The sequence below is a fragment of the Mya arenaria genome, chromosome 9 (genome assembly GCF_026914265.1).
Source record: "Mya arenaria isolate MELC-2E11 chromosome 9, ASM2691426v1".
NCBI classification, from domain to species: domain Eukaryota; kingdom Metazoa; phylum Mollusca; class Bivalvia; order Myida; family Myidae; genus Mya; species Mya arenaria.
In genome coordinates this window covers 64,310,305-64,541,580 of record NC_069130.1, presented here as the reverse complement: position 1 = coordinate 64,541,580, position 231,276 = coordinate 64,310,305, and the positions used below count along the sequence as shown (strand labels likewise).

Here is a 231,276-nt window from a genome sequence, read left to right as displayed (position 1 = left end):
ACCTTTCACACATTTGTAAAGGAAATGAACTGTCTGCAGCGTGGTGCATATAACATATTTTATGATTATTATCGGTCCATTGGTAGCATATATTTATACAGTATAATAAACGTCTTGTTGGGGCGTGGAGTTGTTCTTATTCGTAACACCCCGAGCCAACTTCAAATTTTGGATCCGCCGCTTAAACCTGGTTCAGATTTAATCTTCAGGAATACACTATTTATCATCATCATTTCGACTTTACTTTAAAAGTTTGTATTTCACTGTTTAAGCATGATGATAGGTGAAAGCCATATATAGCGTTTTAATGCACCATGATAAGAACGATGTCTTCATATTAGTAACTTCTCTTTATTAAGTTTAATCAACCTATTTATTGTCTGTTCAGATACCGAATAGAAATTACCAAACTTGTTTAAATAGAAACCACTGAAGTTTCGTTAAAAGTTTATCAATAATATTTATAATTCCAATTTTCGTTATGTGATACACATAATGTTAGAAGTAAACTTACATCCTTCTACTACATGTCGGTATTCACTTAAGAATTGTCCGAGATTAATATAACCCCGGAGGTTGAGAAGCAGCTTGGTAAGAGTATCTCCATTTGACTTAGTAAATAGTTCAAAATGTCAGACTTAACTTGAAGTCGCCGCTGCTTGATCTGTAGTCGCTGATTTCAATATCCAGTCATTTTCCTTCAGTTTCTAGTCAAGTGGTTTCTAAGCTACAGATTCAGCAGTAGCATTTTTCCCTTTTTAGGTTCACTGTTTTCATATGTTTAGAATCACAATCAATCATGTCTAAAAAGTTTAGGGTTTCCCTGATAACTAATTCCATGAAACTTGACGACGGACCTGATACTGAAACTGTCGGGAATTCATTTTCAAGCTTAACCTGGTTGTATGAGGACAAATCCCATTAGCCTTCGCCGCCGGGAAAGGCTGTTAGTCAGAAAAAGGAGTCGTATTTACCCTACCTTTAAATCTACGTACGGCATACTATCCTAGAATGGAAACTAATAGTTCGTCTATTACAGTCAATAGTTTAGTATCCGGCTGCCCGCTACCGGTCTAATTTAGTAATTCCTTTTGCGTTGCTGCGTTTTGCTGCCTTTCCTTGACTACACTAGATCAGTCAAACCATTTTTTCCTACTTCATCTGCCGTTCGTAGTCTGTCTTTTGCTTTTTCTCCATTGACAATACTTCACTTATAATTGTAAATCGTCTGTTTCATATCTTGGTTTATTGTTTTGCCAGTTCTCTACCAAAAATACACAAAAAGCGGTATGGGCGCATGTGAGTTTGGTTAGTGGTTACCAAGCCGGACAAGTGGGTTTTCTCCGGGTACTCCGGTTTCCCCCACAACACAAGACCACACTCTGGCCCAACATCGTGCCAACGAGAGTAACTTAGTATAAGCTATCATAGTTTCCTTTACAATCGTTGTAAAATATATAATGGTTAAAGAAAAAGCGGTATTCGATTACACAAATTAATCATCGATAATTATCGAAAGAGCAACGAACGAAAACCTAAAGAGCGTTTTCGGGATACCCACTGAAATATCTGGTGATCCAACCTTACATCGGAAGTTAACGCATTCGTTAACGCCAAACTAACGATAGTGTCGAGATACTAACCTCAGGTAAACTGTTGTTACTAGTTTTCTTTAGATAATTACTAATGTAAGGTGAGAGATGCGGGCGATTAGACTCAGCCAATATCCCTTTTGTGAGTATTACAAACGTCCAGAAAGTTGGCTTAATATTGTTTGACAGGCCCAATTGGCAAGCATTTTGTTTGTTCAGTAAATAACAGGAGCATAAGGTCTGCCGGGTCTTTTTCAATATCCCGGTGATTTTTACCCGACTTGATTTAAGTTAGAACCAAACGAGGTCTGTCAAGCAGTACCATGCCATTCCCCAATAATTTGTAACAGATACCTGAGCATCGGTACTGAACAAAAGTTTTCCTCAACGAAGGGATGGTGAGTGTTGTGTCTTGTAAGAGATTCGATAAGTGGTTTTCGACTGTGTTCATTTCATTGAATGCCAGAAACAGCCGATGTTGCGCTTTTTTACAATTGAATAAGAGGAGTTGGTAATTGTCTTGTTCTAGGTGAATTTGAAGAGCTCAAGGGTAATTACCTATATTCGTTGGCACTGTTGATGTCAGGTACGACGTTCGCTATGCGGTACCTAACCGACTTAGTACCAGAAATAGACGGACATTGGGCTCCTTATCTTTTGATGATCTAGTCTGATATATAGCTCTGTTATCAATTTTTCCAAGGGTAAAATCCTGTGTTTTATACTATGTCGTCGGAATTCGTGTATCGTACCTGTTCCATAGTGATTCTGTCTTCCGAGGTTATCAGTTTTCCAAAGGGCGATACCCTATATAGGACATAAGAATGCTGTTTTATCTTTGAAAACTGGTAGATGGCATTTCGCTTATTTCTCTGTGATAAGTACCCACACAACCGAAACTCAGGTTTCGGGGCAAACTTTTAGAGGCTTCAATTGGTGGTGGTGGTGGTGTTGGTGGTGGTAGAAGTAGTAGTAGTAGTAGTAGTAGTAGTAGTAGTAGTAGTAGTAGTAGTAGTAATAATAATAATAATAATAATAATCATAATAATAATAATAATAATAATAATAATAATAATAATAATAATAATAACTTTATTTCATGAAGGTAACACATTAAGTTACATAAGTATTTTGTTTACAATGTGGTCATCAATGGATTATACAAACGTAGGAGTATTTTCTCATTCAAAAAATAACAAATAAGACGTCATTCAAACATAAACAATGTTCAAAATTACAAAAGACAAAAAAAAAACGGATTTAAACAAACAATTTACAGACAATCATTTACCTAATATTTATGTGAAAAACAAACGCAGTATCCAAAAGTTTAAAAATAAGCCCGTTTAATGGCACAGGGTTAACGCCAAAGACATAGAACACAAAAACAAAGAATCACAAACACGAAAAATAAAACAACAGCACAAAACTCCACAAAAAACACAATGCATATATATATATTTTATAAAAACCTAGTTATGTGTATCAAGGATTGTTAGGTACCGCCTTGGAACGGTCATTAAAATGTAAATTTACTAGGGGTTTAAACCAGTTTACGTGCACAAACCTCACTCTTATCCCAACAAGTCTGAATAAAGTAAAAACGTATAAGGTAACACTTATCAAAATACGTCATTGTTTTGTCGTAAGGTGTTTTTTTAACTGTGATTTGAATACAAATAAGGATGATGATTCTCGAATAAAAAGCGGTATAGAATTCCATACAGATTTAGCAAAATGAGTAAATGACTTCATACCATAGTTAGTCTTTAGCATTAAGTATCATTATGGGTGGAAGACCGCAATGAGTACTTTGTGTTATTAGTAAATGAAATTACTTCAATTTAGTATACTGGCATGAGACCATGCAAAAACTTGTAGACAATAATGTACATCTATTATCAAACGATAACCAGCCTAAATCCTTGAACTTGATGACGTTTTAACTGGTTTTCGTAAAATAATTTTTGCAGCTTCATTCTGAATAATATGTATTTTACATGGGTGTGAATTTATACATCTGCTCCATATATAACATCAATAGACCATTGTAGATAACATATACGCATTGCGAAATAGTTTTTGCCTGTCATAGCTCAAGAGGTAATTAATTCGTTTTAGAAGTGCTATTTTAGAATTCAGTTTCCTACAAACATTAAATACTTGCTCTTTCCAATTAAATAATAAATAACTCCAATAACTGTATGGCTTGTAACTTGTTCAGGTCGTATTATTTAATAGCAATGTTAGGGAGATGGGTTTTGATTTGTAACCTTTGTTAATCAACATCAACGTGCATTTTGATTTTCCTGAATGAATTAATATGTCATTCTTAAAGCACCAAGAAGCTACTGAATCTTATTTGCTCTGCAGTTGTTGTTTTTTATATCTGTTTCTCTATAACCCGATGTGAGCAAAGTGGAATTATCCTTAATCCGTCAATACAGGAATTATTGAGTGAAGGGTTTATGATTGAAGTAGATCACAAAGTGAAAAGGTTCTATAGTGGAGTCTTGTGACACACCACTTTTAACAAATTGAAATGTAGATTATCTCCTACTTTTACGCATTGTCGACTCATTATTAAATGTGAAGTTATAAACATAAAGCTGACACCAGAGTAATAATATAGTCTCAATTTATGTAAAAGAATATCGTGATATACCAAATCGAAAGCTTTACAAAGGTCAGTTACAACAACCTTACCAGAATCAACATTTTTCACCAAGAACCAACTAATCGTTCAAGAGTTGTTTGACATGAGTGATTCTGACGAAAACCGGACTTGAGAGCATGTAATATGTGATATTTAATGATCATAAAGGAGTGGGTGGTTTATTTATCATCTAATACACATTGTTAGCAGTACTTTCCAGTGAATAGCAAATGCAGCCGCAAATACGTACTTGACTCGGGTTACAATTTGCAAGTCATTGTTTAGCATTAACAGGGATTACCATGGTAGTGAGGGTGGTCTTGACCTCTATGACAACTAGCAGAAGGTACTCTGTCTACCTTAATACATTGAGTACCAAACACAGACGGTTTTAGGTTTCGTAGTCGTGTCTGGGAAGGATTTTGGATAAAATGTTACGAATTCATGAGTTTAAAGAATATGTTGTCTGATACGATATTGTGGATAGGCATGTCCTCTATGGCACCTAGGAGATGGCAATGCGCCTATTCCATTGACGCGAGTTAAACGCAACGCCAGTTTTTCTACCACCATACAATCACGACACTGGTAATTAATCTTACAAAAAGTGACATCTGTTTCCGTCTGTTGGTCCGTTTTAAAATAACAAGTATGATGTGGTTATTGTTGTTGTTCTTGTTTTAAAAAACCTTTAAACCGAATTAATTAACTCTTTTATTACATAAAAAGCATTATATTTAACACCCCATCAAAGTTATTCGTAAAAGGTTGACATTTCTTGTTTGAACTGAAAAGAATTGCCTCACCCAATGTGTTCGGACAATGTCTTGCTTTGTGAATGTGTTTTAAAAATCGCACAGCTTACAGGTATAAATGTGTTTCCTATTATTACTGTAGTGCTATACGCACGGAACCATGTTTGATCATCGTTGAAAAGTTACCTGAATTTATCTAACCTTTGAAATAAACTACAGTAGTAATTTGCTATAATTGAAGCCTAATTTATTTTCAGAATGACGAATTATTATTAAGTACAGCCTTGAAAATGTATTCTAGAACATTCTAGAACATACACAAATGAATTCTATATTGAAAATATTCAATAAACTTTGATTGATAATCGTAAGTATTACCGTCATCTGTTGATTATACTATACTAGGTTATACTAAAAATCAATGTTGAAGTAGCACTACTTTTCTCCTAATGTAAGTCATTATTTCTGTCTAAGCCATTACATAGTGCTGAACGGGGAATTGTTTGTTGTTGAAGCAGCTGAATTAGAGGGGTTTGAAATGCCGCTGTCCACCTCAAGCTCATGGTCGCAACATAAAGAAAGACGAATTCGATGACGTTCCTCTAGTTCCTTCAGACCATCCGTCATTTTAAATCCGACATAGGATTTATGTGTAACTAAACAAGCTTCGGGTTTTCCATCTGGGAACATTGGACGAGCACAAGTTTTAATTTTATTTTTTACCTGTTCGCCAATTATCATTCCTATCACTTTGAGTTCATCGTTTTTTCTACAGTAAGTCATCACCATAGCCCCACTATCGCCACAGACACAAAATGGTTGTTTCGTACCTGTACTTGACTTCCTATCCTCAAAAAATACCCCAACATAATTATCACCTAAAACATACAAATTTTCAATTGAAACCTTTCCTAATCCAGGTGAGGTCATGGCACCGTGTAAATGAACGCGCTTTCCAGATAGACTATTGCTGTCTTTGCTACAGTCATACAGCGTTGACGTTTTCTCGTGTCCTTGCTCCGTCTGAAACATGAAACGGCATTTCTTCTCATAGGACTCGTGAATTTGTGCCGCTGCTATGTCTAGAGTGTGTTTATCAGTAGGAAGTAGTTTGCCCACATCTTCGCCATCTATGAAAAGCTTATCCTTGTTAAATACTGCAACGTGTTTTGAAAAAAGAGCATACACACGTCCGCCTGCCTCCCTCGCAAAGCATGCCAGTGACCCAAATGGCTTTTCAAAAACTTTATCTCCTGGTTTCATATATGGTTCGATAAAAGTAGACCCATATCGAAAAACAACTTTGTTGATATTCCATTTCTGTAAGACATCGTGAACCGCTTCCTCAACTTTTTTTTTGGTTTCCGAATCATTGCTTAGAAAAAAATTCAAAGTTCCAAATCTTTCCCCGTAGGCAAGTAGCCCTTGTATTTTGTTCAAATCTTCGCGAGCCTTAAATAGAATTATTTAAATATGAAACAAATACATGTAGTATATAAAATACTGAACGAAGGTGTTCAATTTCATTGTAGTTTCGTCGAATAAATACAGATTTTGAATTTAATGCGCTAAATTGAGGAAGAACTTAATTATTCAAATTTGAAAACTATGTGCAGTCTTTTTTCATTGTCCGATCGTTAAATTGGTTAATGCGATCTTATGAAAGACGAATACTCTAACCACTATCAATAAAGTAGTATATATGGTATTTAACGTTTTGAGTGTTTTCTTTCTTTTTTATTATCAATAACAAAACAATGAAAAACGAACGGGAATACTAAACGTTCTATGAAGTATTAATATTATATTTTTTCCGAAACTCGTTTGCTCGAACTTGAGCGACCGTCAAGAAAACTTCAAGCGAATGAAGGTTATAGCCAAGTTGAATCATTTCTTGCACTAAAATAATAAATTATTCCCTTTCCTTTTTTAAATACATTTTTGTTATATTCCGTTATAAAAAAGAAGGTATCTAAATTTGTTTTCCATTTATCGTGTTCGTATTTTCTGTTAATATAATGCTTTAATAAATAAACAGGAACGTTAATATTGTATTAATTTTAAGGATGCAAACGAATATTCGATCAAACGTTAGGTATTCGAATGTCAAAATCGGTATTCGAATATTCGATGTTTTTTTTGTTGAATAATTATAATAATAATTATAACAACTATGTTGTTGTGTTTAAGATTCGTTTATCTTGTTTTAACAACGACTGGCCCATAATGCCAGAGGTGTGAATCTGATGACAATACACTAAACACGCGTCATGTGTCATTTAGGGACATATCGTCGGGTACTATAAAAAGTCCCAGTGTTTTTACAATAACTGGCTTATTGTAAAAACACGGGGAGTGACACAAAACGACAAGTGACAGAAAAAATCCAATTATTTTAGGTAAATTACTTCTACCAATTAAGAATTTCTGAAATAAACTAGTTCCCAAGTTGGTTTAGTTTTTCCGTAGTTTATATAGTAGAGGTCAATCCCAGAACGAGTCTGCTCGTCCTACGGAGACTCTCCGTGGGCGCATATCGCCAATTGACCAGAAATCCATATAGGTTCACAAATATGAAGGCAAAAGAATATTAATTAAAAGTTTTTGTTTATTTTTCTTTGTTCATAAAGTATTACGTTTTGTCTTTGCGAAATGAAGAGTTTCAGAGGCTCATTTGGTGAAATTCAGGGTCCGCCACGCGTAAGTGTTACGACAAAGTAGAGCTAAAATGCCAGGCTATTACTTTAGAGAATATTATAAAAGTTTACTACAACTTTTAAAAGATGTATTTTGGGAATCAAATATTCGAATATTCGTTCGAAAGACTTACCGAATATTCGAATATCAATTTTGCCATTCGTTTGCATCCCTTATTAATTTTGATGTCATTGCCCATGTGATTGACCGTATGTTCCAATGGTGGTTTTATTGATCATCTTTCTCATATAAAAAGGTAATTAATGAAAATAGCTTTTCAATATGTAAATGCTTTGCATATAAACCTGATGGCTGATTTTCTTCGAGGCTGGTGGGAATGGTGGTGTGTCGCCTTCAGGTAAATCAGCTCTGTCGTACAAAGCTCTACTTTCTTCTATTAGTTCACTTAGGAACTGCCGCACACTTTCGTTGTTGAGAAAAGGCTTTGAGTCTGTAAACGTAACAACAAGTGTTTGCTTTTTATATTTATTATCCGAAAATATTTTTTTTTCTTCTGAAGACCAAGATTGATAATGCTATAATTCATTTATTTATAATCATATTTGCTAATTATCATTTAAATAAAAAAGTGGTGAATGTCGTCATCTACGTATTTATCATCAATTAATGATAAATTCGCAGTCCAGCAACAATAACAAAGTGATTGCGGTAAAAAAGCATTGTCAGATTTTGTTTCAACATCAAATTGCATGTACATTCTAATTGCTTAAAGTGATAATGTAACGGGTATAGTGGGTTTTCTCCGAGTACTCCGGTTTCCAAAACAACACAAGACCACACCCTCGCGCAACATCGTGCCTACGAGAGTGACTTAGTATTTAAGTTAGCATAACAATCATTGTAAAACATATAATTTTTAAACTAACGGATCACGGAAGTCTCATCGTGCTGAACCTCTTTTTGAGTTTTGTTTGCACATAAAGTATTTTGAATTTTACTGTAATCACATCGCTACATATTTAAATGTTTAAAAGCAAATATTGAGCTCAATTCGTTCGACAGAAAAATACGGCTATTTTAAGATTATTGTAATATGAAACGCATTACCTCAAGATATGAAGTCGCACTAATGTTTGTGTTCATTTCTTTTGCACGGAAGGCAAAGCTTGATATCTTACCGTTTTTGGATCGTTCACATACTTCTGTCCTTCTTTGTAGATGAAATTGTTTTTCGTCCAGTTGTTTCTGATCTGCAAAACGACCAATCCGGGAAAGATTAATGATAAGGCCTCCCTAAATTGGCCCATCAAACTAAACAATATTACCGTAAGATCTATACCATAGCCCTACCAGCTTTTATTATATCTAAGATAATGTACCCAATATTATTTGGTTCTAATTCATAGCAATGTGCGGAGTCTTGGTTTCGTCTTATTATGACGAATTTGATAGTCGCCTAAGCCAAAGAACAACAATATGACATTCTTACAAATTGGTACCGTTTCTAGAAAATGGGTGTTAATATATAATTATTATTCTTGTAGTTTCATTATTCTATCTAAAATTCAGACTGACAAATGAGGGAAATGGACAATCATATAATATATATCTGACAGAAAGCAATACCTTGACATCGAAGAATGTTTTGTCATTGCTTACCGTCTTTTCCATCCAATGAAAGGTAGACAAAAGCTACAACTTTCATGGTAAGAATTGTGTAGATCCATCTGGTTAATAACTTTTCAATTGCAGCTTCAATGTTATACGCCGATGTATCACAGCGTTCTACAACGCATTTCGAATTATTTGTTTCAGGAAGAACGCAGACACCACTATCGACGCCGTCTACGTCTTCGTCGATGACTAAAAGGCAGTACTTTGTAGATCTTTTTCGTTTAATTACATCGCTTACAGCTTGTATGTCTTGCTGATAACAAATGATAATAAAAGGTTCCACAGATTTGGAAATATCTTGATGTGTGCTGTGAACAGCAGGTCTAAGGGTGTGGTTCAAAAGTGCGCTTGGAAAAACATCTCTCATTTTAAAATCATAGAAAGCAAAATTAATGTTTCCTGTACCCTCTGCAGCTGCATCAAGCAACTGACACTCTTCAGTTTGCATCTTGATATCAATTTTAATTTTACACATTTCCAAAAGTTCATAGTACTGAACCCAGATTTCCTTTATGTCTATACAATCATCCACGAATCTATTCCAATGCTTGGATTCCGATGTATAGTAATGCAGCAACCCTGTCTCTGGAATAAGCATATAATTCAATGGATTTAAGTAAATATTTTCTTATCAAATCGGAAAGAACGTTTTAGTGATAACTGTGTAAGAACGCGTGAAGAACATTTTCAAGTTGTATCATTTAATTTAATAGCGTTCATAATTTTCTTTTCAGTATTTATTTGTTTCATTGTGCCGAACCAGTTTTTTCGGCTTGTTTTCCTTGTTGTTTTTTTATTGTTTTACTACTAAATTTTAGAATCATTATCTTTCATTACATGTATTGATAAAGTTTTCTGCAAATGATTTTTTTTTAATTAAACACTATCTCGTGTAAACGAGTGGGTTAGTATCACCCGTCAAGAGGAATGGTTAAAAAATCTCCCTAACATAATCAAACTTGGTAGGACAGTTTATACACATATTCAATTGCACAACTCACAAGCCCAAATCAGATATTGGGTAATAGTTGCGCGAACGATATTTCTATAATAGATGCAAGATTGCGTGAGCTTATGTTCAAATGCAAAGCACAAAGGCATGTATGCACCTTAATGGCGCCCTGATATGTTTACACATGAGAAAGGTGTATTTTCTCTATAGCATAATGTCGAAAGTTTCTGTAATGCACTTCTTACACCAGATGTTCCCTAAACGTCACCAAAATCTACAAATAAGTCATCGAGAAACTCCTTTTGTGGCCTATGTAATACAATTGAAATTTTAGGGACCTGCTAAATATTTACAATGAACTTATCTTAAGACATTAGCTTCCCGCTTTGTGTAAAATTGTTCCTTTTTTCTTCATAGTATCCTAATATTTACTTAGCCATCATTACACTACTTAGACAATAACGTAAACATGTGTAGTTTAAAGTGTGATGTTGAGTGCTCGTAGATTGGTTTTTACCCCCAACTTTAGACTACTGGGCATTTCCTACGGACCATATTGTCAAAACGAGATGTTAGTAGTCAAATGTATTGGTAATGTGAAATATTTCTTTTAATTTCGATACTACTAGATATACTTAATATTTCTACTATTCACCTGCATATTCATATCTTTCTTCGGATAACATTGCTTTCACGGGATATGTGGATGCGTCATTGTGTCGTGCACCTTTACGTTGCAGGCATTCAAATTGAACGTTCTGGCTATCTTCATCAATGTATGTCATGCTGCAAATATTTATATCTTTTGCCACTGTTTCAATCGATGGTTTGAATTGCTTACTGTTGGGCAAACCGTCTTTGTTTTCGTCATCTATTATAACGTCAGGCTGGAAATAACACATCTCTCATAATGGAATTGCTCTTATAATTTAACATGTTCATAGAAAATACATTCGGAAATGAAGATCTTTCGAAGAGACAAACTTTATCCAAACGATTGAAATAGCATTTTCGGTTTCAGCGAAACATTCATTGACTAAATTGAAAAATAAAACTGTCAACGCCCCCTAACACAGGCTAAAGTGGTGTTTTATTTCCAAAAGTGATTTAAACATATTCAAAATAAGAAAATAAATAGCTACATTGTGGAAAAAGCCTTTCCAGTATATTTTGTAAGATATTACGAAATATTTCTAAATGCACTCACAACATTCTTAATAATATCTATATAGACGTTATGATTTTCAGTCATAGGTTGTTGTTGGTTTTATGACATGTGTTTTAATGGAGAGCTACATTCATTTTAAATGTGGATGTACTTTTCTTAAATTAAAGTGTCAGGCTGTTTAAATATATTATTGTCGCAATATTTTTGCATAGATGCAATTGCTAAACGGATACCTTAAGTCAGTCACGTACCATATTCGTAAGTTTTTCTTTGTATTCGTTTATTAATGAACAGCAATCACTACTTTCGTGTTTGAAATTATACAAAGCTCGCGCATCGCGCTTATAAATAATTATAATAGCCCGGATAGTGGATGTTATAATTGTTGTACAATAGTGGCAAAATAACAATACAATAAGTAGCGTGCTTGTATTGAAATATGCTTGTTAATTCTTCGCACGTTATTTTAACACACATGTTTTCATTTACATTACATTTTACGTATACCAGTGTAAAGTACACAACAAACACACTTCAGATAATTTGCATCTGGTTGTTAAACAAAGAACATAATAAACGTTGTTCAGAAATTCAGGTCATATCCAATTTCATCTTAAATTATCACAAGGGGGGCTATGCAACTAAATTTTACTTATGTTAAGAAAAACTCGCTTTCGGTATAAACTTAACGTTAATGTAAAGTGACTGACACACCCGCGGATATTCTTACATGGATATTTATAATATTTGCTAATGTTTATCTGAATGTAATAAATAAGATATGTTTATATACCGTATCTTTATGCGATGATGAATTTGCTTTGATATGTTTCATTCCGAACGACGTCTCTGCAAAACAAATGTTTAATTGATTAAAGTAAAGTAAGAATATCGGTAAAAATACATAGGGTTATATTTAAGGATTGGTCGTATGTTGCATGTACCCCTGCTGTTTGTAAGCATGAAAGCACGCAAGCAATTTCATAAATAACTCAATCATGATAAGGCCAAGAAGAAATACTTCATCATGCCAACTCCACCAATGTGTGTATCATTGACATTTCATTGCAAAACGAATTTGAATAGGTTTGTGAAAAAAATTGTTTTAAAATTCAGGCTTCGAATATTTGATGTTAAAAATAAAATCTAAGAAATTACATTTACACCAATTTTTGAGTCACATTATTTATATGAAAAACTTCAGAAACAAGCTCAGTAGCCAAAATTTTAAACATAAACCCTGTTTAATGGCACAGGTAAACTCCAAACACATAGAACACAAAAACAAAAACACCACAAACAAGAAACATGGAAAAACAGCACAAAACTCCTCAAACATAACTTGATGTTGTTGTTTTGACTTCTCATTTAACGAATTTAACGTACCCATTCGTTTGAAAAAGTAAAGATATATTCTACGACCTTACCTATTTTTCAACGAGAACCGGATTGTTTGTGGTAAATTAGCTTTTTTGAAAGCTGCAATAAAATCAGTCATTATTTTCCTACGCATTTATATAGTGTATTGTAAAGGGAAGTAACCGATGTGTTGTGCTATACCTTATATGGACCGGTTTAACATTGTTGTCCGGGAATTTAAACAAAATGGTTTCCGATTAAGATGTTTTGTTATTCACAAACTGAGGTGAAATATTGTTTTGTATTTGAAATGAAAAAAATTGGTTTCAAAGGCAACAGCTCTCCAAACAAATGTGTATCATTTGATTGTCAAATATTTTCATAATGTTAAAAGCACAAATCGACGCTTGTCCAAGTTTTTTACATCTTAGAGAATTTTGCTCAATAGGCTATTATCTGATTCAACTCATGATACTCATGACTAGAATTTGACCTGATGATGTCGATGATGTAGAAGACATCTTACCTCTATATGTCTAAGGTTTGTCCTGAAATCATGTTTCAAAGTTATTTTTGACCAAATAATGACAAAAACGACAATATCGAACAAATATCTGGTCACAAAAAGCGATAGAGCAATAGTATAGAAAGGAACACTGGTTTTGACAGACCAAAAAATAGGTAAGCCTACTTTGATATAGTTTTGTTTCTTTCCTTTCCAGCATAATCTTGAATGAATAATTGCATTTGATTTACAGTGATATACAAAACAAAATAAAATTATGACATTAAAATTATTATTATTATTATTATTATATGATCTCTTTCAATTGTTACGCTGCCTGTGTAAAATTCATGCTCACCTTTCATTTTTCAACTATCCAAAATCAATCCTAGTAAATGTTTCAATACAGTGACAAATGTTAAGTAAACAAGGAATATAATAAGTTGTTTCCAACTGTTTCTTAAAGCAAAGTTAGTATTTATTTTATGAATTATCATCATACTTAAATAGGTTTATCCTTATTTGTGCTTATTCAAAACGGATGAGAAAATATAACGTATTGGAACATATACAGATTTAGTTCCAGATTGTCTTCAAATGGGCAAGTATATTGAATAATCTTCCTTCTTAATATTGAAGGATTATAGGAAAAAAATTTTTTCGCTCATCCCTCGCTTCGGGTTTTGAGAAAAATGAAGAAATCGAGTAATTATTTTTTTCCGAAGAACAAAATGTTGATTTGTGTTGCCTTAAAAGTGAAAAACAAAACCCTTTTAACGTATTATAAAGTGAACACATTTAAACACATATTTCTTCACAGTTTACTCGTCAATCTTGAATGTTCCAATAAGAGCAGATGGCATAAATTATATTAAGCTATACTTTCGCTTGTAGTAATTCTTTAACCTGCGATCAAACATTTTGAAACGTATAATGAACTATCATAATAATTTGTGTGTAAATTGCTATTGTATTTGTTTTAATCTTATTTCAATTGGCTAGCAGCCGAGCTCAACAACTATTGTTTCATTCGGTCATTATTGCACTGGTCCGAGACCAGGTGGAAGGAACATCTCTCACTTCAGTGGTAGTAGCTTCTGGCATCCGTGACTGATCCGTGAATGCCCAGAGAACACGCATTTGTAGAAGAATGCCGCAAAAGCAAACAAAGGTATGGAACCTAGCAAGATGTTCCCAAGGCCAATGATTGAATGCGACATCCCAACTTGCAACTTAAGCATAAAGACCAGAATAGACCTTGAACCAGCTGGGTTATAAAAGGGTGTATAAAGGACCTCAAGCTATAATCCGTTGATCAATGAAGTAGACTGGAAACCACTGTTGAAGCACCGCATTGACACCAGATTGGTCAAGGTCTTTCGCATCTTCGTTTCTATATCTATTGTACCCTTCCTCTATCAGTACCATATCTCACAATAATTTGTCCGTTTCTGCCGAACAGAAACCAATCGCGACTCGCTTGTTTTTCGTGTTTAATTAAACATGGCTATACGTGATTTGTTAACTAGCGATTTTTCCCAATAAAACGCTCTTTTAAGGATGATCTGTGTTGGGTTTCTATAAAGTACAAGACTGGGTCGTGTGATGGGTTGAACAAACCTGGTCCCAACCTTAAAACAACACTTCATTTCTTCAGATCCACGTAACAGCATAAACGGACGCAAAGTTGTTAACGTTGTGTGGACAAGCGGGTTGGACCTTGTGCCTCGAAAGGAGGGATATAAGTTATATTGTTTGTTTGTATGGCACAATTTTAAAAGTTCCTGCACAGTTCAGGTTCACACAGCCATCTGTACCAAGCAAAAGTTCTGTAACTAATTTATATTTCTTTAATTTGATTAACATCAAAAGCGGTATGTTTGGGACACATGGATCACATCACAAAAGTATATTTCTTCAGATGTATACAAAAGTATATACAAATACATATACATAAACATGTACATATTGTTATTGATACTCAAGGTAAATGACTCACCAATATTTTTCGATTATTCAGTGGATATTTTTTATGTTTAATTAGTTTTTGCAATAAACATAGATGTGTTTAGTAAAATCAAATATTTTTTTCTAATAGTGACATTATTTTTAATGTTTACAATTATCTTGCGACCTGCTAGTTAACCTGTACCTATCTGCATCCACAAGTGAATAGATGTTTAGAAATCCCATACCTTGTTTTTCTAAACGGTCTAGAAAATTTTTTGTATAGATATATTCCTGAATGGGCTGTTGAACTGAGCTCGCCTGTTTGGATGAATGATGTGTCGATATTAATGGCTGGTCGTCTTCATAAACTGGACAAACGCCGTATTCGGCTGAACCTGAAGCCTTACTCTGAAAGATACCAAGGATCAAATATGATTAACTAAGTGTTAATGGTAAGTTGTACTTTTTGGCCTTAGTATACATGTATGTATATCTGGCAACATTTGTACCGAATTACATTTGAATGTATTGAACCGTTTTTGAGCAATGGTCAAAAATACCGTTTTTGAACGTTGTAGCCACCACCGACGAAAACTTCACAAAGGCTATGACAATCAGATACCCTTTATGTGACACTATTCATTAAAGCCCAGGTATGCTATGGTGATCTATAGTTGTTGTTGCTATTGTAACAAGGAAAGTCATTACGAAACAGCATGCAGTAACAGACATTTATCAAACATGCACTATTATAAAATAAATCAATTATTATATAAGCGCAATTCATGTTTAGCAAATCATGTTAAAACACTATTTAAACCAACCTGTTGATTTCGGCTCCTGTCTTTTTCAGGAGTTGCATCAGGCGTCCTGTCCACCAGTGGAATATCAATATTAACCTCAACCCCTCCAAAGTTTGTTTTTTGTCCTTGTCCTGAATGATTGAACACTTTTAGTGTATAGCTTTAAAAGAGGCAATCAATATCCGATCTTAAAGAAATTTTGGATTTGCGTATTATAGTGAAAGAAAAAATAAGTGAAAGACAGTTTAGAAAAAAATATCGATCATAAATGTGGCAAGTAAGTTAAACAGAATATGTAGTTATTAAACATCAAGAGCTTGGAATAAAAAAAAACACAACATATTTAACTATGCCGAAGTGGGGATATACAAATTCAAAACACATATGTACATAGATACGTGTTTGTCATCTACAAAAAGTATCGCAAGTCATTTTTATAAAAACATAGTTTGAAAGATGATGATGGCTGTGGTCAATTTGTCTAGTAATAATTATGGCATTAGTAACTTTAAATTTATTTGAGATGTATTTGGCTGTTTGAGCTTGTTAGAGTATATGATCAACAATAATTTTAATGTTTCATAGTCTTATGTATCCAATGTCACCGCGACAATTACCTTTGACAACAAACCGGACTGACCTCAAAATTAGAGTCATCTGCCGTTCCTTGACCATCCTGAGACAAAAAGTCAAGGACCATAGGACCAAGCAAACTCTAGTTATCAATAGGAATATCCAAGGTCTTTACGACCTTTGACCTATCGGGTCATACTTATGACCAACCTCCCTATCAAGTTTAAGGATCTGAGGCCTACTCTACTCCTACTGAAGCGTACTCTTGTTATTCGAATCGACATGTGCAAAGCAATATATTCCCGCTTCCTCCAAGGGGGTGGGGGCACAACACTGAATAAATAACAGCGTATGAATAAATATGACGAAGTTACACTGGTCGTCATATATAGTCCAGTCCTATCGTAACAAATATTTATCATATTGAGCACTTTGGGTTGAAATCATGAAACTTTGCCTGGTGACAAATATGTATGTTAACGTTAAAAAAGCTCAGAACCCACCTTAATTTTGTCCTATATGGTAACCACAATCCAATATTGCCGCCATCAACCTTTCTTTAAACAGAGCTGTCATTATTTCTATATTATTCCAGCTGGAAGTGTCACTTTTAAGTATATCAAGTGTTTACCATCTGTATACGTTTAATTTCTAGTTTAAACAACCCTAAACATTTTTGTCCAGTGTTTAGAAGGCCGCTGATTGCCTAGAAACCATATGCGTTCACAATGTGTGCCTTTTTCAAGCGCCAGGCCAACCCTGTATCTCTATTGTTGCTGCACCAACTTATTTTCAAATAAACGCCAGATGACTCTACAAAGTCAAACCAAAGTTTAAAAAACACAGATTGGCTACAACTAAACCTGAATTGCCAGACGTTCACCACAGCTCGGCACCTTTTAAGTCAACCTTGTGTCCAATAAACCTTTTCTCACTCCGTTGAATGTCAAACATACGATCAACATACGATAAAGGGGCAATATAAAGCAAATCAAGTGCCCAATAACATATTTTTTACTAAAATTTAGGTCTCTAGAAAACTGTCCAGATGTGTTGTGCCAAAACCAATATAGCGCCCTGTAAGTCCAATTTTATACTTTTATTATTCAATCCATATCTCTATATTTCAATTGTGACTACAATGAAGAAGTAAATAATTTGGCAACCATGAATCACATCAAAGCAAAAACACACTCAAAATATATCACGCAGCTCAGATCAATATTTCTATGAGAGGAACTACAGAAACCAGTCCAGTAGTCGAAAGTTAAGTTAGTGGTACAGGACCAACGCTAGGGTCAAGTTATCTCAATGCCAAACGAAGCAAATGTTGGCAACCACAAAGCTCATTCAGAGCAAAACGAACCCATGTGCTGCTCTAATGAAGCCCTCTGAGTGCCAAATAAATCATATGTTGACAACAAATAAGCTTTTTCAAAGCAAACGTATGTGCAACTCTAATAAAGCCTACTTAGTGCTAAATTTACTACTTCTTGACAGCCATACAGATCATTCAGAGCCAAACAAATGTATATGTTAAACACCCCTCCAACACAAAAAAAGTATGAACCCCAGCCGCACCACACCCTTCGCATACTCTATTGTATATACTTATGAACATTAAAGTGTTTTCCGTTTTGTTCTGTGTTCTGAACCTACCCGTTCCGCCACAAGTTGTCCTGTGGGTAAACTCAAACCGGAAGTATCTTAACTTAAATTCCTGTGTTCGGAACTCCTCGGCCATTTTTATCGACAAAATTAGCCGAGGAGTTCCGAATGGAATTCCTGCAATTTGACTGGCTGACGGGTTAGCGTGCGAGTATATGTAATTGTTGGGTTGCGTACAGTTGCTACATGATATCATTGATAGTGTTATATGTAAAGTTCACCTCGAGTTTGGTTTGTTATCACGTGTCCTTCGAGACCGCGTAGGAGTCGATGCATGCTACATCGAACGAGACGTGATAAAGGCGGTCAGAAAACGTTCTTTCGTATCAACTCTTCAATTATATGCCTCACTTGATTAATTTAATGTCTTAACGCAGCTTATCTCGACTTAATTATAGATTGAGATTTTACCTATTGGTATGCTTGACTGTACACTGACATAATATTGAACATATTTACATATTGAACTTTCAAATGATGTTGACTTTGATTTTGAAAAGCTTAACTTAGTATTTCAATATCAAATACATTATAAAATAGTTATCATCTATTCATATGGATAAATGTTTAACCGCCTTGGGTAACATGTACTAGGACGACTGCTTGTTGTCTCCATAACATCTTTAAAACATTTAACTTCAAAGTAACTGATCAGAGATCAAAACAGAGGAAATTATCAATTACTTTTCTGCAAACACAATTAAATTAACATAATTTAAAAAGTAAAAAGACGAAAAAAAAACATTCTCACCTGTTTGTGTTTCAGTGTAATTGACCTTGAACTGACCTTTACCTTGAAGCAAGCAGATAGGTATGTTAACATGAAGCACAGTATAAAATTGATACATGCCATGAATTAAGATATACATATTAATTGACTGTAACACTAGCACAACTTGCCATAAGACTCGTTCAGCAATAGCAATTTTGCGATCACCTTAAACTGGCACACTGTAACGGTATGATTCTTGGCGTTGGCAGTTTTGAAAAATATAAAAAAAAAATATATCCTAAACTATTGTTTTAAATGAGGGAACATATAATTTACAACTTTGTCAACGCTTTTAAACACAAACTAAACGTAAATTAAAATTAAAATGGAAAAAAGTATACAGGAAAAAACATCCTTTACGTTATTTTTCATATCTTGACCTTGAAATTACCATGACCTTGAAATGACTGAAATGAGCTTGACATTGACATGGGAGAGGTCAGATAGATATGTGAACATAAAGCTTACTATGGAATAGATATATGCCATGCATTCAGATGGACTTTCAGTGTAACACTAGCACCGTTTGTTATAAGACTCTTACAACAAAAGCAATCTTGCGACCACCTTTGGCATGCTTTTGAAGTATGAAACCTTGGCGTTTTCAAAAAATATAAAAGCTATATCCCAAATTATTGTTTTAAATGAAGGAACATACAATTTACAATTCTGCCAAAAGCATAGAACAATTCATTCATACATCAGGGTATTTATATCAGATGTAAAGAGTCTGAGTCTTTTGATTTTAGAGAATAAGATCTTGTAAGTTTTTACTATATATGTATTTAAAAACTAGGACGCATTGGACACGATTTGAACAACCTTGGGAAAGGGAGATCAGACCCCGCCCAAACATGTACAATTACCGGCCCGCACGTGCCATACAATTATAAGCAATGTTCAAGCTGTTCTCATTAGCTGAACCAAAATCAATCAGGGCCATCATACCGGCAATAAAAGGAAATATCCTTTAAACGAATAAACAGTAGACGCACTCTACGTCCAACTCATGCCCGTATATGGCGAACAATTTGTTTGGTGTGGTTAAGAAAGCACTTTACTTATATATTACTTTTTACTACAGTTTTAACAACATTATCCGTGTTGATGACAATATTTGTTCCGACAATTAAATCCAAATGTTTATTCTATCAAGAAAACTAAAGCAACTAAAGATGCCATAAGGCATTGTCGGCAACTCCTGTACTTGTTTTCATTTAAAGTACTTTAGTACCAGGAATATTGACTTTCAAAATCTCGTTTTCATGACTATAAATGAAGAGAAGTAGAAAACTATTCTTCCAATGAAGTCGCATCTTACAATTTTATATTATTCTTATTCTTAGCTCGATTAACCTTGACATCATACAGGGGTTTTGTTAATAAATATTAAAAAACACATAACGTAAATTTATTGGCTTATATTCCGGAAAAGTCTTCATTTTGCACCTATGCCGCCGCCTCATTAAACATTAATGATAACGAGATTTTGAGATATTCATATATATATATATATATATATATATATATATATATATATATATATATATTCCCTTTAATATTATTTTTCTTACTTTAAATTTTAATGTCGTTTTATCAGCACGCAGAAGAATTTTCTAACTTGTCACAGTTAATATATTATGGCTTTAATTGCATAACATGATTAATGCTACTTGTGCAGATTTTCATTTGACGTACCTGTTATGATCCTTCCAATGAATAAGACCATGCCTGCAATAATAAGTATTAAATAAAAGCAATATGTAAAGTAATTGAAAATTTAAGTGTAAAACTGGTGTTAAATGTTTGTGTACCGAGTGGATGTAGACTAAAACCGTTTATGGCAGAACTCACGAAAAGAAGATATATATATATATATAATTTCATTTGGTTTCTTAACCATTTGATTGAATACAATCGAATTGCATTGTGCTTCAAGTAAATAATCACAAAACAATCATTGAAGAAGTTTTGTTAAACTAATTCCCTTGTGTGTTTTTTTGCCTTGATTTTGTATTTACAATAAATTACGCAATTTCCAAATCACCCAAATCTACTGCTATGAAAATGTTCTTTGTAAAGCAACAAAAAACAAAACTTTCTCGGATATCGTTTAGCATTGTAATAATAATTTAAATAATATTTGAAATTGTCAACACAATAAAATTATTTGATAAGATGTTTTGTCCGTTTCTGAAATAAAATTCTGCACCGCATGGCACTAAGATCTGAGATCTGATAGATAGAAGAAGGCAATAAAGATTACGACCAATACACCGAAGTTGTGTATTAAACTAAGTTTGGGGTCACTTATGAAAGGTTAAACTAGGCCTTTGACTTATCTTGTTTAGTTAACACGCTTTGCATATTGGAACACTCTTTTTGCAATACCAGTTAACCGAGCTTTCTCGGTATATACGAAGAGGAAGGCTCACTTACTTCCTTTAACTTACTTATTCTATACAATATAGCAGAAATTTCTCTGTTAGAGCGTAAAAACTGCGACTTTAGGTTCCAACTTAATATGGCTCAAAAGAATGCTTTCTGTACAAGAACATTGAAGCAACGACTTAGCTTTGACAAAGCCCTTTCTCGGTTCTTCTTCAACTACAACCATGTTCATTCGTCAACTATTAAAAAGCAATGCGTCAAAGTGTATTAAAGTGCATGTTCTTCTCGACTACCGGTATCGAGAGTGACATTATTACCCAAAACCTGACCATGTATACGCCGTGGAGATGCACACACACACACACACACACACACACACACATTATAGGACAATTAAATGCGTTTTGTATGGATATAAAGCAAGCAATTTGATTGGTAATGATCTGCAATTTGATTGGTTAAAATATCATATATGATTCATAATCAAAGCAGATTCTGGCATTGGAATTCAGTTCATGTAAATGAAAAAAGGATAATTCAAATCTAGAAGAAAATGACACTTCCACTTTAATCATTCTATTGATAATGGCTTATGTGTTCTTACATATTACGATGAAAATAAGGAACACTGCGGTTGCGACTGTGACTTCGAAGAATAGTGAATCTACGAAAGATTGTGAGGGTGCAGGCGTTGTTTGTTGATCTAAAATAAATAGAGTACATGAGAAAATTATTTTAATCCCGAATATTTAATGACCTTATAAAGAAATTTAACAAACAAGGTTTGTTTCAAATGAAAACATACGAAAGATCCATTTTCAATATATAATAACTGTATTTAAATCTCTAAGATCTTGAGATTGTTCGGAAAACTGGCCCCTTGTGTTATTTTTGAGAGGCCAATGACTTCTTCTCCTGGTTGGGCTTAAACCCACGATCTCATCGGTAAAAGGTGGACACTTGATGAAGCTTACACATCATTGCTCTCGACCCTATTAGCATCCATAACACAATTGAATACCTGAGGGAGATATTTTCGTCGAAAATATGCAGATTTATAAGGGTATAATTAATTGACCAGCATTTGTACCTACCTATTGGTGTAACTAGTTGAAAACCACGGGTTGACTTGCTTTGGGTTTGAACAGTCACGTTCAGTCTTGTAGGTGGCACAAATGGAATGAAACAGAAGGGCAATACATTATAACTACAATATCACGACATTCAATATAAAAGAAATCATCAACTTATCATCCACATAAATAAAAGTTATTGTTTAGAACATTACATTACATGTATCAAGGTTATGCCAAATCAACTTAAGGATAAACTACCATAGTAATTACACCATCCCTGTAATACACATACCTTATATTTGGCAAGCATTGTCTTGAGGTCTTGTCACGGTTATACCCTTGTGGACAGACCGGAACACAACTGTAATCTGTGAATATCAATAACACTATTCATATTTAAATTGATAACTATAACAATATTTTTAAGTGTTATGGTTATGATACAAATCAAGTTCTATGGATAAAACCAGTTCTTACATTAACAGTGAAAGAAGATTCTTTGTATTTGCCGTGTAACAAATTTCGAACTTTGGTATTATTAATACAGATCATGTGCTTCCGATCTGGATACAAAAATACGTGTGTTCCCGTTAACTTGGCAATACTTGTTACCGTTTAACGCACGTGCTCTCCGTTCAGTTTTCTTTTCATCCCGACCGGAAACGCTTCACAGATATTGTTTCTTGCACACCTCAATTTATACTTTTGTGAAGACAATGACATAGAAAAATGCATGTTTATATATTTCATCTAAAGGTGTGTGCGACATTATTTACTGACGTCATAACGTGTACTAGTTTTAGTTCAATGTCGACGTCTTTTAAAAAGTAGCTCCTCTTAAATCAACATAAAAATGATTTATTTTCATTTTTTATAAAAGTTTGTGAAGAAATACAAATATTTGATCGCACTCTATAAAACTGACATACATTACTGTCAATAAACTACACAGTAATTGGGTGCCATGATTGGGATTTTTCATTGGAACTCCTTGTCTGGTGTGCAAGAACTAGAGTTTACCACCATTTTATTATTAGAATTGTTATAAAGACAGAATATGGAAAAGATTATTAAAAGGCAACTGTAATATATTTACCCAACGGAAACACATCTTTAGAGCATCAAAATTAAGTGCATTTGAAAATAATTGTCGCCACTTTTATTTTAGTAACTACACTTACTTGATACCAACTCGTTTCCTGATGGACAAGTCTTTATAGAACACTCTTCCTTTGAGTAAAAGCACGAGGGAACATCTCGACCATTAGGGGCATAGCCATGTTCATAATCACATCTACAAAATCCATCAGACTCTTTTCTGTCCTCCCATGGAATTCCACAACTGAGTTTATGGTTTTCATGAGTGCATCGATTCCTTTTCACTGATGTACAGGTATGGTATGTGTTTGAAGGAGTACTTTCTTCGCTGTTGTAGTACCAACTGTCGTTACACTTGTCACACACTATGATCCCATTGTTTGATGGTAATTCCATGGCGTTATTGAAAAAACTGATGTACGGCTGCTCCCCTATCAAAACAACAAATTTGAGACGTGTATAATGTCAATGGATTCAAGAGGTATAAATCAATAACCATTAAAGTCAGATTCACGAGCCTGGCTTTATATGTGTGAAAAGGCTCATCATGAGTACCAAGTTTCATTCAAATAGTGTAAACACTTTAGCACCGCCAATGATGAAGCCGCTGCCAACGCGAACAATATCTAAGTTATAGCAATATTCTTTTTCTATAAAAACAGCCAGCTATTTTAAAAACAGACAAGCTACAAATGATTTTGGACACTTGTTCCCTTAGTATGAAGCAATACGTGGTTTATGTAAAATTAGGATGGCCATGACATTGAGCTGAAATATATGTTGACACGAATTCATATTGTACAAGGTCTCCACGTAGTAATATACGATATACTATAACATCCCTCTAAACGCTTCTTGAGCATCTGCATGACAAAAGTGGGAAAGACAGTAGACTGACGAAAAGGACATCCATAGCAAAACAAAATGTCTGTCCAGACTACTAGACAAATATGTGCTTGTTAAGTGAAGGATAATCAAGTTACTTTGTTCACAAAGGCTTTCAACTAGTTGACCATTTTTATAACACTTTGTTCATATTTCACAGATACAGTTTACCTCATCATGTTTTATGATTTATTGATTATGATTTATCTTCTCATTATGAAGATTTAATGACTAAGGTTAAGATTGTTTTGCGCAATTGTAGCTGAATCCGTGATGCCGCTACGATTTGTCCTTCATACATACAATAAACCATATCGGTATTGAATTAAAACACCTATTAATGCCTTGGCTAATAGGGGACAGCAGATATATCAAGGAAATTTAAACAATTCTGTTCTCTAAATTCAATCTATGGAGCAGGGTAGATTGTTGAATTTAGTAGGATGGGAAAGCTCAAGATATTAGAAATTCTTATAAAATGCCATCTCACCAGGTGTGTCAACATTATGGTTTCAATTAACTCCCATATGTGCCCCCTGTCCTATACGCAAAATAAGCAAAATATGTAAATGTGAAGAATGGCTATGTTGTTGTTTTTCAGTTCGTCTAATAAACTACTTCTTTGGTATGACCTACAATCGAAATATGTAATTGAAAGTTTGTGCGGGTTTTCAAAGTGGAGTACAAACCTTTTGAGCAATTATGTACCACAGCCCAAGTTTGCCTGTACTCGGTGCGGTTACGGAAGTTGAGTGCACAGTGGTATTCGGTTCCAACGGGGTAACCAACTCGAAGGGCGAGACGCTGGTCAGCGCATTGGCGGTCACAGAAGCTTTGTGGGCATTCTCCGTTAAACTCCCAATCTTTCTGAGCAAAACATCTACCAATACAGATTGAGTCAATTTCTTTGAATAATCCTTGAGTGTGAACTCCCTGAAAATGAAAAACAAATCGAAACTAAATGGACTTATGAAAGGACATACTTCTGTAGAGGAAATACACTAGTTGTTAGAAGATTTTACATTTTAAAACATTGCAAACGTTTCCAATATCTGATTTATAAATCAACAAGGTGAAAATGATTGAAAAAGTTCTCACGTTCAACATTAAAAACATTCAGGCAACATAGATGCTATAAAATCAACCGCATTTCAGTACAGATCTGTACAATACTACTCCAGCAACCATTTAAAGACCTTTAGCAGCCATTGGTCTTCGGAGCTAATGATTTGATCGTTAGCAATGTGCAAGAGTTTATGCAGGTGAATAGAATATCAAACTACTTACATGGTGAGCCAGACTCAAGATGAATAAATATAACATCATTGCGTTCAGCGTAGAAAGTGTGCATCTACTGCTGTATATATCTGTATGAAAATAAAACAAAAGTCAAGATGCACATACTATAGCTAACCTTGGTAATCAAAAATGATCGTATGATTTAAAGACCAATATTATTTTAGGAAACCTGTTTTCTTGTATTAGATGTCAGAAAATGTTGGCAACACCAAAGCTCAATTGAGTAAACTGTCTGTTGTAAGACCTTTCTTAGAATATCATTATTTGAACCATATATATTTATTCAAGGTTTTTGTATCATTTCCATTACCGTTAATTAATTCTACCAAGGCAAGAACAATTTTATCCGAGTTTTTCAATCGAAATGGCTGATGTGTCATGGTCAATTTCTCAATGACTATAATCAACATGACTCATGAGTCATGGCAAATTACTTAATTTATAGACTCGACATTACTTATGAGTCATGGCCAATAGCTTTAATGCAAAAACATATATGTCTTTTGAGTCATGGTTATTTCCTAAATGCCTACAGTCAATATTCCTCATGATTAAGGGTCAATTCCGCAGTGAGGGCATTCCCACAAGGCTAATGAGTCATTGCCGACTCCTGAATAGCTACAGTCAACACGTTTTTTTTTGTTTCATGGTCAATTTCTCAATGGCAACAGTAAAAATGGCTTTTCGGACATGATAAATTCCTCAATGACCTCAATGGCAATATGGATTATGAATAAAGTCGATTCCTATAGTCCATTGCTTTAGTCAATATGGCTGAGGAGTCATGGTCAATTCCTTTATGGCTAATGTCAACATGGCTTATGAGTCATGATAAATTCCTCAATGTCATGGTTGATGAGTCAATGTCAATTCATCAATGGATGCAGTCATTATAGGTGATTCTCTATTTCGCAATGGCTGGAGTATATGTGGCTTATGAGCTTCAAACAATTACAGAGCCATATTTTTATGTTATTGAGAATGAAATGTCCCCTCTTCGTTGGTGGATGATTGGTGATGTACTTAATCTTGTAGTCCATGGGTCACAAATCTCGATGCAAATTATGCGTATTGGCAGATGAAGTTAACGAAACAAGACATACAGAAGACTAACCGCACTTTAAAGGGTTTGACATGGGAAACTTTGCTTGTTTTTTCTTGAGGACATAAATGTTTTGGGAAGGAGGTTTTTTTTAAATAGCCAGATCGTATAAAGCTGAACTTATATATTATTTCAAGTTCTTGTAGCACTTGCAGTTTTTGCAGACGCTAAATAGTTCTAGTTGACAATGAAGACACATCGCAATAGTTCCAGAAGTCGAAAAGGGATTTAGAATATCGGGGCGAGGAGTTAATATTGACTGTATTTGTCAAAAAGGAAATCTTATTTCCAATCATTGAAAGATGTCGAGTGCTAATGCCAGCTTGAAAGTTCCAAGGACTGCCATGATAGTTTGGCAAAGGTTAAAACAAATTCTGAAATCTCGTTAATTGTGAAAATTTGACTTTGTAGTGTTAGGGGGTAAAATTAGATTAGATAATTGGAGATGCATGATCATTTGCTACGAACATGTTGTGTTAAACTGTAATTAAACCTCAACATTCCTCCTTACATAAACTCACTATATATAACTTTGTTCAAGAATTAGTGATGTTGCCTATGCATTGTTTTTGGCTAATATACAAATGTTAGCTGATATACAGCTATTTACATCTTCAATTAAACGTCTTTGTTGTGCCATAAATTCATATGAATTACTTCCTCGACAGTATACAGCACATTTATAATACTATTATTAAGATTTGAAGGTATTTACGTGTGAAAACTGTGTTTCTAGTAAGTTGCTAATCTCTAATGAACATTTTGTTTTGTTTACAGATGTATCTGAATAAAGCATTTTAAGCGTTTTTATTTTCGAAATAGCTTTTTGCATTTTTTTGAAGCTATGTTTCGCAAACTAATATTGTCGCTTAACAAAACTAAAAGAAAACTGTATGTCTTTCTTTGGGAACAACACATAACATATGTGAGTTAAAGGAGCTTTTTTATCTGTTACATATAGTTTAATACATCGTCATAGTGTCTAGGAGTATTGGCCTAAAAAAGAATTTATAAGTATCTTCGAACTATATTTCTGAAAAAAAAACAACAATCAATACGTTCTATTATGGTACAAACATGATAGTTTTAGATGTGTAAAACATTTTCAGTTCACAAAAAAACTAACGATCTCTCAGGAGAGTGTTTGCTAAGCAAGCGCTAAGGATGCGAATGAATTAGCGATATAGTGAGACCTTTGTTTCACCTTCACTCGACCTTACGAGATTACCTTAGCAACTAACGAGAGTTTTAAGTTAGTAGGCGCTACTCAAACAGTCACCAGTTACCAGATCACTGGATCAATAATCTGATAATTCATCAGCAGGGAAGATTGAGTTTATAACATAAGATATATAATACATAACATTACGTACATTAATAATATGTCTACATATTATTATTATTATATACCATATTTCTATAGCACTCTTTTCATACATAAAGTATGTTCAAAAGTGCTTTACAATGTAATATAAAACAATAGACAAACTAAAATGCTTATAACAATATTAACGCTTGTCAATTAAAACAAAGTGTTTATGCATAGTACATATGTACAAAATTAATATAATATAAAATGTTTGAAATAACTATAAAATAATAGAATAATAGTTTCAGAGTTAGTGAAAACCAATAAAATTTAAAGATAAAGTAACAACAAGCTGTTAAATCCCGGATAGATCCATGCACTCGGAAATAAAATAATAAAACACTTATCGTCCATAATACTGTATAAAATAGTGGGTTTTCAGAGCCTTCTTAAAACTTTGCAAGGTGTTACAGTCTCTGATGTCAGATGGGAGGGCATTCCATAACTTAGCTGATGATGACTGGAAACTTCTGTCACCATAACGCGCCGTCTGACATTTAGGCACAACTAACGTCAGTGACTTATTTTTCGACCTCAGATTTCTGGATGCTTTGTATATTTCTAACATGTCCACAATGTACGCAGGCGATTGGTCATGGAGCGCTTTAAATGTGTGTGTTAGAATTTTGTGCTCTACTCTGCATTGCACAGGGAGCCAATGTAGTTCCTGTAGCACGGGGGTTATATGGTCGTACCTTGCTGTCTTCGTAACAATTCTAGCTGCCGTATTTTGAACAGTTTGTAGTTTGTTTAATATCTGCTTTGGAACACCGTACAGGAGAGCATTGCAGTAGTCTATGCGAGATGTAAAAAGAGAGTTTACCAGAGATTTGGTTGCGTTCAGTGTTAGATAAGGTCTTATATGGCCAATGTGTCGCAATTGTGCGTAAGAATTTCTACAAACACTATTGACGTGTTGATCAAGCTTCATGTTTGAGTCAAGATAAGCGCCCAGATTCCTAACACTTGGTGATTGTTTGATTACAGAGCCATCGACAGTGACGGAGACATTTGAAACTGTTTTTGAGTTGTGCTCAGATGAGAATATGATTAATTCTGCTTTGACCGCATTTAGCTTTAACATGTTGTTTTTCATCCATTTCACTATGTCATTCAGACAGTGTTCAATGCGATTGACAGATTCTTCAATTGAAATTGTGTTTAATGGTTTGAACGATAAGTATAATTGCGAATCATCCGCATAGAAATGGTTGTCCAATTCATGGTTTCTACAAATAGCTCCAACAGGCTTTGTGTACATTGTATAGTTTTTTGGGCCAAGAACAGACCCTTGGGGTATGCTGTACTTCATCAGCACTGGGTCCGAGAGTTCACCATTAATGGCTACTGTTTGATAGCGATCACTGAGGTAGGACCTCATCCATGTAAGTGGTGTCCCTGTGATACCGAAGTGAGTAAGAAGCGTCTCGTGGTCAATTGTATCGAAAGTAGCCGACAGATCTAACATTACTAGAATAGTTACATTATTTCTGTCCAGTGATTGAAGAATGTCATTTTGAACTTTCAACAGTGCGGTTTCGGTTGAGTGGAATTTCCGATAGGCTGACTGGTTGACTTCATGAAGTTCATTGTTTTTTAGATGATTTTCAATTCGGACATCTACCACTTTCTCCAAGATTTTTGATATAAAAGGCAAATTAGACACTGGCCTGATATTTTAAGAACATTTGCATCTAGACTTGGCTTTTTTTAGAAGTGGTCTTATTCGTGAGTGTTTGAATGATCGTGGCACATATCCATATTGTAGGGGTGCATTTATGACTTTGGTCATCACAGGTGTAAGCTCATCAAGACATTCTTTAAGTAACCATGTTGGGATAGGATCCAATTCACATGATTTACTGGCTGACTTACGGATTATCGATTTCACTTCATCCTCCGATGTTGGTGTAAACTCATCATAGTCAACTCCTATATAATCAGCTTCTATATCACCAACACCAGATGAAGACTGCTTTTGTGAGGTAATATTGTCTCTGATATTTTCGATCTTCCCAATAAAGAAGTCGCTGAAATTCTGAGCAAGCTGTTTTGGAGACGAATGCAATGGTAAAATTACCTCATTTGTGTTTCCAAGAAGAGTTTTAGTTATTCTATGCAGACTTTTCTGGTCACTCCCACAAGATTCAATTTTGCTTGTGTAAATGTCAACACGGGCTTGTTATTTACCACAGCGCATTGTGATCTTTAAATGTCATGATCAATTGAAAGTTTACTCTCACACCATTTTCGTTCTAATTTGCGTTTCTGATGTTTTGCATCATGAAGCTGCTCAGAATACCATGGACATGAAGGTCTTAACGTGATAGTTTTGGTTGTCAATGGAGCGTGCTTGTCCAAAATTAACGTCAGTTCATTTGATTATTCTTCAATGAAGTCATCAATATTTGAAGATATTCCTCGAGCGTAAAAAAAATCTGTTTTCCTAATATCGTCTCTAAATGAATTAATGTCAATCGAACGCAACTTTCGGTAAGACACAGCTTTACGAATTGGGGGTGACTTGGAAGCTTCCACATGAAATGTAACTGCGAAGTGGTCACGTGAGATCCTTCCGTTGGAATCTGACAGACCAGGATCTATGACTTCAACATTTGAAATGGCATTGTTATTATCTCTGGTTATCACTACATCCAGTGTATGTCCAGCAACATGTGTTGGTTCTGCAACATGTTGATGCATGCCAAAAGCATCTTAATTGCTATTAAACTTTTTGGTGTCACTATTTGTAGGTTGGTCGAGATGAAAGTTGAGGTCTCCTACAATTACTGAAGAGTTGCCTTCTGTAGCATATTTCGATAAGAAAAGGGGCCATTCTTGCTCTAAAAACGTGTTTGCGTTCAGGCCATTTTCTCTTGATGGGGGTGGTCTGTAAATAACAGCAAGCCGTATTGAATGTTTGCCTATAACCACATTGCAATCCATGAACTCAAACTGAGAAAAATCATGGTCTTTGCTTGATGCAATAATGTTGATTTGTATGGAAGCTTTGTGAATGATGGCTACGCCTCCGCCTCGCCTACCTCTACGAGGGACATGTTTCATTTTGTAACCCTCTGGTACTAGTTCACTGGTGCATGACTTATCTACAGAGCTACCGAGCCAAGTTTCGGTTATGGCACAAATGTCAAAGTCCTTTGTAAGGATAAAATCACATATTGATAATGTTTTATTTTTAACTGATCGAGTATTTACGGAGCAAATTCTTATGTTTTTCTTCCCTGCTGTTTGTGTGCAGTTGTCGGGCTGAATACGTATTATGTTTCCCCCATAGTGCTCACATATTTTAATTGACTTAGTCCCAATATTAGACCCAACAATACTTGTAATTTGTTGGGGCAGTAACTTTAAATTGTTGCTATTTACACCGTTGTTAGTGTCCCATGGTCGCCTAATCTGATAACTACCACCTCTAGTCCCTCTGTATTGTGCTAAGCCAATTTGCTTCAATGATTTGTAAGTCATAGGATTAAGCCTTCTTTGTGCACTTGATAATTGTCCAATACTGTACAGCTCTGCTCTTGTATACACCAACCGTGATAATTTTCGCTCAGTAAAACACATAATTGCTGCAGGTCATGAAATGCTTTTCAAAATATGTCTCAAAATGTTTGTTTAAAATCCAAATTACTCCAAAATCATTTACAAAATCCAGTTGAATTTTACACAACTGCAATCACAATAAAATAATATCCAATATGTCCAACTTTTAGAATATAAGTCCAGGTATAAATCACTCAAACCTACTAATATTCAGGAGCTCTGAAAAAATGCAGCCTACACCTGGCGCATATTAACGGTATCTACATATAACTTACCTTAAATAAAAACAATAAAATGAAAGTATATCAAGATATGCTGAAATCAGAAATCAGAACTTTGGCTATCTCGTTTTCAAATTCTTGGATTTTCCAAAGTTATAAATGGAGAGCATATATTATGAATAGAAATGGGCACCGTCGACCACGTTTATTATCAGGGTATACCCGACTATGTTTGTATCAAACCAGGTCTTATACATCAATTATTGAATTATTGTGTAATTTATAAGATCTGTCTGATCAATTGTACTCATATGGACCGTAAGTATTTCGATAAATTCGAATTTCCCATATACTTACATGATTCAATTTTTCTTAAATCACATTTAATTGTATAGCTATGAGTTTTACATAAATAGTGGGGGGTTTTAATAATTCCACATGGAAAGAGATCCAATTGCAGCATGCACGTCTGTGGATTGAAAAAGTATGACTTCCAAGGAATAATGACCGGGGTACAGTCAGTTTTGTACGACACCCGTTCGTAATTCTTTATATATATAATAACTGGCACTTGCAATGTAGAAAAATTGTTCACTACGACTAGACGTAGTAGTAATAGTAGTAGTAGTAGTAGTAGCAGTAGTAGTAGAAGAAGATGTAGTAGTAGTAGTAGTAGTAGTAGTAGTAGTAGCAGTAGCAGTAGAAGTAGAAGTAGTAGTAGTAGTAGTAGTAGTAGCAGTAGTAGTAGTAGTAGTAGTAGTAGTAGCAGTAGTAGCAGTAGCAGTAGCAGTAGCAGTAGCAGTAGCAGTAGCAGTAGTAGTAGTAGTAGTAGTAGTAGTAGTAGTGGTAGTGGTGGTGGTGGTGGTGGCGTCGGCGACGGTGGTGGTGTTGGCAGTAGTATTTTTTTTGTTGGTTGTTGTTGGTTGCAGTAGTACAAAGACAAATTCCGTACGTTTGGAAGGTGATGTCATCTTAAAGCAAGTATATGTATTATTTAAGGTTAGTTATATTTTCACTTATTATAAGTGTATTAAGTAAGATATGTTTTCATAGGGGCGGGGTCATTTTTCTAAATAGAATTATGTTAGTACCCGGATCAAAGTTATATAAGGGAAAGAATTCTACGCGTGGTGGTCTTTTTAACGTATGTTTTTTTTTCTAATATGGAAGTCATTATTCTAAGTGGGTCATTATTTTTCATTACACCAGATATATGGAACAGTACTGGCCCGATGAATCCTCATGCCGTTCAGTGTGGACTTGCATGTTAAGTGTGGCGTGTTCTTGACAAAAACTACTGTACACTGATCCAGATACAAGAGTGTTTGTTATTGGATGAAGGACATGATGTGATATTACTACATTTCTGTCGTTATATCAGTCGTGCGCTACATATTCCTATCACTGCATTTGACTGTACTTCGTAAAAGATACATCAATAAAATATTTGAATGAATATATTTATAACATACATTACAGCGCAGGAGGGATATAAACCAATGCAATATTTTTCATATATCAGTAGTGTAATAACTATGCAAATTAAGTTACCGTATCACAGAAAAATGTAAACAAACATTAGAAACGATGTTTCAAAAGGAATCATGTCGGAGTCAACAAACTCAGCTTCACGATGGAACAAATGGTGAAGAAGGCTGGGCTTAATCCAAACAAACACCTCCATGACACAGCGCAAGAAAATACCTTGTCCAGAAATTAAATGACAACAATGTTCCTGCGAACCAGATTACGCAAACATCGGTACACAAGAACATTGCATCTATAGACAACTTTAGCTACATAAATCCAAATCAACACAAGGAAATGACCAGCATCCTGTACTCCAGTAAAATTACCCCGTCCACTTCCTTGTAAAATGCTCATTATACGCAGTTCGCCAGCAATGCTTAAGTTCACACACTGTCACAGTCACTGATTCCACACCAAATCCCACGTAACTGGTGGATTTTACAACATTTATGGTGCTTCAATTCAAGGAGATAATGTCCTTGTGCACATCCATCAAAATGATAAAAATCCATGCTGTAATCGACCAGCTACAAAGGCAATTCGCACTATTGAAAGCGACTGTGACTCTGACTTTTAAACTTCAATCGCCAAATGACATTTACACACTCGCGTGATTACTAATGACGTCACGCAGTAATGACATTGCTCTTATTATTGATTTGCTTGATTTATATGGATAGAAATATGTAAACAAATTTTAAGTGAAACCTTTGAATATCGATTGATAATTGAGACATGATTAATGTTTTTTATTGTTAATAAAATGTCGGGCTTTTTTTCTTTCCTGCGGATAAAGCATCCTAATAACACAATAATAGTAACTAACAATAATAACTCGTCATTTAAAAACGATAAGTTTTTATCGTTTTAAAATGAACTCGTTTAATAAATTTGATACAAAGTAAATACTCACTTTCTAGTGATTCTCTATATGTAGTTTTGCCTCTCAATGTGTATCTATTCCTTCTTTTATCATGTTGATGATGGTTTACTACTTTGACTTGGACAACTTAATAGGACAAATATTTCAATGCAATAACATAATAAAATCCAAAGCCATCGTTATTTTTGTTGGTCTTAGAATTAAAACAAAATATCAATAAGTATATATTATAAGGATAACAACGGATGTTATTCTTTACTTACATTATGTACTATTTTGAATATTGCCGACATAAATAGGACTTCATAAAACTTGAAACAATTTAGCGTACTAACCTTTTGAAAGTCACACGAATTACTCATCCTCAAACACAATAGACACTTTTTAGATCACCAACATGTCCTAGATTTTGTTCTGACGGCAACATTAAGAAAATACTCATGAAGGCGTATACGTGACCGCCGAACGTGTTGTTTTTGATATATCAAAGTTGTAAAATATGCATCTAAGATTTACCAGAGCTTCGGACTTAGTTACATTTCATTCTAAACGAAACTAACATCGACCTGACCTTGGAAATTCCGTAAGGGCACACTATCAATCTGTTTCTGGTCCCCACACCAAATAACGCGAAATGATATACATACGCGAGAAATATAATTCTACATCTCCTTTTGAATGGTGTGTTTAAATTGAATTTTGTTAAGCTTATTTCGTTTTACTCTAATAAGCAAGATGCTTCCTCTTGAAGGTATAAAATTTGAATCAAAACCAGATAGAGCTATTATCGGCCTAATGGGTTTTACGTTGGAGATTCCGTTCTATTTAAATCGATTACATTACCGTTTGTAATACAAAAACACTTAAAGGTACAAAACTGCTCCGCTATTTTATTTGGTTTACCATTTGTTATGTTCCATTAGAAGTGTTTACCCTTGTGATTTCTGTGATGTTATATGTTTAATTAATTTAAAGATTGTTTCAACTTCATTATTTCATATAAAATATATCTCAGATATATGATATTACATGTAAATTATTTATGATAGATTTCTTCCAACGACACGCAAGCATGAAATCTGAAAACTGAAATTCCGAAACATTAAAATTGGTTGCAAATTATGTTTCTTAACATTAGTTACATTTAAATCAAAATAGGGACTAATAGGGAAAGTTGTCAACAATTTCTATTTTTCAACAAAAAGTTCAAATATGATAATGATAATGAAGCCAACAGCTAGAGCAATTCTGTAGCCTAATATAAAATATAACACAAACATATCATTTTACACTATGGATATATTTGTATCTAACTAATTTAGTAATAGCATTAGGACTATCAAGAACCAAGCGAAAAGTATTTGTATTGCCATGCTGAAGAGAAGTACTTGCTACCGCTGTCACTTGATTTTTTAATGCATACAGTAGCATTTTGATTGTATCAATATATGTGTATATATATGCGTGAATGTGAGCATGGGTTTGTAATCAGTTATAGTTTAAAATTAAAGCAGTAGTCAGGTATGCCTATCCAGGCAACAACGCACCCAGCGACCCCTTCTTATTCTATATAAATGATGCAATCCTGTTCGAAGTCAATTTTCAAGCGCAGTCATGCGCGACGTGTTAACTCAGTTTATGACGCTTGTTAGGGTTTGGATTAGGGTTATGGATGCGGGGCCATTGTTTATAATTTATATGAATGTACATGTAGTCGATCGATATGTATATTAACCCGTTGTTTTTAAGTACTGTTTCTTTAATAATGTACAGTCTAATATGAACAAGTTTGTGATTCCGCGTTATTGTCAATTTAGCTTATTATATAATGAACAGTATCGTATAAACGAGTTTGAGGTTTCAGGTCCGCAACCTTTCAACAGCATTATCTATAATATAGAAAATATTATTTGTAGCAGATTTTAGTCAGCGTAGCGAACATATATCATTGTGTCTTTACACCTGTATTTTACTCGTGTTTACACTGTGTAATATGCGGGATCCCAAACGATGACGTAATATAACCTCCAAATTCATTTCGGAACATTGATATATACTAATCACAGTTATAATGAATAAACACATCAATACAAAATTGCATCGTTTTATTTTATAGTTCATTTACAAGTCTATTTTAATACATGTACATATAACACAATGTGTAGCATATCCATTCCATTTCATAAACCATTTAAATATTTATACAAAAAATACAGAAAAGTGTACATTAGTACATTAGTATCCATACGGATAGGTGAGGTAATCCTTATCGATTATCCTTTTGTCAAATACTATCCTATAGTCCTTGATTTCTTGTCTCGTGACAAGTTTGGTGTTAGCAATGTCCCTACATATTTTCATATCTGCAACTTGAACAGAATTACCAATGGAGGCCCCCCTAATCATGTCTACCACCATAGCGTAATTTATCTTGAGGGAGTTTTTAAAGTTGAGCATGATTCCTTTCACTTTGCAGACTAATTCATAGCCATTTTTATCACATCGTTCTGTTTTGTATGCATTGTTTTTTGATCCACCAGTCACAAAGTTCGTAATTTTGTTTCCCGAAACCTCGTCCGTCATATCTCCGAGATAATCTCCGAGTGGTGGTTTCCACTGCCCTGGTTTGGATGAAAATATTATTGAATCTGTGTCACAGTACAGAGTGCGTTCATTTAGGCCTTGTTAGTGTCTATAAAGTTTCAGGCGCGCCTGTGCTGTTGTATATGCAGCTATGACAACGTTAGTCCGAGAAGAAGCCTCAATAAAATCTTCATTGTAAGCCCAGTTTAACTGCACAGTTTCTTCATTTACAAAACGGATGTTCTTTATTTCTTGTTGATCGCTGGTCATAAAGTCAAAGAACTCCTTTGTATCTGTTACATAAGACGTCTGTGCTAGGTTTGAACGTTGGCCAAACTTGCCCCAGAAGGAGTTAAGCATCAGCTTTGCCAAGGATCGAAGGCCTGGATTTTTGCATATCCTATCATAGTCTAAGAGTATACCTTCTTTGTCATAAAACCTTTGAATATATGACTGCTTGTCATCTTCTGTTTTGCACCATTCAGGCCACCCACTGGCCTCCTGTTTTACTTTTAGGAATGTATTCACATATTCAGTGAATATACCGCCGCATTTGCAGTTTTGGTCATACTGTGATATCTTATCAAAATGCCAAACTTCATAGATAATCAGTATTTTGTAACCTTGAGACAGGGCCATTTTCACCTCATCTGTAACCCAAGTACCAAGAAAAGCTCTTTCATTATCAGTGTGCTGACATGGCGACTGCTGGTATTGGTCTGCGCATGATCTGCATAGGCTGAAGAGCAGTTTTCCATTCGACTTCATGGGTAAAACAGGCAGGTAGAGTCCTCGTGGAGGTACAATTTTACACTTGATCAGACCCTCGTATTTATTTATGTCTTTGAAATTTTCTGTGACAATTTCGGGATGCCCTAGAGGTATTTTCCCAGTTTTGTTAACATATGGATACAACGATGTAACGTCATAATAGTTTATTTCTTGGTCCTTTGACGCTTCTTCGTACAATTTAAATCCTTCTGTTCTTCCACCGTAAAACGCATCTCGTGGCTCCAAAGGGGTCACTATATTTACATATTTAATAAATTCTTGCAACCCTGGGACATCTTGTATTTCCTTTTTAAAATCGCATTCCCACTTGGACACGTACGTATATCCCAGGGACTCTATATACTGTTGTTTATCCATTGTTCTGGCATACAGATCACCCATTGTCATATCATTCACGGAATTGACGGTGTTACTTTTAAAGCACCGGTTGCAACCGTGCCAAAAGCAAGCATTCATTTCTAAAACAACTTTCTCTCCTTCTTCAGTTTCATAGTATCCGTCAACTTTGTAAGGACCTATTTGTTTTTCACCGACATTTCGTCCATGTTGTATGTACATATCTTTTTGGTGTGCAAGGTAAGCCAACCATTTGTATGCTAAAACAGACTGTTTCTCTTCAGGTCTGTACCCGTGTGTTGGAATAATGCCAATACTTTCGTGCTCCAGAAAATTTCGCCTGAACACCAAATTACATGCCGATGCAATGGTCAAACATTTTTCAAACGGATCTATGCCGAGAACTTCATCCTTTTGCGTAATTCCCTGAAACAATTTAAGAAACTTCAGACAGAATTTCCTTAGAATGTCCACATCTGATCGGCAGTATTTTAGCAGTTCATATTGTAAATCAAACGCGTCGTTTTTGTGAATGTCATACCATGCAAGGAACTCCAATCGTTTGTCTATTTTCATACCATCTGGGTAGTAGTACTTAAGGTCTGGTAACTTTGTCATTGTTTTTGTTTGATTTTCCTCTCGATTAAACAGATGTGGAAAATAGCCCTTAGATAATTCTGTGATTCCAAATGCTTTAGGCATGTCCGTTAAAGCCATCGGAATGAAATTCATTGAGTCTATGAAGCGGATCTTGCATACAGGAACTTTGATAGACATAAATTTCGTTCCATTGGTAATGACCTCAGGGAGGATGGCATTGTCATGTAAGTATTGTAGAATTGGATAGCTATCATATCCCTTAAAGTTATGACAAACGACGGTAGCTCCAACATTTTCCTCAGAGAATAACCATCGACAAAACTGCTGTGTGGTTTGCTTTCCTTTAAAAACAAGTTCATTTTTCCCACAATGTTTACACTCTGAATCGATACATAAGTTACTATCAAGGCACTGAGTGCATACCCTTTGCACACCGCATAAGTTCGGCTGATGTTTAAATGAGCCACAATTTGCTTTATTGCAATTAACACACTTTCCATCCGCGCCTGAAAGATATCCTTTCTCGCACTGGAGCTGTTGATTTTGTGTGCATTCAAAGTAAAAAAATATATATTTGATGTCCTTTGTTTTATCGGTTGCAGTCGTAGGTTCATCCTCTTCCACTGGCTGCATAAAACATTGGTGATCTTCTTCCACAAAGTCTTTGCAGGTCTTACAGTATGTTTCGTTACACACGTGGGGTTTCTTATGCTTCCGCATATTTATTGCTTGTCCGCAATCTCTACATTTGTAATACAGACAACAAGTTGACGTTCCAGTATCATGATTTTGCTTGTGCATTGCAAAACACGCGGTGTTGACGAAATATCTATTACAGTCACCACAATATTCCCAATTCACAGAGTCGTCCTCGTGTATACGATGGCAGTAAACGCACGGATTGTTGCAGGCATGTTTCTCTTTGTTACTGTATCCTTTTTTGCATCGAACGCAAAAAGAACCTCTATTCAGAAAACCAACGACTGTCGTGATTACATCAAAGTGTTCGTTGTGTGAGTACAAGTAAATAGGAATGCCGTCTTCCTGTCCTTCATAGATAATAGCGTTAAAGTGTTCCTTCGATAAAACAACGATCTTATAATTGGAAAGCACTGCTTGACACTGCTTTTATTCTTCAATACCACAGTGTTTTAAAGGTACCCCAGCCTTCTCGTGTAAGGTAAGTGCCAGTTGTTTTTGCGCATGAAGCCCTTTACGGATGTTTTTCCACTGCGGGTGCTTTTCAACATCTTTGAAATGTCCACAAAAAATGGGCTATCCATTGTAATTATCACTTTGTCGGAAGATGGTATTTCGCCTGCAATAGTGTCAATGATTGACTGAAAAATTTGTTTTAAAGTTTTGATAATATTGGGAAGTTCCCTGATCTCGATATCATTTACTGATATTTTGTAAAACGATGCGGTCGAGTTGAACTTTTCTATTCTTTTTTCACTGATCATATCCATCCGATAGTATGCCTTCGCATCGTCTTGTGCTGTTAATTTTTGTTTCTTATGCCTGACATTGGAATCTGCTCCGTCATCACGAGTCCTTTTACTGCCTCCACCACTTTGGCCTGCGTGTTGCATGAAATGCGCATCAAGAGCATCTCTTCTTGTAAATACACGAAGGCACTCCGGACAATGATGATTATTTTCGTCTTCATGTTTTTTCATGTGTTGTATCAAATTGTTCTTTCTGGTGAAAGTTTTCTTGCAGATTGAGCATGTAAATTTTGGCCAGTGATTCTCCGTTTTGGGAAACTAGCATCACAAACCTCACATTAGTGAGCCATGATCGTGGACTGAAAGTAAATTGAATTTGAAATAAGTATCATTTTACTATGATAAAGGTTTCAATGTACGTGATATATAAGTATGTATAAAATAGACACGAGTCATGTTTTCAATATCAACATTTAATTATAATTATAATAACAATTACAAAAACCAGTCGAGACGTACATGATATATAATTTTGTATGTTTTCCATATAAATATACAAAACTTGATCCGGCGAAACAATAACAAAAACCAGAGACTACAAAAAGCCAGGCGAGACTACAAAAAGCCAGGCGAGACTAAAATTATGCTAAAGAATTACCTTTTCTCGTTATGTTAAGCGTTTTGCGCTGTCACATCACATTAAATCCGACGACGTTGAATGTCCATCTGCAAAATGAAAACAAACTATGAATAGGTATGTTTTTATATAATAATTTTGCGCATGCGCACACACTTGTTATTGCGAGACTTTGATTGGCTAAGTACAGTAAAAAAGCCTTTCATTATCATTTAAAGCAGGGAGAAAGGAAACACGCTATCATTCGGGATCAAGCCATCGGAGTAACATTATGCATTCAGCTAATTGTCCACACTGAGACCAGTGCTCTTCAAGAAGGGATGCTATGCTGAGACATCAAAAACACAAGCATTAAGCGGAGGAACTTGAGCAAAAAATAGTGTTCAATGAAGCGTATCCACCACCACCACCACCACCACCACAGAGAGCGACACCACCACCACCACCACCACAGGGAGCGACACCACCACCACCACAGGGCGCGACACCACCACCACCACCACAGGGAGCGACACCACCACCACCAACACATGGAACGACACCACCACCACCACCGCCAGAGGAAAATATGATTTCACCAAATATGGCGTTTCAGCATCCATTTACTATGATGATTTCGGGACCTACAGGTATTTGTTTAAGTATATCTTTAATAATGATATATACTATCAATACCAAAGTATTGAAACGCTGAACTGACACAATTTTTCTTTTTATTTCAGCATGTGGAAAAACCACATTTGTAACGAATTTGCTGCAACATCATAACACTAGGATCCAGCCTAGTGTGCACAGAATAGTATGGCTTTTCAAGAGATGGCAGCCGCTGTATTCGATTATCAAAAATACCGTGTTACCGAAAGTAAAATTTGTGCAAGGTATTCCAAACGACTTCTTTGATCTAAGAATTAATAATTTACTCATTTTGGACGACTTGTTTTCTGAAGCTGGGAAAGATAAACGTATCACTGATTTATTTACGGAGGGTTCCCACCATAGATCGTTGTCGGTTGTGTCTATCAATCAGAACATATTTGGCAACAAAGATCCTACACAGAGACGCAACTGTCATTATCTGGTACTTTTTAATAATCCAGTAGACCGCCAATCCTTGATGACACTGGCTCGTCAAATGTACCCGGGACACACGGATAAATTCATGAATGCGTTCGCAAAAGCAACAAAATACCCCTACGGGTATTTGCTCGTGGACTTAAAACCATTCACTGCGGAAGATGACAGATTAAAATATGATTTGAAATTGAAATGTAGCCATTTTATTCGGGAATATAATAAACTGCCGCAATTGACCAATCGCGTTCCAGAACGTCTTGATGCTATTATTAAAGAGAATGATATGTCTAAATTACATCATTCTACGGTCGGAGTTCAACCTGTTCACATCGACGATCAAGAAGAAGCAATGGCTGAAAAGGGACAAGCTTGTGATGATTGTGGACTATTATTTGATTCTGCACACGATGTTCAAAGGCACGTGAAACGTGGTTGGTGCCCGGAAACAAGGGAAACCATGGGCGAACCGCCGGTGAAACGACGCAGGACTGAAGAACAAAAAGACGATGCAATAGAAGATGATATAGAAGAAAATGGTGGTTTTCTCCATCTTTGGGAAATCGCCCACAAAGAAAATAAAGATAAATTCAAAAAGTCATACGACCAGTACATCGATGATGGATATAATGAAGAAGATTCGTATGAAATGGCCTCAGAGCGTACACAACCGTATAAAGAAAGGCTTTTCTTTGCAAATTATCAGCGCCTCTTGGAAAGGTACTGGCTGCCGTTGGTGACAAATGCATCGCATCGGATAATAGTTAAGCAGATTGATAAACTATGACAAAAAGGCGTTAGTTTACATTCTGCAGTAAAAAGAGTCCTTCGGAAATATCAGCATGAGTTTCAAGACCTATTCGAACTTTCGGATGACAGCGGAGAAGAGAGTGACGATGAAAGTAGTGATTCCGAGGACTAATAGATATGAAGTCTAAAAGTATTTACCTTCATTTATATATATATGAACTCGACCAGTGCAGACATGGCTCCTTGGAAGGAATATTAAAAGACTATTTATTACGATCCATCACACGCAGCTAGTTTTGCAGGTCCCCAGAAATTATACAAAGCGATACAAAGAGAGGGTAAATACAAACTAGGAATGCACAGAATACGTCATTTTTTGCATGACCAAGAATCGTACAGTCTTCAAAAACCCGCGCGACGGCGCTTTCAAAGAAATCATGTTATAAGCGCGGGGAAAGACGATTTATGGATGGCTGACATCATCGATATGGTTAAGTTTGAAAAATGGAACGATGATTACAAGTATATTCTGCTAGTCATAGATACGTTCTCCAAGTACGTGGCTTCGACCTTTGCGACGGAAAACGGGTGAGGAAGTGACAGATGCGTTTGCAGACATATTTCAAAACTCTGGTCGGGATCCAGCAAAATTGATCACGGATAAAGGTACGTTATTAACAGAAAACCTATGTATATATAAAAGTTAACATTTGTGAACATTTTAACATCGTGCAAATATTATCCATTAAAAAGGTCTATTCTAAAACTTCGCTGTATGCATTTTCAGGACAAGAGTTTAAAGCAAAACGTGTCCAGGACCTCATGCGCAAGTTTGACGTGCATTACTTTCCAACACAGAACGAAACCAAGGCCTCAACATCGGAGCGAGCAATTTTAACTATCAAACAGAAACTCTATTGCTACTTTAATCACAAAGACAATTACAATTATCTATCCGTATTGCAAAACATCGCCGATAGTTACAACCATACCTATCATAGAACCATAGATATGCGACCCGCCGACGTCAAGGAAAATAACCAGGAAGAAGTGAGACTAGCTACATACTTTGCACAAAACCCTAAAAAAAGAGTGTATTGCCGAAACTGAAGCCTTTTAAATTTAAAGTCAGTACCTACGTACGCATCAGCCATCTGAAAACCGTGTTTACTCGAGCTTATGATCAGACGTATTCAGGAGAGGTATTTCGCGTATATACAAGGTACCACAGAGGCATACTACCAATCTATAGACTACAAGATCTGCAGGGCGATGATATTAAAGGAACATTTTATGAAAGTGAGTTGCAGAAAGTACACATTGATGCTGATCAGACGTGGAAAGTGGAAAAAGTGTTAAAACGCCAAGGCAAAGGACGTAATAAACAATACTTTCTGAAGTGGATGCATTACCAAAAAAGTTTAATAGCTGGATAAATGCTAGTGACATTAAATAATTCCCAACTGTGTTGTGTCGTTAGCATTACATATAAACATGCTTATGTCATTATTTTAACTCCATGTTGATTGTACTGTACAATTATAAAACAAACTGTAAAATTGCATACATGTGTAAAAAGTGTGTGTTCAAACTTTTGTTAATAAGCTGTATGATATATTTTAATGTATAAAATATCAATAGTGTCAAAACGTTATTCAATTGTATATACGGCATTAAAAGTTTGATAATAAAGTATGTAAATCTCATAGAAGTTATAGTCTTTTACTCAGACGACTAACATTTACCAGTGCACATTTATTTTTATTTTCTAAATAGTACTGACCAATAAAATATTCACTGACCTTGAAAGAAACGTGAATGAGCCTTTCCTTATGCGGAACAGAACAAATATTTTCACCTGTTCAACACTAATGTGCTTTTGAACTGCATGAATATACTTTTTTACTACGCGAGAGTTATACATTGACCTTAGTATATAATGACTGAAGTTAAACCACACGAACGTTTGAAATAAATTCAAAAGAAACATTAAGTAATCAAGGTAAATCACATTTCATTAAATGTTTGGATGGACACATAATTGCACGCTTACAAGATTAATACGCATAATCACATTTAGCTTTTTTAAGTTTCAATATCACAAAACCATTCAAGTATTGCGCCATTTTAAAGCCCTAAGGTAACTACTTAAAGAATAATAATGGCCTAGTTTTATTCAACCAAGCACGATCAATATGACTCAGTCGCACACCTATGCGATTTTATCATATCGGCTAATAATAACATAGATTAAATAAGTTTACCTGTATTCTGACTATAACATGTTAGCAAAAGGCCGTCGAAATTGAGGAATAAAAGAAATAAATCATGGAATATTCCGTGTTAATACTGATAAACTGAACAACAAATTTAATATACAAATATTATATGTTGATTTGCGTGAAAGATTGAAGTGATTTTGACAATTGAAAGGCATACAATATTGTCCTCTTAATACGGATATATATGAATAATTGGGAGCGTATATTACCAGTAATTAATTATTTTTCTTTGCGTTATTTACTGGTATAAATACATTTTTAGAGGAACTAAGAACTGACGTGGTATGTTTTATTCTTATTTACTGGCATGTAATATGTCTCACACAGAATAAGTTGAATCTTGTTTTGATCATGTTATATTAATAAGGTTTTGAAATACTTATTAATGAACTGGGTTTACCTGGTACTAGTAACGATTTTTAACTACTATAAACGTTAAAAACAGGTGTCACAAAGTATGTTCACATTGCTAATTATAGGGGGAAAGTTAAAATACTACTTTGTAATACAAAAGGATTTTACATGTGTTGACAAAATGCAGGCCATAGATTATAACATAGTTTTTACATTTTGGCTTAATTCTAATCATGTTCAATGCTATATCACTTAAAATAATAAAAAAAAAAACACTGTAGTGTTGGGAAACAATCGAATCAAGCATGGTCGTAAATTTTATCAAACTATCCATTGGAATAAGGTTGCTTCAAATATGATAATACTATACACATACCACAAAAGCAACGAAGCGGTTTCCTATACGAAACATTATGTACGACCAATGGCGTTCTTTTCTATCAGCGAGAGGGAGATTCAAATGATATTTCAGTCATTCTACTCAACTAGCAATCGCTTAGACCTGAATGTATATGTGTCTACTAGTATCTAATCAATCTATAGTAGAAATAACAGTCAATTAAAAAGTAGAACTTACCTTTATTCTATCCCATAAGCAGCAATCAAACACGAGCCGAATAGTTTCTGTACTCGAAATAAAATGATTTGGCGCACATATATTACGTCATGGTTATTGAATACAAATTTGGGATCCCGCATATTACACAGTGTAAACACGAGTAAAATACAGGTGTAAAGATACAATGATATATGTTCGCTACGCTGACTAAAATCTGCTACAAATATAGTTCTGCTAATGAAAGGCTGCGGACCTAAAACCTCAAACTCGTTTATACGATACTGTTCATTATATAATAAGCTAAATTGACAATAAACGCGGAATCACAAACTTGTTCATATTAGACTGTACATTATTAAAGAAACAGTACTTAAAAACAACGGGTTAATATACATATCGATCGACTACATGTACATTCATATGAATTATAAAACAATGGCCCTACATCCATAACCCATACGCTAACCCTAACCTTAACCCTAACAAGCGTCATAAACTGAGTTAACACGTCGCGCATGACTGCGCTTGAAAATTGACTTCGAACATGATTGCATCATTTATATAGAATAAGAAGGGGTCACTGGGTGCGTTGTTGCCTGGATAGGCATACCTGACTACTTATAGTTATCAAATACTTAAACTTTGCATGTTTATGTGTTTTCTTGTTATTATGGATTTTCTTCTTTGTGGCAATCTTTGTAAAATTTGATGTTAATTTTGGCCAAAAGCATTTACTTGCTGATATTACCAAATACTGAAACTGAAACTGCTTATGCCAACACCAATAGTATCATTAACTATAGCATCAATTATAAATACAAATGACGAGGAGTTGAAATATTGTATTTATTAAAACTGAAAAGCAAACGGTAAATCTAAGGATGACTTGCAAAGGCAATACACCAGGACTACCCGAGGCACTAGCCGACACGCATCTGGAGCAGATGTATCAGGCAAACATTGACGGTAATGCCAGTGAACGAGCCTTCGTCCATCCCGACAGGCATCTGGAGCAGATATATCAGGCAAACATTGACGGTAATGCCAGTGCACGATCCTTCGTCAATCCCGACAGACATCTGGAGCAGATATATCAGGCAAACATTGACGGTGATGCCAGTGAACGAGCCTTCGTCCATCCCGGCAGGCATCTGGAGAAGATATATCAGGCAAACATTGACGGTAATGCCAGTGCACGATCCTTCGTCCATCCCGACAGACATCTGGAGCAGATATATCAGGCAAACATTGGCGGTAAAGCCAGTGCACGAGCCTTCGTCCATTCCGACACGCATCTGAAGCAGATATATCAGGCAAACATTGACGGTAATGTCAGTACACGAGCCTTCGTCCATCCCCACAGGCATCTGGTGCAGATATATCAGGCAAACATTGGCGGTAATGCCAGTGCACGAGCCTTCGTTCATTCCGACACGCATCATTCGCTTGGAGTTGAAAGCTGGATCTGACCAAGAATTCAGTTAACTTAGTACCAAACAATTAAAAAATGAAAACGCACGAAATAGGCGAGAGTTCCTTGAAGAAAACAGAAAGGCAAAATATAATATGACACCAAGAACTGGTGAAAACGCCCAAAATGCTTTGTACGCTGGGATTGTTTGTTATAAAAAAAATAAGTTTTTCTTAATTCTTGCGATTGTAAAAAAAGAGAAACATTTGGCTTAGGGTAAGAAGTAGAATAAAAATAGAATTAAGGAAGAATTTTTCATTTCAGAATAAATTATCTAGTCAGCACTTCTAAGGAGAGTTTTCAACGCGCTTTGTGCAGTGCACGTTCTTTATACCGTTTGCTATCAAACAGACAAAAGAGAAACAGAAAGGGCAAGCATTACATTGTTTTTAATTATAAATAAGTGAGAACAGCCATGGATCATAATCAACGATATCATTCTAAAATGAATTATGACTGTTTCAGATAAGATATTAATTTGCAGAACATGCATATTTTGACCCACATGTTTAAGGTTACGTTATATTGTTTGTTAACAGTGTAGCTTAGCGTAGCACTCAATTATGGGCTGATATATTTGCTGTAATTACGTTAAATACATACATGAACAACATGTTACGAAATTTATTGAATTTGTAATTCAAAAATCACATTATCAGATACAAGTAGAAACTAGTTATTTTAATATTTCAGCAACAAGATCACAGTAAATAAACACCAACGTTTCTCATTTAACAAAGGAGCTAAATAGGCATATCTCAAACTATGTACCTAATATGCATATGTTACATGGTACTGGTTTCTGCTATAATGGAAAACGCAGAGATGACGATGCTTACTGAATTATTTGTTACAGTAATATAGTAATTCTCAAGAGCTTAAATGATTGTGGTCGAAATCTTAAAATATTTCTCGTCTTTGTTCACGATGTGCTCTTCTTGCTTGTGTAACTCCATTTATAGTAGGATATGCATATTCTTGCGGAATTAAGCTGGACAAGGTATTTTTATCTAGGTAACTGTAATAATTGGAGTTAACCAGCTATTGCGATTCATGACGTAGTTGTGAACATATGTCGGAGTGAATCTCAATGTGTTGATGGGTTTTGGATGTATATATTGACTAACAGTATATAGTTCCGCCAGAATGTTTCTAGAAAATACTTTGGCGGTAACTATTAAACTATTACACTGCTAAACTGCAATTTCAGAAATTCACTACACAAGTACAAAGTTATTCAAGAAATACAATCTTAGGTTACTTGCAATACAAAACATGCATTACCCAGGTAACTAACACTTTAAGAAATGTATGACCCAGTTCAAGTGCCATTAAAAAACCCATTGTCAAGGCAATCTGCAATTAAAATAATTAATTGTCTAGGTAAACTGAAGTTTAAGATATCCATTACCCAGGTCACCTTAGTTTAGAAAAATCATTACCCATGTTACGTGTAATTTGTTCAGATAAACATCAATTTAAGAAACTAAATGTCCAGGTAACCTGCAATTTAAGATATTCATAACCTAGGAAACCTGCAGTTCATGACATCATTCATAACCCAGTTTACTTGCGATTTAAGACATACATTACCCATGTGACGTGCAATTTATGTAAATTATTCCCCAGGCAAAGTGCAATATAATTAATGCATTACCAGGTAACCTGCAAATAAAGAGAGTCATTATCCAGGCACCATGCAATATAATGAATGCAATACCCAGGTAACCTGCAAACAAAGAAATTCCTTATCCAGGTGTCGTGTAATCTAAGACATTCATTATCCAGGCAACATGCAATAAAATAGGTTGATTAACCAAGTAACCTGCAAACAAAGACTTTCATTTTCCAGGTGTCGTGTACTCTAAGAAATTCATTACCCTAATGATAGGTGCTATCTTTATTAGCCTGTTTTAAAAACTAAAGCCAATGTAAGGTGCGTATGCAAACGTCAGGCGCGTTAGTCAATATAAGGTGTGTTTGGCAGTGCTAGGGCTAAATATATAACGTGTTTGCGGCTGACCATTGCTGCAAACACACAGTCTATGTCTGTACTAAGTACCTTACATTCTGCAATGGCTTTGGCTTTCAAAAGGTATTAATATACTTTTATCTTTCAATTGTTTGTTTTTTTGAAATAGTAAAACTTCATTTTTTCATATAATTTGGACAGTTTTCAAATATTATCCAATCCAATATAAATCTATTTGTGTTTTTGTTAACGGATATGGTATAAAAATACACGTGAACATTAGCTTATGTTTGAAGTTTTTCAATATTAAAACGTCCCAATCATGTTTCAACCTCTGTGTAGCGCGCATACGCAAAATAATACTCACCGTATTTATGCATTGTATCATTAATTTACTCTTATTTATATATATATATAAATATAAAATAAAATATATTCAATGTGTTTACATTAAATAAGTTCGAAACGCTTATATCCTCTCACCTTTCATATGTGATTTTTCACTGCTATAAACTTTGTAAGTTTAAAGCCGAAATAAACGTATTGTATTGTATTGATTAGTGTTTCTCGTTTTAATAACGATATGTAACGACCAATCGATAAATCGAATATACAAAACTGGTATTGTTAAAAAATGTTGTTGTTTTTTCAATTTGTTCTAAATTACAGGGACAAACCCCGTAAGTTTCCGAAGATCTTTAAGATATATGATATTGACGGACATATGAGAACGTTAGAATAAGATATTCAAGTCATATCAAAATATCGTAAGAGTAGCCGTATTTAAAGATTACTTTTTATCAAGCATTCTGATTTATTGATCGTTTTATATCACGTTTCTTTTAAATCATCAAAAATTTCTCCTATCGATAAATTCTAATTGTATATATTTATTCCAGGGTACAAATACGGCTACGGTTACGGTGGCATGATATCCCGCAGATATATGGGTGAGATCAACGTTTTAAAAGAGATAATTTGATTCTAGTATTTCCAAAGGGGTCAGAATCGGTAAGATATAATCGTAAAATAATTATATGCACGAAATGAATATTGCACGTTTCTTTCAAATCATCAAAAGTTTATATTATGGATGAATTCAAATTGAATATACGTACCTTTCTATTCCAGGGTACAAATATGACTACGGGTACGGTGGCATGATGTCCCGCAGATATATGGGTGAGATCAACGTTTCCAAAGAGATACTTTGATTTTAGTATTTCCATAGGGGTCAGAATCGGTAAGATATAATCGTAAAATACTTATATGCACGAAATGAATATTGCACGTTTCTTTTAAATAATCAAAAGTTTTTATTATGGATAAATTGAAATTGAATATACGCACCTTTCTATTCCAGGGTACAAATATGACTACGGGTACGGTGGCTTGATGTCCCGCAAGTATATGGGTTAGTTTAACTTTTTTTAAAAATGCTTTGATATCATTGGATTCTGAAATATAGGGGGAGGGGGCAGTGTTACTCAGATAGTGGAAAAGTAAGGCGTCCCGCATGTTAAGTAACTTTATGTAAACACTTTTAGAAGTTTTTATAAATCTATGTAGATATTTTTAAGAATAAAAGTGGGTTTATAATATAAATTAAGTTCAAATACTTTGGTAGGTATTTGATTTGGAAGTGAATTAACCGGCATATTAAATACATATTGCTTGAAATACTGTGAAATCATTAATGTTCGCGGGGCATTAATGTTCGTGATTTTCGTGGGTTGGGTGATCCACGAATTCAAATGCCATGTTATGTACATACTGTAGTTTATTCGTTACAGAATACAGCGTAAACATCCGTTTCACTGTATATCTTAATATTATCGTTTTGTTAATATATTATATTTGCCTTTAAAAAATAATAAACCTAATCATTATACTGTGTTTTATGAACCAAATGACAGAAGCACGAGCTGTTCATGAAAATCTTCCAGGCTAACAAGATGTGAGTGATGATTGTCGGTTCTCGATTTTTTTAATGAAATAATTAATCGATTACATTGGAGGTTCTGAGCACCCAACATACAAAACAACTAGTTCAGTACACGCATTTAACAAAAAAGTGTGAATAAATATTGAAATTACGATATAAAATGAGATGATATTAAAAGTGATTGAATCTGTTGTGATTGTTTTCTCAAATATACTGTACGGACCTTCTCGGTGTTTTCACAGTTTTCAAAATTCTTAATTGGCATTCAATGGCTTCGCCTATCTGCATTAATGATCCGGGGACTTCTTCTTTTATGACCTAAATTTCCAATTAAATCGATAAATGACATGGGTATATGCACTCATTGGCATGTCGTACCACTTTAGCAAGTGTCATAAACCGTAGAAGACGGAAATCACGGGTCAGCGCGTGGAGATTATGCAGACGATCTAGGTCGATCGCAGTTTCATTTTTTATTTTCAAAAATAAAAAACCACGAATACTTGATCAAATACCCACGAAATTGTAATTTTTCGGCAAACCACGAAATTTTTAATGCCTACGAATATAAATGATTTCACAGTAATGCATTAAACTTTGTTTTACCATAAATTCTTTGGATGCTAAATTCTTAAACAACCGGTTTATGTTGGTGTATAAAAGTTCTTCAGAGAAAGTATTTGTGTGTGCCTTTTAATTCTGTTTTCCTTAAACATTTGAGGTATATTGACCAAGGAGTGATGACGGTCTTGAAAACATTGACTGTACGCCCGTGTCATCACCAAAAGCATTCAATATCATGTTCTATGTTGTGTTTCAAAGGTCATGATGGACACGGTGGCGGCGGTGTGATGGGTGGCGGCATAATGGGAGGTGGGATATATGGTGGAAATTACGGTGGTGGGGGCATGGTTGGAGGCGGTGGAATGATGGCGGAGGCATGATTGGCGGCGGAGGTATGGGCGGAGGTATGATGGGCGGCGGCCTGCTGGGCAGCGGTGGTATGGGTGGGGACATAAAGGGCGGTGGTGATCTGGGTAGAGGCCTGATGGGCGGCGGTGGTATGGGTAGAGGCCTAATGGGCGGCGGTGATATGAGTGGTGGCATGATGGGCGGCGGTGGTATGGGTGGAGGCATGATGGGCGGTGGTATTTGTGAAGGCATAATGTGCGGCAGTGATATGGGTAAAGGCCTGATGGGCGGCGGTTGTATGGGTAGATGCCTGTTTGGCAGTAGTGGTATGGATAGAGGCATGATGGGCGGCGGTGGTATGGGTTGAGACATGATGGGCTGTGGTATTGATGGAGACATGATGGGCTATGGTATGGATGGAGGCATGATGGATAGAGACCTGATTGGCGGTGGTGATATGGATGGAGGCATGATGGGCGGCGGTGGTATGGGTTGAGACATGATGGGCTGCGGAGGTATGGGTAGAGGCATGATGGTCGGCGGTGGTATGCATTGAGGAATGATGGGCGGCGGCAGTATGGGAGGAGGCATGATTGGCGGTGGCATGATGGGCTGCGGTATGGATCGAGGCATGATCGGCGATGGCGTGATAAGAGGACGTGTTATATATGGAAGCATGATGTGCGGCGGTGGTATGGATGGAGGCATGATGGGAGACGGCGGTACGGATGGAGGTATGATAGGAGTCGGTGGTATGGGTTGAGGCATGATAGGAGGCAGTGATTTGGGTGTTGGCATGATTGGCGGCGGTGGTGTGGGTAGAGGAATGATGCGCGGCGGTGGTATTGGTGGAGGCATGCTGTGCGTCGGTGATATTTGTGGAGGAACGGTGGGCGGCGTTGGTATGGGTGGAGGTATGTTAGGCGGCGGTGGTATGGGTAGAGGCATGTTCGGCGGCGATGGATGAGTGGAGGCATGATGGGCGATAACGGTATGGGTGGAGGCATGATAGGGGGCGTTGGTATGGGTGGGGGCATGGGTGGCCGTATTATGTGTGGAGGAATTTGGGCGGCGGTGGTATGGGTGGAGGCATGATGGGCCGCGGTGGTATGGTAGGAGGCATGATGGGTGGAGGCATGATGACGACGGTGGTGTAGGTGGATGCATGATGGGTGGATGTATGATGGGCTGCGGTGGTATTGGTGGAGGTTGTATGGGTTGAGGCATGATGGGTGGCGGTGGTATGGGTGGAGACATGATAGGCTGCGATGTTATGAGTGGAGGCATGATCGGTGGCGGTGGTATGGGTGGAGGCATAATGGGCGGCGTTGATATTGGTGGAGACATCATGGACGGCGGCCTGCTGGGTAGCGGTGGTATGGGTTGTTGCATGATAAACGTCGGTGTGATGGGCGGCGGTTGTATGGTAGGAAGCATGTTGGGCATCGGTCGTATTGGGGGAGCCATGATGGACGGCAGTTGTATGGGTAGTGGTAGAATGGTGAAAGGCAAAATGTACAATGTTAACGTCGGACTTTATCAAATTGAAACTGGAATGGCAATCTGATTCATATTTTAATGGTAACAGCTCAAATAGATCAGGTACATGTATATTGTTAAAAAAGAATAATAACTTTAAAATGATAGAACATTAAGAGATCATAAAGAATCGACAACAATGTGTAAATATTCAAATAGAAGAGGGAAATATTATGTTAATAAATATATATGGCCCAAATACAGATGATCGGGAGTTTTTGTAATATTTGAATACAATTTATCGCGAAAAATTATGAAAAGACAGTCGGTAGTAATTTTACTAAAGTATTAAATGAAGAATATTTTAAGCGAAACGGACAGAAAAACTCACATAAAAAAGGAAGGGACAAAAACAATAGTTTTATTCAAAACTAAAATATAGTAGATAAAGGGAGGATTAAACATCCAAATAAAAAGATTTACGTGGCACTCAAACAATTAACCCCCAATTTTCTGCAGACTTGATTACTTTCTGGTTTCGACCTATGTATCGAATTCTATATCGGAGTGTAAAATATCCACTGGCATAAGATCAGATTATTCAACCGTAACTATAAAGAAAGATCTGTCTAAACATCAACGAGGTCCTGGAAATTTCAAACTTGACAATTCTGATTTATTAGAGGCTGAATACCAAGCAAAAAATAAAAAGGTAATAAAAGATACAGCTGAAATTAATAATCATGCCAATCGAAACACTGTGTGGGCAATCATTAAGGGTGCCATTAGAAATGTTACCATTCAATATTGCACATTAAGAAAGAAAGATAGAATCAAGACAGAACAAAAACTAACAGAAGATATTAACAATATAGAAATACAATTCACCAATAATCCTAGCAATAATTTAGAGAATATAATTAAGGACAAAAACAATCACTAGAAGACATAACAAAACATCAAGCTCAAGGCAATCTTATTGGGTTTTAATCAGAATTTATAGAAGGCATGGAACAAAACTCAAAATATTTGCTAATCTTGAGAAAAAGAAAAAAAACCAAGACTAATTGTCAACAACGTCGAAATAACTGAGCCCAACAATATACTCAACGAAACTAAACTGTTCTATAATAACCTTTATAAAATAACAACAACTAGACAAATCTAAAGATGACTTCTTTAAGCAAAATACAAATAAACTAAATAATGTACAAAAAGAAAGGGGGTGTGCTGAATGAATAATAACAAAAGCCCAGGTTCTGACGTTTTAACGACAGAGTTCTATAAATTATTTTGGATTGATATTAAGTTGTTTCTTTTAAATTCCTTAAATTATTCATATACAAATGGGAGTCTTACACAATTACAAAGGCAAGAAATAATCAATTTAATACCAAAAAAGATAAAAACTACTCCTGATTAAATAATTGGCGTCCTATATCCTTATTAAATATAGATTATAAAATTGCCACAAAATCTATTGCCAGTAGATTGAAACTGGTTATTCAAAGTGTAATTTATCACTCTCAAAAATGAAAGGCTTCTCTTCCGAAAAGAAATACGGCTAATATTTGATATTTTAGATCATTTAGATAATACTAATAACCCGGGCCTCCTACTGTTTGCAGACTTTGAAAAGCCTTCGATGGTTGAACATTGATTAGTAAAATAATAGTTCCAAAAATCGTGTTTTCAATAACGGTTCTTGAAAACCCACCAGAAGACATTATAAAACACCATTACATTTTTTTATGGGATGAAAGCCAGAAAAGATAGCACGAAACATTATTAAGTGAGTGTATACCACGTGATAAATTACGTCATATATGCTACGTCGGAAGGCAACATCTTGCTTAAAATGTAGACTTAAATCAAAGATAACATTTCGTTTACAAACCATTTTAAATGAAACAAAGGACAGTCTAAAAAGCTTGAAGAGGCCCGAATTTGTTTCATTACCAAAATTTGATAAGGTCAATAGTTTCATCAAACACTTCGTCAAACCTGTTTCCAAAATAATGTTTTGACAGTGCTCCGTCAGACGGCCGAATTATGAAAAGGTTTGTCGAAGTGTTTTAAGAAATTAAACTCTCAATCAAACTCTGGCAAAAGAGCGAAGGCAAGGCTCCGTAAGCGACGTTGACTGCGCTATGTTTCAATTAAAATGGTGAAGAAATAGTAAAGTTATCTTTGTTCAAAGTTTTTTTTCCAATCAAAATATTGCCTCCGACGTAGCATTTATGACGCAATTTATCACCTGGTATACACACACTGTATTACAGAGGATTATAAAAATGGTGGATTAAAAATGATCGATTTTAATATGTTCATATCAACAATATAACAAGCTGGATTAAAAGAATACATGATGATTCCAACAATGGTAGATGGAAAGTACCGTATCTAAATGGAATAAATGAACTTGGTGGTAAAATATTACTTGAGGGAAATTTTTCACCAAAATATATTCTACCTGATATACAGAATAATTTTCTAAAAGATATACTTACAAGTTGGACAAGGTTAAATTTTACTGAGGAAATAGAACATATTTCAACGCAAATAATTTGGTATAATGAATGTATTAACACATAAAAACACCTATTTTTTTGCAAAGAATGCTTTATACATGGCGTCATATACATAAATCATTTATTTAATAACACGACAAAACAATTTTACACATTTGAAGAACTTAATAAAGTATATTATACCAAACATAGATTTTCTAAAATGTCATTCACTTATTTCAAGCATATCAGATAAATGGAAACGTACGTTAAAAAGCAACCATACAAGCATGAGTCCAAAAGTCAGATTGACAAAATACCTCGAATAAAAAACACACAACAAATATGTATATGAAAATTATATGAAACAAACCATTAAATGAGTGATAAATAAACTTGGAAATGGAATAATATATTTGAAGACCTCGACTGGAAATCAATATATTTAAATCCCATTAAATGTACTATTGACACAAAACTTAGAGCGTTTCAATATAAGTATATCAAAAGATAAGTGCCAACGAACACATATCTTTTCACTTTAGGATAGTCCAATATACCCTTTGTGATATGTGTAACGTTTGTTTGGTTAAATATAAAAGATCTAATCAGTAAAAACAATTAATTGATTATGCAACAATAACATTTGGTATACAGCCTAAAACAGATTAATCCGTAATACCTAACTTCATTATATTAGCAGCAAAATACTATTTCTACACTGGTATGGGTTGCGGCATGATGGGCGGCGGATACGGAAGCATTGGTATTATCGACTCAATGATGGGATCCGGGTATACTTGCTGGGGATCGCAATGCACGTGCAAGAGGTTCTGCCTACGGCCCAACCGAGACATTTGACGGTGTAGATGGTGCAAGTGATGGAACTGCAGGATGACGTGTTGCAGACACCACAAGCAGAGAATATTACCCCATTGATCTCAACTCTCCTGTTTTATATGTTCATACGCGCGTAAACAACATACTTGATTTATCTCCCCCCCCCTTATGCATTCATGTGCAGGCGCTGATAAAAACATTACGTACGTTGTTCCCGCCCCCCCCCCCTGGTTCATATCACATTGATAATCTATCTAAGGTTGAACTATATATGATGTTAATCAAATTGAGCCTCATACATTCAAACGCTCTTGTTTATTTAAGTCTCATTTGTTCAACAAGCATGCATCATTTTAATAGGTTTAACAGTACAGACAATTACATTTACTCCAAAATACAATGTATTTACATAATACAACAGCATAAAAATGTAATAGCGATATCATTTTTCGGTCACATAGAGTATTAGTCATATCTGTTATAAAAATAAAGCTGTCATTTTTATATTCAATTCATTATGACATGACATTTTTTTCAAACGTTTGATATACATAATTCATACTATACGCTAGAGATTGTACTAACCCATAAACGCATGAATACGATGTATGTCTATAAAAGTAGAGTGTGAAATTCGTCATCTACAGGGCATTCACAATTTGGATTCTATCGATTCTATGGTGACCCTGTCCTTTCACATAAGCGTATGACAAAGCTTTTAAACATCGCACAAATACAATTATACGACTGTACCCCCGGCAGAGCTATTGAAAAAGTGTCTTCATACGGTTGTAAGCTGACCGTCAACGAGTAATTCTACACTTAGAAGATGACCTCCTTTAGCTAAAGCTCCGATGCTAATGGCTGATCTGAAGAGAACAATGTTTGTTATAATAAAAATCATACTAGAAGGTGCTGTACCTCTTTATATCAAATTGACTTAACACAAACCATCAGTATTTTATGTAATACATTGTGTACCTGACAACTGACAGGAACATGCCACAGTAACTTTGCTCTACGTTTCCTTTGCTGAGTAAACCTTTATTGTGTTCTATTCAACACTTTATATTAACCTAAATTTTTACCTTGTATCTAAGAGTGAACACAAGTATCAAGGATTCTTTTGAAGGCCTCTTGTAATGCAATCAACATTTACGTTTGCACATAAACACATTATGGTAACTGTTAGTATAATGCAGCACACCATAGTCTTTTTTTCTGATTTTACGAGTCTTGAAAATATATGCAGATTATCCTTTATTTAGTGCTAGGGACGTTTACAATTTTATACATCAAACCGAGATTGCTTTACTTTCGATGTCTGATCGGCTTTTTGGTTTTAGTAAAAATGTATGTATTATCTCTGGCAACATTTGTACCGAATTACATTTTAATATATTGACCGTTTTTTGAACCAAAAATAACGTTTTTGAACGATGTGGCCACCACCGACGACAACTTCTCAAAGACTATGACAATCAGATACCCCTTATGTGACACTATTTATTATAGCCAAGGTATGCTATGGTGACTCATAGTTGTTGCAATATTATAAAATAAATCAATTATCCATTAAGCGCAATTTATGTTTAGCAAATCATTTTAAAACACTATTCAAACCAACCTGTTGATTTCGGCTTCTGTCTTTTTTCAGGAGTTGCATCAGGCAACCTGTCCATCAGTGGAATATCACTATTAACCTCAACCCCTCCACTGTTTGTATCTTGTCCTTGTCCTGAATGATTCAACACTTAAGCGTATAGCTTTTAAAGAGTATAACACAGGCAAACATTATCCGATCTTAAAGATATTTTGGTTTTGCGTATCATACTGAAAGAAGAATTATAAGTGAAAGACAGTTTAGAAAAAAACAATATCGGTCATAAATGTGGTAAGTAAGGAGTCATCTGCCGTTACATGACCATCCTGACAACAAAAGTCAAGGACCGTAGGACCAAGCATTCTCTAGTTGTCAATAGGAAAATTGTCCAAGGTCTTTACGACAATAACCCTTATTATGCCCAATCAAACATATGTGCAGCTCAATTGTTGAACCTTATGAATCTCATTTGACGGCCATATTGGATTTGGTACCGGATGGGATATATTTGGTCCTTACCCTAAACGCAGTTTAATAAAAGTATGTTAATGATTCTATGGAAAGTAAGGTGATGTAAAGGATTATCCAGTTTATCATCCCGTTTTGAATACAAATGAATTTAGATTTACTTCAAATGCAAGTAAATTAGACGAATGATCTTCACCGTTGTGGTATTTTCGTTCTCTGGACTCAAAATGACATTAACAAGGACATCGTAGTAGTATATGCAACATGCCTATGGAAGGTACATTAAGAAATTAAATAACAAGACTAATTTTGATGCAAAGCCTCAAAGACGTCGCGAATGTTTTTGAAACATGACTCAAAGAAAGCAGATGCATTAAGGATCCCAAGTTTGACGTACGTGGATATAAGCAGTTATTAAACCAAATAGGATTTTTAGCTTAAGGTCATCACGACCTTGACCTTTGACCGACTGACAAAACAATAGTTATGGTACTTGTCATCTTAAGGTTACCACGACATTGACCCTGAAATTCCATATTTTGACCATATCTCATTATGCGGGAGTGGTCCCATACCATACTGATATGAGAAGACAGTATTAGGGAGGAGGGGGCGGTGAGCGACCCGCCACTGGATCGTAATGTATATTTATAATAGTTTTTTTACTCCAATGTGAGAAAAAGATTTAAATCATTGATAATTAATTTAATGGACTTTACTAAACTAAGATGCATATATATACATCTCTTTTTGAATAAATATCAATACCAATCAATTAGATTTACCTTTAATTTTAGCACAAATATACAAGATACAATATATCTTTATTAAATGTCGGGTATATGATAATGTAACTCTGGCTACTTTGCCTTATGCGTGAAACAAATGATTCGAAAAATGATTGGTAAGTTTACACATAATCAACCTAATAACCAGGGTTCAAAGATTACACATTGGTTTATATCAAGTTCAATCATTTTAATATTGAATAACCTTCTCTTATGGGAGGTTGTTATTTGGCGATGAAAAATACCTGAACCTTTGTCAGCGCACAGATGGCAATGCCCTGTGGCCAACGCAAATGCCAGGTATGAGACTTACTAGAGTTTTCTAGCCACCAGCTCCGTTCACCAGACTAGATCGCAATGCTATATGTATCTAGCTACTTGAACTGGAACACTAGATAACCCTATAGATGTCAAATTTCTGATGCCTTTTAATCCCACAGATCGCAATACTCTTATTTTTTGCCATCAAAAGACGATTTCCGGTTTACTGCTCGATGTTACCTCGACGGCAGTCAAATACAGTAAGAATATTACAGCTGAGCGACGCGCTTTTATACTCCCCGGGCGGACGAGTTCATCATTAAAATGTGTAAAACGGGTATATTCCATTTTGCGAAATATAGAAGGGTGACAGCTCTACTAATATTCTTTATGAAAAAACTCCCGGTTTAATAAATAATGTTTAACATGATTCCTTATATTATTATTGTATTTAATAAAATATTTGTATGGAATAAATAAGTCTAAAAAATAAAACTAACCTTTGAAAAACACCGCCAGAGCGTTAACTTTGTTAAAGCAAATGACCAATTTACAACTAAGGGCGGTAATCGTGCAAATATGCCGTTACGCTACAATAACAAAAAAAACTTAGCTAAATGCGCTATTTTCTGACATTAATAACAAACATACATAGCATATCAAAACAAAACAATGAGCTTGTTCCCTGGAAGTATAATCATACAATTAAAAATAGGTACAATTAATTTATTGGAACATGTATTTACAAAAGCTGTCCTTTATTATATTTATGCACGGTTCCCCTAGTTAACATACCACTGTAAAATGGTTATTTCTTTCAAGGGTATACATTTAAATAGCAAAATTGTAAGTAGCATTATAGACATCGGAATTATAGCATGGTACATGGACGTGTAGGTGGTAAAAATGTTTTAATTAATCTAGCTTGATAGGGAAAATCTTTGGAAGGTGTTACTAAGAGGAGGTATTGTATTCATCATATTATTTAAATATTACTAGATTTGCCTGATAATATCATAAAAAGTAGCGTACAGAAGCATGGTTTCTCCCATGATTAGGTCAGTCCCTATCCATAGATAACCATCAAAACCTCTGCCCGGTCTCTGTTCTGACAATATCAGCACCTACCACTGTGTAAATATGTTGGTATATGGTATGCATCCCTCCAACACAAATTCATATCAACCCCGGCCGCACCGACCACCTTCGCATACTCTATTGTATAAACTTATGAACATTAAAGTATTTTCCGTTTGTTCAGTGTTCCGAGCCTATTAGTCTGGGAGCCAACTGCCATTTTTCCCCTTAACCTTGCATTGTTGTATTAAGTTTTTTTTACTGTTGATTTTGGTAGCCAAGGGTCTCTATTTTCAGAAACTGCTTGATGACATGTAGTCACCCTTGAGCAATTTGAGAAATTCAAGATGGCGTCCAAGATGGCCGCCATTACATATAAATGACCATAACTCCCTACCTGTTCATCATAGGAAGGTGATTTTTGTCTCTATACCTAGGTTTTAGGGGTCAAGCTATCCATAAGAACTAAGTATTATGTAAATATCATATTGTAATAGACGGGCACTAATAATTCACTATTGTCTTTTCAGGTGCTGCCCGTATGACGATCACTAATAGTAAAACATGCATGAAGAACAGTGCTTTTTCGTGTCCAAATTTGGATGTGAGAATAAGACTGAACAGTTGAAAGACACTGGTCCTGTCAGGATTCAAAACTTGATCAAGCATAGCAAAATCTACGGGGACAGGTATCATGAACTTCTTGAAGAAAAAGTTAGTGAAAATCCTGAATGCACAGTTAAATGTCACAGAAACTGTGCTTCAACATACACTTCAAGCCTCCAGGTTGAAAGGCACAAAAGGAAGAATCCAGAAAGTTACTCGTCTTACATTCCACCTAAGACCAGGAGACGGTCATCACTACCAGGGTTTATCTTCAAAGTACATTGTTTGTTTTGTGGTGAAACTTGTGTGGTTGAAAAAGATCCGAAAAACCCAAAACGTTGGCGACCAGCATATTCATGTCGGGAAATAGGCAGCGCAGGTGGCAAGAAGTCACTCAAGCAAACTATACTTGAAGCCTGCGAACGGCGTCAGGATGAGTTATCAGAAGTTGTGCGGCAAAGGGCACATAGCACTGTAAGTGACCTTCACGCAGCTGATGCAAGGTATCATGTGGATTGCCGAAATATCTTCTTGACAGAAAAAAATGTGGCTTCAGCTGCAACAAAGTCTGATAGCCAAGTTAACATTGATCGTGCCTTTGAATCACTTGTTGTAATGATCAAAGACTCGTCCGGCTTCCTGAATTCAGTTGAGTTGCATGAAGCATACAAATAATTCGGGGGTGATAGGCTGACACGTCGTTTAATTGTCCCAAACCTATGCGAACGCTTCGGAGATGAGTTGGTGGTTTTAAAGTCTCCAGGGTTAGCAGACATTGTTAGCTTGCGATCTATAGCTGCAAAATGTATGCGATTGGTACAAGACGAGACCGATGACATTGATGTAACAATCAACAAACTGTGCAAAGTCATCAGGCATGAGGTGAAACAAATAACATTAGATAAAGATTGTTATGATACTAGTGTTAACCGACAAAAATGTAGAGAGACAGTGAGTGACACTTTGATCCAATTGTTAGGGAAGCTGTCTCCTAACCTAGATAGGGCACTACCTGCACTTCTCATTGGTTCAATGGTAACTGGGGTAATGAAAAAGCATCCCACTAGTTTGCAAATTACTCTTGGCATCAAGATGAGTAGATCCAAAAAACTTATCAACGTGTTACAAAAGTATGGTGTTACATGTACCTACGATGAAGTACGGCGTTTTAAACATTCAGCTGCCAAAGCCACAACCATGGAACGTTCACTACCAGGCCTATCAACTTCCAGTTCAAGCTTGGTTCAAGTTATTGTTGACAATTTTGATACTGACATACCGTCTCCAAACGGAAAGTCATCCACCCATTCCCTTGCCATGCTGCTCACACAACCAGATAGTAACAGTAGTGAAACAGTCCAAGAAGACACCATTAGGTGTGAAAAAGGAAGACATGGTTGAGCCACTCGAGTATGACGTCGAGATAAAGAGATATGATGGTCCCAAGAAGCCTCCGATGCCACAGAACACCCCCAAACGATCAGTTCAGCCCTTGCGTATGCTGGCACAACAAGTAATTTCAAAGGGAAGAGCCAGTGAGATGGACTTTGCGTTCCTTCAAGACATGAACAGCACACTAGACTGTCCTGAGTACAATGGGTACAATACTGGGGATGCACGTCGACAGGGTCATTCAGCACAACCAAAGACGAAGGCTGTTTACCTTCCCTTAATAGATATGATCCCGTCACACCCAGATACCATGATGACATCAATAGCCTGTGCATAGGACTACACACGCAATATCGGGCAACAGTTCGTAGTTTTTACTTGTGATCTGCAGCTGTACAGGGTCGCTCTAGAAGTTCAGTGGACTTATCCAGACAGGTTCTCAAATGTTATTCTACGGTTGGGAGGGATGCACTCTCTAATGAGCTTCATTGGATCTATCGAAACACTGATGGCTGATACCGGTCTGTCAGATATAATGTCCTCTGTGTTTGGCGGTGTGTTGAAAATGCTCACTGGAAAAAAGTTTCCCCAGAACGTCAGAGCATTAAGCCAGAAACGCTGAAGGTATGGGCCCTTAGTTTGCATGCATGCAGCAGGTTGGAATCTGATCTGGATGACATGACGGATGAGGACACTCAAAGTAAGGTGGTGACAACACACAAAGAAGAGGCAAAAGCCAGGATTGCTGAAGACAAGAAAGACCGAGATGGAATCAGACAAAAACTCGACACTTGCATTAATCCTTTAGATTCTGCGGCACACCCCAGTGGTATAGTCAATGTAGTTAGCGGCCAGATTGGTTCAACTGAAGTCAATGTCCACAATGCTGTCACAATCGGGACTGAACTAATGACAGTTTTCGAAAGTCGGTTACCGCAGGGACTTTATGAAACCGTCAAGAAAAAGGTTGTTACTATGGATCATGCAAGGAAGCATGTGAAGGTCGGAGCTGTGAAAGTATTTGATACCAATTTGATTTACGCAAGGGTGATTGGCCTACAGGTTAGTGGGCGGGACATTGACATTAAGGATGTGCTTGGTCATGAACTTGCGCCAGTTCCAACGTCCATGTTTGATGATACTGGAGATATGAGGATTGCAAAATCTAAATCTACCTTGAAGAAAATTCTCCAAGTTGAAGTGTCTGATAGAGTTGCTGGTGGTGCAAATGTTTCTGTACTCGATGGCTCGGCAATACTTTGGGTAGTTCCTTGGCCTGCTGATGGGTCTGTGAAAGACTATATAGCGAACTTCAAATATGCCATAGGAAAAAGGTTACGGGTCGAGGACGTGTATCTGATATTTGACAGATATTATGATTACAGCACGAAGAGTGTTACCAGAGGATCTAGGGCAACTGGTGTCAGTAGGGCTCATCATTTGCAAGTCAACAGTTAACTTCCAGCGCAGAAGTTTCTACTAACCTCTTCCAAAAACAAGAAGCAACTGATGCAACTGATAGTTGATGATTTTGTGCAGTATAAGAAGTTTCATGAGGACAACACACAACATCACAAGTTAGTGGTAACAGGAGCAGATCCGGTGCCAATCGAAATCAGTGAAGGTGGAGTTGTCATCTCACTGGCAGATCTGTCAACTTCACACGAAGAAGCAGATAACATCATTGTCCAACAGGTCTTGAGTTGTGCCGCGGAAAATGCAGAAAGCAAAATCACTGTTGTTGCCGATGACACTGACGTCTTTGTACTGTTGCTGCATTATCATCACATGGCAAATCTCAAGAATGTTGTATTGATGTAGTCCCCCATCAAAGGAAGGGCGGTGCTTGATATAGGCAAAACTGTGCAGAAGCATTGTCAGATAGTCGTAGGAATACTCCCGGCACATACACTTTCTGGCTGTGACACCGTCGTCTCCTATTTTAAAATTGGAAAGGCTATTGTACTCAAAACACTTCGATCGGGGCACTCACTTAACTTGTTGGGTGCACCAGGGCATTCTATGGAATCTGTTATTCAACAGGCTACCTCCTTCATTTCCGCGTGCTATGGACAAACAGACTGTAGTACAATGTCAGAGACAAGGTTAAAGGTATGGCTGTCACAAACAGGCAAAGGGTCATCAACACCGAAGTTGTGTACCTTGCCACCAACAACTGAGGAATTCAAAGAGAATGTTAAAAGAGCTCACTATCAGGCTTTGGTATGGCGGTCACTGGAAGCGCAGAATCCACCCGAGTTGGACTCAACGGAATATGGTTGGGTAAAGGATGACCAAAACAAGTCCCTTCAACCAGTCACCCTACCTGATGAAGTCGAACTAGCCCCACAGATGGTACTACGTCTAATAAAATGTGGATGCCACAGTACTACTCCATGCAGTTCACGTGCGGGTAGTTGCAACTCTGCAAACATGAAATGCACAATATTTTGCGCCTGCTATAATCAGGGTTGCTGTAACCTGACATCATAGCTGATTGCATGTCTTTGTGATGCACATGGGCAACACAATGTACAACAGTGTAGATTATTTGGTAAAGTGGTAGCCATCCTTTATTATGAATTGTATAACATGCTTTTGGTAGTCTGTGAAAATTCAGATTTACAATTAAAGAACATTTGTTATAATATAACACCTGTGGTCGTTTACCTTTTCATATTTTCCACCAAGATTGAATAGTATAGAAGATATACCAATGCTTGTAAACTGGCAGCCATTTTGGATTTGTAGATGACATCATCAGTATATGAACTTTGATCTGATACAGATAGATGTGTCTCCAAAATACTCAGGGATAGACACCTTCACGACTAATTTGGAGTAAATAGTTTATATGCCAGTTTAAGTGTTACGGTGGCAATCTTGGCAGCCATCTTGGAAATTACTATTATGTAATACGATATTAACATAATACTTAGTTCTAATGGATAGCTTGACCCCTAAAACCTAGGTATAGAGACAAAAATCACCTTCCTATGATGAACAGGCAGGGAGTTATGGTCATTTATATGTAATGGCGGCCATCTTGGACGCCATCTTGAATTTCTCAAATTGCTCAAAGGTGACAACATGTCATCAAGCAGTTTCTGAAAATAGAGACCCTTGGCTACCAAAATCAACAGTAAAAAAACTTAATACAACAATGCAGGGTCAACCATCTCTGCCCCCGGACTATATCCGTTTCACCACAAGTTGTCTTGTGGGTAAACTCAAACCGGAAGTATCTTAACTAAAATTCCTGCATTCGGAACTCTTCGGCCATTATTATCGATAGAAATGGCCGAGGTGTTCCGATTTAAAGTCCTGCGATTTGATTGACTGACGGGTTATCGTGTGAGCCTATGTAATTGTAGGGTTACGTACAGTTCCTAGATGATATGGTTGATAGTGTTATATGTAATAGGTAAATAATGATGAAACATCTCTCTTGCGTCCTGTTCCATCTCGAATTTGGTTTGTTATCACGTATCCTTTGAGACTGCGTAGCACTCGATGCATGCATCATCGAACGAGACGTGATAAAGGCGGTCAGAAAATGTCGCCATAAATCAATCGCATGTGTGATTTAGTTAGTGCATTTTTTTTTTGCTCTATGTTTAATTTATTACAATACTTAAATTTCATAATAGCATTATTCTTCTACATTTATTTTAGACATATTCATCTTCTTGGTAAATATAATAAATGATATTTTGTGCGACAACCTTTTTCTGATTCGTAAAGTATACATGCATACGAAAATTATCTATATAAGCTATGCTTTCGAACAAATTCTTTGTTTTTCATTGATGTATATATGTTGTCTTGTGTTATTTTCCTCAATAAATATGTTTAAACTAAACTTGTTGGGGGAAAGTTATAAAGCTGAAATATAATTAATTATATAAAATATACTGTATTTAAATGTTACACGGATGGTTACATACCAAGTTTCGTTTTAGCCGGATCGGTTTTGTCTTTGCGATGTTTCGTATCAAATGTAACCAGATCATAGCCTACTAGACCGGCATTTTTATGTCCACTGTTCATAGCTTTGGTCGTACAGCTACCTGCGTCTGTTTGAAATAGAGACAGTGACAACAGGAACTGCAACATGTTTTGATCTTTCTCTTTTTGTATATTGATAGAAACAATATATGAATGAAATGCAAAAACACGAGTTTGATATAATGAAAAGCTGATGCTTTCATCTGTAAACGTCTTACATGCAATATCACGGCGTAGCAAGGCCTATAACATTACAACTAAACACTGAACGAATATATGATTAACTAGGTCTGTTGTATATGGTATCATACCCAAATATGTTCAATGTTCATAAAAATACCCTTTTTTACTTCAGTCCTTTAATGTCATCAAACATTTTGTCTCAAATTAAGGTACATCAACTGGAACAATAATTATAAAAATAATGGTCTTATTGACACTGAGTAAGCTTAATTTCAGCTGCAAATAAGTTCGTTTGGGTCTTTATGACACTGAGTAGATTGAATGAGAGCTGCACAAGGGTTTGATTCGCTCTAAATGGGCATACTGGTTGCCAAAGGTGGTCTTTATGACACTGAGAAGGTTTTAATTAGAGCTGCACATGGGTTTGATTCGCTCTAAATGGGCTATATGGTTTCCAAATGATGTATATTTGACACTTAGTAGGCTTAATCAGAGCTACACATGTTTCGCTCTAAATAAGAATTATTGAAATCACAATTGACTCGATAGAGGATTTAACCGACTTAATTATAGACATATTGAGTTTTTACCTACTGATATGCTTGACTGTACACTGGCGCTGGTACTGTTTTGGCTCATCAAGAACCTACATGGTCTTGAATATAGCAACTTTATGGATCACTTGGCACTCGATTTGCTTCATACGGTCTATAACAGATATCAGAATGAAAAAAGTTTATTGGACACAAAGTGGAATTGAGAATAGCCAGAGTGTGATGATAGTCTGGAATATTGGGTTTGGTTACAACCCCAAAGCGGTTGAATGGCCTTTGGGTAGGCTTTTGTAGAGCCAGTCAGGGTTTGTTTGATAATGAATGCGCTTGACTGTACCCTCAAAAGGTTTTTTTTGAGCTCTTGACGATCCCCTCTGTAGTAAGTGAGGTATAAAATGGGATTTTTGGCAATTATTCAGAGGGCTATTTGGGACCTTTTGTGTCATGTAGATTTTTTTGGCGCTTGGAAAGGCAGAAAATGAGCCATTATGGGGTTTCGGGCATTCAGTGGGCATATATATAAACACTTTTTGGCTTGCTTAGCACATATTATACATAGGTCTAATTGATTTTGAGTTGCTTGGAACTAGAATATGAACACATTAGGGTGGTAAAACACTGGGAGGACTTGAAAAATGATACTTTAGTGTTGATGTGCTTACATGGGACTTGACTTACAAAACTATATGTCAAAGATTGTTTAAATTGGCTCAAGAAGGGATAATTTGTGATTAACATGACTTTTGATATGGGAAATATATGAATAATGTTTAAAACTGCTTGGTGATTTGGGTAATGTATAGACATGTGTATATAAAATTTAGCCAAAACATAAATAAATGAAATGATAACAACAAAGTCGATATTGAACATATTTGCATTTTGAACATTCAAATGAGTTTCACTTTGATTTTGAAAAGCTTTATTTTGTATTTCAGTATGAAATACATTATAAAATAGCTATCACCAATTCATATGGATGAATATCAAAAAAATGAAACAGATACAATATCCTATTTATGAATTCTCTTTGATGCAACAATTTGTGGTAACCGCCATGGGTAACATGTACTAGGATGATTGCTAGTTGTCTCCATAACATATTTAAAACATTTCACTTAAAAGTAACTGAACAGAGATCAAAATAGAGGAAATTATCAATTATATTTCTGCAAACACAATTAAATCAACAAATTTTAAATAAATAAAAAGACGAAACAACAACATTCTCAACTGTTGTGTTTCAGTGTATTGACCTTGAACTTACCTTGACCTTGACCTTGATTCAATCAGATAGGTATGTCAGCATGAAATTGATACAGGCCATAATTTAAGATATACATATTATTTGACTGTTACACTAGCACGATTTGCCATACGACTCGTTAAGCAATAACAATCTTGCGATCACCTTTAATTGGCACACTGAAACGGTATGATCCATGGCGGTGGCGGTTTTGAAAAATATGAAAAACCTATACCCTAAACTATTGTTTTAATTGAGGGAACATATAATTTATAATTTTGTCAACGCTTTAAGACACATACTTTACGTAAATTAAAATTAAAATGGAAACACATATAGAGGATAAAACATTGTTTACGTTATTTTTCATATCTTGATCTTGAAATGGCTAAAATGAGCTTGAACTTGACATGGGAGAGGTCAGATACATATGTCAACTTAAAGCTTACTATAAAATAGATACATGCCATGCATTTAGATAGACTTTTAATGTAACACTAGCACATTTTGGCTTAAGACTCTTACATCAATAGCAATCTTGCGACCACCTTTAGCATGCTATTATAGTATGAAACCTTGGCGTTTTCAAAATATAAATGCTATGTCCTGAAATATTGTTTTAAATTAAGGAACATACAATTTACAATTCTGGCACCACCTTTTGACACAATCTAAACATAAATGAATTATAAAAGAAGAAAAGTAAACAGGATAAATCTTATTTTAGGGTATTTTGACAAATGACTTTGACATTAACCTTCAAGTAGTTATGGTTATATGTCAATTTTAAATACATTATGAGAACAGTAATATCCATGTGAATATTCTTTCATAGGTATTAAAGGAAAAAAGCTAAAATATACAGACTTTGATTTAAAATCTGATACCAAAATAATTTGTATAGCAGAGGGGTGCAGTAAATTTCCTTATTTTCCACATTTTTCTGCCTTGGAACCCAGACTAAAGGTAAATTATGATGAAACATCTCTGTTACTCCTGTTCCACCTCGAGTTTGGTTTGTTATCACGTATCCTTCGAGAGCGCGTAGCAGTCGGGCGGATGCATGCTACATCGAACGAGACGTGATAAAGGCGGTAAGAAAACGTTGCATCGTATCATTTCTTCAATTATATGCCTCACTTGATCAATTTAATGTCTTAACGCAGCTTGTATCGACGAAACTGCAGTAAGCTTTTACACGACTTTTTCCAGAAATGGCACCATAAATCAATCGCATATGTGATTTATAATGTAATGGTTTTATATGGAAAATTCATGACGTTCCTTAAAACGGTAACACTTGTGCGTAAAAAAGAATTTTCTATGCAATCCGCTGTATTGTTTCGAAAAAAGAATATGATTGACATCTAATAAATAGTGGATATCTTCTTTTTTGCAAAGAAATTGCCCTGTAATAAAAAATAGTACGGTCCTGGCACATGATACACTATGTACATGTATTAAACTTGTTGGTGAAAAACTATTAAGCTGATAATTATATAAAATGTACTGTATTTAAATGTTACAAGGATAGTACATACCAAGCTCCGTTTTGGCCGGATCGGATTTGTCTTTGTGATGTTTCGTGTCAAATGTAACCAGATCATAGCCTACTAGACCGGCATTTTTATGTCCACTGTTCATAGCTTTGGTCGTACAGCTACCTGCGTCTGTTTAAAAAAGAGAAAGTGACATCATGAACTGCAACAGGTTTTGGTTCTTTCTCTTTTTGTACAATGATAGAAACAATATATGAATGAAATGCAAAAACAAGAGTTTGGTATAATGAAAAATTGATGTTTTCAACTGTAAACGTCGTACATGCAATATCACGACGTAGCAAGGTCAATAACATTACAACTAAACACTGAACAAATATATGATTTACAAGGTCTATTGTATATGGTATCAGACCCAAATATGTTCAATGTTCATAAAATTACCCTTTTTTTACTTCAGTCCTTTAATGTCATCAAACATTTTTTCTCAAATTGAGGTGGAACAATACTAATAAAAATAATGGTCTAATTTACACTGAGTAAGCTTACTTATAGCTACAAATGGGTTCGTTTGGGTCTAAATGGGCTTTATAGTTTCAAAAATGTCGTGTATTAAACACTTCATAGGCTTGCTGTTTGTGGAGTTTTGTGCTGTTTTTTCATGTTTTTTGTTTGTGATTTTATGTTCTATGTCCTTGGCGTTCACCCAGTGCCATTAAACCGGGTTTATGTTTAAACCTTTTGCTACTGAGTTTGTTTCTGTATCTTTTCGCATAAATACTGCTAAGAGATGCACATGTTTTTTTTTACCAAAATGGGCTTTTTTGCTTTCCAAGCTCTGGTCTATTTGACACTGAGTAGGATTACATAGTGCTGCACATGGGTTTGTTTGGATCTAAATTGACTTTATGTTTTTCAAAATGGGGTCTATTTGGCACTGTGATAGCTAACTCAGAGCTGCACATGAGTTTGTTTTGATCTAAAATGTGTTTATATGTGCTAAAATGTGGTACTTGTTCATCATTTCCGGAGGCGCTCATTGATTTTTGGTGAAAACGAAAGATATGAAACGAAGGTCCAAATCCTGCCCTTGAAAATGGTTTTTGAACGGAAAGAGAGTTTTCACGCATGAAGGCGCTCTCGTAAAAACAATCAAACAGCTGTTGTTTTGACAGGTAAATGTATTGTGTTCTTGTTTGTTCACTCGATTTTGCAAATTTCTGACTTTTTTCTATCTAGAAACAAGATTCTGAAATAAATTGATGCTAACAGTTAATCCGGAATCAATTTCTTTTAGGTACATAAGGTAGCTTAATTTAACGTTAAGTTGAACAGTATTTCTGACTTTCACAGGCTATCCGGATATCTTACTATGTTGGATTCATATAGTGTGTGTAAGTTTCAACGCATTTTCATTCAATTAGTTATTTAAATATTTGTCTATTCTAATGAATAGTTTTGTTGTTGTTTTAAGCTCAAACAAAAAAAATACAAATTTTGGTTTGGAAGTCCAAGAATAATTGGTTGTTTCTGAGGCTGATTGTTTGTTTCCAAATAAAATCAGTTTAAGATTTAAAATGCTAAACCACTGTAATTTAATTTTATGAATGGTGTAGCATACAAACTACTATAAGTATGACATTTTTATATTTTATCATTGAAATAAACTCTGATCAGTTTGACTACGGCTGGAATTTTTTGGGTTGATCTAATAACGTTTACTTGTATATATATATATATATATATATATATATATATATATATATATATATATATATTGGTTAGGGACCACTTTTTTTGTTCTTCAACCATTTCAGTATAATTGTTTTTAATAGAAATGATACTTTGTGTTGCATTGAAGCGTCAAAATAAGAAAACAATTCGAAAATTAACTATTCATTAGCAATATTGAAATTTCACCATATTTCTTCTAGCGGGGGGGGGGGGGTATCTGATTATAACACTCAACAAAATAAAAAAGAGTTCACCGCAAAATACTCGTTTAAAACTTTAAACAGGGCAACATGTAAGAATTTAAAGTAAATAGAAAGGAATAAGATATTTTGTTGCCGTTCAGGTATATTATTTCGAGAGTTTTTTAAATGATAACTTTTTACTACAAGTGGGTGAATTATTAGTACAGCTCACTGTCATTTGAGTGGAATTTACTGAGTATATTTGGCACGTTAATTGATTGGGAAAATTTTCATACTTTATGAACATCGTCATACTGATTTTTATATTAGAAGCTTAACTTTGTGTCTGTGAAATTGAATTCAATATTTAGTATTTCTCAAGTTGTTCAAGGAAAACCTTAATTTCTTGGCAAAAAGGGGTCTATAACCAGTACATTGTATTATCTACTGTAATGTTAACAAGTGTCAAGATCTTGTTACCAAATTCATTATATTGTATTACAATATATGGAGTCGGTTACAGTTGTTCTTTAATGTGTATATGTAAAAACTTGATTCAGTATCCTAATATCTTACATCAACACCAATGATATTCCTGATTATATAGTACCAGCTTGATTGGCAGATTTCTGCATTGATATTAAAAAGAAGTAATTTCCGTATGTGGTATAAATCTGTGTTTTAGGATATAAATCATAATCTGGACTATATACAAGTGTATGTAATATATAATTACTTATCAATACATTGTGTAACAGAGTAAACTGTTTCAGCTACATTAAAAAATACAGAATAACTATTAAATCATAATATGTGGCTTGAAATTTTATATTGTATAATTGATAATATATGTATTGATTCAAAAAGTTATATCAATAAAAGAATTGTTCTAAATTAGTACTAAAATCCTGAAATTGACAAGTCATTTTTTTAATATTATGAATCAAATATTTAGATTTTTTATTGTACATTCAGATACTTTCACCCATATGTGTGTAGTTGTATGTGCATAGTTTTTTGGGTTTTTTAAATGAGAAAGTTTTAACTCTATTCACCTTTAAACATTTTCCATCTGTTGTCCAGTGATCAAGAAGGCTGGAAAATGGATGTTCAGTTTTACTCAAGTACACGACCTCTAAACGTCAGCTCCACCACTTTACGGTGGTGCAAAGAAAAAGAGCTGTCGACACTTCCGTGGTGGAGCTGTGCCCTATGTTTACATGAACAAACGTGAGTATGATTTATATTTTATTTGATTATTTCATTTAACGGACATATTTCGAAAATCGGAGAATGTGGTACCGTGTAAGAACACTTCTACTGTAGGCTGGTTACTATTTCGTTTCAATATTGTGCAAACTGTAGTGTCAGGAGCTTTTATCCCGAATCGGACTTGTGCATATTTTGAGATCTGATTGCATAGCAAGTACATTTCGGTGCTTATACACCCCGTAAGAACATTCTCACGCATGCAAACATAACTGTTGTGTATAGTACCTATGCCGGAACACAACAAAACTGATAAGCACTTCTTAAAAAGGAAAAATGCACATATTTATAAAAGTGGTGGCGCTGTTACCCTAGTGGTGGCGCTATCGAGTATGTTTTGCGCTTTAAGTAATATAAAATGTAAACGCTTTTGGAATGAATACAACAGTTGCTATGTTTATCATTTATTGAACATTATGCTGGTTATGCATACTACTTGCGGAAATAAAACTCTACGCGAACTACCTTACTGAAAACTATTTCGAAAACAAATGGCTAGGTGCTGTTAATTTTACCATATAACTAACGTAGAAATATGTCCGTTAAATGAAATCATCAAATAAAATATAAATCATACTCACGTTTGTTCATGTAAACATAGGGCACAGCTCAACCACGGAAGTGTCGACAGCTCTTTTTCTTTGCACCACCGTAAAGTGGTGGAGCTGGCGTTTAGAGGCCGTGAAGTAGTTGACATGCATTTCATGAACATTTTGACCGATTTATTGAGAACTATGTATTCATGTGTAGATAGATAGCAAGAAATGAGTAAAAGTATGCTGTCTGTAAAAATGCTCATAATTATTTTCTTATTTCTTTGTAGCAGGACTGGTGCTTGCTATTTGCACTTCAGTTGATAATGTCTACTATAATTTTCATTGCCAGAATAACAGTTGTCTTCGGAAGGCTGAAATGATAAATTTTGTAAAGTATTTATTTTTTAGGGATTTGGTACCAAGAATGCAGTTGTTGCTCTGTTTGTGGATTTGTAAGATGTCCATTGGATACCAAAGAATATGTTCTGTGATACAGAGGCATAAGGACTTATTTTACTAGAAAGTCTTAAAGAAGCAGCTTAACATATATGCTAACAAGTGAAAACAAGCATGTAGCTGCACCTTTAAGATATATATCAATATGGTTAATGTTTAGGATTCAACACAACGAGTGACAATTAGAACATATGGCAAATTGTTATTTCCAATAATTTTACATTAAATTGTTTCATAGCAAAAAAATGGGGCACATCTAGTTGTCCTACATGTGTACATGTCGGTCAGTCCATCTGTTTTTTCCTGCAATTATGAATGTTCTGCATAACCCAACAGTTGGATTATAATTTCAAACTGTTTGACACAGAGTTAAGAATCAAACAGTTTACCATAAGGGTCAGAGCTACATATACTTTACAGTAGTGGGTGGAACATCAGCTGCGAAAGTTAATTAAAACAAAAATAAATACATGTACTAATCATCTTAGTGCTTGCATTAATATCTATATTCAAGCAATTAAAAAATGCTGAAATGCACTCAATTCTACATATTGTATCATTTTTGCTGTTCTGGTGTATCTATTCTTATTCAGTTTGTCTGATATGCTAAGAAATAACTGGAGCTAATGTCATTGCCAAGGTGTTGGTGACAAAGTCTTGACATGCTATTCCAACCATTCAAACTCTTCATATGAGGTTAAGTATACATATTTCTAGTTTCCTGCAATAATGTTAACCTCGCCATAACAAAATACCAGTTAAACAAAATAAAATGCTAATGATTTATTTCATTTGCTTTTATTAATACAGTTCTACTGACTACTGAGAGTGTCTTGGATGAACAAGGTGAATACAAAGATGCAATTGCAGAGCTGAAGACAATATTTCCAGGCCTGAAAGCCAGAGACACTGACCCAGCTGAAAGTAAAGACTCTTTGCATTGAACAGAGAGAGAAAAGCCCCGAAATAGGAAAACAAAACATCAAAAATGTTTCCGGCGTCTATAATTTGATTTGAAGATACAAAGACAAGCACATTAGTGAAGATGACATAGATCAGATACCCAGAAATCAATCCAAAAAGAGGAATAAAAACAAGAAGCGAAATAGATCAGAGAAAGGCAAAACAAGAAACAGAGTACAATAGTTAGTCTTCTCTAAAAAATATCAGAGATATTGAGATATATGGACTAATGAAAGTGAATTAGATGAGATTTTGTAGCATATATCTCAACAAGAAGCTGCCTATCAATCAAATTATTTTACACGACCATGTCTTATAGAGAACAATCCCTTGAAAAGTGTTCCAATTTTCAAGTAAAGGAAAAACATATTCAACAGTCAGTTCAAATCTCAAAAAATTCATTTCAATGAATTACACAGAAACGAGAACCCTAAGATAAGGTGAATCAGTCGAAGCTTGAAGAGTTAAGAAAGTCAGTCTAAAAAGGCTTAAGAAAAACACAAAGAAACTCACTCATCTTGTCACATATTGAATAGTTTGACGTGTATCTTTTTAAACGTTTAGTTCTTAGACAAATAATGAGTACATCAAGATGTGCTTGTTGAAGTAACATTAAACACAATGTGCACAAGTCTCACCTGTTTAGGGCTTGAATTTTACCCATTTCGTAAAAATTAATTGGTTTCTATGTAAAAATTATGTTGTTGCTGTGGAATTAATTTCACGTATTTCTTTTCAATATAAATATTTGTGTTTCTACTCATTAAAATAGCAACCAATAATGGGAAGTTTATGATTTGAATATTTATGCAAAAAGCTGCAGAAACAAGCTCAGTAGCAAAATGTTTAAACATAAACCCGGTTTAATGTCACTGGGTAAACGCCAAATCCCAAACAAGAACAGAGAAGAACAGCACAAAACCCCACAAACAGCACCATGCATACATACTATATATAAAAAACTAGGTATGTTTATCAAGAATTGTTAGGTACCGCCTTGAAACAGCCTGTAAAATGTAAATTTACTGAGGGTTTAAACCAGTCTATGTGCACAAACCTCACTCTTATTCAAACAATACGTAATAAAGATAAAACGCAAAAAGTAAATCTTATGAAGACTAAACTTAAAAAAAAGTTTATGTTTTTATGCAATTGGTTGCCATTGCAACACATAGTAACGTATGTGTTTGATTATATTTTGATGTGCATTATAGTTTATCTGTGAGTCTATTTACGAACATTATTATTTTCAATATTTATGTTCAATATATGATATCAAATGTAATCATACACTTGCAATTCAATAAAGAATTTTAGAATTTATGTGATTCTCAATAATCGTTTCTTCAGAAAACAAAACAATTGATTAATAAATACTAACATAGAGTGTTCAAAGTGCAGCTTTGCAAGTAACTCTTATCTGTCTGTAGTTTAAACAAAGTTTCGGGTTATTTGTTTTGTCATCACTTAGTTTTAATTTTACATGTTCCGAAGCTGTTGCTATGGAAACTTGACTGAGACAGTAAGACACCTTTAGACATAATTTTGTTGTTGTTTTGTTGCGACAGTTTACATGCTTTCTACTTGTAGCATTAAAATGGTTTGAAATAACAGCCCTATCAAAATGGTGCCGTAAACCCTTCATAGTGTCATGATATATTTGATTACATAATTACCCGCGATAACGAAGCTAGCATAACTTTTCACATAGTTTACCAAATTGGACGAAATAAAAAGTTATGATTTTATGAAAGAGTGTAGATTAGCAATAACTTACGTCTTGTGTACTAAAACCACTAAGTTAAAATCACCTGAACACTTTAACAAGGTTTATATTGACTCTAAATGGCTCTAAATGGGCTGTACGGTGTCTAAATGTGGTCTACTTGACACTGAGTAGGCTTGCTTAGAGCTGCACATGGGTTTGTTTTTATCTAAATGGGCATAATGGTTGCAAAATGGGTATCTTTATGACCCTGAGTAGGTTAAATAAGAGCTACACAAGGGTTTAATTAGCAATGGGCTATTTGTCAAAATGTGGTCTATTTGACACTGAGTAGGCTTACTTAGTGATAAACATGGGTTTGTTTTGATCTAAATGGGCATAATGGTTTCCAAAATGTGATCTTAAGGGCACTGTGTATGCTTACATAGAGCTCCAATTGGGTTTGTTTGGATCCAAATGGGCATCAGGGTTTCCAAAATGGGGTCTATATGACAATGAGTAGGTTTACTCAGTGCTGCATATGGGTTTGTTTTGATCTAAATTGGCTTCATATTTCCCAAAATGTGTTTTTTTGTGTACTGTTTAAGCTTATTTAGAGCAGTACATAGGTTTGATTCGCTCTAAATGGGCTTTATGGTTTCCAAATTAGGTCTATTTGACACTTAGTAGGCTGTATTAGAGCTACACATGTTTGGCTCTAAATAAGCATTAATGTAGTCACAGTTGACTTGATAGAAAATTTAACCGACTTAATTATAGACCTATTAGGTTTTTACCTGTACACTGGCACTGGTACTGCTTTGGCTCGTATAGAACCTACATGGTCTTGAATATAGCAACTTTATGGATCACTTGGCACTAGATTGGATTTATACGGTCTATATTTGGCAGATATTAGAATGAAAAATGTTTATTGGACACAAAATGGACTTGAGAATAGTCAGAGAGTGATGATGGTCTGGAAGATTGGGTTTAGTTACATCCCAAAAGCGGTTGAATGGTACCTCTGGGTAGGCTTTTGTAGAGCCCGTCTGGGTTTGTTTGATAATGAATGCGCGTGACTGTAACCATAAAGGATTTTTGAGCTCTTAACGAACCCCTATGTAGGAAGAAAGGTACAAAATGGGCTTTATTGCAATTATTCAATGAGCTGTTGGGGAACTTTTGTGTCATGTGGATTTATTTGGCGCTTGGAAGGGCACAAAATAAGCCATAATGGGGTTTCAGGCATTCAGTGGGCTTGTGGGTTTATATATAAACACTTTATGGCTTGCTTAGCACATATTATACATAGGACGAACGTAGTTGCTTGGAACTAGAATATCAAAACATTAGGTTGGTAAAACACTGGATGGACTTGAAAAGCGATACTTCAGACTTGATGGGCTTAGATGGGACTCACATAAATATATGTCATAGCTTGTTTAAATTGGCTCAAGAACGGACAATTTGTGGTTAACTTGACTTTTAATATGGCAAATATATGAACTTGGTTTAAAACTGCTTGGTGATATTGGTAATGTATAAACTTTAGCCAAAACATAAACAAATGAAAAGATAACAACAATGTCGATATTGAACATATTTGCATTTTGAACATTCAAATGAGTTCGACTTTGATTTTGAAAAGCTTAATTTTTTATTTCAATATGAATATATTATAAAAAAGTTATAATCTAATCATATGGATAAATGTTTATAAAAATGAAACAGATAAAATATCCTAATCATGGAGTCTCTTGGATGCAACGATTTGTGGTAACCGCCTTGGGTAACATGTACTAGGACGACTGCTAGTTGTCTCCATAACATCTTTAAAACATTTCACTTCAAAGTAACTGAACAGAATAGGGGAAATTATCAATTATTTTTCTGCAAACAAAATTAAAATAACACTATTTAACAAATAAAAAGACGGAAAAAAACATTCTCAACTGTTTGTGTTTCAGTGTATTTGACCTTTAACTAACCTTGACCTTGAATCTAGCAGAAAGGTATGTCAGCATGAAGCACATTATGAAATTAATACATGCCATTAATTAAGATATACATAATAATTGACTGTTACACAAGCACGATTTGCCATACGACTCGTTAAGCAATAGCATTCTTGCGATCATCTTTAATAGGCACACTGAAACGGTATGATCCTTGGCGGTTTTGAAAAATATATAAAACCTATACGCTACACTATTGTTTTAAATGAGGGAACATTGATAAACAATATATAAACGCTTTTAGACACAGACGTAACATAAATTAAATTGAAAATGGTTACACGTATATAGGAAAAAAAACATTCTTAACGGATTTATTTTATATCTTGACCTTGAAATGACCATGACCTTGAAATGGCTGAAATGACCTTGAACTTGACATGGGACAGGTCATATAGATATGTCAACATAAAGTTTACTATGAAATAGCTACATGCCATGCATTTAGATAGACTTTCAGTGTAACACTAGCACAGTTTGCTATAAGACTTATAGCAATAGCAATCTTGCGACCACCTTTAGCATGCTATTTAAGGATTAAAATTGGACATGTTGCATTTTATTGGGGTATGGTATGCAATGGGGCTCTTTAAAATGGGTGGAGTCCGAAGGATTTTGAACTGCGCCATTGCGTACCATACCCCAATAAAATGCAACATGTCCAATTTTAATACTTATATTTACATTTATTTAAATCTACATTTATGTTAAAATAAATTGATTATTCAAGAGCATTTTCTCTTTTTTCTTTCTCTCGTTGTTCTCAATGGTGGGTAAATTAGAAGAGCTATCGTAACCTAATTTTATGCGACAATGAATGCACAAATAAAATATTTCCTTATTCATATGTTTATTTTCTATATTTCCAAGGTCGAGTATATTATAAATACGTATTATAACTGTATTACAACTAGAAAAATACAACTTGAGTTATGAAAAATTAATAATAACAAGAAAACAACAAAAATATCGCCACCTACAAAGTTCTCATTATATCTGGCGATAATACCCGATACTAGCGTTTGTTAAGTCACGTGTTTTTAAATTGGAGAGAAATTCCAGTCACTTTACTTTTTGAGCGTTATTTTGAAGAATCAGTTGGTGTATGAATCATGTTGGAATTCGGTGTTGGACAAATCAGCAAGTGCATTGTCATTTCTTTGTAAGTAAACATTCGAAGAGGATGAAACCTATCTGTTTAACGACAGTGGCGGTGGGTATGGTAACTTTCGCGGAAGAAGAGCCAGAGGACGCGAAAAGACTTAGTGTTGAACTGAGCTCTTTCTTCTGGACGTTGCTGAGTACACTACAATATGTTATTGTTGCATTTCTTCGATTTAATGTTTTGTCAGATGCTTTATTTTTACCAAATGTCAATTCAAAATTCCGAAATAAGTCTTCATCAATGTAATATAATGTTTTTTCAACTGTTCCATCCATCATGAAATCATCTACATTAAAATCAATCAAATTATCGTTGGTTATTTTGTTTTAGCTGCATTACTGAAGATTACAGTTTTGCATGTTGCCAATAATTTTACTACAATTTCATTGAAAAAAATAGTTCCGTAGTAAATATGCCCCGCCCATTAGTATTATTGCGCCCAATGACAGGACAGAAGTATCGAACAAATGCACGCGATTTCGATGGGAAATGTCATTGCACTTTACACAGAAATAATGTGAAATTGATAAACAACAGCCATCGTTAAGAAATAAAGTGTTGATGCAAATATTGTAGTATGAAACCTTGGCGTTTTGAAAATACATAGAAGCTATATCCTTGAATATTTTATATATGAAGGGACATACAATTGACAATTCTGCAACCTCTCTTTGACACGCACTAAACATAAATGAATTTTAAAAAACAACAAGAAAAGTAAACAGGAAAAATCGAATTTTAGGGTATTTGTTTTATACTTTCACCTCATAATGACCTTGAGATTGACCTTCAAGTAGTCAAGGTTATATGTCAATTTGAAGTACATTATCAAAAGAGTAATATCCATTTATATTCTTTTTTAGTTATAAAATGATAAAAGCTATATTCTAACATAGTATTTTTACTGAAATGGCAATTTATGGCGGCCATCTTGGGCGCCAGCTTGGATATTTCCTTTTCGCAAGAGCTACCAAGTGGCCAAACTCAGTTTTCAAATTCTACTGACTTAAACCTACAATTTGATATCAAAATAATTTGTATATTAGATTTGTGCAGTGAGTTTTCTTATTATTCACATTTTTCTGCTTTAGAACACAGACTAATAGTAAATAATGATGAAACATCTCTCTTACTCCTGTTCCACCTCGAGTTTGGTTTGTTATCATGTATCCTTCGAGACCGCTTAGCAGTCGATGCATGCTACATCGAACGAGACGTAAATAAGGCGGTCAGAAAACGTTCTATTGTATCATTTCTTCAATTTGATGCCTCACTTGGTTAATTTAATGTCTTAACGCAGCTTGAACCAACGAAACTGCAGTTAGCTTTTACACGACTTTTCCAAGAAATGACACCATAAATCAATCGCATGTGTGATTTAGTTAGTGTATTTTTTCTTAAAAATAATCAGCAGTTGAAATATTTCGTAAAGTTTCTATAGAAAATATAAAACGTTCCTGAAAACGGTAACACTTGTGCTTAAAAAGGAATTTTCTATACTACTCGCTGTATTTTCTCGGAAAAAAAATATGATTTGCATCTAATAAATAGTGAATATCTTCTTTTTTGCGAAGCATGTGTCATGTAATAAAACAATCGTACGGTCCTTGTCACCTGATAAACAGTGTACATGTATTAAACTTGTAAGAGAAAAATTATAAAGCTGAATTATAACTAATTATATAAAATGTACTGTATTTAAATGTTACAAGGAGTACATACCAAGCTCCGTTTTGGCCTGATCGGTTTTGTCTTTGCGAGGTTTCGTGTCAAATGTAACCAGATCATAGCCTACTTGACCGGCATTTTTGTGTCCACTATTCATAGATTTGGTCATAGAGCTGTCTGTGTCTGTTTAAAATAGAGAAAGTGACAACGGAAACTGCAACATGTTTTGGTTCTTTCTCTTTTCGTACATTGATAGAAACAATATATAGATGAAATGCAAACCCAAGAGGTATAATGAAAAGCTGATGCTTTCATCTGTAAACGTCTTACATGCAATATCACTGCGTGGCAAGGTCAATAACATTACAACTTAACAATGAACAAATATATGATTTACTATGTCTGTTTAAATGGTATCAGACCCAAATATGTTCAATGTTCTTAAAATTACCCTTTTTTACTTCAGTCCTTTTAAGTCATCAAACATTTTGTCTCAAATTAAGGTACATCAACTGGAACAATAATAATAAAAATAATGGTCTTATTGACACTGAGTAAGCTTTATTACAGCTGCAAATGAGTTCGTTTGGGTCTACTGAGTAGGTTGAATGAGAGCTGCACAAGGGTTTGATTCGCTCTAAATGGGCCTAATGGTTGCCAAATGTGATCTTTATGAAACTGAATAGGTTTTTATTAGATCTGCACATGGGTTTGATTCGCTCTAAATGGGCTTTATGGTTTCCAAATGAGGTATATTTGACACTTAGTAGGCTTAATCAGAGCTACACGTGTTTGGCTCTAAAAAAGAAATATTGTAGTCACAATTGGCGTAATATAGAATTTAACTGTCTTAATAAAAGACTTATTGATTTTTTACCTATTGATATGCTTGACTGTACACTGGTATTGGTACTGTTTTGGCTCGTATAGAACCTTCATGGTCTTAAATATATAGAAACTTTATGGATCACTTGCCACTCGATTTGCTTCATACGGTCTATATTAGGCAGATACCAAAATGAAAAAAAATTTAATTGGACACAAAGTGAACTTGAGAATAGCCAGAGTGTGATGATAGTCTGGAATATTGGGTTTGGTTAAAACCCTCTAAAAGCGGTTGAATGGCCTCTGGGTAGGCTTTCGTAGAGCCAGTCAGGGTTTGTTTGATAATGAATGCGCTTGACTAACCACTATAGGGACTTTTGAGCTCTTGACGAATCCCTCTGTAGTAATAAAGGTACAAAATGGGCTTTATTGCAATTATTCAGAGGCTTATTGGGTACCTTTTGTGTCATGTGGATTTTTGTGGCGCTTGGAAAGGCACAAAATGAGCCATAATGGGGTTTCAAGCATTCAGTAGGCTTATATATAAACGCTTTATGGCTTGCTTAGCACATATTATACATAGGACGAACTGATTTTGAGTTGCTAGGAACTAGAATATCAACACATTAGGTTGATGAAACACTGGATGGACTTGAAAAGCGGTACTCGAGGCAGGCTTGATGAGCTTACATGGACTCACAAAAATATATGTTATAGCTTGTTCTAATTGGCTCAAGGAGGGACATTTTGTGGTTAACTTGACTTTTGATATGGGAAATATATGAACTATGTTTAAACCTGCTTCGTGATTTGGGTAATGTATAGACATGTTTAAATAACATTTAACCAAAACATAAATAAATGAAATGATCACAAAGTCGATATTGAACATATTTGCATTTTGAACATTCAAATGAGTTTCACTTTAATTTTGATAAGCTTATCTTTTTTAATATGGAATACATTATAAAATAGTTATCATCTATTCATATGGATAAATGTTTATAAAAATGAAACAGATAAAGTGTCTTAATCATGGAGTCTCTTGGATGCAATAATTTGTGGTAACCGCCTTGGGTAACATGTACTATGACGACTGCTACTTGTCTCCATAACATCTTTAAAGCATTTCACTTCAAAGTAACTGAACAGAATAGAGGAAGTTACCAATTATTTTTCTGCAAACAAAATTAAAATAACACTATTTAACAAATAAAAAGACGGAAAAAAAAAACATTCTCAACTGTTTGTGTTTCAGTGTATTTGACCTTTAACTAACCTTGACCTTGAATCCAGCAGATAAGTATGTCAGCATGAAGCACATTATGAAATTAATACATGCCATTAATTAAGATACAAATAATAATTGACTGTTACACAAGCACGATTTGCCATACGACTCGTTAAGCAATATCATTCTTGCGATCATCTTTAATAGGCACACTGAAACGGTATTATCCTTGGCGGTGGCGGTTTTGAAAAATATATAAAACCTATACGCTACACTATTGTTTTAAATGAGGGAACATTGATAAACAATTTTATCAACGCTTTTAGACACTGACGTAACATAAATTAAAATGAAAATGACTACACGTATATAGGAAAAAAACATTCTTTACGGATTTTTTTTATATCTTGACCTTGAAATGACCATGACCTTGAAATGGCTGAAATGACCTTGAACTTGACATGGGACAGGTCATATAGATATGTCAACATAAAGTTTACTATGAAATAGCTATATGCCATGCATTTAGATAGACTTTCAGTGTAACACTAGCACAGTTTGCTATACGACTCTTATAGCAATAGCAATCTTGCGACCACCTTTGGCATGCTATTTAAGGATTAAAATTGGACATGTTGCATTTTTTTGGGGTATGGTATGCAATGGGGCTCTTCAAAATGGGTGGAGTCCGAAGGATTTTGAACTGCGCCATTGCGTACCATACCCCAATAAAATGCAACATGTCCAATTTTAATACTTATATTTACATTTATTTAAATCTACATTTATGTTAAAATAAATTGATTGTTCAAGAGCATTTTCTCTTTTTTCTTTCTCTCGTTGTTCTCAATGGTGGGTAAATTAGAAGAGCTATCGTAACCTAATTTTATGCGACAATGAATGCACAAATAAAATATTTCCTTATTCATATGTTTATTTTCTATATTTTCAAGGACAAATGTATTATAAATACGTATTATAACTGTATTTCAACTTGAAAAATACATCTGCAGTTATGAAAAACTAACAATAACAAGAAAACAACAAAAATATCGCCACCTACAAAGTTCTCATTATATCTCGCGATAATACCCGATACTAGCGTTTGTTAAGTCACGAGTTTTCAAATTGGAGAGAAATTCCAGTCAATTTACTTGTTGAGCGTTATTTTGAAGAATCAGTTGGTGTATGAATCATGTTGGAATTCGGTGTTGGACAAATCAGCAAGTGCATTGTCATTTCTTTGTAAGTAAACATTTGATGAGGACGAAACGTGTCTGTGGAAACGACAGTGGCGGTGGGTATGGTAACTTTCGCGGAAGGAGAGCCAAAGGACGCGAAAAGACTTAGTGTTGAACTGAGCTCTTTCGTCTGGACGTTGCTGAGTACACTACAATATGTTATTGTTGCATTTCCTCGATTTAATGTTTTGTCAGATGCTTTATTTTTACCAAATGTCAATTCAAAATTCCGAAATAAGTCTTCATCCATGTAATATAATGTTTTTTCAACTGTTCCATCCATCATGAAATCATCTACATTAAAATTAATCAAATTATCATTGGTTATTTTGTTTTAACTGCTTTACTGAAGATTACAGTTTTGCATGTTGCCAATAATTTTACTACGATTTCATTGAAAATATAGTTCCGTAGTAAATATGCCCCGCCCATTAGTATTATTGCGCCTAATAATAGTATTATTGCGACAGGACAGAAGTATCGAACAAACGCACGCGATTTCGATGGGAAATGCCATTGCACTTTATACAGATATAATGTGAAATTGATAATCAACAACCTTCGTTAAGAAATAAAGTGTTAATGTAAATATTGTAGTATGAAACCTTGGCGTTTTGAAAATTTGTAGAAGCTATATCCTTAAATATTTTTATATGAAGGGACATACAATTGACAATTCTGCCACCACTCATTGACAAACACTAAACATAAATGAATTAAAAACCAAGAAAAGTAAACAGGAAAAATTTGTGCAGTAAGTTTCCTTATTATTCACATTTTTCTGCCTTAGAACACAGACTAATAGTAAATAATAATGAATCATCTCTCTTACTCCTGTTCCACCTCGAGTTTGGTTTGTTATCACGTATCCTTCGAGACCGCTTAGCAGTCGATGCATGCTACATCGAACGAGACGTGATAAAGGCGGTCAGAAAACGTTCTATCGTATCATTTCTTCAATTTGATGCCTCACTTGGTTAATTTAATGTCTTAACGCAGCTTGAACCAACGAAACTGCAGTTAGCTTTTACACGACTTTTCCAAGAAATGACACCATAAATCAATCGCATGTGTGATTTAGTTAATGTATTTTTTCTTAAAAAGAATCAGCAGTTGAAATATTTCGTAATAGTTTCTATAGAAAATACATAACGTTCCTGAGAACGGTAACACTTGTGCTTAAAAAGGAATTTTCTATACTACTCGCTGTATTTTCTCAGAAAAAATTTGATCGGCATCTAATAAATAGTGAATTTCTTCTTTTTTGAGGAGCATGTGTCATGTAATAAAACAATCGTACGGTCCTTGTCACCTGATAAACAATGTATATGTATTAAACTTGTTGAGGAAAAGTTATAAAGCTGAATTGTAATTAATTATATAAAATGTACTGTATTTAAATGTTACAAGGAGTACATACCAAGCTCCGTTTTGGCCTGATCGGTTTTGTCTTTGCGAGGTTTCGTGTCAAATGTAACCAGATCATAGCCTACTTGACCGGCATTTTTGTGTCCACTGTTCATAGCTTTGGTCGTAGAGCTGTCTGCGTCTGTTTGAAATAGAGAAAGTGACAACGGAACTGCAACAGGTTTTTTTTTCTTTCTCTTTTCGTACATTGATAGAAACGCCCGTCGTGGGCGTATATAGACCACCGTCCCTTTACACAGACTCTCAATTTGTCTCCGAGTTCTATGAATTCTTAGAAGAAATAATACCTCAAAATCCTAACTTGATGATAATGGGAAATTTCAATTTACATTTAAATGATGGAACCAATGCAACATCTGAATTCACAAACTCTTTATATGCACTTGGACTTGAACAACACATTAATTTCTGTACACATAAAGAAGGCAATGCTCTCGATTTTGTCATCTCGGAAGTAGAAAATGGGGTTCAAGTACGTTCATGTGAACAAGGTCCCTTTATCTCGGATCATTGTGTTGTTAAAATCGTAACACAAGTTCAAAAGGAAAACATTAAAAGCAAGTCTGTATCTTTTCGAAATTTTAAAGACATGAATAATGATGATTTTGCTGAAGACCTCAAGAAGATTTCTTTTGACGAAACTGATATAGACACATTCGTTGATCAATTTGAAGTTGAAATCAAGAAGGTCTTAAACAAGCATGCCCCGGTCAAAGAGAAAAATCGTATATGCCGCGTTCCAAAGCCATGGTTTAATGAAAATATTCAGGAAGTGAAAAGAAAATTTCGTAAAGCTGAAAGATTGTGGAAACGCTACAAACAACCAGAGCACTATCAATTGTTTAAAAATGCACGAAATAAGTACCATTTTGAATTGAAAAAGGAAAAACAACAAACACTTAGTCAAAAAGTTCTTGGTTTTAAAAGTGACTCAAAAGGGTTATACAAGTTTGTTTCTGAGATAACTGGATCAAAAACAGAAAACCCGATGCCGAGCGGCGAAAGCGACACTACTTGTGCAGACAAGTTTGCAGACTATTTTATGGATAAAATAAGTACAATACGAGATTCGCTTAAAACATTTGACAACTACAAACCAGAAACAAAAAATGTAGAATCATTTGAAAATTTTGAACATTTTACTGATGATGAAATACGAAAACTGATAAATCAAATGCAATCAAAATCATGTGAACTTAACATTCTTCAAACCAATATCTTGAAAATGTTCCTGAATGAACTGTTGCCTTTAATAACCAAGCTTGTTAACCTTTCACTCAGTCAGGGCATCTTTCCTGAAAAAAGGGAAGCGGGCTGTTGTACGACCTTTACTTAAGATTGTTGGTCTTGAACTGATATACTCCAACTATCGACCAGTAAGCAATCTCTCCTTTCTCTCCAAAGTCATCGAAAAAGCTGCGCTACTGAGATTGAATTTTCATGTCAACGAACATAGCTTATTGCCAAAAAACCAAAGTGCTTACAGACGTTGCGAATCTGCGCTTTTGAGACTGGTGAATGACATACTTGGTGGCATGGAAAAACAAAACGTTACAGCCTTAATAGCGATCGATCTGAGTGCGGCTTTCAATACAGTCGATCACGAAATTCTAACAGACGTACTGAACAAACAGTATGGAATCTGTTCTACAGCACTGAACTGGATCGACTCCTATTTGCGTCCTCGAACTTGTAGGGTCAATGTCAGTTCAGCTTATTCCAGGTCACGTGCACTTGAATGTAGTGTCCCACAAGGAAGCTGTCTCGGCCCTTGGTTGTACCTAGCATATGCGGGGACGTTATTCGACGTCATACCGCCAACTATCACTGTGCGTGGTTTCGCAGATGATCACACTGCCGATAAACAATTCTGCCCGAGCGATCCTGGCACCGAAAAAAAAGCTAAACATGTACTCGAACAATGTTCCTTAATTATCAATGAATGGATGAACCAGAACAAATTAAAGATGAACGCTTTCAAAACGGAGTTTATCAAGTTTGGCAGTCATACTCAACTAAATAAATGCAAAACAAATTCAATCAAAGTTGTTGGTAATAACATCGAATCAGAAAACTGTGTTAAATACCTAGGGGGGTTTCTTGACGAAACATTGAGTTTTAAAGAATACGAGAAACGAAAATGCCGCACCGCTATTTTGAATTACATGAGAATAAAGAGCATTAGACAATATTTGACGAAAGAAGCAACAGAAATTCTAGTGTTATCCATAGTCATGTCCCACCTTGACTATTGCAACGTCATTCTCTACGGGATAGCCCAGTGCGACATATAGAAAATGCAGCGTATACAAAATATGTGCGCAAAACTCGTTCTATCTCGCTCTCGATATGATAGTTCCAAACAAGCTTTATACGATCTGCACTGGTTACCTATGAAAGCTAGAATCACGTTCAAAATTTTAACTTTTATGTACAGCTGCTCAGTTGGAAACGCTCCAGAGTACCTTACCGAATTTCTTGAAGAACAACGACACAAGCGCAATCTACACTCAACACAAATTTCAGGATGTTATAAAATACCATTCAATAAAAGAAAGACTTTCGCCGATAGGAGTTTCAGTACCGTTGGTCCGAAACTCTGGAACGAGCTTCCAAGTAACATCAGGAACTCGGTATCTTCAGACTGCTTTAAGAAAAACTTGAAAACGCATTACTTCAGGGACTAATATGCATTATTCTAAATAAACACAGTGTTGGTGGGCGGACTGTTTTGACCCAAATCATTTTCTGTTTTGTTCAACATTTATTTTTATATTTTTTACTTCCTTCATGTATATTTAAAAAAAATATATTCTACGATACTCTTAAATATGGGCCACACAGTACTCACATTGTGGTATATGACGCTTTGGGTATGACGCTTTCATGTTTTATAGTAGACACATACGAGTTTTAATTTAACTTATTCTTTTTTATTTTTCATACAATCGCATTTTATTTTTATAATGTCGCACTTACCTGTCTTAAGTATGTTTCGTGTGTTTTATGAAATTGTATTGATGTCGATTTTATATTTGTTTACATTACTGTGTACAACGCCATTGAGTATATTTATAAAATTAGGCGTTTAATCAAATAAACAAGTTCCAGGTTTCAAGTTTCAAACAATGTATAGATGAAATGCAAACCCAAGAGGTATAATGAAAAGCTGATGCTTTCATCTGTAAACGTCTTACATGCAATATCACTGCGTGGCAAGGTCAATAACATTACAACTAAACAATGAACAAATATATGATTTACTATGTCTGTTGTATATGGTATCAGACCCAAATATGTTCAATGTTCTTAAAATTACCCTTTTTTTACTTCAGTCCTTTTAGGTCATCAAACATTTTGTCTCAAATTAAGGTACATCAACTGGAACAATAATAATAAAAATAATGGTCTTATTTACACTGAGTAAGCTTTATTACAACTGCAAATGGGTTCGTTTGGGTCTACTGAGTAGGTTGAATGAGAGCTGCACAAGGGTTTGATTCGCTCTAAATGGGCCTAATGGTTGCCAAATGTGATCATTATGACACTGAATAGGTTTTTATTAGATCTGCACATGGGTTTGATTCGCTCTAAATGGGCTTTATGGTTTCCAAATGAGGTATATTTGACACTTAGTAGGCTTAATCAGAGCTACACGTGTTTGGCTCTAAATAAGAATTATTGTAGTCACAATTGACGGTATATAGAATTTAACTGACTTAATTAAAGACTTATTGATTTTTTAACCTATTGATATGCTTGGCTGTACACTGGCATTGGTACTGTTTTGGCTCGTATAGAACATGGTCTTAAATATATAGAATCTTTATGGATCACTTGCCATTCGATTTGCTTCATATGGTCTATATTTGGCAGATACCAGAATGAAAAAAGTTAATTGGACACAAAGTGAACTTGAGAATAGCCCGAGTGTGATGATAGTCTGGAATATTGGGTTTGGTTAAAACCCCAAAGCGGTTGAATGGCCTCTGGGTAGGCTTTCGTATAGCCAGTCAGGGTTTGTTTGATAATGAATGCGCTTGACTAACCACTATAGGGATTTTTGAGCTCTTGACGAACCCCTCTGAAGTAATAAAGGTACAAAATGGGCTTTATTGCAATTATTCAGAGGCTTGTTGGGTACCTTTTGTGTCATATGGATTTTGTGGCGCTTGGAAGGGCACAAAATGAGCCATAATGGAGTTTCGGGCATTCAGTAGGCTTATATATAAACACTTTATGGCTTGCTTAGCACATATTATACATAGGACGAACTGATTTTGAGTTGCTAGGAACTAGAATATCAACACATTAGGTTGATGAAACACTGGATGGACTTGAAAAGCGGTACTCGAGGCAGGCTTGATGAGCTTACATGGACTCACAAATATATATATTTTAATTTGTTTTAATTGGCTTAAGGAGGGACATTTTGTGGTTAACTTGACTTTTGATATGGGAAATATATGAACAATGTTTAAAACTGCTTGGTGATTTGGGTAATGTATAGACATGTTTAAATAAAATTTAACCAAAACATAAATAAATGAAATGATAACAAAGTCGATATTGAATATATTTGCATTTTGAACATTCAAATGAGTTTCACTTTGATTTTGAAAAGCTTATCTTTTTTAATATGGAATACATTATAAAATAGTTATCATCTATTCATATGGATAAATGTTTATAAAAATGAAACAGATAAAATGTCATAATCATGGAGTCTCTTGGATGCAACGATTTGTGGTAACCGCCTTGGGTAACATGTACTAGGATGACTGCTACTTGTCTCCATAACATCTTTAAAACATTGCACTTCAAAGTAACTGAACAGATATCAAAATAGAGGAAATTATTAATTATTTTTCTGCAAACACAATTAGATTAACAACATTTAACAAATAAAAAGACGGAAAAAACACATTCTGTTAGAGTTTCAGTGTATTTAACCTTGAACTGACGTTGACATTGAATCTAGCAGATAAGTATGTCAACATGAAGCACAGTATGAAATTGATACATGCCATGAATTAAGATAAACATATTAATTGGCTGTAACACTAGCACAATTTGCCAAAAGACTCGTTAAGCAATAGCAAGCTTGCGATCACCTTTAATTGGCACACTGTAACGGGATGATCCTTGGAGGTGACGGTTTTGAAAAATATAAAAAAACCTATCCCCTAAACTATTGTTTTAAATGAGGGAACATATAATTTACAATTTTATCAACGCTTTTAGACACATACTAAACGTAAATTAAAATTAAAATAGTAACAAGTATACGGGAAAAACATTCTTAACGTTATTTTTCATATCTTGACCTTGAAATGACCTTAACCTTGAAATGGCTGAAATGAGTTTGAACTTGACATGGGAGATGTCAGATAGATATGTCAACATAAAGCCTACTATGCAATAGATACATGTCATGCATTTTGATAGACTTTCAGTGTAACACTAGCACAGTTTGCTAAATGACTCTAACAGAAATAGCAATCTTGCGACCACCTTTGGCATGCTATTGAAGTATAAAACCTTGGCGTTTTCAAAAAATATAAAAGCTAAATCCTAAAATATTGCTTTAAATGAAGAAACATACAATGTACAATTCTGCCACCACTTTTTGACACACACTAAACATAAATGACATAGAAAAGAAGAAAAGTGAAGAGGAAAAATCAAATTTTGGGGTATTTTTATCATTTACCTTGAAATGACCTTGACATTGACCTTCAAGTAGTTAAGGTTATATGTCAATTTGAAGTACATCATGAGAAGAGTAATATCCATGTGAATATTCTTGCTTAGTTATAAAATAAAAAAGCTATATTTGAATATATTATTTTACTGAAATGGCAATTAATGGCGGCCATCGTGGACGCCATCTTGAATATTTCCTTTTCGCAAGAGCCACCAAGTGGCCAAACTCACTTTTCAAAATCTTCAGACTTTAGCCGACAATTTGATATTAAAAAAAAATTGAATAGCAAAGGGGTGCAGTAAATTTCCTTAATTTTCTGCTATGAAACCACTCCTGTTCCACCTCGAGTTTGGTTTATTATCACGTATCCTTTGAGACCGGGTAGCAGTCGATGCATGCTACATCGAACGAGACTTGATAAAGGCGGTCAGAAAACGTTCAATCGCATCATTTCTTCAATTATATGCTTCACTTGATTAATTTAATGTATTAACGCAACTTGTATCAACGAAACTGCAATTAGCTTTTACACGACTTTTCCAAGAAATGACGCCATAAATCAATCGCATGTGTGATTTAGTTAGTGTATTTTTCCTTAAAAAACACACATCAGCAGTTGAAATATTTCGTTATAGTTTCTATTGAAAATACATAAGGTTCCTGACAACGGTAACACTTGTGCGTAAAAAAGAGTTTTCTATACAACTCGCTGTATTTTAAAAAGAATATGATTGGCATCTTATAAATAGTAGATATCCTTTTTGCGAAGCATGTGTCATTTTATAAAAATATCGTACGGTCCTTGTCACATGATACACTATGTACATGTATTAAACTTGTAAGAGAAAAATTATAAAGCTAAATTATAACTAAATATATAAAATGTACTGTATTTAAATGCTACAATGATGGTTACATACCAAGCTCCGTTTTGGCTGGATCAGTTTTGTCTTTGCGATGTTTCGTGTCAAATGTAATCAGATCATAACCTACTAGACCGGCATTTTTGTGTCCACTTTTCATAGCTTTGGTTGTAGAGCTGTCTGCGTCTGTTTGAAATAGAGAAAGTGACAACATGAACTGCAACAGGTTTTGGTTATTTCTCTTGTATATTGATAGAAACAATATATGAATGTAATGCAAAAACAAGAGTTTCGTATAATGAAAAGCTGATGTTTTCATCTGTAAGCGTCTTACATGCAATATCACGGCGTAGCAAGGTCAATAACATTACAACACAACACCAAACAAATATATGATTTACTAGGTTTATGGAATATGGAATCAGACCTGAATATGTTCAATGTTCATAAAATTACACTTTTTTTTATTCAGTCCTTTAAAGTCATCAAACATTTTGTCTCAAATTAAGGTACATTAACTAGAACAATAATATTAATAATAATAATAATAATAATAATAATAATAATAATAATAATAATAATAATAAAAATAAAAATAATAATAATAATAATAATAATAATAATAATAATAATAATATTAATGGTCTTATTGACACTGAGTCAGTTTAATTACAGCTGCAAAGGGTTCGTTTGGGTCTAAACGAGCTTTATGGTTTCAAAAGTGTGATCTATTTGACACTAAATAGGCTTGATATGAGTTGCACATGGTTTTGTTTTTACCAAAACGGGCTTTTTATTTTCCAAGCTGTGGTCTATTTGACACTGAGTAGGCTTACATAGTGCTGCACATGGGTTTGTTTTGTCACTGTGTATTCTTTCTTAGAGCTTCAAATGGATTTGTTTGGATCTAAATGGGCTTCATGGCTTCCAAAATGTGGTCTATTTGACACTGTCATAGCTAACTCAGTGCTGCACGTGAGTTTGTTTTGATCTAAAATGTTTTTATATGTGCCAAAATGTGGTCTAATGGGTACTGGTTAAGCTTTTTAAGAGCTGCACATTGGTTTGTTTGTCTCTAAAGGGGCTTAATGGTTGCCCAGTTGGTATCTTTATGACACTGAATAGGTTGAATGAGAGCTTTGCAAGGGTAGGGGGTTCAGTTTGCGACGTCAAATATGTGATTGACGTTATTTTTTTACAAAAAATGGACTTTTATTTTTGTTAACTGCAATCGATTGCCTGACAATTTCATGACATTTTTTTACATTTCCACACAGATTAACTTTTCTACCTTTTGACTATATAGTTTTTAATATAAACTTACTTAGATTTTACAAACACTGCCTTGTAAATCAAAGTTACAATTCGACGTTTTTTCCCGAATGCCGATTAAACGGTCACGAAATTCACGTGTTTGACGATAGGTATGGTACTTGTTCATCATTTCCGGAGGCGCTCATTGATTTTTTTTGGTGAAAACGAAAGAAATGAAACGAATGGACAAATCCTGCACTTGAAAATGATGTTTGAACGGAAATAAAATTTTCACGCATGAGGGCTCTCTCGTGAAAACAAGAAAACAGCTGTTGTTTTAACAGGTAAATGTATTGTTTTTCTTGGTTGTTTACTCGATTTTTCAAATTTTTGACTTTTGTCTAGGAACATGCTTCTGAAAAAAATTGATGCTAACAGTTAATCCGAAATCAATTTATTTTAGGTACATGGGGAAGCTTCAATTGACGTTCAGTTGAGCAGTATTTCGGACGTTCACGGGCTATCCGAATATCTTACACTGTTGGAGGCACATAGTGTTTGTAAGTTTCAACGCATTTTTATTCAAATGGTTATTTTAATATTTGTCTATTCTAATGAATAGTTTTGTTGTTGTTTTAAGCTCAAACAATAAAAATACAATTTTGTTTTGGAAGTCCATATGTTATCTGAGTGCAATTGTTTGTTTCTGAGGCTTATTGTTTGTTTCCATATAAAATCAGTTTAAGATATAAAATGCTAAACCACTGTTATTTAATTTAATGAATGGTGTAGCACACAAATTACCATGAGTATGACGTTCTTATATTTTATCATTGAAATAAACTTTGATTACGTTTACTTATATATATATATATATATATATATATAATGGACCACTTTTTTATTCTTCAACCATTTCAGTATAATTGTTTTTAATACAAATGATACTTCGTGTTGCATTGAAGCGTCAAAATAATTAAAAAAAATCCAATAATTAACTATTTATTAGCAATATTGAAATTGCGCCATATTCCTTCTAGCGGGAGGTTTATCTTATTTTACAACTCAACATAATATGAATCACCGCAACATACTCGTTTAAAACTTTAAACAGGGCAACATGTAAGAATTTATAGAAAATAGAAAGGAATAAATATTTTGTTGCCATTCAGGAGTATTATTTCGAGAGTTTTTAAATGATAACTTTTTACTACAAGTGGGCGAATTATTGGTACAGTTCACTGTCATTTTAGTGGATTTTACTGAGTATGTTTGGAACGTAAATTGATTGGGAAAATATTCATACTTTATGAACATATCATACTGGTTTTTATATCAGAAGCTTAACTTTGTTTCGTTGAAATTTAATTCAATAATATTTAGTATTTTCTCAAGTTGTTCAAGGAAAACCTTCATTCCTTGGGAAAAAAGGTCTCTAACCAGTACATTGTATTATCATCTGTAATGTAAACAAGTGTCAAGATCTTGTGACCAAATTCATTATATTGTATTATAATATATGAAGTCGGTTACAGTTTTTCTTTAACGTGTATGTGTAAAAACTTGGTTCAGTATCCTAATATCTTACATCAAAACCAATGATATTCCTGATTATATAGAACCAGCTTTATTGGCAGATGTCTGCATTGATATCAAAAAGAAGTAATTTCCATATGAGGTATAACTCTGTGTTTTAGGATATGAATCATAATCTTGACTATATACAAGTGTATGTAATATGTAATTATTTATCAGTACATTGTGTAACAGAGTAAACTGATTCAGCTACATTAAAAATTGCAATAGAACTATTAAATAATACGTAGCTTGAAATTGTATACTGTATAATTAAATGTAAAAATATTTGTATTGATTCAATAAACGTTATCAATTTAAGAATTGTTCTAAATAAGTACTATGAATCCTCAAAATGACAAGTCATTTTTGTAATTTTATGGATCAAATATTTAGATTTTTTATTGTATATTCAGATACTTTTCACCCATGTGTTGGTAGTTGTTTGTGCATAGTTTGGTTTTTAAATATGAGAAACTTTTTAACTCTATTCACCTTTAAACAGTTTTCATCTGTTGTCCAGTGATCAAGACGGCTGGAAAAAAGATGTTCATTTTTACTCAAATAGTTGACATGCATTTCATGAACATTTTGACCGATCTATTGAGAACTATGTATTCATGTGTAGATAAATAGCAAGAAATGAGTAATAGTATGCTGTCTGTAAATTATGCTCATAATTGTTTTCTTATTTCTTTGTAGCAGGACTGGAGCTTGCTATTTGCACTTCAGTTGATAATGTCTACTATAGTTTGCATTGCCATAATAAAAGTTGTCTTCGTGAGGCTGAAATGATACATTCAATAAAATATTTAATTTCAGGGATAAGGTACCAGGAATGCAGATGTTGTTCTGTTTGTGGATTTGTTAGATGTCCATTGGATACCAGCGAACATGTTCTGTGATTCAGAGGCATAAGGTATTATTTTACTAGAAAATTTAAAGAAACAGCTAAACATATACGCTAACAAGTCAAAACAAACATGTAGCTGCAACTTTAATATATCTATCAATGTGGTTTATGTTTAGTATTCAACACAACGAGTGACAATAAGAACATGTGGCAAATTGTTATTCCTAATAACTTTACATTTAATTGTTTCATAGCAATAAAAGGGGGCACATCTAGTTGTCATATATGTGTACATGTCGGTCAGTCCATCTGTACTTCCCTGCAATTATGAGAGTACTGCATAGCCCAACAGTTGGATAATTATTTCAAACTGTTTGACAAAGAGTAAATAATCAAACAGTTCACCATTAGGGTCAGAGCAACATATACTTTACAGTAGTGGGTGGGACAACAGCTGCGAAAGTTTATTAAATGGGCATAATGGTTGCCAAATGGGTATCTTTATGACACTGAGTAGGTTAAATGAGACCTGCACAGGGTTTGATTGGCTCTAAATGGGCTTTTTGTCCAAAATGTGGTCTATTTGACACTGAGTATGGTCTATTTGGCACTGAATAGGTTTACTCAGTGCTGCATTTGGGTTTGTTTTGATCTAAATTGGCTTTATATTTCCCTAAATGTTGTCTTATGTGTACTGTGTAAGCTTATTTAGAGCTGCACATGGGTTTGTTTGGCTCTAAATAGGCATAACGATTGCCAAATGTGGTCTTTATGAAACTGAGTAGGTTTCATTAGAGCCGTACATGGGTTTGATTCGCTCTAAATGGGCTTTATGTTTTCTCAATGAAGACTATTTGACACTTAGTAGGCTTCTTTAGAGCTAGACTTGTTTAGCTCTAATAAGCATTATTGTAGTCACAATTGACTTGATAGAGAATTTAACCGACTTAATTATAGACCTATTAAGTTTTTACCTATTGATGTTCTTGACTGTACACTGGCATTGGTACTGCTTTGGCTCGTATAGAACCTACATGGTCTTGAATATAGCAACTTTATAGATCACTTGGCACTCTATTGGCTTCATACGGTCTATATATGGCAGATATCAGAATGAAAAAAGTTTATTGGACACAAAGTGGACTTAAGAATAGCCAGAGAGTGATGATGGTCTGGAAGATAGGGTTTGGTTTCAAACCAAAAGAAGTTGAATGGCCTCTTGGTAGGCTTTCGTAGAGCCTGTCTGGGTTTGTTTGATAATGATTTCGCTTGACTGTAACCACAATATGGATTTTTGAGCTCTTGACGAACCCCTCTGTAGTAAGAAAGGTACAAAATGGGCTTTATTGCAATTATTCAGAGGGCGGTTGGGGACCTTTTGTGTCATGTGTACTCATTTTGGCGTTTGGAAGGGCACAGATTAAGCCATAATGGAGTCTCGGGCATTCAGTGGGCTAAAATATAAACACTTGAAGGCTTGCTTAGAACATATTATACATAGGAAGAACTGAGTTGCTAGGAATTAGAATATCAACACATTAGGTTGGTAAAACACTGGATGGACTTGAAAAGCGATATTTCAGGCTTGATGTGCTTAGATGGGACTCACAAAAATATATGTCAAAGATTGTTTAAAATGGCTCAAGAACGGACATTTTTCGGTTTACTTGCCTTTTGATATGGGAAATATATGAACTATGTTTAAAACTGCTTGATGATTTTGGTAATGTATAGACATGTATTTATAAAACTTAACCAAACATAATGTAACAAAGTCCAAGTTTCATAATTATTACATTTTATTTTTTAGTGAGTTTGATGTAATGCAAGGGAGAAAACAAGCAAATCAGCTTTGATGTTATGTACAGAGTTGTTTTTTTTAGTAATTTTAAAATATAATTGCTGTGTGGTCATCTGTGACTATAATACCTAAATTGACATTTTTGGTGGGAACACTGGATCATTCCGTTCTTTGTTTTCAAGGCGAACACATCATATTTTACTTTGTCTGTAATTGTTGGAATTGGCGGGAAAATATATTGAAGGTTAGTCTATTAGTTATACTTCTAGAACCTAGTATTTCTAGAATATTGTTTATTAAGAAGTGTAATTGTTTTATTTACATTTGAGCAGTTGTATCTAGTATTTAGTAAGTTGGAAATATGATAGTTATAATATTTCTAAAAGGTCAAGATAGTGATTCAACCTTGCATGTTAATATTATAAGTAATATTAATAAATCCACTTATTTTAGAATTGCAGCACCAGTTGAATGTATGTGTCAGGGAGAATATAAAGGCAGTTTGGCCTACAGCTGGTGAGTTAGATTATATGTAATGTGATGTGAAATGTGTTTGTACCTGTTTTGTATATGATGTTTGTTTTGTTTTAATATGATTATATTACGTAATAGTATGGCCGCTAGAAAATAGTATTAATTATGAGTAATATTGATTCTTAAAGTATTATAGAAAATATACTGAATTAATTGTTAACTCTTGTTTGATATGCTTAAGTTGATGTTTATATACTTTCAGAGCTGTGGATTTATAATACATGTAATAAAAGCCCCTAAAGACTTCCGACGTATTATCCAAGTACACTGATCCCTAACTGCTGATTTAGACCGTTAATATAGTCGTGGCCATAAGAGACTACCCTATTACAACGTGGCGCCCAACGTGTCGTTTCTTAATCGTTAGAAGACAGAGGGGACCCGGGACAGGAGCCAGAACGGACCATCGTTTGAGGCCGGAAGTGGTTCGTAGCCCAGAATCTACCTTTTCGTTGGGACATTTTCATTAGTGGTTGGAGTCGTTGCGACCCAGGGCAGGCGTGCATTTGTGATACCATTCCCTTAAGGACCGGAAACAGTTTGAACTCAGGACGTGACTGGCGTGCATCTGTGATACCATTCTGTTAAGGACTGGAAACAGATCGAACTCAGGACAGGACGTGACGTCATCAGAGAATCATCATCATCTTTATCCATCCATCAACAACCCAGGAATTATTGACTGTTGCACTTGCTATACGTGCGTGAACATTATGGAAGTTGTTATTTTGTGATATAGGACATATATTATTATATTCTAGTGGCCAAAATACAAAACAAAACTGTGGGTACCATAATTTTATTAAAAACATAATTTGTTTGTTTGTTTTTTGTTCAGTTAGAATTGTACATTTTTCATAGCTGCAGAAGTGAAAATTTTAAGTGTCATATTGTCGAAAAAGAGTGATCACATACTATTGCTCTAAAGATATAATTAAGCATCTACTTTTCATTAGATAGTCATTCGGTACAGCTATTTTTGATTTCTTACGTTTTAAATATTATAAGATTAATAATAAGATAAGCTAACCTTCTACTCAGGTATAAACAAATATGTATACACGGAAGATTATTGTTTAGCATCATGTAGAATTAATCTTTAGTTAGATAACGTTAGTCTGAGAAAATCCTTCATTCACACGGTTCTTTGTGAGCACTATTTTTCTCATTAAATATCCAGTAGACGGTAAAGTTTCCGACTGTAAACAGTATGTTTGAATGAGTAACACTCATTTACATGTTTGGCTGGTGTAAATCAAAAGGTACTTTTGTTTCATTGACAATTCAATACTAGATACACAATTTACGGAAAACCCGTGTGTCAGTGACGTAATTGAGCAAATTCTGATTTGATTGGCTGTTTGGGAGGGTGTGTGCAGGTCGAGCGTTTTGATTTGATGACCCTAATATTGACCTTTACGATAGGTTAAAGTTCATGACAGACATTTTTGGGTTAGGAGAATAATTTGTTCCGACATTTGACATGATTTTTATTTGTTCACTGCAAAATTTATAATAATTTCTTGAATCATTATTAGGATATTATCATATCTTGAGTATACAATATTTAGCAACCAAATTTCAGGCAGTTGAATTTAAATTACACACATTGTTGCCACCTTATATTTTTGACAGAAATCAGCTGATTTGGTTATTGATTGGGGACACTGATAAAGATGAATTTGGATTGATATATTTTTCTGCAATAATTATATGCATGGATAGATGAAATATTTATTTAGACTTTGTATAAGATATTTAGATTAATACAGTTAAATACATTTATTGTTGGATTTGTGCATTTGTGAAATAGTTCATGTAATTGTTCATACTTTTGAAATTCCATTTAAAATCATTTGACCTAGTGTTTGTTGTTTCAAATTAAGTTGATTATTAACGGCATATTCTTAAGGAGTGTTAGATACTCATGTTTGTCTGACTTAAATACTTAGATTATAGTTCTTTACGGGTGACGTTATTGTTTAGACATTACATTTCTTTAATTTCATTTTGACTTTAATTGATTTTTTTTACTTAGTTCATTTCAATTCTGTGTATTGTATAATTTTGATTTTTGACAATTGATTGCATACACTTGTTACTTTTTTATTTTCTTACTGCTTCTGTCTAATATTTATTCTTAAACACAGAAGAAATACTTTACTTTATTTAAGTTATAGATTAGAATTGATTTTTGATGTGAGAATATTTGCTTATAATTTGTTTGCGGCATTTAGTATTGAAGTGATCATAGACCATTGAACATAGGTTGTGCTGGAAGTTGATATTGATTTGAACTTTGAACTTTTATGGTGATTAAGTTTATTAAACATTAAATATGTCACTGGAAAAGGATAAATTAGGAATAGCAGCTGGTGGTATGGAGAAAGATAGTAAGGCAAAGCCTGTAATTAAGAAAGATGATGAACATGAAATTGAAGAGGCATTGAAGCTATTTAAAGCATTTCATGAATTGAAACTCGATCCAGGGGTTAGTGGCCCAGAGGATTTAAAGAAGTTTTTGACGGAATATACAAAGAGGAGTAAGGAAGACAGTAATGCAGCCTAGCAACAGCAATCAGACCCAGCATCCGGGAAATCGTACCAATTTCCAAAATTGTCATTGTTCTCCGGTGAAGATAATAAGGGAGAAGTTTCGTGGGATGCATACAGATTTGAAATTGATTCCCTAGTAAAGGAGAAGACTTTTAGTGATGAACAGTTACTTTTAGGTATTAGAAGGAGTGTTAGGGGTACCGCTAGTGATATTGTAAGGAGATTGGGTACAGGGGTGAAAGTTGTGGAGGTTTTAAAGAAGTTGAATGGAACTTTCGGAAACATTGAATCAAAGGAGTCATTGATAAGGAAATTGTACTCATGCTCTGAAGGATTGGATCCGGTGAACATATATGCATCAAAGCTTGAGGATTTATTTGCACAAGGAGTTGAACTTGGAGTTGTACTGCAGGGGGATAACATCTTATTGAGAAAACTTTTGTTTCAAGGATTAAGAATTATTTTGAAACATGTTGCCCAGTTTAAATTTGAAACCATCAAAGACTATGATAGATTTAAAATTGAGCTGAGGAAACATGAAGCTGAAATGAAGTGTCAGACCAATCAGACAGAAGCAAAGAAGACTTGTCATGTGGCACAGAACGCTCCGTCAAAACAAGAAAAGGACTTACAAGAGCTCAAGGAGGAAATGAGTAAGAAATTTAATGACACTTTAGACATGTACAAACAGCTCAACAAAACATTGATCAATTGCAGCAGCAACAACAACAGCAGCGGGATAGTCCAGAACAACAACAATATCAACCCTGCTATTATGGAAACAGAAGATATAGACGACAGTCAGGAAGCTTCCACAGAGGTAGTGGTAGAGGCAGAGGAACTTACAGACCTGGACGCCCAATAGGAGCAAACAATTACAGGGGGTGTTGTCATAGATGTAGTGGACATGACCATTATGTGAAGGATTGCACATCAGAATATCCTCGGACGGAGCAGATAGGGAATTATAGGGGCTCTTGTCATAGGTGTGGTGGCAATGATCATTATGTAAAGGACTGTACAGCAGCCTACTCACGGGCGGGACAGACAGAGAATTTAAACGCGTAGGTGCCTTGTTTGATGGACCGGACCAGGGCACAAAGAACATTAAGGAGGGTCCTGCATTAGTAGGGGAAGCGAACATAACAAAAGTTATTATAAATGAAAAGGAAGTAAATGCTTTACTGGATACAGGTTCTTCAGTTAGTGTTATTGCACAATCATATTTTGAAGAACATTTTTAAAATATTGAATTAAAGCCAGTGACTGAAATCTTAAATATTGAATGTGCAGGTGGATCTATGCTTCCATACTCAGGATATATTGAAGTTGAAGTAAATGGTATTGAAATTCCGGAATGTAAGAAGCAATTAGCATTATTTTTTATATCACCAGATACAAAATTTTCCAGTTCAACACCAGTCATTATTGGAACTAACATTTTGCAAGAATTTCAAGAGGATTGTAGACAGAAATTTAGAGAAAGATATTTGCAAATAGCAAAGCTGACATACCCTTGGTACTCTTGTTTTAGAACTATAGTGATTACAGAAAGAACATTGAAACAGAATAAGAATAAATTAGGAATCATCAGATGTGCTTTACCACACAAGTTGACATTGAATCCGAATCACATCATGGATATTAAAGGTTACATTGACAAGAAGATTGACCATAAACCTACAGCAGCCATTGTATGTGGGACTGATAAGGCCAGCCTACCAGATGGTTTAGAGGTTACACCCAGCATCATACACTATTCCTACACAGATGCCAATGCAGTTATTATTACCATTTCTAATCATTCAAGTTGCCCTATTCATATTTCACCAAAGGCAATTGCATGTGAGATACAGCCAGTAACAGTCACTGATGAAGTTTTAAATAAGATAGAAGAAGAGGACATAGATAAGAAGAGAAGAAAGATAGTTGAAGAATTGAAGATAGATGAAGATAATGTACTTAATGAAGACCAGAAACAGAAATTGAATACCTTACTTTTCCACCATCGTGATATATTCAGCACTAGTGATACAGACATAGGCAGATGCAATTTTTTCAAACACCGAATTGAATTGATAAATCCTTTACCATTTAAGCAGAGCCACCGTCGAATACCACCTGCTATGGTAGAAGAGGTCAGATCACATTTAGAACAGTTGTTGTCATGTGGCATCATACGGCCATCAAAGTCACCATGGGCTTCACCAGTAGTCTTAGTTAGAAATAAAAATGGAAAATTGCGGCTCTGTGTGGATTACAGGATGCTAAATGAACGGACAGTTAAAGATGCCTATGGTCAGCCTAGGATAGAAGAGATGTTTGACTGCTTACACGGGCACGCTACTTCACTACAATGGACATGAAAAGTGGATACCATCAACTACTAATGGAGGAAGAACACATAAAGAGAACTGCTTTTACAGTAGGTAGGACCACTGGGACACTTTGAAAATCAGTTTATGCCTTTTGGATTACCTAATGCCCCTGCCAGTTACAGCAGACTGATGAATGAATGTCTAGGTGAAATGAACATGTCCAACTGTATAATATATTTAGATGACCTAATTATCTTCAGTAAAAGTTATGATGAACATCTGAAACGCTTGGATAACGTTTTAGCAAGATTAAAGGAATGCAATCTGAAATTAGCCCCTGAGAAATGTAGCTTCTTCAGAGAGAGAGTCAACTTCCTTGGTCATGTAGTTAGCAAAGACGGAATTGAGACTGATCCCAGTAAGATTGAGAAAGTTAAAAACTGGCCATCACCAAACACACCAGAAGAGCTTCACAGTTTCTTGGCATTTGCGGGATATTACAGAAGATTCATTAAAGATTTTTCAAAAATTACCCGTCCCTTAGCTGAGATGATTCCACATCCCACCTCCAAGAAAGGCCCAAAGAAGAAAGCAGAACAGAAGAATTGGAAATGGACAGAAAATGAAGAGAAGATATTTCAAGATTTGAAAGAGATACTGACCAGCCCTCCAATATTAGCATACCCAGATTTTAGTAAGCCATTTGAATTACACACTGATGCATGCAATACTGGATTGGGAGCAGTACTTTACCAACAACAAGATGGTAAAAAGAGAGTTATTTCATATGCAAGCAGAGCAGTTAGTAAATCTGAGAAGAATTATTCAACCTACAGATTATAATTTTTCGCGTTGAAGTGGGCAGTAACTTCAAAATTTTCAGATTATTTAACAGGAAACCATTTCATAGTATATACCGACAATAACCCACTGACCCATATACTCTCTTCACCCAACCTTGATGCTACAAGCCAGAGATGGGCAGCTGCACTGGCAGATTATGATTTTGAAATAAAATGGAGACGCAGATGCATTGAGTCGGTATCCATATGATTAGATTGAGGTAATGAAACAAGATGGGAATGCAATTGAAGAACTTGTGAATTTGGATAGAGATGCGGTCAGAGCAATTTGTAGTACCCTTACGCCACCATACATAGACACTCTACCCACCATGAATATGAACATAGTAGAAATTACTGAAGACACTAGTACCCCAATGGCCCAAGTAGAGTTAAGGGAGATCAGAAGGAAACAAATTGAGGATCCCCTGATAGGAAAATGGATAATTGCAGTAATAGATAAAGTTAGATTAGAAAATGACTTTAGTAGAGAAGGAACAGTCATGAAGAAGAACTGGAAGCATTTCAAGACCAGAAGAGGTGTGCTGTACAGAGAGGTAGAAAGAGATGATGAAAAGATCGAACAATTAGTGATACCAGAGTGTTATAGAAGAGTTGTGTTGACAGGTATGCACACTGATGTTGGCCATCCAGGTATAGACAGAACAACAAATCTCATACGAAGAAGATTTTTTTGGCCTTGTATGACAGCGCAGATAGAAGACTTCGTGAAGAATTGTGACCGTTGTTTGAGGAGGAAGTCTGCAACAAACACACGTGCACCATTAGTAAGTGTGAACACGACCTTCCCCTTAGAACTTGTTTGCTTTGATTTTTTGACATTAGAACCATCCAAGGGAGGATACTCAAACATATTAGTTGTCACTGACCATTTCACCAAGTTCGCACTAGCCATACCACCCCGTAACCAGACAGCCAAAACTACTGCTGAGGCATTTTATAATCAGTTCATAGTGAATTATGGAATTCCACACATACTCCACTCCGATCAAGGTGCTAACTTTGAAAGCCAACTTATCAAAGAGTTATGTGAACTTACCGACATGAAAAAGAGTCACACTTTAGTATACCATCCCCAGGGAAACGCAGGTCCAGAAAGGTTCAACAGGACTCTAATAAGCATGCTGGGGACACTTGAACAAGATCAGAAGAAGGATTGGAAAAAGTACATTAGTTCCCTAGTGTTTGCCTACAATAGCACGCCTCATGAATCAACAAAAGTCTCACCATATGAGCTCATGTTTGGCAGGAAGCCACGTCTTCCTATTGAGGTTATGTTTGATGTCGAGTAAGAGAAAGAAGAAAAAGTAAAGAAGAATACATAGCAGAATTAAGACAGACCATGAAAAAGACAAGACATATTGTCCATGAACATGTAGAAAAGGCAAAGCAAAGACAAAAGAAATACTATGATATGAAGGTGAGAGGTGTACAGATTGAAGAAGGTGATCAGGTATTAGTGAAGATTCTGGCTAGAGGAGAGGGTAAACACAAATTAAGCGACAAGTTTGAGGAAGAGGTTTACACAGTTAGAAAGGAGAAGTACCTGTATATACTCTAGAAGGTAACAGTACCGGGAGAATTAGGACCCTACACCGGAACCATCTATTCCCAGTGAACCATCGGGTGAGGGATGAATTTGTTCAAGATGAGAAAATTGAGGAAACAGGAAAGATAAAAGATGCATCAAGAGATAAAGAAGAATCGGGTGGAACCACCAACGACAGCCATGATGATGGTGTGATTTATGTCCCACAGACATATTTTTACGGGGACGCCCGTACGCCAGTAAATCAGTCAGAGGCAGAAATTGGGACAGAAGTATTAAACATAGATGATGAAGACAAGAATAAAAGTGAAGTACTTCAGGTACAGTCTGAACTGGAGAAGGAACAGGTGGATATTTAAGAGAACACTACAGAAGTTGATGGTGAAGAAGAAATGAAGGATGTTGCCAACGCAGCATCAGGTGGTGCTAATATAGATGGGAGCCCAGGTGAATGGGAACATGGTGACACTGTTGTTGAAGATGATTTCAGCAACGAAACAGACTCTACACTTCCTGTAACAGAGGACACAACACTTGAGGAAGTTCCGGAAATCACAAAGAAGAGAAAAAGACAGTTACCGCATCCACCAGTCAGAAGATCAGAGAAGGAAAGAAGAGCGCCTGAAAAATACAGTGGCTATGTGATGTATGGAATGACTAGACCTTTTGATGCCAGATTCCAGGCATTACAATCTATCATGAGTTCTGGAGTATTGGGAAGTATGGATAGTGAAATTGCCAGGGGATTAGTGACAGAAGTTATGAAATAATTTTGATGTATCAATTTTTTTATAAAGATTGCTATGTGAGAATATTGTAATTACAATTTTGATCATGATTATTCTTATTGTTCATAAACCCACTACCCAGTAATTGGTTATTTTGTGTGGACACTTTTTGTAGAAGGGGAGGAAGAAGGCATGAAATTTATTTTTTGGTATGTTGTACTAAGTGTGGCATTTTTGTTTTTTGTTTGTTTAGGGTTTTTGGATATAATATTCATTAATTTTTGGTTTAAGTGATATGAGTGTAATTGAGATTTAATTGCCAGGAAATATTGGTTGTTATTTGATTTTTTTATTGTTGTAATTTTTTTTAAATTATTTTTGTGACGATGAGACAATGACGGGACGTCATTTCAGGAGACAGGGAAATGTGTAACAAAGTCCAAGTTTCATAATTATTACATTTTATTTTTGAGTGAGTTTGATGTAATGCAAGGGAGAAAACGAGCAAATCAGCTTTGATGTTATGTACAGAGTTGTTTATTTTTTAGTAATTTTAAAATATAATTGCTGTGTGGTCATCTGTGACTATAATACCTAAATTGACATTTTTGGTGGGAACACTGGATCATTCCGTTCTTTGTTTTCAAGGCGAACACATCATATTTTACTTTGTCTGTAATGGTTGGAATTGGCGGGAAAAGATATTGAAGGTTAGTCTATTAGTTATACTTCTAGAACCTAGTATTTCTAGAATATTGTTTATAAAGAAGTGTAATTGTTTTAATTACATTTGAGCAGTTGTATCTAAGTATTTAGTAAGTTGGAAATATGATAGTTATAATATTTCTTAAAGGTCAAGATAGTGATTCAACCTTGCATGTTAATATAATATAATATTAATAAATCCACTTATTTTAGAATTGCGGCACCAGTTGAATGTATGTGTCAGGGAGAATATAAAGGCAATTTGGCCTACAGCTGGTGAGTTAGATTATATGTAATGTGATGTGAAATGTGTTTGTATCTGTTTTGTATATGATGTTTGTATTGTTTTAATATGATTATATTACGTAATAGTATGGCCGCTAGAAAATAGTATTAATTATGAGGAATATTGATTCTCAAAGTATTATAGAAAATATACTGAATTAATTGTTAACTCTTGTGTGATATGCTTAAGTTGATGTTTATATACTTTCAGAGCTGTGGATTTATAATACATGTAATAAAAGCCACTAAAGACTTCCGACGTCCAAGTACACTGAACCCTAACTGCTGAGTTAGACCGTTAATATAGTCGTGGCCATAAGAGACTACCCTATTACAATAATTAAATGAAATGATAACAACGAAGTCGATATTGAACATATTTCCATTTTGAACATTCAAATGAGTTCGACTTTAATTTTAAAAAGCTTAATTTTGTATTTCAATATGAAAAACATAAAATAGTTAACATCAATTCATATGGATAAATGTTTAAAAATGAAACAGATACAATGTTCTAATCATTAATTGGCTGTAAAAATTTGTGGTAACCGCCTTGGGTAACATGTACATGGACGACTGCTAGTTGTTTCGATAACATCTTTAAAACATTTCACTTCAAAGAAACTGAACAGAGATCAAAATAGAGGAACTTATCAATTATTTTTCGACAAACTCAATTAAATTAACAAAATTGTAAAAATAAAATGATGAATAAAACAACATTCTCAACTGTTTGTGTTTCAGTGTATTTGACTTTGAACTGACCTTGACCTTGAAGCAAGCAGATAGGTATGTCAGCATGAAGCACAGTATGAAATTAATACATGCCATGAATAAAGATATACATATTAATTAACAGTAACACAAGCACAACTTGCCATAAGACTCGTTAAGCAAAAGCAATCTTGCGATCATCTTTATTTGGCACACTGAAACGGTATGATCCTTGGCGGTGGCGGTTTTGAAAAATATAAAAAACCTATACCCTAAACCATTGAACATATAATTTATAATTTTGTCAACGCTTTTCGACACATACTAAACGTAATTGAAATTAAATTGAAAAAAGTACACAGCAAAAAACATTCTTTACGTTATTTTTCATATCTTGACCTTGAAAAGACCATGACATTGAAATGGCTGAAATGAGCTTGAGGTCCGATAGATTTGTCAACATAAAGCTTACTATGAAATAGATACAGGCCATGCATGTAGATAGACTTTCAGTGTAACACTAGCACAGCTTGCTATAAGACTCTTACAGAAATAGCAATCTTGCGACCACCTTTGGCATGCTATTGTAGTATGCAAGCTTGGCGTTTTCATAAAATATAAAAGCTATATCCTCAAATTTTGTTTTAAATGAAGGAACATACAATTTACAATTTTGCCACCACTTTTTGACACACTACGAACAAAGTAAATGAATTAAAAAGGAAGAAAAATATTTTAGGGTATATTTTTCACATTGAAATGACCTTGACATTGACCTTCAAGTAGTTAAGGTTATATGTCAATTTAAAGTACATTATGAGAAGAGTAATATCCATATGAATATTCTTCTTAGTTATTAAACAAGAGGGCCAATGGTGCCCCATATCGCTTACCTGAGTTAAAATTTGTGCTATAGACTTGGTAATATTTGAAGGGCATTACCATGGATTTGTCTTCTCTGATGTTTTATGCCCATTTACATTTGCACCAAATTTTGTGATGATAGGACAAATGCTTAAAACGTTATTGACAGGACAAGAGCAATTTTAGGTTATTTCTATAACTAAAGCGCAATAACTCTCGGGTAACTACAACAATTTTGCTAATTATCAAACACGTTCATACACATTCTGACCACATTTTGTCATAATTGGACAAAAGGTTCAAAGTAATTGATCGGACTACATACTGGATGGTGCATGTCTGCCCTCTTATACATCATATGTGGAACTATTATATGTCCAGTGTTTTTTTAACAGTTGTGTAAAAACATGACAAATATGTATTTGTTTAAAAGATACTTAGGGCAATCACTCTAACATTATTAAGGTTGGATTTATACAACTCGTCACAAAAACTCACAATTTATTGTGAATAAGTTCATGAAGTTTGAAGTTGGTACCTTTAGTGATTTTAAAACAATAAAATAACAATAAAAAAACATAAATGATCCATATTCAAACTTGATTTAAAAAATTATCAAAACATCCTTTCTGACAAATTTCAAGAATAATTGGGCTGAAAATGTTACCTCTAGAGTGTTCACAAGGTTTTTCCGTATTTGGGCTCTGTGACCTTGTTTTTATCCAAGATGACCCAAATTCTATCTTGAGCTAGAAATCAACACAACAACCTTTCTGACCATTTTCAAGGAAATTTGTGCTGAAAATGTTACCTCTAGAGTATTAAAAAGGTTTTTATATATTTGGGCTCTGTGACCTAGTATTTGACCCCAGATGTCCCATATTCGAACTTGAGCTAGAAACCAACGAAACAACCTTTCTGACAAATTTCCAGGATATTTTGGCTGAAAATGTTACTTCTTGCTTGTTAACAAGGTTTTTCAATATTTGGGCTCTATGACCTAGGTTTTTCAATAATTGGGCTCTGTGACCTAGTTTTTGACCCCAGATGACCCATATTCGAACTTGATCTAGAAATAAACGAAACAACCTTTCTGACAAATTCCAGGTTATTTCGGTTGAAAATGTTACCTCTAGAGTGTTTACAAGGTTTTTCCATATTTTGGCTCTCTAACCTAGTTTTTGACCCCAGATGACCCATATTCGATCTTGAGATAGAAATCAACGAAACAACCTTTCTGACAAATTCCCAGGATATTTGGGATGAAAATGTTACCTCTAGAGTTTTAACAAGGTTTTCCATATTAAGGCAATGAAACCTTGTTTTTCCCCAGATGACCCATATTCGAACTTAAGCTGGAAATCAACGAAACAGCCTTTCTGACAAATTTTCATGATATTTGGGCTGAAAATGTTACCTCCAGAGTGTTAACAACGTTTTCCCATATTTTGGCTCTCTGACCTAGATTTTGACCCAAGATGACCCATATTCAAACTTGATCTAGAAATCAACGAAACAACCTTTCTGAGTATATCATTTCCAGGATATTTGGACTGAAAAAGTAGCCTCTAGAGTGTTAACAAGATATTTCTTCCTTTTTTTTGGGGGGGGGGGGGTCATGTGATCTCGTTTTTCATCACAGATGACCCATATTCGAACTCCTCCGAGTACTTTCTGGGACAAACATTCTGACCAAGTTTCGTGACAATTAAGGCAAAAATGAGACCACAAGAGTTTTAACAAACTAAGTGTGGAAGGACGAAAGTCGACGGACGACAGTCGACAGACGACGGACTTTCATCGATCCTCATAGCTCACCCTCAGCCTACGGCTAAGGTAGGCTATTGAAAAAAGCTATATTCGAACATAGTTTTTTTTACTGAAATGTCAATAAATGGCGGCGATCTTGGGCGCCATCTTGGATATTTCCTTTTCGCAAGAGCCGCCAAGTAGCCAAACTCACTTTTCAAAATCTACAGACTTTAACGTACAATTTGATATCAAAATATTTTGAGAGGGGTGCCGTACATTTCCTTATTTTCACATTTTTTTTTGCTTTGGAACCCACACTACTTTTACGCGACATTCCCTGAAATGACGCCATAAATCAATCGCATGTGTGATGTAGTTAGTGCATTTTTCTTAAAAAGAAACACAAAACATCAGTTGATATATTCCGTTATAGTTTCTGTAGAAAATACATACCAATCCTAAAAACGGTAACACTTGTGCGTAAAATGGAATTTTTAATATAATTCGATGTTATGTCTCGGAAAAAGAATATGATTGGCATCTAATAAATAGTGGATATCTTCTTTTTTGCAAAGCATTTGTAATGAAATAAAAAAAATCATACGGTCCTTGTCACATGATACACTATGTATATGTATTAAACTTGTTGGGGAAAAGTTATCAAACTGAATTATAACAAGAGATGTTTGTCAAACATTATGCCCCCCCTGAGCGCCATGTTGTCAGGATTATATGGACAATTGAATGAAATATGCATGGACCGAAATGACAACTGATTTGTTGCCGTTAAGGCAGTTTTAAGATTATGACCATTAAAGTGTGAGGATAGTGTGTTATGACCATGACCTTTGACTCTATGAACTCAAAATCCAGAGTCATCAGCTGGTCACCAAAAACCTAACTGTCAAGTTCGAGGGCCATGGGTGCAGGCATTGTCAAGTTATCACACAGACAAGTTTTTTTCGTTCAAGGGCACTGTGACCTTGACCTTTGACCCAATGACCCCTTAAATCATAAGGGGTCATCTACAAGTCAGATGCAACTCCAAGTCAAGTTTGAAGGCCATGGGTTCAGACAATGTTGAGTTATCACTCGGACATCCTTTTACCATTCAAGATCACTGTGACCTTGACCTTTGGCTCTATGAATTCTAAAATCAATAAGGATGATCTACTGATCAGGCTTAACATCCATGTCAAGTTTAATGATCATAGGTTCAGGCATTGTTGAGATATCAGTGAGAGAAGATTTGTTAACTTTTTTGCGTTAAAGGTTACTGTGGCATTGACCTTGGCCTGATGACCCCCTAAGACGATAGGGGTCATCTACTGGTCAGGCCCAACCTTCATGTCAAGTTTGATAACCATAGGTCCAGGAATTGTCGAGGTCGCTTCGAAGGTCACTGTGACCTTGACCTTTGACCCCTAAAATCAATAGGGGTCATCTACTGGTCAGGCTCAACCTCCATGTCAAGTTTGAGGGCCATGGGTGCAGGCATTGTTGAGTTATCACTCGGACAACCTTTTATCATTCAAGGTCACTGTGACCTTGACCTTTGGCCCAATTACCCCTAAAATCAATAGGGACCATCTTCTGGCCAGGCCCAACCTCCAAGTTAAGTTTGATGGCCATGGGTGCAGGCATTGTCGAGTTATCACTCAGATAACCTTTTACCATTCCAGGTCACTGTGACCTTGACCTTTAGCCCAATGACCTCTAAAATCAATAGCGACCATCTTCTGGCCAGGCCCAACCTCCAAGTCAAGTTTGAGGGCCATGGGTGCAGGCATTGTCGAGTTATCACTCGGACAACCTTTTACCATTCCAGGTCACTGTGACCTTGACCTTTAGCCCAATGACCCCTAAAATCAATAGGGACCATCTTCTGGCCAGGCCCAACCTCCAAGTCAAGTTTGAGGGCCATGGGTGCAGGCATTGTCGAGTTATCACTCGGACAACCTTTTACCATTCCAGGTCACTGTTACCTTGACCTTTGGCCAGATGACCCCCAAAAACCATAGGGGTCATCTCCTGGTCAGGCCAATTCTACAAGTCAAGTTTGAGGGCCATTGGTGCAGGCATTGTTGAGTTATCACTCGGACAACCTTTTACAATTCCAGGTCACTGTGACCTTGACCTTTGGCCAGATGACCCCCAAAACCATAGGGGTCATCTCCTGGTCAGGCCAATTCTCCAAGTCAAGTTTGAGGGCCATGGGTGCAGGCATTGTCGAGTTATCACTCGGACAACCTTTTACCATTCAAGGTGACTGTGACCTTGACCTTTGGCCAGATGACCCCCAAAAACAAAAGGGGTCATGTACTGGTCAGGCCCAATTCCAAGTCAAGTTTGAGGGCCATGGGTGCAGGCATTGTCAAGTTATCACAAGGAAAACCTTTAACCATTCAAGGTGACTGTGACCTTTGGCCCGATGACCCCCCAAAACAATAGGGGTCTTCTACTGGTCAGGCCCAACCTCCAATTCAATTATGAGGGCCATGGGTGCTGGCATTGTTGAGTTATCACTCGGACAACCTTTTACCATTCAAGGTCACTGTGAACTTGACCTTTGACCCGATGAGCCCCAAAAACAATAGGGGTCAGCTACTGGTCAGGCCCAACCTCTAAGTCAAGTTTGAGGGCTATGGGTGCAGGCATTGTCAAGTAATCACTCGGACGACCTTTTACCATTCAAGGTCACTGTGACCTTGACCTTTGGCCTGATGACCCCCCAAAACAATAGGGGTCAGCTACTGGTCAGGCCCAACCTCCATGTCAAGTTTGAGGGTCATGGTGCAGGCATTGTTGAGTTATCACTCGGACAAGCTTTAAAATTATTTTACCATTCAAGGTCATTGTGACCTTGACCTTTGACCCGATGACCCCCAAAATCAATAGGGGTCATCTACTGATCAGGCTCAACCTTCATGTGAAGTTTGATGACCATACGTCAAGGAATTATTGAGTTATCACTCGGACAAGCTTTGGTCTACCGACCGACCGACCGACCGACCGACCGACCGACCGACCGACCGACCGACATACCGAAATGCCTGTGCAAAGCAATATACCCCTCTTCTTCGAAGGGGGGCATAATTAATTAATAAAAATGTACTGTATTTAAATGCTACAGTGATGGTTACATACCAAGCTTCGTTTTGGCCGGATCGGTTTTGTCTTTGCGATGGTTCGTGTCAAATGTAAGCAGATCATAGTCTGCAAGACCGGGATTTTTATGTCCACTGTTCATAGCTTTGGTCATGGAGCTGTCTGCGTCTGTTTGAAAAAGAGAGAGTGACAACGACATTATCTTGACGAACCCCTCTGTAGTAAGAAATGTAAAAAATGGGCTTTATTTAAATTATTCAGAGGGCTGTAGGGGGACCATTTGTGTCATGTGGATTTTTTTGGCGCTTGGAAAGGCACAAAATGAGCCATAATGGGGGTTTCGGGTTTCAGTGGGTTTATATATAAACACTTTATGGAACATATACATGTGAATATTCTGTCTTAGATATTAAATGAATGGTTATTGACTTTTCAAGTTTACCCATTCATTAAAATTCAGATTATTTTAAATAAGAAAAATCATGCTCCGAAACGTTTTTCCTGAGCTTTCGGCTCGTGAGCCAAGATTACGTAAATTACGAGTTTGAGGACAAGTTATGAAACACCCATTTAATGTGCCAAAAGGCTTGTTATAACAGTATAAGAAAAAAAGTTTTTTTGTTTCTTGATGTTTCCTATTTTATGCTTCCACGCGATGTCAATAAATTTTTGCGAACATATCAGATGGATCCTGAGAGGGTCCTGGCTGTTTATAGTCATGTTCAGATAAATTGCAACAATTACGAGTTATAAAATTTTGACCCAACGTGCCCAGTTTTCTCTATGAGGCCTGACTTTTACGGAATAAAATATTAGAAAGGTCAAGTGAGGAAACAAAAAAGGTATTCTCTTTATTTCTTAAAAAAATGTTTTAAAAAACGTTCGGTAATATTTGAAATACGCAATGAATGTTCTTTATTGTAAATTTCCTGAAATTTTCTTTATTTGATATACCGTATACATCAATAAAGCAAATGTACGGCAAAATAGCGCAATGTGGCATATATGTGATCGACATTCATTGCATGTAATATATGCAGGTTATATATACAAAAGGGTCTGATTAGTCTTTGGATTATTCAATTGTATGTCACTCTCATTAGAGTTTCATTGGCATATATGTTATAATAGAGTTAATACACCTTTTTAAGGTCCTTTAAAAGAATAAACAGAAGACGCACTCTTCATTCAGCTCATGCCCGTATAAGGCGAACAAAAGCAACAATTTGTTTGGTGTGATTAAGAAAGCACTTTACTTATATATTACTTTATACTACAGTTTTATCACCATTATCAGTGTTCATGACAATATTTATTCCGACAATTCCGGCAACCTCTGTACTTGTTTATATTTAAAGTACATTAGTACCTGAAATATTGAGTTACAAAATCTCGTTTTCATGAATATAAATAAAGAGAAGTAGAAAAACCATTCTTCCAATGAAATCACATCTTACAATTTTATATTCTTCTTATCTTATTGCTCGATTCATATTGACATCATACAGGGTTTTTTTTACCCAAATAAAAAAAAACATAGATTAATTGTCTTAGATTCCGGAAAAATCCCCATTTTGCACCTATGCCACCGTGTCATTAAAATTAATGATAACGAGATATATATGGAAGTATTTATATATACATATGTAACCGGCTTAAAAATATATTATTTTAATGTATTTCCAATTTTGGTAGTTGTCAACCTATGGTTTGGCAAGAGTTACAAAGTATCTCCCTTTGACCCTTAGCTTTATGATTTGTGTTTATGTTAAATCAGGCATGAAATCATTTCCCGCATTTTCGTGGTTTTAATCCTATAATTGGTCATGTGACATTGGGCAGTTTTTCATAAGTTTTGGAGAAAGCGGACGTCATTCTTTGTCTCTTTATGAAACCAAAGTATTATATTGTCAGGTACCTGTGTATTTTGAGATTAGTTTTGTATCTGCTCATATTTTTATTTGTTATATGTTGCAAATGGGCATTGCCTTGTTTGTTTACGTCTTTTTGAATTATATTTCATAATTCTGAAGAACAATGTATTGCATGTTTTTAAAGAATCACGACCTCTATCTATTTAACTTACAGTACAGTTACAGTAGCAGCACAAAGACGAGTGATAGCGGTGTGAGCCTTATTGCACGAGTTCAATCCACATTCGGTAGGTTCTGTTGTGAACTTGTATCTGTGAATGTTATGTTCTTTGTATGTGTTTTATATGTGTATTGTTTCTAATGTGATTGTTTTGTTATGTGTTATCAATGTTTCATTTATTCCAGTATTGGCCACCAGATACCTATTATAATCTTATATAGACTAAATGATTAAGTCGTGTATTTCAGGGCTAAGATGTTATAGAGGTAAACCCTAAGAGAGTTCCCTCATTCACTGTAACGAAACCTTGTTACATATAAATATATATTCCCTTTAATATTATTTTTCTTACTTTTAACATTTATCAGCACGCAAAAGAATTTTTGAACTTTTTCACATTTAATATATATTGGCTTTAGTTACATTACATGATTAATGCTACTTGTGTATATTTTGATTTGACGTACCTGTTTTGGTCCTCTTTCGAATATATAAGATCAGTCCTGCAATAATAATTATAAGTATTGGGTAAAAGCAACATGCAAAGAAATTGAAAATATAAGTGTAATCCTGATGTTACAAGTATGTGTACCGAGTGGGTGTACGTTTACAGCAGAACTCACAAAAAGAAGATATATATTATGACATTTTGTTTCTTTACCATTTGATTGAATACAAATGAATTTGATTGTGCTTTAAATAAATCATCACAAAACAATAATTATTTTATTTATATAAAACTTTTGTATTTACAAAAAATAACGCGATTTCCAAATCGCCAAAACTACTGCTATGAAAAAGTTATTTGTAAACCACCAACAATCTGAACATTCTCGGATATCATTTGGCATTGTAATAATAATTTTAATAATATTTTAAAAAGTCAACATTAAAATTATTAGATAAGATGTTTTGTCCGTTTCTGAAATAAAATTCTGCACCGCAGGGCACTCAGAGCTGATAGATAGCTGAAGGCAATAAAGATAAAGACCAATACACCGCAAAGTTAAACTAGGATGGGGGTCACTTATAAAAGGTTAAACCAGGCCTTTAACTTATCTTCTTTAGTTAACGATCTTTGCATATTGGACCACTCTTTATGCAAAACCAGATAGCCGAGCTTTCTCACTCACTTCTTTAACGTACTTATTTTATGCACGATAGCAAAAAGGTTCTTACTTAATATGGCTCACAAGAAAGCTATGCTTTCTGTACAAGAACATTGAAGCAACGACTTAGCTTTGACAAAGCCCTCTCTCGGTTTTTTTTAACTACAACCATGTCCAATCAGCTATTAAAAATGCAAAGCGTAAAAACTGGATGTTTCAGACAGGTCGGCTAATATATATAAGAGACTAAATAAAACAGATTGTTAAATAGCAAAGTTCTTCTCGACTACCGGTAACGAGAGTGAAATTATTTCCCGAAACATGACATTGCTAACGCCGTGGAAAAGCAAACACACACACACACACACACACACACACATTGTTAAATGACTGAATGCGTTTTGTTTACTTAAAAAACAAACAATTTGATTGGTTATGAGCTGCATTTTGATTGGTTAAAAATAAGATATACATGATTCATAATCAAAGCAGATTCTGGCTTACGAGTTTTGCTATGTATACCAATGGAATGTTACTGAATATGAAAAGCATTATAAAATGGCTTAACATCTATCTATTTAATTAAATCATTAAAATCACAATTCAAGTACTTCTGTACATTCAAATTATCCCCTCTGATAATATCATTAAGCGTTTACCTTTCAAAATTAGCAGATGTTTTCTGAAGATACTAAAGGCAGTGATAATCAAAACAAAACATCTTTTCATATGGGAAACAGCCAACAGTTTACGGCCATGGTAAAAATCGCCACACTGGTGATTGTCGAAAAACAGCCTCCTTTTTGGCTCAATCTACCAAAACTTATATAATTTAAATTGCATATCTTGCTTTAAAATGATTATTATGTAAGCAATGAAATTCAACGCATGTTAATAAAAAAAAATCAAATCAAGAGAAAAATATCACTATCACTTTAAAAATTCCTGTTTATAATGGCGTTTGTGTTCTTACCAACAGATATAAGTAAAATGAGCAGAAGCGTTATGCTGGAAACGATTCCAAAAACTGTGACAGATATTGAGGGGGTAGGCGTTGTTTCTGGAACTGAAATAAATAGAGTACATGGGCAAATAGTTTAATCCAGCATATATTAATGATCTTATAAAGGAATGTAGCGAGCGAAGTTTGTTTAAAAAGAACACACAAAAGAACCATTTAAAATGTTTAATTTCTGTATAAACTACTGTAAGAACTTGAGAATGTTCGGGAAACTGCCCCATTGTGTTATTTTTGAGATGTCAATGGAATGGTCTCGTTATGGGGCTTAAACACACAATCTCTTCGGTAAAAGATGGACAACTGATGGTTTGCACACAACATCGCTCTCGACCCTATCGACTTTGAATACCTCGGAGATATATTTTATGCAAATATGCAGTTTTACTTGGGTAGAAATCATTGGCCATCAGTTATAACTACCTGTAGTTGTAACTACTGGCGGACCATGTGTTGTCTCGCTTGGGGTTTGAACAGTCACCTTCAATCTTGTATGCGATGTTTCTGGAACTGAAATAAAATAGAGTACATAAGAAAAATTAGTTGAATCCCGCATATTTAATGACCTTATAAAGGAATTTAACGAACGAAAAAAATACGAAAGAGCCGTTTTCAACGTATAATAATTGTGCCGAGAAAACAAAGAATTAACATAGATATTAAACTTATGTCAAAAGCAGCCATAAATCCTCCATGCGATGATACACCACATCAGAAAGCATAATAAAGTGAAAAACATAACACAATATTCAATATCCTAAAATATAGCGGGAAAAAAGGGATTAAGCATGTTAGCAAAGAACAAAGACAAATGTAACATATAAATTTAATTTGGCCGAAATAATGGGCTGCTGGATTGGAAATGAAATTAACATAGATATAAATCTTATGTCAAAAGCAGATATAAGTCCTCCCTTAAACCTCCAGCTTTAACCTGAACTAAAATACCAGAATCTTAGTTAAGAAGCAAAGGCGACAAGCCGTGCCGCGTCAATCATGCAAGAAAATGAAGAAACGGCAGATCACCAGTTACCAAATAATTGAATAAGTCCCACCCCCGGTACACCACATTTAAGATAGAAGGAAGCTCCTCCGAGTCGGAACGAGTGCATGGTGTACAGGTACGTCAAATCAAAATCTACACAAGTAGCATTAATCATGTAATGTAACTAAAGCCAAATAAATAGAGTACATGGGAAAATAGTTAAATCCCGCATATTTAATGACCTTATAAAGGAATGTGCCGAACGAAGTTTGTTTAAAAACACACACAAAAGAACCATTTAAAATGTATAATTTCTGTATAAAGTACTGTAAGAACTTGAAAATGTTCGGGAAACTGCCCCATTGTGTTATTTTTGAGAGGTCAATGGAATGTTCTCATTATGGGGCTTAAACGCACGATCTCCTCGGTAAAAGGTGGGCACCTGATGGTTTGTACACAACATCGTTCTCGACCCTATTGACTTCCATAACAAATTTGAATACCTCAAAGATATATTTTATGCAAATATGCAGTTTTACTTGGGTAGAAATCATTGCCCATCAGTTATAACTACCTGTAGTTGTAACTACTGGCGGACCATGTGTTGTCTCGCTTGGGGTTTGAACAGTCACCTTCAGTCTTGTTGGCGATGTTTCTGGAACTGAAATAAAATAGAGTACATAAGAAAAATTAGTTGAATCCCGCATATTTAATGGCAATATAAAGGAATTTAACGAACGAAAAAAGTACGAAAGAGACGTTTTCAACGTATAATAATTGTGCTGAGAAAACAAAGAATTAACATAGATATTAAACTTATGTCAAAAGCAGCCATAAATCCTCCATGCGATGATACACTACATCAGAAATCATAATAATGTGAAAAACATAACACAATATTCAATATCCTAAAATATAGCGGGAAAATTGGATTAAGCATGTTAGCAAAAAACAAAGACAAATGTAACATATAAATTTAATTTGGCCGAAATAATGGGCTGCTAGATTGGAAATGAAATTAACATAGATATAAAGCTTATGTTAAAAGCAGATATAAGTCCTCCCCTTTAACCTGAACTAAAATACCAGAATCTTAGTTAGGAAGCAAAAGCGACAAGCCGTGCCGCGTCAATCATGCTAAAAAATGAAGAAACGACAGATCACCAGTTACCAAATAATTGAATAAGTCCCCCCGGTACACCACATTTAAAATAGAAGGAAGCTCCTCCGAGTCGGAACGAGTGCATGGTGTACAGGTACGTCAAATCAAAATCTACACAAGTAGCATTAATCATGTAATGTAACTAAAGCCAAATAAATAGAGTACATGGGAAAATAGTTTAATCCCGCATATTTAATGACCTTATAAAGGAACGTACCGAACGAAGTTTGTTTAAAAACACACACAAAAGAACCATTTAAAATGTATAATTTCTGTATAAACTACTGTAAGAACTTGAGAATGTTCGGGAAACTGCCCCATTGTGTTATTTTTGAGAGGCCAATGGAATGTTCCCATTATGGGGCTTAAACGCACGATCCCCTCGGTAAAAGATGGGCACCTGATGGTTTGTACACAACATCGTTCTCGATCCTATTGACTTTCATAACAAATTTTAATACCTCAGAGATATATTTTATGCAAATATGCAGTTTTACTTGGGTAGAATTCATTGGCCATCAGTTATAACTACCTGTAGTTCTAACTACTGGCGGACCATGTGTTGTCTCGCTTGGGGTTTGAACAGTCACGTTCAGTGTTGTAGGCGTTGTTTCTGGAACTGGAATAAATAGAGTACGTGGGAAAATTAGTTTAATCCCGCATATTTAATGACCTTATAAAAATATTTATCGAACGAAGTTTGTTTCAAATAAAAAAAAATACGAAAGAACCATTTTCAATATATAATTACTGTATTAAGTACTGTAAACACTTGAGAATGTTCGGGAAACTGGACCATTGTGTTATTTTTGAGAGGCCAATGGAACGTTCTCATTATGGGGCTAAAACACACGATATCTTCGGTAAAAGGTGGACACCTCCTGATTTGTATACAACATCGCAATTTAACTACCTGTAGTTGTAACTACTTGCAGATCATGGGTTGTCTGGCTTTGGGTTTGAACAGTCACGTTTAGTGTTGTAGGAGGCACAAATGGAATAGGAACAGAAGGACAATAAATTATAACTACAATATCACGACATTCAATATAAAAGAAATCATCAACTTATCATCCACGTAAATGAAAGTTCTTGTCTAGAACATCACGTAACATGTATCAAGGTTATGCCAAATCAATTCAGGTTAAGGATAAACTACCACAGTAATTACACCATCCCTGTTATACACATACCTTTTAACTGGCAAGCATTGTCTTGAGGTGTTTTCATGGTAATACCCTTGTGGACAGACCGAAACGCAACTGTAGTCTGTGAATATCAATATTATTATTCATAGTTTAATTGATAACTATAACAAAAAAGTGTTAAGGTTATTTTATAAGAGAAGTTTTATGGATAAAGCCAGATCTTACATTAACAGTGAAAGAAGATTGTTCGTGTTTTCAGTGCAACAAATTTCCAGTTGGGGGGGGGGGGAATAATAATATATATCATGTGTGTCCGGTCCGGCTACAAAAATGCTACACGAGGCCCGTGTGTTCCTGTAAACTTGGCACGCCTTGTTACCTGTTTATGCACGTGCTCTCCAGTCGGTTTTCCTTTCATCCCGACCGGAAACACTTTATCGATATATTTTTCTTGCACACTTCAATTTATATTTTTGTGAAGACAATGACATAGAAAAATGCAATTTTGTACATTTCATCAAATAGGTGTGCGACATTGTTTACTGACGTCATAACCTGTACTATTTTTAGTTCAATGCTTACGTCTTTTAAAAAGTAACTCCTCGAAAATCAGTATTTTTATGAATTTTTATTTTCATTTTTTTTATAAATGTGAAGAAATGATCAACTATCAATAAACTACACAGTGATTGGGTGCCAGACTAAAGTTTTCACGGGAACTCCATATCTGTTGTGCAAGAAATACAGATTTTACAACAACTACAGTCTACTACCATATTATTATTTGAATCATTATAAAGACAGAATAGGGGAAAAGATTATTAAAAGGCAACTATGATGTATTTACCCAACGGAAGCCCATCTTTAGAGCATTAAAATTAAGTGCATTTCATAACAATTGTCGCCACTTTTATTTTAGTAAGTATACTTACTTGATACCAACTCGTGTCCTGATGGACATTTCTTAATATCACACTCTTCCATTGAGTAAAAACACATAGGTACATTTCCATTAAAAGGGGCATAGCCATGTTTATAATCACATCTACAAAATCCATCAGACTCTGTTCTGTCCTCCCATGGAATTCCACAGCTGAGTTTATGGTTCTCAAGAGTGCATCGATTCACTTTCACTAATGTACAGGTATGGTATATGTTTGAAGGAGTACTTTCTTTGTTGTTGTAGTACCAACTATCGTTACACTTGTCACACACTATGATCCCATTGAGTGATGGTAATTCCATGGTGTTTTTGTAAAAACTGATGTACGGCTGCTCTCCTATCAAAGTAACAAATTTGAGACGTGTAGAATGTCAATGGATTAAAGTGGTATAAATCAATAACCATTAAATTACCAGATTCATGAGCCTGGCTTTACATGTGTGAAAAGGTTCATCATGAGTACCAAGTTTCATTCAAATAGTGTAAACACTTTAGCACCGCCAAAGAAGAAGCCGCTGCCAATGCGAACAATGTCTAAGTTACGACAATAGTCTTTTTCTATAAAAAAACAACAACAAAACAGCCAGTTATTTTAAAAACAGATAAGCAACAAATGACATTGGGACACTTGATCCCTAAGTATAAGGCAGTACGTGGTTTATGTTATCTAAGTATGGCCATGACACTCAGCTGAAATATATGTTAACACGAATTCATATTGTACCGGGTCTCCACGTAGTAATATACGATATAACATAGCATCCCTCTAAGCGCTTCATGAGCATCTGCATGCCAAAAGTGGGAAAGACAGAAGACTGACGAAAAGGACATCCATAGCAAAACAAAATGTCTGTCCAGACTACTAGACAAGTTTGTGCATTGTAAGGGAATGATAATCAATTTACTTTGTTCACAAAGACTTTTAAACAAGTTGACCCATTTAATAACACTTGGTTCATATTTCACAGTGACAGTTTACCCGATCATGTTTTATGAATATTTAATGACATAGGTTTAGATTGTTTTGTAGTTGTATCCGTGATGCCGCTTGATGACGATTTGTCCTTCATATATACAACTAACCATATTGGTATTTAAACCATACACCTATTAATGCCTTGGCTAATAGGGGACAGCAGATCTATCAAGGGAATTTTTAAAACAAAATGGTAAATTCTGTTCCCTACATTCAATCTTTGGAGCAGGGCAGATTCTTGACTTCAGTGGGATGGGAAAGCTCAAGATAATAAATACCTACTCACCAGGTGGGTCAACATTATGGTTTCCGTTAACTCCCTTATGTGCCCGCCGTCATATACGCAAGGCAAAATATGTAAATGTGAAGCAAGACTATATTGTTGTTTTTCAGTTCGTCTAATAAACTAATTCTTTGGTATGACCTGCAATCGAAATATTTTATTGAAAGTTTGTGAGGGTTTTCAAAGTGGAGTACAAACCTTTTGAGCAATTTTGTACCACAGCCCAAGTTTCTATGTATTCGTTGCGGTTATGATAGTTGAGTGCACAGTGGTATTCGGTTCCAACGGGGTAACCAGTTCGGAAGGCGAGGCGCTGGACGGCGCATTGCCAGTCACAGAAGGTTTGTGGGCAGACTCCGTTAAACTCCCAATCTTTCTCAGCCAAACATTTACCAATACAGATTGAGTCAACTTCTTTGAACAATCCTTGAGTGTGAACTCCCTGAAATTGAAAAACAAATCAAAATTAAATGGACTTATGAAAGGACATAACTTCTGTAGAGGAAATACACTAGTTGTTAGAAGATTTTACATTTGAAAACATACATTGCAAACGTTTCCACATATATCTGATTTATAAATCAACAAGGTGAAAATGATTGACAAAACGTTCTCACGTTCAACATTGAAGACCTCCAGGCAACATAGATGCTATAAAATTAACCGCATATCAGTACAGATCTGTATAATACTACTCCAGCAATTATTTAAATACCTTTAGCAGCCATTGGTCTTCGGAGGTAATGAGTTGATCGTTAGCTATTAGGTGCAACTAAGAGTTTATGCAGGTTCATTGAATATCAACCTACTTACATGGTGAATTAGACTCAAGATGAATAGATATAACATCATTGTGTTCACTGTAGAAAGTATTGCATCTACTGTTGTCCACACCTGTATGAGAACAAAACAAAAGTTAACATAAATCAAGATGCACATGCTCTAGCTAACTTTGGCAATCAAATATGATCAATAAGAACAATATTATTTCAGGAAAATAGTTTTTGTTGTATAAGATCTCAGACAATCTATGTTGAAAAACTACCATAGCTCAATTTAGTAAATTGTCTGTTGTAAGACCTATCTTAGAATATTATTATTTGAACAATATAGATTTATTCAACAGCCACAAAGACACTGTAAAATAAAAGTTCATGTATCATTTCCATTAACGTAAATTAATTCGACCAAGGCGAGAATAATTCTAAGTTTTTAAATCAAAATGACTGATGTGTCATGGTCAATTTCTCAATGACTATATCAACATGACTGTATGAGTCATGGCAAATTACTTAATTTATAGACTCGACATGACTTATGAGTCATGGCCAATAGCGTATATGCTACAACATACATGTCTTTTGAGTCATTGTCATTTCCTAAATGGTTGCAGTCAATATTGCTCTTGATTAAGAGTCAATTCCGCAGTGAGAGCATTCCTCATGGCTAATTGACCTTACGACAGCGGCTTCTAAGCCACGCCCCCTGATATCAAGGGAGCGAACTCTGTCTATGTCCGTCAAACGAACGAGGAAGTAATGGCGTCTCGCGTCGTTTCGCTTTCCGATATTCCTGACAAATTATCATAAATGTGACATTACAATGCGAAAAAAATAGAAGTCAAAGGAATTTGTAACTGGCTGCTACATCGGAAGGCTCGATATATCTTTAGAAAATGACGATATCTAACATTTACGGGGTGAAATCTATCCAAGACAGAGAAAATCGGATAGCCGCCATGTTGTCAACATTGACATCGATACAAAGGTCGAAAGGAAAAGCGTGTGTGTTCACGCATACTGTAAATGCAAACAAGGGTAAGTTTAACTTTTAATAACACCGGTCCTTCTTACAGTATTGTTGAAACAAAGATTAAATCATCGCACAATATGAGTAAATCATAAATGGCCCTAATGGGGAACCCGGAAGTGACATTAACTAACAGTTACATGCCAGCTATACAGTATAACCTTGTATTCTATAGTATGAGCAGAAATGGTTTATTGGGGTTATGCATAAAAAGTTTCAGTTCTAAGCGAGTGAACACCTTATGAATAATAATGTAATAGTTGACAAGTGACAATCGTGGGTGATACCAATCTGTAACTTTTGCATTGCTCAAACATTCACATGCTTTGATTTTTGTTCTTACAGAAATTGTGGAACATGTTCACACACTCTGGCTGTAAAAGTAGACCTGGGAGGAAAAGTGCCCCCGGTGTGGGGCTCGAACTCACAACCACCAGAACACTAGCCCGGCGCTCTAACCAACTAAGCTGACCGGGCAGCTAGTTCTAACCCACACACACTACCCTCCCCCCATTTACCGGTTAAGGCTGGTGGAGGGTCTCCTTCTATTTACCGTTGACACCATTAAAGTATTCTGATTGATGGAGATCAGGAAGTCCCCTTATTATTGTCTTCAACAAGCCTACCGCCACAGGGGACCTAGCATAAGACCGGAAACCGCCCCCCCCCCCACACACACACATGATATTTGCCAGTCCAGGCAATGTCAACCGCAAGAGAAAACCAGTGATGACAAGTTTAACAAATAATCGGTAGGACCTATTTTAAAGCTTTTTATAACATTTAGTTTTACTTTGCTGTACAAAAGTAATGGACTATTTGTCCAGAGAAAAACAACAACCACAAAACATTAGCTAGTATCTTGTCAATATTTCATTATGATATACATGTAGAAAGCAAACATCAAAGGCAGTAGCATTTACAGCTAGTATTAAAATATTTAACAATACATGTAACTGATTTATTTTAATATTGGCATCTTTTATTTATTTCAGGAAAGTGTGGTCTTTTGAAGAGAGTTCTTGAAGTTGTTCAGCATGTTTTTTTGATGGATTCTTGGAAGGATGTACCTCTATGATGTTAGCTTCAGTTCTGGAGTATAACACCAGTTGTTGCATATTTAATATCAGATTTTTTAAATAAATATAGAAGTTTGCTTTGTGATTTATATATTAGGTCTTAATTTAAAGAATGCCAAAATAAGCCGATTCTGAGACAAAAAGTGTCAAACTAGAATTCTGTGAGAGTGCAACTTTAAGAATACTGTTAATCGAGTGTGCATGTGATCCGGACTCTGAACATTAGATGAACTATCATTAAATATTGTAGATTTACGTAAATGGCCCAAAATATAAGAATAACAATGAAAATATGTACATGTTTGACTTGTTCTTTAGTCATAATAAGTCTAAGTCTTTACAGCACATGTTTGGCATAATCAAGTTCTAATGAACATAATAATTGATTTAAATGTACAGTGAAATAAATTGTTTTAAACAGAAAATAATACCTTAACGATTCAGACCGATCTGTTCTCGTTTTTTTTTGGTGGCTCAAATATTTATCTGAGTTTTGGAGGAGGCCTTAAGCTGGTGTGAGCTGGTCAAATACAGTAGCTGCTTGAGGGTCAGGGTTTTCTTGATTGGATTTCCTGTCGACAAAGTGCTGATATGAAAATAAGAAATCTATGAAATGTGTCGGAATGACAGCTACAAAAGCCATTGTTTACATAGGAACCATACGAGTAGATGAGATTCGGAAGCATGCGATGGTTCGGACAAAAATTTAGTTGTACGATATTTCCTGATTTACTTTGAAAGCAAAGCAGTTTATAAAAACTACATAACGGTATCAACAAAAATACCTCTATCTTGAATGAAATCAATCGTGTCCATGTTGAACCTGATATTAAACGGCCATAAATGCCGATTTGACAACACAAGCCAAAGCATAAATGTACGATGTTTATAGTTTAAAAATAGTAACACTTATTTAGGTCATGCACGGACAATTTCAGTATTAAATAAATTTTGAGCGGATTGAAATAAGTAGTTTTGTTCAAAAAAAAAAACTTTTGTACAGACGTATAGATGTTTCGCCTTTGAACGATCTTTCAAAATTTCCAAGTTCAGCTGTTGATGAGGTCTTCCACAGAGTCTGATACAGCACTTGCATTTTTCTAAATAACTCGCTGGTTTCGAATACGGAACGAATTGTAAGCCATCTTTAGTCGGCCTGGCTACCTTGTATCCGAATTACAAGTGCCATGACAACACCTTTTTACCATAATACTTAAAAAGGCGAGGAATTGCCAGCGCATGTATATGACGGACTCTGGTCAGTTTGACGGACAAAATGGCGGATAGCAACACGGCTTATCAGCCCTACATTCTGATTGGCTGATAGGACTGTCAATCAAATCCTGTCGTAAGGTCAATTAGTCATTGCCAATTCCTCAATGTCTACAGTCAACATAGTTGTTTTTGTCATGATCAATTTATCAATGACAAAAGTCAACATGGCTTGTGAGTCATGGTCAATTTTTCAATAGCATCAGTAAACATGGCTTATCAGACATGATCAATTCCTCAATGACTTTAAGCAATATGGCTTATGAATGAAGTCTATTCCTTTAGTCAATATGGCTGAGGAGTCATGGTCAATTCCTCAGTGGCATGACTGATGAGTCAATGTCAATTCATCAATGGATGCAGTCATTTTAGGTCATGGTCATTTCTCAATGGATAGAGTATATGTGGCTTATGAGTCATATGCATCAATAACAGGGTCATTTTTTATGTTACGGAAAATGACATGCCCCCTCTTCGTTGGTGGATGATTGATGATGTTCTTAATCTTTCCATAGGTCGCAAACTCGATGCAAATTATGTGTGTTGGCAGATGAAGTTAAGGAAACAAGAGAGACAGAAGAATAACCTCACTTTGATGGGTTTGACATGGAAAACTGTGCTTGTTTTTTCTTGAAGACATAATGGTTTTGAAAGCAGTTTTTAAAAAGAAAAGGCTAGATCGTATGAAGCTGAACTTATATTATTTCAAGTATATGTAGCACTTGCAGTTTAGGCAGACGCTAAAGAGTTCTAGTTGACAATGAAGACATACACTTCATTAGTTCCAGAAGTCGAATGAGGGGTAAAGAATACCGGGCCCAGGATTTAATATTGACTGTATTTGTCAGGAATAAAATACAGATCATACAGCTTTTTACTCATTATCTTATTCAGAAGGTTTCATCTTATCTCCAATAATTGAAAGATGTCGAGTGTTTATTCCAGCTTGACAGGATCCGCGGTCGACCACGTTTATTATCAGGATATGCCCCACTATTTTTGAATCAAACCAGGCCTTATTATTTAATTATTGTGTAATTCATAAGATCTGTCTGATCAATCGTTCTCTCATGAACCGTAAGTATTTCGACAACTCAGAAATTCCAATAGACTTACATGATTCCATTTTTCTTTAACCAGAACTATTTGTATTGCTACTAGTTTTACATACTTAGGTTTTTTTTAAAATAATATCACATAGAAAGAGCTCCAATCGCAGCATACACGCCGGTGAAATGAAAAAGTATGACTTAATGACCGGTGTAGAGTCATTTTTCTACGATCCCCTTTCGTAATTCAATATAGAATAACTTGTACATGCAATATATAAAATTGACTCACTATTACTACTGCAACCACAAGTGGTGCTGGTAGTAGAAGTAGAAGTAGTAGTAGTAGTAGTAGTAGTAGTAGTAGTAGTAATAGTAGTAGTAGTAGTAGTAGTAGTAGTAGTAGTAGTAGTAGTAGTAATAGTAGTAGTAGTAGTAGTAGAAGTAGTAGTAGTAGTAGTAGTAGTAGTAGTAGTAGTGGTAGTGGTAGTCGTGGCGGCGGTGGTGGGCGTGGTGGTGGTTGGGTTGGCGTCTTAGGCTGTGACATCGGTCGGAGTTGTAGTGCTGGTGGTGGGTCGGTGGTGGTGGTGGTGGTGGTGGTTGTGGTCATTTTCTAAATAGAATTATGACCCCCGGATCAAAATTATATAGTTTTCTACGCATGGTGGTCTTTTTTACGTATGGGGGTCTTTTTTTAACTGGGAGTCATTATTCTACGGGGGTCATTATTTTTTCATAAGACCGGAAATATGGAACAGTACTGGCCCGATGACTCCTGATGCCGTTCAGTGTCGACTTGCATGTGGAGTGAAATGTCTTCGAAGTCGTTAAATGTCTTAAAGAACCAGTGTTCTTCACAAAGAATACTGTATACTTATCAAGATACAAGAGCGTTTCTTATTGGATGAACCACACGATGTGATATAACCACATTTGTGTCGTTATATCAGACGTGCGCAATAGATTCTTATAACTGCATTTTATCTGTAATTCGTAAAAAATATATAAAGATTTAAAGATAAATAGGTCAAATAATGCAATGCAATAATAAAATATAATATTTAAATACTAATTGATATCCTTTATATATATATATATATATCTACTACTACTACTACTACTAGTAGTAGTAGTAGTAGTAGTAGTAGTAGATATAGTAGTAGTAGATATATATATATATATATATATATATATATATATATATATATATATATATATATATATATATATATATATATATATAAAGGATATCAATTAATGATATTCTTAACTTTCATAATGCATTATTGTTAATATGGCAGACCTAAATCGGACTTCAATAAACTTGACACAATTTTACGTACTTATCCAACATTGTGAATCAAACGGATACTCATCCTCAGATACGCAATAGACACTTTTAAGATGACTAACATGTCTTAGTGTTTTGTTCCGACGGCAACAATATGTAAATACTCATGAAGGCGAGACGTGTTCGCCGAACAAGTTTTGATATATCTAAGTTGTAAAATATGCAAGTAAGACTTACCAAAGCTTCGGGCTTATTAGTTAAATTCCATTTTAAACGAAACAAACATCGAACTAACGTTGGAACTTCCGCAAGGGCACATTATTAATCTGGTTCTGGTCCCCCAAAACAAATGACACGAAATGATAAACATACCCGAGAAATATAATTCTACATCTCCTTTTGAATGGCGTGTTTAAATTGTATTTTGTTAAGCTAATTTCGTTTAACTCTAATAATCAAGATTCTTCCTCTTAAAGTGTAACAATTGAATCATAATCAGACAGAGCAATTATCGTCCTTATGGGTTTTACGTTGGAGAGTCGTGACTCGGAAATGACTCACTTGTGGTTTTTTACAATAATTTGGTCACGTGACGCCGGTACAATTACAACCGCTGTTTGCATAAATTCAAATGAGTACTATTCTGCTTCGTAGCCGTTCTGTTGGCGACTTCCAGGGATATTTGAGAGAAAGGGGTGTTATTTTTAGTGAGTCTAGGATGATGCCTGCATTAGTAGAGCTGTGTAGTTTGGCACAAGAGCTAAGGATTGAGTTCGCTCCCGTGGATTATTTGAAGATCGGCCTGAAGTTGTCAGTCAGAAGTTGATACTGAGTGATATGTGTCTTATGCCTCCACAATGGCTGTCTGTGACTACCGGTTTGTCTATCGTTCCAGTGCTGTCAATTTATGAAATTTATAATTACTTGATTAGATTTTATGACCACGCCTCCTTAAGGGCATATCACCAGTTTGAGGGATATGAAATGTTCCAAGATGGCTATACACGAGATATTGAGACGGTGCTATATCCAAATACTGGTAAGTCTGTCAGTCTGTGGTGTTTACATGTACTTGTATATACTATTCTTTGACAGTAATGATGTTGATTTTGTTGTTGATAGTGGTGTAAATTTATTCCAATAATCTTGTCATTATGCATGTTCTGCATATTAAACCAATGCTGCATACAATGTATGTTTATTCTTTGTTGCAGTCTATTTTGCTGTGAAGGTAAAGGTGAAACCCCGGACGAATGATAAAGATCCGATAACCAAGAGAGACTTATACAAATGTTGGATCGTGACGAAGAACGTTGAAGAGGGATCCATTAAATATGCTTATTGCATTTGCAAAGGAGGGTAATGGTCTAATTTACTATTCCTTTACTTCACTTCGTGTACAATACTTGTCACAGACTCAGAAAAGTATGGGCCAGTCCGGGGATCGGACCAGGGACCCCCTGCTTGCAAGTCATATGCTATACCAACTGAGCTAATCAGCCCTGGATAACTAATATACTCTGATATGTACGGTTCAGTACCGTGACATACATCGCCTCTATCTTAGATTTTCCCCCGAATTTCCATACCGGACCATATAACCAAAGGGTGTTAGTCTCACTAACATGCAGGGTACTTGCCACGGTCCCTTGTTGGGCACAATCTTTTACATACTCAGAAGAATATGCAGTCAGTCCTGAGATTGAACCAAGGACATCCTGCTTGCACGTCAGATGCCCAACTTACTGAGCAAACCGGCCCTGAATAACTTGTATACTCTGATCTGTATAACGGTTCAGTACCGTGAACATTTGTTTGAGTTACACAAAAACATCCAAATATATAGGATAATATTTAATTAGTTATTTAGTCATATATTTATCATAGCTTAATTATTGATACTGTTATATATACAGCTTGATAAACCCTCTCCAAATTATCAGATAAATATAAGGCAAACCTATCCCTGCTTCACAACTTGAGACTTCAATTATGGCGGAGCCCAGGTATATTTCATTTGTCTTCAGTTTCATTTACTTAAAGATAGGTTCTATATTTAGCACCCAGCATCTAGGTCACTGAAATTGTTTGTCAGCACTATGTGTGCGTGTGCAATTAAAGTCAGAGGTAATAGGTTAATTCAATGTTTAATTTAATAATCAGGCTGTGTCTGTGTGATTGACTCGGGCTATAAATGTACATATTGAAAGAAGATAAATTTCTCCTGCATTGCACGTCTATTGATGAATGTGTGTACATAAATTATCTGCATAATACTACCAAAAATGCTCCCCTATTTACTATTTACTAGAAACTGACGTACTGTGATTTTGTAATATGTTTAAGTTAAAACTGAATAATAATTTTATGAAGTATTGAAGGCCAGAAAATGTTAGAATCTCATCCCACGCCCCTGTCTAATAGCTAATCAATTAGTTGATTAATTATATATTCATAAGTAGATGTATGTTTAAATATAATAAATAAATTGCCCACCCGCCCCATCTTAAGAAGATAACCTAAACATTTCTTTCTCTGGCCTTTTCTTACATGTCTACAGTTAAAGTTTTGTTTCCTGTTTTCAGCACACAGACAGCAATGCCACTGTACTCACCATTGTCTGAAGAGTTCCCAACTCCTGATCCAAACATTTTCCTCCAAAGAGTAAACGATCTTCAACCAACAGCATGCGCATTACGTGCCGTGTGACTGTTCGAAAAATAAGATTTAAAATGTATCACCTCTGAGCGTCAAAACACCGATGGACAACAACAATACTTTGTTATTTCACTTCAAGATGTAATTGATTCAATTATGGTTAAAACAGGCAAAGCAACTGCTACATACAACTAATCTTTAAAAATCAATAGAAGGTATTAAAAAGTGTAAAAGTAAAGAAGCGATAGTAAAACAGTATTAAAAGACACGGGCCGAGTTATATAAAGTGTACAAACATCAAAAACTGTTCTAAATATATCTAAGAAGTACAAATTTTTCTGATCTAATGGATCGTGTATAACTTACAAAACCAGTGGAATAAAACTTAATGCAACATTAATACAGCCAGTAAAATGGACATACGGAACGATGGTACTAGAATAACTACAGAATGATAAAAAAAGATAAAAAAGAGAAAAATGACAAGTTAAGGTAAACTGTGTATAATGCCAATTAGTTCCCATAAATTTCAATAAAGAAGTGTGTCTTCAGGGCTCTTTTAAAAGAAGCATACGTGTCACAGACCCTTATTCCTCTTGGAATAGAATTACACAGCTTTGAGGCAGCAGTCACACAACTTCTGGCACCATACATAGCAGTCCGACTTCTTGGTACACGTACTGTTACAGAGTTATTGCTTGATCTTCGGTCTCGTAGGGGTCTATATACCTCTAACATGTTTTTGATATAATCCTGTGATTGGTCATGCAAGGCATTGTATGTAATAGAGAGTGTTCTGAACATTTTGCATTTTGTTCATCACGGTTTTAGGTATGCCAATCAGTAGCACATTACAATAGGTGAATCTTAATTTGACTAGAGAGTTTAGAAGATATTTCGTGGCGTCATTAGTCAGGTATGGTATGATGTGACCTATTTGCCGTAAGTGACCATAGGAAAATCGACAGACCGAGTTCACATGCTGTTCCATGTTCATCATTGAATCCAGCATTGCTCCAAGACTTCTGACGCATGTGGTTGGCTTTATCTCAGAGACTCAAACATTAACTAAGATAACCGAAACTAATTTAGCATTGCGTTTTTGATGTAAAAAGTATTTCTTCTGTCTTGTCAGCGTTCAGTTTTAACATGTTGTCATACATCTAAGACACAATATCATTGAGACAGGCCTCAAAACGACGCAATGCCTGGGAACCCGTATCTGTTGGTTCAAAAGATAAGTACTGTTGTGAATCATCGGCATAAAAATGATGCTTATGTCTATGATTTCTACAAATGTCACCAACTGGCTTGGTGTAAATGATACAGTTTTTGGGTCCTAAAACCGATCCTTGGGGTACACTGTTATTCATCAGTACTTGTCTTCACAGTTCACCGTCAATACACACAGTCTGGTAGCGATCACTAAGATATGAGGACATGCGAGCGTTTTCCTCAATTCCGAAATGATGTTCCAAGCGGTTTAAAAGAGTGTTGTGATCAATGGTGTCAAAAGCTGCAGACAGGTCGATTAGAAAAAGTACTGTGACTTTGTTTTTGTCAAGGGATTGGAGAATGTCATTATTAGATTAAAGCGGTGTGTATTCTTGTTGAGTCCAGGTTTATTTAAAAGAGGTCTGATTCGTGGGCTTTTAAAAGACTTTAGTACGTATGCAGTTTCAAGCGAGACGTTGATGATCTTTGTCAACATAGGTAATAGTTCATCTATGCACATCTTCAGAAGCCATGTTAGTAGAAGGTTTATTTCACACGATCTATTAAGGGATCGTAAAATGATCTTCTTTACCTCTTCTTCTGGAGCTGCCATAAATTCTACAAGCTGGCATACGGTTAATGGTTGATCAACCACTTGCGTACCTGAGAAAGAGTCAGACTGACCGGTGTTTGTAATTATTTCTCTACGTATACTTTCAATTTTATTGATAAAGTCACTAAAGTATTGAGCCAGTCCTTTAGACTCTTTGTTAGAAGGCAAGACAATCTCATTCGAACCTCCCAGTAAATGTTTGGTTATCTTAAATAAACTCTAATAAATAGCTATGTACTGAGGGAAGTAGCAATTAAAACTTCTTACTCACTTCGTGACCTTTTTAATACCTCACTTCGTCTCGTCAATGTACCATGTAAGTGGAAGCTGGCTCATATATGTGCTATTTATAAGAAGTCTGACCCACAAGATGTTGAAAGTATCGTCCTATTTCCTTACTACGTTTTGTCTGTAAGGTTTTTGAAAAAATAAATGTATAAGTATATTTTTAACTTCATTTTAATCTGGTTTTGTTCCTCCTTTGTTAACCAGATCGTATCGATTTATCATTTTTTGTTTGTCTTGTTCTAGATGAAGATGAGGAAGTAAGAGCAGTATTGTGTGATATTTCGAAAGCATTTGATCGAGTATGGCATGACGGTCTTATCAATAAACTTCGTGAAAGTGGCATTACTATTTTTTATTGTTATGGCTTTGTGATTATCTCAGCGAACGTAAATAAAGTGTTGTTCTTTCTGGTTCTATGTCTGATACGGTTACAATATCAGCTGAGTCCCTCAAGCTCAATATTGGCCTCTGCTCTTTCTCATCTACATCAATGACATATGTTCGCGATATACAATCACATATACGTCTATTCGCAGATGATACAGCCTTGTATTTAATTGTCGAAGAACCCGTGTTTGCCGCACATCAACTTACTGATAACCTAGAAAATAATCATATGAGGGCTGACAGATGGCTTGTTACATTTAATCCTGCGAACACCAAAATCGCTACTATTCAATTGAAAGTCTTACAGGCAAGTGCACCCCTCAATAATCATGAATAATACCCAACTATCTGAGGTTACATCTCATAAACACTACGGCGGCACTTTTTCTAGCACCTGTTCCTGGCACGATCATTTTCAGACCGTCAAACAAAAGGCAGCGAATTCACTTCATGCGATCATTCAAATACGTTCTTGATCGTAAATCGCTTGAGGTTCTGTATTTTACATTTATAAGGCCTTTGTTGGAATATGCCGATGTTGTCTGGGAAATTCTGACGCAAGCTGATGAGGATGAGTTAGAAAAATTACAACATGAGGCGGCCAGAATTATATCCGGTGCAACTCGACTAGTATCTTTGACCAATCGTTAGGTTACAACTGGAATCCATCCACTCAAAGAAAGTCGACGTTAACATAACCTTATCATATTTTAAAAGATGTTTCACTCTCATGCACCAGCATATTTAACTTCACCGATTCCAACGAGAGTAGGCGATTCTACTTCGTATAACCTTCCAAATGCAGATAACCTTCGAAACATTTCATGCAAATTACAGTTGTTAACAAGTTCATTCCTACCATCAACTATATCCGCATGGAACGCACTACCGGAAGAAATCACCATCCGTGCCTTTTTTTCAAATTCAAACTTAAAAAGAACATAAAACAACATCTTAACTTCTACAGTTACTCTTTGGACCGAGTTAAAACCTCATAACAAACGAACAAACTTAGCTTTGACAACGACCAGAACTATATGCGTCAATCTAAATGTCATTGAATACAAACTCTAACAAACTTTATTCCGATCTGACCAGTGTCTATACCATCCCCCTTATCCCCTTCTTCAATCTTTATCCATTTTTCCTTCTAACTGATTACAGAATTAAAACAACTCGGTTTTTTACATTCCATAGTTTACACCATACGACTTCGCGATAAAATTCATTCGAGTCACCGCAACTTGCTCAACAGCCTTTACAGCGTAAATGGCATACAGAAACGAGACCCAATATAAGCCTTAAAACTTTCTCAATTCTGTATACGCTATTGTTTTGTGCATAATTTACATGTTCTTTGTTTCAATGCATTACATAGTTGGTCTTTGTTAAGGTTGATTATGCTCAAATGTGTTAAACTAAACTAATTGTAAATATTATATCGAAGTAAGTATTGTTTAAACCAACACCGATGGAACGAATCGAACAATTTATGAAGGAACATCAATGTGAAAGTATATCGTTTTGCTGTGCTAATATATTAATTTATTTTAAACTTACTTAGTCAGAGAGACTGAATGTGAACATATTGAAAAATCAATAGGTCAATCTAAATCTATTAACTGGCATCGAGAGAAAAAGGACTATTAACTGCATCTAATTTTCATAAGATAATACATTCAACCGAGTTACATCGAACAGCAATTGCATTACAAGAAAAAATGGTTTGCAGAACACACTATACCAAACTCAATATTATTTGGACAGCGATTTGAAAATAAAACCCGTGACAATTTTGTAAAGACACAGGTTTAAATATAAACATTGTTCTGTAAAAGTTCCCGGGCTTGTTGTTTCTAACGAAGACCCAGTTTTGACTTATCCACCAGAATAGTTGATTGCAAAATATATGGGATTGTTTTTTATTCAAATAAAGTGTATGTGTTTCCAACCTAAAATGGCTTGAACTCTCAAATAATTGTGTTGAAGATGAAAACAATAATTTGACATTGAGGCGTTCACATGCATATTTTGACCAAGAAAAGGAAAAATCGGGGTTAACAGCATCACGAAATGTGTGTTAGTTGGGTGCACCCACAAAGGTATTTGTTCCGTTACTGTTGACTTTGATGAGGCATTTTGGAATAATTCTAAAAAACAGTATTTATAGTTTTACACTGATGCATACTTTCCACTTCTGAAAAACACATTGCCTGTTTTCATCTCATATAGACAACACTACAGTTATATTATTACTGTTACTTTAATTAGACTTTTTATCTTAATTATATTGTTTTGAATCTAGAACACATGTTAAAATATTGTTGCGGTTGTAAGATCAATTGTTAACTTTAATGTATATGGTGTATAAATGGCATTGCTGTTTTTCCTTCCTTTTAGCCGCATAATTTGATTCTGATGCCTTATGATACCATATTATTTTTGTATAATTTGTACAGGCAAGTATATTGTTTTCCTGATATTCATGCATGAAAATTATCAAAGGCAATATATCTACAATTCAAAAATGGTCCAAGGAAAACAACTACAATTACAGTATTGCACGTGTTCTTGGATATCTAGCAAATGACTTGGGTAAATTTACTTTGGCTATTTTATTTGAAGGCCATATAATTATAATAAGTATTTAAACACTGGATAACAAATTGGTCCAAGAGATAAAAAAATCTACTGACATGACTACTAGATACACCAAATAGGTATGACATGTGTTTGTTTCCAAATCCCATTCGAATTTTCCCCAGTAAATTTACATTTTACTGACCGTTCCAAGGCGGTACCTAACAATCCTTGATAAACATACCTAGTTTTTATACAGTATATATGCACTGTGCTGTTTGTGGAGTTTTGTGCTGTTGTTCCATGTTTCTTGTTTGTGATTTTTTGTTTTTGTGTTCTAAGTATTTGGCGTGTACCCAGTGCCATTAAACGGGGTTTATGTTTAAACATTTGGCTACTACTTTGTTTCTGTAGTTTTTTCACATAGGTATTCAACTAAACATAGTAACATTCTATGAATAAGGATTGCGATATGTTTTTCCCTCGGGTTTGGTTGGAACGTGGATTGTTCTTGTATTTTCCATCTCAAAGCTTACTATTTTGAGCTTTAGGCAATATCCAGTCAAAAGGCAATACTGTCTAAAAATCTTGAAACTTGTACAATTTTGGCATCACTAATAGAACCTGGGTAAATGTTAGATATAAATGTTATATACCCAGATAGAAATATTCAAATTAATTGTTTGAATGTATTTAAATGTGTATAGCTTGACCATGTTGCCTTTTGAGGAGCTGGTCTCAATGACTGTTGTACAGAATACTCAGTACAGTAATTGCACGTGTTCTTATGTAGCAAATGACTGGGGTAAATTTACTTTGACTATTTCTTTTGATGGCCATATAATAATAGTCTTTAAATACTGGTGTAACAAATTGGTCCAAGAGACAACAAATCTACTGGAATGACCACTAGATACACAGGTATGGCAAGTGTTTGTTTCCAAATCCCATTCGAATTTTAACTAAACAGAGTAACATTTCTATGAATTAGGATTGCGATGTTTTTCTCCCTCGGGTTTGGTTGTTAGACCGTGGAGTGTTCTTGTATTTTTAATCTCAAATTTTACTATTTTGAGCTGCAGGCAAATATCCAGTCAAAAAGCCAGTGAAGAAGTGTAACTGTTGGGAAACCAGTATATTGAAAACATGTAGCACTATTTTTAGAATATGGTTAATAAAGTCAACCGATGTGTTCATTAGGAGCTCCTCGGCCATTTTTATCGAAAACACCCTCGGATATATGCCGGTACATTAGTTAAAGTAGTTCGTAATTATATCATTAATTAAAAGAAGATTTTTAGAGTTGTATTTATTGGTCTAATTGATTGCCAGTGAAGTGAATTATTGCAAACATCATTAAGATTCCAAAGAGTTAAGTCATAAAGATTAACTGCTAAATAAAAGTATTATGCGATCTATTTGCAGACGACTAAAACGTACCACAAGTATGTAAAACGTCCAAATATATCCGAGGTTGTTTTCAATAAAAATAGCCGAGGAGTTCCGAATGCCGATGTGTTCTCTGATGATTGTGTTCCAAAGTCTGTTGTGCTACTAATACTCTTTTTTAACATCTGGGTTATTTTCACACTGAATTATATCCTGAAACATAGGTATGTTTAAGTTGCATGGAAAATTAGTTTCATGTGTAATGTTGTCAGCGCTAAAACTATCACGGTTGGAATGTGTTGCTTTAGACTTTTTGGACTGCGGTTAAGATGTTTTACTCTTTGAAGGGCGTTTGCGACTTTGTGGCAATGGATGTTGAGGTTAGGGTAGGGTAGATGCAGGTAATTGATCTATGGCTCTCTCAATAAAGTGCTGAAAATAAATTCATTCTTTGTTGTATCAGCTACAAAAAGTATTAAAGTTTTTACTTTAATACATTGTCAAATAAACTTTACGGCAGTGTGCTGGTCTTATTCGAGTAAATATTAATAAAAAGTAATATCAATAAACCACTATCACACATATATATCATTGTCAATAATATATGCATACTTCTGATACGAATTCTTCGTTTCACAAATATCTAATCTTACTAGTATTATACTTTACAAACATAAAAACAAACCTTCTAGCATAGGAAATGATGTATTACAATTTTGTCAAACGATAGATCGTGATTTGGCCCGCCACTATCCTTAACCCACTGTTTACAACGATCGTGGCTCTTTGTTGGTTTAGGAAATGACCTAAAATGAATGCCTTTCATGTGTTGTTTGTCTTTATAACGACTGTCACTTTTGCAAATTCCCCAACTGCAACGTTTGGTAACCATTTTTTGTTTATTTACTCTTCTATTACGGTAGTTTTGATAACAACAGCGTTTTAGATTTGGCGGTATCAATTGACTTTGTTTGTACCGGTGTCACGTGACATAAATATTGGAAAAGCTCACAAGCTGATTTCCGGGCTTACCATTAAAAGGTACAAATCTGATCTTCTATTTTATTTGGTTTACCATTTGTTATTTTCCATTTAAAGTGTATACTCGTGTAATTTCTGTGATGTTATATGTTTATTAACATTTATAGATTTGTTTCAGCTTCATAATTTAATATTAAATCTATCTCTGATATATGATAGTACATGTGTATTATGTATGTAAGATTTCTTCCAACAACACCCAAGCATGAAATCTAAAAACCTAATAATTCCGAATCATCAAAATTGGTTGCGAAGTAAAATTCTCAACACTAGTTACAGTTCAATCAAAAAAGCAACTAATAGGAAAATTAAATTAGAAACGTGTTATCGTGTTTTTGCATTTAGTCGTCAACAATTTCTATTCTTCAACAAATAAGTTAAAATATTATAATAAAGCCAACGGCGAGAGTAATTATGTAGCCTAGGCAAGGATACTGAATCAGAAGAAGAATATCACTTTTTCGGTATGCGTCCTTTATATATAGACCTGAGAAATACATATCATTTTACACTATGCATGTATTTGTATCTAACTTATTTAGTAACAGCATTAGGGCTATGAGGAATCAAGCGAAAAATGTATGTATTGCCATGCCGAAGCAAAGTACTTGCTGCCACTGTCACTTGATTTTTTTAATGCATACAGTAGCATTTTGAATGTATTAATTTATGTGTGTATTTAATGCGCGAATGTGAGCATGTGTATGTAATCAATTGTAGTTTAAAATCATAGTAATCAAATACTTAAACTTTGTATGTTTATGTTTTTCTTGTTGTTGTTTTTTTCTTTGTGGCAATCTTTGTAACATTTGATGTTATTTTTGGTCAAAACCATGTACTTGTTGATATTACCAATAAACTGAAAGTGAAACTTCTAATTTCAACACCAATAGTATCATTAACTACAGTATCATTTATAAATAAAAATGGCGAGGCGTAGAAGTTTTGAATTTATTAAAGTGTGAAAAGCAAACAGTTAATCTGAGGATGACTGGCAAAGGCAATACACCAGGACTACCCGGAGCTCTAGCCGACACGCATCTGGAACAGATTTATCAGGCAAACATTAATAGTGATGCCAGTGCACGAGCCTTCGTCCATTTCGACACGCATCTGGAGCAGATGTATCAGGCAAACATTCTTGCTGATGTCAATGCACGAGCCTTCGTCCATTCCATGTGGTACATATGAACTTCGGTATATGAGATGGGTTCCAACGCATGGAGTTGAACGCTTGAACTGAGCAAGAATTTAGTGAACTTAGTACCAAACAACGGAAAAAATAAGAACTTGTTAAAACGCACGAAACGGGCGAAAGTTCCTTAAATAGAACAGAACGGCATAAGATCAACACCAAAAACTGGTGAAACGCCCCAAAATGTTTTGTACGCTCGGTTTGTCTATATATATATAAAAATAATTTGGTTTAGGGTTAGCAGGTTAGCAGTAGAGATTGCAGTAGTAGTAGTAGAAGTAGTAGTAGTAGTAGTAGTAGTGGTGGTGGTGGTGGTGGTGGTGGTGGTGGTAGTAGTAGTAGTAATAGTAGTAGTAGTAGTAGTAGTAGTAGTAGTAGTAGTAGTAGTAGGAGGAGGAGGAGGAGGAAGAGGAGGAGGAGCCGCAGCAGCAGCAGCAGCAGCAGAAGTAGTAGTAGTAGTAGTAGTAGTAGTAGTAGTAGTAGTAGTAGTAGTAGTAATAGTAGTAGTAGAAGTAGTAGTAGTAGTAATAGTAGTAGATGCAGCAGCAGCAGATGCAGCAGATGCAGCAGCAGCAGCAGCAGTAGCAGTAGCAGTAGTAGCAAAAATGAAGATTAAGGTTTTTAATGCACGTTTGTCTCGTAAGCAACATACCCTATAGGGTGTAGACTAACACACCGTTACATAATTACATGACATGTATGTATGCATACTTACTTACCTACCGATTGCAATGTTTGCTTCAAAAATCTTATTAATTATAAGGGAGTTAACTCTAGTTCCTTCAAGTTTGTTTTCGGTAATTCTACGCTTGATTTCTTTTATTTGGCGATCACACTCATTGTTAGAATTTTAGCCATGGGATCGATCGTCTAATATTTTTACATGGCGGATTCGGGAGCTCGGCCCAAAACTTCGCAGTCGAAGAGGCCATCGTAGTTGGACGAACAAATTTCGGAGTTGGAACGTGAGGAGGATGTTTTAAAAAGGGACTACGAATTGTTGAGCCCCAGACAGAATCCTATTCCGCAGGACATTGAAGCTCTAAAGGAAGAAATTTTCTGAGGCCTGGCGATTAAAGCGTGATTTCGAAGAGCTAAGGGGTCAACTTTCAGCGTTGGAAGTGTCAGATTCGCAAAACCCCATCTCCCCATCCCGACCCAGGTTTGGACATAGGGTTCCAGAGAATACTCAGCTGCTGCGTTCTTCAGAATCGCTCAACCGCAAATGCCGCTTGAAGTATTGAACAGTAATGTCAAACCAAAGAACCAGGAACATCTTCGAAATGTAATGATATACAAGTTAAACGACCCCAATTGTGGCCTCATGCATTTGTACCTAGCCATTTATGTAAACAGTCCGAGATCGAGTACAATTAGTTATCCATGATTAAATTAATTACGGGGTATTGTTCAAGTTTAATCCATTTATTTCATGAAGGCTCGAGGGTTTCTTTGGTAGAAATGGACCGTAGGATTAAGCATTTAAGATATATGATGTGCTTTGCACATGTGTATCAATGGAAGTGCATTTTAAACATTAATCAAGAAATATTGCTGGACATTGAAAGAGGCAATTGTACATGGCACGATAGTTTTGCAGATATTAAAAGCCTGAACCTGCTACTTGACCGGGGACCTCTGCTCCCGCGACGCGCGCTTCCGGTCAGTCTGGTACGTCGCTTGGATCGTCAGAAAAGTGATCGTGGTTCTGCTCCTTGTATCAGAAGGGTGAGTGCAAGAAAACTTCACCTCACGCAGCGCGTATTTTGTCGGATTTACGCGCGGTAAAACTTGTGTGTGCTATTTGCTACATGAAGGATCGTGAACTGCGGGAACATCCGGAATGTTCCAGTTCCTGTCCGCACACGCAGGACTAACTAGATAATCTGTGTCTTACGACTGAGTTTTGCAGTGCATTTTCGTCTGCTACGTCTATTAATCAGTTGCTAACGTCTGATGTTTACCATTCTAGGAAGTCGGCTGTAGTAAATATCATAGAAAACTCAGCAGTTGAAAACAGTGTGTCCAAGACTGTTGACGTCTCTGATTCCGTTGATCGTTGTCATGAATCGGAGGCATCTACGTTGTCTGGCGTCACGTCGTACACACGTGACGGTAAGGCATTAAAGATTGTGCAGATACATGACATTGTGTACAAATCAGGTGTGCCAAATTTTAAAAAATATGAAATATGTGATTTGCTGGAATTTGGATTCCCTATCGGCTATTGCAAAACTGACCTACCGGTTCCTGACCCAATCAATCATAAAGGTGCTTTTCGTTTTTCTGATCACGTCGATAAACATATTGTCACGGAAATGCAGCATGGGACTATACTAGGACCGTTTAAGGAGAATCCATTGTGCTGTAATCTATGTTTTTCTCCCCTTAACACTGTATAGAAAGATGAACTTTCTAGAAGAGTTATTGTGGACTTAAGCTGGCCAGAATTGACATCTGTCAATAGTGGAATTTTTGAAGACTTTTATTTCGGTGAAGAGGTTACCTTTACGTACCCGACTGTGAATTCGTAAGTAAACATTGTGCTAGATTACGAACGCGGCGCTCTTATGTTCAAGTCGGACATATCTCGTGCATATAGGCAAATATTTGTTGACCCTGGAGATATTCATTTTCTAGCAGTACATTGGCGTGAAAATATATATATATTGACTGTGCATTACCTTTTGGATTGCATATTGCGTTCTGCAGCGTATAAGTAAGTAAATTGTTTATTATAGTGACATGTGTTCATAGCATAGTAACATTTCATAATGAATAGTTTTACATTTACACCCGGCCCATCGGGCCTACAAGTCACCTATTTATCGGCGTTATGTGGAGCATATTTTCATATAAAACATAAGTTGTATGTAACAGTGCAGGTGTACAAACAATCAAGTACTATATAACATAGCATCAATGACTGGAATTAAGACAACAATAATCAATCGGGTATAGTGCAATTATTGCAAAATGATACATTTAAGTGAATCATGCATTGCATACAATGATTGTGTAAGAAATATTCTAAATAAATAATGATGTTTAAGTGTACAATGTTCATGTGATATCAATAGTGATAATAGAGCGAATACACATTTATCAACACAATATAAGAAGTTAAGAGAATAGGACGTTTCGTCTAAGCGTGTAAGCTTTTACAATATATTTCGCTAATTGCCTGACATGGTTTTGCATTAAATGTGTATTTTTTCCTAAATCAGGCAGATTTAAAAAAGTCATCATTGGACAGAAATTGTCCAAAACAAGTGGTTCTAATAATATCGTACACTTGACATTTGAGAACAAAATGACATTCGTTCTCAACTTCCTGGGAGTCGCCCAGCCTACATATTCTAGAGTCAACTGGTTCCCCTAAATAACACCCAGTTGCAATTCGTTATGGAAGTATTCCGGTTCTGAAATGAGCAAGTAATGAACATTCGTTTGTCTTCAGTCCAAAGTTCAAATAGCTTTCACAGTTGAGTTCTTGTTTAAATTCACAATAAGTTCTTAGTTTTGGCATGGAACCTACATCTGCTGACCAAATTTTATTAGTGTAGTGGTTTCGCACAAGTATTTATATATTAGATATGTTAACAGGTAACTTATTGTTGAAAGTGTCAATTAATCCATACCTGGACGATTTCGATAGCGCTGCTACTCCAAAACGTGCCCCTCGGTCATTTGCTGTTTTGTCGGAGACATTGAAACTCGACGGCACACAGGAGAACACCAAGAAGGCATGTTTGCCTTCCACAACCATGGTTTTTCTTGGAATCTTGCTGAATTCTGAGCTCATGGAGCTTCGCATAACACAGGAAAGGATATACGAGATCAGCAGCTTACTTCCGGTTTCGATGCACCTTAAATACGCGTCCAAGTGCCAACTACAATCTTTGTTAGGGAAATTGCAATTCGTCGATTAATGTGTTAAGCCTAGTAGTGTGTTTATTTCACGTATACTTATGCTTTTACGTGGTCTCAACATGAAAAATCATTAAGTGAGATTATATTCGGAATTCAGAAAGGATATAGTGTGGTGGATAAACCGAGGATTGGTCTGATCCTGATGTCGTGTTTGCTAGTGATGCGTGTTTGCCAGGATGTGGTGCCTTTCATGAGAGCGGAGAGTATTTTCATAGCATGTTCCCTGAATTCGTGTTAAAGATGTGCTCTAACATAGCCCAGTTCGAAATTTACTGCGTAGTTGTTGCTTTAAAATTGTGGTCGAGTAAATTGATAGGTAGAAAGATCTTATGTGATAATGAAGCAGTGTGTTGTGAGCTAAATTCTGGTAAAACCAAAGAGTCAGTGTTACTTCAATGTTTGCGAGAGGTGGCTTTTCTCGCGTGTACTCGCGAGTTCGAGATTCGCGCCATCCACCTGACTTCCGCGGACAACAGACTCGCGGATCTACTAAGCCGTTGGCACATTGATGCACACTATAGATAGATAGATAGATAGATAGATAGATAGATAGATAGATAGATAGATAGATAGATAGATAGATAGATAGATAGATAGATAGATAGATAGATAGATAGATAGATAGATAGATAGATAGATAGATAGATAGATAGATAGATAGATAGATAGATAGATAGATAGATAGATAGATAGATAGATAGATAGATAGATAGATAGATAGATAGATAGATAGATAGATAGATAGATAGATAGATAGATAGATAGATAGATAGATAGATAGATAGATAGATAGATAGATAGATAGATAGATAGATAGATAGATAGATAGATAGATAGATAGATAGATAGATAGATAGATAGATAGATAGATAGATAGATAGATAGATAGATAGATAGATAGATAGATAGATAGATAGATAGATAGATAGATAGATAGATAGATAGATAGATAGATAGATAGATAGATAGATAGATAGATAGATAGATAGATAGATAGATAGATAGATAGATAGATAGATAGATAGATAGATAGATAGATAGATAGATAGATAGATAGATAGATAGATAGATAGATAGATAGATAGATAGATAGATAGATAGATAGATAGATAGATAGATAGATAGATAGATAGATAGATAGATAGATAGATAGATAGATAGATAGATAGATAGATAGATAGATAGATAGATAGATAGATAGATAGATAGATAGATAGATAGATAGATAGATAGATAGATAGATAGATAGATAGATAGATAGATAGATAGATAGATAGATAGATAGATAGATAGATAGATAGATAGATAGATAGATAGATAGATAGATAGATAGATAGATAGATAGATAGATAGATAGATAGATAGATAGATAGATAGATAGATAGATAGATAGATAGATAGATAGATAGATAGATAGATAGATAGATAGATAGATAGATAGATAGATAGATAGATAGATAGATAGATAGATAGATAGATAGATAGATAGATAGATAGATAGATAGATAGATAGATAGATAGATAGATAGATAGATAGATAGATAGATAGATAGATAGATAGATAGATAGATAGATAGATAGATAGATAGATAGATAGATAGATAGATAGATAGATAGATAGATAGATAGATAGATAGATAGATAGATAGATAGATAGATAGATAGATAGATAGATAGATAGATAGATAGATAGATAGATAGATAGATAGATAGATAGATAGATAGATAGATAGATAGATAGATAGATAGATAGATAGATAGATAGATAGATAGATAGATAGATAGATAGATAGATAGATAGATAGATAGATAGATAGATAGATAGATAGATAGATAGATAGATAGATAGATAGATAGATAGATAGATAGATAGATAGATAGATAGATAGATAGATAGATAGATAGATAGATAGATAGATAGATAGATAGATAGATAGATAGATAGATAGATAGATAGATAGATAGATAGATAGATAGTTTATTCACTATAAGCTTAAAGCCCATGAGTAATACATATTTCAAACGATAATATAGATAATAAAACATTTCCGGTATGCACAATGATAATACTTTTCTTACAATTTTCATCAATTTCTAGATCAGACACATATATATTTTCAAAACGATTAAAAATTGAATGTGAGATGATGCAATCCAATACAATTTTCAACTGAATATATATATATTATTTTCAACAATAAATTTACAAGTGAAAATGTTAATTTGGTTGAATAATGATTTATAGAAGCATTGCCTTATTCGAGGAATTTTTAAGATATCCATATCATATCCGATATATCTTTACATGTCACATTTGGAGAAAAGTGTTAATTATAGTATGTATTTTGTCGTATTTTAAAACTTTTAAATATATAGCACGATAGTTTGCGTAAAGTATTTATGTTATTCGTTGAAAGAAGTTCAGTGAATTTCATAATATTTGGGCGACGCCAGTAATATCGACGTATGTACGATTTCCGTAATTCATGATATAAAGGACATTCTAAGAGAAAATGAAATTCGTCCTCCAGAGTGTTACAAAGTTGACATTTTCTTTCATTTGTTGGGGTTTATGCCATCGTCCCATTTCTATTTCGAGTCTATGGGAAGATAACCTAAGCCTTGATAGAGCGTTCCTGTGATGTTTGTTCTGGATATTGTCTAGGTATAATTGGAAGTTAAAGTTTGAGAATAATACATAGGAGGAAGCTCTCGAAGAGTCTCTCAACTCTTCATTCCATTTTTGCATAAATATATCTCTCGCTCTTTGTTTGAAGATGTATAAAAAGTAATTAATGTTTCCGACACCTTGATTTAGCCAAACGTCGTTAAACCCCATTGATTCTAACATAAATTTGACTTTATATGCCCAATTGAATTGACCGATATTGTCTTGTATATCTGATATCATTGAATTGTATAAAAGTTTTACGTATTTTCTGTCATTCGACATTGTCAATCTTAACCAGTATCTGATGATAGACGTCATTCGATAAAAATAAAGAGGGGTTCTTCCCAATTCTCCGTAAATAAAGTTGTTTTGTGTTGATAATTTTACTTCAAGTAAGTTTTTAAAGAAATGAAGATGAATTTTTTCCAGTGAATCTGCTCTTAGGAATCCCCATACTTCTGACCCATAGTTGAGTATAGGTAATATAAGTTTGTCGAACAATGAAACAATGTGGCTTAATTTGATGTAAGTAAATTTAGATAAATATTTCTTTAATTTAAAAATAGCTTTAAGGGCTTGACCTCCAAGTGCTTCAAATGTTTTATCAAATGAACCGCCTGTAGAGAATGTGATTCCTAAATACGTGAATTTATTAACAATCTCAATTTCACAATCTCCGTAAAAGAATTTGATATTATTTCGTAATCTTCCGCCTTTTCGGAATACCATGATCTTAGTTTTATTGACATTTACAACCAGTTTCCAGGTTTGACAGTAATTTCTGAGAATATTTAGTCCGTTTTGCAGTTCTACTTCTGAGCTTGCAAATACCACTATATCGTCTGCGTAAAGCAGTAACATGAGTTTTAATGTGTTTAAATTGATCCCCTGAAAACCTTTGAGTATAAATTCTTCCTCTAAATCATTAATGTACATGGAAAATATAAAAGGGGATAAACAGTCCCCTTGTCTTGTACCAAGTGAGGAGACAAATGCCTCACTTACATTTTTTAACTTTATGCTTGATTTAACATTACTATACAGCGAGTATATTGTTTTCATCATATTTCCACGTATTCCGTATCTAATAAGTTTGTAGAAGATGTTACCTCTCACCAAAAGGTCAAAGGCCTTTGTAAAATCTACGTAGCAGACATACAGTTTCTTATTTTGGTTAAGAATATGTTCAATGACACCATTAAGGACATAGATATTGTCAACTGTTCCCATATTTTTCCTAAATCCTGCTTGCGCTTCAGTATAAATGGAATAATTTTCGGCCCATGTATTTAAACGATTACTTATTATTCTTGTAAAAAGCTTCCCTAAAGTACTTAGTAAGGTAATTCCCCTGTGATTTTCTGGGAGGTTTTGGTCACCCTTCTTAAATAATGGTATAATATAGCCTTCCGTCCATTGATTAGGGAAGTAGCCTTGTTTAAATATATTATTAAATAGAGCACTGAAATAATTCGATAAGTAGGGAAAACCATATTTAAGAAATTCATTTAATATAAGATCGGGTCCTCCCTAGCGCCCGTTACTTAATTGAGAACATGCTTGTTTGATTTCATCATTTGAGATTTCAATATCTAACTCTGAGAAAACATTATTTGCAATTCCCCATTTAGAAATCTGTTATTGAAATATTCTGTATCTTCATCCTCTTGATAAAAGACAGAGTTTGGGTCGTTGATAGATTTGAAATATTGCTCAAATTGAGATATAGTTACGTTTAAAGAATTCTGTTTGTGATTTTGACTGTCTTTTAACATGTTCCAATACATTTTTGCATTTTTATATCTAGCTTGCAGTAGCTTCTCGGTGACGCTTTTGTCGAGTTGATAACGTTTAGACCGCAGAAGTGTTTTATATTCGGTTCTAGTTTTAGTCATAGCTGACCTATTGTTTGGCGAATCGTCGTTTCTGTATTTATTAAGTTTTTTGAAAAAATCTTTGCGTTTATCCTCGCATTCATTATCGAACCATTAATTTGTTTTGTTACTAGAAGGCCTGCTGCGATGACCTGTCTTTTTCTTAAAAAGAGGGTCACATATGTTACCAAACTCTGCGTAGAAAGTATTTAAGTTTTCTTCTAAGCTATAAGACTCCGTTTCTTAAAGAAACTTCCACATTGAATACATAGGAGATTAACTTGGATGAATTATTGTTCATGTTTGAGAATAAATGGTGATGCGCGTATTGCAACTTAAGACATTATCTGTATTGATTATTTCTATTTGAAATCTTATATTTGTCAAAAATATCTACATTTCATTTGATAGACTTAATTCATTTTACGTTTCTAGTTTCCCGCATATAATTAAATACTTTGTTTATGTTTTATTTTGTTCCGTGTGGATGCCAAAAAGTTTCTTTAATTCTTTAATTTGCTGACGAAGATACAAGTGGCCTTGACTGTCTCCGTCGTCAGTTAAAAGTTACGCAAAAATCACTTTTTGCTCTTTGAACTTACAAAAATCTTAAGACGCAAATTCGTTTCTTTTCTTTTGTGAATATTACGACCAAAAAGACTGTCCTGTAACTGTAGAAACATTGTGTTTGTACGCTCAATTCTTAAGTAGAAATATGAAGTCTGTACAATCTATTAAGAATTATATCAATGGTGTACGTTTATATCACATTTTTAGAGGATTTGTACTTCCCGACATTTCTAATATTTCTTTACAGATGTCATTTAGAGGTCTAGCTAAGCTTTTGTTTCATTCTCCGCACAAGGCACCTCCGATTACGCCTGGAATATTGCTAAAAATCAGAGACGTTTTTGATATAGAAATTCCTTTTTACGCCACAGTTTGGTGTGTTCATGTATTTGCTTTTTATATGATGTGTATAAAATCGAGTATTGTGCCTCCTAAGAAATTGTCTTTTAATGGCACTAAATATTTATGTCGCAATGATGTGACTTTGTCCGATTTGGGTATTTTTTCATAACCTTAAGACAAATCAATTTGGAAACAAGAATGTTGTTTTACCTATGTATAAGAATGACAAATCTCCGCTTTGACCAGTTGCCTCATATAGTAATATGTGAAATCTAAATCTAGCAAACTCATAACATCCTCGATTTTGTGTCGGAGAGTCTCATTTTTTAATTCCGCTTGATGAAAGTAAGCTTGACAGAACTTTTAAACGCATCATGAATCTCACTTCTGTATATGGAGCCTCTTTGTATACTTTACATTCTTTTAGAAAAGGAGGTGCTTCTTTTTACTTTAAGTGTGAAGTTCCAGATGAACTTTTTCAATTATTTGGCAACTGGAAGTCGGACTGCTATTTACGTTATTGAGGTTTTTCTGACGAATCTTTGATTCAGGCCGCTAGACATGTAGATCTGTCATTTTTTGGCCGAGTTATGGGTGATTTGACTGCTATTGTTCTGTATCATGTGTGTGGAATAAGTATGCAGCCTTTTTTTCGGCAAAAATAAAATATATTTCATGTTATGTGTTTTAATTATTCCCGACATAATTTGCTTTTTTTTTTGCTTCAAAAATCTTAATTATAAGGGAGTTAACTCTAGTACCTTTATCCCTTTTTGTGATTCTACGCTTGATTTCTTTTATTTCGCGCTCACACTCATTGTTAGAATTTAAGGTTACACACCACCAATGTTTTTCCCTATATAATTCAATGTAAAATGATAATTTAAAGGCATTTCGAGCGAATGCAGGCTATGATAACCATACATATTCTTAAAGTACAAGCTTTAAATTACCTTTTAAGCCAATAAAAAAGGGGGGTCAAGTTATTCCTAAGAAAAATCACTCCACTTGAAAATCAAACTCTAAAATTTGCACCATCCGCCATGACAGTTCTTCCAAAATGACCTTCCAACTATAGGGCAGCGGTTTATGCTTAAATCTCTACTCTAAATGATAAATCAAGCAAGAATAGATACTTAAGGTATAAAACTTTCAGGAATAATGATATTTTTGATTTACAGTGTATTGAGCATGTGAAAACATGGCTGTCAATCATAAGAACTTTTTTTTTTATTGAGAATTTTCCACACAACAGAAATACATATGACGTAATGGTGACGTCATTCCTATAAGACAAAGTGTTCTTTTAGTTGAACATTTTAAGGCCATTTACTCATTTTATGATCTATTCTTAACAAGAATCCGGACTTATAGACCCCAATTATGAAAAATAATGAAAATATAGCATTATTAAGAAGGACACCATAATGGGTGCAGGGGCACTTTAACAAGCCATATTATGTGTACTCTAGTATTAGGGTATAACTCAACATAGCAGCTTAATAAGCAATATAAATTTAAATATTAATGACTTAATTAGATCTGAAGACTTTCATTTAAGTCTGAAAAACATTTTTTTTAAAACTGTATTCCAAATCTTCATTTTCCAAGCCATAATTGAAATTTTTTACACTAAAAAAAAAAAAAAAAAAATGTTGATCTCTTAAACATCAAAAAGCATGCATGAGCCACTTTAAGCTCATTTCCACAATAATTGATAGTAATTAAAAGCAATTAAGCAATCAAGGGGACAAAACTGCCAGTCTTTTAAAGTCCAGGCACAGTTAAGTCCAACCACCCACAATGAATCAAAGCTGGCTAGTTTTTCACACATCTTTGACACAATAGATGAACATCTCCTGGAGAATATCTAAGCCTTGAACTGTGTGGGAAATGGTTGTAGATGGTCAGGACCATCTACAATAAGGCTAGGTTAGGTTAAACGCGTAAATAAAGCAAAATTGAGCTGTTAGGCAGGTTTTGCATGTTTTTTTTAAAAAAATGGGGGCAATTAAACGCAAAATTTCAAAATTAATAAACCGGGGCTTTCAGAAAGGACAAAAGAGCCTTTTAAAGGGTAAAAAAGGGCAATACTTAACAGACAATAAAAAGAAAAAGGGTTATGTTAGATTAAACGCAATAACTTATCGTGACCGCATAAATGAAGAGAACAAAATACTTACGTTTAAGGATGTCGATGGATCCAACACTCCAGTTAAGCCACTGCGTCCGAAATGCGAACAACCGAGCTATGCCGAAGACTACTGTAGGTCTATATGCGAAGGGGATGACCCAGACAGCAGTACGTACAAACTATGGCACCCTCAAAAAACTGCGCTGATGTTCAACACTGAAATACGAAAGCATATGCAATCAAATAAACTATGTATAGGCAATCTGGTCGTAGACGGGTGCGCATCCAGAAAATGGGGTCTCTGCTGGCAGGAAAGGTTGAAATGTAATGAATGCGATTTTCTTAGTTCTTATTATAAACTGTATGATGAGGTTCCTAGCCGTAAGCGTGGCAGGAAGTCCGCAAAGCCAAATGTAGGCTTTCAAATAGGAATTGCGACAACTCCTATAGGTAACACCGGCGCCTGTAGAATTCTAAATAGTGCAAATGTAATAGCACCATCAATAAGTAGTATGCAAAAGCAAGCTACAAGGGTAAATAAGGCAAAGGAGACTTTAAATGAGTTAGACATGGTTAAAATTAAACAGTCAGTGGTTTCAAGCAACAATAAAATAGGACAAGAAATTCCCCAAATGATAAATGTTGAGGCCGATAGTTGTTACAATAACCCAATTTTTAAAACAGACTCAACGCCCTTTCAAGGCGGAACCATTGTAACAACTACCATGTGTGAAATAATACTAAAAGCAAGAAAATATTAGGTGTTTATGTAGGAAGCAAACTTTGTAAGATAACTTCAGAGCTTAGGAACAAAGTGGAGACAATTGAGTGCCCAAATCACAGGGGGCACTGCACTTCAAATCTCAAACCGGACGAAGCGATTGGTAGTGAAGGAAAGTGGAGTGAGGTTGTGGCCAGTTCTATGTCAAAAGATATCAAAATTGCTAATTTTACATGTGATGGGGACAGTAGGTCATATGCTGGTGTATGTAAAGGCCAAAAACATAAAATAGGACACCTAAAAGACTTGAGACACTAGATGTATGGCTGAACTGAAATCAGCGAATAAAAACATAATGGTAATATCACTGCCCTTAAAAAGGTCATGCCAAAGGTAACAGAAACAATAGTTCTGTGTTTTAAGGGTTACTGTGGAAAACAATGTAGACAGTTTAGTTATGTTTGCAATGGTAACTTCAAGCAGGTGAAGAACTATATGCCAGAAAATGTTAAGGTTAAAATGACTCAAACAGATGAGCAAGTATTGACAAAATGCCTTGAGATGGTTCTAGGGGGTTCTAGGGGGTTCTAGGGGGAGATAATCTTGAAAATACCAAATTAATGACAACTACTCAAAAGTGTGAGGCTGTAAATAGGTCGTACCAGGCTGTGCACCCGAAATCAGTTACATTTTTGCGAAACTGTTCGGGTCGCATACATGGACAGATATTAAAACTAAATAATGGTTATGCAGGGTCAGTATTGATGAAAACTGAGGCATTAAATTGCCAAATATCAAGGGGTTCAAAAGTTATTAGGCAAGTTGTTGCAACAAATAATATAGAAAACTCTAAGAAAGAACCCACTAGGCAGGCAAGGCGTAAACGAACCAGGGCTATTGCTCGGCAACGAATGTTCAAGTTGCATACAAAAATTCACTATAGCAAGGGAATAACAGACCCAAAACCAAACTTTTCTTCAATAAAGCATCTTGAACACCACAATTATGCCTAGTACTGTATGTTTTATGTGTAAATATGTATTGTGAGTGTAAATAGGCATAGGCAAAGGTATATTTTATGCACAGAATGGTGTGGGGAGGGCGGTGGTAGTCAGGAGGTAAAATAAATCTTTAAAACCACTAACCCGCCCCCCCCCCACACCAATATTTGGTGTTTGAAAGTAGACGTAATAGGTAAATAAATATGTAAATATTGTAAAATGGAAATGTCTACACTACTGAGCATACCGCTTAATTTATACAAGCCGGGTGTTCACCATGCCCGTCACAGCGACCCGAAAAATGGCAAAGTTTGCGGCTATTATTTACACATGCAGGCTCAATATTTAGATGAATTGGATTGAAACAAAGTGAAATTCCACATAAATGTGATAAACAGTCCAAACGGGTTAGAATTACTTTGCGATCTAGCATGTATGAAAGGCGGTGCACATAATAAACCTTTTCTTTGAAATTAGGGGGAAGTTTTGCCCTTACACAACCATAGGGTGGGTTATTGTGGCCACCAATAGCCCCAGACCATATTAAACACCCTTTTACAGGCTCTAGATATGATCTGGAATACAATTTTGTCTTAATATTCATGAAATCTGAGCTGAAAAAGTCCATTTTTATTTTAAAAACAGACGACAAAATAATCCTCCAAATCTCTTATAGGTTACACACCACCAATGTTTTTCCCTATATAATTCAATGTAAAATGATAATTTTAAAACACCATTTAAAGGCATTTCGAGCGAATGCATGCTATGATAACCATACATATTCTTAAAGTACAAGCTTTAAATTACCTTTTAAGCCAATAAAAAAGGGGGGTCAAGTTATTCCTAAGAAAAATCACTCCACTTGAAAATCAAACTCTAAAATTTGCACCATCCGCCATGACAGTTCTTCCAAAATGACCTTCCAACTATAGGGCAGCGGTTTATGCTTAAATCTCTACTCTAAATGATAAATCAAGCAAGAATAGATACTTAAGGTATAAAACTTTCAGGAATAATGATATTTTGGATTTACAGTGTATTGAGCATGTGAAAACATGGCTGTCAATCATAAGAACTTTTTTTTTTATTGAGAATTTTCCACACAACAGAAATACATATGACGTAATGGTGACGTCATTCCTTAAGTCGCAGGAACGGTCGTCTTATAGGTTTACTCTCCCTCCCGCCCCTTATGTACTGCATTAATATTGTAATTTATATAATTAATTTGTAATTACATATACTGTGTTTTATTAATATTTCCCCGATTTAAGGTTGATTTGGCTGTTATTGTTCTGTATCATATGTGTGTAATAAGTATGCTGCCTTTTTTTCGGCCAAAATAAAATATATTCTCATATCATGTGTTTTAAATATTCCCGACTTAATTACACTAGAATAAACTGGATTCTGGACGTGGTGTTTTAATGTTCGTTATAAAGTTGTGTTTATCATGTTCATATCAGATATGCAAAATGTATATAAAAAAAGATTCTATTAGTTTTCGTCTTTATTTTATTTAAAAAAACTAATGTTCATTCTTTCATTTCAGATATATTTTTCGGGTCAACACTTCTGAGGGGCAAGTTTTAAACGCGCATTGTGCAGTGGATTATTTTATACAGTCTTCTTTTAAACAGACAAAACGAATCAAAAAGGCAACATTGCATTTTTTTATCCATAAATGCGTAAGAACAGATATGAATCGTAATTTAATGATATCGCTCTAAAATGAATAATGATTGTTTAAATAAGACAATAATTAGCAGAATTTGCATATTTTGACCTTCATGTCTTATATTACTCGTTCATATAGCCTTGTTTGTTAGCCTTGTAGTTTAGCTTCGCACTCAATCATGTATTTGCTGTAATAACGTTAAATGACAGCATGATGAACATGTTACGGAATTCTTAGCGTTTGTAATTTAACAAACATATTATTAGGTACAAGAATAAATTAGTTATTTTATTTTTTCAGCTACAAGTTCACAGTAAACATATGCCAACGTTTCTCATTTTAAGCAGGAGATGAAGTGGCATATCTCAACAAATGAATAATGCAGAGCTGATGGACCTAATATGCGTTTAAGCACTGGTAACATGACACTATGTAGTGGTTTCTGTTGTAATGGACAACACAGGGTTGACGATGCTTACTAAATCAGTTGTAACATGAAAATAATAATTATGAAGAGTTTAAATAATTGTGGTCGAAATCTCAAAATAAACTCTTTTTGCTTTCCCATTCCGCTATCCTTGTATCTGTAACACTTTTTAAATAAGGATGTGCATATTCTTGTGCAATTAAGCTTGGTGAGGTTTTTTTCTAGATTATTGCGTTGTTGTGAACATAGGTTGGAATGAATCTGAATGTTTTGATGGGTTTTGGATGTATATACAGAGAATATTAGGTTAGTGCCGTGGATGGAGGAAGTTTATCTGGCAAGGCGAACTCTATGAATTCCGAAGCCGAGCCAGATAAATCCATCCACGGCTCTAACCTAATATTCTATTTAACCTACTACTGTGTTAAGTATAACACGATAAATTACCTTAAAATAACTTTTTAATAAGTACTTTTTAAAAAAGGGGGACAACTGTTTTTCCCTGTTGACATCAGAACACTAGGTACCCATGTTGAAAAAAATCGTTCTCAAAACTGTTCAATTTTATTCAATACGATTATAGTCAGAGTAATTGCATTTTGATACGTCAATACCAATTCAAAACAAAAAATATTTTAAAATTGCACAAACATGGATCAGTCACCAAACATTATCTAATCATGTAACAATTATTCCGCAAGTCACAGACTACACAGGTCATGGGTCAAGATCATGAATGTTTACAAACAATCGCCACATGTTTAATAAATTTAATTCATGTTGGTATTAAAGAATAAAGAGTTGGATGTTCAAAACTGCATCGACAAAGAGATAATTCATTTCTGTTGTAAGTTAGAATTTGGTATTCATCACAGAAATGGAATTAACTATCTTTGAATGCTGCCAATTCAGTTTTTAGCATTTGCGGGTGGGGTAAGTGCACATGTAGATTTTCTGGCCGATTTTCTTTGCCATTGTCATTATCATGCAGATTGATGGAACTTTCTGGGCGAGTAAATGTTGAGGTTAGTTGTTGGCGGACTATTGATAAGATATTGAGGCATTATTTGTGTTTTTCCTCTGACATCAAAATAGAAAAGAAGTCTGTTTTCGCGGTCACATGACCAACTGACTGTAGATAAACATCACGTGGTCAACTATTCTAATAAACTAAAATTGACACGGCACCTTGTTATTGGACCGATTTGTATGCAAGTGACAGGATAAATTCATCAACAATATACAGTTCCGACAGAATGTTTGTAGAAAAAGCTTTGGCGATAACTATTCAATAAAAATAAATACACAGGTAAGCTGCAATTTAAGAAATTCATTACCAAGGTAATATGCAATTCAATAAACACATTTCCAAGGTTACCTGCAATTTAAGACATCATCACCCAGGTAACCAACAGTTTAAGAAATATTTCACCCAGGTGACGTGCAATTTAAGAAACACATTGCCCAGGTAACCTGCAATCTAAATAATCCATTGCCCAGGTAATCTGCAGTCTAAAAAAGTAATTACCCAGGTAACCTGCAATTTAAGAAGTTCATTACCCATTTAACGTGCAATTTAAGAAACTCATTGCCAAGGTAACCAGCGTTTTAAGAAATTCATTGCACAGGTAAGCTGCAATTTAAGAAATTTATTATCAAGGTAACTTGCAATTTAACAATTTAACAAATTCATTACCTAGGTTGCTTGAGATTAAGAAATAAATCACCCAGCTAATCTGCAATTTATGAAATTCATTAACCAGGTGTCCTGCAATTTAAGAAATTATTTACCCAGCTAACCTGCAATTTAAGAAATTTATTTCCCAGGTGTCCTGCAATTTAAGAAATTATTTACCCAGCTAATCTGCAATTTAAGACATTCATTACCCAGGTGTCCTGCAATTTAAGAAATTATTTACCCAGCTAATCTGCAATTTAAGACATTCATTAACCAGGTGTCCTGCAAATTAAGAAATTCATTACACAGTTAATCTGCAATTTAAGACATTCATTAACCAGGTGTCCTGCAATTTAAGAAATTCATTACACAGTTTATCTGCAATTTAAGATATTCATTGACCACGTGTCTTGCAGTTTAAGACATTCATTAACCAGGTGTCCTGCAATTTAAGACATTCATTAACCAGGTGTCCTGCAAATTTATAAATTCATAACAAAGTTAATCTGCAATTTAAGACATTCATTACCAAGGTGTCCTGCAATTAAAGACATTCATTAACCAGGTGTCCTGCAATTTAAGACATGCATTAACCAGGTGTCCTGCAATTTAAGACATGAATTACACAGTTCATCTGCAATTTAAGACATTCATTAACCACGTGTCCTGCAATTTAAGACATTCATTAACCAGGTGTCCTGCAATTTAAGACATGCATTAACCAGGTGTCCTGCAATTTAAGAAATTCATTACACAGTTAATCTGCAATTTAAGACATTCATTAACCAGGTGTCCTGCAATTTAAGACATTCATTACCCAGGTATCCTGCAATTTAAGACATTCATTAACCAGGTGTCCTGCAATTTAAGACATGCATTAACCAGGTGTCCTGCAATTTGAGAAATTCATTACACAGTTAATCTGCAATTTAAGACATTCATTAATCAGGTGTCCTGCAATTTAAGACATTCATTACCAAGGTGTCCTGCAATTTAAGACATTCATTAACCAGGTGTCCTGCAATTTAAGACATTATTGACCAGGTGTCCTGCAATTTAAGAAATTATTTACCCAGCTAATCTGCAATTTAAGACATTCATTAACCAGGTGTCCTGCAAATTAAGAAATTCATTACACAGTTAATCTGCAATTTAAGACATTCATTAACCAGGTGTCCTGCAATTTAAGACATTTATTAACCAGGTGTCCTGCAATTTAAGAAATTCATAACCCAGCTAACCTGCAATTTAGGACATTCATTAACCAGGTGTCCTGCAATTTAAGAAATTCATTACACAGTTAATCTGCAACTTAAGACATTCATTAACCATGTGTCCTGCAATTTAAGACATTCATTACCAAGGTGTCCTGCAATTTAAGAAATTCATTAATCAGGTGTCCTGCAATTTAAGACATTCATTACCCAGGTGTCCTGTAATTTAAGACATTTATTAACCAGGTGTCCTGCAATTTAAGACATTCATTAACCAAGTGTCCTGCAATTTAAGAAATTCATTACACAGTTAATCTGCAATTTAAGACATTCATTAACCACGTGTCCTGCAATTTAAGACATTCATTAACCACGTGTCCTGCAATTTAAGAAATTCATAACCCAGCTAACCTGCAATTTAGGACATTCATTAACCAGGTGTCCTGCAATTTAAGAAATTCATTACACAGTTAATCTGCAATTTAAGACATTCATTACACAGTTAATCTGCAATTTAAGACATTCATTAACCAGGTGTCCTGCAATTTCAAGACATTCATTACCCAGGCGCCTGCAATTTAAGACATTCATTCACCTGGTGTCCTGCAATTTAAGACATTCATTAACCAGGCGCCTGCAATTTAAGAAATTCATTACACAGTTAATCTGCAATTTTAGACAGTCATTAACCAGGTGTCCTGCAATTTAAGACATTCATTACCCAGGTGTACTGCAATTTAAGAAATTCTATACACAGCTTACCTTGCAATTTAAGAAATTCATTACCCAAGTGTCCTGCAAATTAAGAAATTCACTACACAGCTAACCTGCAAATTAAAATATTCATTGCCCAGGTAACATGCAATTTAAGACATTCATTACCCAGCTAACCTGCAATTTATAACATTCATTACCCAGGTGTCCTTCAATTTAAGATATTTAGATTTATAAGCGAGCTCTAGGTCGGACAAGAATTTGGTATTTTAAATATTGTAGCCCAGATCTTTAATTGAACTTTATTTATACGCATGGTAGCTGTACGCCATCCGCAGTAACATGATACTTTAGGTCGTTACTTTTAGATTCGTTGTAAATCCATTCTGGTTCTGAATAATTATTTTTGAGACTCAAGAAATGACAATACATGGGCACGCACAATAGCTACAAACTAAGGCTTACCGCGATTTGTTTGGCTGGACAGATATCAAAAGCCAACATACACTTACAATTCAACATTTCCAGCTAACATCAAAATCAAAATATTCAATGTTTGAGTTACCGCTATAAACACAGGCAGAGAAAACACAGGGGAAATCATCCTTGTCAAATAATCAACCTGCCGTTTTATCCTAACATTAATTTATAAAGCAAAAGTAACATTGTTAATAAAAAGCCTTATCAACTTAAATATGTATAATCATCAAATTAGCCATGTCAACACATATTTTAATTAATGACCTATAATAGCTATCATTGAACCTTTTTGCATGAATCTAATTGATTGTTTAACCGTTATCGTGCAGTTATAACCTTGAGAGTTTGTCTTTGACATTAAACAATCACTTCGTCCTCTCATAACGGTGACCACAGTTAAAAAGTAATTAAAACCATAACTGCATTTTAAATGTCAAATGCATGCAAATACTGCCCGTTTAATAACAATTAAAATTAATTAATGAGTGATTTCAATCGACAGAGACAATAACATGTCATTTTACTTGTAAAAACAATTTTTGCAACTGGGTGTCATCGCTCATCTATTTAGCTGGTCTTAACATTGATTTTTCTTGTTGCAATTTACTGCCTTTTGTATGCGGTTTTAAATAACAGAAGAAGTGTCAAGTTTTCCTCACAATACATAATTCTCTACCAAAGTGTTTGCCACAACATAATATACTTCAAGAAAAAAACCCACAACATCTTCACAAGACCAGATCTGGCTAAATTGTTTATTGAAGAAATGAAATGAGGATTTGATGTCATTATCGGGGTATGAACGCAATTGGGCTGGTCAAAGTGTGTGGAGTCCGAATGCGTTCATATCCCCGATAATGACATCAACCCCGCAATTCATTCCTTATATTTACACCAATAGTTCATTATTTCATTCAAGAATTGTTAAAAATAAAATACTTCATTTAATTTAATAAAACCTTACAGTAATCCTCTATCACCCATTCTGTAAATAGAACGACCCGACTGTAACCGGAAACACTTTATCAAATGACGTCACAATAACGCGGGAAAATATCAACCACTTGAAATCATTTTTAAACGTAAAATTTAAACACTTATAGCAACAATACATTTAACATATCATAAATTAACACTTGCTTAAGTGTTGATTTATATGTTACGGGACCTGCCGACACAAAACAAACAATAACAAGATCAACAATTTTCATGTATATTGTTATGCATTGCAATGCGATCCGAACATATTCGAAGATGTTGCGTTCATCGGATGATAACCACAATTGCAGAAAGGCAGTTCATTTAAGGAATGGAAGTTGAGGTGTAAATATAACGAAATAGTCGAAACATTTATATGTGTTACTTAATCATTTATTCGGAATGAGTTTGCATTTTTGGCATTGTCTGAAATTGTTCCCATTTTGGAAGAGATAGGCGGTGGGAAAATTTCAAAAATAAAAATATAGTTCTAAATACCTTTTAAGTATTTTCCGTTTGCTCCTTAACTGACAAATTGCCAGTGAGTCGCACTTTGTTCTTGGTTGCTTTTTTTGGTAAATGTATACATGCTTCTCGAGTCTTATACGTTGTTTAACCTTGCATAACTTGGGTAAATATATCTCGTACAGACCCAACCCTATTCTACATGGGTGTAGCTAGGAAGGCCCGGCCTGTTAGGGTTCCGGGGCTATGCCTACGAATATGTTTCATTCTTCCACACATGTTTGAGCGATTTGTTCGCATATCAAGACAAACCACACACTAATAAAGACGATGACTAAGGCTAGCTATGATCTTGCGAAAAACAGTCGAGCGAAAATTAAGTTAAAAACTGAATAATGACAAACTGAAATTAAAATAAATAACAAAAAAATAAACATAGATTAATGACATGGTAAGTGTATAACAGTCATACTTTTTTGGTTTGGGCAGTATAAATACAGCACTGTTGGAGCATAAACCTACAAGACACTGACGGCCTCATCATGGGTAAGATCGTTGGTCTTCTGATTGCGTCTCTCGTAGCGCTCCAATCCTTCAGCGATGGTAAGATTTTTTTGATTTTTTTAGCTCTTATAGACTTACTTGCACTATCCTTGTATCGTACAATGGAAGTGTTGTTGTGTTGCTGTTGTTTTAAAATTAACTTCAATGTTATATATTTGTATTATTTACGATGCATTGCAATAACGGTTATCGTGTTTATTTGTTCGATTGTTTACTGAACTTTATAAGATACTGAACATAAAGACAAGCTCATGTAAATAACATGATACCAAACAGAATGCAGTTAACAGGCACTATGGTCACAATGTGGCCCATTTTCGTTATGTCTTATTCGGCATCATTGAATAACGATTTAGATAGCCAGTGCTACGGGCGTTAGCAAGTGTTAGGGGTAATAGGCAATGCTAAAGGGCGTTAGCAAGCGTTAGGGGCAATAGCCAGTGCTATAGGGCGTTAGAAAGTGATATGGAACTTAGCCAGTGCTAGTGGCGTAAGCAAGTGCTAGGAACATTAGCCAGTGCTAGGGGCATTAGTCAGTGCTAGGGGCGTTAGCCAGTGGTGGCGGCATTGGCCAATGCTAGGGGCGTAAAAAAGTGTTTGGAACGTTACCAAGTTTATAGGGGCATTAGCCAGTGCTAGGGGCGTTTAGCAAGTGATATGAGGCATTAGCAAGTGCTTGGGGCGTTAGCCAGTGCTTGTGACGATAACCAGTGATAGGGGGCATTAGCAAATACTAGGAGCGGTAGCCAGTGCTTAGGACGTTAACAAGTGCGAGGGGGCATTAGCAAATACTAGGGGTGTTAGGCAGTGCTTGAGATGTTAACCAATGCTAGGGGGCATTAGCAAATACTAGGGGCGGTAGAAAGTGCTAGGGACATTAGTCAGTGCTAGGGTCGTTAGCAATGCCTAGGGGTGTGAGCCAGTGCTAGAAACTCTAGCCAGTACTAGGCGGCATTAGCCGCTGCCAAGGGACATTGGTCAGTGCTAGGGCCGTTAGGGAGTGCTTAAGCGAACGTAAGGTGCGAAAGCCAATGCAAGGCGCGTCAGTCAATATATGGTGCGTTTGCCATCGCTAGGGGACGTTAGCCAGTGCTAATGGGCGTAAGCCATTGCTAGGGATGAATATAACGTATTTGCTGCTGACCATTGCTGCAAACAAACAGTCTAAGTATGTACTGAGTACTTCACATTTGATAATGGGTTTTACTTTCCAAATGTATTCACATTCTTTTATCTTAAAATTGTTCCTTTTAAAATAGTAAAATTTTATTTCAATATAATTTGGAAGTACTGTATCAGTATATTTTTTTTCAAGAATTCTCCAATCCGACATAAATGACTTCATTTGTCGTATTTTTGTTAACGGACATGGTATGAAACTACACATGCAAATTAGCTTATCTTTACAGTTTTAAATATTTAAACGTACCAATCGAAATAAAGAAAAATACTTTATAAATGTTTATCGTATCATTATTTTGTTTCACCCTCCTGGTAGCGCGCATATGCAGAAATATACTCACCATATTTATGTATCGTATCAATAAATTACTATTTTCATTTTTCTATTTCTATTTTAAACTTGAAACACCCCCTTTAATATAAAATGTTTCGTTAAAATCAAACAAATGCAATATAAGGTTATTTACCATTATATAATGTGATAGTATCGTTTGTTGTTTATGGATGTTTATTTAGAAAACCATCATGTAAATAATTCCAACACAGCAGATATATAAGGGATTTTTTATTTTCTCCCTTCCAGGAGATATCCATTGTATTCAGCATATCTTTCGCGTTTTAATAATGATTTTAACGTGCAATCGAACATACAAAATTGGTCTTGTTAATGAAGTTTTTTTTAAATACATTCTCAATTACAGGAACAACCCCCGTAAATATTCAGGATTGGAGGAAATTTAAGTTAATGATATTGACGGACATATAAGAAAGTTAACATAGATTCTTCTGGTCATATCAAGATTTAATAGAAGTAGTCGTAGTTGAAATTTACTTAGTTATCAAGCATTCTGATTCGCTGATAGTTTGGAATCACTTTCCTCTTTAATAATCATCGACAGTTTCTCCTATCGATAAATTCATATTGTATGTATTTATTCCAGGGTATAAATGGGGCTACGGGTACGGTGGCATGATTTCCCGAAGATATATGGGTGAGATAAACGTTTTCAAACATTTACTTTGATATCATTTGGTTCTAGTTGTTGTTGTTTTTGTGTTAGGTTTGTGTTTTTTGTTGTTGTTGTTGTTTTTTTTGTTTTTTGTTGTTGTTTTTTTTTTGGGGGGGATGGGGTCAACCTTTTCAAACACTTCCTTTGATATCATTGAATTCTTTTTTCTTTTTCTGTTTTTTTTTTTTTGGGGGGGGGGGGGTCAACGTTTTCTAACATATCCTTTGATATCATTGGATTCTAGTGGTTGCTTTTTTGTGTGTGTGTTTTTTGTGGGGGGGGGGGGGGGTGGCGGGGGGGCCGGGCAGTATCGCTCAGAGATAGTCAGAGGAAGTCAAAAAATAGTTCGTTACATCATTATAAACATAATAGGAAGGTTTCCAGGACTAGGATAGCCTACTAAATCTGAAATTTTCAATTCATAAAACAAACAGCACATTCTAACAGGTATTTGATCGGATATGATGATACTGATAAACAAAGAGCATCACATTTCCTTTTACACCGTTTACTTCATAAATCATTACATGTACCTGTAACCACGTCAAAAAAACGCCTACCTTCTTATTTGAGTTCCTGAAGGAGAATCGCATGTTTTGTAACTTTATGAAGAACGCTATCAAAAGCTTTTAGTAAGTCAATGTAGACTATATTTAATTATACATGTGAGTAAATGTAACACAAATCAAGTTCAAATTCTAAGGTAGGCATTTGATTTGGAAGTGACTTTACCGGCACATCAAAAATTGCACGAAAGAACGCGTTTAGCATCATAAAATCTTTAGATCCGATATTCTAAAACAATCGGTTTCCGCCAAGTGTATAAAAGCTTCTCAGAGGTTTATGCCTTTTAATTATGTTTTACTTAACATTGTATGTTTATTGGGCATGGAGTGATCACGGTCTTAAATACATTGACTGTACGCCCGTGTTATCACACAAAGCATTCGATATCATGTTCTATGTTGTGTTTTAAAGGTCATGGTGGACACGGTGGCGGCGGTATGATGGGTGGCGGCATAATGGGAGGGGGGATGTATGGTGGATATTCAAGCATGATGGGCGGTGGTGGTATGGATGGAGGAATGATGGGCGGTGGTGGAATGGGTGGCGGCGGCGGTATGGGAGGCGGCATGATGGATGGTGGGATGTATGGTGGCTATTCCGGTGGAGGTATGGGTGGAGGAATGATGGGCGGTGGTGGAATGGGTGGCGGCGGTGGTATGGGCGGCGGTATGATGGATGGTGGGATATATGGTGGCTATTCCGGTGGAGGTATGGGTGTAGGAATGATGGGCGGCGGTGGCATGGGCGGTGGCATGGGCGGCGGTGGCATGGGCGGCGGAATGATGGGCGGCGGTGACATGGGCGGCGGAGGCATGGGCGGCGGCATGATGGGCGGCGGTGGCATGGGCGGCGGTGGCATGGGCGGCGGCATGATGGGCGGTGGTGATATGGGTGGCGGCATGATGGGAGGTGGATACGGTAGCTATGGCATGATGGGCTCCATGATGAGAAGCGGGTATACTAGTTGGGGATGGCGATGCACGTGCAGGAAGTTCTGCAGGTGGCCCGAGATGGACTTTGGAAGGTGTAGATGGTGCAAGTGGTGGAGCTGCAGAAGGAGGTGATGCAGGCGCCGCAAGTAGAGATTATTACGTGAGTTATCTCTATTCTTATGTTCATATATCGCCAGCTGCTGGTAGACAGCACAATTGAATTATCTCCCATATGCAGGCGCTGGTAGTTGACATTACGTGCGTTGTCACCGCTCCCAGATTGATTATATATTTAAGGTAGAAGAATACCTGATATATTAACAAGACCGTCATGGTGCGAACGGCAACGAGAGACTGTTGAGTAAAAAGGGCCTACCTCGACCAATCTCATGGTGCTCTTTTGTGCTTTATACATGATGTAAATATTGTCTCTGCAAAAATGTTTTTATTTCTTTCAAAAAGCAGACTAGTTTAACTGTTAGCGTAATCTGGAAGACAGTTTATAAACTACCAGCTGACTTTCAAGTTATTCAGTCATTAATACACCTTCACAATGTTATTTCTAGATCAGGGCAGCTGACGTCTCGTCTCTAAAGTTTGCATTGCATTATAAACCATAATAAAGTTTTAAAAAAAATATTAAGATATCTTGATTGAATTAAAATAAATGGAAAACAGTGGTTGGTCATATATCTTTGATTTACAGTTCACATGGAAAGGACTAGATAGCGTTCCTCTCACATTGTATAGCCCTATTCTATTTAAATGAGTCTCATACATTCAAGCGCTTATTTGTATGATTTTTTTCATTCTCAGATTGACCTTCCTGATAAACGACCCTCGCTTTGTCTGGCTTTTGCGAATTGTGTTAATATTTTGATTTGTTTTATTCCTGAATTAAAATTCTGCATTACAATGTGTTGCCTGTGCTTATTTTCTAGGACATTGCCAGACACCACACTTATCTTGAACACTCTCTACACGTGTACAATGAGGAAAGTTCAATTGTTTAATAACCTTCCCACAACGCTAAGCTGTTATATACTTTTATAGAAAAAACAGAGACTTTAAAAAAATGAAGTCCAGCTAGTAATAACAAAATATAGCTTTACAAATAATATTTGCAAATAATGAGGTAGCAATGGATGCTACAGCTATTTTTCTCAGACGGATAAAAACACTTCCACCAGAGAGATTGGTATATACGTGCAATGTTTTTGTTAACATGGTTGTGTTTTTTATGACGGCGTAAAAAAAAATATTGAAATAAAAGATTCATGTTGATATCCTTGTGTCTACTATTGTATTCTCGGACGGTGCCAGCTACATGTATGCAGCCGCTGCCCAATACGACACAATCAATTATAATATTTCGAAAAACCTTTTCACAATACAACCGTCTGACGGAGCACTGTCAAAACATTACTATGGAAACAGGTGTGTTGAAGTGTTTTAGGAAACTAGTCACCTAATCAAACTTCGGTAATAAAACGAAGGCGGGGATCTTTGAGTTGCATAGACTGCCCTTTGTTTGATTTAAAATGGTGTAGTAAAAGAAAAGTTATGTTTGATTTAAGGCAACATTTTATGCAAAAGATTGCCTTCCGACGTAGCATATATGACGTAATTTATCACGTGGTATACACACACTGTTTAAACAAGTAGACATTTAAAGCGATTTTATGAAACAAGACCGTTTCGGAGCGAACGCAGATACTTGTCCGACTTGTTAAATAAGGGGAATGACTCACCAATTGTTAAAGCCAGAGTTATATCCATTGCTACACATACGCACATTGTCTCCTGCAACATAATTATGTTCCATGCTTCATATGAATATCTTGTATGGATTTTGAATATTATTACCAGTGTGAAAGATTTTGCACGACAATGCCCCGACGACGATGACTACAACGACAACAAGGCTTTAGCAATATATCAACTTTTTTAAGTAAATACATTATCAAACATGCCACTCAACAGGGTAGTCTTTATTGATAAAGCTATTTGATGCAAGTGTGGTCAAATTGCGGTGTTGAATAATTTGTGTTTCTCATTCAGTGTCTTATGGGCCCTTACCTTGTGTCTCTAACCAGAGTTTGTACTTGAATTTAACACTATTACCTAAAGATTTGCTGTATGCCATGTTTTTGTTTAAAAAAACAACAAATTTCTGCCAATCTCTATGTTGATATATTATGCTTAATATTTTCTACACTTCCTTATTCCACACTTACTTATATGTGTTATTCCTTCATTTGGATATCAAAATCCTGATATTCATTACAAAAGCATTCTCTATGGCGAGTTATCTCCATGAGCTTCAATTCTAAATCTCCTTGTATAATGATACTCATTACCCCCTCAAAGGCCCAACACACAGTGCTAAACTCTTCACTATCTTTAAACTTTCGGTCATGTAAAACGTAAAATTCTATAAGAGGACTTACATTTATCTGAAAGCCCCTCATCGAAAACTGTCATAGTCTCCCATTCAATGAGAGCATATTTGAACGAATGCTTCCTTTAAATCGTTTTCGAGCAATGCACCGGACAAATTTCACGTTTTAAGGAATGAATATAAAAGGAGAGACATGTATAAAACGCCCAAGAGATATGATTCCTGAACTGTGAATAACTTCATATTGTCACATATATATATCGTTTCAAACGTCTTTCAACTCACAAGTGTATGCTTCCAACAAAACATTTGTCTTTCAGTAAATCAAAGTTTAAGGGATATATGTTTACCATCCTCATATTCCAAGGGTTATCATTCTTGAACGGTGAATAGTGTCACACGTGCCAATTATCAACTAATACCCTTGTATGGTATTCGAGCGCTCTGAAATTTTGCTTTTGAAATAAAGCACAAGGGGAGATAACCTCACAGCAAAATACACGAGACTTATCATTTCTGCACTTTGCACAACCGTACATTGCAATTACTTCTTAATTAGGGAGATACGCTCTCGACAGAATTCGCTCTAAAAATGTTCGAGGGGAGATTACTTTGCAGTCACGTTTCTGAAGAGTGTCAACTATTCTTCTATGGCAAATTCACGTTCTTCAAAAGCTTTTAAATAGTTTTCAAGTAATGTTCCAAACGAAATTACTGAGAGTTGATTAATTCCGGACCCTGTACAAATTTATATTTCGATCTATCAATAATCCAAGTTGCTTTTAATTCCTTCTAAAAGGTTCCGAGATGTTTCTTGACCAAAGTTTGATCGAAGAAAATCATGATTTCTCAAAAACAGTTAAATGTGTTAAAACACAGTGTTCATGTGTTTGTGCATACTGCAATGTATAAGTTTTATTGCTCAATTTTAAATGACAAACTATATATATGGGTAGAAACTAATAATATAATTGCTGATAAACAAAATGGTTTCAGAATGAAAAGAAGTACTGTTGATCATTTATCATCTCTTACCAATAGCATTGACTCCAGAAAGAAACTTTAAAAAATCAACATATTGTGCTTTTATTGATTTTAAAAAAGCGTATGATTTTATAGACCGTAGTATTTTATGGAATGAGTTGACTAGTTCTAAAGAAGGAATTCAAGGTAAAATCTTTGTTGCACTTAAATCTCTATATAAGAATACATCATCCTGTGTAAGAGTCAGTGGATACTATACAGAAAGCTTTGATGTACATTGCGGCTTGAGACAAGAATGTTCTTTGTCTCCTTTATTGTTTAATCTGTGTATAAATGATTAAGCTGTTACAATGAAAGCTTTAAATAAAGGCATATCAGTTGGTGATGTACAGATATTTGTATATTGCTTTTTGCTGATGATATTGTTCTTATGTCAGAAAATGAAGAAAACTTACAAATAATGTTCAAACGACTGGTGTAACTCAAATAGTAAGTTTGCTAATTCATCTAAGAGTCAGATTGTTCATTTTAGACCTCTGTCGGTCAACAGAACCCCATTTGTATTCACTCGTGGTGATAATACTTTGCAAGTAGTGGATACGTATACCTATCTAGGGTTACTACTGAATGAATATATTGATTATAATATTTCCGCCAAGTGTGCTGCCCAGAGTGCAGGCAGAGCATTCGGGCTCGTAATTGCAAAGTGTAAGTTAGCCGGTGGTCTACCGTATAAAGTATTTGCCAAATTATTCAAAAGTACTGTGTTGACGATAATATCTTATGGTGCCTCAATATGGGGAAGAAAATCCTACTCATGCATTAACTCTGTTGAGAGTAGAGCTATGCGTTTCTTTCTTGGCACTGGTCGGTATACGCCCAATAATGCTCTATACGGTGAATTTGCTTGGCACCCACCACTGGTGAAACAATGGAAGTCTGTTGCCCAGCAATGGCATAGGATGGCAAAAATGAATAACAATAGAAGTAATCATAAAACGTTTGACTATTGCTATAGTATGAGTGGTTCACGTTGTAGAAACTGTAAGTTTGTTTTTAAAAACCATATAAATAATATTGGTTTGTCACTTTATGCTAGTGAACTGCAATACCTCATCCTCTAAATACTTCTGTAATATGGTGCTATCATTATCAATGCAAAAGTTTGTATCAGTGTAGAAGTATAATATTAATAGAGATGTTGGTCCTTCAGGAAGAGGGCGTAACAAGCTCAGAACCTATAAACTATTTAAACAAGAATATGTGTTATAAAACTATGTTAAGACACAATTACCTATTAAGCATAGATCCGCTTTAGCTAAGTTCAGATGTAGGGTTGCCCCATTAAAACTAGAAACTGGCAGATACGAAAATGTTCCAGAAAATTTACGCCTATGTCCAATTTTTAAAACTACAGTTGAGAATGAAATACATGTATTGTTTTATTGTAATGCTTATCAGTCTATAAGAGATAGTTTGATTACAAAAGCTTGTATAGTTGATAACAACTATGTTAATCTATGCGATCAAAACAAATTGATAGTTGTACTGTCCAATGAAGATATGCTTAAAGTCAGTGCCAAAACCTGCTTTATGATTCTAAAAACTAGAAATAACCTGTTGTATAGATGACTTGTTTCCTTGGTTTAGATATTAAAAAATGTGTATAAACTATTTTAATAACTTTAGCATCTCTTTAATCTGTAAATTCATTTTATATAGATGCTTACTAGGCTTCTTATAATTCTTTAGTCTTATTTTTTTTGTTTATCCAATACATATGTGCACTATTGTGTGTTAAACATATATCGATCCTGAATGTTGTATATATATTGTATGTTTAGTGTTATAGTCTCCTATAACTCATGTAATGAGTGGCAATACTTACTTTTTTAAAAAGGCTTTATCTATTAAGTTGTTGTAAGGTGTATTGAAGAGCCTCAAATAAACTATTGAAACTACTGACACTTCAATGTAAGTTCAACGCGTTCATTAATTTTGTTTAATTACTTAACAATTTCAGGTTTATTGGACAAAGCGTTAAAGCGGTCTTAAAAATTAAAACTATTTTTTTTATGTAACCAAAGTTGTCAGTATCCGGTCAAAACGCTGCACTGCATGTTAAAACCGATTTTGCGGTAAAACTAGGTAAATATTTGTTTTCAAGTCATTATCATTCACAATTGTTACCTTTGAATTTGTTTACAAAGTTAATAAAGGTATGGTAACATGTGGCTATTTTACCGATCGGTCAAAGAACTTCTGATCAGTGAAAAATATAAATGATAATTTCCTCCAGGCTATCTTGACTGTATGATAAGTATTTTAAGATAAATGATTACAAATGGTGATTTGAATTTGACTTTTGTGCTGTCCTTCCATGTTTCTTCATGATTTTTTTTGTTTTTATGTTCTATGTCTTTGGCGTTTATCCAGTGCCATTAAACCGGGTTTATGTTTAAACTTTTTGCTACTGAGCTTGTTTTCTGTAGCTTTTCGCAAAAATATTAAAACAATTTTAGCGAAAATATTTGGAAATCACGTTAAAAAACACACAAAAAAACAGGAAATTAATACTATGACTTCGACTGTCCTAAAACAACCGGTGCTTGTCTCAGACGTAACAAAAACTTAATAAAACTTCCGCAGCAAACATAAAATGTGTTAAAACAAACAAAATATGGCCAAATAGGACCCGTGTTTAGTGCACAAGCCGTCGTAAAGATAATAATTTAACTAAAATTGTTTCAAGAGCTGTTTATTTGTACCAAAAACAGTTTAAAGACAGGCAATTTTTTATTTTTTATTTGTTAACAAACAATTGTTTAGCTTATACATTCAATAACGTTTTTTGTTAGTGCCACTAGAAACACCGGTTTAAAAATCGAGAGGCGCTTACACGTCTGGCCTCCGGAGTGCCCTGCACTTAAAAATCAGCAAATATAATTTACGTTGGACCGTCTGGTTTAGTCTAATTTGGCTTTAATTAAGGTCATTTGACTTTAGTGTCCTTTTATTATCTTCAATTATTATGAAACAGACTTTACATACTTATCTTTGTTATCAATGCGAAATAAAAATGTTCTAAACTCTTAACATTCATCAATTAGGAACGTACTGTAGCGGATCAATATGAAGATACAAATTATTGCAGTTCAGCTACTTTTTACAGTATGGTTTACCGGTGCGTATTCAATGTGTATACGATAGTTTATGAATTTTACATTATTATTGCAAACTATGTGTCAACAACATTGATTTCATGTGAGCTCCTTTTTTGCATAGTGCAGTGCGGAGCGTAGAACCGAGTATAAAATGGTCCCAAAGTCCCCAATTTATGGGCTCACTGTTGAGTTACTCCCATAAAATATGAACCACCAGTCAATTACGTATGGTGCATCTGATATTATTTTTATCGGTGCACTCATAAAATATGAATTTACCAATCAAATATTTATTGGCGCACCAACCATATCTTTATTTGTACACCAATAAAATATGAATTTACCTGTCAATGCTGCCGTGTACATTTTTAATGGGCTTCCATTTACAATATTGACGCAAGTACATCTGGGACTATTTGACTCTTTCGTACAAAAATGTGTTCGCTGTGATTGATTAATAGCTTTGTTTTGTTGATGAGATCTTTCAGATATTCATTGCTACTTCAAATACAAATCAGTGAATTTCTTAGTACGTAAATGTTGTAAACATATTCGAACTTCTGTGCTGTATAATCTATGGGAATGAAACTTCTATATTTCTTTAAATGCATAAATATGCGTTTTACGCATATAACTTACAAATTACATTATTCACTTGAAACATACTATTTCTGATATGTGCAGATGGGGCCACGTTCAGGACGGCGAACTACTACCATTCCCATATGGTACTCCAGAAATCTCCTGCAAAGGCGAATATTTGGGGTTACGGTAATGCCGGCGCTGATGTGTCCGTTACCATCGATGGGAAGACGGTTTCCCATGTCACAATTGGTTCGAACACACAATGGAACGTCCTACTGCCTCCGATGGGTGCTGGAGGGCCACATGTATTGACCTTCACATCTGGCGGTGTCAATGTGACCTTGAATGACGTCATGTTCGGGGATGTCTGGGTCTGCTCCGGACAAAGCAATATGTACTTCCAAGTAAAACAGGTCCGCTGTTCGTTGTTTAGCATTTTATTAGTATAATTTGCAATAGGAACACCATATTACGTTTATAGATGTTTGTGCGTTTGTACGTGCGTGAGTGCGTGGATGTGCTACCTGCCTCCTTAAGTAATACCATGTGAATTTCGGATGCCTACTGGTCCCATATAATATTTGATATCAATTGAAAGGGTTTAGGTGCAGAGAGTAAGATGAAATATTACATAACAAACACGATTTTGCAGCCTGATAAGATTGCTAAATAGGTCATTTCAGTGTATATAACGAACGAAAATTAAAACTGCAATAAATGTATCTATAATGCTATTATAGTCCAATATTTGACATATAAGTAATCATCAAGCAGTTACACCCCTTTCTAATGAGGCCAAGTTCCATGGATCACCCAGCATCAAAAACATAATTACCAATGGTTTGATACTATAACACTCTTAAACGCAAAATAGTACACCGTAATGTCGCTACGGGCTCATACAAAATGGCGTGTTATTCTAAACAGAGTGTAATTAAATGTCTTTTAATTCCAATTAAAGGCATATAACAAAAAGAAAAACTGTTTGTTTCAGCGTAAGATAGCAATATATTTCACCTTGTGAACACCGAAAGTGAAAATTTCACTCGTGATATATATATATATATATATATATATATATATATATATATATATATATATATATATATATATATATATATATATATATATTGGTACTCACTCGGTAAAATTTATGACGATCTTACACTGAAACAAACGATAATCCTCTATTTAATTGATTAATAACATGCCTATTTTGTAGCTCATCAACCATACCGATGTCATGAATCGAGCCCATGCTTACTCGTCCTTGAGGATTTTTAAGCTGGACCGTGTCCAGTCGGCCACACCCTTGACTGAGCCCACCATACTTAACCAGTGGCATCGACCGGGAAACGGTGGGCCTTTAAATCAGTTTGATATCAGTTTATAAAGTGTTGATGTTATAGTCACTTTTCAAATAATAATGAAACGCACTTGACCCGAATAAGTTTTATAGTAATATTTGATGTTATCGGGGAGGGGGGGGGGAGGGGGGAATGGCGTCATGGTTTCCGGCACGTGTGCCCATAGTGTAACGTATAAGAAGGATCAATGTTGCATCTAAGGTAGTTTACGCTTCTAAATATGAATAAGATATTTGATATGGCCACAAAAAGATAATTAGACAATCATAAATAAGACCCAATTTTGCATGTTGCGGTTCTGAAGATTTCACAAAATCGTTCTAGTGGAACCTTCATCGGAGGGTTGAAACATCGTCGCCACTTTATTGATTATTGCTATACATGCCATACATTGTTTATCTCTCAAATTTCGTTACTATAAATCACATACATATCGGTATTTTGTCTTCTCTGTACCATGACACTCTTCCCAGACATAGGACACCCCAGCTATGGCAAGACGTAGGCGACATTAATACTTTCAACGCGCAATTTAAACTTCGCTTAATCGACTGTATGACTCAGGGATGGCACGATACCGTTAATTCATCTTCAAGATGCGATCTCTATAAACATGTTAAATCCTTACTAAATCCGGAAAAATATCTTTCCATAAACTTGTCACATAAATTTGTCCGTGCGCTCGCGCGATTTAGGTGTTCAAGTCACCGGTTAAATATCGAAGTTGGCCGACATCTTAACATAGACAGAAACGACAGAATATGTGCGTCCTGCTTAATCAACGAGAACAGGCTTTTATTAGAAGATGAATTTCATGTGTTTTTCATATGCCCAAGGTTCTCTACTGTAAGAAATCAGTTTTTATTTAGCTGGTACACGGGTCGATCTGACCTACATGCCTTTTATAGACTCCTAAAGTCAGATAATAGTTTTGTTATTCGACAAGTGGCAATATTTATTTTTTACTTGTTAAAAATAGCAGATTGAAGTTTGTAAACAATTTGTATTAAGCAATGACACCACTGTATTGTAATTAATGATGTATATATTATAGTATGTATTTTGGGCCGGAGGCCTTTATGTACTGAATATAATTGAGTTGAGTTGAGGATATGGTTTAAGGCTACTCAGTGGCAGAAACTAACCTTATGGCTGTCCTTCTTGTTCTATCTAACAGATGCTACTACCTCTTCGTTTTCGGCTGTATGTCTTCTCTACGCTATGGAGCTCATCCCAGACTTGGGAATACCAATGGGCATGGTTGAGTCATCTTGGGGCGGAACGCCAGTTGAAGCATGGTCGTCACCAGATGCTATCAATGTCTGCAATGCTCATCGTGGAAAACGGTACCTAGTAGTTTATAGAATGACAATGGGACACATAGTCATTTCGGTTTAAGCATTAGAGAAAGCATTTTGTCCGAAAAGTCCGAAATAGTTATTATAGAAGAAAATATAACACACATTTCATATTTGAAATGGGCCAAGACTCGCGCATAAGTATGAATAGCGTACCATAGTGTGAATTATGAAAGTAGGCCATGAATTGTTTTAATCAACATGTTATAAAGTGTAAATTTATTATTTGTTTAATGCGTTGTTGTCCACGCGTCTCAATTTTACGTGAAAATTAATTTTATTTAAAGAGTATTTTGAAATGTAGCACTTTAAGGGTCGGCCACAGTGCAAAAGTGGGTGGGGAAGGTCAAAAACTAAAACGTTTAAAAAAATCATGTTTTATTTAGTTTTGAGGAACGAACCTTTGGGGGAGTGAAACATATATTCTTGGTGACATGTTTTCGGGAAGTATGGAGATAAACAAATTTTACAAAAGAAGATTTTATCAGATTTTGGATAAAAAGCATTCACATTATTTCGGAAAAGTTTGTCGACATTATTACTTTGTTTTTATGTCAAATGCTCCAGACTACCTATTCAATAATGTCTTGAGAGTTCTTGATGATATCTTGTCAAATAAGAAAGTTATTCGGAAAAATAATGAAAAATAGTGGATAAAATTTATTTTCGGGTTACAAAAATGCATATATTTTTTTTTTCATAAAGCCCCAATACATTGTTGATTGGGCAGTTCCGATAAATTTGACTGATAAACATATTCTTTTTGTATTAAGACATTTGCGGGAAAACGTAAATGCTTTTTGATTGGAAATCTGATAAAATATGCTTTCGTAAAATTTTCTCAACTCCTAATTATAGCTTTTCATAATGCAATGGATATATTAATCAAGCTTGTTAAAAAATTGAACCTAAAACATAAATAGATTAATCTTTTAAACATTTTAAATTTTGGTCCTTCAATCGACTTTTGCATCGGTGCCGGCCCTTAACGTGAAAAACCGCTCGGGTGCATGGGTGAGAAGGAATTTCTGTAAGGTTTTCTTAAATGAAATTCAGTAATTTATTCCCAATAATGGAAAAAATAATGAACAATTGGTGTAAATACACACTTTATCCAGCCCAACTGCTTTCATATCCTGATACAGACATCAATCACGCAATTCATTTCTTAAATAAATTCGTATTTTAGGACAGACAACGTCGATTAGTTCACTTACATCAACGTCACAGTTTACCGCATTAAATTGCCATTTGATCTGTCATGTTTGTACTATTAGAGGTATTCCAATATATTACGTTCATCAAAATATGAGTTCATTTGAAAGGATACACGTTCATCTAAAAATGCGCTAATGGAGTGCAAATATTAGAGAGTAAAATGAAGAATTTTAAACATAAATTTATATTACATACTCTTTAACTCGTCATATAAATAATGTCCTTATTACATGAAGAAATACATTTTATTTCCCTTCGTCAGTGGTCCCGGTACTCCGAGTGTACTATGGAATGCCATGATCCACCCGATCCTCCCTATGACCATCGCTGGAGCCATCTGGTACCAAGGTCTGATCATGTGACTTATAAATCCATAGAGGATAATTGTCTGTGTAACGGTCCGCTGTAGGCGGCGGATGTGCGTTCATAATAATATTCCGTATAAAATGGAAGTACGTTCGTAATACGTATGTTAACTTGGTAATATGCAAATTAGCAAAGCCCGGGATCTGTTGGTGTTTGTTTCATTACGCCAGAAAGCTCGGCTGTCTGGCGTCGCACGTTACATTTGTTTCAGTGTAAAATTGTAATATATTTCATCGAGTGATCACCGGAAAGCTATATTTCACGAGTGACGTAGCCACTACTTAATACAGTGAAATAACATTTTAATTCCAGAGGTAAATCTCTATAAACCATCGGAAAGTATATTATGAGATAAATTAATTTTCTCGAATAAAAAAACTCGAATGCTCGTATAACTTTATGTGGTATATTGTCTCAGAACTTCAGAGTGTGCTTTATAAGTTTTGTTTTTGTGCTAATATTGAATATAAAAGGCTATCATGGTACATACGGTCGTGTATATTGTTCTTATATAGAAAATGCTTTGCTCGAATTGAGTAAGCTTCTTTACTTTTATACACGAACAGCAAATAGCAAGTAACATAAACTTATTTGAACGCAATTGTGTAACTTCAGGCTGAAAGAAAATTAAAATTATTTTTTTAAACAGCGTTTCTTAAGTTTTTCAGAAAATAGTGCATTTTGTGAGATGTTTTTTTTTTCAGTAATGTTTATCAACAGTGGTCTAATTTTAATTTTGGGTTTATTCGATGCCTGGCCCTATCAAACGTATATACATGTATCAACATTTGACTTTGATTATAACAGTTACTTCAATTAATACCATAGATGCTCTTTAAGTATCATTTTCACATCAATAATCTTAAGAAAATTAGTTTTTAGTTTTCGGTATTTTATTTGGACTTGGAAACTATGTACAGTACTGCTGGTGTAGATGTTATTCATACCCTTTAAATCCAGAATGTTTTCAGGCGAGAACAATGCGGGTCACGCGGCACAGTACAGCTGTCAGTTTTCTTCTATGATCCAAGACTGGCGGGAAAAGTTTCACCAGCAGTCAGGACAACAAACTAGCCAGTTATTTCCCTTTGGCTTCGTCCAGGTGCAGTTCTATAGTTTATGTATCCGTAAAAAAATATTAGTTTACCCCACCCACACCTTAAAATGTGTCAACAAACTAGCGTGGTCCTCATCATTACCTAGAAATCGACCTGTCTTCAAGCAAAACAAACTGGTCTCTGACAATAAGATGACTCAATATCCATGTGTCATGGAACACACTCTAAAACAAAGAAAATTGTTCTATATTCAATGATTATCCGCAATTATTTTGCTTACACAATTGACCTTTCAAATGTTCACTCAATAAATGGCGGCGTAGTAATTTGGTTATGTATTCATGCCCTGCTGAAAATGAAAGTGTTTTCGTTATTGTTGGAACAAAGATGCACTAATAAAACTTCATTGATTACTGTTCATAAAGCCTTTGCACTAAAAAAGGAAACACGAGTTCACTGGAGCACGATTCTGTTTGTATGGCGATTACCTCATAATTGTCCAAACTTTTATCGATCATTACATAATTTTAAATATAAGCCTCAAAAAACATTTTATTAAGTGCTGATAAACGAATTTCTTCTGTTATATGATAATAATAGTGCAATATTTTACATAATGTTCTCAGTTTTAAGCAAATATGGCCTGAAGTTGTTAATGTTAAAACGGCATAAGCCCGTTTAACGATTACTCTATGGTATGTGTTTAATTCAGCTAGCACCAAACGCCAACAAAACGATCCATGCTGGCTTTCCGGACTTACGGTGGGCCCAGACAGCAAGCTACGGCTATGTCCCTAACCCCACCCTTCGCAATGTGTTCATGGCCGTGGCGATGGATCTTCCAGATTTTCACTCGCCTTATGGAACGTAAATTACCCTCACTACCCACACGCGATATCATAGCATATAAATAATGTACATACGTATTAATCAATCAATTATCAATACATAAAGGGCCTTGAATTATGTATAAAGGTAACTTTTAACCGGGGCTTTAACCAATTTTTGAACTCTCAACAGCAATCTAATCTCAACTATTAGATTTAAACCAAACGCAAAATCACACATCTAGCCCTTGTCAAAGACAGCGTCATACTGAAGACAAAAAATAGATACAAACATACAAAAAAACGTTTACATTTCCAACAACTACACGCAGAGAAAACGATAAGCTCTAGGCTCAGCAATAGAACTACGTCCTCTTAGACGATCTTTCACAAAAACATATGAATATATTTCATATGATTAAATTATTTATTCTTGGCCTACCTTTGAGGAGATCATCCAAATCATGGTAACGCGCTCAGAGCCTGGTCGGCCCCAATTCGACCGGGACTAAACCCTCTGTGTCCTCTTTTGTGAGTTGTGTAACGTTTGTATCATGTAATTCATCGTTGTTGTAACACAGCAACTTTGAAGAGTTTGTGTAAATGACTAAATTAGTCTGGCTATATACCACATTCAATGACAAGGGTAAATTTGGCCCTTTAGGCTTCTGAAATCCTTTAAAAGAGCACAGGGGATACGGTGAGAACAAGCCATTATGCAACCAACAGGCGCGGATAGATCTTTTAACTTAAATTTTTAGAATCCATCCACGCGACAAATATGACGTTGCCGAGAGACTTGCCCTAGCTGCTCGTGTTGTGGCCTACAATGAAAGCAACATTGAATATCAAGGGCCATTTCCCTCCAAGTTTACACTCAGTGGACACACTATGACCATTGAGTATGACCAAGGAAACAACCCGATTGAAGTGAGGTCCGACCGTGGATTCGAGGTGAGGGTCGTGTCTTATGCTATCATGTAATCGTTGTTAAAATAAAGAATCATCATCATCATCATCATCATCATCATCATCATCATCATCATCATCATCATCATCATCATCATCATTATCATCATCATCTTTAATGGTGTGTTTCTTTGACACTAGGTGTGCTGTGGTCACTCGAACAATTTCACGTGCGGTATCTACAACTTCCGTCCCGCTCCAATCACGCAACACGACCAATCAACCGTTACCATTGATACGTCAGTCTGCCATGGTACAAACCATTTTGTCACAGGGGTTCGTTATGCCTGGGAGGTGAGTCCGTGTGATGTCAAGATGTGCGCTATTTATGGCGAGGATGACGATCTACCCGCTCCGGCCTTCATCAAACACGTCCCCTTCTAATGTGTTACATTGGCATTAACCATACCTGATCTGAATGTTTGATACTGTCATGTATTCGATTCACATTAAATATTCTCCTTTCATTGTTTAGTTAAGTTGCATCAATTAGAAGTATATATGAATAATAATAAGTATGCTTTGTTTATGCAATAATAGAATTTAAAACTTCAAGTATTTACTTAAACTTTAATTATTTCTATCCCTTTTTAAGCATACAAAATTCAATGGACATGTAAACGCAATAAAAAGTGTGCCAGTGTACATAAGATCTTAAGTTTTCATGTGTTTTCATTTAAAAGTCATGCACATCTGTAAATTGATCAATGGTATTTACAAACGTATAAGTAGAAATCTAATTTAAATGTCTGCTGTATGGATGCTTGAATTCTTAAGACCCCACAACACACAACCCAAAAAACAACAAAAAAACAAAACGACATTCAATTCACTGTGCTCGAGTGACTTTATTTAGGTTACATATGTACGCAGCCGATAGCTCCGTGCTTAATGATTTAAACGGATGTATCAATGATATAATAGAAAATGCTCACCGATTTCTTATGTGACTTTTTTCGAAATACGTCGCATTATAGACGTGCTTTTTGATATGAAATGGGAGGTGTGATAGAAATTGTCGCCGTCCATCCGCCCGTAAAGATATCTTAGTTTTACGTAAAAATCATTTAGGAACTTTCTTAACCTACTGCGCCATTGTCGTCGTCTGCGTCATTGTCGTCATCTGCTTTGTTGTCGTCATTTGCTTCATTGCCGTCGTCTGCGTCATTGTGGTCGTCTGCGTTGTTGTCGTCATCTGCGTTGTTGTCGACATCTGCGTTGATGTCGTTATCGGCGTCATTGTCGTCTGCAGCGTTGTCGTCGTCGGCGTCGTTGACATCATCTGCGATGTTGTCGTCGTCTGCGTGTTAGTGGTCGTCTGCGTCATAGCCGTCGTCTGCATTGCTGTAGCCATCTGCGACGTTGTCGTCTGCGTCGTTGTCGTAGTCTGCGCATTGTCGTCATCTGTGTTGTCGTCATCGTCGTTGTTGTTTTCGTCTGCGTTGGTGTCGTCATCTGCTTCGTTGTCATCGTCTGCGTGGTTGTAGTTGTGTGCGTCGTTGCCGTCATCTGCGTTGTTGTCGTCGTCTGCGTCGCTGTCGTCGTCTGCGTCCATACCGTTGTCTGCACCGTTGTCATCATCTGAGTCGTTGTCGTCGTCGGCTTCGTTGTCGTCATCTGCGTTGTTGTCATCGTCTGCGTCATTGTCGTCGATGTTGTCATCTGCGTCGTGGTCTTCGTCGTTATCGTTGTATTAGTCATTTGCGAAGTTGTCGTCTACGTCGTTGTCGTCGTCTGCGCCGTTTATTGTCATATGCATCGTTTTTGTCATCTGAGTCCTTCTCTTCGTCCTCATTGTCTTCATTTGCTTGGTTGTCTTGTCTGCGTCGATGTTGTCATCTGCGTTGTTGACGTCGTCTGCGTTCTTGTCGTCGTCTGCGTCATTTTCATCATCTGAGTCGTTGTCGTCTGCGTCATTGTCGTCTATGTCGTTTTCGTCATTGTCGTCTATGTCGTCGTCTGAGTCGTTGATGTCATCTGCGTTATAATCGTCGTTGTCGTCATCTGTGTTGTTGTCGTCATCTGCGTTTTTGTCGTCGTCTGCGTCGTTTTTGTCATATTCGTTGTTGTCGTCATCTGCTTCGTTGTCGTCGTCTGCGACGCTTTCGCCATTTTCGTCGATGTTTTCGTCTGCGTTGTTGTCGTCATCTGCGATGTTGTCGTCATCTGTGTTGTTGTTGTCGTTAGCTGCGTCGTTGTCGTCTTGTGCTTTGCTGTCGTCATCTGCGTTGTTGTCGTCACCTTCGTCGTTGTAGTCGGCTGCGTCGTCGTCATCATCTGCACTGTTGTGGTCGACTGCGTCGTTGTCGTCGTCTGTGTTGTTGTTGTCGTCGTCTGCGTCGTCGTCAGCGTGTTTTTTATCATCATCAGCGTCGATGCCGTCGTCTGCGTCGATGTCATCATCTGAATCGTTGCCGTCGTCTGAATCGTTGTCATCATCTGGGTCATTGGCTCGGGTCATCTACTAATGTTTTTCGCTCACGGTTTATATTCTATAAAGATTTAGACACAAAATAATGCAAAAGAAATGTGTGTTGTGTTTTTTGTCATTCTAATAAAATAGATACTATTGTCTAACTTACAGCACGTCATACTAAGAAGTTACACGTCCGAATGTTCGTTACCTGCCTTCAACGACGTTTTATTTCAAATTTCACTTACCGTGCACGTACCAAATGCTTTTTATATCGATGGATCGCAAATGGAAACAACCACTATCTATGAGATTACAATGTTCTAAGTCGTCTACTGGGCTTGGCTTGTGAGGTTGTGCACACATAGAGTAAACCCCCAGTAAATTCCCATTTTCTGACCGTTCCAAGGTGGTACCTAAAAATCCTTGATAATCACCCTTAGTTTTATACATTATAAATGTATTGTGCTGTATGTGGAGTTTTAGTGTTGTTGTTCCTGTTTCTGGTTTGTGATTGTTAGTTTTCTGGTCTATGTCATTGGCGTTGACCCTGTGCCGTTGAACGGGGTGTATGTTTAAGCGTTCGACTACTGTTACTGTAGTTTTTCATATTAATATTGTGTTGTCTATTTCAGTTTTGTAAGAATGCCCATTTTAGTCAGTTGTATATTACCAAATGAATGGACCTTCGCCAGTGTAAAGAATGCTTAAACGATTGATTGTATGGCATTCCAATATGAAGATTTAAACGTTGGATCGACACACTTCAATACATGGTATGTACAAGACAATCTCCAATTAATATTTTAGAAGTGATTTTGGCACCTGTTTCATAGATGTCTAATTCAACCTGACCTCCTTGTATGAACAATAAGAATATCCCCGTTAAACAGTAAGGTGGGTTTGTTTTATCCTCTATGAATCTTCATTATGTATTCAACCCAACTTGGCTTGATACGGGGATAGTTTTTAAGACAGTTTATGAAACACATAAAGTGTACCAATAGTACAAACCATTAAAATATCTTATTAAAAATGACGTTAATTGTGAAATAAAGTGAAAATATTCTAATGGTTTCTGTTAATCACGAAATGGATAATACATTTTCAAGTACAGCCGAGAGTGCAGGTGGGGATGTCTCGGTACATAACGAAATTGGAACAACACAATACAAACTCTCGGACGATCCTAGGGCCCGGCTGATGTACTATATTTATACCGTAAGCCGGATTCTAAACATCGAAGGTCTTGATCCAACATTGGACCGCTTTCGCCGATTCCATGAATTCGAATCAGTCAAAGACAAAACAGTGGAAACCTTACTGGATGTTGCAAATGAATTTCGTCCAAGGTTACTCGTTGGCATTTGTATTTTTGTGAACAATGAAGTCTGTAGAAAGGCTGGTTATTCTACACTGACTCTTCCAAAGCTTCCTGATGTCAGTCATGAGTTTCATATTGATGACAATTATGTACGATTACCGACGTTCGGAAGGATACGAGTTACTAAGGTGCTGGTCGTGAAGAAATCCTGGCTGCGTTACACGTTTGCCGTACCTTTTTCTACTCTGGAAAGGGGGATGAAAAACTTCTATCGTGAAGAGGAGGAAGAGGAAGAAGAAAAAATGCAGATTGCCTTGGAAATCATCCAAGAACAAGAGAAACAGCGTAAAAGTCGATTTTGCAATATTTTATAATATCTGTACATAGTTTCATACACCAATAGCATAACGCTGCCAATGACAAATGATGTGATCTTGACTGTTTACTAAATCATTAACTGCGAAAGTGTTGTGTGTTTATGTGTCTGAAGCAGTTCACATTACTGAGCAAATGTCTGCACTTTAAACGACATGCTTAAATAATATGACTATAAAATGTTACCTTGTCAAAGACAACAGCCTCGTATGGAATCGTATAAGGGACGGCGTCAAAATATGTTATTGTTAATTCATGCACCAAAACACATTGTTGTTGTTTTTTTCAAAAAACAAAACATGACTGTGCTGACAAAGGTGCGTCTATTGTTATGCCTTAAAATATTTTTTGACTCTAAATTGAATTTGATACTCAAACTCGAAAATGTAGGACCCGTATTTGTATCGGGAATTAACCTTAGTTTTCCTAATACGGGATATCATTGGAATTTTTTTAGAGATTTCTTGCCGGACAACGTGTTTCATTTAATTATTTACTTGTAATTTAAGTTAATATTTAATTATCTCTAACATTGTGACACTACAAAATAGTATATAATTGTTTAATACTATCAAACAAACGAGTTTGATTTAGTATTATAAATCCAAGACGCGTTAGCTAAACGCTTTCAAAAGTGCCGAGACAAACAATTACAAATCTTCTTTAAGACTATATTTGTGTATGACATGCAAATGATAACAACGATTATAAAAAACAACAACAGCAACTGGAAACTATTTTTGCAAAATGTTGAATAATATTATATGAACATTTTCTTATCACAAAATCTGTAGAGACACAAGCTTTCCATTGTATCGATGTATGTAGCTCTAAACAAGTATACAAGTGTCTTTGTTTGAATTCAATGTAGATTCAACGATAGGATAATCATTTAATAGATAATTTGAAACACGATGGGTATTCATTGAGTTTCTGAAATATCTATTAGTATGCGGTTAAAACAGTTAAACTTGTCACATGATTCACTGTATGACAATCAGATTTGATTTAAAGACCTCGTATTTATCTTTATTTATTACATTGTTCATGGAATAGGTGATAGTTGTAGTGACCTTTTAAACATGATATAAGATGGTAGTAGGTTTGGGGTTAGATGGTGTGTGCCTTTTTATTTTCTTGTAACATAATATACTATGTATGTTTATATGAAACGCAGTTGGCACTCCGTAAAGAGTATATTTTAATACGTATGATCTCTGTTTGATGTTTTTCTTAGAGAGCTTTCGAATAAATGTTTGAACGTCTTTGTTATCACTTAGTTGTGTAAACCCTAGTTGGGTGAATGCTCGAGCACTTACTGATAAGCTCGGACACACTCCGGAACAGCTCGGGAACTCTCCAGAACAGCTCTTGCACTCGCTGGATATGATCGGGCATTCTCCGGAACAACTCAGGCATTCACTGGAACAGAGCAACGGGCAGAACGGGCAATCTTTGGATAAGCTCGGCACTCTTCGGAACAGCTCGGGTACTCTATGATATGTTCGGGCACTCTCTGGAACATCTAGGGCACTCTCCGGAACAGCACGAGCAATCCCCGGAATAACTTGGCACACTCCGGAACAGCTCGGGCAATCCCCGGAACAGCTCTGGCAACCCCGGAACAGCTCGGGTACTCTTCGGAACAGCTCGAGCCTCCTGGAACATCTCGGGCACTCTCCGGAACAGCTCGGGTCATCCCCTGAACAGCTCGGGCAATCCCCGGAACAGCTCGGGCAATCCCCGGAACAGCTCGGGTACTTTCCAGAACAGCTTGGGCACTCTATGATAAGTTCGGGCACTCTCAGGAACACCTCGGGCACTCTATGATAAGTCCGGGCACTCTTGAACACGTCGGGTACAATCTGGAACAGCTCGGACACTCTATGATAAGTCCGGCCACTCTGAAACACGTCGGGCACTCTCCAGAACAGCTTGGCCACTCTCCAGATCAACTCAGCCAATCTTCAGAACAGCTCGGTCAATCCCTGGATAAGCTCGGCATTCTCCGGAACTTCTCGGGCACTCTCCGTATCAACTCGAGCACTAACCGTTCTAAATTGCCCTTGATGTAGTCTCGGCGTGTGTGACCCTTTCATGGCCTTTTTATTCCCTACGAATGACTTGTGGCTAAACAGCCAATTGGCACTGGACTATGGAATAATTCAATGTAAACACGGGGCTGGTTAAGGCGGCCATAGCGGCGCTAACCTGTTTAAAAATGAGATTAACTTAATCCCACACATTATTTTATTTGTTGACAATTATTATTTTATGGCCTCTTTTTGAAGAGTGACACCAGTATCAGTATTATCGTTACCGAAAAGATTATCGCAACCAACTTATTTTTTTGTGAAATCCGGTTTAAATAAGGTATATTATTTAAATTATTAAGTGGGTTAAAGCTCGTTATACGTAAGATTGTTGGAGGAATAAGCCTGTGTATCTTAACGTTTGACAATTGTCGTATTAAAACACAAGGTTAAGGTTCATGACGTTATATAGACACTCAACGAGAGACGCACAACGTTAAGAGAAAACAAACAACATGTACACAATTATAACATAGATGATATCTATTGATTTCAGAGTAAGATCGTACTTTATCACACGAGTGTCAAAGAAAACCATATTGATGTATGTAGCTTTTCTATGATCAATATTGTTTCGATTCAAAAGTGAGGTAACAATTGTTATCATAATGTAGTTACTCCAATTGATTTTTGAAGTAGATCTTAAAGTTGATATTTTCACCCCGTTGTTTGCAGTGAAAATATCGATGATTATTTCTTGGCTGTTATTTGACTGTTTTACCGAAAAGCATGAACAAGCGGAATTCGTGAGTTAAGATTTTCGGAAATATAAAGTACGGCAAAGTACTGCCAGCTTAATATATTTTGCAGGAAGCGGCAATTTAAAGTGGTTATGAGTCATAACCCGTTTAATTAATACACTGACAATTTGGGCTCGTAAAGAATTCCTACAATGTAAATAATCAAACATTTATCAAACAGTTTCTACACTGTTACCTGCGTTTAAGATTACTTCCCTTCGACATTTTATTAACATTGCTATAGCCAATAATCAGAAGATTAAAACCATTGTTTCTTTCTGACAAGGCAAGTACAGTGTGTGTATACCACGTGACAAATTACGTCATATATGCTACGTCGGAAGGCAATATTTTGCTTTAAATAAGGACTTAAAACAAAGATAACTTTTCTTTTACTTCATCATTTTAAATTAAATAAAGGGCAGTCTATGCCGCTTAAAGAGTCCCGCCTTCGTTTTATTACCGAAGTTTAATAAGGTGATGAGTTTCATCAAACACTTCTACAAATCTATTTCCAAAATAACTTCATTCGAAGCAAAATGTTGCCTTCCGACGTAGCATTTAGGACGCAATTTATCACGTGGTATACACACACTGAAGTATTTTTGTAAATCGAATACGGCCTATATCTCAATAACGTATTCAAATGATCCAAACCGTAAATTGTAAATGATAAACCTTTTTAAATCAGAACAAAGCAATTGAAATAATGGATCACGTAGACGCTTATTATGAAAATAGTTTACTGTTTGTGAAAACTATAAATCTCAATAGTTTTATTTCATTTAATCAATTGTAATCGCATAAAAAAGTATTCTCCGCGCTTTGCTGTGCTTAACAAGTCAGATATAAGGTAACATTTTATATATAAATATATATGGTCAAAGGCGTTCCCCATCTACTTCTGGTTAAAGGTATGTGGATAGCTTCGGTTCAGATCCTTGGAAGGCAGTACATAAGGCGGCGTTTGGCCGTAATTGTTCCACATCAGTCTGACCTCAACCACCGAAGGGATTGGATCCAACATTTAATCTCTCCTGGCCGTGACGTCACGATCAATTGACCATTGTAATGATGCATCATAACTTTGACCAGTACTTATTAGTGATGAAACGATTATCGAAAATGCTTTGTCGGCGACAATCGATATAGTGGTTGTCCAAAATCGATGTCGCTAATGTTACTTCCGATAACTACGTATTCTTCAATAACCTATGGTGTAGTGAGTCCGGTCTTCCCTGCAAATACCTGGGATCCTGGCTAGATGCATTCTGTTTTTGAAACCTTATTTGGTATCGTTTGTAATTAACTAATTTCCTTTTTTGTGAAAGTTTTATGAAACTGATATATTCTAATAAAATGTTTAATGTAACAGGTTATTGAATGTTATGCTGGTTCCCAAATATTTAATATGCTTTTACATGGATAAGTGCTGAGATAACTTACTTGTTTTTTATTCGTCAAGTTATTAACGACAGAAAAAGGTTATGAAAATTTACTTACTGTTGCCAAAAGCATGACTATAGCATTACATGTACTAATTCCTGGTTTACCATTTAAATGATCATGATGATACTATGTATAAAGAATGTATTCCTTACTGATATTATGAACTTTCGATTATTGTCCGATAGTAAATCAAAATGCTTGGTCCGATTCGATTCGACTATCGATAAAATGGAGTAATACGGTCATACACAGACATCCATCTGCCACAGCTCTAGGCAACTCCTCGAAAGTGTAATACGGTCATACACAGACAGACATCTGCCACAGCTCTAGGCAACTCCTCGAATGTGTAATACGGTCATACACAGACAGACATCTGCCACAGCTCTAGGCAACTCCTCGAAAGTGTAATACGGTCATACACAGACAGACATCTGCCACAGCTCTAGGCAACTCCTCGAATGTGTAATACGGTCATACACAGACAGACATCTGCCACAGCTCTAGGCAACTCCTCGAAAGTGTAATACGGTCATACACAGACAGACATCTGCCACAGCTCTAGGCAACTCCTCGAATGTGTAATACGGTCATACACAGACAGACATCTGCCACAGCTCTAGGCAACTCCTCGAATGTGTAATACGGTCATACACAGACAGACATCTGCCACAGCTCTAGGCAACTCCTCGAATGTGTAATACGGTCATACACAGACAGACATCTGCCACAGCTCTAGGCAACTCCTCGAATGTGTAATACGGTCATACACAGACAGACATCTGCCACAGCTCTAGGCAACTCCTCGAAAGTGTAATACGGTCATACACAGACAGACATCTGCCACAGCTCTAGGCAACTCCTCGAATGTGTAATACGGTCATACACAGACAGACATCTGCCACAGCTCTAGGCAACTCCTCGAATGTGTAATACGGTCATACACAGACAGACATCTGCCACAGCTCTAGGCAACTCCTCGAAGGTGTAATACGGTCATACACAGACAGACATCTGCCACAGCTCTAGGCAACTCCTCGAAGGTGTAATACGGTCATACACAGACATCCATCTGCCACAGCTCTAGGCAACTCCTCGAAGGTGTAATACGGTCATACACAGACATCCATCTGCCACAGCTCTAGGCAACTCCTCGAAAGTGTAATACGGTCATACACAGACAGACATCTGTCACAGCTCTAGGCAACTCCTCGAATGTGTAATACGGTCATACACAGACAGACATCTGTCACAGCTCTAGGCAACTCCTCGAATGTGTAATACGGTCATACACAGACAGACATCTGCCACAGCTCTAGGCAACTCCTCGAAAGTGTAATACGGTCATACACAGACAGACATCTGCCACAGCTCTAGGCAACTCCTCGAAAGTGTAATACGGTCATACACAGACAGACATCTGCCACAGCTCTAGGCAACTCCTCGAATGTGTAATACGGTCATACACAGACAGACATCTGTCACAGCTCTAGGCAACTCCTCGAAAGTGTAATACGGTCATACACAGACAGACATCTGTCACAGCTCTAGGCAACTCCTCGAGTGTGTAATACGGTCATACACAGACAGACATCTGTCACAGCTCTAGGCAACTCCTCGAATGTGTAATACGGTCATACACAGACAGACATCTGCCACAGCTCTAGGCAACTCCTCGAAAGTGTAATACGGTCATACACAGACAGACATCTGCCACAGCTCTAGGCAACTCCTCGAATGTGTAATACGGTCATACACAGACAGACATCTGTCACAGCTCTAGGCAACTCCTCGAAAGTGTAATACGGTCATACACAGACAGACATCTGCCACAGCTCTAGGCAACTCCTCGAGTGTGTAATACGGTCATACACAGACAGACATCTGCCACAGCTCTAGGCAACTCCTCGAAAGTGTAATACGGTCATACACAGACAGACATCTGCCACAGCTCTAGGCAACTCCTCGAATGTGTAATACGGTCATACACAGACAGACATCTGCCACAGCTCTAGGCAACTCCTCGAAAGTGTAATACGGTTATACACAGACAGACATCTGTCACAGCTCTAGGCAACTCCTCGAAAGTGTAATACGGTCATACACAGACAGACATCTGCCACAGCTCTAGGCAACTCCTCGAAAGTGTAATACGGTCATACACAGACAGACATCTGCCACAGCTCTAGGCAACTCCTCGAAAGTGTAATACGGTCATACACAGACAGACATCTGTCACAGCTCTAGGCAACTCCTCGAATGTGTAATACGGTCATACACAGACAGACATCTGCCACAGCTCTAGGCAACTCCTCGAAAGTGTAATACGGTCATACACAGACAGACATCTGCCACAGCTCTAGGCAACTCCTCGAATGTGTAATACGGTCATACACAGACAGACATCTGCCACAGCTCTAGGCAACTCCTCGAAAGTGTAATACGGTCATACACAGACAGACATCTGCCACAGCTCTAGGCAACTCCTCGAAAGTGTAATACGGTCATACACAGACAGACATCTGCCACAGCTCTAGGCAACTCCTCGAATGTGTAATACGGTCATACACAGACAGACATCTGCCATAGCTCTAGGCAACTCCTCGAAAGTGTAATACGGTGTAATACAGGCATACAGGGACATCCATCTGCCACAGCTCTAGGCAACTCCTCGAAGGTGTAATACGGTCATACACAGACATCCATCTGCCACAGCTCTAGGCAACTCCTCGAGTGTGTAATACGGTCATACACAGACATCCATCTGTCACAGCTCTAGGCAACTCCTCGAAAGTGTAATACGGTCATACACAGACAGACATCTGCCACAGCTCTAGGCAACTCCTCGAATGTGTAATACGGTCATACACAGACAGACATCTGCCACAGCTCTAGGCAACTCCTCGAAAGTGCAATACGGTCATACACAGACAGACATCTGCCACAGCTCTAGGCAACTCCTCGAAAGTGTAATACGGTCATACACAGACAGACATCTGCCACAGCTCTAGGCAACTCCTCGAATGTGTAATACGGTCATACACAGACAGACATCTGCCACAGCTCTAGGCAACTCCTCGAAAGTGTAATACGGTCATACACAGACAGACATCTGCCACAGCTCTAGGCAACTCCTCGAATGTGTAATACGGTCATACACAGACAGACATCTGCCACAGCTCTAGGCAACTCCTCGAAAGTGTAATACGGTCATACACAGACAGACATCTGCCACAGCTCTAGGCAACTCCTCGAAAGTGTAATACGGTCATACACAGACAGACATCTGCCACAGCTCTAGGCAACTCCTCGAATGTGTAATACGGTCATACACAGACAGACATCTGCCACAGCTCTAGGCAACTCCTCGAAAGTGTAATACGGTCATACACAGACAGACATCTGCCACAGCTCTAGGCAACTCCTCGAAAGTGTAATACGGTCATACACAGACATCCATCTGCCACAGCTCTAGGCAACTCCTCGAAAGTGTAATACGGTGTAATACAGGCATACAGGGACATCCATCTGCCACAGCTCTAGGCAACTCATCGAATGTGTAATACGGTCATACACAGACATCCATCTGCCACAGCTCTAGGCAACTCCTCGAGTGTGTAATACGGTCATACACAGACATCCATCTGCCACAGCTCTAGGCAACTCATCGAAGGTACGTAGTTACGGTGTAATACAATCATACACAGACATCCATCTGCCACAGCTCGAAGCAACTCCTCTGAGGTGTAATACAGTCATACACAGACATCCATCTAGATGCCACGTACAGCTAAAATTAAGGTAATTGCTATTGATAAATATATAATAACTGTTTTTCAATTTAAACATCGTGTACCATATGCCAACCTACCTTAATTGTATTTTCTAGCATGTCCATTTTTTCTATATATATTTTACCACTATCGAGAACACTTCAGTAATGTGTCCAAAATGTACACGTTTCGACTGGTAAATGTACATGTACATATATGTACATTACAGACGGCAACATTGAGCCTGTAATTTAACCTACCTAGCTATACCAACTATTATACTATCTAGTGTGCTGATTGAAATAAAGACACATGTACACATGATAAGATGTAATCTGCTTGTATGGCATTAAGTATCGTTTATAATGAAATCTCCTCAATTATGTTTCCAATACAATACAATTGTATCAACAAATTGTTTCTATGTAAGGAAACGAGCGCTACCATTGTCGAAACACTCTGAGAAAATTTTGACTGTACCTGTTGACTGCCACCTTTATATTTCTATACGTTTTGAAATTATTTTCTATTTATATAAATTACTGCTTGTCATACGTACTAATTGCGTTTCTCCATATAAAATAAAACGTTTGAAGTTTTACAAGCAAGTAAGTTTAGTGTTGATGTTGGTGTTTTGTAAATGTGTGTATTAAATGTAGTGCATCATTCCGGATACAATTATTCGGATAAAATGAATGATTATGATAATTGATAGATCTTTTATTTTCAATTATCAAGGTTAGAACATCATGACAGAACAGCTGCTATTTGGTGGAGCATTTTCACTTGAATTGCCTGTTAACCGGAATGATATGAGGTACTGTAGTGAAGTTTAAAAGTTTTTTTTTTAGATTTATTAAAGGAATTTGTTTATTTTCAACCTCATATTTGCAGGCATACAATGACACACCTTAACAATAGGATCAACATTTTGCCTATGTCTTGAAATAAACCTGAATTTTATTATGATCAGAGTTAAGTTTGTTATAATTAACTTGCATTAAAAGATCTGAGAAATAGAATTCTGATCTGTAAAATACACATCGAGATAAAATTGTCTTTCAAAATCATAAATTTGTTAACTTGATTTTAATACCTTAACCTGAACTTTGTATTATTTATTACAAAATTTTAACAGTGTGGTACGGCAGATTCCAGACAACCAAGAGGTGTTTGCCCACCCGCAAACAGACCAGAGTTTGATCATTGAGCTTATGGAGGAGGTAGAAACACAGCAGCCGGATGGACACGCAATCAAGTAGGTGAATTCAGTTTATACAGCCGAACATCTATCTCTTCACTGATATGGGGACATCCATATCTCAGGCGCATAGGAATCAAATTGTCATTGGGGCCATGGAAGGTGTGGACTGGGGAGGGGTGTCCCCTCACTGCAAGATTTTTTTCAATTTTAAGCATTGAAAAACTCAATTTCCAGTGAGTTTAGATTTTGTTTTTATGTTTTCTTCTACACCTTTTTTGGTTAAAATAGTTGATAGATATAACACTAAGATATGATAAAACAGTAATAAACATGTTACGGACACATTTGTAAGCACACATGTTATACTAGTATTTTCTTTTTCTGTAGCAAATACAAATACAGTTTTAAACAGTCACAATGAATCAAACACATTTAATACATGAATATGCACACTTTGTCGTAGCGTCTCTCCAATCAGTGAAGCCGGTGATGATGAACCGCCCTCAACTATCGTGTTGCCAATCTTGCCGCCTTTTGTCACCTTCATACATGTAAAGCAGGACACACAATCTGTAGCCTGCAAGCATAAAAAATAACATTATGAGTGACATATTAATTATTGTGTAATCATAAATACACCAGTATGTTTTTACTCTTAAATATTCATATTCGCGCAGTCTCACATTGTATGTTCATTAGCAAATTAGCGCAGTTTACCACTCTATTGCAAGTTGAATGCTCTGTGTTCAGTGTTTTTAGTGCCATAAGATCTCATTTAAAATTCAGGCTGATTTGGAACGTCCATTTTAAAGTCAAACTTGAATGTGAGTTTGAAATATTACATATTGCTGGCTATTTAATGACAGTTCTGATTTAACAAGTAAATACAATTATCACTATCAACTAGACTTGTTGAAACATCGAAAACGATACAAATAATTATTGTCTTATCTTCTTCAACTTACCCTTCTTTCCACTTGCCTTAACTAGCCGTAATATTGGAGCCGCGACCCCTGCTGTAGACTAGCACTATTCATTTAGACTAAACTTAACACCTTTGTGCACTTCTAATTATCATAGCTGTTTGACTACAATTAAAGTATGTCACAACCTGACAATGGCCATAATTGGCCCTATTAGTTTGTTTCAACAGTACATGTCAGCTTGCTTTTAGTTATATTCCTGATATTATTCTTTGTCAATTATTCTGTGGCAATGTGTCAATTCTTTTCCAAACATAGTTATTGTATTAAACTAACATTTTGTTTCAAAAAGAATTATAGAACTACTGTAAAATTCTCTTTTTCAGAACTCATTTTGAAGATTTAGCCACAGTTAATGGTTCTGCATCTTCAAACATTATACAGACTGAAGAAATACCACCAAATGAAATCTCCTTACATCAGTAAGCAACAGGTTTCTTGCAAAAAAGTATCAATTGTATTGTAGGATTTTACCCTACAAAAACAGCTAAAAACTGACATTGGCGTAATTCACACGGGCTTTAGTTTGTAGGCCCATGTCTATAATATCTCTTTAGAAAATGTAGATAAAACTGGAAAAGAAAACGTTTCTATGGTCATGAAGGAATTCAGACCCCTTGATCACACATAATTGAGGGGGCCTGCACATCAAATTTTGTCTACATGTAGGTATGCACCTGAATGTTCTCAGCAATATATTTATTCTATGTAAGAACAATACTATATGGAAACATAATGTATTTTAATACCTAACAATACCGTAGTCTGTGGGTCCCATTCTTAACATTTTAACGTTTTGAAACCCTAAAACATTGGGGGAAAAACAAGGTAACATTGCTTATCTGTAATTTTTCATTAAAGCATGTACACTACTGAGCAAAAATGTAAAGCTTTCTGAAAAGTATTTCTGTGAAGGGGGTACTGTCTCCCTAGTGTGACATTTAAATTATCTTGTTTCTGTTCAGGGCTGGAAGTTGCTGGTACATACTGGGAGAGCAGAGCATTGCAAAATTCAAGGAGACAGCAAAAAACTTGGTTCAGATTCATATGGGTTTGATCCGAGTCCCAAAGTATTCCACTGATGTGCTTATTACGTTGAATGATCCAATAAATATAAGGTGTGTATCAATCAGTGAATGTTTTTCATTTAGAACACTTTTTAAAAAGTTATTTAACGTTAGATGTTTTTTTAAAGAAATGCTAGTTTCACTTTAGATACACAAGAAATGCTAGATTCACCTTACACAAGAAATGCTAGATTCACCTTAGATACACAAGAAATGCTAGATTCACCTTACACAAGAAATGCTAGATTCACCTTAGATGCACAGGAAATGCTAGATTCACCTTAGATACACAAGAAATGCTAGATTCACCTTAGATACACAAGAAATGCTAGATTCACCTTAGATACACAAGAAATGCTAGATTCACTTTAGATACACAAGAAATGCTAGATTCACATTAGATACACAAGAAATGCTAGATTCACATTAGATACACAAGAAATGCTAGATTCACCTTAGATACACAAGAAATGCTAGATTCACCTTAGATACACAAGAAATGCTAGATTCACCATACACAAGAAATGCTAGATTCACCTTAGATACACAAGAAATGCTAGATTCACCTTAGATACACAAGATATGCTAGATTCACCTTAGATACACAAGAAATGCTAGATTCACCTTAGATACACAAGAAATGCTAGATTCACTTTAGATACACAAGAAATGCTAGATTCACCTTAGATACACAAGAAATGCTAGATTCACCTTAGATACACAAGTAATGCTAGATTCACTTTAGACACACAAGAAATGCTAGATTCACCTTAGATACACAAGAAATGCTAGATTCACCTTAGAAACACAAGAAATGCTAGATTCACCTTAGATACACAAGAAATGCTAGATTCACCTTAGACACACAAGAAATGCTAGATTCACCTTAGATACACAAGAACTGCTAGATTCACCTTACACAAGAAATGCTAGATTCACCTTAGATACACAAGAAATGCTAGATTCACCTTAGATACCCAGAAATGCTAGATTCACCTTAGATACACAAGAAATGCTAGATTCACCTTAGATACACAAGAAATGCTAGATTCACCTTAGATACACAAGAAATGCTAGATTCACCTTAGATACACAAACAAGACAAAATAATGACAAACTTTAATGAGCTGCGGAGTATTGCATCATAAGATATTCGTTAAAAGTAATCATGCCTTATTCTTGATATTTTCCAGCACAGAGAGCAGTAGTCACCATGCAGTGCCGACATCTGCAGTACGCTGGAACTCTGGTGATTTCAAAAGAGCGCTACAGTCTATAAAGCTCCTTGATCCAGGCGTGTTTGGTGTGTGACGCTGTGATGATCAGTAGCTAAGCCTGCTACAAATGCAGATACTCTTTAGAAACTAGAGACTTGTATTGGGTCAAACATTTCTGTATAAAGAGATACTTAAATTACCACAGGTTTCTTAATAGGAGCTTGAAATCCAAGAATGGTATACTTATGAATGCTCATGAAAGTCTGATTCACTTTTAATGTTTGTGTTATTAAGGAATATTTTCTCCTGTACATAGGCATTGCATTAAGACTTGATTGATACAGAGCTCTTGTCTGTTGATACCATAACAGGTTTATCCAGTTTTGGGTCCATCTCATCAGTTTATGTAACAGTGCTCTAGATAATAAATGTACTTGTATTGTAGTCGGCTGGAAACAATAAGAACAGTTTATTTTATATTCAAGACTACCAAATAGGTATATTGCAGTAAGCTATCAATGCAATTTCTTGAGTTTTTATCTATTCAGATTTCTTTGTCATACACTTCATTAAAATATTCTTTGATAGCACGGATCTTTATAGGTCCATGATGATATGGAGTTTGTCCCAGTTTATTCACAATCTTATCAAGAGGTCTGATATTGGTTTGGTTTGATATTCTCAAATTCTGTGTAGAACACATGTTTCCATGGTGAGGGAAATCTTTCTTTACAATGTTACAAGATGATATAACAGTATAAAGGCATATTCAGCTTGGTTGTGCATTCAAATATACATGTATAGAATCCTTACCATAATTACTTAAAGATGCAGTTTAGACAGCTATTAAATATTTATATGTCCAACCAATAAAATATAATTTACTGAAATTATGCCAGAACCTGTACTGTATGGTAGTTATACTATGGGTATTATATTGGCGGTGTTTACATTGCTTTTCTTGTGTATATTAAAAAAAGTTTTTCATTAAAAAATATTTGCTTTAAAACTTGGAAAAAGTGATGGTTTCAATGAAAAGAAAACCCTTCACTCAAGAATGTCCTTCTGCCAAACTGTTTTGTTTATGTACAAGTAATATATGTTTGAAAATATTGACCTTATATATAAATACGATTAACCTTGATTAAGGACGTTCTTCTGTTAGTGCCTCACTACACATTTGTTAAATGAGTTATGAGTAGAGTACATTGTATGAATTGTGAATAGAGTATGAACTAGCTTATGCATTATTGTAAATTATACATGTGAGCTTTGTTAAGATGGAAGAGCTATATTTATAATACATCTTTGTTTAGTTTTAACTGTGAATGAAAGTTATGAAGTATACATCTGAACGTAAAACAGCTGGAATAGACCTTTTCCGTCTATAAGGGGTGGACACAAAAGGCCATGCTTTATACGCACGTTTTTGCTCCGTCAAGTACAGAAGTCAACTAATTAATATTGTGTGTTTTATTGAATCACATGAAAATGTTATTTATTGCACTTGTTTGAACGGACATTTTATACAATTTGGTTTCATTTCATTTCAAGTGGTAGCATAACTCAGCAAGTTGGCTAAATAAGGTATTAAAGCTGGTCAACAATGTTGATAGTGAACGGAAATGACACACATTCTGGGCAACTAAAATAAACAACGAAAACTAGCATAGGATGAAAATGATTGTATTTTGCGACACAAATGTGACACTTCAAAGAGAAGATTAGAAAGGAACACCGCGGCGAATTGGGCAACACAATCGTTGTCTACGCCAGCCCCATCCTCCTCCGCGGCATCGGCCCTGGGGGTACTCCCAGCGGCTACAGTAGCGCCTGCATCGGCAGCGACGCCCGGGGAATGGGGGGTAAGGTCCCGGTGGTGGGTAGGGGCCCGGGAACGATAGCTCGTTAAATCCTTGACCTGAAAGTTGAATGACTCGTTATTAGACAGTTACTTCCCTTGAATACATTGACAGCTACTTCCCTTGAATTTTTGACAGTAACTTACACAGTGAATTTCCTTGACTACTTAGACAGTTAGTTTTTTAATACTTACACAGTTACTTTCCTTGAATACTTAAACAATTACTTTCCTTTAATAGTTACACAGTTACTTCCCTTGCGTCCATTATTTTCCTTAAATACTTCAGTTACTTCCCATGGTTGAAAAACACACACTGTTTTTTTATATAATTAAATTCAAAAGAAGGTATCAAGGTAGACCGTTAATTAAGATAATAAATTAAAATACTAATAAAACTCCGAAAATAAGCATAAAAAACCCAGAAAATTTGTTTATTTCATTGTAAGATCGTATTTTATTTCACTCGTGATCATAGAAAAACTGTATTTCTTGCACTGAAATAAACAAATATCCTATAAATATTCAAGGCATCATCGTTATTTACATCTTTCACACTTAAATATTGAACTTCGAAGTCTAGTATTGCCTTTAGTCATTAACAATGCAAACATATGAACGTGATTGCCAGGACATTATTGTAAATACATACACAAACATGTATTCTATAAAACATCATATACAGCTAATATAATAAAGTATGAATTCATATTCTTGTAATTATTAATTATCGAAACCAATGATGTTTAAGAAGCAGCTAATTATTTCCTCCGAGTTTAGATGTTTATATAATTTTGAGTGTATTATCCTTATTCTATATTTTTCACGTATGCCATTTTATACTGGATAACATAGACAGTAAAAAGTGGTATTCAGATTCAGATACAGTTTTTATTTCAAAGTTTACATAAACTATTTTCTCTATCAATGTTATAATAGGTACAAATTTAAATTTAAGACAATTGTTAAGGTTGAGGTCCCAATGTTAAGGAATATAATTGGCAATACAAACCTTAATTCAGGAACGCTTAATCATGAATATGCCAGTTAGTTACGTCTTTAAAATCCGTTCATAATCAAACACAAAATGTACCAAAAGTAAACACGTAAAAAGAACGATTTTCAATGATCAGACCAAATTTGTTTTTCACTTAAGATTGTAATAGATATTAGTACTTATTAAATCATTCATCCTGGTCCCGAAATTATGTGGTTGTAACAAAGCGTTTAACATTTTGCCAAAAAAAATCCGTCTATTTCGCCAATCCTAAAATACATGTATGAGGCGTTCTCAGTAAGTAATTACTTCAAATGTTTATATTCTCTATAGTATATATGAAAATGCATACATTAGTAAACTTCCGGTACTTTCCTGAATGTTCAGGCCCCCAGTACTTTACCCACCAAATATCACTTAAACACTTTTTATATTAATTGTAACACATAGCAAAGATTGCATGTATTATATCCAATCAGTCAAATATTGTGGTAGAATAAGTCACTGAAAGGTTTGTAATTACATGGTATTGCTGAATAGTTATGGCATTTTGTCAGATGTACGAGTGAAAATCTAACCTATTTCGTAGCCTTTAAAATTATTCAAACATTTATTAACAGAGTTTTAAACAAGACGGGCTTTGTTCATGAGAACACTTTCATGTAAAAACGATATGAAGAACGTTTATTCATCGAAATAATTCAAATTTGACCCTCCGAAAAAACATATAAGTATGCAAATTTAACGTATTAAGTCTTGCGAAGATGTGTATTTGAACTTTTACAAATAAAAAATATATGATGTTGATTTTCTCCATGTTGGAAATGAGCGTTGTTGACTACGACATTCAAGTGCTTTAGTGAAGTTTCCATGGGGGTGCTTATATGTATGTCATTTTTCTTTATTTCTAGCCTTAATAATGCTTCAACATTTGTGCAGCAAAATATCATCGCTTAATAACAACATACTGAATGTTCCTCGTACTATTACATATATTCTAGCATATACAGGTGTCCCTTAAACAATTTCTAGTATTTGCGGTATCATTCGAATGACATGCATTTTGATAAAATACAAACTGTTCTTACATATAAAGTTAGGGTTAGGTCAGAAACAAAATCCCCACTATGAATTAAAAAAGTGCTAATGTTTTTAAAATAAAGTAAAAGAAATACGTAATATGCCTTGGCAAAACGTTAAACCAAATATGCTTGTAATCGAAAGGACGAAACTTTGACTTTAAGTTACATAAGTTCTAGTTGACATGCAAACTGGATTTAGTTTTCAGTTTAAGACACAGTTAATCATACTTAATACAGTTAAATGCAGCTATAAACACTTTGGCTTCGTATGTACCACAACCTAGAATCCACGCTAATACTTATTAAGGTAATCTAAAAATGAAAAAAGAAATCGAGCAAACCTTGGCTGGTCAGGAACAGCGTCCCCACAAGAATGCACGCCAGCAGCAGAATATGTCCTTTGTTTGCCATTTCGAAGTGTTGTCCCAGTTCGAATCTTCAACGTATTTATATCTTTTGAAAACTTGCTTTGAACTTAATTTGACCGGAAGGGGTCAATTAAACTCAGATTACCTTGTACTTATTATATGTTTATCAACCTTTACGACAACTAACAGACAAAAATGGTGCTTGTAATGATGTTGCGGTTATGTTATTTTGACGCCAGCTCCCGAAGTTAAGGGTCATAGTAATGTCATCACGTATATCTGCAATGACGAAGCTGTTTGTCATCAACAAACAAGGAAATAAAAAGGGTTGTTTTAGAACCATGGAACGCTGTTTGTACTGATGGTGAATGCTAAAGGCAATCAAAATGTCAGTATGTCAATGTGGAGTTAATATAGTTTTGCATTAAACGCTTGACACGAACCTGCATTCAAAAAAAAATTAATATATCATTAATATGTTTACGACGGTTGTAAGACTGTTGTAAACAATGTTCTTTGATCAGTATTTTAAATTCTACTTTGGTTGTAACCCTTTTAATGTTTGAACTATGGGAGTAATCAAATCATATATACAACAGTTTGCGATTAATTTGTTTTAACAGTCAGGTTGCCTTTCCTTCCTGTACCACAACAGATTGCTCACAGACAGTAACATCACTGTCGTAGTGTTGCCTTTTGGTAGGATTCGGAAGAAAAAAAACATTTGATCATACATCTATATTTTCATTGGACGGACGTCAAGTCTGGCCAAACACAGTTAGTCATGCTTTTGCTCTTGGTATGTTTTTATTTTATCATAGCAAGTAAGATTGTATATGTATGTAATTTAAGAGCTTTGCATGGAGTTGGGCAAAACAGTTAGAACAAGACAGGGGATGGAACCAGTACGTGTTGGTAACATTCAGATGTTTGGAGTTAGCTATGGAGGCTGATTTCTGCAATTTTGTTAGAAGACCAAGGTAAGTAGATAAAAAAATGACCATGCTAGAAATTATTATCTTTCCCACGAGCAAAGATAAAACAAATACCCGAATGGAACTCCTTTTTTATTGTCATCACACAATTACCTCCCTTGTTGAAGACCGTCGGCTGTAGCATCATGGTAATCTAGCTTGTCTTGTGGCAATATTAAGCGCGCGCATATCCATGACAACCACGAATTATCACGTATCTATGCGCATTTATTTGCACTACTCACAAAACAGTTCCAGCGAAAAAATACATTTTTACTTTATTTTGTTTAACTGGGGTGTGATAAAAAGCATCTATCAAAGCCGCTCGTGTAAGATAAGCTCGTCCAAACCCTCGCGCAGAGTGTTTTACGGAAACTCGGGAAACCTCGTTTCCGTAAAACACTCTACGCTTGGGGTTGGATGAACCTTTCTCCCACCTCAGATAAGTAGATCCAATAATTTAACCATGCTAGAAATTCGTTTCTCCCACCTCAGATAAGTAGATCCAATAATTTAACCATGCTAGATATTCTTTTCTTGCCCACGGGCGAAGATAAAATGCCCGTATGGAACTCCTTTTTAACGGTTACCACATTGTAATTACCTCCCTTGTTGAAGACTGCAGCATCAAGGAAATCTTGTCTTATGGTAATATTTAGAACGCTAATTAATTATTTCTCGCTTCAAATGTCACCATAAAAAAGTTCTCACGCACCATTCAAGAAATAATGCTTCATTCTCTTTAGAACTATTTAAAAAGACCGATTTGACTATTAACATATTCTGAATCACTGCGCGAATATCCATGACAACCACGTGCTATCGCATATCAATACGCAATTATTTTCACTAAGAACAAAAGAGTTCCAGCAAAAAATACATTTTTACTTAATTTTGTTTAACTGAGGTGGGAGAAAAAGCATCTACCATAGCCGCTCGTGTAAGATAGGTTCATTCCGACCCGAGCGTAGGGTGTTTTGCGGAAACGAGGTTTATCTTACACTCACGGCCATGGAAGATACTTATAATCTTGCCCACGGGCGAAGATAAATGCCCGTATGGAACTCGTTTTTAATGGTCACCACATTGTAGTTACCTCCCTTGTTAAAGAAAGTCGTCTGTAGCATCATAGAAACCTTGTCTTGTGGCAGTAATTAGAATGCTAATCAACTATTTCTCCCTTCAAATGTCACAATAAAAAAGTTTTCACGCACCGTTCAAGAAATAATGCTCCACTCTCGTCGGAACTATTAAAAAACCGATTTGACTATTAACATAATCTGAATCACTGCGCGCATATCCATGACAACCAGGAATTATCAAATACCCATACGCATTTATGTTCACTACGCAAAAAAGAGTTCCAGCAAAAAATACTTTTTTACCTAATTTTGTTAAACTGAGGTGGGAGAAAAAGCATCTAACATAACCTCTCGTGTAAGGTAGGTTCATCCCGACCGTCGCGCAGGGTGTTTTGCGGAAACTCGGTAAACCTCGTTTCCGCAAAACAACCTACGCTCGGGTCGGAATGAACCTATCTCACACTCTCGGTCATGGAAGATACTTATAATCTTACACTCTTGGCCATGGACGATACGTATCGTCTAAGGTGGGAAAAAAATAGATCCAAATAGTTTGGTCATTCTGGAAAGGTTTATCATGCCCACGGGCAAAGATAAATATGTACCCGTATGAAACTTCTTTTTTATTGCCATCATGCCATTATCTCCCTTGCTGAAGACTATCGTCTCTAGCACCATGGAACTTTGTCCTGTGGCAATATTTAGAATCAAAATAAATAATTTCTCGCTCTAAATGGCGCCAAAAAAAGTTTTCACGCCCCATTCAAGAAATAATGCCTCACTTTCCTCAGAACTATTTAAAGAAGGATTTGACTACACTGTATTTACATGATCTGAATCACCGCGCATATCCATTCTGGGCGCCGACTATATTTGATATTACTTTAGAAATGTTCCAATTTAGGGACTAGTTCATAAATTGCAGAACAATGCTTTCAATAGTTTAGTGATAAAATATGAAGTTTTTGTATTTTTTATAAAACTTTACTCTTTAATTGATAATGAAACCTTAAATTATAATAGCCCTGCTTATCATTTTGAAAACTTTGATTTTAAATACCAACTCAATCTTATAGGAATGACGTCACCATTACGTCATATGTACTTCCGTTGTGTGGAAAATTCTCAATAAAAAAAAAATGTTCTTATGATTGATAGACATGTTTTCACATGCTCAATACACTGTAAATCAAAACTATCATTATTCCTAAAACTTGTATACCTTAAGTATCTATTCTTGCTTGATTTATCATTTAGAGTAGAGATTAAAGCATAAACCGCTGCCCTATAGTTGAATGGTCATTTTGGAAGAACTGTCATGGCGGACGGTGCAATTTTTAGAGTTTGTTTTTCAAGTGGAGTGATTTTCTTAGGAATAACTTGACCCCCCTTTTTTATTGGCTTAAAATGTAATTTAAAGCTTGTACTTTAAGAATATATGTGGTTATCATAGCCTGCATTCGCTCGAAATGCCTTAAAATGTTGTCTAAAAATTATAATTTTACATTGAATTATATAGGGAAAAACAATGGTGGTGTGTAACCATAACAACTCGGCCATCTCCGAGATAGATACAGGCCGAGGTGTTCCGATTGATATCAATAGATGAAGGTTACACGGTACTATTACAATATCCATTATGTTTGTAAACCTCCTACGCAGTAGTCTCCCTTGGTGACAGCAAAAATGCCGAGTTCTGAAAATATAACCTTGAGCTTAATTGTTTGTTTTGAAAATGTTATTCGAAAGAATGAACTCCAGATATTTCCCTCTTGATGTATATTATTGTTTATCCCCGTTCTATATACTCATATGAGTGAAATGTGTTACAAAAAAATATACAAATATAAAGCAAGAAATTAACATAACATGCCGGTACAAATAAAAGTTGAATTTCATGTTATTGAAATATATGTTCTAGACCATATTTCTTCCGAAGAAACGTATGTATATTTTTGTTGTAATTTAGTTTTAACCGGAGGATTAGCTTGGGAAAACCCCCAGAATATCTATAATTCCGGGCTAAAACTATTGTAACAATATTATAATATTAACCATAATGTCCTTCAAGCATATGTACACCCAACATAAAAACAAATATTATCATTGAAATAATAACTATTTTTGGTTATCTGCATGCACGTTTTTCTTCTAATTTCATTGCGCCGACTTGAGGCTATGCATCAACTTTTTTCTTGTCACATATTTATACGCACATTAGTTTCACTACGCACAAGAGAGTTCCAGCGTAAAAATACATACACTGCCTTGAGAAGTGATTATTGCTTAGTACATAAGTCTAAATGATTAATAAACACCTGACATATGCCGGGCACTTATCGTTTAGACGTATGCACTTAGCAGTCGATTTAGGGCGACTGAAAGTTGTAAACATAGACAAATGCGGTAGTCATTTACAATTGTATGATATTAATATTTGTCATTGCCAACTTTGGAGCTTATCAGGGTAACGACAGTCTCTATCGATTTCTCCTCTCAGTGCAATAGTAGCGTTAAGATACGCTAGTTTAGCACTTATTTATCTACTGGACGCAGTGTAAGATCAGGACAGATAAGAAACATAGAATTTATGAGGGTCATAAAGTTGACCCGTCCTTTTATTATAAGTTGCGATAGAAAATTTCAGTTTTGGACGATTTTAGATTTAGCCATAATTAGGTAGAGCTGTTCTATAGGGGTAACGTTAGTTGATAAAGTACTGAAATATCAAATCATCTCTGATAAACCTACTTCTTTTACAAATTACATTCCGTGTTTTTTTTTTGTTGAAATTTATAATTGATCGTTTCTCAAGACATTTAATTGGGGCTGTTACCACACTTTTATTTTACCAGTTTGGTATTTTTTCTAATAGCAGTGTAACACAAAATTGTGTGTAAAATTTCGGCTAGGAACAGCAAGAATGAAATATTAACTGCAGTTGCTATCATTTAGCACCGGTCTTTAACGATACAAGTCAAGTAAAATGTCATTAATGTTGTATTGACAATAAGACAGGTATACCATTTTATTCCATAACAACACGTTGATTAAATGGTATTTTGACACGTTATGAAAACCAAGTGCACTCGTTACTAAAAATATGCTGACAACATTTCATGTAAGACATTTTTGGCCTAATCAAAATTATTATATTTACGCTAAATTTATGAACATGTTTGGTTGAGTGCAAAATGGTAGACCAAATGTTTACCATTAAGGATTAGAACATGAGCAATACTAATGACCATATTGACTCGATGTAGATATGTAAATTATTATCTTTGAATACCCTTATTTATGTTTCATAGCCCATATGTATTTCCAAAATTGCCAATGAAAATTGAAATATTAATGTTTTATAAGAAAAGTGTTACGTTTTAACTGTCTGTAATAGTGTTGGGAATATTTTTTTCTAAATATATTACTTTCTTTTTTTTACACAAAAACAATATATGACATTTCTTATCTACTAATGTAAATTAATTTCAATTAAATAATGATGATAAAAGGGAAAACAAATCCGAAATAGTTATGGAATAATTTTATTGCTATAAATGACAAACTTCGTTGTACATGTCACACCAAGTGTCATAACCTTGCCGATGGATTATTTCTATCCTGCTGTGAATACGCCGCGGGGTGGGCCATAAAACCATTATAGTACAGTTGAATACACAATATCTGGGCACCGATTTTCTACCAATTTTACATAAATGTTCAAAAAGGACCAAAAGATATTTAAAAATTCCTTATTTCGAAAAGTGCATTTGAAAGAGAAAAAAATTCTGCATCGTAATCCGCTGGAAGCTAAGCGATCGGATGTCTATAATAACTTTAAATAGCAAAACAATTTTTAGCTCCTTCTTATTTCAGTGTAACTTTTAATGACCAACAAAACCCTTAAAAAGGACCAAATGTAAAAATCATACAATTAATACAAAACCATCATCTTCAAGGGCAAGAATTATACTAACATATATGTAGGAAGTAAGTTGATCTGTTGAAAGACCCAAGTAGTGAGAACTGTTTAACCATATTTTCCCTATATAACTCTATAGGCACTTTCGATTCAGCGGATTTCTCCAAAGTTGGCAATGATGATGTTTGTATGATATTGATATAAGCTATTTATTGAAATTTGTATGATGTTTGTATGATATTGATATTTGTATGATATTAATATGTTTTATGTTCTTTGTATGATATTTGTATGATTTTAACAGATGTATGATAGCTGTATGATATTTGGCAACGTGGGTCTATAACTATCTGAATGTTATGTTCTATTCTGTTTTCATTAAGTCTCTATCGATGTTCAGACTCAACACTCAAAACTGCATAATAAATTTCCTTTTTTCGATATGGGTCCGATTGTTCAAAAACAGTTAACAACGTGATTAACGATATCATTGTTAACTGTTAAACGTGAACTATAATATTGCATGCTCATGTATTGGAATAAAACACTTACAGCTGTTATAGGTTGGAAATACTGAAGATCACAAATGTATCTATTTTCATTCCAGAGCAATAAATATCTAAAAGTTAACAACGATGACGTTATAAACGTTGTTAACCTAAACCATCGGTCTATAGTCCCTTTTGTTGCAGTACTGTATTTATGACGGTAAAGTTGGAAGGTAGTTGGTGGTTGGGGACTAACCGTTTATAAGAAAAACTATTATCCTGGTTTTCAAACATTTTGTTGTCCTTGAAGATGAATGATTGAATGTTGATGATGATATGCATTCGTACAAATCAAATCAGTTTGTTTACAGGCGAAACCAACTGCTCGTGCATCCATTCAATGTTATCATCAATCAAATATCTTTTTAAACGGTTCGACTTTGTAGTACGAACTTCCGGGAAAATTTACACAACAATTATCTGACATTTGTTTTAACAACAATTTTCTGACATTTGTTTTACCTCACCCGCCTTAAAACATTACAACAAACAAACGTGGTATTCAGACTTAATCTAGGTAACGACCCGTCTGCGGGCGAATCAGACTGAGCTCTGGCTGCTAGTGTTGACTGAAAGCCCATGTATCATATCAGAAACTTTAAAACTTGTAAAGCTGTTTTAAACTTATGTTTATTCATATTTGTTTTATTTACACGTTTGACTTTTCCGATTGTTCATTCAGTAAATGGCGATCAGTGTTTAATATTTAGTTATAAGCGGAGTATACGTCTAGTATATAATTGTTTTAAGAAGAATAACACAAATCTGATACACAAACACAAAATTGTAACGAAAACATATTGTATTTGGGAGAGCGAATGCGGGCTTTCATTTATACATGTGTATTGTTACCATAACTAGTTAACCAGTTATTGCATGGAGCCAAAAGTGCATTTATAGCTAATGCACCAGTCAATTGTAACCACGCCACCCCAGGTCCGGGGAATAGCGGGGACTTTGACTTTCGGCCCAGCCAACCCCGGCTAAAATCCCCGCCCTTTGGGATGAACTGATGGTAAAATCCCCGCTAAATGCCCCCGCACCAAAGGGACCTTAGGTCAGGCCCACTTCCTCTATATTTTGCGCGAAGACACCGCATTCACCCGGCACTTCGGGTAAAAACAGGGCCCATTTCTCCGGCTATCCCCGGCATACCCCTGGGCCCGGGGGGCGTGGTTACAATTGACTGGTTCATAAGTGGAATCGTATTACGTTAATCAGTTTGTATGCTACTTATTAAGTGGAATTTGCAAACCATAACTAGTTAACCAGTTGCTGCTTGGGGCCAAAAGTACATTTATAGATAAATGGTAACACGAATCTTATTACGTTAACCAGTTAGTATCTTAATTATTAAGTGGAATTCGCAGACCATAACTAGTTAACCAGGACATGTTTTACAGCCTAAAAGGGTAAAAGGTGGCAGTTATGGGCACTTTTAAACCATGTTTTTACTCTTATGATCTTTATCTTACCAAAAAAGTAACGCGAATATTAACTAGTTAGCTAGATAATTATCGCGAGAATTAACTGGTTAACACGAAACAATTCGCGAATGTTCACAGATTATCTTACGGCAGTTATATGCCACCATAATCTCCAGATATGGATCTCTGCTTCTTGATAAAGTCACCGTAAACATAATTATCTTGGCATCTTTTTATAAATGATTATACGTAATCAATATTCTGTACAACACAGAAGTCGTATTTCCATTGAAGCATTGCTGTCTGGTTTTGCGGCTTCGCCTTTTTCCGTTTCAATATACATAACACAGAGGTATCAAGTTATGAAGTTGTACATTAGATACTTGGACCAGGCCGGATTAAGCGTATTTGTAGTAAGATTGCAATTACATTCTACCATGCATTTAAACGCATATTTTCTCCAACAAATATACTTGAATATTGTTGTATTATTCTTGTTTTTTTGTCCTCTTGTTGTTTTTGGTGGTTTTGTTCCTTACTAAAAAATGACTCTCCCATTGTTTAAAAATAGTATTTTGACAAGAATATAACATAACAGTATGCTCTAACGTCTTATAAGTATCAAATCTAAATAGTTATGTTAAAGATTATGAAGGTAAACATTATCACCAATATAATCCATGTTATAACTGATTTGAGCCTCTATATTTCATTGTCTTTAAAATGCACCGCAATGTGTTCATGTTGTACATGAATTTGAAAAAATAAAACTATTGACTTGACTTGATAAGATGTAAATGCTACGTCACACTGACGTGCGTAATTAAAGCAGTCGATGTTGCGGTCTGGCGGTTTATTGAACCCGTAACCAATGACATTGCGTTACGGTTGTTTGACGTAAACGCCTCAATCTATCATGTTTAACCACTTCTTTATTACGTGGTAATGGTAACGTTTGTATGCTTGAAAAAACGCAACACCTTCAAGTTTGATCATTTATCACATCAACAAAAGGAATTAAATACATGGTTATTTACAATGATATATCTACACGTGTAATGCATTTATTATAAGCCGAAAATTGAATTTCGCGAGAAACATTCAGCCAAAACACTCCAGTTAGCGTAGGGGTCAATTCCCGCTCTTGGTCTATAAGAGTTTAGTTGGTGGTCACGAAGTCGGACTATAGCTAGTGCGTTTCCTCCGGGCACTCCCCCTCCCCAACACGCACACACACAGGACACACTCTCGTGCAGCACCTTTTGCACGGAAGTGACTAAGCATGAGTTGATGTAACGTTCTTTAAAATCGTTGTCAGAAAAAAAGTTTAAACTAAACGAATGACAATTTCAGTTGAATAATCTATTATACGAAGGCTGTCCCAGAATGTCGTAGACAACCACTGACACGTGCTTAGTAAAGGTGTAGATACATGGAAAGTTTGGATTTTTTTCACACAATGCATGCATGTAATTGTTATTAGGTTAAAAACGTAATATTAATAGTAAAATTAAAACAGCACCATAACGGGAGACGCGGAAACCGGAGCATCATCGGTATATGAACGGTTTACAATGTCAGAAATATTTACATTTCACTACGCTGCGAGTAGAGCGAGTAGTTACTGTAATTAAGCACTTAAGCCTAAGGACTACTTTTACGAGTCGTAATTATTTATGCATTAATAAATTATTGTATTGTTATTGATGTTGTTGCTGCTGCTGCTGTTTTTGAATTCACGAACGAGTGATGCACGGCTCGTCGTATGGAGGATATGGCCGAGGTGTTCCGATTTGAGACGCATAAGTGCTTAATTACGCATGCGTGAAGCAATACAAACATGTCAAATACACTGTTTGAACAAATTTTATAAAGCGTTCAGTACACACAACCTATTACATAAACATGCACTAGCTGACAAACCATATAACAGTAAGCAATGATAAATATTTATACACTTAAAAAACTCTTTCATTTTATATTTACGTTGTTCGACCAACAATTCCTCTCAGAAAATTGCCACTAAAAGCCTGGAGCTCAGATTTTCTAACGGGATCCATGGTGGGAAGTGTTGGCCAAGGCGTGGTTGTTGGAAAATCTTCAACAAAACCTGCTGGGAACTGCTGTGCACCTGTAGGCATTGAACCTCCCATCGCTACATCTTGACGTGCTTGCATCGTGGCCGTCCCACTTGACGCTATTCCTTGCATATTGCCAGTATTAACTGGTCGTGAATCTACGACATTTGAAACTTGCGGAAAATCAACGTCTGCTAATTGCATGCCATTATTTACCTGTGCAGGCAGGCCTTCATTGTTGAATGACTTAAGGTCAAACTCTTGCATTGTGTTCCATAATTGTACATTTTGCAGTGCTAAAAACCTTCTGAAACTCTCATGAAAGTCTATATTATTTACATCATTGGCCATGTTCATGGGTACTTCTTTTGGTGGCCCATTTGCAGATATTACTCCACCGTCCGGACTGGATGCACCACCGCCCGTGGATCCTATTTCTATTGGAGTAGTTCTGAATGGCGGTGGAATTTCTTCGTTTGGAGTTCCGACTGGAGCGGTATTAAATACGTTTATATCGTTTTGGAGCGCGTCAAAGAGCTGATTCGCGGCTGCTGAGTCAGAGGGATTTGGTCCTTGATTCGATTGACCAGTAGGGGGTTGTAAAAGTTGAATTTGGTTTTCGATATTGCCTTGTTCAAAGACGTTATTGGCCTGAGGTACATCACGTATGTCAGGTACACCAGGGGCAGGCATTTCAACTGCACCTAATTGTATTGGTCCAAGGGGTATATCTTCTGGGCGTGGATTTATTGGTGTGGGTATTGGTTCTAATGACGTTCCAAATCCAAATTCGTTGCCTTGATTGGGAATGTCATTGTTTGGTGAAAATGGGGCGGCGGGAATGCCTACCCCTTGAGATGGCTCTATTGGACGTTCAAATCCAGATCCGGAACCTTGATTGTGAATGTTGTCAATGGGTGGCGTTATTGGTGGCAGTTTTGCAGGGAAACTGTCCACACTGTGTGTCCCACTTATAGCCGTTTCGGGAACTACAGGTAGTCCCGATATTGGACCATTATTTTGAAAAACGACCTGATCATTTCCCAATGATGGCAGAACGGCAACGTTGGGCTGTGATTGGCCTGCCCCTGTCATTGAAAACCCTGCCCCGAGAAGTGGGTGCTTTTTGAGTACATCCAGGATCCCGGCTGGACCATTGTTCGCGAAGTCTAAGGCCTGCACATTCACATTGGAGTCGGCAACATTTCCCACGAAGCTAGGATTAGTGGGAATGTTTTGCCTAAGGTCATTTGTATTTGAATCGATGAGCACGCTTTCTGAGGCGGATGGACCGTTCGTTTGCATGCACCATTTCTGGATGCAAGTATAGTTATTCGTTTGCATGCAGAGGCCACACATCATGTCAGCTGCGTCCGCGATTACAGGTCTGTGTCCATCTGCAATACAAAGAACGAGGATAAAGACCGGGCGAATTAAGGTACTCGACCTATAGATATGCTATTTGTCTGACGTTTCCTTAGAAGTTTATTTAATATATTGTTATTTTCTAGAAGTTACAAATCATTTCAAAAGGCTATTCCATGATGATGACTGACTCTATGTAATACAATTGACCAAAAACTAAACTAAATTTATCTATACAATGTATTTCATATTGTTTAATGTGTCTCGTCCAGTGAGATACAATCTATAGACGTGACTTGTCCAGTGAGATACCATCTATAGACGTGACTCGTCCAGTCAGATACCATCTGTAGACGTGATTCGTACATTCAGATACCATCTATAGACGTGACTCGTCCAGTGAGATACAATCTATAGACGTGAATCGTCAAGTGAGATACCATCTATTGACGTAAATTGTCCAGTGAGATACCATCTATAGACGTGTCTCGTCCAGTCAGATACCATCTATAGACGTGAATCATCCAGTCAGATACCATCTATAGACGTGACTCTTCCAGTGAGATACAATCTATAGACGTGAATCGTCCAGTCAGATACCATCTATAGACATGACTCGTCCAGTGAGATTCCATCTATAGACGTGAATCGTCAAGTGAGATACCATCTATAGACGTGACTCGTCCAGTGAGATACCATCTATAGACGGGAATCGTCAAGTGAGATACCATCTATTGACGTAAATCGTCCAGTGAGCTACCATCTATAGACGTGTCTCGTCCAGTGAGATACCATCTATAGACGTGAATCGTCCAGTGAGATACCATCTATAGACGTGACTCGTCCAGTGAGATACAATCTATAGACGTGACTCGTCAAGTGAGATACCATCTATAGACGTGTCCCGTTCAGTAAGATACCGCATGTAGACGTGTCTCGTCCAGTGAGATACCATCTATAGACGCGACTCGTCCAGTGATATACCATCTATAGACGTGTTCCGTTCAGTAAGATACCGCATGTAGACGTGTCTCGTCCAGTGAGATACCATCTATAGTCGTGTCTAGTCCAGATTGATACCATCTTTAGACGTGACTCTTCCAGTCAGATACCATCTATAGAGGTGACTCGTCCAGTGAGATACAATCTATAGACGTGAATCGTCAAGTGAGATACCATCTATAGACGTAAATTGTCCAGTGAGATACCATCTAAAGACGTGTCTCGTCCAGTCAGATACCATCTATAGACGTGAATCATCCAGTCAGATACCATCTATAGACGTGACTCTTCCAGTGAGATACATTCTATAGACGTGAATCGTCCAGTCAGATACCATCTATAGACATGACTCGTCCAGTGAGATACCATCTATAGACGTGAATCGTCAAGTGAGATACCATCTATAGACGTGAATCGTCCAGTCAGATACCATCTATAGACATGACTCGTCCAGTGAGATACCATCTATAGACGGGAATCGTCAAGTGAGATACCATCTATAGACGTAAATCGTCCAGTGAGCTACCATCTATAGACGTGTCTCGTCCAGTGAGATACCATCTATAGACGTGAATCGTCCAGTGAGATACCATCTATAGACGTGACTCGTCCAGTGAGATACAATCTATAGACGTGTCCCGTTCAGTAAGATACCGCATGTAGACGTGTCTCGTCCAGTGAGATACCATCTATAGACGCGACTCGTCCAGTGAGATACCATCTATAGACGTGTTCCGTTCAGTAAGATACCGCATGTAGACGTCCAGTAAGCTACCATTCATAGACGTGACTCGTCCAGTGAGCTACCATCTATAGACGTGTCTCGTCCAGTGAGCTACCAGCTATAGACGTGTCTTGTCCAGTGAGCTACCATCTATAGTCGTCTCTCGTCCAGTGAGCTACCATCTAAAGTCGGGACTCGTCCAGTGAGATATCATATATGGACGCGACTCGTCCAGTGAGCTACCATTTATGGACACGACTCGTCATGTGAGCTACCATCGATAGACGCGACTCGTCTTGTGACTATCATCTATAGACGCGACTCGTCCAGTGAGCTACCATCTATAGACGTGTCTCGTCCAGTAAGCTACCATTCATAGACGTGACTCGTCCAGTGAGCTACCATCTATAGACGTGTCTTGTCCAGAGAGCTACCAGCTATAGACGTGTCTTGTCCAGTGAGCTACCATCTGTAGACGTCTCTCGTCCAGTGAGCTACCATCTAAAGACGTGACTCGTCCAGTGAGCTAACATCTATAGACGTGACTCGTTCAGTGAAATACCATCTGTAGACGTGGCTCGTTCAGTTAGGTAAAAGCTGTGCTATGACATGTATATTATATAAGATTGATATAGATTTTTTAAAAATCATTAGTTTATATTATTATTATTAACAATGTCTCGTTCAATTTTACTTTTCTACTTTCAATACTGTTAAACGATTTGTAAATGACGAAATAAAGTAAGATTTACATTGTAGCTCTAAGGTCGATTTCATATAAACTTCAATTGATAATAATAACATAAACTAATGATATATTTTTTAAATCGACCTTAGAGCTACAATGTAAATATCACTTTTATTGCGTCATTAACAAATCGTTTAACAGTATAGAAAGTAGAAAAGTTAACTTACTCAAGTATTTTGCTTTATTGCTTAATGCTAAAAATTGCTTTTTATGTACTGACAATTAATATTGTTAATATTGTTTGGTATATACGTTCTAATTACCAATATAATATTTGTCCACATTTGTCCATTGCCTTCTGGATGTTAATCAAATAAACTTTGAAACTTTGAAATTACATGTCTATATATTAATTATTGATATAGTAATTGTATTGCACACTAATGTGGAAAAGAATCGTATATATGTTATTACTTAAAAAACAAGACATCGTGGAATTTCCTTGTGGTCGACTTACAGATTAAAGCACAAAAGAGACAATGGGAACTTTGTTAAAGTAAACAATGTTGTTAACTGTATTGTTGTTAACTGTCGATTCTTTACTGCCCTGACAGTTTAATGGAAACACTAGTGACCAGCAATATTTCTTACAATATTTGAGACAAGTAATTAGCTGTTTTTGTTTATTTAAATCTATGAGCTAATCATAAACCTTTGTTTTTAAATTAAAAGTAAACAACGATGTCGTTAATTACGTTGTAAACTTAAACAAGTTATGAGCATTCGGCCCTTTGCGTTAAAATGAACTTATAACTTTTCTTAACAATCAAATGTATTTCATTCTTATTTTAAGATTTATACAATGAAGAACGATATGACTATAACATTGGCAACTTCTGAAAATGAATGTAATATAGGTATAATATAAAACTTACAGAAAAGCAGTGGTAAAAGCATTGAGCGTTCACTAGCTTTCAGAGCTATCTTTTGTATCATACCACTATTTAGCAAAAAATAATTTTACATAAAATGTGAAAAGTTTACCTGTAATATCTGGTAATTTTCCGACTTGAGGACCACCATTTGTTTCCTGGGAAACCCCGATAATCTTTTTCGTATCGTGTTGACCGGACAATACAGACCAAGTCGGCTGCTGTTGGAACCCTGGCAGGTGTGGCTTATCAGCACCAGTAGATATTCCTGTATGATGTGTTCCTGGTCGCTTGTGCACTGGCACCGCTTGTGGAAATCCAGGAATTATTTGATGAAGGTTGTTCGTTGGATCGGCCAGCCGTGGGGGAGGTGTACTGAAATTTGGCCGCATTGGTTGAACATGTGCGCCTCCCTGTTGTCCTTGTTGGTTAATTAGTTGCATGTTGTTGGCGACGTTGAACAGCGAGGCCAACATAGGGTGACTTCCGGCCGTAGCTTGTCCAAGTGTTGTAGGTAGAGTAAGGATACATGACAACACAACTAGTGATGTCCATTTGTTCACATGCAGTATCATTTCGTCCATGCTTATGGTATACTTAAATTGATCACAATACTTACACTATAATCTAAATATGTAAAACAAAAGTCCAGAATCAATGCAACGAATGCAATTTAATTCCAAATAAAACACGAACTCTTCAGACCAATACTTCAGTTCGAGTGTCTATTGTGGTGTGTTTATGCCTTCAACTGATTTTAATTTCAATTTCCTCGTGTACTTTATACAAAACATTACAGGGGATCGACAGTTAATTAATGATTAGTTAACGTATTCGTCGCGTTGTATTACGTTGGAGATTCGTCGTCTAGAGTTATTCTTTACACACATTACGGTGTTTCCCATTGATGTTGCGTGATTTATCATTTGTTATTCATAGAGGCAAGACACCAGTTACTGGTTCATTAAACGTGCGCTGTACGGACGCAAACCATGCATGTAAGAAAACGTCAAATCGAATGTCGGTAGTCAAGAAAAAAACCCATATATTTTAATAACATATATAAATATGTGTTTTGTGCAGCCGTTTATGGTAACGGTTGCTTTAAAACTTTATTATGATTTGACAAAACACGGCGTAGATATTAAAAGACTAAAGCACATACGCATATATTTATTCTATATGAAAAAAGAAATAAAAAATACATCAAAACCACACAGCTTTAAGGAAAAATTCTCAAATGAGACACCATTGTAATAGTATAGCAGTGAAATGTTGTTGTTTTCTAGCATGGCAGGGTAAGCAAACACGTAAACTGAACGTAAATGCACGTAAGGACAGTTCCAGGACGGCACAAATAGCGTATAGGGACAGTTCCATGACGGCACGAATAGCGCATAGGGACAGTTCCATGACGGCACGACGGCGCATAGTGACAGTTCAAGGACAGCACGAATAGCGCATAGGGAAAGTTCCATGACGGCACGACGGCACATAGTGACAGTTCAAGGACAGCACGAATAGCGTATAGGGACAGTTCCATGACGGCACGAATAGCGCATAGGGACAGTTCCATGACGGCACGACGGCGCATAGTGTCAGTTCAAGGACAGCACGGATAGCGTATAGGGACAGTTCCATGACGGCACGAATAGCGCATAGGGACATTTCAAGGACGGCACGAATAGCGCATAGGGACATTTCAAGGACGGCACGAATAGCGCATAGGGACATTTCAAGGACGGCACAAATAGCGTATAGGGACAGTTCCATGACGGCACGAATAGCGCATAGGGACAGTTCAAGGACGGCACGAATAGCGCATAGGGACATTTCAAGGACGGCACGAATCGCGCATAAGGAAAGTTCAAAGACGGCACGAATCGCGCATAGGGACAGTTCCATGACGTCAGGAATAGCGCATAGGGACAAATCCATGAAGGGGACAGTTCCATAATGGCACGAATAACGTATAGGGACAGATCCATAATGACACGAATAGCGTATAGGGACAGTTCCATGACGTCAGGAATAGCGCATAGGGACAAATCCATGAAGGGGACAGTTCCATAATGGCACGAATAACGTATAGGGACAGATCCATAATGACACGAATAACATATAGGGACAGTTTCGTAATGACACGAATAACGTATAGGGACAGTTTCGTAATGATACGAATAACGTATAGGGACAGTTCCATAATGACACGAATAACGCATAGGGACAGATCCATGATGGCACGAATAACGTATAGGGACAGTTCCATAATGGCACGAATAACGTATAGGCACAGTTCCATAATGACACGAATAACGCATAGGGACAGTTCCATGATGGCACGAATAACGTATAGGGACAGATCCATGATGGCACGAATAACGTATAGGGACAGATCCATGATGGCACGAATAACGTATAGGGACAGATCCATGATGGCACGAATAGCGTATAGGGACAGTTCCATATAGTCTGAACAACTGATACGGACAGTTCGACGATGACACGAAACAAGTATAAACCCAGTATAGGGGCATAACGTAAGGGTAAAAAATAGACCCAGGTCATTCCCGGCCAATGTGTTTGGTATCATCACTATTTTATCACCCTATCCATCATTCACAGCTTATGTACGCAATGCACATGGATTGTAACACTTCAAAAATCATGGCATTAAAATACATATAATGTGAAGTAATATGTGTGAGCGTTTTCATTTTATTTCATTCTTGACAATGGCATGTAATCATACGAAACAAAACATAGATATAATGGTCAACACATTCTTTATCATCATATTTCCCCAGACTACATAATGGATGCTTTGGTCAAGGTGTATATATTTCGGAACTAGCATTAACTAAAGGTTTTTTTTCCTTACAATTTAAAAGATAAGCAGCGCTTTTACAATCATAATCCTATGCATCTATTACTGCTAACTAGTGGAATACAAACAGCTCATTGGCTTATCAGTGTTCCAGAAAAAAGAAACAATCAATAAGGAATTGTAATGCTTTTATGAAAAGAGATTTTTTAACAAACTTGAACCATGAAGATGGGGCAAATGATGTGATAGACGAGGTTGCAAGTGCAGCTGTCAGATATAAATATTAAAAGGTGATAAATATAAACCATGGCTGTTTTGAGTTTTAAGAACTTTGAAAACTGTTATCCCTTGGTGTCCTGCCCTGTGCCATTCTTGAAAAGAAAAATAATCTTTAATTTATCTTTATTCAAAAGTTAAACTTTGAATGAATTGGCATAAACATGTCTTTCCGATGCATGTAAACAATCGATGCATGTAAACAATCGTCTAGCAGGACATTTGATATGTAGCATAATAGCATTTCATTATTTATTACCCTATGGGAATATGAGAAAAGCGATTCGTTAATACTTGAGACTTATAGTACATGATGCACTCGATACAGTATTATTGTATGTTGAATATAGTTTGGATTGATCAGAAATATTCCACATAAACTATACTAATTGTAAGAACATGATATTAGAACTAAAGTTTTTACGTTCTAAGTAGAAGAAATTGTTATTAGATTATGATAAAGAAAATTGCAATTCTATTTAAGAAAGCACGCCATTTTGGTAATAATATCAAAAAGCAACTTCTAGCACCTTTTATTCAGCAGTTTTTAATGTTAAATTGATGTAGTTTGGTTGGGAATTATACAATAACAAATTTATTTATGCCCTTTTATAGTACACACTCTTTTTCAAATTTGGTCATTACTCTTTCCTTAATCTATATATCCATACCAGTAAAAATGTAGCACCCATTATTACAGTGTACACTCTATATGCATGAAAAATAAAGATCAACAGAACGTATGTTCAGAGGACAAATTGTTAAATCTAACTAAAACATGACTTATGTGTCACTCATAAACATCAACTTCAACACATATATATATATATATATATACATGTATAGACATCAATCTGCAAGAGGCACTCCTTACATTGAATGAGATGCTCCTAACACCCCCCCCCCATGAGATGATCCTAACATCCCCATGAGATACTCCTAACACTGCATGAGATACTCCTAACCCTGCATGAGATGATCCTAACACTGCATAAGATGCTCCTAACACTGTATGAGATACTCCTAACCCTGCATGAGATGTTCCTAACACTGCATAAGATGCTCCTAACACTGCATGAGATACTCCTAACACTGCATGAGATGATCCTAACACTGCATGAGATGCTCCTAACACTGCATGAGATACTCCTAACCCTGCATGAGATACTCCTAACCCTGCATGAGATGTTCCTAACACTGCATAAGATGCTCCTAACACTGCATGAGATACTCCTAACACTGCATGAGATGCTCCTAACACTACATAAGATACTCTTAACCCTGCATGAGATGTTCCTAACACTGCATAAGATGCTCCTAACACTGCATGAGATACTCCTAACACTGCATGAGATGCTCCTAACACTACATAAGATACTCCTAACCCTGCATGAGATGTTGCTAACACTGCATAAGATGCTCCTAACACTGCATGAGATACTCCTAACACTGCATGAGATGCTCCTAACACTGCATAAGATGCTCCTTACACTGCATGAGATGCTCCTAACACTGCATGAGATGCTCCTAACACTGCATGAGATGATCCTTACACTCCATGATATGATCCTAACACTGCATGAGATACTCCTAACACTCCATGAGCTGATGCTGACACTGCATAAGATGCTCCTAACACTGCATGAGATACTCCTATCACTCCATGAGCTGATGCTGACACTGCATAAGATGCCCCTAACACTGCATGATATACTCCTATCACTCCATGAGCTGATGCTAACACTGCATAAGATTCTCCTAACACTGCATGAGATACTCCTATCACCCCATGAGATTATCCTAACACCCCATGAGTTGCTCCTAACACTGCATGAGCTGATGCTAACACTGCATAAGATGCTCCTAACACTGCATGAGATTATCCTAACATCCCATGAGATGCTCCTAACACTGCATGAGATGATCAAAACACTGCATAAGATGCTCCCAACACTGCACAAGATACTCCTATCACCCCATGAGATGATCCTAACACTACATAAAATGCTCTTAACAACAATACTGCCTTAGTTCATTAATGCATAGGGAAACAATAAAGCTATAACATTGAATAGCAAGCCCTGTAACTGGCTTCTGGAAATGCCCTTGGGTCAGATTTTTCGATGGATCAGAAACACATTAAAGATATAATCAATGAAACACATGGCATATTAACCATTTATACATATAACAGAAAAAAAACTGTTAAGCAAGCTAACAGAGACAAAAAATAAAAGAATATTGATTTCTCCTTAAAATATAAAGAAATAACACCAGTATGGTTTAGTTACAGAACAATTACTAGTATATTCAATTTAGTTATATGCTCAGCAAAAACATACTTAATATTTTGTCTGCTTGACAAAACATGAGAATAACATTGAAAAACAACAACAATCTTTAAACTAACTAATTGTTCAGTTATATTAAACATATATGATCTGAAAACATGATTTAAAATTGCAAAACATACTGGTAAATCATATACAGATATTCCGTACTATGAACTATACAAAATAGTTTGGCCAAAAAAGACAGTCAAACAATGAAATAATCATACTGACATATATGAATGTACAAAAAGTATCTTAATCAACACGTTATACCCGGTACATGTTATATATTATGTACAGTTTTGATCTCTAAGTGATTTATTTGGAATGTATCTTGAATAGTTGATATACCATCCAACATTAAAATCAAACCACAGCATCATACTATCTATGTATTATGCTTAAGTTTATTCATATTCATTTTTCAGATACAAGGTCAAAATTATATCAAATGGCATTTAACCTCTTTGAATTTGTCTGAGCATTCAGGCATTTCTTAAACATTTCCTTTAAATAAGTATACTCTTAACAATACAAAAGCTTCAAGGCATTTTTGTTTGAGAATCTAACTAGCGTCCTTGACCTTAGCATTACAATGATGATCCCTGACCTCTAGGTATATGGCAAGCTCATGAGCTTTACAAGAAACAACAAACCTTATACATGATTATTTAAACTCTTCAAGGGTTTTATCTCAAAAGTTATAAAATGCCCTTGAACATAACTAGTTGATTATCTTTGACCTATGTGTCTAATAATATTTCAATATTTACCTTACAACAAATTTATCTTAAGGGACTGAAAGCAGTCTGATCTATGTTAATATCTAAACATTTTTAACAGTTTTAATTTCTCTACAAATGTGTTCTTAAACCTGCAGAAGTTGTCAAGAGTTATCTAAAAATCAGAAGAAATCAAGTATCAAAGTTGTATTTATTTAAAATGTTGTCAAAACCTGTCTAGCACTGTGTGGAAATTGGACAGTTATGTGAATCTATTTAGACCTCACGATATACACTAGCTGAGAGCAGGGTGTTATGGGATAATTTGCTTTGGTCCTTTGGATGAACTAATTTTTGCTATAGATAATGAGTCATTATGGATACATATTACTATTAGACATAACACATTTAAAGTATTGTTGATGTATGCATACCTGAAACTTACAACTTGTATATGTTTTAATATGATATTGTAACTCTTTTTAGGTCCTTTCAATCTCAAATAAACAAAATGTTAAACAAGAAAAATAAAAGATAAACAAACAGAAAATTTATATCATGAATAAATTTCCATGTCAATATGTTGATCTTTCCCCTCTATGTCTGTTGAAGAAGTCCTTGACCTTCATCTATTGATCTTTGACCTCTATGAGTGTTGAAGAAGTCCTTGAACACAATCTGCTGCCCTCTGACCTCTAGGTCTGTGGCAGAACTTTAGGTCACTTATTGTTGAGCAACAAACTAGAGCCAATTTGATACGGAATAATTTAGTTCAACATTAGCTTTAAGGTGAAAGAAATGTCCTTGACCTTGACATCAGGTTGCTGACCCCTGACCTCTGTGTCTATGGCAGAACTCGGAACCATTAGTGCAGCCTGACCGACAGGGAGTGCCTGTCTTTGTGATCCCCTGGCAATAGGAGCGATTTGTGGATGAAGATCCCCTGTAAAACAAACAAGAAATTCTTATTTTCAATCCTAAGTGTGTGTGTGTGTGGGGGGGGATTTATCAATGCCTCTTTTATCAATAATTCACTTACTATAAATCCAAGTTAACATTGTTTAGACTATGACCAGAAACAACATCTATATTTAATCAAGATATGCAGCAAACAACTTCCAACCAATCAAAGAGCTTTCATAGAAGTGACGAATACCCCAACATGCCACCTAGACACAGAAACAGTAAACTTTTTCAATATGGTTAATTATAATCACATATGCTTTCTTTGAGTGTCTGTTCATATGCATGTAATAAAACAATTTTAAAAGCAGACTTCAAATTAATACCAAGGCACTCAAATGCAATATCTAGCCTCCAATGAATCGCTGGAGCAAATTTATACTCAAGTCATATTTTGCAACAATATATTGGCTATTATCTTGTTAATTGGCTGTTGTTAATTCCCTATAAAGTTTATTTCAGCATAGAGGTCACTTTAACTAGTGTTATAACCCCAGTTCTATCCATTTAACATGTATAATAACCATTGTATTTAAGTTCATCATGTTGCTTTTTCAGAATTCAGCCCCAGAGTTGAGAAAAAAACACTTATAATATACTAGTACCTTGATGCAGGTCTGTGGGGTGTCGAATGGCGGAACCTTGCGCCACTGTTGTTTCTTGTTTCTGACATATCAAATTCACTGACTGACGTGTTCTCATCAAGATTCTCTAAATATCTTTTCACCTTCGCTATATCATCTCTCTGCTGTAATGATAAAAAACAAAACAAATATATACAATAGTGGAGAGCTTTATAGGCAAGGACAACTTTATTAGCATAAATTCTTTGAGAGACTGGATTGCATGTACTTTACAAGATATGAAAATCGTATCACATAGATTCACAGTTTTCAATCTTCGTCTAAAACACCCACAATATCATGAAATGGTCATTGTGTCTAATAATGTTTGACAAGCAACTGGCTCTCAAAGGTACATGTAGTCTCTTGGGTTCAGTATTATGTATCGTTGTATCATGACTTTAATATGACTCTATCACTGTAAAACCCTTCTGCCATCCAAAATGGGTGGTAAAAGGCATTTAGGTTTGTTCAAATTTGCCTTGGTTTACCTTAGTTGTTGTTGTCAATATCATTCATCAATGTGTCTTTGCAAAAAATGTCATGTCAGTTTAAATCATATACTGCAGAACTTGTATCCAATGTATTATGTGATAAGTAAGAGTACATTGTTTATAATATTCCAATATGAAACAAGAGGGGTGCCCAGTGGGGGAGGTTTCAACCGTAATTGAGAGCTCTGTTTTATTAGTCTAATACCAATTCATACATCAATAATAGGGATGCAAACGAATGTCAAAATTGATATTCGAATATTCGGTAATTCTTTCGATCGAATATTCAATTACCAAAATGAATATTTAAGAAATGTAGTAAACTACTATTATCGCTACAGTTATAGCCAGTACACGCGACAGACGCTAAATTTTCCCAAAATTAGCCTCTGAAACTCCCCAATTCAAAGAAAATAAATCCTACAAAAAGCAAAATATTCTGAACAAACAAAAATCCAAATTATTTTCAAATCAACAGCATTCATAATTATTTGTAAACAATTCCATGATCCTAAATTCCCGGTTGAATGTGGTGATGCACCAACGGATGATCGTTGTGTAGGAGGAGCAGCTTCCTCTGGGATAGATCTCTACTAATTATTACTATAAAAGCCAAATCTAATCGGGAATTAGTTATAAATAAAACGTAAATAACCCTGAATTTTGACACATCTATAATACAACAATGTCCAAGAACGATATTCTATACAGTTAAATTTTAAAGCATGAACGTTATATTGAAAGATGGTAAACAGTTAAGGGCACATAACTAGCACATGTCATTGATATCATGACAGTGATTTAAGCTATATTGCACAGCTTATTGGCAGCCATGACACCACTTTGGTGGCTGATTCTGTATATCCATTATTGGCATGGTCATTAAAATTTACCGAATATAATTGAAACTTGTTTGATGTCACTTGTCTAGATTTCTTCAAATTACGGTGCTGTTTATAGTCCCCGACAATATGTCCCTTATTAACATGAGACGCGTGTATAGTGTCATCACGTCACGCCTCTGGCATTAGGGATCAATCGTTGTAAAAACAAGACAAGCGTATTATATGTACAACAACACAGTTGTAGGTAAAAGGTTCATTTTTTAAACAAAAAACAATGAATATTCAAATACCGATTTTGACATTCGAATATCAAATGTTAGATTGAATATTCGAATATTCGTTTACATCCCTAATCAATAATAATCCCTAGTTAAGAATTTAAAATTTTGGTATCCTTTAATTATATAGCAATTCAAAATAAGCAATATCTACTGCATGTTCTGGAGAAATGGAGTACTACACCCAGATTCACAAAAGATAAGTGTGTTGCAGATGACCACATATGTGAAACACTGGGTACTGGGTGAGAGCAAACAGTTGTTTTACCAAAGTGGATATAAAAATGTACTTGATTCACCAGAAGTGAGAAAAAAGGCTAAGCCTGCATGATTTACAAACAGTAATTATAAGCACCAACCATTGTAACTGTAGATGAGTCTGGTCTAGCCTGCTCCGGACGTCTGTATGGTGTGAACGCACTGGTGGATGGACGGTCAAGGTGGCTGGAGTGGTCAGCTGTTTTACTTGACCGGTCACCTCTTGGCCCTGGTGAGGTTTCTGATGCAACACTCTCATTTACTGCAACAAAATGAAGGCTTATTGAGTGATGAATGCCTTCAATTTTCATTTCAGTTTACAACCATTTTGCACCAAGGTGAAGCATTTGATGAGTTTTTTAGATATCTGAATGAAAAACAAGAGCTGTCACAGCATGTGACGAATGCCCCCGAATGTGACATTGACCTACGAACAAGGTCAGTACATGAAAAGTTGATCTTGCCTTTACGTGTCAAATACATATGGCAAGTTATTTTAAATTGCCTCTGAACATAAAAAATACCACCTATACTTGACAACCTACACTGTTATGTCCTTATATTCAGAATTCCCTTGTGAATAAACACTTAGTGTATCTTTCACCTTAGAGGTAGGGACATGGGTCTTGCACATGACAGGTCATCTTGGTATGTGGAACACATGTAGCAAGTGATTTTAAAATCTGTCCATACAAGGGAAAGTAACAGCCCGGACATGACAACCTATACCCTACGTCCTTGTATGCAGCACTCCATTGTGAATAAACACTAAGTGTGACCTTGAACTTTGAGGTAGGGACACGGGTCTTGCACGCGACACGTCGTCTTGGTATGTGGAACACATGTGGCAAGTTATTTTAAAATCTGTCCTTACAAGAGAAAGTTACAGCCCGGACACGACAACCTATACTCTAAGTCCTTATATGCAGCACTCCATTGTGAATAAACACTAAGTGTGACCTTCACCTTTAAGGTAGGGACACGGGTCTTGCACGCGACACGTCGTCTTGGTATGTGGAACACATGTGGCAAGTTATTTTAAAATCTGTCCATACAAGAGAAAGTTACAGGGCCGGACGGATGGACGGACGGACGGTGCGATTTTAATATGCCCACCTTCGGGGGCATAAAAAACCCTGATATCTAACAAGATTCCTGTAAACAGATGCCACTCCATGTACACTTTTTCTCAGTCAATTAAATGTCAACTCAGCAAATCTAAGTCACCATTCAAAAGTTGTATTGTCACTAGTATTTTAAATTGGTCCATTGTTTCGTGTGACTATTGATTTTTCCACCATTGGACACACAACCAAAACACTTTTCCGGTGTACATGCAAGAATAACCATTCTTCTCATGATGTAACTTCACCTGTGGAAATAACTTCATAACTGTACAGGTGTTATTTGTCATGAGACCAGTGCTGCAAAAATCACTTTTTCAACCATATTGTACCATAGATGAGTCTCGCACATTGATGCACCAATTTAAATTATAGAATGTAAAAGAAAAGGAAAAACTATACAATAAGTTTTATCATGCTTGAAACTAAAGGTCACATAAGTCTGTGTGTTGCTCACCTCATATGGAACTCTGGTCATGGCATTTCTATTGTGTTCTTTAGATATATCTTTGATTTGAGCTTTGTTTTCGCTTGAAATAACTTTTATTTAATCTTGACCTAGTTTTGATGAAGATGATCGACTCTCATGCTACAAAGATATTAAACCTTTTAGTGTAAGTTCACAGGATTTTTCTATGAATTGATCTTATATGACCCATATTCAAACCTAGATTTCCCTAAGACAATCATTTTAAAAAAGTTGTATTCGGCCTCTATTGCATACAAATGGTTAATCTAAGATTTGACCTAATGACCTATTTTTTCTTGTTTGAAACTTCATCAAATCAATCATTCTGATCAACTTTCACAAATATCAGATAGAAAACAGTCTCGGTTGCATTAATAAGGTTTTCTTAAATTTGACCAAGAGACCTTGTTTTTGACCCAAGCTGACCAATAGTTGAACTTGATTGAAACTTCATTAAGAAAATCATTCTAAAAAAAAAAGAGGAAATCTTTTATTTTTACTGTGATTTAAAATGTTACCTGACATAACATTAATAAATAACGCTAAAGCGTTTTGGTGAAGTGTATGAAAACCAACTTTTTAAAGTCAAATCTAAGTAAATTTGAAAGTAAAAGGTATGCAAGTAAAACCACCCCCTTTCGCACATGCCCTTGAGTCAGACGTTTACATCCACACTAAAAAAACATAAAGATACTTAAATTTGTTTCTACCTACTAAGGAATTAACAAGCCCACAAAATACTTACAAGAGTGATACAGTCTACCAAGGTTGGTTGTCAGCTGCTTTATTTCCACTGGTGAGAGAGGTATATCATGAGGGGAACCAGCAGTGGTGGTGTCAGGTGACTGGTTAGTCTCTTCTGCATCCTGAGAACCAGTCTGGCCTGGAGCAGGCAGGGAGCCGGACAGGAAATATGGCGGATCTGAGGCTGAATTCTGTCTGTGTTTTCTCTTCCACCAGATGTATACATAATTTACTGTAAGAGAATGCAATAAACCAATTATAATAGTTATCCAATGTACAAGTATGTGTAGTTTGGATTCTTCGTGACCCCATTATCATTTTGGGGTGATTTTAAACTATCTTGAAAAAAATATTACAAACAAGATTTTTTGGCTTTGAAAGATTGCAAAATATGCCGATTCACAATGATTAATTAGAAGTTGAACTAAGCACAAAAAAACAAGCTCAAACAACTTAATTTATAATTCATGTTTTAGCCATTTACTTGCATTACTCAGCAAGAATGATACCAAAATAGTATGCAGTCACCAGGCAGCAACATTTAACATTATTTAGCCATTATTATAGCTCAATCAAATGACAGGCTTATACATGTAAACCTGATACCTTTAACCACATTCACATTCATCAGAGGTTTGATAATGATAAATCTAACGCATACACATAGCACCGTCACTCTGGTGAACGAGAATGCTTCAACCACTACATCGGTCTCAACGTATTAAATCTCAATTAAAGGGTTGTTTGGCCTACATTGATTTGACATGACAATAATAATAACTGTTCTTATATAAGCCACCAGCCCTCTTGAAACGTAATTATATACAATCTAATATATTTATACCATAAACCAGCTTATTGCCCCAGCAAGCAGATGAAAACAGACGGTGATGGGGCACAGCTCAGATTATTAACTTATTAACTATTAGATTTAGAAAGTGTCCCTTAGTGTTGTTTCCATCGAAAACTGAGGTCTCCCCTTACTTAAGGGAGATAACCGCCAGCTACTGGGAAATAAAAGCCCCAGAGTTATAATTCTTGCACTGTGTATAAATTCACATTTCCATCTATCAAAGTGTGCATAAGTCAACTTTACCATTATTCTAAATTCCAAGTTTTAATCAATTCCTTGGAGCACTTTCAGAGTTATGCTCAAGACAAAACTTGGATCTAGAATAATTAGAAGAGTAAGAAAAAGAATATGAAGAAAACTAGTGCATACCTCCACAAACAAAGAACAAGAACAGTGTTATAGAAGCGAAGTCTAGACTGTGTCCGCACTGAATCTCCATGGTTGCGTTCAATGAAACTAGTGTAAACAATGCCACCCTCGTTGCTGGTGGAGCCTGAAGGAACGAGGCCGCTAGGGCGGCAAACAGGAAGTAGCTTATGTGGAGAGCTCCACAGGTCAAAATGGAGAGTTTGTCATCTGGA

The 231,276-nt window shown here is 35.7% G+C and overlaps 13 protein-coding genes and 1 long non-coding RNA gene across 26 annotated transcripts in view; 7 read left to right on the top strand and 7 right to left on the bottom strand.

Annotated features, from left to right (window-relative positions):
- Positions 1–2,670: 2,670 nt before the first annotated feature.
- On the bottom strand, positions 2,671–35,126 carry LOC128246836 (uncharacterized). Of its 6 annotated transcripts, none has more exons than XM_052965308.1 (17): positions 34,839–35,126; positions 25,823–25,902; positions 25,225–25,468; positions 23,734–24,081; positions 22,845–22,920; positions 22,571–22,635; positions 22,081–22,179; positions 20,784–20,816; positions 19,065–19,106; positions 16,094–16,203; positions 15,515–15,677; positions 12,249–12,304; positions 10,943–11,174; positions 9,321–9,920; positions 8,840–8,911; positions 8,006–8,151; positions 2,671–6,026 (listed from the first exon to the last, which is right to left on the bottom strand). In XM_052965308.1, exons 2-17 carry the CDS (start codon positions 25,859–25,861, stop codon positions 5,481–5,483), a joined length of 2,871 nt encoding a protein of 956 aa, XP_052821268.1. In that variant the 5' UTR covers positions 25,862–25,902; positions 34,839–35,126; the 3' UTR covers positions 2,671–5,480. The 6 variants fall into 6 exon arrangements, with proteins under 6 accessions (XP_052821268.1, XP_052821265.1, XP_052821266.1 ...); XM_052965305.1 differs by having other exon boundaries at positions 2,671–6,455; positions 34,839–35,122; XM_052965306.1 differs by lacking the exon at positions 34,839–35,126 and adding an exon at positions 34,767–34,809 and having other exon boundaries at positions 2,671–6,455.
- A 2,062-nt stretch (positions 35,127–37,188) lies between these two features.
- LOC128246278 (uncharacterized) lies at positions 37,189–38,832 on the bottom strand. The gene has a single exon (XM_052964471.1). The coding sequence runs from the start codon at positions 38,830–38,832 to the stop codon at positions 37,189–37,191; it is 1,644 nt and encodes a 547-aa protein (XP_052820431.1).
- A 13,411-nt stretch (positions 38,833–52,243) lies between these two features.
- LOC128246277 (acanthoscurrin-1-like) lies at positions 52,244–52,582 on the top strand. The gene has a single exon (XM_052964470.1). The coding sequence runs from the start codon at positions 52,244–52,246 to the stop codon at positions 52,580–52,582; it is 339 nt and encodes a 112-aa protein (XP_052820430.1).
- A 38-nt stretch (positions 52,583–52,620) lies between these two features.
- LOC128246276 (uncharacterized) lies at positions 52,621–53,682 on the bottom strand. Its single transcript, XM_052964469.1, has one exon. The coding sequence runs from the start codon at positions 53,680–53,682 to the stop codon at positions 52,621–52,623; it is 1,062 nt and encodes a 353-aa protein (XP_052820429.1).
- A 983-nt stretch (positions 53,683–54,665) lies between these two features.
- Positions 54,666–131,928, bottom strand: LOC128246838 (mucin-4-like). 8 transcript variants are annotated; one of them, XM_052965311.1, is made up of 19 exons: positions 131,770–131,928; positions 125,711–125,791; positions 125,096–125,339; positions 123,628–123,975; positions 122,741–122,816; positions 122,461–122,498; positions 122,080–122,166; positions 120,960–121,046; positions 119,824–119,910; positions 119,356–119,448; positions 117,741–117,776; positions 115,219–115,347; positions 93,778–93,906; positions 87,143–87,271; positions 82,480–82,608; positions 70,772–70,900; positions 67,187–67,315; positions 58,672–58,782; positions 54,666–57,913 (listed from the first exon to the last, which is right to left on the bottom strand). In XM_052965311.1, exons 2-19 carry the CDS (start codon positions 125,747–125,749, stop codon positions 57,888–57,890), a joined length of 2,046 nt encoding a protein of 681 aa, XP_052821271.1. In that variant the 5' UTR covers positions 125,750–125,791; positions 131,770–131,928; the 3' UTR covers positions 54,666–57,887. The 8 variants fall into 8 exon arrangements, 7 of the variants coding, with proteins under 7 accessions (XP_052821271.1, XP_052821272.1, XP_052821275.1 ...); XM_052965312.1 differs by lacking the exon at positions 131,770–131,928 and adding an exon at positions 131,635–131,755; XR_008263376.1 differs by lacking the exon at positions 67,187–67,315 and adding an exon at positions 68,021–68,138 and having other exon boundaries at positions 57,902–57,913.
- LOC128246839 (uncharacterized) lies at positions 126,423–128,119 on the top strand. The gene is made up of 3 exons (XR_008263377.1): positions 126,423–126,714; positions 127,052–127,458; positions 127,702–128,119. It is a non-coding gene; the product is annotated as an uncharacterized LOC128246839 (long non-coding RNA).
- A 101-nt stretch (positions 131,929–132,029) lies between the features above and the next one.
- On the top strand, positions 132,030–136,403 carry LOC128203416 (uncharacterized). The gene is made up of 3 exons (XM_052904826.1): positions 132,030–132,436; positions 132,612–132,756; positions 133,983–136,403. Exons 1-3 carry the CDS (start codon positions 132,235–132,237, stop codon positions 134,104–134,106), a joined length of 471 nt encoding a protein of 156 aa, XP_052760786.1. The 5' UTR covers positions 132,030–132,234; the 3' UTR covers positions 134,107–136,403.
- Positions 136,404–164,188: 27,785 nt separating this feature from the next.
- LOC128246275 (acanthoscurrin-2-like) lies at positions 164,189–169,046 on the top strand. Its single transcript, XM_052964468.1, has 4 exons — positions 164,189–164,249; positions 166,334–166,384; positions 167,381–168,061; positions 168,843–169,046. Exons 1-3 carry the CDS (start codon positions 164,189–164,191, stop codon positions 168,031–168,033), a joined length of 765 nt encoding a protein of 254 aa, XP_052820428.1. The 3' UTR covers positions 168,034–168,061; positions 168,843–169,046.
- A 5,313-nt stretch (positions 169,047–174,359) lies between these two features.
- Positions 174,360–182,663, top strand: LOC128203471 (sialate O-acetylesterase-like). Its single transcript, XM_052904899.1, has 9 exons — positions 174,360–174,470; positions 175,135–175,448; positions 176,258–176,393; positions 177,580–177,748; positions 179,241–179,326; positions 180,316–180,446; positions 181,115–181,269; positions 181,991–182,183; positions 182,340–182,663. The coding sequence occupies exons 1-9, from the start codon at positions 174,419–174,421 to the stop codon at positions 182,580–182,582; spliced, it is 1,479 nt and encodes a 492-aa protein (XP_052760859.1). The 5' UTR covers positions 174,360–174,418; the 3' UTR covers positions 182,583–182,663.
- A 619-nt stretch (positions 182,664–183,282) lies between these two features.
- On the bottom strand, positions 183,283–184,659 carry LOC128246274 (serine-aspartate repeat-containing protein F-like). The gene is made up of 2 exons (XM_052964467.1): positions 183,919–184,659; positions 183,283–183,888 (listed from the first exon to the last, which is right to left on the bottom strand). Exons 1-2 carry the CDS (start codon positions 184,657–184,659, stop codon positions 183,283–183,285), a joined length of 1,347 nt encoding a protein of 448 aa, XP_052820427.1.
- Positions 184,660–194,845: 10,186 nt separating this feature from the next.
- LOC128202953 (ran guanine nucleotide release factor-like) lies at positions 194,846–200,139 on the top strand. Its single transcript, XM_052904152.1, has 6 exons — positions 194,846–194,973; positions 195,104–195,182; positions 195,504–195,623; positions 196,879–196,974; positions 197,518–197,670; positions 198,813–200,139. Exons 2-6 carry the CDS (start codon positions 195,115–195,117, stop codon positions 198,928–198,930), a joined length of 555 nt encoding a protein of 184 aa, XP_052760112.1. The 5' UTR covers positions 194,846–194,973; positions 195,104–195,114; the 3' UTR covers positions 198,931–200,139.
- Positions 200,140–212,078: 11,939 nt separating this feature from the next.
- LOC128245395 (uncharacterized) lies at positions 212,079–218,778 on the bottom strand. Its single transcript, XM_052963535.1, has 2 exons — positions 217,999–218,778; positions 212,079–214,572 (listed from the first exon to the last, which is right to left on the bottom strand). Exons 1-2 carry the CDS (start codon positions 218,468–218,470, stop codon positions 213,080–213,082), a joined length of 1,965 nt encoding a protein of 654 aa, XP_052819495.1. The 5' UTR covers positions 218,471–218,778; the 3' UTR covers positions 212,079–213,079.
- A 3,207-nt stretch (positions 218,779–221,985) lies between these two features.
- LOC128246273 (uncharacterized) lies at positions 221,986–223,020 on the top strand. Its single transcript, XM_052964465.1, has one exon. It carries the CDS (start codon positions 221,986–221,988, stop codon positions 223,018–223,020), a length of 1,035 nt encoding a protein of 344 aa, XP_052820425.1.
- Positions 223,006–231,276, bottom strand: part of LOC128203279 (protein brambleberry-like) — an 18,309-nt gene continuing 10,038 nt past the window's right edge. The window contains exons 7-11 of the mRNA XM_052904619.1: positions 231,065–231,271; positions 229,844–230,074; positions 227,607–227,767; positions 225,613–225,755; positions 223,006–224,987 (exon numbers count right to left, since the gene is read on the bottom strand). Coding sequence (XP_052760579.1) covers positions 224,861–224,987; positions 225,613–225,755; positions 227,607–227,767; positions 229,844–230,074; positions 231,065–231,271 — 869 coding nt within the window. The 3' untranslated portion in view covers positions 223,006–224,860. The remainder of the gene's footprint in view (positions 224,988–225,612; positions 225,756–227,606; positions 227,768–229,843; positions 230,075–231,064; positions 231,272–231,276) is intronic.

Coding starts and splice junctions, on each gene's coding strand:
- LOC128246836 (XM_052965305.1), bottom strand. CDS start 25,861: ATGATGTTATATTTATTCATCTTGAGTCTGGCTCACCAT. Junction 22,921..23,733: donor AGGAAACGAGTTGGTATCAA/GTAAGTGTAGTT, acceptor TGATATTCACAG/ATTACAGTTGTGTTCCGGTC. Junction 8,912..9,320: donor TTCATTGGATGGAAAAGACG/GTAAGCAATGAC, acceptor GTCGTTTTGCAG/ATCAGAAACAACTGGACGAA.
- LOC128246278 (XM_052964471.1), bottom strand. CDS start 38,832: ATGACAAAGTTACCAGACCTTAAGTACTACTACCCAGATGGTATGAAA.
- LOC128246277 (XM_052964470.1), top strand. CDS start 52,244: ATGATTGGCGGCGGAGGTATGGGCGGAGGTATGATGGGCGGCGGCCTG.
- LOC128246276 (XM_052964469.1), bottom strand. CDS start 53,682: ATGGCTCCCCCAATACGACCGATGCCCAACATGCTTCCTACCATACAA.
- LOC128246838 (XM_052965311.1), bottom strand. CDS start 125,749: ATGATGTTATATCTATTCATCTTGAGTCTAATTCACCAT. Junction 122,817..123,627: donor AGGACACGAGTTGGTATCAA/GTAAGTATACTT, acceptor TGATATTCACAG/ACTACAGTTGCGTTTCGGTC. Junction 87,272..93,777: donor TCCAGCCAAAACGGAGCTTG/GTATGTAACCAT, acceptor TATTTCAAACAG/ACGCAGACAGCTCTACGACC.
- LOC128203416 (XM_052904826.1), top strand. CDS start 132,235: ATGTGTCTTATGCCTCCACAATGGCTGTCTGTGACTACCGGTTTGTCT. Junction 132,437..132,611: donor GGTGCTATATCCAAATACTG/GTAAGTCTGTCA, acceptor TCTTTGTTGCAG/TCTATTTTGCTGTGAAGGTA. Junction 132,757..133,982: donor TATTGCATTTGCAAAGGAGG/GTAATGGTCTAA, acceptor TCCTGTTTTCAG/CACACAGACAGCAATGCCAC.
- LOC128246275 (XM_052964468.1), top strand. CDS start 164,189: ATGGGTAAGATCGTTGGTCTTCTGATTGCGTCTCTCGTAGCGCTCCAA. Junction 164,250..166,333: donor GCTCCAATCCTTCAGCGATG/GTAAGATTTTTT, acceptor TATTTATTCCAG/GGTATAAATGGGGCTACGGG. Junction 166,385..167,380: donor GATTTCCCGAAGATATATGG/GTGAGATAAACG, acceptor TGTGTTTTAAAG/GTCATGGTGGACACGGTGGC.
- LOC128203471 (XM_052904899.1), top strand. CDS start 174,419: ATGAAGATACAAATTATTGCAGTTCAGCTACTTTTTACAGTATGGTTT. Junction 174,471..175,134: donor TTTTACAGTATGGTTTACCG/GTGCGTATTCAA, acceptor TGATATGTGCAG/ATGGGGCCACGTTCAGGACG. Junction 179,327..180,315: donor TGGAGCCATCTGGTACCAAG/GTCTGATCATGT, acceptor GAATGTTTTCAG/GCGAGAACAATGCGGGTCAC.
- LOC128246274 (XM_052964467.1), bottom strand. CDS start 184,659: ATGACCCGAGCCAATGACCCAGATGATGACAACGATTCAGACGACGGC. Junction 183,889..183,918: donor GCGCAGACGACGACAACGAC/GTAGACGACAAC, acceptor AATGACTAATAC/AACGATAACGACGAAGACCA.
- LOC128202953 (XM_052904152.1), top strand. CDS start 195,115: ATGACAGAACAGCTGCTATTTGGTGGAGCATTTTCACTTGAATTGCCT. Junction 195,624..196,878: donor CCGGATGGACACGCAATCAA/GTAGGTGAATTC, acceptor TCTCTTTTTCAG/AACTCATTTTGAAGATTTAG. Junction 197,671..198,812: donor AATGATCCAATAAATATAAG/GTGTGTATCAAT, acceptor GATATTTTCCAG/CACAGAGAGCAGTAGTCACC.
- LOC128245395 (XM_052963535.1), bottom strand. CDS start 218,470: ATGGACGAAATGATACTGCATGTGAACAAATGGACATCACTAGTTGTG. Junction 214,573..217,998: donor AAAATTACCAGATATTACAG/GTAAACTTTTCA, acceptor TTTGTATTGCAG/ATGGACACAGACCTGTAATC.
- LOC128246273 (XM_052964465.1), top strand. CDS start 221,986: ATGCTCCTAACACTGTATGAGATACTCCTAACCCTGCATGAGATGTTC.